General features: G+C 44.9%; 5 protein-coding genes and 1 long non-coding RNA gene across 12 annotated transcripts in view; 5 read left to right on the plus strand and 1 right to left on the minus strand.

Moving 5' to 3' along the window:
• Positions 1-2083: 2083 nt before the first annotated feature.
• On the plus strand, positions 2084-7853 carry LOC118376188 (protein phosphatase 1G-like). Of its 2 annotated transcripts, none has more exons than XM_035762876.2 (11): positions 2084-2195; positions 2591-2737; positions 3972-4041; positions 4178-4263; positions 5150-5279; positions 5454-5887; positions 6203-6310; positions 6541-6775; positions 6925-7054; positions 7178-7277; positions 7394-7853. In XM_035762876.2, exons 2-11 carry the CDS (start codon positions 2627-2629, stop codon positions 7580-7582), a joined length of 1593 nt encoding a protein of 530 aa, XP_035618769.1. In that variant the 5' UTR covers positions 2084-2195; positions 2591-2626; the 3' UTR covers positions 7583-7853. The 2 variants fall into 2 exon arrangements, with proteins under 2 accessions (XP_035618769.1, XP_035618768.1); XM_035762875.2 differs by having other exon boundaries at positions 2177-2195; positions 2620-2737.
• Positions 7854-15488: 7635 nt separating this feature from the next.
• Positions 15489-74551, plus strand: LOC118380771 (rho GTPase-activating protein 27-like). Of its 4 annotated transcripts, none has more exons than XM_052471280.1 (19): positions 15489-15772; positions 21119-21312; positions 21509-22322; positions 60911-61369; positions 61813-62058; positions 63894-63974; positions 64280-64408; positions 66013-66090; positions 68271-68338; positions 68520-68607; positions 69052-69153; positions 69392-69490; positions 69663-69747; positions 69925-70053; positions 70367-70465; positions 70627-70704; positions 71677-71808; positions 72963-73068; positions 73320-74551. In XM_052471280.1, the coding sequence occupies exons 2-19, from the start codon at positions 21233-21235 to the stop codon at positions 73501-73503; spliced, it is 3057 nt and encodes a 1018-aa protein (XP_052327240.1). In that variant the 5' UTR covers positions 15489-15772; positions 21119-21232; the 3' UTR covers positions 73504-74551. The 4 variants fall into 4 exon arrangements, with proteins under 4 accessions (XP_052327240.1, XP_052327239.1, XP_052327242.1 ...); XM_052471279.1 differs by having other exon boundaries at positions 15490-15772; positions 69663-69771; XM_052471282.1 differs by lacking the exon at positions 64280-64408 and having other exon boundaries at positions 15490-15772; positions 69663-69771.
• Positions 74552-78147: 3596 nt separating this feature from the next.
• Positions 78148-86824, plus strand: LOC118380769 (vacuolar protein-sorting-associated protein 25-like). 2 transcript variants are annotated; one of them, XM_052471286.1, is made up of 6 exons: positions 78148-78348; positions 78869-79014; positions 79254-79307; positions 79390-79478; positions 81956-82031; positions 82252-84946. In XM_052471286.1, exons 1-6 carry the CDS (start codon positions 78302-78304, stop codon positions 82428-82430), a joined length of 591 nt encoding a protein of 196 aa, XP_052327246.1. In that variant the 5' UTR covers positions 78148-78301; the 3' UTR covers positions 82431-84946. The 2 variants fall into 2 exon arrangements, with proteins under 2 accessions (XP_052327246.1, XP_035623638.1); XM_035767745.2 differs by lacking the exon at positions 82252-84946 and adding an exon at positions 85853-86824 and having other exon boundaries at positions 78184-78348.
• Positions 86825-91960: 5136 nt separating this feature from the next.
• Positions 91961-218229, plus strand: LOC118377152 (serine/threonine-protein kinase WNK4-like). Of its 2 annotated transcripts, none has more exons than XM_052471270.1 (20): positions 91961-92090; positions 92343-93022; positions 142006-142178; positions 142456-142676; positions 142952-143109; positions 160432-160520; positions 162110-162329; positions 166038-166437; positions 167437-167618; positions 167774-167853; positions 181167-181302; positions 184789-184905; positions 185723-185896; positions 197043-197097; positions 197289-197432; positions 203627-204627; positions 205000-205096; positions 214446-215091; positions 215274-215580; positions 216165-218229. In XM_052471270.1, the coding sequence occupies exons 2-20, from the start codon at positions 92372-92374 to the stop codon at positions 216165-216167; spliced, it is 4854 nt and encodes a 1617-aa protein (XP_052327230.1). In that variant the 5' UTR covers positions 91961-92090; positions 92343-92371; the 3' UTR covers positions 216168-218229. The 2 variants fall into 2 exon arrangements, with proteins under 2 accessions (XP_052327230.1, XP_052327236.1); XM_052471276.1 differs by having other exon boundaries at positions 215274-215482.
• Positions 218230-218551: 322 nt separating this feature from the next.
• On the minus strand, positions 218552-225656 carry LOC118377151 (uncharacterized). Its single transcript, XR_008071419.1, has 2 exons — positions 225513-225656; positions 218552-224968 (listed from the first exon to the last, which is right to left on the minus strand). It is a non-coding gene; the product is annotated as an uncharacterized LOC118377151 (long non-coding RNA).
• An 11388-nt stretch (positions 225657-237044) lies between these two features.
• LOC118397835 (protein TANC2-like) overlaps positions 237045-288358 on the plus strand; it is a 213050-nt gene continuing 161736 nt past the window's right edge. Inside the window, exon 1 of the mRNA XM_052471300.1 lies at positions 237045-237421. The gene's annotated coding sequence lies outside the window, so the exon portion shown is untranslated. The remainder of the gene's footprint in view (positions 237422-288358) is intronic.

The following is a 288358-nucleotide window of genomic DNA, read 5'->3' on the forward strand; positions in this document are numbered from 1 at the left end:
TTCCTCAATTGTTTGAAACCTAAACATTTTACTTGCGGTATGTCTTACTTTGCTTCAAAGTAGCCTATAGCCAAAATTCCACGATAGAAACTTGGAGGCAATTATATTATAATGACTTCCTTATATGCATTCTGTTCTATTGGTTTTCTTTCAACTTTCTTTCATTGTCTAGCAACCAAAGCCATTATCCTACTCATGTTAGCATCCCATGCTAGTTATTGCATCTTTAGATCTCCCCTCTTTCTACATTTCTAACGGATATTTCCAAATCTGTGCATGAAACCTCTCGCATGTATGGTGCACATTTTAGAACATGTTTCCCTCAAGTTGCATTACCGCCATGAGCACATTGCTGCTCCTTAAATGTGAATAAATAATAGTTAATCAACATTTTAAGCTAAACATTCAATGCAGTCATGCAGTCTTCTCGATTTTCATTTGAAGCTTTTTTTTTAGAAAATATGTGTCTTGTTTGTATCAATTGTAAAGACATTGGCAATGTTGTTTCTGTAGTCAACTTTGTTCTGAAGTTATCAGTGGTCAAATCTAACAAAGCACTTTGCTGTTCTACCAGTGGTCTGAAGCGGGTGTTAGATTTGATCATTTTCAAGTGCAAATTTAATAAGGATGGTTTTGGGAAACAGCTCGGAGATTAACGATGCTCCTATAAAGGTTTTAATGATGAACCTAGCCTTAAAATATAAACAGTACCCATGGCTATATAGCCTATTTCAATCATATTGAAACACATGTCATAATCAATCAATTGACTTATACTTTGCTTCTTGTAGGCTCTATCTGGACCTTGTCTCAATATATTTCATGATGTGTAGCCTAACGTGCGCAATAATGTGCCAAATTTGTGATTTTGTGCATTTTCATTGGATAAGCTTCATAATAAGCAGCCTCAGTATTTGCAGTCATAGGTGGTAATATCTCTCTAGGTCTCGTCAGTATTGTGAAATAATTATAATGTTAAGGTAAGATTTGAATGGAGAAAGCTGATCAGAGAGCCTTTATTTCAATCCTATCAGCAGCCCTATCGACACATGCTCCAACTAGCACTTAGCGAACATTCTTTTTGTGTGGTGTTTTGGGAAATGCATGTTAGGCCTACATCTTCAGCGGTTGTAGGAAAGATACATCGTTAACACTCGTAAGTGTTCCATGCCATCGATCAACCAGGCCCTGATCTGTTCCATCAGCCGTATTAATTCATATGGCGTATAGCCTACTTCCGCAACACTACTTTGATATGCATCGTGGGGATAAAGAAGTTAGCAGGCCTATACACAATGCCCATTGAAAAATATGTGGGTATACAACGTATACCTGCGTAAACCCTCCACTACACCACTGATTGCGTATTTAGCCTCTCTTTCATGTCTACCGATGAAATAACTTTATGTTAAAAGTAAAAGAAACGAGCAAAGGAAATAGCAGTGGTGGAAAAAGTACCCAATTGTTATACTTGAGTAAAACTAAAGATACCTTCATAGAAAATTACTCATGTAACAGTGGAAGATTAAAAGTATTTGGTTTTAAATATACTTAAGTGTCAAAAGTATATGTAATTGCTAAAATATACCTAAGTATCAAAAGTAAAAGTACAAGTGAAAATAATTTCAAATTATTTATATTAAGCAAAGCAGGTGGCCACATTTTGTAGTTTTTATTTATTTACAGGTAGCCAGGGACACACTCCAACACTCACATAATTTACAGATGAAGCATGTGTTTAGTGAGTCCACCAGATCATAGGCAGTAGGAATGACCAGGCATGTTCTCTTGATAAGTGTGTGAATTAGACAATTTTCCTGTCCTGCTTATCATTTAAAATGCAACAAGTACTTTTGGGTGTCAGGGAAAATGGAATTTATTGAAGTAAAAGTAAAAGTTGTCAAAAATATAAATGACAAAGTAAAGTGCAGATACCCCAAACACCTACTTTAAAGTATTTTTACGTAAGTACATTACACCACTGGGAAATAGGGATCTCCTTCCACGTTTGTTGGCCACACGAGAATCGGTGGCTTTGGCGACACCACATGGACGTCTTCGTTCATTGCAGATACAGTTTTGGCGCACTTTCTGAACGGACGCTTTCTGAACGCCCCTGCTCACAAATAGGCATGCGTGTTTCTCATTCATCACAGCGTTTCCGCTTCCTTTATGTCTCCCGTTCTTTTTGAGAGGTATGTTTATAGCTAGCTAGCTATGTTGTTAACGTTTGCAGTACACGTGCTTCTATTTTCCCGTACAATGTTCAAATTGTGACTCACAGGCCAGAAATGTTTTGATAGCAACTATAATCTTCCGGTTGATGGTGTTTGAAGTTTCCCATTTGGCATCTCTGTAATGGAAATGGCTCGTTTGCGAGTAACAACTGTAGCTAGCTATGCTCGTTTGTTAGCCTAGCCAACGTTAGCTATCAATAATAATAAGGAAGCCCTTTGCGACAATTGCAATGTTTGTACTCCACTGTATGATATAAGGAATTGTAAGATGAAGTTGGAGCATCTGTGTAATTTAATTGATCACCATGTTTTTGTCCTGCTAACGTTAAATCGGGTTTTCCAACACCAACCAGATTGAAACCCACTCACTGTTTGTTGGTAGCTACATCATGGGAGCCTACTTGTCGCAACCAAACACAGTGAAGTCCTCTTCCAATGGTGGAAACCAAAAGATGAGCTTCGGCTTTGCAGCCATGCAGGGCTGGCGTGTCTCTATGGAGGTAAGATGATCTAAAAACATTGTTTGTTGGATTGGATTCATCAGTAGTTCTTTGCCAATGTTGTCTAGTTACCACCTAGAAAGAATGCGAATGACATGATTTGGTTTAGACGACAATAAAAAGCTTTATCTAACTGGCTGTAAGGGATAGGTAGTCCTTATATAACTTTAAAGTTTGGCATCTTAGGTAACTAACTATATGATTCCAACCATTAATGTGTCATAGTGTTAACTTAGTTGAGGCTTAAATATGAAACTCAACGTTGTTGTGCAGGAAGACTTTGTTTGTAGCTATCGTTAGCTGGGTAGCTAAATTGTTACTGGGTAGCTAAACTAGCTAGCTATGTAGCTAACTTTCCTGCATGTACTGATATGGAGATTCCACACTAAATTTGATTTGGTATGTTCCCCTTTAAAGCCACGTCTGTAATATGTGCATACCATTAAGACTGTGCCAACAAATGCATTCCATTCCATTTTCACATTCAAATGGCACTAGTCTGATTTAATGATTTATAAAATCTGATGGAAGGCTCAAAATGTCTATTTATTTTACCAGGTAAGTTGACTGACACATTCTCATTTACAGCAACTACTTGGGGAATAGTTACCTGAGAGAGGTAGGGGGGTGATTTAGTCAATTGGAAGCTGGTGATGATTAGGTACAGTGGTGGAAGAACTACCCAACTGTCAAACTTCAGTAAAGATACATTAATAGAGAATAACAAAATTAAGTCACCCAGTAAAATGCTACTTGAGTAAATGTATTTGGTTTAAAATATACTTATGTATCAAAAGTAAGTGTAAATACTTTCAAATTGCTTATATTAAGCAAACCAGGTGGCACCGTTTTCTTTTTTATTTACAGAAAGGGGCTGAAAGCCAGGGGCACACTCATAATTTACAACCAAAGCGTTTGTCTTTAGTGAGTCCCCCAGATCAGAGGCAGTAGTGATGACCAGGGATGTTCGGTTCATAAGTGTGTGAATTAGACTGTTTTCCAGTCCTGCTAAGCATTCAAAATGTAACAAGTACTTCTGGGTGTCAGAGAATTTATGGAGTAAAAGGTTCATTTTTCTTTAGGAATGTTGTAAAGTAACCCCAAAAATACAAATTCAGTATTTTAAAAGTATTTCTACTTAAGTACTTTACACCACTGATTCGGTATGATGATGAGGATCAGATTGGGAATTTGTCATTCCATGAGAGTAAAATGTTTTTGTTTCTTGCAACAGGATGCTCACAACTGCATTTTAGAACTGGATGATGAAACAGCCATGTTTTCTGTGTATGATGGACATGGAGGTACTGTGTATTCTTACTATCCCTAAGATCAACTTTTTTCAGCATACCACAACCTTGTTTTTGTTAATACCGGAGACTATTAAGCTAGTTACTTTAAGTTAAGTAATCATTACTTTAAATGCTTTTGCCTTCACAGGTGAGGAAGTTGCATTGTACTGTTCCAAGTACCTACCTGATACCATTAAAGAACAAAAGGCTTACAAAGATGGCAAACTGCAAAAGGTGAGTGGAAGAATGCATTTGGGCTAGGGAAAGGAATCCTTTTGACATGGGCAGTTTAAAAAAATACAATTTAACCTTCATTTAACTAAGCAAATCAGTTAAGAACAAATTCATATTTACAATGACAACCTACTGGGGAACAGTGGGTTAATTGCCTTGTTCAGGGGCAGAATGACAGATTTTTACCTTGTCAGTTACTGGGCCAAAGGTCTAACCACTAGGCTACCTTCTGTTGGATATGTAACAATTAAGCAGGCCTACCAATAAATAATGCATTTTGGGCACCCTTAAAGCTACAATGTAACCTTTTGGGTGACATGACCAAAATATTTTTTACTTTAGTTTGTTTAGTAAAAAATGTCTTTATTTCTTGAACTGCATTGTTGGTTAAGGGCTTGTAAGTAAGCATTTCACGGTAAGGTCTATCTATACCTGTTGTATTCGGTGCGTGTAACAAATACAATTTTATTTGAAATATGCGTAGAAATGTGTTATATAGATATGTCAGTCATTGAAAGCAAGTCGACGAGGTGTATGTTCTATGTGCTCTAATTATATGCTTCCCGTAAAGTTTTGTTATTGCGTCTTTTGTCCATCAGCTGTAAATATACTAGATTTTTGGTTATGGAAAATATATTTCACAACGGTTTAGACGGTACAATGATTTTCTACACAATGACTGCTTGTGTTGTCACAAACTGAAACTAGGCAAACTATTAGAATTTAAGCAACTAGGAAATTGTGGAGCGATTTCTGCGATATTGCATCTTTAAACAATATTAAAGTGAGTACCAATTTTGGTTGTAGATCTTGTGCTCTTTGTCAAACTTTCCTCCATAGGAGCATACATTGTCTTACTGGGTGGATTTATGTCGATGTGTTTCAGGCTTTGGAGGATGCATTTCTGGCAATTGATAGCAGGGTGACCACAGAGGAAGTGATCAAAGAGCTTGTTCAGATCGCTGGCCGCCCACAAGAGGAAGCACCAAATGAAAAAGTTGCTGAAGAAGATGATTGTGAGTAGACTCCAACTGCCCAAGATCTAGTAAAATGATTGGTCACATACATGTTTAGCGGGTGTAGCAAAATGCTTCATATGTAGTTAGACATTCCTGTGGCTGGAATCATAAACCATAATTCAAAACAAATTATTTGTAATTCAACCCCGTGTGTTCCTTTCTCTCTGTTAGTGGACAATGAGGAGGCTGAACTTTTGCATGAGGAGGCCACCTTGACCATTGAAGAGCTGCTCGTTCGCTACGGACAGAACCGCAATGCACTCAAACACAAGAAGCTCTGTCCGGAGGGCAACAAAGAGTCTGGGGAAGGTGAACCACATTCCTATGGGGAGAAGGGCATCAATGGAGAAGTGGAGGGTGAGATGGACAGCAATGGGAAGGCCAAGGCTGGTGGTGGTGCAGGATTCTCCAAGCTGCGGGCCTGCAGGAGAGCAGGAGCGGACAGCTCTTCAGCGACAGGAGCAGCAGGGTCCTGTGAAGGAGAGAAGGACACCGGGCCTTCTTGCTCTTCGTCAGCGGCCCCGGCTCCGGGAGATACCAGCTCCAAGTTCTTTGAGGACAGTGACGAGTCGGGGGAAGAGGAAGATGGGGGAAGTGAAGAGGAGGTGAGGTGGAAGAACAAGCCTTCAGGAATTACTGTAACTCTGGCCAACCCTCTACCTGAAGAGCTACTGGGTGTGTAGGCTTTTGCCAACGGTTCTTACTCACCTGGTTAAGATAATCATCGTCCTGGTGAGCAGCTATTGTCTGAGATTCTGGTTGGAGAAAATGTCTGCAGAAGGGCTGCTCTCCAGGAGGAGGGTTGGTCACCTCTGCTGGATCAGATTTCCCCCACTGGATTTGAACAATTAAAGTCTAAGCTTTTTATACTTTTTTGAAAGAATCGTATGTGGGTTAATGATGTAATTATGTTTCTACAGGATGGCAGTGAGGAAGGTGAAAGCAGTGATGATGAAGAGGAAGACACTGAAGAGGGAGAGGATGAGGAGGAAGAGATGTGCTACCCCGGAATGGATGGAAAAGAAGAGGTAGAATACACAGCTTAATTTAGATCCTGCCATGACCCTAAAGGAAACAAACCTGAATGGAGAGCCTGAGTAGCCCTGGTTGTTGTAATGGGGCTATTCATGTCTATCTGGAGTAGTGGTCACTTTTTGTCTCACTATTGCAACATTCTATCCTGCCTTTGTGTTTTGACCTGGATTAAACTGAAGGCGGCTATTCTCCGATAAGAGCTCTGTGTCTCTACCCCTCCTAGCCTGGCTCAGACAGTGGCACTACAGCAGTGGTGGCTCTGATCAGAGGGAAACAGCTGATTGTAGCAAACGCCGGGGACTCCCGCTGTGTGGTGTCTGAGAAGGGCAAGGCCATAGACATGTCCTACGACCACAAGCCAGAGGATGAGCTGGAGCTGGCCAGGATAAAGAATGCTGGGGGAAAGGTCACCATGGACGGCCGCGTCAACGGAGGACTCAACCTCTCCAGGGCCATCGGTAAATGGATCCTCCTGCATATCCTAGCCCTGGCATTGGTGTTTCGATTGAAATATCAGGCATAGTTTCCAGTAAAGAATGGCCTTGCTGTTGAAGAACGGGCATCAGACTGAAAGGACATAACTAAATGGCCTTTGTTGTGTTTTCAGGCGATCACTTTTACAAACGAAACAAGGCCCTTGGCCCAGAGGAGCAGATGATCTCCTCAATGCCTGACGTCAAAGTGCTCACCCTCAACCCGGAGCATGACTTCATGGTCATTGCATGCGACGGAATCTGGTACAGCTTGTTTGATACTAGTGTTTTATAGTACTGTTTTCTCTTAAATTAGGCCGTACTTCAATAATCAATTTGTGAAATGGAACCACCTCTGAATTCCTCCTTAATGAGTGTCATCCACAGGAACGTCATGAGCAGTCAGGATGTTGTGGACTTTGTCAGTCAGAAAATAAAGCCTGATGCCAGTGGCGTTGCCAGGCCTCTGTCCTCCATAGTTGAAGAGGTAAGAGATATAACTTTTTTAATACATTTGTTTTACTTGAGCCATCAGTCCCCTGTATGCATAACATTTTTCATTCTTTAACAATGGACTATGAACTTTTTATTTGGTCTCCGTAGCTACTTGACCATTGCCTTGCACCTGATACGTCTGGAGATGGTACAGGCTGTGACAACATGACCTGCATCATAATCACGTTCGGCGCTCATCCTGGCAACAGCATGGCCGACATCACCAATAAGAGAAAGCCTGAAGAGATTATCCCAGAGAAGAATGGGAATGACAGCAAGAAGTCAAAAAGCGAATAGAACTGCCAACAAGTAGAATAGCTCCAGTCCTTTTCACAAGCCAGGACTTTTTCTCTGGAAACTTTTAAAGACAGTGGTCTCTGGAATAGGATGAGTTTTAGTTAATGTCCCAAGGTACAAGAATAAACGGAAAACAGAAAAACATTTTCTTGGTGTGTAATTGATTTTGCTTATCTGCCCCATTGGAAATGTGACTCCTAGTGTACTGTTTGTCACCACGCCCTTTATGTATATACTTGTTAATTGAATAAATGCATTTTCTTTAATTATGGATCAATGTGACATTTGGTGCATACTTCTGACACCATTGTAATTACGAATACATTTTAAATGTGATGAGTGACATCTTGTCTACTTTACCAGGAAAATCCCTGTTTGCACTGGGCACATGTCCCCTGACAGAACACTGAGAAACTACTCAACAGTTAAATAGATTTAAACATATAAAATTATTCAATTCATGTAACATTTTATACTAGCTGTATTTTAATGAATACATTTTACATTCCTTGCACTCACTGATTCCCGGAACTTGGCCAACCTGCTGAGTTAAGGCCACTTGCTATTTAAATGTCTCATACCTTGGTTTGCACATCCTACCTTGGTTTCTTTAACTATGCCTTGAATTTTGCATTACTCGATTATGGTCCAGGTTTTGTTAGTAAACTATTCAAGGGACAGAAGCTCCACTTAATCTGTTTTATGCTGGACTAAAAGGTCCACTCAGTTAAAGGGATACTAAAACATATTTTAGTACATTTATTACTTTCAGAGAACATTGTGAGTTCCACATGAACAATCACATGAATATTTTTTTCCCTCCCTAAATCAATAAAGTTGACAAACCTGTAATTTTGTTTCTATTTAATCAGTGATGGAAATGGCAAGGTTGCACAATCACGTAGCAAAGCACTAAAGCATCATGCCAAAAGTTACATACCTAAAAAATAAATGGTTTGGAACTAGCCTGTTTATGCGATCATTCTATGCCGTCAAGGAGTGGAATGAAAGCACAAACTGACTGGTACACAGGCTAGTTGGAACTACTGTTCCCAAAATATGAGTGAGATTAGTTTATTTTACTTGGTGAACAAAGTTTTGATGCTGGTATTCAAAAGCAAATGGAATTTCCATACCATTCAAACTTTTCATAGATTTTCAAGATATTTAACAGTTCAAATCCGATACAAAGATGTCATAATAGGTATACATTAACCAGATGGAATGGAAAGTTCCTTAACGTTGGGCCTCGGTGTTTTCTTCTAGCACATAGGTGTTCTGATGAACATCCCCAACCAGATGTGAGAATCAGCCATCTGAAACAATATCCTATATAAAACACAATCTGAACGTCACATAGCCAGTAGACTGTTTGGTACATGTCTTAGTTCTCGAATTGAGTAAACCCTCATCCTGTATGCAGTAACAGAAAATCTATTTTTTTAATCTGAAAATCACACTGCCCATATTTGTCATCAGCAATGATTACCTGCATTCTTTTATGAATACATCAACTGAAGGTTCATCAATTTCCTATCAAAAAAAGAAGGAATAATTGAGTCGACATGGATTTACATGTATGATAATACTGTAATTTGATTATAATTCGATTATAGCCAGCTGCACCAATGTGTCAGAGAAAACGACCGAAGTCAGCCTGCAGGTGCCCATCCTGCCACATGTAGTCACTAGAGCACGATGAGCCAAGTAAGGCCCCCCTGGCCAAACCCTTCCCTAACCCAGACGATGCTGGTCCAATTGTGCGCCACCCTATTGTACTCCAGGTCACGGCCGGTAATGACACAGCCTGGGCTGTAGTGAAATCTCGAACCCCAGGCTGTAGTGACTGCGCAACACTGCGATGCAGTGCCTTAGTCCGCTGCGCCACTCGGAAGGCAGATTTTTTTCATTTATTTAATCCATTTTAGAATAAGGCTGTAACAAAATGGAAAAAAAGTGAATGGGTCTGAATACTTTCCCGAACGCACTGTGTGTGTGTGTGTGTGTGTGTGTGTGTGTGTGTGTGTGTGTGTGTGTGTGTGTGTGTGTGTGTGTGTGTGTGTGTGTGTGTGTCTGCTATCCTTAACGAAGCATGTGGTACACAACATTACGAGCTAGCATGACTGGCTAATATCTTGGCTAGCAGGCTAGAAGCAGCATGACTCACATGGAATAGGAATAACTTTATAAACCTTATGAATATGGTAAATACTTTTCTGTCTTAGAAATACCCAACTAAAACCCCATGACATGTTGGAGAGTACTTATAATTACATGCACACACTAAACACAGGTCAAATAAAAGAAACATGAGGAATAGTCCAGTGAGTCCATTCTTATTTCACCTCGATCTCACTCTGACGGCATTTGCTAGATTGAGTGAGGAACGCGGGGAATGCCGAACTATGGCCAGTACAAGTGGTGTGACTTAAAGGTACACTAATAAGATATAAGGGGTGTTTGGCAATTACAACAAATTAATGGTTCAGGGGTGCTGAAACTGCTCAATAAGAGCTGGCCTTTTCAACTCGCTCTCCCGTTTGTGTCTGGATGGCACAATGAGCCAGAAGAGGCGGGCTCAGGTCATCTAGGAGATACAGAGCGGTGGAGATGTGTGTACCATGCAGTAACAGACATACACACAGAGATGTGTGTAACATGCAGTAACAGACATACACACAGAGATGTGTGTACCATGCAGTAACAGACATACACACAGAGATGTGTGTACCATGCAGTAACAGACATACACATAGAGATGTGTGTAACATGCAGTAACAGACATACACACAGAGATGTGTGTAACATGCAGTAACAGACATACACACAGAGATGTGTGTACCATGCAGTAACAGACATACACACAGAGATGTGTGTAACATGCAGTAACAGACATACACACAGAGATGTGTGTACCATGCAGTAACAGACATACACACAGAGATGTGTGTACCATGCAGTAACAGACATACACACAGAGATGTGTGTAACATGCAGTAACAGACATACACACAGAGATGTGTGTAACATGCAGTAACAGACATACACACAGAGATGTGTGTACCATGCAGTAACAGACATACACATAGAGATGTGTGTAACATGCAGTAACAGACATACACACAGAGATGTGTGTACCATGCAGTAACAGACATACACACAGAGATGTGTGTAACATGCAGTAACAGAAATACACACAGAGATGTGTGTAACATACAGTAACAGACATACACACAGAGATGTGTGTAACATGCAGTAACAGACATACACACAGAGATGTGTGTACCATGCAGTAACAGACATACACACAGAGATGTGTGTACCATGCAGTAACAGACATACACACAGAGATGTGTGTAACATGCAGTAACAGACATACACACAGAGATGTGTGTACCATGCAGTAACAGACATACACACAGAGATGTGTGTACCATGCAGTAACAGACATACACACAGAGATGTGTGTACCATGCAGTAACAGACACTCTGAGATGTGTGTACCATGCAGTAACAGACATACACACCGAGATGTGTGTACCATGCAGTAACAGACACTCTGAGATGTGTGTACCATGCAGTAACAGACATACACACCGAGATGTGTGTACCATGCAGTAACAGACATACACACCGAAATGTGTGTACCATGCAGTAACAGACATACACACAGAGATGTGTGTAACATGCAGTAACAGACATACACACAGAGATGTGTGTAACATGCAGTAACAGACATACACACAACATACACACAGAGATGTGTGTACCATGCAGTAACAGACATACACACAGAGATGTGTGTACCATGCAGTAACAGACATACACACAGAGATGTGTGTACCATGCAGTAACAGACATACACACAGAGATGTGTGTACCATGCAGTAACAGACATACACATAGAGATGTGTGTACCATGCAGTAACAGACATACACACAGAGATGTGTGTAACATGCAGTAACAGACATACACACAGAGATGTGTGTACCATGCAGTAACAGACATACACACAGAGATGTGTGTAACATGCAGTAACAGACATACACACAGAGATGTGTGTAACATGCAGTAACAGACATACACACAGAGATGTGTGTACCATGCAGTAACAGACATACACACAGAGATGTGTGTACCATGCAGTAACAGACATACACACAGAGATGTGTGTAACATGCAGTAACAGACATACACACAGAGATGTGTGTACCATGCAGTAACAGACATACACACCGAGATGTGTGTAACATGCAGTAACAGACATACACACAGAGATGTGTGTACCATGCAGTAACAGACATACACACAGAGATGTGTGTAACATGCAGTAACAGACATACACACAGAGATGTGTGTAACATGCAGTAACAGACATACACACAGAGATGTGTGTACCATGCAGTAACAGGCATACACACAGAGATGTGTGTACCATGCAGTAACAGACATACACACCGAGATGTGTGTACCATGCAGTAACAGACATACACACAGAGATGTGTGTAACATGCAGTAACAGACACTCTGAGATGTGTGTACCATGCAGTAACAGACATACACACCGAGATGTGTGTACCATGCAGTAACAGACATACACACAGAGATGTGTGTAACATGCAGTAACAGACATACACACAGAGATGTGTGTACCATGCAATAACAGACATACACACAGAGATGTGTGTAACATGCAGTAACAGACACTCTGAGATGTGTGTACCATGCAGTAACAGACATACACACAGAGATGTGTGTACCATGCAGTAACAGACATACACACAGAGATGTGTGTAACATGCAGTAACAGACATACACACAGAGATGTGTGTACCATGCAGTAACAGACATACACACAGAGATGTGTGTAACATGCAGTAACAGACATACACACAGAGATGTGTGTAACATGCAGTAACAGACATACACACCGAGATGTGTGTAACATGCAGTAACAGACATACACACAGAGATGTGTGTACCATGCAGTAACAGACATACACACAGAGATGTGTGTACCATGCAGTAACAGACATACACACAGAGATGTGTGTAACATGCAGTAACAGACATACACACAGAGATGTGTGTACCATGCAGTAACAGACATACACACAGAGATGTGTGTACCATGCAGTAACAGACATACACACCGAGATGTGTGTAACATGCAGTAACAGACATACACACAGAGATGTGTGTACCATGCAGTAACAGACATACACACAGAGATGTGTGTACCATGCAGTAACAGACATACACACAGAGATGTGTGTACCATGCAGTAACAGACATACACACAGAGATGTGTGTAACATGCAGTAACAGACATACACACAGAGATGTGTGTAACATGCAGTAACAGACATACACACAGAGATGTGTGTAACATGCAGTAACAGACATACACACAGAGATGTGTGTACCATGCAGTAACAGACATACACACAGAGATGTGTGTACCATGCAGTAACAGACATACACACAGAGATGTGTGTACCATGCAGTAACAGACATACACACAGAGATGTGTGTACCATGCAGTAACAGACATACACACAGAGATGTGTGTAACATGCAGTAACAGACATACACACAGAGATGTGTGTACCATGCAGTAACAGACATACACACAGAGATGTGTGTACCATGCAGTAACAGACATACACACAGAGATGTGTGTACCATGCAGTAACAGACATACACACAGAGATGTGTGTAACATGCAGTAACAGACATACACACAGAGATGTGTGTACCATGCAGTAACAGACATACACACAGAGATGTGTGTACCATGCAGTAACAGACATACACACAGAGATGTGTGTAACATGCAGTAACAGACATACACACAGAGATGTGTGTACCATGCAGTAACAGACATAAACACCGAGATGTGTGTACCATGCAGTAACAGACATACACACAGAGATGTGTGTACCATGCAGTAACAGACATACACACCGAGATGTGTGTACCATGCAGTAACAGACATACACACAGAGATGTGTGTACCATGCAGTAACAGACATACACACAGAGATGTGTGTACCATGCAGTAACAGACATACACACAGAGATGTGTGTAACATGCAGTAACAGACACTCTGAGATGTGTGTACCATGCAGTACCAGACATACACACAGAGATATGTGTAACATGCAGTAACAGACACTCTGAGATGTGTGTACCATGCAGTAACAGACATACACACAGAGATATGTGTAACATGCAGTAACAGACACTCTGAGATGTGTGTACCATGCAGTAACAGACATACACACAGAGATGTGTGTACCATGCAGTAACAGACATACACACAGAGATGTGTGTAACATGCAGTAACAGACACTCTGAGATGTGTGTACCATGCAGTACCAGACATACACACAGAGATATGTGTAACATGCAGTAACAGACACTCTGAGATGTGTGTACCATGCAGTAACAGACATACACACAGAGATGTGTGTAACATGCAGCAACAGACACTCTGAGATGTGTGTGTGTGTGTGTGTGTGTGTGTGTGTGTGTGTGTGTGTGTGTGTGTGTGTGTGTGTGTGTGTGTGTGTGTGTGTGTGTGTGTGTGTGTGTGTGTGTGTGTGTGTGTGTACGTGTGCGTGTGCGTGTGCGTGTGCCTGTGCGTGTGCCTGTGCGTGTGCGTGTGTACCAGGCTTGGATCCCAGCAGCAGAGCACCAGTGTGTGGACCCCTGTCACCGCCTCAGCCAGAAGAAAGATGTTGTCATCACTATGGTCAGAGGTTACATGGCTGGGGGTTGTCGGTAATGTAGTCACTAAAGTGCATAGTTTTGGTGTGTAGTCTAGACTGAAGGACAGAGCGGCAGGAACGCAGAAATAGAGTTTCTGTGACAAACCAGATATACATTGGTCTTGTTTCTTTAAATATTATGTCTTAAATTCCCCACAGAGGGAAATTCAGGCATCCTCTGTCACATCCTCCTCTAGGCCAGTGTCTCCAGTCTTCCAGTATTCCCAACAGCACACATTTTTGTTGTTGCCCCTGACAAACTCACCTGATGCAACTGGGGTGGCAGGTAGCCTAGTGGTGTTGGACTAGTAACCGAAAGGTTGCAAGATCGAATCACCGAGCTGACGAGGTTCAAATCTGTCGCTCTACCCCCAAACAAGGCAGTTAACCCACTGTTCCTAGGCCATCATTGAAAATAAGAATTTGTTCTTAACTGACTTGCCTAGTTAAATAAAGGTAACAAAAAAACCTCAAGGTCTTGATGATTATTTGACAAGTTGAATCAGGTGTGCTTGTCCGGGACTACAACAACAACGTGTGCTGTTGGGAAACACTCCTATAGAGAATGGGCGAGGCATGGTTTTACTGTACAATTTACTGACTTGCTTTTCTTTAGAGGCCAGATGAAAATATTCTGAGGCTAAACGAATGTGATTCCTAACAAAACCAAGATCTGAAATAATCTTGATACCAGTGTTTGCTTCCCCTTTTTGGCCAACTGCCATATAATGCTAAACCAGCAGAAACTCACACTGGCATGTAGGCTAGAGGGTATTTATTGACAACACTTATTGACAATTACTGCATCCCAAACAGTACCTAATTCCCTATATATAGTGCATTGCTTTTGACCAAGGCCCATAGGAGACACACATATTTGTTTGTAATTTATCAATTTCATCTGCCTATAACCAGAGAATATTCCCCACTGTAGTTCTAAAGGGAAGTAACAGTCAGTTTGGTCACAGACTCCTAGGAAACCAGATGATGTTTCATGAGGGACTGAATAGAACTATATATTGAGTCACTCCCATTTTTCATAGCTCTCTGTGTGTGTGTGTTCCTGTCCCCCAGTCTCCATTCTCTCAGTGTTGTTCCTTTACACAGTCAGTAGAACAGGAAATGATACAGAGGCAGTCAGGCAAGTTGAAACCTGTGCGCACACACACAGCCCTGTGGTAGACAACTAGGCTTCATAACCGACACTACAGGAGCTCAAAACTTTCTTGGACAAGTGAACTGTAATGTGATGGAAAATAGATGCTAAAAGAGAAATATTTACCAGGTATAATATGATGGGAATTAATGCAAATGGTAGATTTACTAAATTTACTCTAACGTCTGGGATCCACTGAACATTCAGAGAGTAGAGGACAGAGTTTGTACAAGTCTTCTGGCTGTATGCCCACCTCCAGGTATGAATACCTACTGTATTGTCAAGCCTTGAATTACATTAGTTTTATTGTAAAGGTTTGATGTACTGTTAATGTGCATTATTATTTTAACATGAGATTCCCTTTGAACAACACTTCTGCTAGACCCCCTTAGTGTGGATTACATCATGTTTAATGTATTCTAGTCCCCCTTAGTGTGGATTACATCATGTTTAATGTATTCTAGACCCCCTTAGTGTGGATTACATCATGTTTAATGTATTCTAGACCCCCTTAGTGTGGATTACATCATGTTTAATGTATTCTAGTCCCCCTTAGTGTGGATTACATCATGTTTAATGTATTCTAGACCCCCTTAGTGTGGATTACATCATGTTTAATGTATTCTAGTCCCCCTTACTGGAGATGAAATCATGTTTAATGTATTCTAGTCCCCCTTACTGGGGATGAAATCATGTTTAATGTATTCTAGTCCCCCTTACTGGGGATGAAATCATGTTTAATGTATTCTAGTCCCCCTTACTGGGGATGAAATCATGTTTAATTTCTGCTAGTCCCCCTTTAATGTGGATTAAATCATGTTTATTTTATGCTGGTCCCCCTTTAGTGTGGATTAAATCATGTTTACCTTCTGCTAGACCCCCTTAGTGGGGATTAAATCATGTTTATCTTCTGCTAGGCCCTTTTAGTGGGGATTAAACCATGTTTATCTTCTGATAGGCCCCTTTAGTGGGGATTAAATCATGTTTATCTTCTGCTAGGCCCTTTTAGTGGGGATTAAATCATGTTTATCTTCTGATAGGCCCCTTTAGTGGGGATTACATCATGTTTATCTTCTGATAGGCCCCTTTAGTGGGGATTAAATCAAGTTTATCTTCTGATAGGCCCTTTTAGTGGGGATTAAATCATGTTTATCTTCTGATAGGCCCCTTTAGTGGGGATTAAATCATGTTTAACTTCTGATAGGCCCCTTTAGTGGGGATTAAATCAAGTTTATCTTCTGATAGGCCCCTTTAGTGGGGATTAAATCATGTTTACCTTCTGCTAGACCCCTTGGTGGGGATTAAATCATGTTTATCTTCTGATAGGCCCTTTTAGTGGGGATTAAATCATGTTTATCTTCTGCTAGGACCCCTTAGTGGGGATTAAATCATGTTTATCTTCTGCTAGGCCCTTTTAGTGGGGATTAAATCATGTTTATCTTGTGCTAGACCCTTTTAGTGGGGATTAAATCATGTTTATCTTCTGCTAGACCCTTTTAGTGGGGATTAAATCATGTTTCTCTTCTGCTAGGCCCTTTTAGTGGGGATTAAATCATGTTTACCTTCTGCTAGACCCCTTGGTGGGGATTAAATCGTGTTTATCTTCTGCTAGGCCCTTTTAGTGGGGATTAAATCATGTTTAACTCATGCTAGGCCCCCTTAGTGGGGATTAAATCATGTTTAATTTCTGTTAGGCCCCTTTAGTGGGGATTAAATCATGTTTAACTTCTGTTAGGCCCTTTTAGTGGGGATTAAATCATGTTTATCTTCTGCTAGACCCTTTTAGTGGGGATTAAATCATGTTTCTCTTCTGCTAGGCCCTTTTAGTGGGGATTAAATCATGTTTACCTTCTGCTAGACCCCTTGGTGGGGATTAAATCATGTTTATCTTCTGCTAGGCCCTTTTAGTGGGGATTAAATCATGTTTATCTTCTGCTAGGCCCTTTTAGTGGGGATTAAATCATGTTTAACTCATGCTAGGCCCCCTTAGTGGGGATTAAATCATGTTTAATTTCTGCTAGGCCCCCTTAGTGGGGATTAAATCATGTTTAATTTCTGTTAGGCCCTTTTAGTGGGGAGTAAATCATGTTTAATTTCTGTTAGGCCCCCTTGGTGGGGATTAAATCATGTTTAATTTCTGTTAGGCCCCCTTGGTGGGGATTAAATCATGTTTAATTTCTGTTAGGCCCCCTTGGTGGGGATTAAAGCATGTTTAATTTCTGCTAAACCCCCTTAGTGGGGATTAAATCATGTTTAACTCATGCTAGGCCCCCTTGGTGGGGATTAAATCATGTTTAATTTCTGTTAGGCCCCCTTAGTGGGGATTAAAGCATGTTTAACTTCTGCTAAACCCCCTTAGTGTGGATTAAATCATGTTTAACCTCTGCTAGTCCCACTAAGGGGGAAATCATAGTTCACTTCTGCTAGACCCCCTTGGTGGGGATTAAATCATGTTTAACTTCTGCTAGACCCCCTTGGTGGGGATTAAATCATGTTTAACTTCTGCTAGACCCCTTGGTGGGGATTAAATCATAGTTCACTTCTGCTAGACCCCCTTGGTGGGGATTAAATCATGTTTAACTTCTGCTAGACCCCCTTGGTGGGGATTAAATCATAGTTCACTTCTGCTAGACCCCCTTGGTGGGGATTAAATCATGTTTAACTTCTGCTAGACCCCCTTGGTGGGGATTAAATCATAGTTCACTTCTGCTAGACCCCCTTGGTGGGGATTAAATCATGTTTAACTTCTGCTAGACCCCCTTGGTGGGGATTAAATCATGTTTATCTTCTGCTAGACCCCCTTGGTGGGGATTAAATCATAGTTCACTTCTGCTAGGCCCTTTTAGTGCGGATTAAATCATGTTTATCTTCTGATAGGCCCATTTAGTGGGGATTAAATCATGTTTAACTTCTGATAGGCCCCTTTAGTGGGGATTAAATCATGTTTATCTTCTGATAGGCCCCTTTAGTGGGGATTAAATCATGTTTATCTTCTGATAGGCCCCTTTAGTGGGGATTAAATCAAGTTTATCTTCTGATAGGCCCCTTTAGTGGGGATTAAATCATGTTTACCTTCTGCTAGACCCCTTGGTGGGGATTAAATCATGTTTATCTTCTGATAGGCCCTTTTAGTGGGGATTAAATCATGTTTATCTTGTGCTAGACCCTTTTAGTGGGGATTAAATCATGTTTATCTTCTGCTAGACCCTTTTAGTGGGGATTAAATCATGTTTACCTTCTGCTAGACCCCTTGGTGGGGATTAAATCATGTTTATCTTCTGATAGGCCCTTTTAGTGGGGATTAAATCATGTTTATCTTCTGATAGGCCCCTTTAGTGGGGATTAAATCAAGTTTATCTTCTGATAGGCCCTTTTAGTGGGGATTAAATCATGTTTATCTTGTGCTAGACCCTTTTAGTGGGGATTAAATCATGTTTATCTTCTGCTAGACCCTTTTAGTGGGGATTAAATCATGTTTACCTTCTGCTAGACCCCTTGGTGGGGATTAAATCATGTTTATCTTCTGCTAGACCCTTTTAGTGGGGATTAAATCATGTTTATCTTGTGCTAGACCCTTTTAGTGGGGATTAAATCATGTGTATCTTCTGCTAGACCCTTTTAGTGGGGATTAAATCATGTTTCTCTTCTGCTAGGCCCTTTTAGTGGGGATTAAATCATGTTTATCTTCTGATAGGCCCTTTTAGTGGGGATTAAATCATGTTTATCTTCTGCTAGACCCCTTGGTGGGGATTAAATCATGTTTATCTTCTGCTAGGCCCTTTTAGTGGGGATTAAATCATGTTTAACTCATGCTAGGCCCCCTTAGTGGGGATTAAATCATGTTTAATTTCTGTTAGGCCCTTTTAGTGGGGATTAAATCATGTTTATCTTCTGCTAGACCCTTTTAGTGGGGATTAAATAATGTTTCTCTTCTGCTAGGCCCTTTTAGTGGGGATTAAATCATGTTTAACTTCTGTTAGGCCCTTTTAGTGGGGATTAAATCATGTTTATCTTCTGCTAGACCCTTTTAGTGGGGATTAAATCATGTTTCTCTTCTGCTAGGCCCTTTTAGTGGGGATTAAATCATGTTTACCTTCTGCTAGACCCCTTGGTGGGGATTAAATCATGTTTATCTTCTGCTAGGCCCTTTTAGTGGGGATTAAATCATGTTTATCTTCTGCTGGGCCCTTTTAGTGGGGATTAAATCATGTTTAACTCATGCTAGGCCCCCTTAGTGGGGATTAAATCATGTTTAATTTCTGCTAGGCCCCCTTAGTGGGGATTAAATCATGTTTAACTCATGCTAGGCCCCCTTGGTGGGGATTAAATCATGTTTCATTTCTGTTAGGCCCCCTTTAGTGTGGATTAAATCATGTTTAACCTCTGCTAGTCCCACTAAGGGGGAAATCATAGTTCACTTCTGCTAGACCCCCTTGGTGGGGATTAAATCATGTTTAACTTCTGCTAGACCCCCTTGGTGGGGATTAAATCATAGTTCACTTCTGTTTTCCATGCACTATTTTACCTTTATTTAACTAGGCAAGTCAGTTAAGAACAAATTCTTATTTTCAATGATGGTTTAGGAACAGTGCCTTGTTCAGGGGCAGAACAACAGATTTTAACCTTGTCAGCTCGGGGATTCGATCTTGCAACCTTTCGGATACTAGTCCAACGCTCTAACCACTAAGCTACCTGCCACCCCTATCTGACTCCTTATAATTTAGGGTTGGATTGTTACTGTAGGCTATATCAAGTTCAAAAACGTACCCTTTCCTAAAGAAAATATTTAAAATGCACTCTTAATAGAACAATTGAACTAAGTATTATGTCAGTTGACAACAAAAAAACAACTGTCATGTTGACAGATCAGTTGGTCCACTCACTTTGAATGGGTTAGTATGGAGAGGGAATAGACTTGGACTTCTGACCAGTTATTGGTCCTGGTTGTCAATGATGTCACTATTGAAATTAGAAGAAGGAATTGAGTCCTTTGTTTTCATAAGTTCTCCCCGTGTTTCTGGAGGCCTTATATGGCAAACTGAGATTGCAGCTTGACAATGGAGTAAGCTGTGCATCATCAACCCATGTTGGTGCTGGGCTACAGGCTTCCTGTTCTGTGGGCTCTGTGTTGTGAGTCTATAGAGCTCTTTAAGTTTGGGAGATGGGAGACAACATTTACTGATGTCTGCCTGTCCATTGTTCAGGTTAAAATCATGAAACAGAAACAGCCTTACTGGTCACTGCATTCTTTATGATGATAATCTGTAAGGCAGAAGTGGATCATGTTGAATGAGGTCAACTATGACGTTAGTAACTGAGTACTCCCACCTCAGAGATCCTATTAAAACACATGTATATAATTCAATGACTCCGATAATGTTGAGGTTTCCAAATGTCTACAACTGTATGGCCGGAGTCCTGTCTCAGTTTACTGGATCTGAATTTGTTTTCATCATGTTTTTAATGTGTGTATGTCCCAAATGCCCACAATATTTTCTATGTGCCCTGGTTCAAAAGTAGTGCACTATAAAGGGAATAGGGTGCTGTTTGAGACGCACAAAGTCAGATATGCCCATTTTAAATGTACTGTTTTGAATGTTTCCAGCTCCAAGATGAACTCTTTTGAACCGTGACCATCTGCATTTCAACATAGAGGCTCCAGCCAGCAGAGCGGCTAACTAGGCCTAACTACAGTAACTGTAGGCCTAACTACAGTAACATGGCGATGGTGCAGGTGCAGTTTGAGTATGAGTACACAGCCAAGGACGGGGCTCTGGTCTCCATCAAGCCCAACGAGAGGTAATTTAATTGAATTATTGTCCAGAAAATATTGTCCTGGAAATTAGTCTTTAGGTAAAAAAGTAAAATTACAATGGAACAGATCAGACAACATGATATAGATGATAGAACTTAACAATACATGCACAGTACACGCATCATTGCACAGCCCAAACACATTCTTCACGTTGCCTCTCTGGGCCTCTAATGTTCACAGGTACATCCTGGTCTCCAGGACCAACGACTACTGGTGGCATGTCCGGAAGGACCAGAGGACCAAACCCTTCTATATCCCTGCCAAGTATGTGAGGGAGCTCTCTGTGAAGACCCAGGGCCCACTGGACCTCACTAATTATGGGACTCAGAGTCACACATTCTTGCAGTCAACGACTGACAGAGAGCCACTGGACATGTCTAACAAAGGTCAATGGTCAGGTGCTGTGACGAAGGTCCGCATGTCCACGGATCACTCTGCGAGAGCCACCACTCTCAGGATGTCCACGTTCGGGGTCTCACTCGACATTGATGATATCAAGCATTATGAGCACATGAAGACCATGGTGGGACTGCAGACCTCCAATAACGAGACTAGAGATATCCCACCACATGATCTGAAGAGGCGAAGTTTAGCTCCAGGTTTCTCATTCACCTCAGCCTCAGACGCTCAAGGTCCTGGTGATATGTTGCAGCACTGTTCCCTAAAGCTCCATGTCTCACCTGAGCCCACAAGCAGACTTCCCCAGCTGCAGTCAAGCCCTCCTACACTTATCAAGGATCAAGATAAACAGCTGATCTCAGGTGGCCGGATAACGAAAACACTGCCAGGGGATCCTAGTGGGCTATCTCATTTATCTCAGGACTCAGATATCCATGAGACTATATCAGATACCCAGCACTCAGAGTTGACAGACTTTGTGGGAACAGAACTGGCTGGATCTTTGGGTTCAACTGAAACACCAGCAGAACAACAGCAGAGCCTGGATCGAACTTCTGGTCCGATTGACATTACAGCCCCTTCCCCTACAGCTCAGGTAGGATTAAGTTTCACTGTAGACATTCATAACATCCTACATACATTTATAGTATGCAAGTATTTTATTTGACTTTATAATGATTTACATGAGGCCATTTGTAAAGGATGTGAGTTGGATGGGAACGTCAGAGAAAATAACTGGTATTACTAACTTCTGACATCAGAGTGTGCTGTTCAGTCATGGTAGAACTGGCATCCAGACAAGCATTAAAGGTCTGATGGATAAGCACAGAAGTAATCAAGCCTTGAAATGCTCTGTCAATGCTTTTTTTCCCTCAGCTTTTTGAAGAAAGTATTACTGAGGTTGGGAATCACTATGTTCACTATTTGGTTTGTTCATTGTCGTTACCCTGTTGTGTTTATCTTAAGAAAAGGAGATATTTTATCCAAGATTCACAGAGGAATTATTGTTATACTCTGGGAAATACTCAATGGTTTGCATCCCCAATGGCACCCTATTCCTTATATATCAGGGGTACTCAACTCTTACCAGTGGTCCAGGGCCTGCTGGTGTTCTGTTCTACCTGATAACTGATTGCATGCACCTGGTGTCCCAGGTCTAAATCAGTCACTGATTAGAGGGGAACAATGAAAAAACATAGAGGAACTGGCTTCGAGGTCCAGAGTTGAGTTTGAGGGCCATATACAGTGCACTACTTTTAACCAGGGCCTCTGTTCAAAAGTTGTGCCCTTTATATAAGGAATAGGGTGCCATTTAGGATGCACAAATTAATCACAAACAGATGAGAACTAGGCATATTACTTATTCTGTCAGATTTCCCAAAAGTTAATATGGTCAACAGGACTCAGCTAATGAATCACAAACTATATCACATTCAGGGAAATAGTTATACCATCTGGTTTCCAAAAGCATGACTCAAAAGACGCTTTCAGTAAGTGAGCCTTGTGATCTGCATTAAAGATACATGGTGAGTTTATGGATAACAGAATGCAGTGAGTTTGATTGAAGGTTGTGCTGTTGTCTTGTACAGACATGTACAAGTTATCCATGAAAGGGTCAAATCCCTGCTAATGTATGGAAAGATTCCTAACATAGCATATACTAGCTATAGTAGACTCCATGTGTTATTCTGTGGCAGCTCATATACACAAGCCCTTTTGCTTTTGTGTGCCAGTCCAATGGGGTAAGGGGTGCCACTGCCCCTAGAATGCAACTGTAGGGTCTGGACGGTCTGGCCCAGCTGATTCAAGTGCTCTATCTGGTCCTTTTGGTACACCTGTCTGGAATACGATTAACAGGACACAATCACTGTTAGGTGTATGGACCTATGCAATTTGATTGGAACATTTGACTATCTGAGATTTCCTAAAAGCGGAATCCTCTTTCTACCTTTTCTTTCCTCTTTTTTACTTTCGTGAATGTGGGTGGGGGTTAGGGCAGTTGGTGGGGCAACCACAGAACAGGTTAGAAACCGGTTAGTTCGGCTAGTTCAAATACATACCAACTGTAACAAGAAAGGAAAGAGTTAATCAGAAACTTAGGCTACCAACAAACCACTCCCAAACTACTGGCTGTAGCTTCCAGCTACCTGTTGCCAGAGCACCGGTGACGTTGACGAGAATTATACCGCCGTAAAAAATATAAACATTTTGCAAACGCAAATTACATTGACTTCAGTTGGTTGGTTTGACAGGCGTCACAGTGAAGCAACATCGTTTTTTTGAGAAAGCTGAAACATTCCGCGAGTCTGCTTTTCATCGTTGGTTCACCTGTTCCGAGGTGAAGTGACGTAGGCCGCTCCTAGTATCAGGATGTTGTCAAGCATGGAACGAACATTTTATATCCTTCTCAATGCTGAGAATTCATTTATTACATTGTTGCGCTTGCGGGTGGCAATGTGTAAACATTTACATTTCTGTATAAACTAGTGTGCAGAGTTTGAAAGTAGTCTGTAAAGTAGGCCTACATTGTTGTTACATTTGCTATAACAGAATTTGAACTAGTTTGCTTAACTTAACTTCCAGAGAGCTGGTTTGTGGCTCTCCACAATCCTCCTCAGTGGAATTAATGACCCCCTTACTTTCACCTGTCTGTTGGGACACTGATTTGCATCCCAAGTGGCACCCCATTCCCTATGTAGTGCATTTAGGACAGACAAGAGCTGTTACTCATGTGGACTTGCCAGGACCCCTCAAGTGGAGCCCCACTGTCCCACAATAGAGGTTCCGTTTCCATGATGATGTGTGGGGTATAGAGTTGAATTTAGTCGATGGAGCTAGCCAGGGCTTAGGTTAGGTGGCAGTGCCAACCATGCCATGTGTATGTGTGTGTGTGTGTGTGTGTGTGTGTGTGTGTGTGTGTGTGTGTGTGTGTGTGTGTGTGTGTGTGTGTGTGTGTGTGTGTGTGTGTGTGTGTGTGTGTGTGTGTGTGTGTGTGTGTGTGTGGGTATAGGCTGTGCACACCGGCAATCAAGCTAACATTATTGGTAATTTCTCATCGCTACTCAGTACATGTACCTTAGGCTAGTTCCATTGTTTCCTGACTTTAAGCCTTCTAGGTAAATAGTTCATTTGCATACACTGTATACAGATGTTCTATTATGTTATTGTCTGTCATTTTGTTTATCCCCTGTGTAACTCTGTTGTTGTTTTTGTCGCACTGCTTTCCTTTATCTTGGCCAGGTCGCAGTTGTAAATGAGAACTTGTTCTCAACTGGCCTACCTGGTTAAATAAAGGTGAAAGAAAAAAATCTGGGATGGTTGATTGGCTAGGCTGTTCTGGGTTTGATCCCTATGGTCAAAAGTAGTGCACTATATAGTTCTGTCCTTTCTGGCATGGGATCCATCCACAGTTCCTGTGTTAGTGTCAGCTATTTGCATGTTCTATACATTTCCTCTCCCAACTATGTCATTATTTTCATGCATCCAAATCAACATATGCTAAAACATTTAAGTTGTGTACAGTACAGTGGATGCATTCTAAATTCTGATGAATAATCTTTAATCAAACAGAATGTACAGAGAGCCTTCAACCTGTATTCACTGTGTTCTAGAGCTGTAATGATGTGCCATGTGCTACAGATTCCTGAAATAAGTAGATGTTTTGGTGTAGCTAGATATCAGTCCTGGAGGCTTTTTCAGGAGTGAATGACAAGGGGTTTTACACTTTGACTTTGACTTTAAAATGTATGCTAACAAAAAACATTGATTTCAAAGTTTAACAAACCATACAGGTCTATGCACAATGACTACTTTTAACAATTTCCACTGAAAAATGTACAAAATTAAATTTAGTGGAAGAACTGTGCAGATTCAAACTTTGGTAAAGAAATTACAGTAAAATCATGCAATCGCGTTTTCCAAAGAACTGTTAAACATCATGGCAACATGAGTTTGAAAAAGTATATTTTGGTTATTGAACTACAGTAAGTGAAGTGGATTTACAGTTGAAGTTTACATTCACTTAGGTCGGAGTCATTAAAACTTGTTTTTCAACCACTCCACAAATTTCCTGTTAACAAACTATAGTTTTGGCAAGTCGATTAGGACATCTGCTTTGTGCATGACACAAGTAATTTTTCCAACAATTGTTTACAGAAAGATTTTTTCACTGTATCATAATTCCAGTGGGTCAGAAGTTTACATACACTAAGTTGACTGCCTTTAAACAGCTTGGAAAATTCCAGAAGATTATGTCATGAATTTAGAAGCTTCTGATAGGCTAATTTACATCATTTGAGTCAATTGAAGGTGTACCTGTGGATGTATTTCAAGGCCTACCTTCAAACTTAGTGCCTCTTTGCTTGACATCATGGGAAAATCAAAAGAAATCAGCCAAGACCTCAGAAAAAAAATTGTAGACCTCCACAAGTCTGGTTCATCCTTGGGAGAAATGTCCAAACGCCTGAAGGTACCACGTTCATCTGTACAAACAATAGTACGCAAGTATAAACACCATGGGACCACACAGCTGTCATACCGCTCAGGAATTAGACGCGTTCTGTCTCCTAGAGATGAACGTACTTTGGTGCGAAAAGTGCAAATCAATCCCACAACAACAGCAAAGGACCCTGTGAAGACGCTGAAGGAAACAAGTACAAAAGTATCTATATCCACAGTAAAACAAGTCCTATATCAACATAACCTGAAAGGCTGCTCAGCAAGGAAGAAACCACTGCTCCAAAACCGCTATAAAAAAAGCCAGACTACGGTTTGCAACTGCACATGGGGACAAAGATCGTATTTTTGGAGAAATGCCCTCTGGGTTGAACTGTTTGGCCATAAATAGATCTGTTTGGCCATAATGACCATCGTTATGTTTGGATGAAAAAGGGGGAGGCTTGCAAGCCGAAGAACATCATCCCAACCGTGAAGCACGTGGTGGCAGCATCATGTTGTGGGAGTGCTTTGCTGCAGGAGGGACTGGTGCACTTCACAAAATAGATGGCATCATGAGGAAATAAATTATGTGGATATATTGAAGCAACATCTCAAGACATCAGTCAGGAAGTTAAAGCTTGGTCGCAAATGGGTCTTCCAAATGGACATTGACCCCAAGCATACTTCCAAAATTGTGGCAAAATGGCTTTAGGACAACAAAGTCAAGGTATTGGAGTGGCCATCACAAATCCCTGACCTCAATCCCATGGAAAATCTGTGGGCAGAACTGAAAAAGCGTGTGCGAGCAAGGAGGCCTACAAACCTGACTCAGTTACACCAGCTCTGTCAAGTGGAATGGGCCAAAATTCACCCAACTTATTGTGGGAAGCTTGTGGAAGGCTACCCAAAACTTTGACCCAAGTTAAACAATTTAAAGGCAATGCTACCAAATACTAATTGAGTGTATGTAAACTTCTGACCCACTGGGAATGTGATTAAAGAAATAAAAGCTGAAGTAAATCATTCTCTCTACTATTATTCTGACATTTCACATTCTTAAATTCTTAAATTCTTAAAGGTTTACTACGATTGAATGTCAGGAATTGTGAAGAACTGAGTTTAAATGTATTTGGCTAAGGTGTATGTAAACCTCCGACTTCAACTGTACATCCGATAATGGAAATACGGTAACAGAATTGCATTATGGGTCCTTCATCTGTACCACACAGAAATGCATAATTATGGATATGAATGTCCAAACTTGTGAAACATGAGGAGAATGACACCACAGCAGAGTACAGTACAATGTATTCTACCTTTCTTTACTGTACTGTACTATTAGATTGTGCAGTACTGTGTTCTACTCACTGTATAGTACACTACTGTGCTTTACGCACTGCTCTACTCACTGTGTTCTACTCACGGTACTCGGATGTGTTCTAGTCACTGTGCTGACGTTGCTTTCAGAGGCAATTTTTTTTATTTGGAAATGGTGCCTTCTATGCCTTCATTTCCCAATAAGATAGACTCTTAGCTTTCATATGACACCAATTTGATATGCTTCTATTCGATGCAAATGCCCATCACCTTTACATGTCTTGTAACTGTAGCCTTCACTTACGCTGTGCAATGAGACATGTAGGGACTAGGGTGCCATTTGGACCTTGATTTCAATCCCTTTCTGACAGCACCCCTTTTTGATTTGAACAAAACCTTCCATACGTGTTTGCCCATGGTAGAAGTGGTCAGAAAAGTGACTTTTTAGACCTGAATGCCAAAACATTCAGGAGATAGAGGTGCTCAAAGTTGACCCATTTTACATACCCCAGCCTATCATGACACATCCATATCTTCATCACTGGAAAAGATCAACGGTTGAGTTTGATATCATTTGAAAGCTTATAAAAAGTTTTGTCAAACTACTCTATGATTTCTTGAAAAAAAGTATACAATAAATAAACATCTACAGTACCAGTCAAAAGTCTGGACACTTACTCACTCAAGGGTTTGACAAAAACAAATGTTTTCTACATTATAAAATAATAGTGGAGACATCAAAAACTACGAAATAACACATGTGGAATCATGTAGTAACCAAAAAAGTGTTAAACAAATGAGATTCTTCAAAGTAGTCACCCTTTGCCTTGATCACAGCTTTGCACACTCTTGGCATTCTCGCAACCAGCTTCACCTGGAATGCTTTTCCAACAGTCTTGCAGGAGTGTGTTGGGTTTGAAAAACAAATGGTAGTCCCACTAAGCGCAAACCAGATAGGATGGCGTATTGCTGCAGAATGCTGTGGTAGCCATGCTGTTTAAGTATGCCTTGAATTCTAAATTAATCACTGGTACTGTGATGGACTCATCTGACCAAAGGACAGATTTCCACCAGTCGAATGTCCATTGCTTGTGATTTTTGGCCCAAGCAAGTTTGTTCTTCTTATTGGTGTTCTTTCGTTCTTTTGCAGCAATTTGACCATGAAAGCCTGATTCAGTCTCCACTGACCAGTCGATGTTGAGATGTGTCTGTTACTTGACCTTTGAAGAATTCATTTGGTCTGCAAATGTTGAGGCTGGTAACTCAAATGAACATATCCTCTGCAGCAGAGGCATCTCTGGGTCATCCTTTCCTGTGTTGAGAGCCAGTTTCATCACAGCGCTTGACGGTTTTTGCGATTGCACTTGAAGAAACTTTCAAAGTTCTTGAAATGTTACGGATTGACTGACCTTCATGTCTTAAAGTAATGATGGACTGTTGTTTCTCTTTGCTTATTTGAGCTGTTCTTGCCATAATATGGACTTGGTCTTTTACCAAATAGGGACATATTCTGTATACCACCCCTACCTTGTCACACACAACACAACTGATTGGCTCAAATGCATTAATTAACTTTTAACAAGGCACACCTGTTAATTGAAATGCATGAAGCTGGTTGAGAGAATGCCAAGAGTGTGCAAAGCTGTCATCAAGGTAAAGGGTGGCTACTTTCAAGAATTTGCTTAACAGTTTTTTCGGTTACTACATGATTCCTTAGGTGTTTTTTCATATTTTTGATGTCTTCACTATTTTTCTACAATGTAGAAAATACAAAAAATAAAAACCCTGGAATGAGTAGGTGTGTCCTAACTTTTGACTGGTACTTTGTGTAATTGTATAACATTTAACATTAATTAGGGTACGGTATGCAAAATATGTCAGCTTTGGAATGAACCAGGTTAAAAAAAGCTTTTTCTGTTTCTAATTAAATTTACTGGCAAAAAGAATGCATTTATTTGATCAGAGTTCAACATTTTGATTGAATATTGACCTCTGCCTGCCAAAATCAAATGCCAGGAAACTGCTCCAACAGATTATGTGTGAGAGAGAGACCTATCTATCTGATCCTGCTCTCTGACAGAAAAGAAGACTGAACACTGTCTGTTTTTTCTCTCCTCCTAAACAGCAACACTGGCCCAAATGACTCCCGATTCAATATAGGGTGCATCTTATTTGTATGGTGCACTTAATACTTTTTACCAGAGCCCTATGGGTCATTCCCTATGGCTCTGTTCAAAAGTAGTGCACTATATAGATAATAGACAGTCATTTGGGACACATGCTAGGCTTGGCTTCTCACTAGGCACAGACGTCAGTCAATTCAATGTCTATTCCTCTTTGATTCAACCAACATTCATTCAACCAGTGTGTGCCCAGTGGGTTCTTACTGAAATCATTGGGAGGTTATTTGAGAGTAAGGATGGGTGAATACATTTAGATTAATCCAACATTTAGGGTAACACCGGATGTCATGATCCCAAGACTCTGTGGAAAATAGTGATGGTTAGACTATCGAGTGGAGTGGACTACCCTAGTTAAATGGACTCAATTTACATGAAAATGAATGTAGGAATGGTGTTCTTACATGATCAAATGAACCATAAATTCCTTAACTATTGTTATAAACAAAATATGAATGTAAAAAACGGTTGCGATCTTGTTGATATCATCATGTTCATGCATACTTCACCAGATCACTAGGTTATTTGCATTAGTACTGGTAAATTGTAACTGCCAAGGACCGAAAGGCTCCTTAGCAGCTTCTACCCCCAAGCCATAAGACTGCTGAACAGTCCCCCCCATCCCCCCTCCTTTTGTTTGTACACTGCTGCTGTTCACTGTTTATTATCTATGCATAGTCACTTCACTTTCACGGTAAGGTCTACACTTGTTGTATTCTGCCCATGTGACAAATAATGTTTGATTTGATTTAGTAAACGTACACACACCATTTGAGAGAGAAATGGAAATTCTGCATTTTTCTCTGTGCTTGTTGTGCAAATCTCCTCTTGAGGCTCCCAATGACCGCTCCTCAGCTGTAATGAGACTATTTCATGGCTGTGTTTACACAGGCAGCTCAATTCTGATCTTTTTTTCACTAATTCAGATCAGCTCTGAAAAATATCTGATGTGATTGGTCAAAAGTCTAATTCACGGGGAAAAAATATCAGATTTGGCCTGCCTGTCTAAACGCAGCCTTTGGCCACATTCCTCTGCCTAGGTGCTGCTGCTGCCTGCCAGATCTTACAATGCCTGGGTAGGTATTTTATTTATCAGCTAACCACGTGTTATAGCAATCTCTCAGTCGATGACATGCCACGCAACCATTGGTTGATGCATGCAATCTTTGGTTGATGCATGCAACATCTGAGCAGGGGAACTCAACCATTGTCTAAAGCGGGTATTCCCAAACTGGGATACGTGTAATGCTGTCGGGGGTACCCCAAATAAAAATGTGATTCACATTAAAAAATATATCATAATATTACGTTTTTGAACATTTTTTTTCCTTCACATTTTCAGAGTATCCTGCCTTGGCAAATCGCGCTGTTAAGACACTGATGCCTTTTGCAACCACGTACCTACAGTATGTGAGAGTGGACTCTCAGCCCTCACTAGCATGAAAACTAAATACAGGCACAGACTGTGTGTGGAGAATGATTTAAGACGGAGACTCTCTCCAATACAACCCAACATTGCAGAGTTACGGTGCATCCTTCTCATTAACTTGTGGTGAGTTATTTAAATAAGGTTTTATGTAAGATGGTTAAAGAAAGAGAAAAATAATTGATTATTATTTGTGCCCTGGTCCTATAAGAGCTCTTTGTCACTTCCCACGTGTCGGGATGTGACAAAAACTCACACTCATTCTTATGTTTAATAAATGTATAGTGTGTGTGTGTGTGTGTGTGTGGCAGTCTTACAATGATGGCAAAAAAACATTTGAAAGTGTGCTGACCCTGGTGCTGGAGTACCAGTTTTGGAACCACTGGTCTAAAGTATCTTGTCTCCTTAGTCATAGAATCATATTAGATCTGGAATGTCTTTAATTTCATCTTGATGCATGGTTCTTTTTTATGTACTCTATGTTTGTTATGATAGGGTTAACTGCTTGGGACTTCGCTATCAAAGCTCTTGTGATCTACATATCTGTAAATATGCATTTTAACTAAGCGGCTTTACTGCCCTTACAGAAAAACCACATTAGTTCACATGTGAAATGTGTTTTCGGAACACTTCACATGTGATCACGTTTTCACTTGTAGTGTCATTTTATCATGTGTTGCTTTAATGTTATCACATTAACTTCACATAAGTTCACATGAAAACATGGATTTTTGGAACACTTCACATGTGAAATTTATGTTTTTTTCCGTAAGGGTGTGTACAGTACCGTATGCATTCTTGGACAGCAGTTGTTACCCAACACCTAAGTCAGTTTCGCTATCTTATGTTTCAGACACCGCAGTATGTTCAGAGATTACCATATCTTCACTATTTTTTCTCTATCCATACATGTAGAATGTATACATCTCTGTGTTCCATCTATGTTCTAGAATTTGTATGTTCTCGAAACTCTATGTTCTCCTGCTTCATATGCGAGCAGGTTCTCTGCCTCGGGGCAGTCAGAAGAGACATGTCAATCAGCCTGGCCTGAGTTAAAGTGAAGTGAGGAGATGGGTAGGGAAGGGATACGGCTGCTGTACTGTATGTAGATTGTAAATGGAGCCATAACTGCCGTCTCTGGGGTAATCCAGGATTCTGGGCCATGAGGAGTGATGTAATGGGTAGGAATCAGACTCCATTAATAGGCCGACTATGTTTTTGTGGCCTGATTTTAGGCAGATTGCTGCTTTGTAGCATTGCTCAAGGCTATAAGAGAACGTTCTGATTATTCTCCTTTAGGCCAATTGGAGGCTATACAAAATATGGCAACCATTTCCTTCAGGAGCTAGTTCAACATCACAACGATGTTTCCTCTTCAACCATCTCCTTCTTCAAGAGCTAGTTCAACATCACAACGATGTTTCCTCTTCAACCATCTCCTTCTTCAGGAGCTAGTTCAACATCACAACGATGTTTCCTCTTCAACCATCTCCTTCTTCAGGAGCTAGTTCAACATCACAACGATGTTTCCTCTTCAACCATCTCCTTCTTCAAGAGCTAGTTCAACATCACAACGATGTTTCCTCTTCAACCATCTCCTTCTTCAGGAGCTAGTTCAACATCACAACGATGTTTCCTCTTCAACCATCTCCTTCTTCAGGAGCTAGTTCAACATCACAACGATGTTTCCTCTTCAACCATCTCCTTCTTCAGGAGCTAGTTCAACATCACAACGATGTTTCCTCTTCAACCATCTCCTTCTTCAGGAGCTAGTTCAACATCACAACGATGTTTCCTCTTCAACCATCTCCTTCTTCAAGAGCTAGTTCAACATCACAACGATGTTTCCTCTTCAACCATCTCCTTCTTCAGGAGCTAGTTCAACATCACAACGATGTTTCCTCTTCAACCATCTCCTTCTTCAAGAGCTAGTTCAACATCACAACGATGTTTCCTCTTCAACCATCTCCTTCTTCAGGAGCTAGTTCAACATCACAACGATGTTTCCTCTTCAACCATCTCCTTCTTCAGGAGCTAGTTCAACATCACAACGATGTTTCCTCTTCAACCATCTCCTTCTTCAGGAGCTAGTTCAACATCACAACGATGTTTCCTCTTCAACCATCTCCTTCTTCAAGAGCTAGTTCAACATCACAACGATGTTTCCTCTTCAACCATCTCCTTCTTCAGGAGCTAGTTCAACATCACAACGATGTTTCCTCTTCAACCATCTCCTTCTTCAAGAGCTAGTTCAACATCACAACGATGTTTCCTCTTCAACCATCTCCTTCTTCAGGAGCTAGTTCAACATCACAACGATGTTTCCTCTTCAACCATCTCCTTCTTCAGGAGCTAGTTCAACATCACAACGATGTTTCCTCTTCAACCATCTCCTTCTTCAGGAGCTAGTTCAACATCACAACGATGTTTCCTCTTCAACCATCTCCTTCTTCAGGAGCTAGTTCAACATCACAACGATGTTTCCTCTTCAATCATCTCCTTCTTCAAGAGCTAGTTCAACATCACAACGATGTTTCCTCTTCAACCATCTCCTTCTTCAAGAGCTAGTTCAACATCACAACGATGTTTCCTCTTCAACCATCTCCTTCTTCAGGAGCTAGTTCAACATCACAACGATGTTTCCTCTTCAACCATCTCCTTCTTCAGGAGCTAGTTCAACATCACAACGATGTTTCCTCTTCAACCATCTCCTTCTTCAGGAGCTAGTTCAACATCACAACGATGTTTCCTCTTCAACCATCTCCTTCTTCAGGAGCTAGTTCAACATCACAACGATGTTTCCTCTTCAACCATCTCCTTCTTCAAGAGCTAGTTCAACATCACAACGATGTTTCCTCTTCAACCATCTCCTTCTTCAGGAGCTAGTTCAACATCACAACGATGTTTCCTCTTCAACCATCTCCTTCTTCAAGAGCTAGTTCAACATCACAACGATGTTTCCTCTTCAACCATCTCCTTCTTCAGGAGCTAGTTCAACATCACAACGATGTTTCCTCTTCAACCATCTCCTTCTTCAGGAGCTAGTTCAACATCACAACGATGTTTCCTCTTCAACCATCTCCTTCTTCAGGAGCTAGTTCAACATCACAACGATGTTTCCTCTTCAATCATCTCCTTCTTCAAGAGCTAGTTCAACATCACAACGATGTTTCCTCTTCAACCATCTCCTTCTTCAAGAGCTAGTTCAACATCACAACGATGTTTCCTCTTCAACCATCTCCTTCTTCAAGAGCTAGTTCAACATCACAACAATGTTTCCTCTTCAATCATCTCCTTCTTCAGGAGCTAGTTCAACATCACAACGATGTTTCCTCTTCAACCATCTCCTTCTTCAGGAGCTAGTTCAACATCACAACGATGTTTCCTCTTCAATCATCTCCTTCTTCAAGAGCTAGTTCAACATCACAACGATGTTTCCTCTTCAACCATCTCCTTCTTCAAGAGCTAGTTCAACATCACAACGATGTTTCCTCTTCAACCATCTCCTTCTTCAAGAGCTAGTTCAACATCACAACAATGTTTCCTCTTCAATCATCTCCTTCTTCAGGAGCTAGTTCAACATCACAACGATGTTTCCTCTTCAACCATCTCCTTCTTCAGGAGCTAGTTCAACATCACAACGATGTTTCCTCTTCAATCATCTCCTTCTTCAAGAGCTAGTTCAACATCACAACGATGTTTCCTCTTCAACCATCTCCTTCTTCAAGAGCTAGTTCAACATCACAACGATGTTTCCTCTTCAACCATCTCCTTCTTCAGGAGCTAGTTCAACATCACAACGATGTTTCCTCTTCAACCATCTCCTTCTTCAAGAGCTAGTTCAACATCACAACAATGTTTCCTCTTCAACCATCTCCTTCTTCAGGAGCTAGTTCAACATCACAACAATGTTTCCTCTTCAACCATCTCCTTCTTCAAGAGCTAGTTCAACATCACAACGATGTTTCCTCTTCAACCATCTCCTTCTTCAGGAGCTAGTTCAACATCACAACGATGTTTCCTCTTCAACCATCTCCTTCTTCAGGAGCTAGTTCAACATCACAACGATGTTTCCTCTTCAATCATCTCCTTCTTCAAGAGCTAGTTCAACATCACAACGATGTTTCCTCTTCAACCATCTCCTTCTTCAGGAGCTAGTTCAACATCACAACGATGTTTCCTCTTCAATCATCTCCTTCTTCAGGAGCTAGTTCAACATCACAACGATGTTTCCTTTTCCACAGTACATCGCTGTCCCTCTTTTAGTCAACATTATTCATTATAAGGGATGATATTTTAATTTTAAACACTAATTTGAAATACTATTGGTTGGGGTGTTATTATGATACTGTTGGGTGTTATTATTATAATATTGGTTGGGGTGTTGGGAGTCATTGTGATACTATTGGTTGGGGTGGTGTTATGATACTATTGGTTGTGGTCACTGGGAAAAATCACATGATTTCACATTTTCTGATCCAAGATGGCATAGCAGTCAGATGTCTTTGTCCTGTCGTGTCCCTGTATATATCGTTTTACATCTTTTTCGTCGCATATCCTTTAAATTATTTTGCTAAACCTCATCTAAATACTCTCCTGCAACCCGCCTCAACCAATGTGTCGTGGATCTGCTTTTTTTTTTCTAAAGTATTTATATTTACATCGGATCTGGAATCTCTCAACTGAAGCAAGCCAGCTAACTACCAGCTATCAGTCAGCAAACCATTGCCAGCGGTCATCAGCTAACCTTCAGCTCGGAAAGCTCTCGCCAGTTCGAACAACGTGACTCTAACCAGAGCATACCGGACCTGTTATTTTTATCCCCGGATCCCTACCGCAAACTGAACATTTTCATCTGGATCTTCACAACTAGCTAACCGCAATCCCGGATGACAACTCCTGGCTAGCGTTTCCATCCCAGAGCAAGCACCAATTAGCTTGAAGCAAGCCCGGACAGGGCTCCTGTGATACCACCTAAGTATACTCCTGGGCTACAATATCCGGACCCCTTCTACAGCCGGTACGGGGCATGGAACCCCACAGATCCCCTACGACTTGAATACCGACATAATCTGCCCGAGGACTCCAAAAGGCCCCTCAGGTGCGACGCCCGCTGAAGGCCTATTATGCTAACCAGCTAGGCCTGCTAGAGCTACTTGGAACCCTACTAATTCCACGACTGGTCTATCGATGTCACCGCATGAAGAGGCAAAAACAGACTTACCCCCATCGCGATGTCCCCCAAAGGCTAACTTTCTAGCCCCTGCTATCTGCTTGCTTTCTTTCCCGGTCTGCTAACTGCTAGCTGCCGGACCCGGTCTGCTAACTGTTAGCTTGCCTGCCCGGTCTGCTAACTGCTAGCCATTGCTAGCTGCTAGCTTGCTTTACTCCCGGCCTACTAACTGTTAGCTTGTTAGCATCGGCCTGCTGACTGTCTGAATCGCCGTGTCCCCAGCCAGCCCAACCACTCACTGGACCCATATGTTCACTTGGCTATGCATGCCTCTCTCTAATATCAATATGCCTCGTCCATTACTGTCCTGGTTAGTGATTACTGTCTTATTTCACTGTAGAGCCTCTAGCCCTGCTCAATATGCCTTAACCAACCATGTTGTTCCACCTCCTACATATGCGATGACATCACCTGGTTTAAACATCTCTAGAGACTATATCTCTCTCTTCATTACTCAATGCCTAGGTTTACCTCCAATATACTCACATCCTAACTTACCTTTGTCTGTACACTATGCCTTGAATCTATGCTATCGTGCCTAGAAACCTGCTCCTTTTACTCTCTGTTCTGAACGTGCTAGACGGCCAGTTCATATAGCCTTTAGCCGTACCCTTATCCTACTTCTCCTCTGTTCTTCTGGTGATATGGAGGTTAATCCAGGTCCTGCAGTGTCTAGCTCCACTCCCACCCCCAGGTGCTCTCATTTGTTGACTTCTGTAAACGTAAAAGCCTTGGTTTCATGCATGTTAACATTAGAAGCCTACTCCCTCAGTTTGTTTTACTCACTGCTTTAGCACACTCTGCTAACCCAGATGTCTTAGCCGTGTCTGAATCCTGGCTTAGGAAAACCACCAAAAACCCTGAAATCTCCATTGCCAACTATAACGTTTTCCGCCAAGATAGAACTGCCAAAGGGGGTGGGTCTCTATCAGGCCTGGGAAGCTATTCTCACATAAATACATATGCCACGAACGATCGCTCATTCTGAAAAGTAATGCATTGTATTTACGTGAAGCTGGCTTCAATAGTTGAGCTGGTGATATGAGGCTCTGGTTTGCCCAGTCGATGTCACCCTCATCCTTGGTGGAATCTTCCAGGTCGTCGTGTGAGAAGTTCACGTGGTCTGAGAGGTTCAGCTCACTCTGGAGATGCTTCCTCGTCGGTCAGTGTTCTCATACTAGATTTGCACATATGTTCAGCTGCAGTCTGATATATGCACTTCTTCTCTAGGTGATCAATAGTTCAGAGTTCATCCCATTTCACCTATGGAGCATTTTTTGGCCTGTAGGGTTGAAATTATAATTATCCCTTTTTAATCCCTCACTGTATTTGGAACTGAGGTGACTTTTTGTCACGGAGGCTTTTATTCAAGAGTGGAAAGGAGGTTGGTTCATAATTTACAACCAATGTCTATTCACTTGGGAGTGGCTACTGAGTTAGTCAGAATTGACATGGAAGGCTAATTCTGTCATTTTGAAGGTTAACATCACTTTACATCATTTCGCAAATAGTTTAAGCTTTACTCATTCATTTTATACAATAATTAGATGCAAGCCTCATAACTGAGGAACCTGTATAAACAGAGTTAGGGTAATCAAATGTATTTATATAGCCCTTACATCAGCTGATATATCAAAGTGCTGTACAGAAACCCAGCCTAAAACCCCAAACAGCAAGCAATGCAGGTGTAGAAGCATGGTGGCTAGGAAATCTCCCTAGGCCAAAACCTAGAGAGGAGCCAGGCTATGAGGGGTGGCCAGTCCTCTTCTGGCTGTGCCGGGTGAAAATTATAACAGAAGATGGCCAAGATGTTGAAATGTTCGTAAATGACCAGCATGGTCGAATAATAATCACACATTAAGGAGTCTTCATGCTAGGTAGCCCTAGGTCGCATGGTCCTAGGGCTCAGAGAGAGAGAGAGAGAGAGAGAGAGAGAGAGAGAGAGAGAGAGAGAGAGAGAGAGAGAGAGAGAGAGAGAGAGAGAGCATAACACACTGACCCTAGCCCCCCGACACTGTGGCCCCATTCCGATGATACCCCCGGACAGGGCCAAACAGGCAGGATATAACCCCACCCACTTTGCCAAGGCACAGCCCCCACAACCCCTAGAGGGATATCTTCAAGCACCAACTTACCATCCTGAGACAAGGCCGAGTATAGCCCCCAAAGATCTCCGCTAAGGCACAACCCAAGGGGGGGCGCTAACCCAGACAGGAAGACCACGTCAGTGACTCAACCCACTCAAGTGACGCACCCCTCCTAGGGATGGCATGGAAGAGCACCACTAAGCCAGTGACTCAGCTTTCTGGGGAATGTGGCTGTATTGTTTTTCATGAGGTCACAAACATGAAACAAAATGGACCGGCTCGTTAGCTGGCTTCTCCACCGACCGTTTACACATTCTCCAAAATAGGAATATTGTTCACTTCTAAAATTTTGGGATTTAGTAGAATTTGGCGGGAGAGTTCCTTTGTTTCTTTGACCCTTTCTCTTCCATACTGCATTGTCAGGGAGACGAGTCTCTGCAAGGAATTTAGAACGACGTGGTTGTAAAGTCATAAAACTGCCACTCCCCCTAACAGGAGAGCAGGGGTTTGAGTCACTGAAAGGGCTAGCTCATGACACTGCATTAGACCTGTCAAATCGGTGAGCAGCTGCTCGTATGGTCATCGCCACAAAGCCATACCAGTCTCACTCGCATTAGAAGTTCAGAAGGAGAAATTGTAGGCTGTATAGAAATAACGACACTCAAATTGAACATAATTTTAAGTCATTAAATGGGTGAAAAAATAAATCTATTTAATACGTTTTGAATTCAGGCTCTAATAAAACAATGTGAAATAAGTCAAGGGATATGAATACTTTCTGAAGGCACTGTATTTGATCACAACCCAAAAGATGCTAATGAGCCCCAACCAGTACACAGTACAGAATTATACAGAGAGCTAAATCAGAATACAGCAGCATTTGATTTGATACTGTCATTTTATAGAAATAACACCTTCAGGTTGTTGTATATTTAATTTTACTGCAAAATGCAAAAGAAATTGTGGCAATAAATGTATAGCGATTCTCCATTATGTCCATAGACTAGTGGCTCAGTTGGAACTTCAGGTAGCTAGCAGCCAAGAGGTTGCGAGTTTAAATCCTGAGTGAGGTTGAGTCCTCAGTAATCAGAATACAGTCACATACCGTACTTTAACATGAACACCTTTAGCTGTAAAAATACAGCAACTAGTTATAGATTTACCGTATTTTCACCACAACTAGAAAACACCTCCAGGGAACCATAATACAAAGTTCTGAGACCATCCTGAAAATGTCCTTATGGACGTCTCTGCCTGGAACAAACTGGAATAAACCGAGAACTAGACAAAACATGACTGTTTCAATTGAATTCATGTCTTTTAACGTAAAGTATTAATTACATTTAACGACTGGGCTTTCACATGTGCTCAAAAGTTGTCACGTGTTCTAATACAGTATGTTGAATTTTTTGGATCACCATTTCACATTAATTTAACATGAGATCGTGTTCTCAGATGTGCTCACATGTTGTTGCGTGTAGTTTTATGTTATCACATTGCTTCACATGAAATAAAAAAAGAAGAAGAACATGAGAAAGTAAGTCAGCATACAGGGTCAGTTCCAATACCATATTTACAATGTGCAGTGATACTAGAGTGATAGAGGTAGATATGTATAGGGGTAAGAATACTAGATACAGGGTCAGGGGTGTTATCACGATACTATTGGTTGGTGTGTTATTATGATACTATTGGTCGGGGTGTTATTAAAATACTATTGGTTGGTGTGTTATTATGACACTTGGTTGGTGTGTTATTATGACACTTGGTTGGTGTGTTATTATGATGCTATTGGTTGGTGTGTTATTATGACACTATTGGTTGGTGTGTTATTATGACACTATTTGTTGGGGTGTTATTATGACACTATTGGTTGGTGTGTTATGATACTATTGGTTGGTGTGTTATGATACTATTGGTTCGTGTGTTATTATGACACTTGGTTGGAGTGTTATTATGATACTATTGGTTGGTGTGTTATTATGACACTTGGTTGGGGTGTTATTATGATACTATTGGTTGGTGTGTTATTATGACACTTGGTTGATGTGTTATTATGATACTATTGGTTGGTGTGTTATTATGACACTTGGTTGGGGTGTTATTATGACACTATTGGTTGGTGTGTTATTATGATACTATTGGTTTATGTGTTATTATGACACTATTTGTTGATGTGTTATTATGACACTATTGGTTGGTGTGTTATTATGACACTATTGGTTGGTGTGTTATTATGATACTATTGGTTGGTGTGTTATTATGACACTATTGGTTGGTGTGTTATTATGATACTATTGGTTGGGGTGTTATGATGACACTATTGGTTGGGGTGTTATTACGACACTATTGGTTGGGGTGTTATTATGACACTATTGGTTGGGGTGTTATTATGCCACTATTGGTTGGGGTGTTATTATGCCACTATTGGTTGGGGTGTTATTATGCCACTATTGGTTGGGGTGTTATTATGACACTATTGGTTGGGGTGTTATTATGACACTATTGGTTGGGGTGTTATTATGCCACTATTGGTTGGGGTGTTATTATGCCACTATTGGTTGGGGTGTTATTATGACACTATTGGTTGGGGTGTTATGACACTATTGGTTGGGGTGTTATTATGACACTATTGGTTGGGGTGATATGACAGTATTGGTTGTGGTGTTATTATGACACTATTGGTTGGGGTGTTATTATGACACTATTGGTTGGGGTGTTATGACACTATTGGTTGGGGTGTTATTATGTCACTATTGGTTGGGGTGTTATTATGACACTATTGGTTGGGGTGTTATGACACTATTGGTTGGGGTGGTTCAAAGGCATCAGACAGTCAGCATATATAACAGTCGGATCCCGTCCCTTCACTACCGTTTCCTGTGTCAAGTCAAGCTCTCACCAACTCTGCAGAACTTCAGATAATCTGAGTTCATCCTTGTGTACTTTTACAGAGATGTTTTCCCCTGAAGTGGTCCTTCTGTAGCTCAGTTGGCAGAGCATGGCGCTTGTAACGCCAGGGTAGTGGGTTCGATTCCCGGGACCACCCATACGTAGAATGTATGCACACATGACTGTAAGTCGCTTTGGATAAAAGCGTCTGCTAAATGGCATATATATATATAAATGTGTACATTTCACCTCTCCCCAGTGCACAATTGTGTTTTGCTGTGTACATTTCAGATTTGTTGTCATTGATTTAAAAACTATACTTTAGTAGTATTGTTGTAGTTACTTTCAGGGTGATTACAAACGTGATGTTCAAAGGGAAGATGTAATCCAAACCAGAGTTGTAGCAGTGAACACATGAGCTGTGAGGACAGTGGACGAGATAAAGTTCCTTCTTATTTCAGAATGAAGATAAACCAAGTTTTTTTTCACTATCTTAGCTTTCTCTCTCTCTCTCTGAACCCCCTCCCCCTGTCATTGTAACAGAAAAGGCTGTTATTTTTTTTCAAGGAATCTCTAACTGTCATTGGTCACCAGCAGACACAGCTGGTCTGAGAGGATGTGTGTGTTAGGGTGTGTGTGCCTGCCCGCCTGCCTCAGCTCGTGTCAGTTCAGTCCTGTGATAGCTAGTGTAGCTGTGCTCTATTCAGCTGTAGGATTATATGGCTCTACTCATTGGGATTACTTAAACATGGTGGATCTTTATGCAAAGCCCCAGCATAGGTACCGGGTCCGGGGGACCTTGGCTCTCCCAATACCAGCCCAGGTAGGTCCAGAACTAACTGTACACTATACTGTATATCTAGATACAACAGTACAGCCTCAGTAAAACTATGGCTAAATTAGGCTGTCCAGAATAGAGATCAGAGTGTGTTGGGTTTGTTCAGTATGTACAATATTAACAGTATTTACGTCTACCTTGTTATCACCTTCCCACTTCCTGTTTATTCTACTTAGTCTCATCCTACTGTACAGAGAGCATGCTCAATAACACAAGCAATGCCTGCTTCAACATGTTTAGCACATAGCTCTGTTAAGCACTCTTGATGTAGACTTGAGGTTAGACTTTTGCTAGTTGGTAGTTGACACATTTGCCAACACAAAACCATAGTTTCTCACATATAGGTATTGCATTTACTCTGGGCTGCTTACTGTGGGTGTTGGTGCAATGGGGGTTAAGCCTGTAGTTGATTTTTATTGGTGACACTGACATTTTACCTCACAAACATCTGGTTAGTGTGTGCTTATTGTGGTTAGATATCTCTTTCTAGTGGGCAGGGGAGGGGGCATTCCACAATCAGAGAGATTAATGATGCAGCTCTCTCATTTCAACTCTCTTGTCTGTCTAGTCATGTGTATTGATTACCTTGTGGTGATAATGAGATCAATAATGATGTTATTGAGCTCCCAAGTGGTGGAGAGGTCTAAGACACTGCATCTCAGTGCAAGAGGTGTCACTACAGTCCCTGGTTCGAATCCAGGCTGTAGCACATCCGTCCGTGATTGCGAGTCCCATAGGGGAATTTGTTCTTAACTGACTTGCCTAGTTAAATAAATAAATACATATTCTTTCTAACTCGATGGTGCACCGAGTCCAAATCTGATCACCACAAAACATGAAATGGTGAAATATACCCATTACTATACATATCTGCCTTCCGACCATTGACCTAAATAGGTTTCCGACCTGTCACCATTCCTTAATCCAGTGGTTGGTTGAGCAGGGAGAATATTTAACAAAAAAACAGTGCAAACTTGAATGCTATTTGGCCCTAAACAGAGTACACAGTGGCAGAATACCTGACCGCTTTGACTATGTACAGACTCTGTGAGCATGGCTTTGCTATTGAGACTGGCCGCCGTAGGCAGACCTGGCTCTCAAGAGAAGACAGGCTATGTGCACACTGCTCACAAAATTAGGTGAAAACGTAGCTGCACTTCCTAACCTCCTGCCAGCTGTATGACCATATTAGAAATGCATACAGGGGCGGCAGGGTAGCCTAGTGTTTAGAGCGTTGGACTAGTAACCGGAAGGTTGCAAGTTCAAACCCCCGAGCTGACAAGGTACAAATCTGTCGTTCTGCCCCTGAACAGGTAGTTAACCCACTGTTCCTAGACCGTCATTGAAAATAAGAATTTGTTCTTAACTGACTTGCCTAGTTAAATAAAGGTAAAATTCAAAAAACAGTGCTTTTGGAAAGTATTCAGACCCCTTGACTTGTTCCACATTTTGTTACATTACAGCCTTATTCTAAAATGGATTAAATAGTCATCAATCAACACGCAATACCCCATAATGACAAAGCAAAAACAGGTAAAAAAATCAATTAAAAAACTTTATCACATTTACATAAGTTTTCAGACACTTTACTCAGTACTTTGTTGAAGTACCTTTGGCAGCTATTACAGCCCTGAGTCTTCTTGGGTATGACGCTACCAGCTTGGCACACTTGTATTTGTGGAGTTTCTCCCATTCTTCTCTGCAGATCCTCTCAAGCTCTGTCAGGTTGGATGGGGAGCGTCGCTGCACAGCTATTTTCAGGTCTCTCCAGAGATGTTCAATTGGGTTCAAGTCCGGGTTCTGGATGGGCCACTCAAGGACATTCAGAGACTTTTCCCGAAGCCACTCCTGTGTTGTCTTGGCTGTGTGCTTTGGGCCGTTGTCCTGTTGGAAGGTGAACCTTCGCCCCAGTCTGAGGTCCTGAGTGCTCTGGACAGTTTTTCATCAAGGATCTCTCTGTACTGTGCTCTGTTCATCTTTCCCTCAAACCTGTCTTGTCTCCCAGTTCCTGCTGCTGAAAAACATCCCCAGAGCATGATGTTGCCACCACCATGCTTCACCGTAGGGATGCTGCCAGGTTTCCTCCAGATGTGACACTTGGCATTCAGGCCAAAGAGTTCAATCTTGGTTTCATCACACCAGAGAATCTGGTTTCTCATGGTCAGAGTTCTTTAGGTGCCTTTTTGGCAAACTCCAAATGGGCTGCCGTGTGCCTTTAACTGTGGAGTGGCTTCTGTCTGACACCACTACCACAAAGGCCTGATTGGTGGAGTGCTGCAGAGATGGTTGTGCTTCTGGAAGGTTCTCCCATCTTCACAGGTGTGTGCCTTTCCGAATCATGGCCAATCAATAGAATTTACCTCAGGATGATCAACGGAAACAGGCTGCATCTGAGCTCAATTTCATAGCAAAGGGTCTGAATACTTAAGTAAATAAGGTATTTCTGTTTTTAATTTTTAATACATTTGCAAAGATTTCTAAAACTTGTTTTTGCTTTGTCATTATGGGGTATTGTGTGTAGATGGATGTGGAACAAAATTAATTTAATCCATTTTAGAATAAGGCTGTAACAAAATGTAGAAAAAGTCAAGGGGTCTGAATACTTTCCAAGTGCTTGCACTGTATTTCTCTCAGATTACACAGATCACACACCCCATTTTGATAAACTCCCTTATCTAATAGGTGAAATACCACAGTGTGCCACCACAGCAGCAAGATTTGTGATCTGTTGCAACAAGGGCAACCAGTGGAGCACAAACAACATTGAAAATACAACCTATATTTATCTTCCCTTTTATACGTAAAACTATTTGCACATTGTTATAACATTGTACATTGCTAATAATCTAACATTTGAAATGTATCTTCTTTTAGTGTGTAATATTTACTGTTCATTTAGTTTATGTCCCTTGTTTCTTGCCTATTCCATTTGCTTTGGCAATGTAAACACATTTCCCATGCCAATAAATCCCTTTGAATTTGAGGGAGGGAGGGGGGAGATGGAGAGGGAGAGCACTCTCACAATGCCATGATGAGGATATCATAGGCAGCAGTGTTCCCAGGGGGACCCCCCAGGAGTCATAAAGTCAGGCAGAGACCTCTCATGGGATACAGGAGGTGAGACTCTGGCCTCTAGAACAGATGAGAATCCAGGTGAGACACTGGCCTCTGGAACAGATGAGACTCTGGCCTCTGGAACCAATGAGACTCCAGGTGAGACTCTGGCCTCTGGAACAGATGAGACTCCAGGTGAGACTCTGGCCTCTGGAACAGATGACACTCTGGCCTCTGGAACCAATGAGACTCCAGGTGAGACTCTGGCCTCGAACAGGTGACACTCCAGGTGAGACTCTGACCTCTGGAACAGGTGACACTCCAGGTGAGTCTCTGGCCTCTGGAACCAATGAGACTCCAGGTGAGACTCTGGCCTCTGGAACCAATGAGACTCCAGGTGAGACTCTGGCCTCTGGAACCAATGAGACTCTGGCCTCTGGAACAGATGAGACTCTGGCCTCTGGAACAGATGAGACTCTGGCCTCTGGAACAGATGAGACTCTGGCCTCTGGAACAGATGAGACTCTGGCCTCTGGAACCAATGAGACTCTGGCCTCTGGAACCAATGAGACTCCAGGTGAGACTCTGGCCTCTGGAACAGATGAGACTCTGGCCTCTGGAACCAATGAGACTCCAGGTGAGACTCTGGCCTCTGGAACCAATGAGACTCTGGCCTCTGGAACAGATGAGACTCTGGCCTCTGGAACAGATGAGACTCTGGCCTCTGAAACAGATGAGACTCTGGCCTCTGGAACCAATGAGACTCTGGCCTCTGGAACCAATGAGACTCCAGGTGAGACTCTGGCCTCTGGAACAGATGAGACTCTGGCCTCTGGAACCAATGAGACTCTGGCCTCTGGAACCAATGAGACTCCAGGTGAGACTCTGGCCTCTGGAACAGATGAGACTCTGGCCTCTGGAACCAATGAGACTCCAGGTGAGACTCTGGCCTCTGGAACAGATGAGACTCTGGCCTCTGGAACCAATGAGACTCCAGGTGAGACTCTGGCCTCTGGAACAGATGAGCCTCCAGGTGAGACTCTAGCCTCGAACAGGTGACACTCCAGGTGAGACTCTGAGCTCTGGAACAGGTGACACTCCAGGTGAGACTCTGAGCTCTGGAACAGGTGAGACTCTGAGCTCTGGAACAGGTGACACTCCAGGTGAGACTCTGACCTCTGGAACAGGTGACACTCCAGGTGAGACTCTGAGCTCTGGAACAGGTGAGACTCCAGGTGAGGCTCTGGCCTCTGGAACAGGTGAGACTTCAGGTGAGCCTCTGGCCCAGTTGAGCCTCTGGCCTCTGGAACAGGTGAGACTCTGACCTCTGGAACAGGTGAGACTCTGGCCTCTGAAACAGGTGAGCATCCAGGTGAGACTCTGGCCTCTGGAACAGGTGAGACTCTGGCCTCTGGAACAGGTGAGCCTCTGGCCTCTGGAACAGGTGAGTCTCCAGGTGAGACTCTGGCCTCTGGAACAGGTAAGACTCCAGGTGAGACTCTGGCCTCTGGAACAGGTGAAACTCTGACCTCTGGAACAGGTGTGTCTCCAGGTGAGGCTCTGGCTTCTGGAACAGGTGAGTCTCCAGGTGAGGCTCTGGCTTCTGGAACAGGTGAGTCTCCAGGTGAGGCTCTGGCTTCTGGAACAGGTGAGGCTCTGGCTTCTGGAACAGGTGAGACTCTGACATCTGGAACAGGTGAGAGTCCAGGTGAGGCTCTGGCTTCTGGAACAGGTGAGGCTCTGGCTTCTGGAACAGGTGAGACTCTGGCCTCTGGAACAGGTGAGCATCCAGGTGAGACTATGGCCTCTGGAACAGGTGAGATTCTGGCCTCTGGAACAGATGAGACTCTGGCCTCTGGAACAGATGAGACTCTGGCCTCTGGAACAGATGAGACTCTGGCCTCTGAAACAGATGAGACTCTGGCCTCTGGAACCAATGAGACTCTGGCCTCAGGAACCAATGAGACTCCAGGTGAGACTCTGGCCTCTGGAACAGATGAGACTCTGGCCTCTGGAACCAATGAGACTCTGGCCTCTGGAACCAATGAGACTCCAGGTGAGACTCTGGCCTCTGGAACAGATGAGACTCTGGCCTCTGGAACCAATGAGACTCCAGGTGAGACTCTGGCCTCTGGAACAGATGAGACTCTGGCCTCTGGAACCAATGAGACTCCAGGTGAGACTCTGGCCTCTGGAACAGATGAGCCTCCAGGTGAGACTCTGGCCTCGAACAGGTGACACTCCAGGTGAGACTCTGACCTCTGGAACAGGTGACACTCCAGGTGAGACTCTGAGCTCTGGAACAGGTGAGACTCTGAGCTCTGGAACAGGTGACACTCCAGGTGAGACTCTGAGCTCTGGAACAGGTGACACTCCAGGTGAGACTCTGAGCTCTGGAACAGGTGAGACTCCAGGTGAGGCTCTGGCCTCTGGAACAGGTGAGACTTCAGGTGAGCCTCTGGCCCAGTTGAGCCTCTGGCCTCTGGAACAGGTGAGATTCTGACCTCTGGAACAGGTGAGACTCTGGCCTCTGAAACAGGTGAGCATCCAGGTGAGACTCTGGCCTCTGGAACAGGTGAGACTCTGGCCTCTGGAACAGGTGAGCCTCTGGCCTCTGGAACAGGTGAGTCTCCAGGTGAGACTCTGGCCTCTGGAACAGGTAAGACTCCAGGTGAGACTCTGGCCTCTGGAACAGGTGAAACTCTGACCTCTGGAACAGGTGTGTCTCCAGGTGAGGCTCTGGCTTCTGGAACAGGTTTTTTCTCCAGGTGAGGCTCTGGCTTCTGGAACAGGTGAGTCTCCAGGTGAGGCTCTGGCTTCTGGAACAGGTGAGGCTCTGGCTTCTGGAACAGGTGAGACTCTGACATCTGGAACAGGTGAGAGTCCAGGTGAGGCTCTGGCTTCTGGAACAGGTGAGGCTCTGGCTTCTGGAACAGGTGAGACTCTGGCCTCTGGAACAGGTGAGCATCCAGGTGAGACTCTGGCCTCTGGAACAGATGAGACTCTGGCCTCTGGAACAGATGAGACTCTGGCCTCTGAAACAGATGAGACTCTGGCCTCTGGAACCAATGAGACTCTGGCCTCTGGAACCAATGAGACTCCAGGTGAGACTCTGGCCTCTGGAACAGATGAGACTCTGGCCTCTGGAACCAATGAGACTCTGGCCTCTGGAACCAATGAGACTCCAGGTGAGACTCTGGCCTCTGGAACAGATGAGACTCTGGCCTCTGGAACCAATGAGACTCCAGGTGAGACTCTGGCCTCTGGAACAGATGAGACTCTGGCCTCTGGAACCAATGAGACTCCAGGTGAGACTCTGGCCTCTGGAACAGATGAGCCTCCAGGTGAGACTCTGGCCTCGAACAGGTGACACTCCAGGTGAGACTCTGACCTCTGGAACAGGTGACACTCCAGGTGAGACTCTGAGCTCTGGAACAGGTGAGACTCTGAGCTCTGGAACAGGTGACACTCCAGGTGAGACTCTGAGCTCTGGAACAGGTGACACTCCAGGTGAGACTCTGAGCTCTGGAACAGGTGAGACTCCAGGTGAGGCTCTGGTCTCTGGAACAGGTGAGACTTCAGGTGAGCCTCTGGCCCAGTTGAGCCTCTGGCCTCTGGAACAGGTGAGACTCTGACCTCTGGAACAGGTGAGACTCTGGCCTCTGAAACAGGTGAGCATCCAGGTGAGACTCTGGCCTCTGGAACAGGTGAGACTCTGGCCTCTGGAACAGGTGAGCCTCTGGCCTCTGGAACAGGTAAGACTCCAGGTGAGACTCTGGCCTCTGGAACAGGTGAAACTCTGACCTCTGGAACAGGTGTGTCTCCAGGTGAGGCTCTGGCTTCTGGAACAGGTGAGTCTCCAGGTGAGGCTCTGGCTTCTGGAACAGGTGAGTCTCCAGGTGAGGCTCTGGCTTCTGGAACAGGTGAGGCTCTGGCTTCTGGAACAGGTGAGACTCTGACATCTGGAACAGGTGAGAGTCCAGGTGAGGCTCTGGCTTCTGGAACAGGTGAGGCTCTGGCTTCTGGAACAGGTGAGACTCTGGCCTCTGGAACAGGTGAGCATCCAGGTGAGACTATGGCCTCTGGAACAGGTGAGATTCTGGCCTCTGGAACAGATGAGACTCTGGCCTCTGGAACAGGTGAGCCTCCAGGTGAGGCTCTGACGTCTGGAACAGGTGAGCCTCCAGGTGAGGCTCTGGCCTCTGGAATAGATAAGACTCCAGGTGAGACTCTGGCCCAGTTGAGTCTCTGGCCTCTGGAACAGGTGAGACTCCAGGTGAAGATCTGGCCTCTGGAACAGGTGAGACTCCAGGTGAGACTCTGTCCTCTGGAACAGGTGAGGCTCTGGCCTCTGGAACAGGTGAGAATACAGGTGAGGCTCTGGCCTCTAGAACAGGTGAGACTCTGACCTCTGGAACAGGTGAGACTCCAGGTGAAGATCTGGCCTCTGGAACAGGTGAGACTCCAGGTGAAGATCTGGCCTCTGGAACAGGTGAGACTCCAGGTGAGACTGCCCTCTGGAAGAGATGAGACTCTGGCCCAGTTGAGACTCTGTCCTCTGGAACAGGTGAGGCTCTGGCCTCTGGAACAGGTGAGACTCTGGCCTCTGGAATAGGTGAGACTCCAGTTGAGTCTCTGACCTCTGGAACAGATGAGACTCTGACCTCTGGAACAGGTGAGGCTCTGGCCTCTGGAACAGGTGAGACTACAGGTGAGGCTCTGGCCTCTAGAACAGGTGAGACTCTGGCCTCTGGAATAGGTGAGACTCCAGTTGAGTCTCTGACCTCTGGAACAGGTGAGGCTCCAGTTGAGCCTCTGGCCTCTGGTACAGATGAGGCTCCAGGTGAGACTCTGGCCTCTGGTACAGATGAGGCTCCAGGTGAGCCTCTGGAATAGATGAGACTCCAGGTGAGACTCTGGCCTCTGGAACAGGTAAGACTCCAGGTGAGACTCTGGCCTCTGGTACAGATGAGGCTCCAGGTGAGCCTCTGGAATAGATGAGACTCCAGGTGAGACTCTGGCCTCTGGAACAGGTGAGACTCCAGGTGAGACTCTGACCTCTGGAACAGGTGAGACTCTGACCTCTGGAACAGGTGAGACTCTGACCTCTGGAACAGGTGAGACTCTGACCTCTGGAACAGGCGAGACTCCAGGTGAGACTCTGACCTCTGGAACAGGTGAGACTCTGACCTCTGGAACAGCTGAGACTCCAGGTGAGACTCTGACCTCTGGAAAAGGTGAGACTCTGACCTCTGGAACAGGTAAGACTCCAGGTGAGACTCTGACCTCTGGAACAGGTGAGACTCTGACCTCTGGAACAGGCGAGACTCCAGGTGAGACTCTGACCTCTGGAACAGGTGAGACTACAGGTGAGGCTCTGGCCTCTAGAACAGGTGAGACTCTGGCCTCTGGAATAGGTGAGACTCCAGTTGAGTCTCTGACCTCTGGAACAGGTGAGACTCTGACCTCTGGAACAGGTGAGACTCCAGGTGAAGATCTGGCCTCTGGAACAGGTAAGACTCAAGGTGAAGATCTGGCCTCTGGAACAGGTGAGACTCCAGGTGAAGATCTGGCCTCTGGAACAGGTGAGACTCCAGGTGAGACTGCCCTCTGGAAGAGATGAGACTCTGGCCCAGTTGAGACTCTGTCCTCTAGAACAGGTGAGACTCTGGCCTCTGGAATAGGTGAGACTCCAGTTGAGTCTCTGACCTCTGGAACAGGTGAGACTCTGACCTCTGGAACAGGTGAGGCTCCAGTTGAGCCTCTGGCCTCTGGTACAGATGAGGCTCCAGGTGAGACTCTGGCCTCTGGTACAGATGAGACTCCAGGTGAGCCTCTGGAATAGATGAGACTCCAGGTGAGACTCTGGCCTCTGGTACAGATGAGGCTCCAGGTGAGCCTCTGGAATAGATGAGACTCCAGGTGAGACTCTGGCCTCTGGAACAGGTAAGACTCCAGGTGAGACTCTGGCCTCTGGAACAGGTGAGACTCCAGGTGAGACTCTGACCTCTGGAACAGGTGAGACTCTGACCTCTGGAACAGGCGAGACTCTGACCTCTGGAACAGGTGAGACTCTGACCTCTGGAACAGGTGAGACTCTGACCTCTGGAACAGGTGAGACTCTGACCTCTGGAACAGGCGAGACTCCAGGTGAGACTCTGGCCTCTGGAACAGGTAAGACTCCAGGTGAGACTCTGGCCTCTGGTACAGATGAGGCTCCAGGTGAGCCTCTGGAATAGATGAGACTCCAGGTGAGACTCTGGCCTCTGGAACAGGTGAGACTCCAGGTGAGACTCTGACCTCTGGAACAGGTGAGATTCTGACCTCTGGAACAGGTGAGACTCTGACCTCTGGAACAGGTGAGACTCTGACCTCTGGAACAGGCGAGACTCCAGGTGAGACTCTGACCTCTGGAACAGGTGAGACTCTGACCTCTGGAACAGCTGAGACTCCAGGTGAGACTCTGACCTCTGGAAAAGGTGAGACTCTGACCTCTGGAACAGGTAAGACTCCAGGTGAGACTCTGACCTCTGGAACAGGTGAGACTCTGACCTCTGGAACAGGCGAGACTCCAGGTGAGACTCTGACCTCTGGAACAGGTGAGACTACAGGTGAGGCTCTGGCCTCTAGAACAGGTGAGACTCTGGCCTCTGGAATAGGTGAGACTCCAGTTGAGTCTCTGACCTCTGGAACAGGTGAGACTCTGACCTCTGGAACAGGTGAGACTCCAGGTGAAGATCTGGCCTCTGGAACAGGTAAGACTCAAGGTGAAGATCTGGCCTCTGGAACAGGTGAGACTCCAGGTGAAGATCTGGCCTCTGGAACAGGTGAGACTCCAGGTGAGACTGCCCTCTGGAAGAGATGAGACTCTGGCCCAGTTGAGACTCTGTCCTCTGGAACAGGTGAGGCTCCAGGTGAGGCTCTGGCTTCTGGAACAGGTGAGGCTCTGGCTTCTGGAACAGGTGAGACTCTGACATCTGGAACAGGTGAGAGTCCAGGTGAGGCTCTGGCTTCTGGAACAGGTGAGGCTCTGGCTTCTGGAACAGGTGAGACTCTGGCCTCTGGAACAGGTGAGCATCCAGGTGAGACTCTGGCCTCTGGAACAGATGAGACTCTGGCCTCTGGAACAGATGAGACTCTGGCCTCTGAAACAGATGAGACTCTGGCCTCTGGAACCAATGAGACTCTGGCCTCTGGAACCAATGAGACTCCAGGTGAGACTCTGGCCTCTGGAACAGATGAGACTCTGGCCTCTGGAACCAATGAGACTCTGGCCTCTGGAACCAATGAGACTCCAGGTGAGACTCTGGCCTCTGGAACAGATGAGACTCTGGCCTCTGGAACCAATGAGACTCCAGGTGAGACTCTGGCCTCTGGAACAGATGAGACTCTGGCCTCTGGAACCAATGAGACTCCAGGTGAGACTCTGGCCTCTGGAACAGATGAGCCTCCAGGTGAGACTCTGGCCTCGAACAGGTGACACTCCAGGTGAGACTCTGACCTCTGGAACAGGTGACACTCCAGGTGAGACTCTGAGCTCTGGAACAGGTGAGACTCCAGGTGAGGCTCTGGCCTCTGGAACAGGTGAGACTTCAGGTGAGCCTCTGGCCCAGTTGAGCCTCTGGCCTCTGGAACAGGTGAGACTCTGACCTCTGGAACAGGTGAGACTCTGGCCTCTGAAACAGGTGAGCATCCAGGTGAGACTCTGGCCTCTGGAACAGGTGAGACTCTGGCCTCTGGAACAGGTGAGCCTCTGGCCTCTGGAACAGGTAAGACTCCAGGTGAGACTCTGGCCTCTGGAACAGGTGAAACTCTGACCTCTGGAACAGGTGTGTCTCCAGGTGAGGCTCTGGCTTCTGGAACAGGTGAGTCTCCAGGTGAGGCTCTGGCTTCTGGAACAGGTGAGTCTCCAGGTGAGGCTCTGGCTTCTGGAACAGGTGAGGCTCTGGCTTCTGGAACAGGTGAGACTCTGACATCTGGAACAGGTGAGAGTCCAGGTGAGGCTCTGGCTTCTGGAACAGGTGAGGCTCTGGCTTCTGGAACAGGTGAGACTCTGGCCTCTGGAACAGGTGAGCATCCAGGTGAGACTATGGCCTCTGGAACAGGTGAGATTCTGGCCTCTGGAACAGATGAGACTCTGGCCTCTGGAACAGGTGAGCCTCCAGGTGAGGCTCTGACCTCTGGAACAGGTGAGCCTCCAGGTGAGGCTCTGGCCTCTGGAATAGATAAGACTCCAGGTGAGACTCTGGCCCAGTTGAGTCTCTGGCCTCTGGAACAGGTGAGACTCCAGGTGAAGATCTGGCCTCTGGAACAGGTGAGACTCCAGGTGAGACTCTGTCCTCTGGAACAGGTGAGGCTCTGGCCTCTGGAACAGGTGAGAATACAGGTGAGGCTCTGGCCTCTAGAACAGGTGAGACTCTGACCTCTGGAACAGGTGAGACTCCAGGTGAAGATCTGGCCTCTGGAACAGGTGAGACTCCAGGTGAAGATCTGGCCTCTGGAACAGGTGAGACTCCAGGTGAGACTGCCCTCTGGAAGAGATGAGACTCTGGCCCAGTTGAGACTCTGTCCTCTGGAACAGGTGAGGCTCTGGCCTCTGGAACAGGTGAGACTCTGGCCTCTGGAATAGGTGAGACTCCAGTTGAGTCTCTGACCTCTGGAACAGATGAGACTCTGACCTCTGGAACAGGTGAGGCTCTGGCCTCTGGAACAGGTGAGACTACAGGTGAGGCTCTGGCCTCTAGAACAGGTGAGACTCTGGCCTCTGGAATAGGTGAGACTCCAGTTGAGTCTCTGACCTCTGGAACAGGTGAGGCTCCAGTTGAGCCTCTGGCCTCTGGTACAGATGAGGCTCCAGGTGAGACTCTGGCCTCTGGTACAGATGAGGCTCCAGGTGAGCCTCTGGAATAGATGAGACTCCAGGTGAGACTCTGGCCTCTGGAACAGGTAAGACTCCAGGTGAGACTCTGGCCTCTGGTACAGATGAGGCTCCAGGTGAGCCTCTGGAATAGATGAGACTCCAGGTGAGACTCTGGCCTCTGGAACAGGTGAGACTCCAGGTGAGACTCTGACCTCTGGAACAGGTGAGACTCTGACCTCTGGAACAGGTGAGACTCTGACCTCTGGAACAGGTGAGACTCTGACCTCTGGAACAGGCGAGACTCCAGGTGAGACTCTGACCTCTGGAACAGGTGAGACTCTGACCTCTGGAACAGCTGAGACTCCAGGTGAGACTCTGACCTCTGGAAAAGGTGAGACTCTGACCTCTGGAACAGGTAAGACTCCAGGTGAGACTCTGACCTCTGGAACAGGTGAGACTCTGACCTCTGGAACAGGCGAGACTCCAGGTGAGACTCTGACCTCTGGAACAGGTGAGACTACAGGTGAGGCTCTGGCCTCTAGAACAGGTGAGACTCTGGCCTCTGGAATAGGTGAGACTCCAGTTGAGTCTCTGACCTCTGGAACAGGTGAGACTCTGACCTCTGGAACAGGTGAGACTCCAGGTGAAGATCTGGCCTCTGGAACAGGTAAGTCTCAAGGTGAAGATCTGGCCTCTGGAACAGGTGAGACTCCAGGTGAAGATCTGGCCTCTGGAACAGGTGAGACTCCAGGTGAGACTGCCCTCTGGAAGAGATGAGACTCTGGCCCAGTTGAGACTCTGTCCTCTAGAACAGGTGAGACTCTGGCCTCTGGAATAGGTGAGACTCCAGTTGAGTCTCTGACCTCTGGAACAGGTGAGACTCTGACCTCTGGAACAGGTGAGGCTCCAGTTGAGCCTCTGGCCTCTGGTACAGATGAGGCTCCAGGTGAGACTCTGGCCTCTGGTACAGATGAGACTCCAGGTGAGCCTCTGGAATAGATGAGACTCCAGGTGAGACTCTGGCCTCTGGTACAGATGAGGCTCCAGGTGAGCCTCTGGAATAGATGAGACTCCAGGTGAGACTCTGGCCTCTGGAACAGGTAAGACTCCAGGTGAGACTCTGGCCTCTGGAACAGGTGAGACTCCAGGTGAGACTCTGACCTCTGGAACAGGTGAGACTCTGACCTCTGGAACAGGCGAGACTCTGACCTCTGGAACAGGTGAGACTCTGACCTCTGGAACAGGTGAGACTCTGACCTCTGGAACAGGTGAGACTCTGACCTCTGGAACAGGCGAGACTCCAGGTGAGACTCTGGCCTCTGGAACAGGTAAGACTCCAGGTGAGACTCTGGCCTCTGGTACAGATGAGGCTCCAGGTGAGCCTCTGGAATAGATGAGACTCCAGGTGAGACTCTGGCCTCTGGAACAGGTGAGACTCCAGGTGAGACTCTGACCTCTGGAACAGGTGAGATTCTGACCTCTGGAACAGGTGAGACTCTGACCTCTGGAACAGGTGAGACTCTGACCTCTGGAACAGGCGAGACTCCAGGTGAGACTCTGACCTCTGGAACAGGTGAGACTCTGACCTCTGGAACAGCTGAGACTCCAGGTGAGACTCTGACCTCTGGAAAAGGTGAGACTCTGACCTCTGGAACAGGTAAGACTCCAGGTGAGACTCTGACCTCTGGAACAGGTGAGACTCTGACCTCTGGAACAGGCGAGACTCCAGGTGAGACTCTGACCTCTGGAACAGGTGAGACTACAGGTGAGGCTCTGGCCTCTAGAACAGGTGAGACTCTGGCCTCTGGAATAGGTGAGACTCCAGTTGAGTCTCTGACCTCTGGAACAGGTGAGACTCTGACCTCTGGAACAGGTGAGACTCCAGGTGAAGATCTGGCCTCTGGAACAGGTAAGACTCAAGGTGAAGATCTGGCCTCTGGAACAGGTGAGACTCCAGGTGAAGATCTGGCCTCTGGAACAGGTGAGACTCCAGGTGAGACTGCCCTCTGGAAGAGATGAGACTCTGGCCCAGTTGAGACTCTGTCCTCTGGAACAGGTGAGGCTCTGGCCTCTGGAACAGGTGAGACTACAGGTGAGGCTCTGGCCTCTAGAACAGGTGAGAATCTGGCCTCTGGAATAGGTGAGACTCCAGTTGAGTCTCTAACCTCTGGAACAGGTGAGACTCTGACCTCTGGAACAGGTGAGGCTCTGGCCTCTGGAACAGGTGAGACTACAGGTGAGGCTCTGGCCTCTAGAACAGGTGAGACTCTGGCCTCTGGAAAAGGTGAGACTCTGACCTCTGGAACAGGTAAGACTCCAGGTGAGACTCTGACCTCTGGAACAGGTGAGACTCTGACCTCTGGAACAGGCGAGACTCCAGGTGAGACTCTGACCTCTGGAACAGGTGAGACTACAGGTGAGGCTCTGGCCTCTAGAACAGGTGAGACTCTGGCCTCTGGAATAGGTGAGACTCCAGTTGAGTCTCTGACCTCTGGAACAGGTGAGACTCTGACCTCTGGAACAGGTGAGACTCCAGGTGAAGATCTGGCCTCTGGAACAGGTAAGACTCAAGGTGAAGATCTGGCCTCTGGAACAGGTGAGACTCCAGGTGAAGATCTGGCCTCTGGAACAGGTGAGACTCCAGGTGAGACTGCCCTCTGGAAGAGATGAGACTCTGGCCCAGTTGAGACTCTGTCCTCTGGAACAGGTGAGGCTCTGGCCTCTGGAACAGGTGAGACTACAGGTGAGGCTCTGGCCTCTAGAACAGGTGAGAATCTGGCCTCTGGAATAGGTGAGACTCCAGTTGAGTCTCTAACCTCTGGAACAGGTGAGACTCTGACCTCTGGAACAGGTGAGGCTCCAGTTGAGCCTCTGGCCTCTGGTACAGATGAGGCTCCAGGTGAGACTCTGGCCTCTGGTACAGATGAGGCTCCAGGTGAGCCTCTGGAATAGATGAGACTCCAGGTGAGACTCTGGCCTCTGGTACAGATGAGGCTCCAGGTGAGCCTCTGGAATAGATGAGACTCCAGGTGAGACTCTGGCCTCTGGAACAGGTAAGACTCCAGGTGAGACTCTGGCCTCTGGAACAGGTGAGACTCCAGGTGAGACTCTGACCTCTGGAACAGGTGAGACTCTGACCTCTGGAACAGGCGAGACTCTGACCTCTGGAACAGGTGAGACTCCAGGTGAGACTGCCCTCTGGAAGAGATGAGACTCTGGCCCAGTTGAGACTCTGTCCTCTGGAACAGGTGAGGCTCTGGCCTCTGGAACAGGTGAGACTCTGGCCTCTGGAATAGGTGAGACTCCAGTTGAGTCTCTGACCTCTGGAACAGATGAGACTCTGACCTCTGGAACAGGTGAGGCTCTGGCCTCTGGAACAGGTGAGACTACAGGTGAGGCTCTGGCCTCTAGAACAGGTGAGACTCTGGCCTCTGGAATAGGTGAGACTCCAGTTGAGTCTCTGACCTCTGGAACAGGTGAGGCTCCAGTTGAGCCTCTGGCCTCTGGTACAGATGAGGCTCCAGGTGAGACTCTGGCCTCTGGTACAGATGAGGCTCCAGGTGAGCCTCTGGAATAGATGAGACTCCAGGTGAGACTCTGGCCTCTGGAACAGGTAAGACTCCAGGTGAGACTCTGGCCTCTGGTACAGATGAGGCTCCAGGTGAGCCTCTGGAATAGATGAGACTCCAGGTGAGACTCTGGCCTCTGGAACAGGTGAGACTCCAGGTGAGACTCTGACCTCTGGAACAGGTGAGACTCTGACCTCTGGAACAGGTGAGACTCTGACCTCTGGAACAGGCGAGACTCCAGGTGAGACTCTGACCTCTGGAACAGGTGAGACTCTGACCTCTGGAACAGCTGAGACTCCAGGTGAGACTCTGACCTCTGGAAAAGGTGAGACTCTGACCTCTGGAACAGGTAAGACTCCAGGTGAGACTCTGACCTCTGGAACAGGTGAGACTCTGACCTCTGGAACAGGTAAGACTCCAGGTGAGACTCTGACCTCTGGAACAGGTGAGACTCTGACCTATGGAACAGGCGAGACTCCAGGTGAGACTCTGACCTCTGGAACAGGTAAGACTCCAGGTGAGACTCTGACCTCTGGAACAGGTAAGACTCCAGGTGAGACTCTGACCTCTGGAACAGGCGAGACTCCAGGTGAGACTCTGACCTCTGGAACAGGTGAGACTCTGACCTCTGGAACAGGTAAGACTCCAGGTGAGACTCTGACCTCTGGAACAGGTGAGACTCTGACCTCTGGAACAGGCGAGACTCCAGGTGAGACTCTGACCTCTGGAACAGGTAAGACTCCAGGTGAGACTCTGACCTCTGGAACAGGTAAGACTCTGACCTCTGGAACAGGTGAGACTCTGACCTCTGGAACAGGTAAGACTCTGACCTCTGGAACAGGTGAGACTCTGACCTCTGGAACAGGTGAGACTCTGACCTCTGGAACAGGTAAGACTCTGACCTCTGGAACAGGTAAGACTCTGACCTCTGGAACAGGTGAGACTCTGACCTCTGGAACAGGTGAGACTCTGACCTCTGGAACAGGTGAGACTCTGACCTCTGGAACAGGTGAGACTCTGACCTCTGGAACAGGTGAGACTCTGACCTCTGGAACAGGCGAGACTCCAGTTGAGACTCTGACCTCTGGAACAGGCGAGACTCCAGGCGAGACTCCAGGTGAGACTCTGACCTCTGGAACAGGTGAGACTCTGACCTCTGGAACAGGTAAGACTCCAGGTGAGACTCTGGCAATGTGGTATCAGTGAGTGAGTGTGCCAATGTTTACTGGAAGGATGGACACTCATTTACTTCTCTCATTTATTAAATTAAAACAACTTTATTTATCCCAAAGGAGCAATTACTTAAGGCAGCTGCAGCAATGACAACAAGACTAACATTTATGCAAACAAGGTTAACTCGACAATCCTTACCATGTGTATTGGCTTTGACAAGGCCTATATTTACATACTCTGAATTGCGTTTTGTGCTTCATACGGTAAAATATTGGAACTTTCTATAGCTTTGGGTTCCAGATAAGAGGAAGAATTAAAGGTATTTGAAGTTATATTCAGTCAGCTGTTTGAGTCATGAAAGCATTCTTGACATAGTTTTTTGACTGGCTTCAATTGGTAACCATTGTGTCAGTAACCATTGTGAAACTGTTGCATGAAACCTGAATATTGGCTTTGCGTACAGGGTTGGGGAGTAACTGATTACATGTCATCTGATTACAACAAAAAACAAACTACTGTAATCAGATTAGATACTTTTGAAAAACGACATGATTATTTATTGGATTACAGTTCAATTCAGAAAGGATGTTTGAGAAATACATTGATACCTTTCTGTTTTCTCAATGACATTCAAATCAGCATCAAACCAAGGCGCAAGTTAAAATGTATTCCACCTGAGAGAGTCGACCAGAAGTCAGAGACCTCTATGATGGCACAGAAAATGCTTTTGTTGGATATTTTTTGTCTTCTTCTAATGCCATTTAAGGGAAAAGTAATAAGATTACCTTATTTAGTTTGGGTAATCCAAAAGTTACATATACTGATTTACAATTTTGGACAAGTAACTGTTAACTGTAACAGATTACTTTGGAAAATAACCTACCCAACCCTGCTTATTTCTTATTATTTCTTTCTTATTATTTCTTTGTGGACAGCTGTCATGAATCTTTCTTTTCACTGGAAAACCCCACCTAAATGGAAGACAATGTCACATATGAATGCCTCGGCAGTATTGTGAAGCAGTACGGTTTCAGTTTGTTGAGTGGTGAACTTTGTACATCCCTGTTGCACCTCCAGTTTTGGCAATGCAGTTTCAGTGTCTGTAGGTAACTGGGTAACCAATCAAATCACATTTTATTTGTCACATGTGCTGAATACAACATGAAATGCTTACAAGCCCTTAACCAACAATAACAGATTTTTTTTAATTAAAGAAAATATTTGCTAAAAAAATAAATAAGCTAAAATAAGAAAAAAAAGCAACACAATAAAATAACAATAACGAGGCTCTGTACAGGGGGTACCGGGTCCGAGTCAATGTGCAGGGGTACATGTTAGTCGAGGTAATATGTACATGTAGGTAGGGGTGAAGTGACGACTCATAAATAATAAACAATCAGTAGCAGCAATGTATAAAATGGGAACAATGCAAATAGTCTGGGTAGTCATTTGATGAACTATTTAGCAGTGTAATGGTTTGGGATTAGAAGCTGTCGGATGCCGAGCACTTGCCGTACCAAGAGGTGATGCAACCAGTCAGGATGCTCTCGATGGTGCAGCTGTATAACTTTTTGATGATCTGACTACCCATGTCAAAAAGAATTCAGGCTCCTGAGGGGGAATAGGTTTAGTAATAGTGGGTGTCTGTAAATGTAGACAGAAATGAGGCGTTGGTTTGTGGTCTGGAGCTTGATGCTCTCTCTTCAGCTTTAGAATTTACTTCCTGAGCTGACTGCTCCGGAAGACCGTCTCTGTTCTGCTCTGTCACCCTCTCACTGAGTGCTATAAGCCTCTTGTTCCTCCAGAAAAGAACAACTACTTTTATCTACACAGAACCAACTGACTGTCTGTAGAGGTGATAGACTAAAGTTAATTTTGGTTATGTTGTTCACAGGCTTGGCTCTCTGTTGCAAGAAGCATTTTGACCGTCTAGAGTGACTCAGTGTCACTTAGCCTCAACCTGGTCCCAGATCAGTTTGTGTTCCTGCTGTAAGTTTGTTGTAAAGACAGTGCAAACCGATCTGGCATCAGATAGTGTTCTACCTACTTGGTGTCACACTTTAGTTAGAAACTTTTCCAGCTGACCTCTGTCCCCATATTATCTGCTCTTCCCATAGGTCAAAGAGAGTGTCCAGAACGCTGTGTACGTTAATGTAGCGGAGCTCGGCAGAAACATCTCTGAGTCCCCTCCCTCAGCCTTCTCCCCTCCCTGCACTCCTCCATACCTGGACTCTAAGGGATGGGAGGTGCACACTGACCAGGAGAGTGGACGGGAGTACTACTACCACCCCGAATCGGGGCAGACCACCTGGGACAACCCCCACATAGACCCTGAGGCTCCCGCCGAGGTGTCTGTGTGTTCGCCCTCCTCTCAGTTCCCCTCCCTGTCCCCCACCTCCGCCTCCCCCCCTGCATGGACCTCTGACTGGGAGCAGTGTTTGGATGTGACCAGCGGCCACCAGTACTTCTACAACCCAGTATCGGGGGAGACGTCTTGGGAGTCCCCTGATCCACAGTGCCCCTACCCCGCTCTGATGGAGCCTCTGAGTGGGCTCCGGTCTCTGGAGGAAGGGCCGGTAAAGCCTGCTCCACTTACACACCCAGTCTATTTTAGTTTCATCATGGGACATCTACAAATAATACGCTCATCTTTTTAATGAAGTTTAAGCTCCTGCTAAGTCCTACACCTACCGTACATAGCAGACAGTTGGTTTTCATAGATTATGTAATTATCCTCCTGCTAAGTCCTACACCTACCGTACATAGCAGACAGTTGGTTTTCATAGATTATGTAATTATCCTCCTGCTAAATCCTACACCTACCGTACATAGCATGTCCTGGTCTCCATCTGTTTTGAAGTAGAACACTGAATGTAACATTCTTACAACGTGTGTGTCTGTCTGTGTACATGCGTATGGGTGTGTGCATGTGTCTGTTTACACACCTGCGTGCGTGTGTGTGTCTGACATGATGTTTGTGCAATGCATAATGTGTGTGTGTGTGTGTGTGTGTGTCCAGCCTCCCCTGCCTGAGGAGGACTACCAAGCAGATAACTACCTAGCCGAGGTTGACCTACCAGAAGAGGAGTTGTTGGCTGTGTCCGCTGTGACCCCTCACTCCTTCCCTAAGGACTACACCCCCAGCCATGTGACCCGGGCAGTCATCCCCAGGGCCAGCCTGGACAGGAGTGCCCCGATGGGCTGGAACCTCAACATAGACCCTGATGGGACTTGGGTGTTCTCCAACAGACACTCACCTGATCAGGTACACAGACTCTTTATTTAGACGTTATTTATTCTGGTTAGTCTTATTGGCCCTTTATTTAGACTTTATTTATTCTGGTTAGTCTTATTGACTCTTTATTTAAGAGGGTATTTATTCTGGTTAGTCTTATTGACCCTTTATTTAGATGTTATTTATTCTGGTTAGTCTTATTGGCCCTTTATTTAGATGTTATTTATTCTGGTTAGTCTTATTGACCCTTTATTTAGATGGTATTTATTCTGGTTAGTCTTATTGACTCTTTATTTAGATGTTATTTATTCTGGTTAGTCTTATTGACCCTTTATTTAGATGCTATTTATTCTGGTTAGTCTTATTGGCCCTTTATTTAGATGTTATTTATTCTGGTTAGTCTTATTGGCCCTTTATTTAGATGTTATTTATTCTGGTTAGTCTTATTGGCCCTTTATTTAGATGGTATTTATTCTGGTTAGTCTTATTGACTCTTTATTTAGATGTTATTTATTCTGGTTAGTCTTATTGACCCTTTATTTAGATGGTATTTATTCTGGTTAGTCTTATTGGCCCTTTATTTAGATGTTATTTATTCTGGTTAGTCTTATTGGCCCTTTATTTAGATGGTATTTATTCTGGTTAGTCTTATTGACTCTTTATTTAGATGTTATTTATTCTGGTTAGTCTTATTGACCCTTTATTTAGATGGTATTTATTCTGGTTAGTCTTATTGGCCCTTTATTTAGATGTTATTTATTCTGGTTAGTCTTATTGACCCTTTATTTAGATGTTATTTATTCTGGTTAGTCTTATTGACCCTTTATTTAGATGTTATTTATTCTGGTTAGTCTTATTGGCCCTTTATTTAGACGTTATTTATTCTGGTTAGTCTTATTGGCCCTTTATTTACATGTTATTTATTCTGGTTAGTCTTATTGACCCTTTATTTAGATGTTATTTATTCTGGTTAGTCTTATTGGCCCTTTATTTAGACTTTATTTATTCTGGTTAGTCTTATTGACCCTTTATTTAGACGTTATTTATTCTGGTTAGTCTTATTGATCCTTTATTTAGATGTTATTTATTCTGGTTAGTCTAATTGACTCTTTATTTAGACGTTATTTATTCTGGTTAGTCTTATTGACCCTTTATTTAGATGGTATTTATTCTGGTTAGTCTTATTGACTCTTTATTTAGATGGTATTTATTCTGGTTAGTCTTATTGACCCTTTATTTAGATGGTATTTATTCTGGTTAGTCTTATTGGCCCTTTATTTAGATGGTATTTATTCTGGTTAGTCTTATTGACTCTTTATTTAGATGTTATTTATTCTGGTTAGTCTTATTGACCCTTTATTTAGATGGTATTTATTCTGGTTAGTCTTATTGGCCCTTTATTTAGATGGTATTTATTCTGGTTAGTCTTATTGGCCCTTTATTTAGATGGTATTTATTCTGGTTAGTCTTATTGGCCCTTTATTTAGATTGTATTTATTCTGGTTAGTCTTATTGGCCCTTTATTTAGATGGTATTTATTCTGGTTAGTCTTATTGGCCCTTTATTTAGATGTTATTTATTCTGGTTAGTCTTATTGGCCCTTTATTTAGATGGTATTTATTCTGGTTAGTCTCATTTGAGATAAAAATGTACTTTTCAAGTGAGAGCTGTCCATGAATGCAGTCTAGGGGTAAACCGTGTCACTCAGCTTGAAGGAATATCACGGCTAAATGCACCATTATGCTATTAGACTAGAAGATGTCGTAAGTGTATGCACTACGTAATATGCACTACGTTTTCTCCAGAAAGGTTCAGTAAAGTCAATATTTAACCGGAAGTCTTTGTCATTGTGTGTGTGGTAACAGTGGATCAAATCATTGGATGACAGAGGACTGACGTACTACTACCTTAGAGATGGCTCCAGATCCCAGTGGAACCTGCCTGAGGTAGAGATCAAGATTAGAAAACACCCATAGCGAGTATGAAATGGAAGATCTCATTCATGTGAATAGATTGATCTAAATTTGCCTATAGCAAAGACCGCATTCTGTTATTATTGCTTGTCTTCATTCCCATTGGAACACAAGGCCACAGTGAGCTTCTCCCCTTCTTCATGTCCTCAGCAACATGTTGTGCATGACTTAAAGAGAGGTTCATCTTGGCCGGTTTAGATCAGTATTTTCCTCATGTAGATGTGAAAGATTTCTCCTCTGTGAACATGCATTTCTCCATTATCATTTGACCAACCAAGGCCCCTGTAGTGTCAGGCCAGTCCAAGGTGGGGAACGGTCTTGAGCTGGACGGCGTCTCTTTAACGGTCATGAAGAACTGGAGACACACCATGGGTGCATCTTATGTCAGCTCAGCCCTGCAGGAGGTGGTGAGGACTAATAACACATACTGGAGCATTAACATACCTCACGTCCCCAAACACAGAGCCCACCACAGTAGAGCTATGAGGTAGAGTAGGTGTGTCAGCTGGCTCTGACCACAGTGTTCAGTAAGGCAGAGTGAAGTGACTGAGCACCTTATGAAACCCCTGACCCTCAGCTTTCTTACTGAGCCACCCTGACACCGCTTTCTAAACGAGAGAGCGCCCAGCACCTGGGACATTTCAGTCAACCTTGTGTTCAATGTACCACAACAGAGTAGACAGTGTACCATGACAGAGTAGACCGTGTACCACGACAGAGTAGACAGTGTACCACAACAGAGTAGACAGTGTACCACGACAGAGTAGACCGTGTACCACGACAGAGTAGACAGTGTACCACGACAGAGTAGACAGTGTACCACGACAGAGTAGACCGTGTACCACGACAGAGTAGACCGTGTACCACAACAGAGTAGACAGTGTACCACAACAGAGTAGACAGTGTACCACGACAGAGTAGACCGTGTACCACGACAGAGTAGACAGTGTACCACAACAGAGTAGACAGTGTACCACGACAGAGTAGACCGTGTACCACGACAGAGTAGACAGTGTACCACGACAGAGTAGACAGTGTACCACGACAGAGTAGACCGTGTACCACGACAGAGTAGACCGTGTACCACGACAGAGTAGACAGTGTACCACAACAGAGTAGACAGTGTACCACAACAGAGTAGACAGTGTACCACGACAGAGTAGACAGTGTACCACAACAGAGTAGACAGTGTACCACGACAGAGTAGACCGTGTACCACGACAGAGTAGACCGTGTACCACGACAGAGTAGACAGTGTACCACGACAGAGTAGACAGTGTACCACGACAGAGTAGACAGTGTACCACGACAGAGTAGACAGTGTACCACGACAGAGTAGACAGTGTACCACGACAGAGTAGACAGTGTACCACGACAGAGTAGACCGTGTACCACGACAGAGTAGACAGTGTACCACGACAGAGTAGACAGTGTACCACGACAGAGTAGACAGTGTACCACGACAGAGTAGACAGTGTACCACGACAGAGTAGACCGTGTACCACGACAGAGTAGACCGTGTACCACGACAGAGTAGACTGTGTACCACGACAGAGTAGACGGTGTACCACGACAGAGTAGACGGTGTACCACGACAGAGTAGACGGTGTACCACGACAGAGTAGACGGTGTACCACGACAGAGTAGACGGTGTACCACGACAGAGTAGACGGTGTACCACGACAGAGTAGACGGTGTACCACGACAGAGTAGACGGTGTACCACGACAGAGTAGACGGTGTACCACGACAGAGTAGACTGTGTACCACGACAGAGTAGACGGTGTACCACGACAGAGTAGACTGTGTACCACGACAGAGTAGACGGTGTACCACGACAGAGTAGACGGTGTACCACGACAGAGTAGACTGTGTACCACAACAGAGTAGACGGTGTACCACGACAGAGTAGACCATACACTCTGGGGTAAGATTAAGTGATTGCAGACACTAGGAAGTTAGGAATTAAGTAAAAGTAAAGCATCCATTATTTTTCTCCTGTTGGGCAAAAGTTCTCCCCGACTCACAGACGAAATGCCTCAGACTACGGCTCCTGTGTGAACAACTCTCCAGAGATGGGGCAGCACCACGTGAGTTCTCCTCCTCCTCTCCTGTCCTCCTCACCTGCCCTCCCCTGCTGATCCTCATCAGATCAGTCCTGTTCTAGCTAAAATGACAGTTCTGTGATGCCCCAGCTAGAGCACTGTTTTGTGTTTTTTCCTGAAGGTCTAATTGGTTGAGACTCCAAAGACGCCTCTCCAATCAGAGCCCAGAGTCTCAGCGGCACAATGTGTTTAAAAAAAAGAGATATAATTTGTTTTACGGTTTTCTACATTGTAGAATAATAGTGAAGACATTACAACTATGAAATAAAACATGGAATCATTTAGTAACCAAAAAGTGTTAAACAAATCAAAATATACTTCAAAGTAGCCATCATTTGCCTTGGTGAAAGCTTTGCACACTTGGTATTCTATCAACCATCTTCATGAGGTAGTCACCTGGAATGCATTTCAATTACCTTGTTGAAGTTCATTTGTGGAGTATCTTTCCTTCTTAATGCATAATAATTTGTTCTTAACTGACTTGCCTAGTTAAATAAAGGATTATATATATATATATATATATATATATATATATATATATATATATATATATATATATATTTTTTTTTTTAAGCCACTGAGTTCTGTTGTGACAAGGTAGGAAATGTCAAGAAATTTGAACGTTTCTTCAAGTGCATTCGCAAAAACCATCAAGCGCTGTGATGAAACTGGCTATCATGAGGACCGCCACATAAAAGGAAGACCCAGAATAACCTCTGCTGCAGAGGATATGTTCATTTGAGTTACCAGCCTCAACATTTGCAGCCCAAATAAATTCTTCACAGAGTTCAAGTAACAGACACATCTCAACTTCAACTGTTCAGAGGAGACTGTGTGAATCATGATCAAATTGCTGCAGAGAAACCACTACTAAAGGACACCAATAATAAGAAGAGACATGCTTAGGCTAAGAAATACGAGCTGAAATCTGTTCTTTGGTCAGATGAGTCCAAATTTGAGATTTTTGGTGCCAACCACCGTGTCTGTGAGACGGAGAGTAGGTGAACGGTTTATCTCTGCATGTGTGGTTCCCACCGTGAAACATGGAGGAGGAGGTTTGATGGTGTGGGGGTGCTTTGCTGGTGACACTGTCAGTGATTTAATTAAAATTTAAGACACACTTAACCAGCATGGCTACCATCCCATCTGGTTTGGGCTTAGTGGGACTAGAATTAGTTTTTCAGCAAGACAATGACCCAACATACTTCCAGGCTGTGTAGGGGCTATTTGACCAATAAGGAGAGTGATGGAGTGCTGCATCAGATGACCACAATCACACAACCTCAACCCAATTGAGATGGTTTGGGATAAGTTGGACCTCTCAGTGAAGGAAAAGCAGCCAAGTGCTCAGCATATGTGGGAACAACTTCAAGACTGTTGGAAAAGCATTTCAGGTTAAGCTGGTTGAGAGAATGCCAAGAATGTTCAAAGTTGTCAGCAAGGGTGGCTACTTCGAAGAATCTCAAATGTAAAATCAATTTTTATTTGTTTAACACTTTAGGTTACTACATGATTCTATATGTGTTATTTCATGTTTTTGAAGTATTCACTATTATTCTACAATTTAGAAAATAGTAAAAAGAAAGAAAAACCCTAGAGTGTGTCCAAACTTTTGACTGGTACTGTAATACATGCATGCTATCTATCGAAGGGCTAATGGCGTGACGTACTAATGGTGTGTTGTACTTGTAGAGTAGTAGTTTCTTGGGACTATTCTGATATGGCATAGCTACCCCTGGGAGAGTGGAAAACAGATGTCACTTGGAAATGTAATATTTCCTGGTATATTGATTGATTTCCCTTCCGAGGACAGCTGATGTCACATCACCATTGGCAAACTGTCAGCCAAAACCACGAACTGCCACACCCCCCCATCACACCTCACTACACCCTGAAAGAAAGCATGCACTAGTCGAAAATGTCTGTGCTTTCATCCCCTCCATGCTGTTCATTATAAAACATAGAGGTAGAGGTGTCCGTTCACGAGCTTAGACAAAGTAGCTTGTTGTGAGAGTTTAGCCACAGTCGTCAAATCCGCCTGTTGCTTTTTTGTGCATTTCTATTAGTAGAGCTTAAGGTTAGTATCAAGGCACCAATAATGATGTCTCACTTGAACACTTGGCCTCACATCCTTAAAAGCATGTTATGTGTGGATCCTTTTTCAGGTGCAGAGTTTGGAAAAAGTTGGAATACTCAACAAAACTAAAGTGTCAGAGAACGGGAAAAGAGTAAGGTAATTCTGACCTCATCCAAAGTCTGGGCATAGCTGACATGAAAGACATGGAATAATCAGCCATCTACTTGAATGTATAGTCATCCATTATCCATTACATCCATTACATTACCAAATGACTTTCTACACTGCAACATTCCCTGAAGTACAGTACAGCTCACACTCAGTGACTTTCCTGTAGGAAAAACTGGGCCCAGTCATGGACGGTTCTTCACGGAGGGGTTCTGACCTTCCATAAAGAGCCCAAGTCTGCAGCCACGGGAGCCTCTGTGAGTGAGAGGTGTACATGTGTTACCTGCACAGAAAAATATTTCTAACATCTCCTTGGTTACACATTCCCTCACCTGACTATGTGGGAAGTCTACATTCCTGTCCTGGGACATTCAGTACATTTCTGAGGGAGTGAGGGAACTAACAGCTTTGAGACATTAGCACTGAGCTGAACACCTAGACATGGTATCAGAAACATCTACAGTAAAATGTTTCACTGTGTCTTATTAGAAGGAATGAAAGAAAATGCTGTGAACATCTTAGAATACAACATACAGGATGTTGTGTTGAAGCCATGACAGAGTGACTGCTCAGCACAGACAAGCCCTGAAGGCTCAATGAGGCATGACAGTCAAAGCTTTGTCCAGCTGTCTGATTTCATGGAATGCAGTGCTGTCAGTTTTTATCAACTGGTTCTCCATGATGTCTTTCTCTCTTCACAGATCAAGACCAATCAGATCGTCCCAGAGGTCACGGTGGATCTACGAGGGGCAAAGATTGGCTGGGCTCTCAGGGATAAATCCAGCAAAAAGAATGTTGTAGAAGTGAGTTGACAGTTGGTTGCTATGGAATCATAATAGGAGTTGTACTAGATACAGAAAAGACAATCCTGACAGGATAGACTTAATTCAAGCATATCAATTTCCTGCCCATTGTGATAAGTGATTCTGGGAAGCAACATCATGTGAGAATACATTTGCCATTAATCCAAGACTGTTACCCTCTGTATAAATCTGTAAAGCAAATGTTTAACATATAATAACCTCTCTATGTTGTCTTCAGTTAAAAGACAGAAATGGCGTTGAGTTTCTGCTACAGTACGACACTGAGAGTATCATCAACGACTGGCACAAAGTTCTAATGGACACCATACGACAGCTGGTATGTTTCTTTAAGTGAAATAACTCGCACACGTTAACGTGCTACCAGGTACATGGAGACAAATATGTACTGGATAAAATTAAAATAAACTCCCTAATGAAACTTAATTTAGGTCGGTTAACTTAATGGCTGCTGGTTCAAACGTCATGCATGTTAGTCAATGACATTGCAGGACCAGGAACACCACCAATCTGAGGAGGAGGATGGGGACGTCAGTGAGAAGTCCTACAGTACAGACAGAGATCAGAGGTCACCAGGTACCATGGACAGGAGGAGGAGGTGTAAGTTCTCCTTGCTCCAAATACACTGTAGCAGATGTTTCAGCTGCAATAGCCTCCGCTAGGTCAACTTGCTCATGTTTCGTGACTGTGTACCCCCCCTCATGTACCCTCCCTCCTCTTCCACCTCCTTGTCTTCCTTCTCCTCCTCCCCAGCTTCCAGACCGAGCACGGCCACCTCCTCTGGGGGAGAGACCGAACAGAAGAAGGTTCGTACCAAGCTGATGAAGTTCCTCCTGAAACGACCCACATTGCAGTTCGTCAAGGAGAAGGGTTACATCCGAGGTGGGGTCATAGGGTCTTCCTTCCTACAAAGCAGCACATGTCTAACTGGCTCCAAATCAGGCTACATAACATTTACTGTCAGGATTTGTCACGACCATGTTACTAATCCAGAGAGGGATCATATGTTCATATCTTCTGTTGTTGTGATATGGGTCAGGGTTGGGGTCAAGAGAATTTAATCATTGAAGGAATTGGAATGTCAATGTACTTCCTGAATAGACTGGAATTGAAATGGAATTGACCCCAACCCTGATACGGGTCAGCATCACATATATACACTGTACACACTAACCTCCATCATCGTTTCCCTCAGACAATGTGTTTTGCTGTCATCTGGCTGCACTGTGTGCCCAGGAGAAAACTACAATCCCCAGCTTTGTGGAGAAATGTATTCGAGCAGTGGAAAAGAGAGGTAATGATTAGAAATCACACTGATGATGATTGTTATATGCCAGCAATAACATTATAATAGCAGTGTATTATTCAGCACAGTGTATATGGTAATAGAAACAACGGTTACCACAGTAGTTGATTGACCCATATGCTGATGTGTGTGTGTGTGTGTCTTCACAGGTCTGGACATGGATGGACTCTACAGAGTCAGTGGGAATCTAGCTGTCATTCAGAAACTACGCTTCAAGGCAGATCATGGTAATGCCTTTACATTTACTGTGTGTGTGAGAGACTGTGTTCTGTGAATGTGTTCTGTGAATGTGTTCTGTGAATGTGTTCTGTGACGTCCAGAGGGTCATTATATGTTTTATGTTAGCCTCCATATTGTTTTATGGGTTCCACTGATGTGGCTGAATATTGTTTTATGGGTTCCACTGATGTGGCTGAATATTGTTTTATGGGTTCCACTGATGTGGCTGAATATTGTTTTATGGGTTCCACTGATGTGGCTGAATATTGTTTTATGGGTTCCACTGATGTGGCTGAATATTGTTTTATGGGTTCCACTGATGTGGCTGAATATTGTTTTATGGGTTCCACTGATGTGGCTGAATATTGTTTTATGGGTTCCACTGATGTGGCTGAATATTGTTTTGTGGGTTCCACTGATGTGGCTGAATATTGTTTTATGGGTTCCACTGATGTGGCTGAATATTGTTTTATGGGTTCCACTGATGTGGCTGAATATTGTTTTATGGGTTCCACTGATGTGGCTGAATATTGTTTTATGGGTTCCACTGGTGTGGCTGAATATTGTTTTATGGGTTCCACTGATGTGGCTGAATATTGTTTTATGGGTTCCACTGATGTGGCTGAATATTGTTGTATGGGTTCCACTGATGTGGCTGAATATTGTTTTATGGGTTCCACTGATGTGGCTGAATATTGTTTTATGGGTTCCACTGATGTGGCTGAATATTGTTTTATGGGTTCCACTGATGTGGCTGAATATTGTTTTATGGGTTCCATTGATGTGGCTGAATATTGTTTTATGGGTTCCACTGATGTGGCTGAATATTGTTTTATGGGTTCCACTGGTGTGGCTGAATATTGTTTTATGGGTTCCACTGATGTGGCTGAATATTGTTTTATGGGTTCCACTGGTGTGGCTAAATATTTTTTGAAATGGACAAATAAAACGTATATCAAAAAAGTAATTGTGTTCCACAGAGGAGCTGGACCTGGAGGATGGCCAGTGGGAGGACATCCACGTTATCACAGGGGCTCTGAAGCTGTTCTTCAGGGAGCTTCCTGAACCCCTTTTCCCCTTCAGTCACTTCAGCCGCTTCATCCAGGCCATCAGTAAGCAGCAGGCCGGACGCTGTCCCCCTAATGGAATCTCAGTTTCCTCATTCAATGTCGTGCAGTCTGAAACTGTGTTAAGCATTAGACCCACAATACCATCTCAGTTTCCTCACAGACTGAAACTATCCCCACAATGCCACAGTTTCCTCACAGACTGAAACTGCATTAGGCCCACAATACCACCTCAGTTTCCTCACAGACTGAAACTACATTAGGCCCACAATACCATCTCAGTTTCCTCACAGACTGAAACTATCCCCACAATGCCACAGTTTCCTCACAGACTGAAACTGCATTAGGCCCACAATACCACCTCAGTTTTCTCACACTGTAGAATAGTCTGAAATTGTGTTGAGCATTAGACCCACAATACCACCTCAGTTTCCTCACACAGTGTAGAATTTTTATTTTACTTTTATTCAACTAGGCAAGTCAGTTAAGAACAAATTCTTATTTTCAATGACAGCCTAGGAACAGTGGGTTAACTGCCTGTTCAGGGGCAGAATGACAGATTTGTACCTTGTCAGCTCGGGGATTTGAACTTGCAACCTTTCGATTACTAGTCCAACTCTCACTACCCTGCCGCCCCTAGAATAGTCTGAAGCTGTGTTGAGCATTATCCCCACAATGCCACCTCAGTTTCAAATCAAATCAAAGTTTATTTGTCACGTGCGCCGAATACAACAGGTTACAGTGAAATGCTTACTTACAGGCTCTAACCAATAGTGCAAAAAAGGTATTGGTTGTAAAGAAATAAAAACAACAGTAAAAAGACAGTGAAAAATAACAGTAGCGAGGCTACAAAAGTAGCGAGGCTACGTACAGACACCGGTGAGTCAGACACCGGTTTCCTCAGTGCAGAATAGTCTGAAACTGTGTTAAGCATTATCCCCACAATGCCACCTCAGTTTCCTCACAGAGTGTAGAATAGTCTGAAATTGTTAATTATTAGCCCCACAAAGCCAACTTAGTTTCCTCACAGTGTAGAATAGTCTGAAACTGTTAAGCTATTACTTCACTATCAAGGAAGGACTAATCGTGTTTTCCACCTCACTTCTCTTTTTAATAAGCAGTGGAGATTGTAACACACTTGTGCCCTTGAATCTATACATTAGTAAAATGTGTTTTGTTCTATCCTGTCTTGTTTACAGGAACTGTTGATTACCACCACAAAGTGTCTTGCATGCGAGAGCTTGTTGAGTCTCTCCCTCGGCCAAACCATGATACCATGGAACTCCTCTTCAGCCATTTACGCAAGTATGTCTTTCACATACTCACATTTAGCCTGTGCCTCAAATGGAGCCCTATTGTATTGATGATATTATGATAATTAATGATAACTGGTTGTATTCTGCTTCTCTCCCTTGTCTTCTTGGTCTCTCTCTCCCCTCGTTCTCTCCCCTCTTTCTCCCCCCTATCGTCCCTCTTTCTCACTCTCGCTCTCTTTCTTGCTCGTTCTCTCACTCGCTCTCTCTCTCGCTTTCGCTCCCCCCCCTTGCCCCTCTTAGAGTGATAGAGTATGGAGAGGAGAACCGTATGACTGTGCAGAACGTGGCTATCGTCTTTGGTCCCACGCTGCTCCGGCCAGAGATGGAGTCAGCCAACATCGCCATGCACATGGTTTTCCAGAACCAGATAGTGGAGCTAATCCTCAACCAATATGAATACATCTTCCAGTTGAACCAATGGTAAGCATCTGTCAGTCAGAGGACAGGGGTCAAATTAAGCAATGTTGCAGGAGTGGAAAAAACACAATCACTACCGCACAGAGGGTGCATCCAACTAAAATTTCCTTCTTTCTAAAGTGTGCACTTGTTCACTACTCCTCACAAATTGCATTGGTGTAGCATGGACTAGAAGGAGTTTAAATATAGGCCTACCTGTCATTTCCTTTCAAATCCATGAAGGGAAGGGAACATGCGCACACTACAGGAGAAAGGAGAGATTGGGAGGCAACCACGGAGAAGCTAGTTGAAGGGGATGTCAAATATTTGCACTGCATTTATTGTAATATCTGCATTGGATAATCATTAACCAATTCAGATTGTTCTCTGAATTTCTGCAACTCATTGCATTCCTCATTGTGAAATAGCACACCTGCTCAAGGCATCACTTATGTGCAATCTAAAAAGACATGTGGGTTGCTATAGGCCTACTTTGAAATCTTCCTTTCATGTAGAAATGTAACATCATAATAACGTGATTTTATCTTAACACCCCAATTCCCAAGGAAACCTGGAAAGACACGTTAATACTTTGTTTTGACCACAGATCAGGCAAACCATTTCAGATCTATTTTTAAAGATTACATTGACATGTTTAAAGGTGTATCTGATGTTGCTGTGTAGCTCAGAAGTCCTGTGTTATGAATGTGTCTTATTCAGTCAATGTATATAACTAATTTAGACATTTATAAAATACATGCTGTGACACTGACTTCCCTTGTACAGCCTCTCTAGATTTGGTACTGGATCAGATGACATATTTTTTTAAATACATTTAGTTTTAACTTACATTGAGAATTTGTTTAATTAACACAGAATGATAATAAACTATGGCGGTACTATTTAAGGATGTTTGTTAGCCTTGATAGAGTCGAGAAAGACCAAAATGAAAAGACAGGTGTGATAAGCATGACATTAGGTTTTTGTTCTGTACATAGAAATAAATATCATATTTATGCTGTAAATTACTGAAATTGCACAATGTGTTTCTTTAATAAAATAACTGCACAAACGTGTCAAGTAACATGACTCACTCCTTTCTCAATATATATTGTAATATAAACCAGTTTTTCATGACATAATGTAACTTATCCACAGATGTGTGATAGATGTGTGTGATATATAGCCCAACCGGCCGCCAGATTGCGCTATTTAAGCAATAAGTATGTGGGATATGACACAACACGGAGTGCCTGGATACAGCCCTTAGCCATGGTGTATTGGCCATATCCCACAAACCCCTGCGGTGCCTTATTGCAATTATAAACGTGTTACCAACGTAATTAGAGCAGTAAAAATGTTTGTTTTGTCATACCTGTGGTATACGGTCTGATATACCACGGTTGTCAGCCAATCATCATTCAGTGGCTCCTACCACCCAGTTTATAATATTACTTTTACGTCATTTGTCATCGGATGAGTTGAGGAATAATATCATCCGATGACAAACGACAGAAAGAGCACGCTTGTTTGAAATGGAAAAGTGTTGCGGTAGCTTTTGATAAAGAAGAACATCAAGACGAAGCGACTGCTTTGTAAGTGGGTTGTACTGTTGAGCGTTACATTGTACGGAGATTGTGACAGCCGGTTAAATGCATCCCTTGAGAATGCAAGAACAAGATGTACATCAGGAGAAGTGCAGTATTATCATAAGGAGACGTATACTTGGAATACGGAGGAGGAATGGAGGAAAAAAAGAGGCAGAGGAGGCCTAAGAGAGAGAGGGAGGAAGAGGGCGAGCTTGAGTCAGTTAAAAATGCTGGAGAAAAGGGAGATGGTTTCTTAAAGACGAATGGTAGAAAGTGTAAGCAGAATTAGCTGAAGACAGGAGGAGAAAAATAAGTGAATGAGGGTGAAGTATTGGAGGTTGTAGGTGTGGTGAAGTTCTCAGGGCCTGATGCTTGCACCGAAGGTCAGGATAAAGATAAGTCTGTGACAGTAGGAGTGACATTTTAGGAAAAAGTGGACCCTTGCCTTCTGGCTGATCCATTTTTGGTTTCAGGGTGGGTAAAAAACAGTTGGGTGCTGTGGAATCGGTGAAGGTAACCAGAAGTGGTCTTCTGATAATTGTTTGTGATTCTGCTGGTTAGAGGGAGCTGGCACTCCATGTCAAACAAATGGGGACAAGAGATGTGAATTGGGCTCCATTGAAAGGAGTGATTTCTGGGGTAGCAGTAAATGTGAAAGTTGACCAACTGAAGGGGAAGATTCCCAGTGTTTGTGATGTTTGTCATTTGGGGCGACACAGACAGGGGGGCATGAGTGGTGAAAGAGAAGTGTTTGTTATTTTGAGTTTTTTATTTAAAAACATATGTATTTCACCTTTATTTAACCAGGTAGGCCAGTTGAGAACAAGTTTTCATTTACAACTGCGACTTGGCCAAGATAAAGCAAAGCAGTGCAACACAAACAACACAGAGTTACACATGGAATAAACAAACGTACAGTCAATAACACAATAGAAAAGTCTATACACAGTGTGTGTAAATGAAGTAAGATTAGGGAGGTAAGGCAATAAACAGGACATAGTGGCAAAATAATAATAAACACCGGAGTGATAGATGTGCAGAAGATGAATGTGCAAGTAGAGATACTTGGGTGCAAAAAAAATAACAATATGGGGATGAGGTAGTTGGGTAGGGTATTTACAGATGGGCTATGTGCAGGTGCAATGATCTGTAAGCTGCTCTGACAGCTGGTGCTTAAAGTTAGTGAGGAGATATGAGTCTCCAGCTTCAGTGATTTTTGCAATTCGTTCCAGTCATTGGCAGCAGAGAACTGGAAGGAAAAGCAGCCAAAGGAGGAGTTGGCTTTGGGGATGACCAGTGAAATTTGCCTGCTGGAGCACGTGCTACGGGTGGGTGCTGCTGTTTTGATGTTGAGTTTTTGCTCGACAAAGTGATGTTGGGATGTATAATATATCCTGTATGAACTTTTGTGCCAAATACATTATGTTGTTACAGGTGTCAAGCTTATGGGAGAAGTGTGAGAAGTGTGCAGAAGGGCATGAGACAAAGGAATGTGTAGCATCGGGGAAAGTAGTGGTATGTGTTAATTGTAGGGGTGCCCATGCTGCAGTAGTTTGTGTCGGGGGGCTAGGGTCAGTCTGTTATATCTGGAGTATTTCTCCTGTCTTATCTGGTGTCCTGTGTGAATTTAAGTATGCTCTCTCTAATTTTCTCTCTTTCTTTCTTTCTTTCTTTCTTTCTTTCTTTCTTTCTTTCTTTCTTTCTTTCTTTTCTCTCTCTCGGGGGACCTGAGCCCTAGGACCATGCCTCAGGACTACCTGGCATGATGACTCCTTGCTGTCCCCAGTCCACCTGGCCGTGCTGCTGCTCCAGTTTCAACTGTTCTGCCTGTGGCTATGGAACCCTGACCTGTTCACCGGACGTGCTACCTGTCCCAGACCTGCTGTTTTCAACTCTCTAGAGACAGCAGGAGTGGTAGAGATACTCTCAATGATCGGCTATGAAAAGCCAACTGACATTTACTCCTGAGGTGCTGACTTGTTGCACCCTCGACAACTACTGTTATTATTATTATTTAGCCATTATGAACATTTGAACATCTTGGTCATGTTCTGTTATAATCTCCACCCGGCACAGCCAGAAGAGGACTGGCCACCCCTCATAGCCTGGTTACTTCCTAGGTTTTGGCCTTTCTAGGGAGTTTTTCCTAGTCCACCGTGCTTCTACACCTGCATTGCTTGCTGTTTGGGGTTTTAGGCTGGGTTTCTGTACAGCACTTTTATATATCAGCTGATGTAAGAAGGGCTACATAAATACATTTGATTTGGAGTAGTGCAGAAGTTGTCATATGCTGAGGCAGTGAAGAGAGTAGAGGAAGATGGGACAAGGGGGAGGGATCCTGAGAGGAGTGGTGTAAGTAGATCTGTACCAGTACAGAGGGATAGGCCAACAAGTGATATGTTTCAGTGCGATTGGGTTTATTAGCATTTATAGTAATGGTTATCAACTGTATTGTAGGGATGGAACGTATGTCGCAGAAAATTGAGGTTGTGGTGGAAGCTGCAGTTAAGGTATTTGGCTTTGCGAGACTTGACATCAGAAGACTTACTGAGTGTGTTAAGTGTTGGTGTCCCATCCTTTCAGTTTGTTGGCCTGACCAAATATATGAATATTTTTATTTGAATTTTAATTTGATTTTATTTCACCTTTATTTAACCAGGTAGGCTAGTTGAGAACAGGTTCTCATTTGCAACTGCGACCAGGCCAAGATAAAGCATAGCAGTGTGAACAGACAACACAGAGTTACACATGGAGTAAACAATTAACAAGTCAATAACACAGAGAAAAAAAGGGGAGTCTATATACAATGTGTGCAAAAGGCATGAGGAGGTAGGTGAATAATTACAATATTGCAGATTAACACTGGAGTGATAAATGATCAGATGATCATGTACAGGTAGAGAGAGATATTGGTGTGCAAAAGAGCAGAAAAGTAAATAAATAAAAACTGTGCGGATGAGGTAGGTGAAAATGGGTGTGCTATATAGTGGAGTAGGGTGGTGTTATATTTTATTAATATTAGTTATTTTTATTTTGGTAAGTGTAGTGTTCGATGGTTGTGTATTTGTTTATTTATTTATAGATTTCTCAAGCCAAGTATAACGAAGTTGGTCTCCAATCTAGTAGGTGGCGGCAATTGAACATTTATTGGATGCCAACCGCCGTTGTCGCATTGAAGAAGAAGATTTATAGGTTTCACTTACTTCCGGGTGTCAGCTGTGCGTACATTTTTTTGCAATGAGTTTTGAGTGGCCTTGGCAGTATAATTTCCCTCCGTTTTTTACGTAAGTTAACACTTTTCACAACTAAACTCCGATTCCAGGTATAAAGAAGTATTGTATTTTCGACTAAAATTGTTTACCTGCTTTACAATAATGCTAGCTGAAGCTAGCTCGGGAAGTTAGCTTTAGCCATCCAAGGCAAACATATTTTAGGTTCGATTCAAGGTTTCGATGCAATGAATGATTGTAGTGCTTTGCTCGATATATAGCTAGCTAGATAGCTATGCTTTTTGATGTTATAACTACTTCGTTTATAATTAGAGTTAACGTTAGCTACCTAAGATATATTAGCTAGCTGGCTCGTAAAGCTTGTTAACTAGGATGGTCAATTGTCTAGATGCATTGCATTCAATTTTCTAATTTGCAACAAATAATGTATGATGTTTATGATTATTATTCACCTCCAACTTAATCAAACTTACTTAGCCGTTAGTGAGTGGTTATCTAGGTACTTCTGTCTCTTAACTTAGCTACATGCCAATCAATATAAGTTGATGCAATGGTTACTTTTGATTGTTGACAGGTTACAACCCAATGTTGACACCAGACAGAAACAGCTTGCAGCATGGTGCTCCCTTGCTCTCTCCTACTGCCGCCATCACAAGCTCTACACTTTGGACATCATGGAAGTCCAAGAGTGCCCTGTGTTCAACCACAAGAATATTGATAGTATCCTTTTATTCACAGTGTTCTAAGTTTCACTTACTGACATATGTCATAGATCTAACCAACCTGAAAAAAACACAAGAGGCCATCTCTGGATCTACTGTCCTGTTATTTGTTGTTGGATAGTGACTTTGAAGCTCTGGAAAGGTAATAACTTAGAAACTTTATAAGGATGTTCTTTGAAATTATACCCCCTGAAAATTTCCCCTCATATCTGCTAGAAACCTTAACTGATCTTGCAGGAAAACTATCAACGGAGGCCATACTAATTGTTTTTGAGGAATTGAGGAAAAAAGGTAACAGGGCTGCTTTCATTGAAAGATGTATTTGGATTCTTATTATGACACTAACAATAATTTAACTGGATATTGCTTGCAGGGAACCTGGAATGGTTAGACAAGAACAAGACACAGTGTCTAGTCATGTGGAGGAGGCCAGAGGAATGGGGCAAACTAATTTACCAGTGGGTGAGTAGGTCTGCTATGGGTCCTGGTCTAAAGGAATACACTATATAGGGAGTAGGGTGCTTCTCTGGACGTAGCCTAGATCGCCATTTACATTGTTGGAAGAATACTGTAATGTATTATCATTATAGAAGATGTGCAGTGGTCTAGTAGATTTTAGAGGTCGACCTCCTATGATTTTTCAACGCCGATAACGATTATTGTTGGACCAAAAAAAGCCGATACAGATTAATTGGCTGGAAAAAAAGAAAAAAAAGTATATTTATTTGTAATAATAATAATTACAACAATACTGAATGAACACTTATTTTAACTTAATATAATACATCAATAAAATCAATTTAGCCTCAAATAAATAATGAAACATGTTAAATTTGGTTTAAATAATGCAAAAACACAGTGTTTGAGAAGAAAGTAAAAGTGCAATATGTGCCATGTAAGAAAGCTAACGTTTAAGTTCCTTGCTCAGAACATATGAAAGCTGGAGGTTCCTTTTGACATGAGTCTTCAATATTCCTATGTAAGAAGTTTTAGGTTGTAGTTATTATAGGAATTATAAGACTATTTCTCTCTATACGATTTCTATTTCATATACCTTTGACTATTGGATGTTCTTATAGGCACTTTAGTATTGCCAGTGTAACAGTATAGCTTCTCCTCGCTCCTACCTGGGCTCAAACCAGGAACACATCGACAACAGCCACCCTCGAAGCAGCGTTACCCATCGTTCCACAAAAGCCGCGGCCCTTGCAGAGCAAGGGGAACAACGACTCAGAGCGAGTGGCGTTTGAAATGCTATTAGCGCGGACCCCGCTAACTAGCTAGCCATTTCACATCGGTAACACCAGCCCAATCTTGGGAGTTGATAGGCTTGAAGTCATAAACAGCGCAATGCTTGAAGCACAACGAAGAGCTGCTGGCAAAACGGACGATAGTGCTGTTTGAATGAATGCTTACGAGCCTGCTGGTACCTACCATCGCTCAGTCAGACTGCTCTATCAAATCATAGACTTAATTATAACATAATAACATGCAGAAATAGTAGGTCATTAATATGGTAGAATCCGGAAACTATCATCTCAAAAACTAAACGTTTATTATTTCAGTGAAATACGGAACTGTTCCGTATTTTATCTAACGGGTGGCGTCCATAAGTCTAAATATACCTGTTACATTGCACAACCTTCGATGTTACGTCATAATTACGTAAAATTCTGGCAAATTAGTTCGCAACGAGCCAGGCGGCCCAAACTGTTGCATATACCCTGACTCTGCGTGCAATGAACGCAAGTGACACAATTTCACCTGGTTAATATTGCCTGCTAACCTGGATTTATTTTTAGCTAAATATGCAGGTTGAAAAATATATACTTCTGTGTATTGATTTTAAGAAAGGCATTGATGTTTATGGTTAGGTACATTGTGCAACGATTGTGCGCTTTTGTTAAATCATCCCCCGTTTGGCGAAGTTGGCTGTCTTTGTTAGGGAGAAAAAGTCTTCACACAGTTCACAACGAGCCAGGCAGCTCAAACTGCTGCATATACCCTGACTCTGTTGCAAGAGAAGTGACACCTTTTCCCTAGTTAAAATAAATTCATGTTAGCAGGCAATATTAACTAAATATGCAGGTTTAAAAATATATACTTGTGTATTGATTTTAAGAAAGGAATTGATGTTTATGGTTAGGTACACGTTGGAGCAACGACAGTGCTTTTTCACGAATGCGCACCGCATCGATTATATGCAACACAGGACACGCTAGATAAACTAGTAATATCATCAACCATGTGTAGTTAACTAGTGATTATGATTTATTGATAGTTTTTTATAAGATAAGTTTAATGCTAGCTAGCAACTTACCTATGCTTCTTACTGCATTCGCGTGACAGGTAGTCTCCTCGTGGAGTGCAATGTAAAGCAGGGGGTTAGAGTGTTGGACTCGTTAACCGTAAGGTTGCAAGATTGAATCCCCGAGCTGACAAGGTAAAAATCTGTTGTTCTGCCAACAAGGCAGTTAACCCACCGTTCCTAGACTGTCATTGAAATTAAGAATGTGTTCTTAACTGATTTGCGTAGTTAAATAAACGTGTTTTAAAAAATAAAATAATAATCGGCCAAATCATTGTTCAAAAATACCGATTTCCGATTGTTATGACAACTTGAAATCGGCCCTAATTAATCGGCCACTCCGATTAATCGGTCGAGCTCTACTAGATTTGTGGTCCTTCTGTAGCTCAGTTGGTAGAGCATGGCGCTTGTAACGCCAGGGTAGTGGGTTCAATCCCCGGGACCACCCATACGTAGAATGTATGCACACATGACTGTAAGTCGCTTTGGATAAAAGCGTCTGCTAAATGGCATATATTATTTATTATTATTATTTTAGATTTACTAGTAATAGTCTAAATCTCGGTGACCTCAGTATGCTGTTATTGATACTTCTTTATGAAGTTTGTGTTTCCTCTCCCTATCATTTCAGGTCTCTAAAAACGGTATGGTCAATACGGTGTTTACACTCTACGAGCTCGCCAACGGTGACGACACAGAAAGCGAAGGTACAACAACAGAAATGTGCATTTTTGATGTACAGTGCATTCCGAAAGTATTCGACACCTTGACTTTTTCCACATTTTTTTCCCCCTGTTACTGCTTAATTATGAAAGTTTTTGCCTCTTCAATCTACACACAATACCCCATAATGACAAAGTGAAAACAGGTTTTTTGACAATTTTGCAATTCTATTAAAAATAAAAACTGAAATACCTTTTTACATAGGTATTCAGACCCTTTCCAGAAGGACAACCGTCTCTGCAGCACTCCACCAATCAGGCCTTTATGGTAGAGTGGCCAGACAGAAGCCGCCACTCAGTAAAATGCACATAGCACGCTTGGAGTTTGCCAAAAGGCACCTAAAGGACTCTGACCATGAGAAACAATATTCTTTGGTCTGTTGAAACCAAGATTGAACTCTTTGGCCTGATTGCCAAAGTGTCACGTCTGGAGGAAACCTGGCACCATCCCTATGGTGAAGCATGGTGGAGGCAACATCATGCTGTGGGCATGTTTTTCAGCGGCAGGGACTGGGAGACAAGTCAGGATCGAGGGAATGATGAACGGTTAGATCCTTGATGAAAACCTGCTGCAGAGTGCTCAGGACCTCAGACTTGGGCGAATGTTCACCTTCCAACAGGACAACAACCCTAAGCACACAGCCAAGACAACTCAGGAGTGGCTTCGGGACAAGTCTCGCCCAATACGGAAGTGGTCAGAAGACACGGATGCTACACTACAGGACTGCTAGCACAGACTGGTATATGTTCCGGGTTTCATCCAATGTCGTTGAGGAGTGTACCACCTCAGTCATTGGCTTCATCAAAAAGTGCATCGACGACGTCGTCCCCACAGTGACCGTACGTACATATCCCAACCAGAAGCCATGGATAACAGGCAACATGCGCATCGAACTAAACGCTAGAGCTGCCGCTTTCAAGGAGCGGGACACTAATCCGGATGCTAAGAAATCCGGCTATGCCCTCATACGAACCATCAAACAAGCAAAGTGTCAAAACAGTAATAAGATTGAATCCTACTACACTGGCTCTGACACTCGTCGGATGTGGCAAGGATTGAAAAATATTACGGACTACAAAGTGAAACCCAGAGGCGAGCTGCCCAGTCACTCGAGCCTAGCAGACGAGCTAAATACCTTTTATGTTTGCTTCAAGGCAGGCAACACTGAAGCATGCACGAGAGCACCAGCTATTCTGAATGACTGTGTGATAACGCTCTCAGTAGCCGATGTGAGCAAAACCTTTGAACAGGACAGGTCAACATTCACAAAGTCGTGGGGCCAGATGGATTACCAGGATGCCTACTCGAAGCATGCGCGGACCAACTGGCAAGTGTGTTCACTGACATTTTCGACCTGTCCCTGACCGAGTCTGTAATACCTACATGTTTCAGGCAGACCACCATGGTCCCTGTGCCCAAGGAAGCGGACCACCATGGTCCCTGTGCCCAAGGAAGCGAAGGTAACCCGCCTAAATGATTACCGCCCCATAGCATTCACGTCGGGAGCCATGAAGTGCTTTGAAAGGCTGGTCATGGCTCACATCAACAGCATCCTCCTGGGTACTCGAGACCCACTCCAATTCGCACACCGCCCTAACAGATCCACAGATGACGCGATCTCAATCGCACTCCACACTGCCCTTTCCCACCTGGACAAAAGGAACACCTATGTGAGAATGATGTTCATTGACTACAGCTTAGCGTTCAACACCACAGTGCCCACGAAGCTCATCACTAAGCTAAGGACCCGGGGACTAAACACCTCCCTCTGCAACTGGATCCTGGACTTCCTGACGGGCTGCCCCAGGTGGTAAGGGTAGGCAACAACACGTCTGCCACACTGATCCTCAACACTGGGGCCCCTCAGGGGTGTGTACTTAGTCCCCTCCTGTACGCCCTGTTCACCCACGACTGCGTGGGCAAACACGACTCCAACACCATCAAGTTTGCTGATGACACAACAGTGGTAGGCCTGATCACCGGCAACGATGAGACAGCCTATAGGGAGGCGGTCAGAGACAACAACCTCTCCCTCAATTTGAGCAAAACAAAGGAGCTGATCATGGACTACAGGAAATTGAGGGCCAAACTGTCCCCCATTAACATCGACGAGGCTGTAGTGGAGTGGGTCAATAGTTTCAAGTTCCTTGGTGTCCACATCACCAACGATCTGTCATGGTCCAAACACACCAAGACCATCGCAAAGAGGGCACAACAAAAACCTTTTCCCACTCAGGAGACTAAAAAGAAAAGAAAAGTTCTACAGCTGCACCATCGAGAGCATCCTGAATGCTTGCATCACCGCCTGGTATGGCAACTGCTCGGCATCTGACAGTAAGGCGCTACAGAGGGTAGTGCGTACGGCCCAGTACGTCACTGGGGCCAAGATTCCTGCCATTCAGGACATATATAATAGGCGTTGTCAGAGGAAAGCCCATAAAATTGTCTGAGACTCCAGTCACCCAGGTTATGGACTGTTTTCTCTGCTACCACACGACAAGCAGTACCGGAGCGCCAAGTCTAGGACCAAAATGCCAAAACAGCTTCTACCCCCAAGCCATTCGACTGCTGAACAATGAATCAAATGGCTACCGGTCTATTACATTGACCCCCCTCCATTTGTTTTGTACACTGCTTCTACTCGCTGTTTATTATCTATGCATAGTCACTTCACCCCTACCTACATGTACAAATGACCTCTAACCTGTACCCCTGCACACCGACTCGGTACCGGTGCCCCTGTATATGGCCTTGTTATTGTGTTACTTTTTATTATTTTTTACTTTAGTTTATTTGGTAACTGCACTGTTGGTTAAGGGCTTGCAAGTAAGCGTTTCACTGTAAGGTCCTCACTTGTTGTATTCGGCGCATGTGACAAATAAAGTTTGATTTGAACGTCCTTGAGAGGCCCAGCCAGAGCCTGGACTTGAACCCGATCAAACATCTCTGGAGAGACCTGAAAATAGCTGTGCAGCGATACTACCCATCCGACCTGACAGAGCTTGAGAGGATCTGCAAAGACGAATGGGAGAAACTCCCCAAATATAGGTGTGCCAATGTTTTAGCGTCATACCCAAGAAGACCTGAGGCTGTAATCTCTGCCAAAGGCACTTCAACAAAGTACTGAGTAATCAAATGTATTTATTAAGCTGTTTTTACATCATCCGATGTCACAAATTGCTATACAGAAACCCAGCCTAAAACCCCAAACATCAAGCAATGCAGATGTAGAAGTACGGTGGCTAGGAAAGACTCCCTAGGAAGAAGCCTAGAGAGGAACCAGGCTCTGAGGGGGGCCACTCCTCTTCTGGCTGTGCCGGATGGAAATTATAACAGTACATGTCCAAGATGTTCATACGTTCATAGATGACCAGCAGGGTCTAATAATAATAATAATAATAAATGGCTTTTCATAGCCGAGCATTCAGATCCTGACTATAGAGTTAGAGACAGCAGGTGCGCTAGAGAGAGAGTCGAAAACAGCAGGTCTAGGACAAGGTAGCACGTCCGGTGAACTGGTTTGAATACTTATGTAAATGTGATATTTTGTGTTTTACTTTGTCATGGGATCGACAGTTTTTGCTTTGTCATTATGGGGTATTGTGTGTAGATTGATGAAAAAAAGCAATTTAATCCATTTTAGAATAAGGCTGTAACGTAACAATGTGGAAAAAGTCAAGGGGTGTGAATACTTTCCGAATGTACTGTATTTCCTGCTATTTATCCCTACCACAAAACATTTGTACTGTTTTATACCATCTGAGCTGTACAGCATAAGTAAATAGCTGAAACACATTTCCCCCAGAATTCCATGGGCTGGAGGAGTGGATGCTGATTCGCTCGCTGCAGGCCCTGCAGACGGACGGCAAGGCAGAGGTCATCACCATGGATGACGGGAAGGGGGTCAAGTTCTTCTGAAGTAGCATTGCATTGTGGGATTGATCAAGGTCTCAACTCAGATTGGGAACCTTCAATCCTGATAGACTGTGAGGGTTCTGCTAGCCTGTTCCCAAATCTGTTTATGTGGTCATTGGTGTGACACAGGATGTGGCAAGACAGTGCAAACAGATCTGGGACCATGTTAATAGGGATACTGCTGTTTAAAAGGCTATTATTTGCACCTCTGCACCCAATCCACCTGCTTGATGAGAATAATAGTCAATTTTTGGTTCCTCATGAATTGAAACCATTTTCTTATTGGAAGAGAACCAATCTAGATAGTAAATTTACATTTTTAGTAATTTAGCAGACGCTATTATCCATTTGCAGGAGCAGTTTAGGAGATGACTTTAGTTTGACTACTGTGGTAGTTACCTGGGACTTTTGATGTGGGCAGGTGTTCTGACAGACATGTGTCTCATAATTCAGGGGAGCCAGTCCCATACATGTTTAGGTATTCTTGGAGAGAAACTTTCCCCACAATCTATCTTCCCCTTACTGCTTTGTATTTAGAACTCATTACAAATGTACTTGCAGCGATGTGGTGCGGCAGAGCTGGGGACTTCTGCCCTCCTGTTTTATTGCTGTTCCTCTTTACCACAAATTCCAGTCAAGACACCCTAGATACATTTGGGGAGTTTGAAAACCCCAGGAAGAGGAAGCAGAATCTTGGTTTAGTTCAGCTGTTATAATGGTGCTGGATGTCTCATGCATAGACTGACTGCTGTAAACCCTTAGTACAGAACCTATGACACTGTCTCTGTGTTCTATTGAACCTCTTTTTTTAATGTATTTTTACTAGTTGAATACTGTAAGAAATAAATTGAATAGATATTGAGTCCTACTTGCAGTTATGATTGAGGACAATGTTGTACGTCAAGGATTTGAGCGGCAATTTTTTAAAATATATTTTTTATTTTACCGTTATTTTACTAGGCAAGTCAGTTAAGAACAAATTCTTATTTTCAATGACGGCCTAGGAACAGTGGGTTAACTGCCTGTTCAGGGGCAGAATACATTTTATATATATGAATGTCTATTTGTTGTATTATAGTGCCCCCTACTGTCAAAAGATAAATACAGTTTCTGTATTACAGTTTTAATACGACTTTATGAATGGGCACCAGGCTTATATATGGAAGAACATTATTTAGTTAAAGTAATACTAAAGGTTGTTTGAGAGCATCAAGTCAGTGATGTTTTGTGGGACAATTCTGACTGACTCATCTACTAATGATAATGAGTGGTTATGCAGTGATTTGTAGATCAGTTAGTTGGCAGTCGTTTGCAGTGTTGATCATGCCCAGAGACTACATAACCAAGAAATATATAGCCTGCCTTACACAACCATGTTGGTAGTAACTTCCTAGGGATCACTAGACAGACTGACTGGGATGTTACTGTGTTTATGTACAGTTCATTCGTAAAGTATTCAGACCCCTTTACCTTTTTTCACATTTTGTTACGTTACAGCCTTACTCTAAAATTGATTTAATACATTTTTTTCCCTCATCAACCTACACACAATACCCCCATAATGACAAAGCGAAAACAGATTTCTATAATTTTTTCCCAATGTATTACAAATAAAAAACTTATTTACATAAGTATTCAGACTCTTTTCAATAAGACTAGAAATTGAGCTTAGATGCATCCTGTTTCCACTGATCATCCTTGAGATGTTTGTACAACTTGATTGAAGTCCACCTGTGGTAAATTTAATTAATTGGACATGATTTGGAAAGGCACACACCTGTCTATGTAAGGTCCCACACTTGATAGTGCAGGTCAGAGCAAAAACCAAGCCATGAGGTCGAAGAAGGAATTGACCGTAGAGCTCCGAGACAAGATTGTGTCGAGGCACAGATCAGGGGAAGCGTGCCAATTGTTTTTTGCAGTATTGACAGTCCCCTAGAACACATTGGCCTCCATCATTCTTAAATGGAAGAAGTTTGGAATCACCAAGACTCTTCCTAGAGCTGGCTGCCTGGTCAAACTGAGCAATCGGTGGAAAAGGTCCTTGGTCAGGGAGGTGACCAAGAACCCGATGGTCACTCTGACAGAGCTCCAGAGTTCCTCTGTTGAGATGGGAGAACCTTCCAGAATGACAACCATCTCTGCAGCACTCCACCAATCAGGCCTTTGTGGTAGAGTGGTCAGATGGAAGCCACTCCTCAGTAAAAGGCACACGAAAGGCCACCTGTAGTTTGCCAAAAGGCACCTAAAGTCTCTCAGAATATGAGAAACAAGATTATCTGGTCTGATGAAACCAAGATTGATCTCTTTGTCCTGAATGTCAAGCGTCACATCTGGAGGAAACCTGGCACCATCCCTATGGTGAAGCATGGTGGTGGCAGCAACATGCTGTGGGGATGTTTTTCAGTGGCAGGGACTGGGAGACTAGTCAGGATCAAGGGAAAGATGAACGGAGAGATCCTTGATGAAAAACTTCTCCAGAGCTCTCGGGACAGACTCGGCCAAAGGTTCACATTCTAACAGGACAATGACCCTAAACACACAGCCAAGACAATGCAGGAGTGGCTTCAGGACAAGTTTCTGAATGTCCTTGAGTGGCCCAGCCAGCCAGAGCCTGGAATTGAACCCGATCGAACCTCTCTGGATAGACCTGAAAATAACTGTGTAGCGACGCTCCCCATCCAACCTGACAGAGCTTGAGAGGATCTGCAGAGAAGAATGGGAGAAACTCCACAAATACAAGTGCCAAGCTTGTAGCGTCATCCTAAAGAAGACTCGAGGCTGTAATTGCTGTCAAATGTGCTTCAACAAAGTACTGAGTAAAGAGTCTGAATACTTATGTAAATGTGATGTTTTAGTTTATTTTTAATATTTTTGCAAAATTTCTAAAAATGTATTTTTTGCCTCGTCATTGTAGGATACTATGTGTAGATTTGAATCCATTTTAGAATAAGGCTGTAAAGTAACAAAATGTGGAAAAAGACCCCTTGTCTGAATACTTATTACAATCACCAGCTGGGCTTGGAGGAGGACCTTGCAAATTAGCTGACAATGTGGAATGTCTCCATAGGCTTGGTCCTTGGTCCAGCTGAGCTGACTTGTGCGTGTTTGCTGATAGCTCACTGTAGTGTGACAGGTGTGGCTGACTGTGGCCTTGGTGATGTCTTGTTTCAACCTATGGGAGAGAAGCTCTCTGTCTCCCAATCTACTATCATCATGGCTCAGTGTTTCGTCTGCGTCTATATGGGCTCCGTATTCTCTATATAGTGGGATTCTGGTCAAACGTAGTGCACTACAGGGACTGCTGTTTGGGACACCCCATGGCTCTCACTCTGCCTTTCTTCCACTGTTTATGATGAGACCAAGAAGGACAACTGCACAAGGGAATAATTAATTGCCAGAACCATGTTGTGCCCTCATAGTCAAGCATTCCTTATTAGAAGAGAATTGAAGCATATTTTATGAAGACATAATTGGTCATATGAGCTATCAGTTTGATCCAAAACAACCTTATTAACAGAACACCGCATCTTGGAACTTGCCCAGTACACCCTGTCTATGCCTATGTGGTGGACTGGAAGCCTGTGAGGGTATGTGAAGAATCCAGACAATCCATGCTTCCTGTACAGAGCTATAGTAAATACACCAAACAAAATAAAAACGCAACATGTGAAGTGTTGGTCCGATGTTTCATGAGCTGAAATGAATGATCCCAGAAATTGTCCATATGCACAAAAAGCTTATTTCTCTCAGATTCTGTGCACAAATTTGTTTACATCCCTGTTAGTGAGCATTTCTCCTTCGCCAAGATAATCCATCCACCTGAGAGGTGTGACATATCAAGAAGCTGATTAAAAAGCATGATCATTACACAGCTGGACCTTGTGCTGGGTACAATAAAAGGCAACTCTAAAATGTGCAGTTTTGTTCCACAACATAATGCCACAGATGTCTCAAGTTTTGAGGGAGCGTGCAATTGGCCTGCTGACTGCTAGAATGTTCACCAGAGCTGTTGCCGAAGAATTTCATATTAATTTCTCTACCAATGCCATTTTAGAGAATTTGGCAGTACGCCTCAAAACCGAAGACCAAGTGTAACCCTGCCAGCCCAGGACCTCCACATCTGGCATCTTCACCTGCGGGATCGTCTGATACCATCCACCTGGACAGCTGATGAAACTGGGGTTGCACCAAAGAATTTCTGCACAAATGGTCAAAACCTGTCTCAGGAAAGCTCATCTGCGTGCTTGTTGTCCTCACCAGGGTCTCCAGCGTGCCAACGGTGTGTCTTCAGAGATGAATCCCGGTTTCAATTGTACCGGTGTGTGGGCGAGCGGTTTGCTGTTGTCAACGTTGTCAACAGAGTGCCCCATGGTGGTGGTGGGGTTATGGTATGAGCAGGCATAAGCTATGGACAATGAACACAATTGCATTTTACCGATGGCAATTTGAATGCACAGAGATACCGTGACGAGATCCTGAGGCCCATTGTTCTGCCATTCATCCGCCACCATCACCTCATGTTTCAGCATGATAATGCATGGCCCCATGTCGCAAGGATCTGTACACAATTCCTGGAACGTGAAAATGTCCCAGTTCTTCCATGGCCTGCATACTCGCCAGACATGTCACCCATTGAGCAAGTTTGGGATGCTCTGGATCGACAAGTACAACAGCGTGTTCCAGTCCCCGCCAATATCTAGCAACATCGCACAGCCATCGGAGAGGAGTTTTATATATCACCTTTATTTAATCAGGTAGGCTAGTTGAGAACAAGTTCTCATTTACAACTGCAACCTGGCCAAGATAAAGCTAAGCAGTGTGACAAAAACAACACAGTTACACATGGGATAAACAATCGTACAGTCAATAACACAGAAAAATCTGTATACAGTGTGTGCAAATGAAGTGAGGAGGTAAGGCAATACATAGGCCATAGTAGTGAATTAATTACAATTTAGCAATTTACACTGGAGTGATATGTGCAGATGAGGATGTGCAAGTAGAAATACTGGGGTGCAAAAGAGTAGAAAAAAAATATGGGGATGAGGTAGGTGGTTGGTTGGTTGAATGCGCTGTTTACAGATGGGTTGTGTACAGCTGCAGCGATCGGTTAGCTGCTCTGACAGCTGACGCTTAAAGTTAGTGAAGGAGATAGAAGTCTCCAGTGGGACAACATTCTACAGGCCACAATCAACAGCCTGATCAACTCTATGGGAAGGAGATGTGTCATGCTGCATGAGGCAATTGATGGTCACACCAGATACTGACTGGTTTTCTGATTCACTCCCCTACCTTTTTTTAAGGTAACTGTGACCAACAGATGCATATCTGTATTCCCAGTTATGACATCCATAGATTAGGGCCTAATTTATTTATTTCAATTGACTAATTTCCTTATATGAACTGTAACTCAGTAAAATCTTTAAAATTGTTGCATGTTGTGTTTATATTTTTGTTCAGTGTAAAAGTAGCAGCAAGAGAGAGCCCTTTATATGGAATAGGGTGCAATTTGGGATACAAGAAAGGGAGACATGTCCCTGTGACATTACTGACCTCCACTAGGCAATGAGGTTAATCCCATGCTGCTCTGATTCACCTCACCATGAGGTGAGCCATTTACTTGGTTCTATGGTATTTGGTAATATAATTACATAACTGATTCATGAATTACATAACTGATTCATAGGAGCTCTGTGTTTGGGGTTGTTGTTTAACACCTTACATGCACACAGACAGAGATAACAGTATTGTAATTTAATTATAATTTTTTATCCACATAACCTAACCCAGAACAGGAAAATCACGTTATCAACGATTCCAAATAAAATAAGGAATATACACACGAATGGACATATACCTCATGAAGTCAGTCATTTGAGAAGAGGCTCTTGTTTGTGAATCAAGCGCTGCATGGTGCGTCACATTGCCCAGGTAAACTACGGGAGACTGTTTATGGGGGCGGAGTTGATAGCACCCGGTCGATATAGACAGAGGCTTTCATTTCTTCACTAGAGGTTACAGATGAGTTTACGACTCACACATACAAGAGCAATGAACGGTCCGGTCGACTCGGATTATCTGACATGCATTGTGTGATTTTTTTCCGAATTTGAACACCTTTTCAGGTAAGCTATTTCAATTCAATTGCAAAATTGAGAATATTTGTTTTTGTCAGTCTATATTGACCTAAGTTAATTGTCTTGTACAAGGCTACGTGCCACACAATTTACCCTATGTTCCACAACTAAACTAATGTGTAGAATGTATAACTAGGCTACAATGGAAAGTAGCATCAATTGCTGAAAGATATATGTAAATAGCATTCTGTTTTATTAAGGTAACGGCCGGGTTTAATTTTCTTATTTCTTCTTTTTAAGTCTCGGAAATCAGAATACGAATCATTACAATGTCACACACTGAGTTTGAGGTAGCTAGACGTGGCTTCCCAAGCCTTTCTGTCGAACTGAAAGATGACTGCTTATCTGGCCGGGTCCCGTCGATGCCACTGAGGAACAACTTGGGTGCCAGGAGAAACTCTTATGGACTTCACAAAATTAACATGGACATCGACCCACAACTCTATGGTGGGACGCTTTCAAAGGCTCTTTCCGGGTCCGCGGAGAATATTTTAATTTTGACGGAGGCCAGAGTTGAGGAGGACGATAAAACGGAGACTCCGCCAACGTCTCCATCTCCGGTCTCCATCCCGGGCGCGAGCATCACCGGCAGCAAGTCCCCCTGTACCCAAGTCAAGGACACGGCCACCCCTCTGGTAAACAACTGGAGCTCGATCCAGAGCCCCAACAGACAAGATGCCAGCTCGGACTCAGACAACGAGCTTGTTCAAAATAAACCACACAACGTGTTGTCACGCAGTCCGTGTGAAAGCAAATGGGAACAGGAGGAGAGGGAGGACATTGAGACCAAAGCTGTGGCCACCTCACCTGATGGAAGATACCTGAAATTCAACATTGAGATTGGGAGGGGTTCGTTTAAGACCGTTTATAAAGGACTGGACACAGAGACTACTGTGGAAGTGGCATGGTGCGAGCTGCAGGTGAGTGATAGACATCATTTTACATTATTATCATGAAACAATGGTGATCATGATGTCATCAGACCTTTTTTCGTGCTGAATTGCTAATATGATAAACATAGTTAATTTAAATCTATTGGCACCATAGAAGTTATCCTTCTTTATTTTTGTGCATGTGATGTAGTCTATGGGGATAATTAGCCTGATGCTTGGTGACACTGCTTTGACACTACCAACTGCTCCTGTCCTAGTGCCAGTAGTAGGTTATGTAGTGACAGTGGACCAGGTGGGACATAGACACCTCAGAGTCCTAGGCCAATACTTTTCACCTTCACCTTAGAATAGGCCTAATTCATACTTCATAGGCCTACACTCTCAGTACAAAACCCCAACAACCTCATGGGTCTCCCTGTGGTGAAATTTTCAGAGCAATCTGTGACATTGGTTGGTAATCCATATTCTCTGTGACATTGAGCTGGCTCCTGTGGCTCTTGCATGCCAGGAGGTTAACCTGTCAACGGTCTGCTGCTCCAACTGAGCCAGTCTGCCTGGCCGGCCAGCCTGCCTGCCGTGATCCCCTCTAAGCTGTGTTCTCAGTACCAACCAGTAACACCAGCTCCCTGCCTCTCTCTCTCTCAGCCTTGCTCACATGTAAACTAGGAACTGCCAAAGTCGCAGATGATTTTAATTCTTTCCTCACTCAACTACAAATTCTCAATCCCACAAGAGAAACCTATTGACTGACTGACTGTGCTATTAGATTATTCACTCACTGTTATGTATGAATCATTTGTATTGAGGGTTCTTTTATGGTCTGTCTGAACCCCTCCCCACACGCTCATTGAATGGCTAGCTTTAGCAATTTTGAGAAATATTTGGATGATTCATTGGTCAAATGAACCAGTTGTCTACCTTTGAAAATACATTATCTAACTAGGGATAGCTAACACAATGTCACAAAGTATGACTCACTAGCCAGTTAACTTTCATTCTGAAATAACTTCATATTTCCGAATTAGTCAGATATTAGTTTAGATCATCTTGAAATTGTCATGGGGAGCATGCTGTTTTAGTCCACACAACATGTCATCCTGTCACCTACAGTAGAACCTGATGAACATGGGGGGAAGCAATCAAATTGGCCAGCCACAGTTATGCTTTTTTTGTCCTACCAGATCCCCGATGAGAAGGTTCTAGCTAGTGTCTCTCTTTCCTTCAACTCTTGTTGGATGTAGATGTCCGGTTTATCAGGTCCCAGGCTTCCATGACTGTTATTTACAAGTTAATTACAATTAGCTTTAGCACCACCTGATAGAGCAGATCTAGTCTCGCTTCCAGAAGTAAGTCGTCTGGCACGAGAGACTGGGAGGGAGACGAGAGCAGATACAGAAGTTCTGACTGAATGCACATTTAAGTGGCCCAGGATGGTCCATTTACTTTTACCATAATTTGCAAATAAATTAATAAAAAATTCTACAACGTGATTTTCTGGATTTTTTTTCTCATTTTGTCTGTCATAGTTGAAGTGTACCTATGATGAAAATTACAGGCCTCTCTCATCTTTTTAAGTGGGAGAACTTGCACAATTGGTGGCTGACTAAATACTTTTTTGCCCCACTGTATATATACTATATCTTTTTTTATCTAACTTTTTTTTACCAATCCAAGTGTGGCACCTCCTCTAACCCTTACCGTGCCGTATGTTGAGCGGAGGTGGGTCAGGGATATTCCCTATTTAGTCCACTATAAAGGGAAAAAGGTGGCATTTGGGATGTAGACAAGGGAATTTTACCTGATTCTTATTCCCCTTTCTTCACCTACATCTCTCAGAATATAGTTTAGTTTGGTTTAGAGGCCAGTTGGTTACCTGCATTACTCTGGCTAGCTGCCATTTTCAGTTGTTCATGGTGGTTTGGTTTCTCCTCTCTCTCTCTATAGGACAACAAGGCTTTAGCTGGGTTAAGGCCCCTAATCACCTCTAATGAGCTTTAAGGTGGCTGTTGTTAGTGTAGTTAGCACTACATTATTCTGTTCTGTTCTGGATGACTGTGTGATAACGCTCTCGGTAGCCGATGTGAGCAAGACCTTTAAACAGGTCAACATTCACAAAGCCGCGGGTCCAGATGGATTACCAGGACCTGTACTCAAAGCATGCACAGACCAACTGGCAAGTGTCTTCACTGACATTTTCAACCTCTCCCTGACTGAGTCTGTAATACCTACATGTTTCAAGCAGACCACCATAGTCACTGTGCCCAAGGAAGCAAAGGTAACCCGCCTAAATGATTATTGCCCCATAGCACTCACATCGGTATCCATGAAGTGCTTTGAAAGGCTGGTCATGGCTCACATCCACAGCATCCTCCCGGTTACTCTAGACTTACTCCAATTCGCATACCGCCCCTACAGATCCACAGATGACGCAATCTCAATCTCACTCCACACTGACCTTTCCCACCTGGACAAAAGGAACACCTATGTGAGAATGCTGTTCATTGACTACAGCTCAGCGTTCAACACCATAGTGCCAACGAAGCTCATCACTAAGCTACGGACCCTGGGACTAAACAGATCCCTCTGCAACTGGATCCTGGACTTCAACACTGGGGCCCCTGATCCTCAACACTGGGGCCACTCAGTGGTGTGTATTTAGTCCCCTCCAGTACTCCCTGTACACCCACCACTGCGTGGCCAAACACGACTCCAACACCATCATCAAGTTTGCTGATGACACAACAGTGGTAGGCCTGATCACCTACAACAATGAGATAGGGAGGAGGTCAGAGAACTGTCAGTGTGGTGCCTGGACAACAACCTCCCTCTCAATGTGAACAAGACAAAGGAGGTGATTGAGGACTACAGGAAAAGGCGAGCCGAACAGGCCCCCATTAACATCGACGGGGCTGTAGTGGAGCGGGTCGAGAGTTTCAAGTTCCTTGGTGTCCACATCACCAACGATCTGTCATGGTCCAAACACACCAAGACCGTCGCGAAGAGGGCACAACAAAACCTTTTCCCCCTCAGGAGACTGAAAAGATTTGGCATGGGTCCCCAGATCCTCAAAAAGTTCTACAGCTGCACCATCGAGAGCATCCTGACCGGTTGCATCACCGCCTGGTATGGAAACTGCTCGGCATCTGACGGTAAGGCGCTACAGAGGTTAGTGTGTACGTTCCAGTACATCACTGGGGCCAAGTTTCCTGCCATTCAGGACATATATAATAGGCGTTGTCAGAAGAAATCCCATAAAATTGTCTGAGACTCCAGTCACCCAGGTCGTGGACTGTTTTCTCTGCTACCACACGACAAGCGGCTCCTTTACAGCTTCTACCCCCAAGCCATAAGACTCCTGAACAATTCATCAAATGGCTACAGGACTATTACATTGACCCCCCCTCCCTCCATTTGTTTTGCACACTGCTTCTACTTACTGTTTATTATCTATGCAATAGTCACTTCACCCCTACCTACATGTACAAATGACCTCTAACCTGTACCCCTGCACACTGACTCGGTACCGGTACCCCCTGTATATGGCCTCGTTATTGTTACGTTATTGTGTTACTTTTGATCATTTTTTACATTAGTTTATTTGGTAGATATTTTCTTTACTCTTGAACTGCACTGTTTGTTAAGGGATTGTATAAGTAAGCATTTTACTGTAGAGTCTACACTTGTTGTATTCGGCGCATGTGACAGTTTCATTTTGATTAGTGGTCCTTCTGTAGCTCAGTTGGTAGAGCATGGCGCTTGTAACGCCAGGGTAGTGGGTTCGATTCCCGGGACCACCCATACGTAGAATGTATGCACACATGACTGTAAGTCGCTTTGGATAAAAGCGTCTGCTAAATGGCATATATTATTAGATTATTCTGACCTCAGGGGGAAGCTGCTTTAATTGCTCCGCCTCTTAGTACTGCTTTGGTTTTATCAGTATCTTTGTCGCACCTGGACTACTGTTCAGTCATGTGGTCAGGTACCACAAAGAAGGACCTCGCACCTGGACTACTGTTCAGTCATGTGGTCAGGTACCACAAAGAACGACCTCGCTCCTGGACTACTGTTCAGTCATGTGGTCAGGTGCCACAAAGAAGGACCTCGCTCCTGGACTACTGTTCAGTCATGTGGTCAGGTGCCACAAAGAACGACCTCGCTCCTGGACTACTGTTCAGTCATGTGGTCAGGTACCACAAAGAAGGACCTCGCTCCTGGACTACTGTTCAGTCATGTGGTCAGGTACCACAAAGAAGGACCTCGCTCCTGGACTACTGTTCAGTCATGTGGTCAGGTACCACAAAGAAGGACCTCACACCTGGACTACTGTTCAGTCATGTGGTCAGGTACCACAAAGAAGGACCTCGCTCCTGGACTACTGTTCAGTCATGTGGTCAGGTGCCACAAAGAAGGACCTCGCTCCTGGACTACTGTTCAGTCATGTGGTCAGGTGCCACAAAGAAGGACCTCGCTCCTGGACTACTGTTCAGTCATGTGGTCAGGTGCCACAAAGAACGACCTCGCTCCTGGACTACTGTTCAGTCATGTGGTCAGGTGCCACAAAGAAGGACCTCGCTCCTGGACTACTGTTCAGTCATGTGGTCAGGTGCCACAAAGAAGGATCTCGCTCCTGGACTACTGTTCAGTCATGTGGTCAGGTGCCACAAAGAACGACCTCGCTCCTGGACTACTGTTCAGTCATGTGGTCAGGTGCCACAAAGAAGGACCTCGCTCCTGGACTACTGTTCAGTCATGTGGTCATGTGCCACAAAGAACGACCTCGCTCCTGGACTACTGTTCAGTCATGTGGTCAGGTGCCACAAAGAAGGACCTCGCTCCTGGACTACTGTTCAGTCATGTGGTCAGGTGCCACAAAGAACGACCTCGCTCCTGGACTACTGTTCAGTCATGTGGTCAGGTACCACAAAGAAGGACCTCGCTCCTGGACTACTGTTCAGTCATGTGGTCAGGTGCCACAAAGAAGGACCTCCTGACCACACGACTGAACAGTAGTCCAGGAGCGAGGTCCTTCTTTGTGGTACCTGACCACACGACTGAACAGTCGTTGTATTGTATATATGTAGTGGTGTAATAATGTTATATGGTGGTATTATACATGTTGTATTGTATATATGTAGTGGTGTAATATTGTTGTATGGTGGTATTATACATTTTGTATTGTATATACAGTGAGGCTAAAAAAGGTTTTCGTCAGCCACCAATTGTGTAAGTTCTCCCACTTCAAAAGATGCGAGAGGCCTGTAATTTTCATCATAGGTACACTTCAACTATGACAGACAATTTTTTTTTAAATCCAGAAATTCACATTGTAGGATTTTTAATGAATTAATTTGCTAAATATGGTGGAAAATAAGTATTTGGTCAATAACAAAAGTTTATCTCAATACTTTGTTATATACCCTTTGTTGGCAATGACAGAGGTCAAAAGTTTTCTGTAAGTCTTCACAAGGTTTTCACACACTATTGCTGGTATTTTGGCCCATTCCTCCATGCAGATCTCTTCTAGAGTAGTGATGTTTTGGGGCTGTTGCTGGGCAACACGGACTTTCAACTCCCTCCAAAGATTTTCTATGGGGTTGAGATCTGGAGACTGGCTAGGCTACTCCAGGACCTTGAAATGCTTCTTACGAAGCCGCTCCTTCGTTGCCCGGGGCGGTGTGTTCGGGATCATTGTCATGCTGAAAGACCCAGCCACGTTTCATCTTCAATGCCCTTGCTGATGGAAGGAGGTTTTCACTCAAAATCTCACGATACATGGCCCCATTCATTCTTTCTTTTACACGAATCAGTCGTCCTGGTCCCTTTGCAGAAAAACAGCCCCAAAGCATGATGTTTCCACCCCCATGCTTCACAATAGGTATGGTGTTCATTGGATGCAACTCAGTATTCTTTGTCCTCCAAACACAACGAGTTGAGTTTATACAAAAAAGTTATATTTTGGTTTCATCTGACCATATGACATTCTCCCAATCTTCGTCTGGATCATCTAAATGCTCTCTAGCAAACTTCAGACGGGCCTGGACATCTTGCGTGAAGCCCCAGATCGAGGGAGATTATCAGTGGCCTTGTATGTCTTCCATTTCCTAATAATTGCTCCCACAGTTGATTTCTTCAAACCAAGCTGCTTACCTATTGCAGATTCAGTCTTTCCCAGCCTGGAGCAGGTCTACACTTTTGTTTCTGGTGTCCTTTGACAGCTCTTTGGTCTTGGCCATAGTGGAGTTTGGAGTGTGACTGTTTGAGGTTGTGGACAGGTGTCTTTTATACTGATAACAAGTTCAAACAGGTGCCATTAATACAGGTAACGAGTGGAGGACAGAGGAGCCTCTTAAAGAAGAAGTGTACCTATGATGAAAATTACAGGCCTCTCTCATCTTTTTAAGTGGGAGAACTTGCACAATTGGTGGCTGACTAAATACTTTTTTTGCCCGACTGTATACACTTTTCATTATGAGTTGCATCAATGTTCAAAAGACAAATCATTCATTTCTACCATTGTTTTATATAATGCTAAAGTAAACCATGGACCTGTGTGTGTGTGTGTGTGTGTGTGTGTGTGTGTGTGTGTGTATGTGTGTGTGTGTTTGTATCCGTTATCTCTGACAGAGGGGTTAATGTTCAGTGTCAAAACAGAGGCAGGGTTTCGGAGGGTCTCCTATTAATTTAGCTGCTGGAAACATCAACCCTGTCTATCCTTTCAGAGCCCACAATATGACTGGGTCCATTTTATCTGCACCAGCCCCATATTCTATTGATTTACTGAGGAAAGTGGAGGGGGCCCACAATGGTGCAGTGTAGATGCCAACACGTAATGTTGATGTGGAGGGGGCCAGTGTAGATGCCAACACGTCATGATGATGTAGAGGGGGCCAGTGTAGATGCCAACACGTCATGATGATGTGGAGGGGGCCAGTGTAGATGCCAACACGTCATGATGATGTGGAGGGGGCCAGTGTAGATGCCAACACGTCATGATGATGTGGAGGGGGCCAGTGTAGATGCCAACACGTCATGTTGATGTGGAGGGGGCCAGTGTAGATGCCAACACGTCATGATGATGTGGAGGGGGCCAGTGTAGATGCCAACACGTCATGATGATGTGGAGGGGGCCAGTGTAGATGCCAACACGTCATGATGATGTAGAGGGGGCCAGTGTAGATGCCAACACGTCATGTTGATGTGGAGGGGGCCAGTGTAGATGCCAACACGTCATGATGATGTAGAGGGGCCAGTGTAGATGCCAACACGTCATGTTGATGTAGAGGGGGCCAGTGTAGATGCCAACACGTCATGTTGATGTGGAGGGGGCCAGTGTAGATGCCAACACATCATGTTGATGTGGAGGGGGCCAGTGTAGATGCCAACACGTCATGTTGATGTGGAGGGGGCCAGTGTAGATGCCAACACGTCATGATGATGTGAAGGGGGCCAGTGTAGATGCCAATACTTCATGATGATGTGAAGGGGGCCAGTGTAGATGCCAACACGTCATGTTGATGTGGAGGGGGCCAGTGTAGATGCCAACACGTCATGATGATGTGAAGGGGGCCAGTGTAGATGCCAATACTTCATGATGATGTGGAGGGAGCCAGTGTAGATGCCAACACGTCATGATGATGTGGAGGGGGCCAGTGTAGATGCCAACACGTCATGATGATGTGGAGGGGGCCAGTGTAGATGCCAACACGTCATGATGATGTAGAGGGGGCCAGTGTAGATGCCAACACGTCATGTTGATGTGGAGGGGCCAGTGTAGATGCCAACACGTCATGATGATGTAGAGGGGGCCAGTGTAGATGCCAACACGTCATGTTGATGTAGAGGGGGCCAGTGTAGATGCCAACACGTCATGTTGATGTGGAGGGGGCCAGTGTAGATGCCAACACATCATGTTGATGTGGAGGGGGCCAGTGTAGATGCCAACACGTCATGTTGATGTGGAGGGGGCCAGTGTAGATGCCAACACGTCATGATGATGTGAAGGGGGCCAGTGTAGATGCCAATACTTCATGATGATGTGAAGGGGGCCAATGTAGATGCCAACACGTCATGTTGATGTGGAGGGGGCCAGTGTAGATGCCAACACGTCATGATGATGTGAAGGGGGCCAGTGTAGATGCCAATACTTCATGATGATGTGGAGGAGCCAGTGTAGATGCCAATACTTCATGATGATGTGGAGGAGCCAGTGTAGATGCCAACACGTCATGATGATGTGGAGGGGGCCAGTGTAGATGCCAACACGTCATGATGATGTGAAGGGGGCCAGTGTAGATGCCAATACTTCATGATTATGTGGAGGGAGCCAGTGTAGATGCCAATACTTCATGATGATGTGGAGGGAGCCAGTGTAGATGCCAACACGTCATGATGATGTGGAGGGAGCCAGTGTAGATGCCAATACTTCATGATGATGTGAAGGGGGCCAGTGTAGATGCCAACACATCATGTTGATGTAGAGGGGGCCAGTATAGATGCCAACACATCATGATGATGTAGAGGGAGCCAGTATAGATGCCAACACGTCATGATGATGTGGAGGGGGCCAGTATAGATGCCAACACGTCATGATGATGTGGAGGGGGCCAGTATAGATGCCAACACGTCATGATGATGTGGAGGGGGCCAGTGTAGATGCCAACACGTCATGATGATGTGGAGGGGCCAGTATAGATGCCAACACGTCATGATGATGTGGAGGGAGCCAGTATAGATGCCAACACGTCATGATGATGTGGAGGGGCCAGTATAGATGCCAACACGTCATGATGATGTGGAGGGAGCCAGTATAGATGCCAACACGTCATGATGATGTGGAGGGGGCCAGTATAGATGCCAACACGTCATGATGATGTGGAGGGGGCCAGTATAGATGCCAACACGTCATGATGATGTGGAGGGAGCCAGTATAGATGCCAACACATCATGTTGATGTAGAGGGGGCCAGTATAGATGCCAACACATCATGTTAATGTAGAGGGGGCCAGTATAGATGCCAACACATCATGATGATGTAGAGGGAGCCAGTATAGATGCCAACACGTCATGATGATGTGGAGGGAGCCAGTATAGATGCCAACACGTCATGATGATGTAGAGGGAGCCAGTATAGATGCCAACACGTCATGATGATGTGGAGGGAGCCAGTATAGATGCCAACACGTCATGATGATGTGGAGGGGGCCAGTATAGATGCCAACACATCATGATGATGTAGAGGGAGCCAGTATAGATGCCAACACGTCATGATGATGTGGAGGGAGCCAGTATAGATGCCAACACGTCATGATGATGTAGAGGGAGCCAGTATAGATGCCAACACGTCATGATGATGTGGAGGGGGCCAGTATAGATGCCAACACATCATGATGATGTAGAGGGAGCCAGTATAGATGCCAACACGTCATGATGATGTGGAGGGAGCCAGTATAGATGCCAACACGTCATGATGATGTGGAGGGGGCCAGTATAGATGCCAACACGTCATGATGATGTGGAGGGGGCCAGTATAGATGCCAACACGTCATGATGATGTGGAGGGGGCCAGTATAGATGCCAACACGTCATGATGATGTGGAGGGAGCCAGTGTAGATGCCAACACGTCATGATGATGTGAAGGGAGCCAGTGTAGATGCCAACACGTCATGTTGATGTAGAGGGGGCCAGTGTAGATGCCAATACATCATGATGATGTGAAGGGAGCCAGTATAGATGCCAACACATCATGATGATGTGGAGGGAGCCAGTATAGATGCCAACACATCATGATGATGTAGAGGGAGCCAGTGTAGATGCCAACACATCATGATGATGTGGAGGGGGCCAGTGTAGATGCCAACACATCATGATGATGTGGAGGGAGCCAGTGTAGATGTCAACACATCATGTTGATGTGAAGGGAGCCAGTGTAGATGCCAACACATCATGATGATGTGGAGGGGGCCAGTGTAGATGCCAATACATCATGATGATGTGGAGGGAGCCAGTGTAGATGCCAACACATCATGTTGATGTGAAGGGAGCCAGTGTAGATGCCAACACATCATGATGATGTGGAGGGGGCCAGTGTAGATGCCAATACATCATGATGATGTGGAGGGAGCCAGTATAGATGCCAACACATCATGATGATGTGGAGGGGGCCAGTGTAGATGCCAACACATCATGATGATGTGGAGGGAGCCAGTGTAGATGCCAACACGTCATGTTGATGTGAAGGGAGCCAGTGTAGATGCCAACACATCATGTTGATGTGAAGGGAGCCAGTGTAGATGCCAACACATCATGATGATGTGGAGGGGGCCAGTGTAGATGCCAATACATCATGATGATGTGGAGGGAGCCAGTATAGATGCCAACACATAATGATGATGTAGAGGGGGCCAGTGTAGATGCCAACACATCATGTTGATGTAGAGGGGGCCAGTGTAGATGCCAATACATCATGATGATGTGGAGGGAGCCAGTATAGATGCCAACACGTCATGATGATGTAGAGGGGGCCAGTGTAGATGCCAACACATCATGTTGATGTAGAGGGGGCCAGTGTAGATGCCAACACATCATGTTGATGTAGAGGGGGCCAGTGTAGATGCCAATACATCATGATGATGTGGAGGGAGCCAGTATAGATGCCAACACGTCATGATGATGTAGAGGGGGCCAGTGTAGATGCCAACACATCATGTTGATGTAGAGGGGCCAGTGTAGATGCCAACACATCATGTTGATGTAGAGGGGGCCAGTGTAGATGCCAATACATCATGATGATGTGGAGGGAGCCAGTATAGATGCCAACACATCATGTTGATGTAGAGGGGCCAGTGTAGATGCCAACACATCATGTTGATGTAGAGGGGCCAGTGTAGATGCCAATACATCATGATGATGTAGAGGGGGCCAGTGTAGATGCCAACACATCATGATGATGTGGAGGGGGCCAGTATAGATGCCAACACATCATGTTGATGTAGAGGGGGCCAGTGTAGATGCCAACACGTCATGATGATGTGGAGGGGGCCAGTATAGATGCCAACACATCATGTTGATGTAGAGGGGGCCAGTGTAGATGCCAATACATCATTATGATGTGGAGGGGGCCAGTGTAGATGCCAACACGTCATGATGATGTGGAGGGGGCCAGTATAGATGCCAACACATCATGTTGATGTAGAGGGGGCCAGCGTAGATGCCAATACATCATGATGATGTGGAGGGAGCCAGTATAGATGCCAACACATAATGATGATGTAGAGGGGGCCAGTGTAGATGCCAACACGTCATGATGATGTAGAGGGGGCCAGTGTAGATGCCAACACGTCATGTTGATGTAGAGGGGGCCAGTGTAGATGCCAATACATCATGATGATGTGGAGGGAGCCAGTATAGATGCCAACACATAATGATGATGTAGAGGGGGCCAGTGTAGATGCCAACACGTCATGATGATGTAGAGGGGGCCAGTGTAGATGCCAACACGTCATGTTGATGTAGAGGGGGCCAGTGTAGATGCCAATACATCATGATGATGTGGAGGGAGCCAGTATAGATGCCAACACATAATGATGATGTAGAGGGGGCCAGTGTAGATGCCAACACGTCATGATGATGTAGAGGGGCCAGTGTAGATGCCAACACGTCATGATGATGTGGAGGGGGCCAGTATAGATGCCAACACATCATGTTGATGTAGAGGGGGCCAGTGTAGATGCCAACACGTCATGATGATGTGGAGGGGGCCAGTGTAGATGCCAACACGTCATGATGATGTAGAGGGGGCCAGTGTAGATGCCAACACGTCATGATGATGTGGAGGGGGCCAGTATAGATGCCAACACATCATGTTGATGTAGAGGGGGCCAGTGTAGATGCCAACACGTCATGATGATGTGGAGGGGGCCAGTGTAGATGCCAACACGTCATGTTGATGTGGAGGGGGCCAGTATAGATGCCAACACATCATGTTGATGTAGAGGGGGCCAGTGTAGATGCCAACACGTCATGATGATGTAGAGGGGGCCAGTGTAGATGCCAATACATCATGATGATGTGAAGGGAGCCAGTGTAGATGCCAATACGTCATGATGATGTGGAGGGAGCCAGTATAGATGCCAACACATAATGATGATGTGGAGGGGGCCAGTGTAGATGCCAATACTTCATGATGATGTGAAGGGAGCCAGTATAGATGCCAACACGTCATGATGATGTGGAGGGAGCCAGTGTAGATGCCAACACGTCATGATGATGTGAAGGGAGCCAGTATAGATGCCAACACATAATGATGATGTGGAGGGGGCCAGTGTAGATGCCAATACTTCATGATGATGTGAAGGGAGCCAGTATAGATGCCAACACGTCATGATGATGTGGAGGGAGCCAGTGTAGATGCCAACACGTCATGATGATGTGGAGGGAGCCAGTGTAGATGCCAACACATCATGATGATGTGAAGGGAGCCAGTGTAGATGCCAACACGTCATGATGATGTGAAGGGAGCCAGTATAGATGCCAACACATCATGATGATGTGAAGGGAGCCAGTATAGATGCCAACACGTCATGATGATGTGAAGGGAGCCAGTGTAGATGCCAACACGTCATGATGATGTGAAGGGAGCCAGTGTTGATGCCAACACGTCATGATGATGTGAAGGGAGCCAGTATAGATGCCAACACGTCATGATGATGTGAAGGGAGCCAGTGTAGATGCCAACACATCATGATGATGTGAAGGGAGCCAGTATAGATGCCAACACATCATGATGATGTGGAGGGAGCCAGTGTAGATGCCAACACGTCATGATGATGTGAAGGGAGCCAGTATAGATGCCAATACGTCATGATGATGTGAAGGGAGCCAGTGTAGATGCCAACACATAATGATGATGTGGAGGGGGCCAGTGTAGATGCCAACACATAATGATGATGTGGAGGGGGCCAGTGTAGATGCCAATACGTCATGATGATGTAGAGGGGGCCAGTGTGGATGCCAACACGTCATGATGATGTAGAGGGGCCAGTATAGATGCCAATACGTCATGATGATGTGGAGGGAGCCAGTATAGATGCCAACACATAATGATGATGTGGAGGGGCCAGTGTAGATGCCAATACTTCATGATGATGTGAAGGGGCCAGTGTAGATGCCAACACATCATGTTGATGTGGAGGGGGCCAGTATAGATGCCAACACGTCATGATGATGTGGAGGGGGCCAGTGTAGATGCCAACACGTCATGATGATGTAGAGGGGGCCAGTATAGATGCCAACACGTCATGATGATGTGAAGGGGGCCAGCGTAGATGCCAACACATCATGTTGATGTGGAGGGGGCCAGTATAGATGCCAACACGTCATGATGATGTGGAGGGGGCCAGTGTGGATGCCAACACGTCATGATGATGTGGAGGGGGCCAGTATAGATGCCAACACGTCATGATGATGTGGAGGGGGCCAGTATAGATGCCAACACATAATGATGATGTGGAGGGGGCCAGTGTAGATGCCAACACGTCATGATGATGTGGAGGGGGCCAGTATAGATGCCAACACGTCATGATGATGTGGAGGGGGCCAGTGTGATGCCAACACGTCATGATGATGTGGAGGGGGCCAATATAGATGCCAATACGTCATGATGATGTGAAGGGGGCCAGTGTAGATGCCAACACGTGATGATGATGTGGAGGGGGCCAGTGTGGATGCCAACACATCATGATGATGTGGAGGGGGCCAGTATAGATGCCAACACATCATGATGATGTGAAGGGAGCCAGTATAGATGCCAACACGTCATGATGATGTGAAGGAGCCAGTATAGATGCCAATACGTCATGATGATGTGAAGGGAGCCAGTGTAGATGCCAACACATCATGATGATGTGAAGGGAGCCAGTATAGATGCCAACACATCATGATGATGTGGAGGGAGCCAGTGTAGATGCCAACACGTCATGATGATGTAGAGGGGGCCAGTATAGATGCCAATACGTCATGATGATGTGGAGGGAGCCAGTATAGATGCCAATACGTCATGATGATGTGGAGGGAGCCAGTATAGATGCCAACACGTCATGATGATGTAGAGGGGGCCAGTGTAGATGCCAACACGTCATGATGATGTAGAGGGAGCCAGTGTTGATGCCAACACGTCATGATGATGTGAAGGGAGCCAGTATAGATGCCAATACGTCATGATGATGTGAAGGGAGCCAGTGTAGATGCCAACACATCATGATGATGTGAAGGGAGCCAGTATAGATGCCAACACATCATGATGATGTGGAGGGAGCCAGTGTAGATGCCAACACGTCATGATGATGTAGAGGGGGCCAGTATAGATGCCAATACGTCATGATGATGTGGAGGGAGCCAGTATAGATGCCAACACATAATGATGATGTGGAGGGGGCCAGTGTAGATGCCAATACGTCATGATGATGTAGAGGGGGCCAGTGTGGATGCCAACACGTCATGATGATGTAGAGGGGGCCAGTATAGATGCCAATACGTCATGATGATGTGGAGGGAGCCAGTATAGATGCCAACACGTCATGATGATGTAGAGGGGGCCAGTGTGGATGCCAACACGTCATGATGATGTAGAGGGAGCCAGTATAGATGCCAATACGTCATGATGATGTGGAGGGAGCCAGTATAGATGCCAACACATAATGATGATGTGGAGGGGCCAGTGTAGATGCCAATACTTCATGATGATGTGAAGGGGGCCAGTGTAGATGCCAACACATCATGTTGATGTAGAGGGGGCCAGTATAGATGCCAACACGTCATGATGATGTGGAGGGGGCCAGTGTAGATGCCAACACGTCATGATGATGTAGAGGGGGCCAGTATAGATGCCAACACGTCATGATGATGTGGAGGGGGCCAGCGTAGATGCCAACACGTCATGATGATGTGGAGGGGGCCAGTGTGGATGCCAACACGTCATGATGATGTGGAGGGGGCCAGTGTGGATGCCAACACGTCATGATGATGTGGAGGGGGCCAGTATAGATGCCAACACGTCATGATGATGTGGAGGGGGCCAGTATAGATGCCAACACGTAATGATGATGTGGAGGGGGCCAGTGTAGATGCCAACACGTCATGATGATGTGGAGGGGGCCAGTATAGATGCCAACACGTCATGATGATGTGGAGGGGGCCAGTGTGGATGCCAACACGTCATGATGATGTGGAGGGGGCCAATATAGATGCCAATACGTCATGATGATGTGAAGGGGGCCAGTGTGATGCCAACACGTCATGATGATGTGAGGGGGCCAGTGTGGATGCCAACACGTCATGATGATGTGGAGGGGGCCAGTATAGATGCCAATACGTCATGATGATGTGGAGGGGGCCAGTGTGGATGCCAACACGTCATGATGATGTGAAGGGGGCCAGTATAGATGCCAACACATAATGATGATGTGGAGGGGCCAGTATAGATGCCAACACGTCATGATGATGTGGAGGGGGCCAGTATAGATGCCAACACGTCATGATGATGTGAAGGAGCCAGTATAGATGCCAACACATAATGATGATGTGGAGGGGGCCAGTGTAGATGCCAACACATAATGATGATGTGGAGGGGGCCAGTGTAGATGCCAACACATAATGATGATGTGAAGGGAGCCAGTATAGATGCCAACACATAATGATGATGTGGAGGGGCCAGTGTAGATGCCAATACGTCATGATGATGTGAAGGGAGCCAGTGTGGATGCCAACACGTCATGATGATGTGGAGGGGGCCAGTGTAGATGCCAACACATAATGATGATGTGGAGGGAACCAGTATAGATGCCAACACATAATGATGATGTGGAGGGGGCCAGTATAGATGCCAATACGTCATGATGATGTGAAGGGAACCAGTGTGGATGCCAACACGTCATGATGATGTGGAGGGGGCCAGTGTGGATGCCAACACGTCATGATGATGTGGAGGGGGCCAGTGTGGATGCCAACACGTCATGATGATGTGAAGGGGGCCAGTATAGATGCCAACACATAATGATGATGTGGAGGGGGCCAGTATAGATGCCAACACGTCATGATGATGTGGAGGGGGCCAGTATAGATGCCAACACGTCATGATGATGTGAAGGGAGCCAGTATAGATGCCAACACATAATGATGATGTGGAGGGGGCCAGTGTAGATGCCAACACATAATGATGATGTGGAGGGGGCCAGTGTAGATGCCAACACATAATGATGATGTGGAGGGGGCCAGTGTAGATGCCAACACGTCATGATGATGTGGAGGGGGCCAGTATAGATGCCAACACATAATGATGATGTGGAGGGGGCCAGTGTAGATGCCAACACATCATGTTGATGTGAAGGAGCCAGTGTAGATGCCAACACGTCATGTTGATGTGGAGGGGGCCAGTGTAGATGCCAACACATAATGATGATGTGGAGGGGGCCAGTGTAGATGCCAACACGTCATGTTGATGTGAAGGGAGCCAGTGTAGATGCCAACACATCATGTTGATGTGAAGGGAGCCAGTGTAGATGCCAACACATCATGTTGATGTGAAGGGAGCCAGTGTAGATGCCAACACATCATGATGATGTAGAGGGGGCCAGTATAGATGCCAACACGTCATGATGATGTAGAGGGAGCCAGTATAGATGCCAACACGTCATGATGATGTAGAGGGAGCCAGTATAGATGCCAACACGTCATGATGATGTAGAGGGAGCCAGTATAGATGCCAACACATCATGATGATGTAGAGGGGGCCAGTGTGGATGCCAACACGTCATGATGATGTGGAGGGAGCCAGTATAGATGCCAACACGTCATGATGATGTGGAGGGAGCCAGTATAGATGCCAACACATCATGATGATGTGGAGGGAGCCAGTATAGATGCCAACACATCATGATGATGTGGAGGGAGCCAGTGTAGATGCCAACACGTCATGATGATGTAGAGGGGGCCAGTGTAGATGCCAACACGTCATGATGATGTAGAGGGGGCCAGTATAGATGCCAATACGTCATGATGATGTGGAGGGAGCCAGTATAGATGCCAACACATCATGATGATGTGGAGGGGGCCAGTGTAGATGCCAATACGTCATGATGATGTGGAGGGGGCCAGTATAGATGCCAATACGTCATGATGATGTGGAGGGAGCCAGTATAGATGCCAACACGTCATGATGATGTAGAGGGGGCCAGTGTGGATGCCAACACGTCATGATGATGTAGAGGGAGCCAGTATAGATGCCAATACTTCATGATGATGTGAAGGGGGCCAGTGTAGATGCCAACACATCATGTTGATGTAGAGGGGGCCAGTATAGATGCCAACACGTCATGATGATGTGGAGGGGGCCAGTGTAGATGCCAACACGTCATGATGATGTAGAGGGGGCCAGTATAGATGCCAACACGTCATGATGATGTGAAGGGGGCCAGCGTAGATGCCAACACATCATGTTGATGTGGAGGGGGCCAGTATAGATGCCAACACGTCATGATGATGTGGAGGGGGCCAGTGTGGATGCCAACACGTCATGATGATGTGGAGGGGGCCAGTATAGATGCCAACACGTCATGATGATGTGGAGGGGGCCAGTATAGATGCCAACACATAATGATGATGTGGAGGGGGCCAGTGTAGATGCCAACACGTCATGATGATGTGGAGGGGGCCAGTATAGATGCCAACACGTCATGATGATGTGGAGGGGGCCAGTGTGGATGCCAACACGTCATGATGATGTGGAGGGGGCCAGTATAGATGCCAATACGTCATGATGATGTGAAGGGAGCCAGTGTGGATGCCAACACGTCATGATGATGTGGAGGGGGCCAGTGTGGATGCCAACACGTCATGATGATGTGAAGGGGGCCAGTATAGATGCCAACACATAATGATGATGTGAAGGGGGCCAGTATAGATGCCAACACATCATGTTGATGTAGAGGGGGCCAGTATAGATGCCAACACGTCATGATGATGTGAAGGAGCCAGTGTAGATGCCAACACGTCATGATGATGTGAAGGGAGCCAGTGTAGATGCCAACACGTCATGATGATGTGAAGGAGCCAGTGTAGATGCCAACACATCATGATGATGTGGAGGGAGCCAGTGTAGATGCCAACACGTCATGATGATGTAGAGGGGGCCAGTATAGATGCCAATACGTCATGATGATGTGGAGGGAGCCAGTATAGATGCCAACACATAATGATGATGTGGAGGGGGCCAGTGTAGATGCCAATACGTCATGATGATGTAGAGGGGGCCAGTGTGGATGCCAACACGTCATGATGATGTAGAGGGGGCCAGTATAGATGCCAATACGTCATGATGATGTGGAGGGAGCCAGTATAGATGCCAACACGTCATGATGATGTAGAGGGGGCCAGTGTGGATGCCAACACGTCATGATGATGTAGAGGAGCCAGTATAGATGCCAATACGTCATGATGATGTGGAGGAGCCAGTATAGATGCCAACACATAATGATGATGTGGAGGGGGCCAGTGTAGATGCCAATACTTCATGATGATGTGAAGGGGCCAGTGTAGATGCCAACACGTCATGATGATGTAGAGGGGGCCAGTATAGATGCCAACACGTCATGATGATGTGGAGGGGGCCAGTGTAGATGCCAACACGTCATGATGATGTAGAGGGGGCCAGTATAGATGCCAACACGTCATGATGATGTGAAGGGGGCCAGCGTAGATGCCAACACATCATGTTGATGTGGAGGGGGCCAGTATAGATGCCAACACGTCATGATGATGTGGAGGGGGCCAGTGTGGATGCCAACACGTCATGATGATGTGGAGGGGGCCAGTATAGATGCCAACACGTCATGATGATGTGGAGGGGGCCAGTATAGATGCCAACACATAATGATGATGTGGAGGGGGCCAGTGTAGATGCCAACACGTCATGTTGATGTGGAGGGGGCCAGTGTGGATGCCAACACATAATGATGATGTGGAGGGGGCCAGTGTAGATGCCAACACGTCATGATGATGTGGAGGGGGCCAGTATAGATGCCAACACGTCATGATGATGTGGAGGGGGCCAGTGTGGATGCCAACACGTCATGATGATGTGGAGGGGGCCAGTGTGGATGCCAACACGTCATGATGATGTGGAGGGGGCCAGTGTGGATGCCAACACGTCATGATGATGTGGAGGGGGCCAGTATAGATGCCAACACGTCATGATGATGTGGAGGGGGCCAGTATAGATGCCAACACATAATGATGATGTGGAGGGGGCCAGTGTAGATGCCAACACGTCATGATGATGTGGAGGGGGCCAGTATAGATGCCAACACGTCATGATGATGTGGAGGGGGCCAGTGTGGATGCCAACACGTCATGATGATGTGGAGGGGGCCAATATAGATGCCAATACGTCATGATGATGTGAAGGGGGCCAGTGTGGATGCCAACACGTCATGATGATGTGGAGGGGGCCAGTGTGGATGCCAACACGTCATGATGATGTGGAGGGGGCCAGTATAGATGCCAATACGTCATGATGATGTGGAGGGGGCCAGTGTGGATGCCAACACGTCATGATGATGTGAAGGGGGCCAGTATAGATGCCAACACATAATGATGATGTGGAGGGGGCCAGTATAGATGCCAACACGTCATGATGATGTGGAGGGGGCCAGTATAGATGCCAACACGTCATGATGATGTGAAGGGAGCCAGTATAGATGCCAACACATAATGATGATGTGGAGGGGCCAGTGTGGATGCCAACACGTCATGATGATGTGAAGGAGCCAGTATAGATGCCAACACATAATGATGATGTAGAGGGGGCCAGTGTAGATGCCAACACATAATGATGATGTGGAGGGGGCCAGTGTAGATGCCAACACGTCATGTTGATGTGAAGGGAGCCAGTGTAGATGCCAACACATCATGTTGATGTGAAGGGAGCCAGTGTAGATGCCAACACATCATGATGATGTGGAGGGAGCCAGTATAGATGCCAACACATCATGATGATGTAGAGGGAGCCAGTATAGATGCCAACACGTCATGATGATGTAGAGGGAGCCAGTATAGATGCCAACACGTCATGATGATGTAGAGGGAGCCAGTATAGATGCCAACACGTCATGATGATGTAGAGGGAGCCAGTATAGATGCCAACACGTCATGATGATGTAGAGGGAGCCAGTATAGATGCCAACACATCATGAAGATGTAGAGGGGGCCAGTGTGGATGCCAACACGTCATGATGATGTAGAGGGAGCCAGTATAGATGCCAACACGTCATGATGATGTGGAGGGAGCCAGTATAGATGCCAACACATCATGATGATGTGGAGGGAGCCAGTGTAGATGCCAACACGTCATGATGATGTAGAGGGGGCCAGTGTAGATGCCAATACGTCATGATGATGTAGAGGGGGCCAGTATAGATGCCAATACGTCATGATGATGTGGAGGGAGCCAGTATAGATGCCAACACATAATGATGATGTGGAGGGGGCCAGTGTAGATGCCAATACTTCATGATGATGTGAAGGGGGCCAGTGTAGATGCCAACACATCATGTTGATGTAGAGGGGGCCAGTATAGATGCCAACACGTCATGATGATGTGGAGGGGGCCAGTGTAGATGCCAACACGTCATGATGATGTAGAGGGGGCCAGTATAGATGCCAACACGTCATGATGATGTGAAGGGGGCCAGTGTAGATGCCAACACATCATGTTGATGTGGAGGGGGCCAGTATAGATGCCAACACGTCATGATGATGTGGAGGGGGCCAGTGTTGATGCCAACACGTCATGATGATGTGAAGGGAGCCAGTATAGATGCCAACACATAATGATGATGTGGAGGGGGCCAGTATAGATGCCAACACATAATGATGATGTGGAGGGGGCCAGTATAGATGCCAACACGTCATGATGATGTGGAGGGGCCAGTATAGATGCCAACACATAATGATGATGTGGAGGGGGCCAGTATAGATGCCAACACGTCATGATGATGTGCAGGGGGCCAGTATAGATGCCAACACGTCATGATGATGTGGAGGGGGCCAGTGTGGATGCCAACACGTCATGATGATGTGGAGGGGGCCAGTGTGGATGCCAACACGTCATGATGATGTGGAGGGGCCAGTGTGGATGCCAACACGTCATGATGATGTGGAGGGGGCCAGTGTGGATGCCAACACGTCATGATGATGTGAAGGAGCCAGTATAGATGCCAACACGTCATGATGATGTGAAGGGTGCCAGTATAGATGCCAACACATAATGATGATGTGGAGGGGGCCAGTGTTGATGCCAACACATAATGATGATGTGAAGGGAGCCAGTATAGATGCCAACACATAATGATGATGTGGAGGGGGCCAGTGTAGATGCCAACACATAATGATGATGTGGAGGGGGCCAGTAGAGATGCCAACACGTCATGTTGATGTGAAGGGAGCCAGTGTAGATGCCAACACATCATGTTGATGTGAAGGGAGCCAGTGTAGATGCCAACACATTATGTTGATGTGAAGGAAGCCAGTGTAGATGCCAACACATCATGTTGATGTGAAGGGAGCCAGTGTAGATGCCAACACATCATGTTGATGTGGAGGGAGCCAGTGTAGATGCCAACACATTATGTTGATGTGAAGGAAGCCAGTGTAGATGCCAACACATCATGTTGATGTGAAGGGAGCCAGTGTAGATGCCAACACATCATGTTGATGTGGAGGGGGCCAGTGTAGATGCCAACACGTCATGATGATGTAGAGGGGGCCAGTATAGATGCCAACACGTCATGATGATGTAGAGGGAGCCAGTATAGATGCCAACACATCATGTTGATGTGGAGGGAGCCAGTATAGATGCCAACACGTCATGATGATGTAGAGGGAGCCAGTATAGATGCCAACACATCATGATGATGTAGAGGGGGCCAGTATAGATGCCAACACATCATGATGATGTAGAGGAGCCAGTATAGATGCCAACACATCATGTTGATGTAGAGGGAGCCAGTATAGATGCCAACACGTCATGATGATGTAGAGGGAGCCAGTATAGATGCCAACACGTCATGATGATGTAGAGGGAGCCAGTATAGATGCCAACACGTCATGATGATGTAGAGGGAGCCAGTATAGATGCCAACACATCATGAAGATGTAGAGGGGCCAGTGTGGATGCCAACACGTCATGATGATGTAGAGGGAGCCAGTATAGATGCCAACACGTCATGATGATGTGGAGGGAGCCAGTATAGATGCCAACACGTCATGATGATGTAGAGGGAGCCAGTATAGATGCCAACACATCATGATGATGTAGAGGGGGCCAGTGTGGATGCCAACACGTCATGATGATGTGGAGGGAGCCAGTATAGATGCCAACACGTCATGATGATGTAGAGGGAGCCAGTATAGATGCCAACACATCATGATGATGTAGAGGGGGCCAGTATAGATGCCAACACGTCATGATGATGTAGAGGGGGCCAGTATAGATGCCAACACGTCATGATGATGTGGAGGGAGCCAGTATAGATGCCAACACATCATGATGATGTAGAGGGGGCCAGTGTTGATGCCAACACGTCATGATGATGTAGAGGGGGCCAGTGTTGATGCCAACACATCATGATGATGTGAAGGGAGCCAGTATAGATGCCAACACATCATGATGATGTGGAGGGGGCCAGTGTAGATGCCAACACAGCATGATGATGTAGAGGGGGCCAGTGTAGATGCCAACACAGCATGATGATGTAGAGGGGGCCAGTGTAGATGCCAACACATCATGTTGATGTGGAGGAGCCAGTGTAGATGCCAACACGTCATGATGATGTAGAGGGGGCCAGTGTTGATGCCAACATGTCATGTTGATGTGGAGGGGGCCAGTGTAGATGCCAACACGTCATGATGATGTAGAGGGAGCCAGTGTAGATGCCAACACGTCATGATGATGTGGAGGGGGCCAGTGTGGATGCCAACACGTCATGATGATGTGGAGGGGGCCAGTGTGGATGCCAACACGTCATGATGATGTGGAGGGGGCCAGTGTAGATGCCAACACGTCATGATGATGTAGAGGGGGCCAGTGTAGATGCCAACACGGCATGATGATGTGGAGGGGGCCAGTGTAGATGCCAACACGTCATGATGATGTAGAGGGGGCCAGTGTAGATGCCAACACGTCATGATGATGTGGAGGGGGCCAGTGTAGATGCCAACACGGCATGATGATGTGGAGGGGGCCAGTGTGGATGCCAACACGTCATGATGATGTGGAGGGGGCCAGTGTGGATGCCAACACGTCATGATGATGTGGAGGGGGCCAGTGTAGATGCCAACACGGCATGATGATGTAGAGGGGGCCAGTGTAGATGCCAACACGTCATGATGATGTGGAGGGGGCCAGTGTCGATGCCAACACGTCATGATGATGTAGAGGGGGCCAGTGTAGATGCCAACACGGCATGATGATGTGGAGGGGGCCAGTGTGGATGCCAACACATCATGATGATGTGGAGGGGGCCAGTGTGGATGCCAACACATCATGATGATGTGGAGGGGGCCAGTGTGGATGCCAACACGTCATGATGATGTGGAGGGGGCCAGTGTGGATGCCAACACATCATGATGATGTGGAGGGGGCCAGTGTGGATGCCAACACGTCATGATGATGTGGAGGGGGCCAGTGTGGATGCCAACACATCATGATGATGTGGAGGGGGCCAGTGTGGATGCCAACACGTCATGATGATGTGGAGGGGGCCAGTGTAGATGCCAACACGGCATGATGATGTGGAGGGGGCCAGTGTAGATGCCAACACGGCATGATGATGTAGAGGGGGCCAGTGTGGATGCCAACACATCATGATGATGTGTAGGGGGCCAGTGTGGATGCCAACATGTCATGATGATGTGGAGGGGGCCAGTAGGGATGCCAACACGTCATGATGATGTGGAGGGGGCCAGTGTGGATGCTTCTCCAGCTCATTTACATCCCTATTCTGATCAATTTCTATGGTCGATGCCCTTCCTCTTCAGTTCATTTTACATCCCTATCCTAATTCATTTCTATGGTCCATGCCCTTCCTCTTCAGTTCATTTTACATCCCTATCCTAATTCATTTCTATGGTCGATGCCCTTCCTCTTCAGTTCATTTTACATCCCTATCCTAATTCATTTCTATGGTCGATGCCCTTCCTCCTCAGTTCATTTTACATCCCTATCCTAATTCATTTGTATTCCATTGAAAATAAAAACAAATCTAAAATGAATACAAAAACTTTCCCTCAGTCATCATAATATGCCATTGTTCCGCTTCAGTTGATGAGAATGAGCGAATGGAGAGAAGTGTTGATGACTGTGTTGAGTGTTAGCAAAATGTTCTACCCCGTGTTGCTGCCTAGCCTCTCTCCTGGAGGTAGAACCTGGCTCTGACCAATGGGAGACCAGAGAGACCGCTCATAGAACACTCATTGGAACATAACAGACCAAAATCATATCTCCCTGTGCCAGTAGAAATGATTGAGCTATTGTTCTTACTACTTTTATGCACATGACACATGCCATTATCATTACTGGAGACACTCTCTGTGTATTAATACTTCAGTGGGACTCATATTCTTTTTGGACTCAACAATGGGCCAGAATCCATATCATGAATTTTTCCATCCTATAAAAGTATGTGAATAAAAATGGTTTGGGGACCCACATTTCATTGGGTGATTAGCTATCTTTGTTTAAAATGAATCTGATTGGATGGTTTGTTCCTTGCCTATTACCCAATCTCTTGAGAGATTAGGTATAATAGTAGGCATAAACAGTAAGCATAATCCTGTTTTTTGATTGGCTGCCCCTTCTTCCTGCTTCCACCACTTACGTTGCTCATTATTTTGATCTGTCTTTCGTTTTCTTTCCATCTACAATGGTGCTGTAGAATGTTGCTGTAGCATGTTGCTGTAGCATGTTGCTGTGGCATGGTAGCATGGTACTGTAGAATTGTGCTGTAGAATGATGCTGTAGCATGGTGCTGTAACATGGCACTGCAGCATGGTGTGGAATGGTGCTGTAGTATGGTGGCATGGTGCTGTGGTATGGTGCTGTAGATTGGTCCTGTAGAATGGTCCTGTAGAATGGTGCTATGGTGCTGTAGCATGGTGCTGTAGAATGGCACTGTACCATGGTGGCATGGTGCGGTAGAATGGTCCTGTAGAATGGTGATGTAGCATGGTGCTATGGTGCTGTAGCATGGTGCTGTAGAATGGTGGCATTGTGCTGTAGCATGGTGCTGTAGTGTGGTGCTGTAGAATGGCTGTGTAGCATGGTGCTGTAGTATGATTCTGTAGCATGGTGCTGTAGAATGGTGCTGTAGCATGTTGCTGTAGAATAGTAGAATGGTGCTGTAGCATGGTAGGATGGTAGCATGGTGCTGTAGAATGGTGCTGTAGAATGGCAGCATGGTGCTGTATCATGGGAGCATGGTGCTGTAGAATGGTAGCATGGTAGCATGGTGCTGTAACATGGTAGTATGTGCTGTAGCATGGTGCTGTAGAATGGTAATGTAGCATGGTAGAATGGTGTTTTAACATGGTGCTGTAACATGGTAGCATGGGGCTGTAGCATGTTGCTGTAGCATGGACAAATGGTGCTGTAGAACTGTGTTGTAGCATGGTGCTGTAGAATGGTGCTATAGCATGGTAGCATGGTGTTTTAACATGGTGCTGTAACATGGTACCATGGGGCTGTAGCATGTTGCTGTAGCATGGTCAAATGGTGCTGTAGAACTGTGTTGTAGCATGGTGCTGTAGAATGGTGCTGTAGAATGGTGCTGTAGCATGGTGCTGTAACATGGTAGTATTGTGCTATAGTATGGTGCTGTAGAATGCTGCTTTAGAATGGCGCTGTAGGATGGTGCTATAGAATGGTGCTGTGGAATGGTAGCTTGGTGCTGTAACATGTTAGCATGTTAGCATGGTGCTGTAGATCCACATCAGTAGAGAAACTGGTTTAAACTCTAGGAAAAAACAATATCACACCACAGCTGCATGGTATTGACAGTGTACCATGGTCTGTTTTGGGAGAAAACATGTGGTCACTCAGGAGGAGTGTGGAGGCCTAGGTTGGCGCAGCGGTCTAAGGCACTGCATGTCAGTGCAAGAGGCATCACTACAGTACCTGGTTCGAATCCAGGCTGTATCACATCCGACCGTGTTTAGGGCGACGCACTATTGGCCCAGCGTCGTCGGGGTTTGGCCAGGGTAGGTCGTCATTGTAAATAATAATTTGTTCTTAACTGACTTGCCTCGTTAAATAACCACCACCCCACCACACAGTTAATCCTCTGTCAATGTTGCGACTACAGTGATGAATGGGTTAATGGCGTAACGAGTGTTGGACACACTAATGGCTATAACTTATTTGGGATCAGCAGGTCAAACAGAACAACAAACATGGAAAAGTGTTTTCTCAGTCAACAACTTTAATAGAGCAAGACACCCCTTTAGGGTTACTAAAGCCCCCCCTGCTCAAACTGCACTCTAAAAAAAGATGGGTTAAAAACAACCCAATTGAGGTTATTTGGTAACACGGTGCTATTGGACAAAACACAGCTGGGTTATTTTGACCCAATAAATTGAGTTTACATTTACATTTACATTTAAGTCATTTAGCAGACGCTCTTATCCAGAGCGACTTACAAATTGGTGCATTCACCTTATGACATCCAGTGGAACAGCCACTTTACAATAGTGCATCTAAATCTTTTAGGGGGGGGGGTGAGAAGGATTACTTATCCTATCCTAGGTATTCCTTAAAGAGGTGGGGTTTCAGGTGTCTCCGGAAGGTGGTGATTGACTCCGCTGTCCTGGCGTCGTGAGGGAGTTTGTTCCACCATTGGGGGCCAGAGCAGCGAACAGTTTTGACTGGGCTGAGCGGGAACTGTACTTCCTCAGTGGTAGGGAGGCGAGCAGGCCAGAGGTGGATGAACGCAGTGCCCTTGTTTGGGTGTAGGGCCTGATCAGAGCCTGGAGGTACTGAGGTGCCGTTCCCCTCACAGCTCCGTAGGCAAGCACCATGGTCTTGTAGCGGATGCGAGCTTCAACTGGAAGCCAGTAGAGAGAGTGGAGGAGCGGGGTGACGTGAGAGAACTTGGGAAGGTTGAACACCAGACGGGCTGCGGCGTTCTGGATGAGTTGTAGGGGTTTAATGGCACAGGCAGGGAGCCCAGCCAACAGCGAGTTGCAGTAATCCAGATGGGAGATGACAAGTGCCTGGATTAGGACCTGCGCCGCTTCCTGTGTGAGGCAGGGTCGTACTCTGCGGATGTTGTAGAGCATGAACCTACAGGAACGGGCCACCGCCTTGATGTTAGTTGAGAACGACAGGGTGTTGTCCAGGATCACGCCAAGGTTCTTAGCGCTCTGGGAGGAGGACACAATGGAGTTGTCAACCGTGATGGCGAGATCATGGAACGGGCAGTCCTTCCCGGGAGGAAGAGCAGCTCCGTCTTGCCGAGGTTCAGCTTGAGGTGGTGATCCGTCATCCACACTGATATGTCTGCCAGACATGCAGAGATGCGATTCGCCACCTGGTCATCAGAAGGGGGAAAGGAGAAGATTAATTGTGTGTCGTCTGCATAGCAATGATAGGAGAGACCATGTGAGGTTATGACAGAGCCAAGTGACTTGGTGTATAGCGAGAATAGGAGAGGGCCTAGAACAGAGCCCTGGGGGACACCAGTGGTGAGAGCGCGTGGTGAGGAGACAGATTCTCACCACGCCACCTGGTAGGAGCGACCTGTCAGGTAGGACGCAATCAAGCGTGGGCCGCGCCGGAGATGCCCAACTCGGAGAGGGTGGAGAGGAGGATCTGATGGTTCACAGTATCGAAGGCAGCCGATAGGTCTAGAAGGATGAGAGCAGAGGAGAGAGAGTTAGCTTTAGCAGTGCGGAGCGCCTCCGTGATACAGAGAAGAGCAGTCTCAGTTGAATGACTAGTCTTGAAACCTGACTGATTTGGATCAAGAAGGTCATTCTGAGAGAGATAGCGGGAGAGCTGGCCAAGGACGGCACGTTCAAGAGTTTTGGAGAGAAAAGAAAGAAGGGATACTGGTCTGTAGTTGTTGACATCGGAGGGATCGAGTGTAGGTTTTTTCAGAAGGGTGCAACTCTCGCTCTCTTGAAGACGGAAGGGACGTAGCCAGCGGTCAGGGATGAGTTGATGAGCGAGGTGAGGTAAGGGAGAAGGTCTCCGGAAATGGTCTGGAGAAGAGAGGAGGGGATAGGGTCAAGCGGGCAGGTTGTTGGGCGGCCGGCCGTCACAAGACGCAAGATTTCATCTGGAGAGAGAGGGAGAAAGAGGTCAGAGCACAGGGTAGGGCAGTGTGAGCAGAACCAGCGGTGTCGTTTGACTTAGCAAACGAGGATCGGATGTCGTCGACCTTCTTTTCAAAATGGTTGACGAAGTCATCTGCAGAGAGGGAGGAGGGGGGGAGGGGGAGGAGGATTCAGGAGGGAGGAGAAGGTGGCAAAGAGCTTCCTAGGGTTAGAGGCAGATGCTTGGAATTTAGAGTGGTAGAAAGTGGCTTTAGCAGCAGAGACAGAGGAGGAAAATGTAGAGAGGAGGGAGTGAAAGGATGCCAGGTCCGCAGGGAGGCGAGTTTTCCTCCATTTCCGCTCGGCTGCCCGGAGCCCTGTTTGGATTACCAAACATGGGTTAATTTAACAATCCGTTGGGTTTTTAATCACTTTCATGCTGGGTTGGCCCAGCAGCTGGGCCTTTTTAATGCAATCCTCATCTTATTTTTAGGAGGCGTGTTTTTTTTAGGGGCGTGGCTTTAGTGGCCACCCTTGAGAGTCATTTCTGTTCATCATGTTAAGATTGTACACCACAAATGTTAATTGTCCTTGTATTTTTTTGCACATTAAATATTTTTATATCAAATTAATAACATTATTTTCTCCATATTATAACAAAGTGGTGACTATCCAAACATTGGGATATGAATAGACTCTTGAGGAACTCACACACTCATACACTAATAAAAGCTACAAAAGTGTCAGTGTTCAGCCTTAACATGTGATAACAACAGAACGGATTAAACAGAATCACATTTACTCACACGAGTGGACAAAAGTAACTATATGAAAGCCACGCCTCTACTAAGCCACGTCTCCAGTCTTCTGATCTGATCCGCTTGGTCATATCTCAATAACCCAGCATCAACAACCCAACCGTGCTCTTTTTAAAGGAAACAAATGCCTGCAACCCAGCAGCTGGGTTTTCCAAACAACCCAGACTTTTTTAGAGTGTGGAAGCCAACTGGACATCTAAACAAAAGTCAAATATATCATGCCCATACTTTATTTTTTAAAATCTGAATTTTTTTTTTTTTTACACCAAATTACAAACATAAAAACACTGACTACATCTCCTCTGCCAAGACCCACATGTTCACACTCACATCCTTATTGCTTGCATTATTGTTTGCCACATGGCCTTAAATTGTACCAATTTGTTTTTCTCAGTCACCAATGCTATTTCAATATTTCAGTAATAAATCATTTGAGTTATCCATTGTGTTAATGATGGTCAGATTAATTGATTTCTAATCATTTTCTGACTCAAATAAGATTCCCTCAAAGTTGCTCTGATGTCCAAAATATTTAAAATAGAAATGTCATGATATGTAACTTTTATGTTGCTTGTATTTGAAACTATCTACATTGGTGAGTCCAATATTACTTTTCAATTCTGTCATGGAAATAAATGTATACTGTACTGTACAGAAATATGAACGCAACATGCCACAATTTCAACCATTTTACTGAGTTACAGATCATATAAAGAAATTAATTAATTAGGCCCTTAATCTATGGATGTCACGTGACTTAGCAGGGGCACAGCCATTGGTGGGCCTGGGAGGGCATAGGCCCAACCACTTGGAAGCCATGTTTACTCACTGGGTAGCCAGGCCCAGCCAATCAGAAGGAATTTTTCCCTACAAAGGGCTTTATTACAGACAGAAATACTCCTCAGTTTCCTCAGCTGTCCGGGTGGTTGGTCTCAGACAATCCAGCAGGTGAAGCAGCCAGATGTGGAGTTCTTGGGCTGGCATGGTTACACGTGGTCTGCGGTTGTTAGGCAGGTTGGACTTACTGCCAAATTCTTAAAAACTACACTGGACGTGGCTTATGGTAGAGAAATTAACATTCAATTCTCTGGCAACAGCTCTGGTAGACATTCCTGCAGTCAGCATGCCAATTGCACGCTCCCTCAAAACTTGAGATATCTGTGGCATTGTGTTGTGTAGCAAAACTGCACATTTTAGAGTGACCTTTTATTGTCCCCAGCACATGGTACACCTGTGTAATGATCATGCTGTTTAACTACTGTAGGAAGTTGTTCATGTTCTTAGCTTTACCCTTTGAAAATAGACGCGCAAAAGATTCTGGGGATGAGCATGTGCATCTTCAATATGTACCCATTGTTCCTCTTTAGTGCATTTAACTATATGGGGTAGTGAGCTTAAAAGCTTTGGGTAGTGAGTTGATACAATATCAAGTCTGGAAAGTTAAAACCACCCTCACATTTAGGAAGATGTATGTGTACTTAGTTCCCTTCTGTATTCCCTGGTCACCCACAACTGCATGGCCAAACAAGACTCCAACACCATCATTAAGTTTGCTGATGACACAACAGTGGTAGGCCTGATCACCGACAACGATGAGATGGCCTATAGGGAGGAGGTCAGAGAACTGGCAGTGTGGTGCCTGGACAACAACCTCCCTCTCAAAGTGAACAAGACAAAGGAGGTGATTGTGGACTACAGGAAAAGGCGGGCCGAACAGGCCCCCATTAACATCGACGGGGCTGTAGTGGAGCGGGTCGAGAGTTTCAAGTTCCTTGGTGTCCACATCACCAACGACCTATCATGGTCCAAACATACCAAGACAGTCGTGAAGAGGGCACGACCAAACCTTTTCCCCCTCAGGAGACTGAAAAGATTTGGCATGGGACCCCAGATCCTCAAAAGGTTCTACAGCTGCACCATCAAGAGCAACCTGACCAGTTGCATCACCGCCTGGTATGGCAACTGCTCGGCATCTGACCGCAAGGCGCTACAGAGGGTAGTGCGAACGGCCCAGTACATCACTAGGGCCAAGCATCCTGCAATCCAAGACCTATATAATAGGCGGTGTCAGAGGAAAGCCCATAAAATTGTCAGTGACTCCAGTCACCCAGGTCATAGACTGTTTTCTCTGCTACTGCACGGCAAGCGGTACCGGAGCGCCAAGTCCAGGACTAAAAGGCTCCTCAACAGCTTCTACCCCCAAGCCATTAGACTGCTGAACAATTCATAAAAATCGGCACCGGAGAATTTACATTGCCCCCCCCCCTCTTGTACACTGCTACTACTGTTACCTGTGCATAATTACTTTTTATTTTAGCCTACTTGGTAAATATTTTCTTCTTCTTGAACTGCACTGTTGGTTAAGGGCTTGTTAGTAAGCATTTCACGGCAAAGTCTACACTTGTTGTATTCGGTGCATGTGGCAAAAAAGTTTGATTTGATTTGATGACCGAGTATACTTTTTAAAACTTTTTTGTCTTTGATGGAGTAATTGGTATTACCGAAAATAAATAAATAAATAAATAAATAAAGACAAAAACTTTGGGAGCCATTCCATTCTAAAGAGGCGACCATGTCAGCGTGCATTGTGCCCTGCCCGCCACAGGAGTCGCTAGAGCGCGATGCGACAAGAACATCACTGCCTGATAAACACTCCCCTAACCTGGACGAAACTGTACCAATTGTGCGCCTCCTCTGTGTATTCCGGTCGTGGCCTTCTGTAACAGAGCCTGTACTCAAACCAGGATCTCTAGTGGCACAGCTAGCACTGCAATGCAGTGCCTTAGACCATTTATACATTATTCTTATTAAATGCAGTGCCTTAGACCATTTATACATTATTCTTATTAAATGCAGTGCCTTAGACCATTTATACATTATTCTTATTAAATGCAGTGCCTTAGACCATTTATACATTATTCTTATTAAATGCAGTGCCTTAGACCATTTATACATTATTCTTATTAAATGCAGTGCCTTAGACCATTTATACATTATTCTTATTAAATGCAGTGCCTTAGACCATTTATATATTATTCTTATTAAATGCAGTGCCTTAGACCATTTATACATTATTCTTATTAAATGCAGTGCCTTAGACCATTTATACATTATTCTTATTAAATGCAGTGCCTTAGACCATTTATACATTATTCTTATTAAATGCAGTGCCTTAGACCATTTATACATTATTCTTATTAAATGCAGTGCCTTAGACCATTTATACATTATTCTTATTAAATGTATTATTTCACCTGGAAAGTGAAATGCTTCCAAAGTCTTGAATAGAAAAGGCTATTCAAGACGGTCAAAATCCTTTTTGACGTCAACAGCCGTTATTGATCTCTATATATAGTATGTATTCTTTTTTGCATATTGCATTAAACTGAAACATGTTCTTGTAATTGTTTGTGTCTATTTTTTATAAACCCTGTTTGATTGATATGTATCAGGTCTGGTAAGACTTTTGCCATTCTCTTGCTTATAAGCTTTGTTATTATTTTATCACATTGTATTAAACTTAAGTGTGATAATCAGCAGGGGACTCTACAGATTTTCCTGGTTTTAATATAACTGAAATATAATTATTTTATACATGGAATTAGGAAGTACTGAATTTAGTGAATAGGGGGACTACTTTGTCCCAAGATGTCTATCTTTATCTTTAGAAATTATAACTGGTTTAGCATTCATTCACTCTGTGAGAGCTGAGAGATATTTACCAGGTTTATTAAGTAGTATTGCTTTATTTGAGTTTATTATTTGGTTCTCTTCAGAAGTGAAATATATTTTTCCTTCCAAAGTTTTATTTTCTTCTTTGCCTTGTAAGGGATAGGGTCAGATTTGACTTCAGCTGAGTATGAGATTATGATACTGACACAATGCTGGTAGTTATTTCCACTATCTCATTGGTTGGACACATCATTGGATAGAGTTGAATCCCCTTTGGCTCTGAAGGGCACTATAAAGAGCTCTCCTCGCCTCTTGCATACTATCACGTCGTTAACTATTGTATATCTGGTAGTCATGGTTGGCACCGCACAATACAGTGTTGTCCTCTCTCTGTAAACAGAACACATAGGTTTTTATTCCAAATGGCACCCTATTCCCTACATAGTGCACTACTTTTAAGGGACTCGGTCAAAAGTAGTGCACTATGTAGGGAATAGGGTGCCATTTGGGATGCACAACGCACACACAGATGTAGGATCTTTGTTTGATCACCTTTTTGCAGGAGAACTTTCCTTCAATTAAGGACATTTTAAACTTGTAGTGTATTTGAGGTTTAAAAGGCTTCTGAAGTTTAAATTCTACTTCTACAAATTAAAAATACATCTCATTGACAGTGGAATATGGACATTTCCACATGTGGTAAGGTGAATTGCCTGCACTAAAGAATGCCAGACACCATTGTTCTTAATCTGACTATTTTTCAGTCCCTCACAAATATTGTACACACATACAGTGCCTTCGGAAAGTACTCAGACCCCTTTACTTTTCCCACATTTTGTTACGTTACAGCCTTATTCTAAAATGGATTACATTTAAAAAATCCTTAGCAATCTACACACAATACCCCATAATGACGAAGTGAAAACAGGTTTTTAGTTTTTTGCACATTTATAAGAAATGTAAAATGGGAAAAACATATTTACATAAAAAATTGCTGCATCATTGAAGGTCCCCAATAACACAGTGGCCTCCATCATTCTTAAATGAAAGAGGCTTGGAACAACCAAGACTCTTCCTGGAGCTGTTCGCCCGGCCAAACTGAGCAATCAGGGGAGAAGGGCCTTGGTTAGGGAGTTGCCAAAGAACCTGATGGCAACTCTGACAGAGTTCTAGAGTTCTTCTGTGGAGAAGGGAGAACCTTTCAGATGGACAACCATCTCTACTATCTCTCTACCATCTCTCCATCTTTGCTTGACATGGGAAAATCAAAAGAAATCAGCCAAGACCTCAGAAACAAATGTGCAGACCTCCACAAGTCTACTTCATCCTTGGGAGCAATTTCCAAAATCCTGAAGGTACCATGTTCACCTGTACAAACAATAGTACGCAAGTAGAAACACCATGGGACCACGCAGCTGTCATACCGCTCAGGAAGGAGACGCGTTCTGTCTCATACAGATGAGCGTACTTTGGTGCGAAAAGTGCAAATCAATCCCAGAACAACAGCAAAGGTATTGGAGTGGCCATCACAAAGCCCTGACCTCAATCCTAAAGAACATTTGTGGACAAAACTGATAAAGCACGTGCGAGCAAGGAGGCCTACAAACCTGAATCAGTTACACCAGCTCTGTCAGGAGGAATGTGCCAAAATCCACCCAACTTATTTTGGGAAGCTTGTGGAAGGCTACCTGAAACGTCTGACCCAAGTTAAGTAATTTAAAGGCAATGCTACCAAATACAAATTGAGTGTATGTAAACTTCTGACCCACTGGGAATGTGATTAAAGAAATAAAAGCTGAAATAAATCATTCTCTCAACTATTATTCGGACATTTCACATTCTTAAAAAGAATTGGTGATCCTAACTGAACTAAGACAGGGAATTTTTACTTGGATTAAATGTTAGGAATTGTGAAAAACCGAGTTTAAATGTATTTAGCTAAGGTGTATGTAAACTTCTGACTTCAACTGAATGTAAAGTCAATATATCAGTTTTTAATACATTTGATTAAAAAAAATCGAAAAACCTGTTTTTGCTTTTCATTATGGGGTGTCGATTAATGAGGGGGAAAACTATTTAATTCATGTTAGATTAAGGCTGTCACGTAAGAACATTTTGAAAAGATCAAGAGGTCTGAATACTTTCTGAAGGCACTGTACATCCTTGTTCTTATAAAGTGCCTCGTAGATCATTCCAGGAAAAAGCTTGATCTAATATTTGATTCAGAGGAGGCTGGCGGGTGGAGCTATAGGAGGCTCATTGTAATGGCTGGAATGGAATAAATGGAATGGTACCAAACAGATCTAACATATGGAAACCACATGTTTGACTTTGTTCAGTTCCATTCCAGCCATTACAATGAGCCTCCTATAGCTCCCCCCTCCAGCTTCCTCTGATTTCATTACAGGGTACTACTTGATGTAAACCTGATTGCATTCATGCTTAGTAGGGCACCTGTGTGTACACACAGTGTGCTTTCATGTTTTGCTATAACAGAAATGTCATTGCCTCTTGCTAATCTAATGGGAACTACTAATGGGCATTAGACAACACACTGTTTCGTGGAAAAGCAACTGAGTGGCCTGATTTGTGGGCTATGCTGTATCATGTGTCTATTATTCAGCCCACTGTAATCACTGGGGTATACCTAGCTCACATTATATATGAACAAAGCATGGATTCATGCGTCTGTTATTCAGCCCTCTGTAATCACTGGGATATACAGTGCATTTGGGAAGTATTCTGACCTCTTGTTTTTTTCCACATTTTGTGGAAATAGCTGTGCATTGACGCTCCCCATCCAACTTGACAGAGCTTGAGAGGATCTGCAGAGAAGAATGAGAGAAACTCCCCAATTACTGGTGTGCCAAGCGTGTATACCCAAGAAGACTCAAGGCTGTAACCACTGCCAAAGGTGCTTCAAAAAAGTACTGAGTAAAGGATCTGAATACTTATGTAAATGTGATATTTCAGTGTTTCCTCTTTAATACATTTGCAAAAAATGTAAAAAACAAAAACAATTTTTGCTTTGTCATTATGGGGTATTGTGTGTAGTAGATTGATGAGGGGAAAAACATATTTCATCAATTTTAGAATAAGGCTGTTATGTAACAAAATGTGGAAAAAGTCAAGAGGTTTGAACACTTTCCAAATGCACTGTACCTCGCTCACATTATATATGAACAGAGCATGGTTTCATTATACCAGACAAAACAACATGGACTCACTACTTAGGGAAGTAATGGCTCAGTGTTGTTGGCAAACACAGTCACCTGGGCAGTGTCATGCAGGAGACTGAGGCTGCACCACAAATGGCACCCTATTCAGTGCTTTTAGAGCCTATGGGGCTGTGGTCAATAGTAGTGCCCTGTATTGGGAATAGGGTGCCATTTGGGACAGGCCCACTGTTACCTGGCCAATACCATGCAGGAGACTCCTTAAAATAACTCTGTGTTCCTCTCCGGCCCTTAACGACTGGTGTAAGATGTAACCGTGAAGGAACATCACAGCCTGTTAAGTTTTCTGCTCCAGTACACAAAACACAGAATATTATTATTTATGTACCAACACACTTGGGTTGAAAAAACAGCTAAACCTGTGTTTCTTACCTGCAGTAGCTCCAGAGGTGTAAGAAACCTCACGTAACACATAACTTGTTTATTGAATTCTGACACAGTAGCCTCATGAAATTTGGTCTCTCAAGCCAGTGGAAATAGGTTACTAACATTAGCTTGCACACAGTGTTTTGAAGAATGGTAATAAAAAATGTTTTGCAAACATTTTCCTCCTGTGTTTGCCAAGTATGTGCTCATTTCAGATTTCATAAGTTTGTGTGGCGTACTGTGGAGGGAAGGATATGGCTGGAGACAAAGCTGTGGTCGTTATTGTTTATTTTATTTCACTTTTATTTAACCAGGTAGGTTAGTTGAGAACAAGTTCTCATTTACAACTGTGACCTGGCCAAGATAAAGCAAAGATCATCACAGCTAGCTAGCTGCCACCGAGTGGCCCAGCCCCAAAGCTAGCTATGAGTCAGGCCCACCTCCCGGCCTCCTCAGTGATCACTCAGCTACACAGCTGATGCCTCCCGCTTTTATGGTTACAGAAGTCAACAAATGATAGCTCCTGGGGAATAGGTGTGGTACTGGCGTCTACAGGGCCTGGGTTAACTTCTACATCACCAGAAGAACAGAGGAGGAGTAGGATAAGGGTATGGCTAAAGGCTATAAGAACTGGTTGTCTAGTACGTTGGGAACAGAGAATAAAAGGAGCCGAATTCTGGGCGTGGTAGATAGATTAATGGCGTAGTGTACAGACAAGGGCATGTGAGTACAGTTGAGATAAACCTAGGCCTTGAGTGACGATGAGAGAGGTTTCGCCTCTGGTGGGTCCCGTTAAGCCAGGTGAGGTCTCCACATGTGTGGGGGGTGGGACAAACGAGCTACCTAATGCAAGGTGAGCAGGACTGAGGGCTCTACAGTGAAATAAAACAATAAGGACTAGCTGAGACAGCAGTAGACAAGGCATATTGACAGAGAGAGACATAAAGAAGTCGCCGGTGTTGATCAGGAGAGCTAAGACAAAAACGGGTAAATGGCGTTGAATGGGTAGAGTGGGTTAGTTAGGTACATACAGGACCTGAGTTGGAGGCTGGGGCTGACAGGTAAACAAAATGAGGTACTGTGTTATTGAAACAGTCCATGGGGCATCAGCTGTGTAGCCGAGTGATCAAAGGGTCCAAAGAACAGCAATAGGTGAGTCAGGGAGCTGTTCAGTAGTACTACGCTAAGCGAGTGGGAAACACGGCACATAGAAACTACCGGGCAGGCGCAAGAAGATAATGTTTACATACTGCTTTACTCATCTCATATGTATATACTGTATTATATTCTACTGTATTTAGTCAATGCCACTCTGACATTGCTTGTCCTAATATTTATATATTTCTTAATTCCATTATTTTACTTTTAGATTTGTGTATTGTTGTGAATTGTTAGCTACTATAGCACTGTAGGAACTAGGAACGCGAGCAATTCGCACACCCACAATAACATATGCTAAATTTGTGTGTGACCAATCAAATTTGATTAGATTATATGTTTTATTTGATTTGTAACGCAGACCCAGTTACCTCACAGGTCAGAGTGGTCATCAGGGCAACATCAGCCCCACTCTAAACTAACCCAGGAGGATATAGAGACATCAGCCCCACTCTAAACTAACCCAGGAGGATATAGAGACATCAGCCCCACTCTTAACTAATCCAGGAGGATATAGACACATCAGCCCTACTCTAAACTAATCCAGGAGGATATAGACACATCAGCCCCACTCTAAACGAATCCAGGAGGATATAGACACATCAGCCCCACTCTAAACTAACCCAGGAGGATATAGACACATCAGCCCCACTCTAAACTAACCCAGGAGGATATAGACACATCAGCCCCACTCTAAACTAATCCAGGAGGATGTAGAGACATCAGCCCTACTATAAACTAATCCAGGAGGATATAGACACATCAGCCCCACTCTAAACTAATCCAGGAGGATATAGACACATCAGCCCCACTCTAAACTAATCCAGGAGGATATAGACACATCAGCCCCACTCTAAACTAATCCAGGAGGATGTAGAGACATCAGCCCTACTATAAACTAATCCAGGAGTATATAGACTCATCAGCCCTACTCTAAACTAATCCAGGAGGATGTAGAGACATCAGCCCTACTATAAACTAATCCAGGAGGATATAGACACATCAGCCCCACTCTAAACTAATCCAGGAGGATGTAGAGACATCAGCCCTACTATAAACTAATCCAGGAGGATGTAGAGACATCAGCCCTACTATAAACTAATCCAGGAGGATGTAGAGACATCAGCCCTACTATAAACTAACCCAGGAGGATGTAGAGACATCAGCCCCACTCTAAACTAACCCAGGAGGATATAGAGACATCAGCCCTACTATAAACTAATCCATGAGGATGTAGAGACATCAGCCCCACTCTAAACTAATCCAGGAGGATATAGAGACATCAGCCCCACTCTAAACTAATCCAGGAGGATATAGACACATCAGCCCCACTCTAAACTAACCCAGGAGGATATAGAGACATCAGCCCTACTATAAACTAATCCAGGAGGATATAGAGGCATCAGCCCTACTATAAACTAATCCAGGAGGATGTAGAGACATCAGCCCCACTCTAAACTAACCCAGGAGGATATATACACATCAGCCCCACTCTAAACTAATCCAGGAGAATGTAGAGACATCAGCCCTACCATAAACTAATCCAGGAGGATGTAGAGACATCAGCCCTACCATAAACTAATCCAGGAGGATGTAGAGACATCAGCCCTACTATAAACTAATCCAGGAGGATATAGACACATCAGCCCTACTATAAACTAATCCAGGAGGATATAGACACATCAGCCCTACTCTAAACTAATCCAGGAGGATATAGAGGCAGAGACTTTAGAGTTCCTTCGCACACTTGATACCTGTACATGATTTTCACATCTCTGAGTATCCTGACTTGTTCCAGGATGGACATGACTAACTCCTGTACAATAAATCGTGCTTACTATTTTTTGGAAGCATGCGTTACATGAGACAAACATCTTATCAACTCTTGCCCCACAAATGAAGATTGGGAAGAGTTGCTGACATTGTTTTGAGAAATGAATGACTTTAAAAGATGATGCAATGTTTTATGACACAATTATTTCAGTTCCAAGGCCAGTCAGTCAGGCACAAATACAGTTCTTCCTTTCACACACACCTACTATCTAGCAAATCCTCCAACCAGGCCAAACTTCCAGGTCAATGGCAGCCTAAATAGTTCTGCAAATCTGCGCCCCAAATGGCACCTGTTTCCCTATTTAGTGCACAACCTTTGACACTATATATAGGGAATGGGGTGCCATTTGGGATGCACTGGGCACTGGTCAAAATTAGTGCACTATATCGGGAATAGGATGCCATTTGGGACGCAGATTTGCAGAACTATTTAGGCTGCCATTGACCTGGAAGTTTGGCCTGGTTGGAGGTTTTGCTACATAGTAGGCTTGTGTGAAATAGGATGCACAGGAAGACAGAAATCTTGAATCTGTGTCCAGCGTAGTCTTTTGCTTGTGTAGTTAATTGCTTTAGGCGCCACTAAAGCGGGAGCCAGGTTTTCAGACTGCTAGCCCCGGTGAGAGAGAGGGGTGAGAGAGAGGGCGGGCTGAATCTCCCCTCTCCCCCGCTACATTCATAGAACAGCTCAGGTTTTCCTTGGAAAGTATACACTGGTACCTCAGTTCCTCACACTGCACTGTCTGTCTGTTTCTCAGTGTATGTGTGTGCCACAGATCTCTATCTGAAGGAGCCTCTGGAGAGCATGTGGGACCTCCTTGTCGTGATGGGTTAAAGACACATACAGAAGGAGAGAAACAAGATAACCACTTTAACTGCTTAAGTTAGCCACAGCACTGCTACTGCATTCATTCTAGACCAAACATACCATGATGTCTCCCCCACCCCTCTCAATTCAATTCAAAGAGCTTTATTGGCATGGGAAACATTGTCAAAGCAAGTGAAATAGATCATAAACAAAAGTGAAATAAACAACACAAGTGAACAGTAAACATTACACTCACAAAAGTTCCAAAGGAATAGAGACATTTCAGGTGTTATATTATGTCTATATACAGTGTCATAATGATGTGCAAATACATGTTGTATTTACAATGGTGTTTGTTCTTCACTGGTTGACCTTTTCTTGTGGCAACATGTCACAAATATTGCTGCTGTGATGGCACATTGTGCTATTTCACCCAATAGATATTGGCGTTTTATCAACATTTGATTTGTTTTCACATTCTTTGTGGATCTGTGTAATCTGAGGGAAAAAATCCCGGGACCACCCATACGTAGAATGTATGCACACATGACTGTAAGTCGCTTTGGATAAAAGCGTCAGCTAAATGGCATATATTATTATATTATTATATGTGTCTCGAATATGGTCATACAGCTGGCAGGAGGTTAGGAAGTGCAGCTCAGTTTCCACCTCATTTTGTGAGCAGTGTGCACATAGCCTGTCTTCTCTTGAGAGCCAGGTCTGCCTACGGTGCCATTCTCAATAGCAAGGCTATGCTTACTGAGTGTGTACATAGTCAAGGCTTTCCTTAAGTCTGGGTCAGTCACAGTGGTCAGGTATTCTGACACTGTGTACTCTCTGTTTAGGTTCAAATAGCATTCTAGTTTGCTCTGTTTTTTTGTTAATTCTTTCCAATGTGTCAAGTAATTATCTTTTTGTTTTCTCATGATTTGCTTGGGTCTAATTGTGTTGCTGTCCTGGGGCTCTGTGGGATGTGTTTGTGTTTGTGAACAGAGCCCCAGGACCAGCTTGCTTAGCGGACTCTTCTCCAGGTTCATCTCTCTGTAGGTGATGGCTTTGTTATGGAAGGTTTGGGAATCGCTTCCTTTTAGGTGGTTGTAGAATTTAACGGCTCTTTTCTGGATTTTGATAATTAGTGGGTATCGGCATGCATTATTTGGTGTTCTACATTGTACACAGAGGATATTTTTCCAGAATTCTGCATGCAGAGTCTCAATTTGGTGTTTGCCCCATTTTGTGAAATCTCGGTTGGTGAGCGGACCCCAGACCTCACAACCATAAAGGGCAATGGGCTCTATGACTGATTCAAGTATTTTTTTGCCAGATCCTAATTGGTATGTTGAATTTTATGTTCCTTTTGATGGCATAGAAGGCCCTTCTTGCCTTGTCTCTCAGATCGTTCACAGCTTTGTTCTAAGTTACCTGTGGCGCTGATGTTCTCTCTCTCTATTTTTACATCTCTCTCTCTCTCTCTCTCTCCGTCTCTCTCTCTCTCGATCCCAACCTAGTCTTCCATATACTGCACTTACACACATATCACTGCTTGCATTTTGGATGTTATATGAGGACAGTGTTATGTTCCTGACCTGCAAAGTAAAGTCTACGCCTCCTTTAGTGCTGGGTTGGCTGTCCATCCATTTCCCAGTTGTCATATAGGGGTGCTGCTGATAACCAGGAGGTTCTTAATACCAATGGTCCAACCATCAACACTACTTATGTAACTGTGGAGGGAGTTGGCACAGGGTCATAATAGTTCCTGCAGCCTTTCCATGCAGATCCAGTGCTGTTCTTGTAAAGTTGAAATGTCTAGAAGCAACAACGGCTCAGCTGCGAAGTGGTAGGCCACACAAACTCACAGAGTGGGACCACCAAGAACTGAAGTGTGTAGCGTGTTAAAATCTTCTGTCCTCGGGTTGCAACAGTCACTACCGAGTTCCAAACTGCCTCTGGAAGCAACGTCAGCACAATAACTGTTCGTCGAGCTTCATGAAATAGGTTTCTATGGCCGAGCAGCCGCACACAATCATAAGATCACCGGAGCAGTGAAACGCTTTCTCTGGAGTGAAGAATCACACTTCACCATCTGGGTTTGGCGGATGCCAGGAACACGCTGCCTGCCCCAATGCATAGTATCAACTGTAAAGTTTGGTTGCGGAGGAATAGTTCCAGTGAAGGGAAATCTTAATGCTACAGCATACAATGACATTCTAGACAACTCTGTGCTTCCAACTTTGTGGCAACAGTTTGGGGAAGGCACTTTCCTGTTTCAGCATGACAATGCCCCCGTGCACAATGCAAGGTCCATACAGAAATGGTTTGTCAAGATCGGTGTGGAAGAATTTGAGCTTACTTTGCTGCACTTGACCATATGACTGGACAATAATCAAGATAAGTGAAAACTAGAGCCTGCAGGACTTGCTTTTTGGAGTGAGAGCAGAGCATATCTTTATTATGGACAGACCTCCCCCCATCTTTACAACCATTGAATCTATATGTTTTGATCATGAACGTTTGCAATCTAAGGTAACACCAATTAATTTAGTCTCCTCAACTTGTTCAACAGCCACACCATTCATTACCAGATTCAGCTGAGGTCTAGACCTTAGGGAATGATTTGAACCAAATACAATGCTCTTAGTTTCAGAGATATTAAGGACCAGTTTATTACTGACCACCCATTCCAAAACAGACTGCAACTCCATGTTAAGCGTTTCAGTGACTTCATTAGCTGTGGTTGCTAACACATATATGGTTGAATCATCAGCATACATGGACACACAGGCTTTGTTTAATGCCAGTGGCAGGTCATTGGTTAAAATAGAAAAGATAAGAGGGACTAAAGAGCTGCCCTGCGGTACACCACACCCTACATGTTTGACATTTGAGAGGCTTCTATTAAGGTAAACCATTTGAGTTCTATTAGATAGATAGCTCTCAATCCACAATATGGCAGTTGAAAAGCCATAAAACATAGGTTTTCTCAACAACAGGTTATGATCAATAATATCGAAGGCTGCATTGAAATCTAACAGTACAGCTCCCACAATCTTCTTATTACCAATTTATTTTAACCAATCATCAGTCATTTCTGTCAGTGCAGTACATGTTGAGTGCTGTTTTCTATAAGCATGCTGAAAGTTTGTTGTCAATTTGTTTACTGAGAAATAGCATCGTATTTGGTCGAACATATTTTTTCCAACAGTTTGCTAAGAGCTGGCAGCAAGCTGATAGGTCTGCTGTTAGAACCAGTAAAGGCTGCTTTACCACTCTTGGGTAGCGGAATGACTTTGGGTTCATTCCAGGCCTGAGGACAAAGACTTTCCTCTCGGCTCAGATTAAACATATGACAGATAGGTGGGGCTATGAAGTCAGCTACCATCCTCAGTAGCTTTCCATTTAAGTTGTTAATGCTAATTCCTCATCAATCCATGAAGCCTTAACAATTCTAACAGTCAGTTTCTTAACAAGCACATGTTCATCAGTAATTGGAAGAATCAATTTCATAAATTCATCAAGTGCAGCATCTGGATGCTCCTTATTAATTCCATCAGACCAACAAATATTTTTTACATCATCCACAGTCACAGCAAAATATTTAGTATGATGCCTTATACACTATTTTAGGCCCAGCTTTCCAGGATAAACCCACTATATTGTGATCACTGCATCCAATGGGTACGGATACAGCTTTAGAACAAAGTTCTACAGTATTAGTCATGTATACTCCCCCTCCCGCGCTCGAGGTTGTCAGGCTGCTCATTATTACGCACACCTGTCACCATCGTATTGCGCATCAGCGCCTCATCAGACTCACCTGGACACCTTCACCTTCCTGATTACCTTCCCTATATATGTCACTCCCTTTGGTTCTTTCCCTAGGCGTCATTGTTTCTGTTACATTGTTTCATGTCCGTACACTACTCTTGTTTTGTCCTTGTGTTATTTATTATTAAAAGTCACTCCCTGAACTTGCTTCCCGACTCCCAGCGTACACTTTACAGAATAACGCCTCACCAAATGGGAGCATCAGGGCGTGTTTTTTGTTACTGTAGCATCCGGGTGTCGCTACCGGAGCAACTGGGATGCCTCAGCTGGCTCGTCAGGTTTCCACGTGTCATGCGGAGTGGAACAGATGAACATAAGAGCAGACTCAGACAAGAAGACTGGGATGAGGTAACCAAGGTATTAATTGAAAAACAGGGGGAAGATGGGATGCAGGCCAAGTGAAGCTTGGGCGGAATGCAGGAAGCCAGGTGCGGAGGCTGAGGCTGGAGCGAGGGGAGTTGGGACTGGGTAAGCAGGTCCGGAGAGGATTCTAAGGACGCAGTGGAGTGGGGGGTCCACTGACGAGACGTGGGACTGGGGCCAAAGTCAAAGCAGGCAGAACTGTAGTGGAGAGGAAAACAGCGTCAAGCAAGGGAAAACAGGAATAACACGAAAACAGGATCTAAGCAGGACCAAACGACTAAAAACCGCAGACTGACTGAGCAGGGACCTGTCAGCGTGGAAGTGGCAGGGCTGAGTATTTGTTGAGGTCTTGATTATGGAACAGGTTGCAGCTGGTGGGGATCTGCTCTGCCTCCAGCACACCTGTCTCCCCCCACACAATCACACACACCCACACAGAGAGGAAGAGGGAGTGAGCACTGGAGGAGTGGCGGCAGGTTAGGGAGACACAGGATGAGAAGTAGAGGGCGTGGCAGGAGCAGATGTAACACAATGTCTCAGCCAGGTCGTCAGGTTTACAACACCCGGTTGCCCTGTGTAAGTCGCTCTGGATAAGAGCGTCTGCTAAATGACTTAAATGTAAATGTAAATGTAAAGTGTCCGTTGCCGTGTCTACTGAGGACACCTCAGCTAGCTCGTCAGGCTCCCATGCCTCAGCCGGTTCATCAGGCTCCCAATGCCTCAGCTGGTTCATCAGGCTCTCCGTACCTCAGCCGGCTCGCCAGGCCCCTGCTCTTCAGCCGGCTTGTCAGGCCCCCGCGCCTCAGGCAGCTCGTCAGGTCCCCGTGCCTCAGCCGGCTCGTCAGGCTCTCGCGCTTCAACCTGTTCATCAGGTTCCCACTCCTCAGCAGAAGTGATCGGCCTGCTCTTGGTCCCCGGGATCGTCCTTCTGGCCGGCGTCCTGCGGGTGGAGCCGCTCGCCAGGGAAGGGGTACTCCCCCTCCGGCACTCGAGGTCATCAGGCTGCTCATTATTACGCACACCTGTCACCATCGTTCCTCGCATCAGCGCCTCATCCGACTCACCTGGACACCTTCACCTTCCTGAGTACCTTCCCTATATATGTCACTCCCTTTGGTTCTTTCTCTAGGCGTTATTGTTTCTGTTCCGTTGTTTCATGTCTGTACGCTACTTGTTTCCTGTTTTGTCCTTGTGTTATTTATTATTAAAAGTCACTCCCTGAACTTGCTTCCTGACTCCCAGCGTAAATGTTACAATTAGTAAAAATGTGATCAATACATGTGGATGATCTTGTTCCTGTAGTGTTTGTAAACACCCTGATAGGTTGATTAATATTAATAACCTGAACCAGATTACAGTGAGAAGCTTCCTCTCGCGTTGACAGCTTGATGAAAACCAGTCAATATTCAGGTCCCCACGAAAGTAGACCTCTCTGTTTACATCACATACACTATCAAGCATTTCACAGATATTTTTTAGATTCTGACTGTTAGCACTTGTTGGCCTATAGCAAGATCCAAAAGGAAAAGCCTTTAGATGTGCCAGGAGAACCTGCAACCACAACACCTGAATAACACTATTATATCTTCTTTAAGCAGTACAGGAATATGGCTCTGAATAGCCCCCCCATAACCATTCCTGTTTCTTCTATAGATGTTATATCCTTCTATTGCTACTGCTGTATCATCAAATTCATTATCTTAGTGAGTCTCACAAATAGCTATATATTATATATTCATGTTATCTGATGTTAGCAAGTTATTGATTTCATGAAACTCATTTCTAAGGCTACATACAGAATATTAAAATGAGATATTGTCAGCCCTTTCCTGGGTAGATTATCAGAGATAGACATAATATGCAAAATAGCAAACAAAACAAGATCATTAAAAAATATTCAGCAGTCCATTAATCAGTTGGTGTGTGTAAGTGTGTGTGTGCTGCGAGGTTGGCACTATGAACCCATAGGCTTTGCTCTCTCACCCCGTCCAGGCTTTTAGGAGGGAGGGTGGACAATGAGCCTGTCGTAGCGGATGTAATACAATACCCTCTGGCAGCTTTCATGTGTGAGCACTTATTGTTGGTTTCTCTTTATGTTCAGACCAAGTTAAGTCTGTCACTTGTGTTGTATCAGTGTTAAATTCAACCATTTAGTGATATTTATGTCATCTGGAAAGCTGATGCAATCCAAAATTGAACAATAGGTCTTTATTGGAAATGTCACGTTCTGACCTTAGTTTCTTTTTTTAAATGTCTTTGTGTTCGGTTGGTCAGGGCGTGAGTTGGGGTGGGTTGTCTATGTTCTTTTGTCTAGGTTATTATTTTCTACGTGTTTGGCCTAGTATGGTTCTCAATCAGAGGCAGGTGTCGTTCGTTGTCTCTGATTGAGAATCATACTTAGGTAGCCTTTCCCACCTGTGTTTTGTGGGTGATTATTTTTCCGTGTCAGTGTTTTGTCCACACTGGACTGTGTCGGTTTTCATTTATTTCTCTTGTTCCTTTTGTTTTCTGTATCTAGTTGTATTTCATTCAAATATATTATGGACACTTACCACGCTGCTTTTTGGTCTGATCTCTCATACTCCTCAGAGGAGGACGAATTCCGTTACAGGAAACAGGTTTTGTAAGAGTCAACATAACAATAATAATAATCAGTCCCTAATCAGACACACTTTACAGAGCCTCTTTGGAGGCGAGCAGAAAATGTTATGCTTACTCTTGCTTTAGTTCAGGAATGCCTGAATAAGACATTGGCTATTCCAGGAACGCTTCTGAAGTTGTCAAAATCTCCTTATTCTGTATTTGAATGTGTTGTGCTTGTCATGTGGTACAGTGGTTTAGGGAGCTGTCAAGGTTTCCAGGGCAGGCTGGTTGACCATGAGGCTAAATGCACGTACACACCACATTGAGCTGTACTGTAGAGGACCTTCAAGTTAAACAGGTCAGTCAGGTTGTCAGTCAGGTCAATCAGACCGTGAGTCAGGTCGTCAGTCAGAAAACCGAGGCAGTGGAAGCACCCAATCAGATCAGAGAGGGATATTTTTTAGATTGTTAGATGTTTACTCAGAGTTTACCTTCAATGACACTGAAGCTCAGTCTCCCATCAATACTGTAATATTAACATACAAGTCCTAGAATGTATTGCCTGTAGTTACATCATACTCCTGTCTCTGTTACACTAATTCTCCACATACAGTATACATACAAACTCCTTGGTCAAAAGTTATTTTATTCTTATTTAATTAGTGTTTGGCAGTTGATGGACGTTGGGGCTCCCCTCATGTACCTTGCTTTCTGAGATAGTCCAGATCCTGAGACAGGCCCTCCCATGCTTGATAGGGCTTGAAGTCCCAAATGGTACCCTATTCCCTCGTGCACTACATTTGACCAGGGAATTACCAAAACTAGTGCACTATAAAGGGAATAGAGTGCAGGGCCTGGTAACGTGAGCGTCAGCCCCCTTCTCTAAAGGGGAGGAAGGTATAGTGGTCAGGTAATTGTAAACATAAACATACCCTCCAAGTTTTTCCCAGAACCGCCTGAATGCAGGATTCATGGTTATAGAAGTCTAGAGGTCTCTCCAGAGTTGTCCGCCAGCTAGGCACCCACTGCAGCCTCCTGGCAGCTTTACTCAGAGACCAGAGACTGAATCAAGCCATTCATACCTCCCTCTGCACAAAAATTGATTTGTTCACCCACCTACCCACTGTGATTATACTTTGACCCACCTACCCACTGTGATTATACTGTGACCCACCTACCCACTGTGATTATTCTGTGACCCACCTACCCACTGTGATTATACTGTGACCCACCTACCCACTGTGATTATACTGTGACCCACCTACCCACTGTGATTATACTGTGACCCACCTACCCACTGTGATTATACTGTGACCCACCTACCCACTGTGATTATTCTGTGACCCACCTACCCACTGTGATTATACTGTGACCCACCTACCCACTGTGATTATACTGTGACCCACCTACCCACTGTGATTATACTGTGACCCACCTACCCACTGTGATTATACTGTGACCCACCTACCCACTGTGATTATTCTGTGACCCACCTACCCACTGTGATTATACTGTGACCCACCTACCCACTGTGATTATACTGTGACCCAACTACCCACTGTGGTTATACTGTATTTGGTTACATTTCTCACAGCTATCGGAAACCTCCTCTCCAAATGTCTAGAAGTCACTGTTCAAGTTTTAAGAAAAATATGTTTAGGTAACACTGGAATGTGGTTCTCAAGATGGACAACCAACCTGTGGTTATTCACACAAAAAAAACGAATTAGTACAGTAAAATATCTACGTCAATGGTTCTGTCTGTTCTCTCCCTGTAGGACACACACATTTTCATATTTTTCACACATCTTGATAAGCTTATTCATTCTGTATTGTGTGATAATAAACAATAGTCATAAAATCAGGCCTGAGGGGTGGGGGGATGTTCCCTGGCAATATGCTCTGCCCATAGAAATGTAATTATAGGATGGTTCTGACTGTGTCGTATGTAATAATTCTAGAATATATCTATGTTGTGCTCCGTGCAGACGCGTAAGCTGACCAAGTTAGAGCGGCAGAGGTTCAGCGAGGAGGTGGAGATGCTGAAGGGTCTGCAGCACCCTAACATCGTCCGCTTCTACGACTCCTGGAAGGACAACTCCAAGGGCCTAAAGTGCATCCTGCTGGTCACCGAGCTCATGACATCAGGCACCCTCAAAACGTGAGTTTGTCTTTCCTGCCCCAACCTGGCCTCAATCATCGTTGTAGTAGAGGAGACTGTTGTGCCTGTTTTGTCCCATTTGTTTTATTTCCTCTACAAATTCCTCCTTCTATATTATTTTCTATATTTTATCGTGATTATAGAATCTTGATAGAAAACTATTTTTATCCATCCTTGTTTTGTATCTGAACTTCGGACAGTCCTCTCTGGTTTGGAATGTACTGGTCTGGCCTGTACTCTTTTGCTAATGCATCCTGATAACATGTGTTTACTGCAGGTACCTGAAGAGGTTCAAGGAGATGAAGCTGAAGCTGTTGCAGCGTTGGAGTCGGCAGATCCTGAAGGGGCTCCACTTCCTCCATACCCGCACCCCTCCCATTATCCACAGGGACCTCAAGTGTGACAACATCTTCATCACCGGCCCCACCGGCTCTGTCAAGATAGGAGACCTGGGCCTGGCCACACTCAAAAGTGCCTCCTTTGCTAAAAGTGTCATTGGTGAGTGTATAAGAGGTTATTAACTAACTGCAGTCATCTATTTTTCTGGATTAATTTCATGTTTTGGGTTTTTCTAGTTTAGGGCCTTTGAGTGCTCTAACTATATAATCATTATTAGATCACTGTGCCACAGATTACAACCCTATGAGGCATGTCCTGTGCAATCAAATGTATCTTTCCTAGAGAAGATGTGTGTGTGTGTGTACATCTGTGTGTGTGTGCGTGTGTGTGTCTTCTTGTGACTGGTGTTGACTTGTCTCTCTCCTCTCCTCCAGGTACCCCAGAGTTCATGGCTCCAGAGATGTACGAGGAGAAGTATGATGAAGCTGTGGATGTCTATGCCTTTGGGATGTGTATCCTGGAGATGGCCACCTCAGAGTACCCCTACTCCGAGTGTCAGAATGCAGCCCAGATCTATCGCAAAGTCACCAGTGTGAGTGGAAATATATATTCCATTAGGCAGACCCTTTTACTCTCCGAAAAAGGATTCCAAAAGGGTTATTCAGGTGTCCCCATAGGAGAACCCTTTTTGGTTCCAGGTAGAACCAATCATTTTTTTCCTAAGAGTGTACATTTTGGTATGAGTGGCCCCAGGGGGACTCAAACTCAAAACCCTGGTGTTGCAAATGCCATGCTCTACAATCCTGCAACACAGGACCATGGTCCTACATAGACTGGGACTCTCCTCTCTCCATGCAGGGTTAGTCAATAACGTAATTGTGCACACCTGTTCACTCTCTTCCTCTTGCACCATGGAGGAGAGAAAATACCTATAGGAATGTCCTAGATGTCTGGAGAAAGGGAAAAGTCTACACAGGTTTCCTTGGGATGTTCCAACTTTGATGTCACCCCATTGAAGTTGATATTTAAAAGTTAAGGTAAAGGTTAGGTAAGGGTTGGGGTTAACGTTAAGGTAAGGACATCCCAAGGATTCTGGATTGCACTAACCCTGGAAGAAGTCTTGATGTTAGACTCCACTCTCCAGATGGAACTGAGGTGGCCATCTCCAGGATACATAACCCCTAAGGCCACAGCTGCATCATACTTCTCCTCATACACCAATTTATGAAAGGACCATTTTTAAAATGCTTTATTAATTTAAAGTTGTGTGCATTATCATGTTGTAGCCTTACCACCATCTATCTCTATTCTCATCTGCAATTTTGACTCATAATATCTGATATTGTGATTCTGAGCTCGTTCTACGCTTCTACCTTTCCAAAGATCTGACTGGATGCTCACACTCAACATGAGCTTTATTAGAAGATTACATTTCCTACAGACCATGATGACATGGTGCTAGTTACCAGGGAGACAGATGACATGGTGCTTGTTACCAGGGAGACAGATGACATGGTGCTTGTTACCAGGGAGACAGATGACATGGTGCTGGATACCAGGGAGACAGATGACATGGTGCTGGTTACCAGGGAGACAGATGACATGGTACTGGTTACCAGCAAGACAGATGACATGGTGCTTGTTACCAGGGAGATAGATTACATGTTGCTGGTTACCATGGTGAGAGAGAGATTACCTTTTCAGAGCAGCTCATAATCAAGACATTTCTAACTCTGATTCCAACATATTATCAGTAATGGAATAGCAGATGAAGCATACAATAGTACTTAAAGACAGCTCCCTTCTACCAGAGAGATGCAGCTAATGGTGTCTTTAGAAAGCAGTCACACCCCTTTACTTTTCTACATTTTGTTCTGTTACAGCCTGAATTTACATAATACATAATAATAAAATATTTAAAATAAATAGGACATGAAAAGCTGTAATGTCTTGAGTCAAGTATTCAACCCCTTTGTTAAGGGGTGCCTAAATACATTCAGGAGTAAACATGTGCTTAACAAATCACATAACAAGTTGCATTCTGTTTTCAATAATAGTGTTTAACAGGATTTTTTCAGAGATGACTACCCCATCTCTGTACCCCACACATACAGATAATTATAAGGGATGTCAATCGAGTAGTGAATTTCAAGCACAGATTAAACCACAAAGACCAGGGATGTTTTTCAATGCCTCGTAAAGAAGGGCACTGATTGGTAGATGTGAGCATGGTGAAGCTATTTCTTAAGCTTTAAAGCAGTTAGAGCTCAATGGTTGTGATTTGAAAAAACTGAGGATGGATCAGCAACATTGTAGTTACTCCACAAACTGCCATTAAGGCTAGTAAAAAGAAGGAAGGCTGTACAGAATAAAAATATTCCAAAACATGCATCCTGTTTAAGGCACTGCAAAAAATGAACTCTTTGTCCTGAATACAAAGTGTTTTGTTTGGGGCAAATCCAACACATCACTGAGTACCACTCTTCATATTTTCAAGCATGGCGTTAACTGCACCATGTTATGGGTATGTTTGTCATCGGCAAGGACTAGGGAGTTTATGATAAGAAATGGAATACAGCTAAGCACAGGCAAAATCCCAATGAAAAAAACAGGTTCAGTCTTCTTTCCAACATTTGAGTAATTTAGCAGATGCTCTTTCCAGAGCGACCTACCATTAGTGCATTAATTTTAAGATAGCTAGGTTGGACAACCACATATCACAGTAAGTAAAAATTTCCTCAATAAAGTAGCTATCATCAAAGTCAGAGCTAGAAAGGGGTGGAAGTATTATTTCACCACAGGCATTCGTTTTCCTTGTTTCTGGGGGGCATGCTGTGGGATTATTGAATATACTCTGAAGAGGTAGGGTTTCAGATGTTTTCAGAGAAAGATGGACATGGACTCTGCTGTCCTAGCTTCTGGGGGAAGCTGCTTCCACCATTGGAGTGCCAGGACAGAGAAAATATTGGACTGTGCTGAGCGGGAGCTGCCCTCCCTTAGGGGTGGGAGGGCCAAGAGACCAGAGGTGGCTTGGGTTGGGGTGGAGTGTTTGAGCATAGCCTTTAGGTAGAGAGGGGTAGTTTCTCTTGCTGCTTTGTAGGCAAGTACCAGGGTCTTGTAGTGGATGCGAGCTTCGACTGGAAGCCAGTGGATTGTGTGCGGAGGAGTGGGGTGACATGGGAGAACTTGGGAAGTCTGAACACCAGGTGGGCTGCAGCATTCTGGATAAGTTTTAGGGGTTTGATGCCAAAAGAGGGGAGGCCAGCCAACAGTGAGTTGAAGTAGTCCAGAAGGAAGATGGATTAGGACCAACACAGCTTCCTGTGTGAGGTAGGGTCGTACTCTACGGATGTTGTAGAGCATAAACCTGCAGGAGCGAGTCACTGCTTTAATGTTTGCAGAGAATGACAGGGTGTTGTCCAGGGTCACGTAAAGATTCTTTGCACTTTGGGAGGGGGACACTGGAGTTGTCAACTGGGAGTAGTTGAGTGTCATCTGCAAAGCAGTGATAGGAGAGACGATGTAAGGATATGACGGAGCTGAGTGACTTTGTGGATTTACAGTAGAGGAGAGGGCCAAGAACTGAGCCCTGGGGGACACCAGTAGTGAGAATACATGAACAGCACATATCCTCTTAGGGTCAAGAAGAAAGTTCTGTGAGAGATAGTGATAGAGTTTGTCAGAGACAGCACGCTCAAGTGTTTTGTAAAGAAAATAAAGAGGGGATACTGGTCTTTAGTTTGATGTCAGAGGAGTAGAGAGTTGGTTTCTTGAGGAGGGGAGTGATTCGGGCCATTTTTAAGTCAGGGGGGTGCAGCCAGTGGTCAGGGATGTGTTGATGAGGGAAGTGAGGAATGGGAGAAGGTCTCCAGAGATGGTCTGGAGAAGGGAGGAGGGAATGGGGTCAAGCGGGAAGGTTGTCGGGCGGCCAGACCTCACTCGTCACACGATTTAGAGAGGTGGGAGTGGAAAGATGATAGGTCCTTCGGAAGTTTAGTTTTACTCCATTTTCACTCTGCTGCCAGCAGCCTTGTTCTGTAAGCTCGCAATGAGTCACTCAGCCAAGGAGCAGGAGGGGAGGGCCGAGCTGGCCGGGAAGAAAGGGGACAGTGGGAGTCGTAGGATGTGAAAAGAGAGGAGAGTAGTGTTGAAGAGGCAGAATCAGGAGACAGGAGGGAGAAGGATTTAGCAGAAGGGAAAGAGTAGTGGGAGAGAGAGAGACAAGATTGTGATGGTGCATGCCTATCTGAGTGGTTAGGGTTGGAGGAAAGGGAGACAGAAAACAAAGTAGTGATCAGAGACCTGGAGGGGGTTGCAGTGAGATTAGTAGGCAAACAGCCTCTAGTAAAGATGAGGTCAAACGTATTGCCTGCCTTGTGAGTGGGAGGGGACTGGGAAAGGGTAAGGTCAAGAGAGGCAAGGAGGGGAAAGAGAGAGTTGGAAAGAAATTAATTGAAGGCAAGCATCGGGAGGGTGAAGTCGTCAAGTACGTATAGCGGTGAGCCATTATCAGGAAATTAGCTTATCAAGGTTCAAGCTCATTGAGAAACTCTAAGAGAACCTAGTGGGCAATATATGACAACAATGTTAAGCTTGAGTGGACAAGTGACAGAATGAAATTCACTTAGGTAAAATGAGTAGCCCTGTGCCATCACCGCGACGACCAATGTTCTTGGACTATGAGAAAACATATTCTGATGGAGAGAGCAGCAGTGTTCTCTGGGGTGATCCATGTCTCTGTCAGGGCAAAAAGTCAAGGGACTGAAGGGCAGCATGGGGAGAGATGAATTTGGCGTTCTTGAATGCAGAACGTCAGTTACAAACGCTGCCACGGAGCAGGAATTCCACATGGGTTGTGCGCGCAGGGTATATATGCTCCCCACCCCCCGCCAAGTGTCTGTAAAGCCTACAGAGAGAGAAGCGAACAGGTATAGAAAACAAACACATAGTTGACAATGCTACAAAAGAGCAAACTGAGATCTGAAAATAACTATGTAAAATACTCAAGTGAATGAGTGGTGTGGAGCTTACTCTCTTCCCTTCCTCGAACAACTCGACAGATCAACTCGGTAGAACTGTCTCTGTTTCGGCGACGGTCTTAGTTTTGTAACGCAATTGCCACCGCTGAGAAAACAGGGGAGACTAAAGTACTAATTGCTAATTGCCTTGCAAAGTTGAAGAGCACATCTCCTGGTACTTATTGCTGATTGCCTATGAGAGGAGAAACCACTCCCCCTCTAATACAGCCACTGTTTACGAAAACAACAACAGTCACAAATTGCCTTGCCCCTTAATCTTGGTTGATGTGTCAACAATCATCTGCAAGTTAATAACAGTCAGCAGTTCACACACCAAGTAGGCTACTGGGAAGACAGCTAGCACTAGTTAGCAGAAAGACAGTATTAGACAACAACAGAAGACAAAAGTGATATTTATCACTGCTGGAGATATCAGGAGTCCTCTAGCTATAGAATGAAGTACTGGGAGACAAATTAACCTTTCAGAAGGACAATAACCTAAAACACAAGGACAAATCTCCACAGGAGTTGCTTACCAAGACGACATTGAATGTCCCTGAGAGGTCTACTTACAGTTTTGACTTAAATCTACTTGAAAATCTATAGCAAGACTTGAAAGTGGCTTTCTTGCAATGATCAACAGCCAACTTGACAGAACTTGAATAATAAAAAAAAAAGAATAATGGGCGAATGTTGTACAAGAGACTTGGTGAGTGTTCATCTTATTTAATAATAAACCCAAACTGAACACTTCACATGACAAAACAACAAATGTGAAAACCGAAAAACAGTCCTATCTGATGCATAGACAGAAAGACAGAAAATAATCACCCACAAAAACACAGTGAAACCCAGGCTACGTAAGTATGATTCTCAATCAGAGACAACACAGAAAAACCACCTAGACACACCTGTAGCCAAAGGACGGAGAGACAGCCTGGTGCGGGGTGTCAGTACTGGTGGTACCGGGCTGGGGACACGCACCTCAGGGTGAGTGCAAGGAACAGGACACACCGTGTTGTGAAGGTGTACTGGAGACCTGGTGTGTATAGCCGGCATCAAATCCTCCGGAACTCCAACACAAGTTTCAGGCTGAGTACGAGGAACTGACACAGGTGGCATCGGACAGCTAACACACTCCTCGGGACGAATGCCGTGCATACTACGCCAAACCAACAGCTCTCTCTATACTCTGTCCAATACCTCCTCAACATTCCCAGACGCTCACCTGAACTTCGCCGACTGCTCTGATTCCATCCATGGCTCCTTACGGTAAACAGGGGGAGTTGGCTCAGGTCTAACTCCTGACTCTTCCACACTCTCCCTGTGCTCCCCACAATAAATTTTTGGGGCTGCCTCTCGGGCTTCCAGCCGCTCTGCCATGCTAGCTCCTCATAATGCCGCCTCTCTGCTTTCGCTGCCTCCAGCTCTGCTTTGGGGCGGCAATATTCCCCTGGCTCTGCCCAGGGTCCTTTCCGTCTAGGATCTCCTCCCAAGTCCATTTTTCCAAATAGTGCTGCCTCTCCCACTGCTGCTGCTGCTGCTGCTGCTGCTGCTGCTGTCTCTCCTGCTGTCCAGCTAGCCTTTGCTTTCCTAACTGCCTGTGTATATTGGTTCCTAACTTCCCTGAAAAGTTGCATATTGCGGGGGCTATTCGATGCTAATGCAGTACTCCACAGGATGTTTTTGTGTTGGTCAAGGGCAGTCAGGTCTGGAGTGAACCAAGGGCTATATCTGTTCCTGGTTCTACATTTTTTGATTCGAAGTAAGTAACTCGCTGAAATTGCAAACTTCTCCCTGACAGAGGTGTTTTACCGCTCAGAGTGTAAGGACCGACGCCGGGGATAAGGAGCAGGCACGGGGAGTTGAACATTTAATGAGGAACAGACAGGTAACAGGACAGGAACAGCTTCAGCACATGGGTTAACAAGGACATATGACAATCAATGCAGAAGCAGGAAACAGAGCAGGGAACCAGACAGATATAGGGAAGGTAATGACAGAGGTGATTGAGTCCAGGTGAGTCCAATAATCACTGATTCGTGTGACGGGGGGGACGGCAGGTTTGCGTAATGATGATGGCAGGAGTGCGCAATGCTGGGGAGCCTGGCGCCCTCGAGTGCCAGAGGGGAAGAGCGGGAGCAGGCGTGAAACAGAGAGGGAGTCAGTAATGAAGGACTCTCCACATTGAGAGCTGTGTTCTTGGGCTTTGGGCTTGAGCATACAGGGTGGTGACGCCACAGTGGGTTTGGGCAGGTGATGGTAGAATGATGTGTTTTGAAAATGACGTCTGCCTTCTGCACAAACATCGTCTCTCTCTCTCTCTTTCTAAGTGCAGGTTACTGTAGGCGTCGCTGATCGGTCGCCACTCACCATCCATAAAGTCAATGTTCCATAAACAACTAAAAGGACCTACTCGGGGGAGTCTGGGGCAATTACCTGTCAGATTACCACTGCTAGTCTGAACACGTTTTTAATATTATGTCACGTTTTAACATAATAAACTGTTCAATTCACAGGTCACGCTGTTCCAATGTAATAACTGTGTTACAGTAGCTGATGCATTTACACAGAGAACCCATTGACATGTTGTTCCTACTTCAAGGTGTGAAATGAGAATATCACACCCTTAGATATACACTCCATTCTTGCCATCCATAGTCTCACAGTTCGATTCTCTGTCTCAGAATAAATAGGTTATCAAGGCAAACATAGACCGGTGTCTGGCCCTTGGCAAATATTAAACTCAGAAGCCAAACATGACAAGTCAACATTGTTGCACAATTACAACAATGTAAACCAGTTAACCAACCAACCAACCAACCAACCAACCAACCAAACAACCTTGATTTACCAAACCTTTTTATTTTAATGTCTGAATAAACATGGGGTAAGTTTAGGACAGCTGTGATGTTCACGTTAGCTGTTTAAAACATGTGGGGATTTGTTCTGTTCTATTATTGAAACAGTTGCAAACCCATAATGCACTGCTCACCGAGTTGCACCGGCATGGGTGATGAGAGAGGTCTGCATTCTTTCTGTAGCCATGCTGTCCTTTAAATGACAGCACTAACACGAACACGAACACGAACACGAACAGATAGACAGTCTCTTTGGTCTGCCCTTTTAAACAACGACACTAACATGAACAGATAGACAGTCTCTTTGGTCTGCCCTTTTAAACAACAACACTAACAGGAACAGATAGACAGTCTCTTTGGTCTGCCCTTTTAAACAACGACACTAACATGAACAGATAGACAGTCTCTTTGGTCTGCCCTTTTAAACAACAACACTAACAGGAACAGATAGACAGTCTCTTTGGTCTGCCCTTTTAAACAACAACACTAACATGAACAGATAGACAGTCTCTTTGGTCTGCCCTTTTAAACAACAACACTAACAGGAACAGATAGACAGTCTCTTTGGTCTGCCCTTTTAAACAACAACACTAACAGGAACAGATAGACAGTCTCTTTGGTCTGCCCTTTTAACCTGTTAGGCCGCCCCATCCCGGATCCGGGATTGTGACTACAGCCTCAAGCTCATTACCATAACGCAACATTAGCGATTTCTGAAAATTGCAAAATAAATGAAATAAATATGCCTGTCCTCAAGCTTATCCTTTTCTTAACAATCCTGTCGTCTCAGATTTTCAAAATATGCTTTAGAACCAGAGAAAATCAATAATTTGTGTAAGAGTGGTGATAGCTAGCGTAGCATTTAGCGTTAGCATTTAGCACGCAACATTCACAAAAACCAGCAAAGGGATCAAATAAAATAATTTACCTTTGAAGAACTTCAGATGTTTCAATGAGGAGACTCTCAGTTACATAGCAGATGTCCAGTTTTTCCTGAAAGATGCTTGTGTAGGACACAACGTTCCGTTTTGTTACTATGCATTTGGCTACCGAAACTAACCGAAAATTCAGTCACCTAAACGTCGAACTTTTTCCGAATTAACTCCATAATATCGACTGAAACATGGAAAACGTTGTTTGAATCAATCCTCAAGGTGTTTGGTCATATATCTCTTCATTGAAATGCCAGTCCTAGACGCGTGCATTCTTCTCTGATTCGGATGGAAAAATACTGGGACCTGACTTTTGCGCACCAATTTCCACGCAGACACCATGCGGGACACTTGGTAATTGTAGGCTCTTATGGCCAATCTTCCAATGATATGCCTACAAATACGTCACAATGCTGCAGACACCTGGGGAAACGATAGGAAGTGTCCGTTGATTCCTGTGCCATTCACAGCCATATAAGGAGATCATGGAAAACGTGCCTTCAGAAATCCTGTTGATTTCCTGGTCACTCAAACATCTTGGTTTTGCCTGTAGATATTGTTCTATGGCACTCACAGTGAAAATCTTTGCAGTTCTGGAAACGTCAGAGTGTCTTCTTTCCAAAACTATCAATTCCAAGCATAGTCGAGCATCTTTTCGTGACAAAATATCGCGCTAAAAACGGGCACGTCTTTTTATCCAAAAATGAAATACTGCCCCTAGAGTTCTAACTTAAACAACAACACTAACATGAACAGATAGACAGTCTCTTTGGTCTGCCCTTTTAAACAACGACACTAACATGAACAGATAGACAGTCTCTTTGGTCTGCCCTTTTAAACAACAACACTAACATGAACAGATAGACAGTCTCTTTGGTCTTTCCTTTTAAACAACAACACTAACAGGAACAGATAGACAGTCTCTTTGGTCTGCCCTTTTAAACAACGACACTAACATGAACATATAGACAGTCTCTTTGGTCTGCCCTTTTAAACAACGACACTAACATGAACAGATAGACAGTCTCTTTGGTCTGCCCTTTTAAACAACAACACTAACATGAACAGATAGATAGTCTCTTTGGTCTGCCCTTTTAAACAACAACACTAACAGGAACAGATAGACAGTCTCTTTGGTCTGCCCTTTTAAACAACGACACTAACATGAACAGATAGACAGTCTCTTTGGTCTGCCCTTTTAAACAACAACACTAACATGAACAGATAGACAGTCTCTTTGGTCTGCCCTTTTAAACAACAACACTAACAGGAACAGATAGACAGTCTCTTTGGTCTGCCCTTTTAAACAACAACACTAACAGGAACAGATAGACAGTCTCTTTGGTCTGCCCTTTTAAACAACAACACTAACAGGAACAGATAGACAGTCTCTTTGGTCTGCCCTTTTAAACAACAACACTAACATGAACAGATAGACAGTCTCTTTGGTCTGCCCTTTTAAACAACGACACTAACATGAACAGATAGACAGTCTCTTTGGTCTGCCCTTTTAAACAACAACACTAACATGAACAGATAGACAGTCTCTTTGGTCTGCCCTTTTAAACAACAACACTAACAGGAACAGATAGACAGTCTCTTTGGTCTGCCCTTTTAAACAACGACACTAACATGAACATATAGACAGTCTCTTTGGTCTGCCCTTTTAAACAACGACACTAACATGAACAGATAGACAGTCTCTTTGGTCTGCCCTTTTAAACAACAACACTAACATGAACAGATAGATAGTCTCTTTGGTCTGCCCTTTTAAACAACAACACTAACAGGAACAGATAGACAGTCTCTTTGGTCTGCCCTTTTAAACAACGACACTAACATGAACAGATAGACAGTCTCTTTGGTCTGCCCTTTTAAACAACAACACTAACATGAACAGATAGACAGTCTCTTTGGTCTGCCCTTTTAAACAACAACACTAACAGGAACAGATAGACAGTCTCTTTGGTCTGCCCTTTTAAACAACAACACTAACAGGAACAGATAGACAGTCTCTTTGGTCTGCCCTTTTAAACAACGACACTAACATGAACAGATAGACAGTCTCTTTGGTCTGCCCTTTTAAACAACAACACTAACATGAACAGATAGACAGTCTCTTTGGTCTGCCCTTTTAAACAACAACACTAACATGAACAGATAGACAGTCTCTTTGGTCTGCCCTTTTAAACAACGACACTAACATGAACAGATAGACAGTCTCTTTGGTCTGCCCTTTTAAACAACAACACTAACAGGAACAGATAGACAGTCTCTTTGGTCTGCCCTTTTAAACAACGACACTAACATGAACAGATAGACAGTCTCTTTGGTCTGCCCTTTTAAACAACAACACTAACAGGAACAGATAGACAGTCTCTTTGGTCTGCCCTTTTAAACAACAACACTAACATGAACAGATAGACAGTCTCTTTGGTCTGCCCTTTTAAACAACAACACTAACAGGAACAGATAGACAGTCTCTTTGGTCTGCCCTTTTAAACAACAACACTAACAGGAACAGATAGACAGTCTCTTTGGTCTGCCCTTTTAAACAACAACACTAACATGAACAGATAGACAGTCTCTTTGGTCTGCCCTTTTAAAAAACGACACTAACATGAACAGATAGACAGTCTCTTTGGTCTGCCCTTTTAAACAACAACACTAACATGAACAGATAGACAGTCTCTTTGGTCTGCCCTTTTAAACAACAACACTAACAGGAACAGATAGACAGTCTCTTTGGTCTGCCCTTTTAAACAACGACACTAACATGAACAGATAGTCAGTCTCTTTGGTCTGCCCTTTAAAACAACGACACTAACATGAACAGATAGACAGTCTCTTTGGTCTGCCCTTTTAAACAATGACACTAACAGGAACAGATAGACAGTCTCTTTGGTCTGCCCTTTTAAACAACGACACTAACATGAACAGATAGACAGTCTCTTTGGTCTGCCCTTTTAAACAACAGCACTAACATGAACAGATAGACAGTCTCTTTGGTCTGCCCTTTTAAACAACAACACTAACATGAACAGATAGACAGTCTCTTTGGTCTGCCCTTTTAAACAACGTCACTAACATGAACAGATAGACAGTCTCTTTGGTCTGCCCTTTTAAACAACAACACTAACATGAACAGATAGACAGTCTCTTTGGTCTGCCCTTTAAAACAACGTCACTAACATGAACAGATAGACAGTCTCTTTGGTCTGCCCTTTTAAACAACAACACTAACAGGAACAGATAGACAGTCTCTTTGGTCTGCCCTTTTAAACAACGACACTAACATGAACATATAGACAGTCTCTTTGGTCTGCCCTTTTAAACAACGACACTAACATGAACAGATAGACAGTCTCTTTGGTCTGCCCTTTTAAACAACAACACTAACATGAACAGATAGATAGTCTCTTTGGTCTGCCCTTTTAAACAACAACACTAACAGGAACAGATAGACAGTCTCTTTGGTCTGCCCTTTTAAACAACGACACTAACATGAACAGATAGACAGTCTCTTTGGTCTGCCCTTTTAAACAACAACACTAACATGAACAGATAGACAGTCTCTTTGGTCTGCCCTTTTAAACAACAGCACTAACAGGAACAGATAGACAGTCTCTTTGGTCTGCCCTTTTAAACAACGACACTAACATGAACAGATAGTCAGTCTCTTTGGTCTGCCCTTTAAAACAACGACACTAACATGAACAGATAGACAGTCTCTTTGGTCTGCCCTTTTAAACAATGACACTAACAGGAACAGATAGACAGTCTCTTTGGTCTGCCCTTTTAAACAACGACACTAACATGAACAGATAGACAGTCTCTTTGGTCTGCCCTTTTAAACAACAGCACTAACATGAACAGATAGACAGTCTCTTTGGTCTGCCCTTTTAAACAACAACACTAACATGAACAGATAGACAGTCTCTTTGGTCTGCCCTTTTAAACAACGTCACTAACATGAACAGATAGACAGTCTCTTTGGTCTGCCCTTTTAAACAACAACACTAACATGAACAGATAGACAGTCTCTTTGGTCTGCCCTTTAAAACAACGTCACTAACATGAACAGATAGACAGTCTCTTTGGTCTGCCCTTTTAAACAACAACACTAACAGGAACAGATAGACAGTCTCTTTGGTCTGCCCTTTTAAACAACGACACTAACATGAACATATAGACAGTCTCTTTGGTCTGCCCTTTTAAACAACAACACTAACAGGAACAGATAGACAGTCTCTTTGGTCTGCCCTTTTAAACAACAACACTAACAGGAACAGATAGACAGTCTCTTTGGTCTGCCCTTTTAAACAACAACACTAACATGAACAGATAGACAGTCTCTTTGGTCTGCCCTTTTAAAAAACGACACTAACATGAACAGATAGACAGTCTCTTTGGTCTGCCCTTTTAAACAACAACACTAACATGAACAGATAGACAGTCTCTTTGGTCTGCCCTTTTAAACAACAACACTAACAGGAACAGATAGACAGTCTCTTTGGTCTGCCCTTTTAAACAACGACACTAACATGAACAGATAGTCAGTCTCTTTGGTCTGCCCTTTAAAACAACGACACTAACATGAACAGATAGACAGTCTCTTTGGTCTGCCCTTTTAAACAATGACACTAACAGGAACAGATAGACAGTCTCTTTGGTCTGCCCTTTTAAACAACGACACTAACATGAACAGATAGACAGTCTCTTTGGTCTGCCCTTTTAAACAACAGCACTAACATGAACAGATAGACAGTCTCTTTGGTCTGCCCTTTTAAACAACAACACTAACATGAACAGATAGACAGTCTCTTTGGTCTGCCCTTTTAAACAACGTCACTAACATGAACAGATAGACAGTCTCTTTGGTCTGCCCTTTTAAACAACAACACTAACATGAACAGATAGACAGTCTCTTTGGTCTGCCCTTTAAAACAACGTCACTAACATGAACAGATAGACAGTCTCTTTGGTCTGCCCTTTTAAACAACAACACTAACAGGAACAGATAGACAGTCTCTTTGGTCTGCCCTTTTAAACAACGACACTAACATGAACAGATAGACAGTCTCTTTGGTCTGCCCTTTTAAACAACAACACTAACATGAACAGATAGACAGTCTCTTTGGTCTGCCCTTTTAAACAACAACACTAACAGGAACAGATAGACAGTCTCTTTGGTCTGCCCTTTTAAACAACAACACTAACAGGAACAGATAGACAGTCTCTTTGGTCTGCCCTTTTAAACAACGACACTAACATGAACAGATAGACAGTCTCTTTGGTCTGCCCTTTTAAACAACAACACTAACATGAACAGATAGACAGTCTCTTTGGTCTGCCCTTTTAAACAACAACACTAACATGAACAGATAGACAGTCTCTTTGGTCTGCCCTTTTAAACAACGACACTAACATGAACAGATAGACAGTCTCTTTGGTCTGCCCTTTTAAACAACAACACTAACAGGAACAGATAGACAGTCTCTTTGGTCTGCCCTTTTAAACAACGACACTAACATGAACAGATAGACAGTCTCTTTGGTCTGCCCTTTTAAACAACAACACTAACAGGAACAGATAGACAGTCTCTTTGGTCTGCCCTTTTAAACAACAACACTAACATGAACAGATAGACAGTCTCTTTGGTCTGCCCTTTTAAACAACAACACTAACAGGAACAGATAGACAGTCTCTTTGGTCTGCCCTTTTAAACAACAACACTAACAGGAACAGATAGACAGTCTCTTTGGTCTGCCCTTTTAAACAACAACACTAACATGAACAGATAGACAGTCTCTTTGGTCTGCCCTTTTAAAAAACGACACTAACATGAACAGATAGACAGTCTCTTTGGTCTGCCCTTTTAAACAACAACACTAACATGAACAGATAGACAGTCTCTTTGGTCTGCCCTTTTAAACAACAACACTAACAGGAACAGATAGACAGTCTCTTTGGTCTGCCCTTTTAAACAACGACACTAACATGAACAGATAGTCAGTCTCTTTGGTCTGCCCTTTAAAACAACGACACTAACATGAACAGATAGACAGTCTCTTTGGTCTGCCCTTTTAAACAATGACACTAACAGGAACAGATAGACAGTCTCTTTGGTCTGCCCTTTTAAACAACGACACTAACATGAACAGATAGACAGTCTCTTTGGTCTGCCCTTTTAAACAACAGCACTAACATGAACAGATAGACAGTCTCTTTGGTCTGCCCTTTTAAACAACAACACTAACATGAACAGATAGACAGTCTCTTTGGTCTGCCCTTTTAAACAACGACACTAACATGAACAGATAGACAGTCTCTTTGGTCTGCCCTTTAAAACAACGACACTAACATGAACAGATAGACAGTCTCTTTGGTCTGCCCTTTAAAACAACGACACTAACATGAACAGATAGACAGTCTCTTTGGTCTGCCCTTTTAAACAAGGACACTAACATGAACAGATAGACAGTCTCTTTGGTCTGCCCTTTTAAACAACGACACTAACATGAACAGATAGACAGTCTCTTTTGTCTGCCCTTTAAAACAACAACACTAACATGAACAGATAGACAGTCTCTTTGGTCTGCCCTTTTAAACAACGACACTAACATGAACAGATAGACAGTCTCTTTGGTCTGCCCTTTTAAACAAGACACTAACATGAACAGATAGACAGTCTCTTTGGTCTGCCCTTTTAAACAACAACACTAACATGAACAGATAGACAGTCTCTTTGGTCTTCCCTTTTAAACAACAACACTAACAGGAACAGATAGACAGTCTCTTTGGTCTGCCCTTTTAAACAACAACACTAACAGGAACAGATAGACAGTCTCTTTGGTCTGCCCTTTTAAACAACGACACTAACATGAACAGATAGACAGTCTCTTTGGTCTGCCCTTTTAAACAACAACACTAACATGAACAGATAGACAGTCTCTTTGGTCTGCCCTTTTAAACAACAACACTAACATGAACAGATAGACAGTCTCTTTGGTCTGCCCTTTTAAACAACGACACTAACATGAACAGATAGACAGTCTCTTTGGTCTGTCCTTTTAAACAACGACACTAACATGAACAGATAGACAGTCTCTTTGGTCTGTCCTTTTAAACAACGACACTAACAGGAACAGATAGACAGTCTCTTTGGTCTGCCCTGTTAAACAACGACACTAACAGGAACAGATAGACAGTCTCTTTGGTCTGCCCTTTTAAACAACGACACTAACATGAACAGATAGACAGTCTCTTTGGTCTGCCCTTTTAAACAACGGCACTAACATGAACAGATAGACAGTCTCTTTGGTCTTTTCTGTTTCCAAGTGTCCCCTCCCTCCCTCTGTGTTTACCTGAAGGCAGAGCACAGTGCCATGCAGGCAGACTGGCAGGCAGGCTACATGGGGGCAGACGTCACGGCCTCAGGGGGTTATCCAGCTCCTGGAAAGGACTGTTGTGGGTCCAGCTCCTGGAAAGGACTGTTGTGGGTTCAGCTACTGGAAAGGGACTGTTGTGGGTTCAGCTACTGGAAAGGGACTGTTGTGGCTTCAGCTACTGGAAAGGGACTGTTGTGGGTTTAGCTACTGGAAAGGGACTGTTGTGGGTTCAGCTACTGGAAAGGGACTGTTGTGGCTTCAGCTACTGGAAAGGGACTGTTGTGGGTTCAGCTACTGGAAAGGGACTGTTGTGGGTTCAGCTACTGGAAAGGGACTGTTGTGGGTTCAGCTACTGGAAAGGGACTGTTGTTGCTTCAGCTACTGGAAAGGGACTGTTGTGGGTTCAGCTACTGGAAAGGGACTGTTGTGGCTTCAGCTACTGGAAAGGGACTGTTGTGGGTTCAGCTACTGGAAAGGGACTGTTGTGGGTTCAGCTACTGGAAAGGGACTGTTGTGGGTTTAGCTACTGGAAAGGGACTGTTGTGGGTTCAGCTACTGGAAAGGGACTGTTGTGGCTTCAGCTACTGGAAAGGGACTGTTGTGGGTTCAGCTACTGGAAAGGGACTGTTGTGGGTTCAGCTACTGGAAAGGGACTGTTGTGGGTTCAGCTACTGGAAAGGGACTGTTGTTGCTTCAGCTACTGGAAAGGGACTGTTGTGGGTTCAGCTACTGGAAAGGGACTGTTGTGGCTTCAGCTACTGGAAAGGGACTGTTGTGGCTTCAGCTACTGGAAAGGGACTGTTGTGGCTTCAGCTACTGGAAAGGGACTGTTGTGGGTTCAGCTACTGGAAAGGGACTGTTGTGGCTTCAGCTACTGGAAAGGGACTGTTGTGGGTTCAGCTACTGGAAAGGGACTGTTGTGGGTTCAGCTACTGGAAAGGGACTGTTGTGGGTTCAGCTACTGGAAAGGGACTGTTGTGGGTTCAGCTACTGGAAAGGGACTGTTGTGGGTTCAGCTACTGGAAAGGGACTGTTGTGGCTTCAGCTACTGGAAAGGGACTGTTGTGGGTTCAGCTACTGGAAACGGACTGTTGTGGGTTCAGCTACTGGAAAGGGACTGTTGTGGGTTCAGCTACTGGAAAGGGACTGTTGTGGGTTCAGCTACTGGAAAGGGACTGTTGTGGGTTCAGCTACTGGAAAGGGACTGTTGTGGGTTCAGCTACTGGAAAGGGACTGTTGTGGCTTCAGCTACTGGAAAGGGACTGTTGTGGGTTCAGCTACTGGAAACGGACTGTTGTGGGTTCAGCTACTGGAAAGGGACTGTTGTGGGTTCAGTACTGTAGGTACACTCATCATGAGGGAGGAAAGTCTGAGCCAAAAAAGTTTCTCAGGCAACATCTGAGGAAGCACATACTGTGACTGTATCTGCAGAAAAAGAGAAAGATATGCACACCCAACTTCAGAAAAATGTATCAAAGAAAAATGTATTGTCCACAATTATGTTTCCATGGTGATTTAATCAGACACATCAAATAAGAAAACGTTTCCATCCGATCTTCGTCAGGCCATGGTACCAGAGTTGCGGACAGTACTTTTTTTTGTATTCGTACATTCCCCTGTGGTACTACTGTGTTCCCTTAGGTTACCATGGCCTTCTATTTTGAACCAAGCATGTAAATAAGCCATGCTAACCAGAATACTTCTCCTTACAGGGGATGAAGCCAGACAGTTTCTACAAAGTCAAGGTCCCAGAGCTCAAAGAGATCATCGAAGGATGTATCCGGATGGACAAAGATGAAAGGTATTGGGCTTCTCATAATATTCTTACATTCCATAAAACATATGAGATATTACACATAGCGTGAAATGAACATTCCAGACATTATGCTAAGTAAATGATATATCAAATCCTTTGGCGTTTAATTAAGGTGTCCAATTAAAAGGAGTTGATTGAATTGCATAGCTACAGTTGATGTTGGAATATTACATACACCTTAGCCAAATACATTTAAACTCAGTTTTTCACAATTCCTGACATTTAATCCCAGTAAAAATTCCCTGTCTTAGGTCAGTTAGGATCACCACTTTATTTTAAGAGTGTGTGAAATGTCAGAATTAGTAGTAGAGAGAATGATTTATTTCAGCTTTAATTTCTTTCATCACATTCCCAGTGGGTCAGAAGTTTACATACACTCAATTAGAATTTGGTAGCATTGCCTTTAAATGGTTTAACTTGGGTCAAATGTTTTGGATAGCCTTCCACAAGCTTCCCACCTCTAAGTTGGGTGAATTTTGGCTCATTCATCCTGACAGAGCTGGTGTTACTGGTGTGTTGGCCTCCTTGCTCAGAAACAGTTCATCAGTTCTGCCCACACATTTTCTATAGGATTGAGATCAAATCAAATCAAATGTATTTATATAGCCCTTCGTACATCAGCTGATATCTCAAAGTGCTGTACAGAAACCGAGCCTAAAACCCCAAACAGCAAGCAATGCAGGTGTTGAAGCACACCTGAGGTGATCAAGGTTTTGTGATGGCCACTCCAATACCTTGACTTTGTTGTCCTAAAGCCATTTTGCCACAACTTTGGAATGTCCATTTGGAAGATCCATTTGCGACCAAGCTGTTAACTTCCTGACTGATGTCTTGAGATTTTGCTTCAATATATCCACATCATTTCCCTTCCTCATGATGCCATTTATTTTGTGAAGTGCACCAGTCCCTCCTGCAGCAAAGCACCCCCACAACATGATGCTGTCACCCCCATGCTTCACGATTGGGATGGTGTTCTTCGGCATGCAAGCCTCTCGTTTTCCTCCAAACATAACGATGGTCATTATGGCCAAACAGTTCTATTTTTGTTTCATCAGACCAGAGGATATTTCTCCAAATAGTATGATCTTTGTCCCCATGTGCAGTTTCAAACCATAGTCTGGCTTTTTTATGGTGGTTTTGGAGCTGTGGCTTCTTCCTTGCTGAGCAGCCTTTCAGGTTATGTCAATATATTACTCATTTTACTGTGGATATAGATACGTTTGTACATGTTTCCTCCAGGATCTTCACAAGGTCCTTTGCTGTTGTTCTGGGATTGATTTGCACATTTAGCACCAAAGTACGTTCATCTCTAGGAGACAGAACTTGTCTCCTTCCTGAGTGGTATGACGGCTGTGTGGTCCCATGGTGTTTATACTTGTGTACTATTGTTTGTAAAGATGAACATGGTACCTTCAGGCGTTTGGAAATAGTTTGAAAAATGACCTAACCAACTTGCCAAAACTATAGTTTGTGAACAAGACATTTGTGGAGTGGTTGAAAAATGAGTTTAAATGACTCCAACCTAAGTGTATGTAAACATCCGACTTCAACTGCATATTATTCCTTTACCCCAGGTACACCATCCAGGACCTGCTGGAGCACACATTCTTTCAGGAGAACTACGGCGTCCATGTTGAGTTGGCTGAGGAGGACAACACGGTGAAGTCAGGCCTGAAGCTGTGGCTCCGCATGGACGACACCAAGAAACTCCATGGGAAGTACAAGGACAACAACGCCATTGAGTTCCTGTTTGAACTCTACAAGGATGTGCCAGAGGAGGTGGTGCAGGAGATGGTGAGCAGCTCACATTTCAAGTTACAGGTTTATTTGCCATACTGTATGTAAAATCTTACTCAGAGCAGAGCTCTCAGCAGAGCTGGAAACAGTAAGAAAGCCATGAAATGGTCAAGTTGACATTTGTATAAGTTTAGATTGGTTTACTGTATCCACTCCCTTTGGTACTACTCATGTGGTAACAACTGTTACTGTAATAGGCTATGTGAGAGAGCCATATGGCCTACCCCTGAGGCTGGGTATCTTTCCACAACACTTGTCTTGACCTTTGCACTTGCCTAGCATCATGTCCTCTTTAATCTTTATGTCCTCTAGTTGTAGCATTAATGATAAGAAGGGTTTCCTGTTGTGGCTGGAAGCTGAAGACCAGTGGAGACAGCTAGGTGTAATACTATAGCTATAATGCAGGTAGACTCAGCTTACACATTGTTGGAGTGTCACTGTTGCACCAGGTGAAAACACAGCCATTCTTATTTTTAGAGACAAACAAAATAAGTTATACATACAGTGTCTCTGGATACGTAAGTGTGTATATATATATATATACTACCACTCAAAAGTTTGTGGTCACTTAGAAATGTCCTTGTTTTTGAAAGAAAAGCACATTTTTTGTCCATTAAAATAAAATAAAATTTATCAGAAATACAGTGTAGACATTGTTAATGTTGTAAATGACTATTGTAGCTGGAAACAGCAGATTTTTTTATAGAATATCTACATAGGCGTACAGAGGTCCATTATCAGCAACCATAACTCCTGTGTTCCAGTGGCACGTTGTGTTAGCTAATCCAAGTTGATACTTTTAAAAGGGTAATTGATCATTAGAAAACCCTTTTGCAATTATGTTAGCACAGCTGAAAACTGTTGTCCTGATTAAAGAAGCAATAAGGCTGGCCTTCTTTAGACTAGTTGAGTATCTGGAGCATCAGCATTTGTGGGTTCGATTATAGGCTCAAAATGGCCAGAAACAAAGCACTTTCTTCTGAAACTCGTCAGTCTATTCTTATTCTGAGAAATGAAGGCTATTCCATGTGAGAAATTGCCAAGAAACTGAAGATCTCGTACAAGCTATGTACTACTCCCTTCACAGAACAGCACAAACTGGCTCGAAAACAAGGACATTTCTAAGTGACCCCAAACTTTTGAACGGTAGTATATAGATATATAAACTCAGCAAAAAAAGAAACGTCCTCTCACTGTCAACTGCGTTTATTTTCAGCAAACATAACATAACATAACAACAAATATTTGTATGAACATAACAAGATTCAACAACTGAGACATAAACTGAACAAGTTCCACAGACACGTGAGACTAACATATATGGAATAATGTGTCCCTGGACAAAGGGAGGGGGGGGTCAAAATCAAAAGTAACAGTCAGTATCTGCAGTGCATCTCCTCATGGACTGCACCAGATTTGTCAGTTCTTGCTGTGAGATGTTACCCCACTCTTCCACCAAGGCACCTGCAAGTTCCTGGATATTTCTGGGGGGAATGGCCCTAGCCCTCACCCTCCGATCCAACAGGTCCCAGACGTGCTCAATGAGATCCGTGCTCTTGGCTGGCAATGGCAGAACACTGACATTCCTGTCTTGCAGGAAATCACACACAGAACGAGCAGTATGGCTGGTGGCATTGTCATGCTGGAGGGTCATGTCACGATGAGCCTGCAGGAAGGGTACCACATGAGGGAGGAGGATGTCTTCCCTGTAATGCACAGCGTTGAGATTGCCTGTAATGACAACAAGATCAGTCTGATGACGCTGTGACACACCGCCCCAGACCATGACGGACCCTTCACCTCCAAATCGATCCCGCTCCAGAGTACAGGCCTCGGTGTAACGCTCATTCCTTCAACGATAAACGCGAATCCGGCCATCACCCCTGGTGAGACAAAACCATGACTCGTCAGTGAAGAGCACTTTTTGCCAGTCCTCTCTATGGGAAGCCCTTTGATTAGCTGTTCAGGAGTCTTATGGCTTGAGGGTAGAAGCTGTTAAGAAGCCTTTTGGACCTCGACTTGGCGCTCCGGTACTGCTTACCGTGCGTTAGCAGAGAGAACAGTCTATGACTAGGGTGGCTGGAGGCTTTGCCAATTTTAGGACCGTCCTCTGACACTGCCTGATATAGGGGTCCTGGATGGAAGGAAGCTTGGCCCCAGTGATGTACTGGGCCGTACGCACTACTGTAGTGCCTTGAGGTCGAAGGCCGAGCAGTTGCCATACCAGGCAATGATGCAACCAGTCAGTATGCTCTCGATGGTGCAGCTGTAGAACCTTTTGAGGATCTGAGGATATCTAGATATCCCTTTTGCAACAGACCAGGAAACACATAGAAACTAATACCCCAAGATCATATAGTCTACGATTTGATTACAATCGTGGACACACACTGCCATACGCTTAGCCCATAAAGTGAAGTGGACCTGCCTGCAGACAGTGTGTCAAGGGGACAGCTCAGTGTTTAATCATCAGTGGTAGAAATGTGAGAGGAGAGCGAAAAGAAGAAAGCAGAGGTCAGGGCTTTAATAATATAATGTCTCTCGCTCACGAACAGGAGGCCATATGAAACAGCCTTTCCTAGGTTAAGTCCCAAATGTTGTCCCAAATGGTACCCTTTTCCCTTTATAATGCACTACTTTTGACCAGGGCCCACACACTAGTCTGCCATTTGGGAGGTAGGACTTTGTGTCCTCCAGCCCTCTTAGCAGAGGTCACTTTTAATGAGAAGGACCCGGCCTGGCCACCAGCCACAATTCCATACCTCTTCCTCCTGCCTGCTGCCTGCTGCCTTTTCATCAAGTTCCCATGTATTATCATCCAGGACATTTAGTCTGGGTTATGGGAATCTAACAGCGTAATCTGACGAGATGTTGAGAGAAGGGTTAGAGAGGGGAGGGAGGCAAACCACCAACTTTGTGTACATCCCAAGTTACACCCTATTCCTTATATAGTGCCCTACAGTACCTTTGACCAGAGCCCTATGGGCTTTCCCTATGGGCCCTGGTCAAAGTAGTGCGCTATAGAAGAAATAGGGTTTAATTTGAGACGTAGACCTTTTCCTCCCGCCCAGTCTGAGACTGGAACATTGTGTTCAGAATGGGACAGGTTTTGATGTAACACCATCCTTTAAAGGCCCACTTTATGATTTACAGCTGTATCTTTCACATGAATTATTGAAGAATATCATAGGGCCTTAGATCAGCCCCTTCACACATAAACAGCATCCACTCAATACATATTGATTATCTACACAGCAAATGACAAGACTAGCGTCCTGTCCACGGGGGTGTACAGGTGCACTATCTTAATTTGATCAATGTTGTCATAGAGAGTTTTCCTGTGCAGCAGACAATGCAAACTTGTAGTGTATTTGAGGCTTAAAAAGCTTTCTGAAGTTTGTAATTTCCACTTTGAAATGTCAGACTTGATTTTCCCTTAAAAATGTATCAACCACTACAAATATGTCCATTAATTATAACCACATAATCATTCACATTTCCTGTTGCTGTAGGATTATTTTCCTGCTGTAGCAAACTGTCTCAAATTAAGATCCTACATCTGTACAGTACAGAACAGCACGGTCAGGAAGTACATCAGACCTCTATGCATTATTATTTACACAGACAGTGGTAGTTCATGGACCGTGATGTGTTCCCTGTTTGTATCAGTATTAAGTCCTGACTCTGCTACATCCCTTCTCCCAGGTAGTGCTGGGCTTCGTGTGCGAGGCCGACTTCAAGCTTGTGGCCAAGGCCATTCGGGACCGCATCAACGTCATCAAGCGCCAGCGTGACAAACTGCGCCGCCTCGCAGAGAAGAAGAAGCAGGAAGAGGAGGAGCCCAAGCCTGCACTGCAGCCTCCCTCCCTGAAAATCAACAGGTCTCCATCAAAGCCCCATCAGAGCCCCATAGGCGTCCATGCCCCCACCCCGGCCCAGAGCCAGGATCACCCCTCCCCGAACCCGCTGACCCCCACCGTGTCCCCCGTCAACAGCTCTCTGGACTCGGGCATCAACGCCAGCTTCATCCATGAACCTGAGGAACCAGAGGCAGACCAGCACCAGCACTTCCAGGTCCACCACACCAGCTGCTCCTCGGCCAACTGTGAGAACACTTAACTTAACCTTTAGCCAATTTAGGCTGTGGCTCTGTCCCGAAAGGCACCCTAGTCCCTATATAGTGCACTACTTTTGACCAGGGCTCATTGCTTTCATAACTGTTGGTTTCATAACTGTTGTAGTGCTGAATGGCCCTGACTAGATCTACATGTGGGAGACCCTGAAAGAAAGGAGGATAACTTAATTATTCAGTCCCCGATGGTCTTACAGTGTACCTCACCAGTTGTGTGTGTGTGTGTGTGTGTGTGTGTGTGTGTGTGTGTGTGTGTGTGCGTGCGTGCGTGCGTGCGTGCGTGCGTGCGTGCGTGTGTGTGTGTGCGTGTGCGTGTGCGCGTGTGTGTGCACGTGTGCGCGTGTGTGTGATTGTCCTCAAATGTTTTCTAGTGACCAGCAGAGACAATCAGAACCCTCTGTGTGGTCGATTCCTATAATAATAGTTCCAGTTAATCTAGTTTAAGTATCTTCCACATTCATCATTATGTCCTGACCATGATGTTAATCTATAAGGAATCCTCTGAGCCCTCTCTGTGTGTGTGTGTGTGTATGCATGCATGCATGTGTATGTGAGTGACTGTGTGGGTGTGTGAGTGCATGCAATCCTTTGTGTGAGTGCGTCTGTGTCAGTTAGTCAGTGAGTGCGGCCCTGCCTGGTCAGTCACATGCTCATGGCTGATGTCTCATGCCTGGTCAGTCACATGCTCATGGCTGATGTCTCATGCCTGGTCAGTCACATGCTCATGGCTGATGTCTCATGCCTGGTCAGTCACATGCTCATGGCTGATATCTCATGCCTGGTCAGTCACATGCTCATGGCTGATGTCTCATGCCTGGTCAGTCACATGCTCATGGCTGATGTCTCATGCCTGGTCAGTCACATGCTCATGGCTGATGTCTCATGCCTGGTCAGTCACATGCTCATGGCTGATGTCTCATGCCTGGTCAGTCACATGCTCATGGCTGATGTCAGATGTGTTTGTTGTAACAGCTGACTGCGAGACAGACGGTTATCTCAGCTCCTCTGGCCTCCAGGATCCCCTGGAGATAGCTGTCAGCCTCAACTGGTCAACCCTGACCCCTCCCACCCTGACCCAAAACACTGGGACTGGGACTACCGCCCCCAACAGATACCCTCAGCACCACTCCATCCCAGGCCTCCGCTTCCCCTCGGTGTGTACATGGGACAAATAGCTAGCTAGCTATGATGATGACGAGTAACTCTACCTGAACTGTACATTAATACAATTGTATTTTTGAATGACCATAATACACTATGTGTCTGTTCCCTCTTCCTGACTGTTCCCTCTCCCTTGTCCTGTTTGTAGATTATTGCAGTATTGGGTAATATGGAGCATGGCCATTCTGGAGGACACTCTACCAGCGACTTCAACTCACCTGTGGACAGGTACATTCCTCAGCCTCTTCCCTAGAATAGATACTTTATTGTCCATTTTTGCTAGAAAGAGAAATTCATGTCTTGCCTTTCCCATCCACCAGACCAGACACACAAATACACAAACACACACACACACACACACACACACACACACACACACACACACACACACACACACACACACACACACACACACACACACACACACACACACACACACACACACACACACACAAATGCGCACGCACGCACGCACATGCACGCATACACACACATTGAGAGGCACAGGGTCAGTCAATGCTGATCTGCTTCCAACAGCAGTGGAATCCGAGATAAACAGGCCACCAGTTGTCAAGTTCCTACTGGACCATCTAACCTCTATGCTTCATACGCCTCTGTACACATCTGTGTCCAAACAGCAGACTGACCTGAGGTTCTTAACAGCCCCTCTCTAGCTGAGGGAAATGACAGCCCCTCTCTCTCCCAGCTGAGGGAAACGACAGCCCTTCTCTCTAGCTGAGGGAAATGACAGCCCCTCTCTCTCCCAGCTGAGGGAAACGACAGCCCTTCTCTCTAGCTGAGGGAAATGACAGCCCCTCTCTCTCCCAGCTGAGGGAAACGACAGCCCTTCTCTCTAGCTGAGGGAAATGACAGCCCCTCTCTCTCCCAGCTGAGGGAAACGACAGCCCTTCTCTCTAGTTGAGGGAAATGACAGCCCCTCTCTCTCCCAGCTGAGGGAAACGACAGCCCTTCTCTCTAGCTGAGGGAAACAACAGCCCCTCTCTCTCCCAGCTGAGGGAAACGACAGCCCCTCTCTCTCCCACCTGAGGGAAACAACAGCCCCTCTTTCTCCCAGCTTAGGGAAACGACAGCCCGTCTCTCTAGCTGAGGGAAACGACAGCCCGTCTCTCTAGCTGAGGGAAACGACAGCCCCTCTCTCAAGCTGAGGGAAACGACAGCCCGTCTCTCTAGCTGAGGGAAACGACAGCCCCTCTCTCTCCCAGCTGAGGGAAACGACAGCCCGTCTCTCTAGCTGAGGGAAACGACAGCCCCTCTCTCTCCCAGCTTAGGGAAACGACAGCCCGTCTCTCTAGCTGAGGGAAACGACAGCCCCTCTCTCTCCCAGCTGAGGGAAACAACTGCCCCTCTCTCTCCCAGCTGAGGGAAACAACAGCCCGTCTCTCAAGCTGAGGGAAACGACAGCCCGTCTCTCTAGCTGAGGGAAACGACAGCCCCTCTCTCTCCCAGCTTAGGGAAACGACAGCCCGTCTCTCTAGCTGAGGGAAACGACAGCCCCTCTCTCTCCCAGCTGAGGGAAACAACAGCCCCTCTCTCTCCCAGCTGAGGGAAGCAACAGCCCTTCTCTCTGGCTGAGGGAAACGACAGCCCCTCTCTCTCCCAGCTGAGGGAAACAACAGCCCCTCTCTCTCCCAGCTGAGGGAAACAACAGCCCCTCTCTCTCCCAGCTGAGGGAAACAACAGCCCCTCTCTCCCCAGCTGAGGGAAACAACAGCCCCTCTCTCTCCCAGCTGAGGGAAACAACAGCCCGTCTCTCAAGCTGAGGGAAACGACAGCCCCTCTCTCTCCCAGCTGAGGGAAACGATACCCCCTCTCTCTCCTGCTGAGGGAAACGATACCCCCTCTCTCTCCCAGCTGAGGGAAACGATACCCCCTCTCTCTCCTGCTGAGTGAAACGACCGCCCCTCTCGCTCCTGCTGTGTGAAACGACGGCCCCTCTCTCTAGCTGAGGGAAAAGACAGCCCCTCTCTCCCAGCTGAGGGAAACAACAACCCATCTCTCTCCCAGCTGCGGGAAACGACCGCCTCTCTCTCCGGCTGTGGAAAATGACAACCCTCTCTCTCCAGCTGAGGGAAATGACCACCCCTCTCTCTCAGCTGAGGAAAACGACCGCCCCTCTTGCTCCAGCTGAGGGAAACGACTGCCCTTCTCTCTCCTGCTGAGGGATACGACCGCCCTCTTTCTCCAGCTGAGGGAAACAACATTCTGTCTCTCTCCAGCTGAGGGAAATGACAGCCCCTCTCTCTCCAGTTGAGGGAAACAACATTCTGTCTCTCTCCAGCTCAGGGAAACGTCATTCTGTCTCTCTCCAACTGAGGGGAATGAAGCCCCTCTCTCTCTAGCTGAGGGAAACAACAGCCCCTCTCTCCAGCTGAGTGAAATAACAGCACCTCTCTCCCACTGAGAGACAAAACACCCTCTCTCGCTCTCTCGCTCTCCAGCTGATAGAAACAACACTCAGGGAACCGACCGCCCCCCCTCTCTCCAGCTGAGGGAAACGACAGCCCCTCTCTCTCCAGTTGACGGAAAATAATGCCCCCTCTCTCCAGCCGAGGGAAACGTCATCCTCTCTCAGCCCCTCTCTCGAGCTAAGGGAATCGACAGCCCCTCTCTCTCCAGCTGAGGGAAACAACAGCCCTTCTTTCTCCAGCTGAGGTAAACAGAGCCCCTCTCTCTTTAGCTGAGGAAAACAACAGCCCCTCTCTCCAGCTGAGGGAAACAACCACCCCTCTTTCTCCAGGTGAGGGAAACGACCGCCTCTCTCTCTCCAGCTGAGGGAAACGACATCCTCTCTCCAGTCCCTCTCTTGAGCTAAGGGAATCGACAGCCCCTCTCTCTCCAGCTGAGGGAAACGACAGCCCCTCTTTCTCCAGCTGAGGGAAACAAAGTCCCTCTCTCTTTAGCTGAGGGAAACAACAGCCCCTGTCTCTCCAGCTGAGGGAAACGACAGCCCCTCTCTCTCCCACCTGAGGGAAACAACAGCCCCTCTTTCTCCCAGCTGAGGGAAACGACAGCCCTTCTCTCTAGCTGAGGGAAATGACAGCCCCTCTCTCTCCCAGCTGAGGGAAACGACAGCCCTTCTCTCTAGTTGAGGGAAATGACAGCCCCTCTCTCTCCCAGCTGAGGGAAACGACAGCCCTTCTCTCTAGCTGAGGGAAACAACAGCCCCTCTCTCTCCCAGCTGAGGGAAACGACAGCCCCTCTCTCTCCCACCTGAGGGAAACAACAGCCCCTCTTTCTCCCAGCTTAGGGAAACGACAGCCCGTCTCTCTAGCTGAGGGAAACGACAGCCCGTCTCTCTAGCTGAGGGAAACGACAGCCCCTCTCTCAAGCTGAGGGAAACGACAGCCCGTCTCTCTAGCTGAGGGAAACGACAGCCCCTCTCTCTCCCAGCTGAGGGAAACGACAGCCCGTCTCTCTAGCTGAGGGAAACGACAGCCCCTCTCTCTCCCAGCTTAGGGGAAACGACAGCCCGTCTCTCTAGCTGAGGGAAACGACAGCCCCTCTCTCTCCCAGCTGAGGGAAACAACTGCCCCTCTCTCTCCCAGCTGAGGGAAACAACAGCCCGTCTCTCAAGCTGAGGGAAACGACAGCCCGTCTCTCTAGCTGAGGGAAACGACAGCCCCTCTCTCTCCCAGTTTAGGGAAACGACAGCCCGTCTCTCTAGCTGAGGGAAACGACAGCCCCTCTCTCTCCCAGCTGAGGGAAACAACAGCCCCTCTCTCTCCCAGCTGAGGGAAGCAACAGCCCTTCTCTCTGGCTGAGGGAAACGACAGCCCCTCTCTCTCCCAGCTGAGGGAAACAACAGCCCCTCTCTCTCCCAGCTGAGGGAAACAACAGCCCCTCTCTCTCCCAGCTGAGGGAAACAACAGCCCCTCTCTCTCCCAGCTGAGGGAAACAACAGCCCCTCTCTCTCCCAGCTGAGGGAAACGACAGCCCGTCTCTCTAGCTGAGGGAAACGACAGCCCCTCTCTCTCCCAGCTTAGGGAAACGACAGCCCGTCTCTCTAGCTGAGGGAAACGACAGCCCCTCTCTCTCCCAGCTGAGGGAAACAACAGCCCCTCTCTCTCCCAGCTGAGGGAAGCAACAGCCCTTCTCTCTGGCTGAGGGAAACGACAGCCCCTCTCTCTCCCAGCTGAGGGAAACAACAGCCCCTCTCTCTCCCAGCTGAGGGAAACAACAGCCCCTCTCTCTCCCAGCTGAGGGAAACAACAGCCCCTCTCTCTCCCAGCTGAGGGAAACAACAGCCCCTCTCTCTCCCAGCTGAGGGAAACAACAGCCCGTCTCTCAAGCTGAGGGAAACGACAGCCCCTCTCTCTCCCAGCTGAGGGAAACGATACCCCCTCTCTCTCCTGCTGAGGGAAACGATACCCCCTCTCTCTCCCAGCTGAGGGAAACGATACCCCCTCTCTCTCCTGCTGAGTGAAACGACAGCCCCTCTCTCTCCTGCTGAGTGAAACGACAGCCCCTCTCTCTAGCTGAGGGAAAAGACAGCCCCTCTCTCCCAGCTGAGGGAAACAACAACCCATCTCTCTCCCAGCTGAGGGAAACGACCGCCTCTCTCTCCGGCTGTGGAAAATGACAACCCTCTCTCTCCAGCTGAGGGAAATGACCACCCCTCTCTCTCCAGCTGAGGAAAACGACCGCCCCTCTTGCTCCAGCTGAGGGAAACGACTGTCCCTCTCTCTCCTGCTGAGGGATACGACCGCCCTCTTTCTCCAGCTGAGGGAAACAACATTCTGTCTCTCTCCAGCTGAGGGAAATGACAGCCCCTCTCTCTCCAGTTGAGGGAAACAACATTCTGTCTCTCTCCAGCTCAGGGAAACGTCATTCTGTCTCTCTCCAACTGAGGGGAATGAAGCCCCTCTCTCTCTAGCTGAGGGAAACAACAGCCCCTCTCTCCAGCTGAGTGAAATAACAGCACCTCTCTCCCACTGAGAGACAAAACACCCTCTCTCGCTCTCTCGCTCTCCAGCTGATAGAAACAACACTCAGGGAACCGACCGCCCCCCCTCTCTCCAGCTGAGGGAAACGACAGCCCCTCTCTCTCCAGTTGACGGAAAATAATGCCCCCCTCTCTCCAGCCGAGGGAAACGTCATCCTCTCTCCAGCCCCTCTCTCGAGCTAAGGGAATCGACAGCCCCTCTCTCTCCAGCTGAGGGAAACAACAGCCCTTCTTTCTCCAGCTGAGGTAAACAGAGCCCCTCTCTCTTTAGCTGAGGAAAACAACAGCCCCTCTCTCCAGCTGAGGGAAACAACCACCCCTCTTTCTCCAGGTGAGGGAAACGACCGCCTCTCTCTCTCAGCTGAGGGAAACGACATCCTCTCTCCAGTCCCTCTCTTGAGCTAAGGGAATCGACAGCCCCTCTCTCTCCAGCTGAGGGAAACGACAGCCCCTCTTTCTCCAGCTGAGGGAAACAAAGTCCCTCTCTCTTTAGCTGAGGGAAACAACAGCCCCTGTCTCTCCAGCTGAGGGAAACGACAGCCCCTCTCTCTCCCACCTGAGGGAAACAACAGCCCCTCTTTCTCCCAGCTGAGGGAAACGACAGCCCTTCTCTCTAGCTGAGGGAAATGACAGCCCCTCTCTCTCCCAGCTGAGGGAAACGACAGCCCTTCTCTCTAGTTGAGGGAAATGACAGCCCCTCTCTCTCCCAGCTGAGGGAAACGACAGCCCTTCTCTCTAGCTGAGGGAAACAACAGCCCCTCTCTCTCCCAGCTGAGGGAAACGACAGCCCCTCTCTCTCCCACCTGAGGGAAACAACAGCCCCTCTTTCTCCCAGCTTAGGGAAACGACAGCCCGTCTCTCTAGCTGAGGGAAACGACAGCCCGTCTCTCTAGCTGAGGGAAACGACAGCCCCTCTCTCAAGCTGAGGGAAACGACAGCCCGTCTCTCTAGCTGAGGGAAACGACAGCCCCTCTCTCTCCCAGCTGAGGGAAACGACAGCCCGTCTCTCTAGCTGAGGGAAACGACAGCCCCTCTCTCTCCCAGCTTAGGGAAACGACAGCCCGTCTCTCTAGCTGAGGGAAACGACAGCCCCTCTCTCTCCCAGCTGAGGGAAACAACTGCCCCTCTCTCTCCCAGCTGAGGGAAACAACAGCCCGTCTCTCAAGCTGAGGGAAACGACAGCCCGTCTCTCTAGCTGAGGGAAACGACAGCCCCTCTCTCTCCCAGTTTAGGGAAACGACAGCCCGTCTCTCTAGCTGAGGGAAACGACAGCCCCTCTCTCTCCCAGCTGAGGGAAACAACAGCCCCTCTCTCTCCCAGCTGAGGGAAGCAACAGCCCTTCTCTCTGGCTGAGGGAAACGACAGCCCCTCTCTCTCCCAGCTGAGGGAAACAACAGCCCCTCTCTCTCCCAGCTGAGGGAAACAACAGCCCCTCTCTCTCCCAGCTGAGGGAAACAACAGCCCCTCTCTCCCCAGCTGAGGGAAACAACAGCCCCTCTCTCTCCCAGCTGAGGGAAACAACAGCCCGTCTCTCAAGCTGAGGGAAACGACAGCCCCTCTCTCTCCCAGCTGAGGGAAACGATACCCCCTCTCTCTCCTGCTGAGGGAAACGATACCCCCTCTCTCTCCCAGCTGAGGGAAACGATACCCCCTCTCTCTCCTGCTGAGTGAAACGACAGCCCCTCTCTCTCCTGCTGAGTGAAACGACAGCCCCTCTCTCTAGCTGAGGGAAAAGACAGCCCCTCTCTCCCAGCTGAGGGAAACAACAACCCATCTCTCTCCCAGCTGAGGGAAACGACCGCCTCTCTCTCCGGCTGTGGAAAATGACAACCCTCTCTCTCCAGCTGAGGGAAATGACCACCCCTCTCTCTCCAGCTGAGGAAAACGACCGCCCCTCTTGCTCCAGCTGAGGGAAACGACTGTCCCTCTCTCTCCTGCTGAGGGATACGACCGCCCTCTTTCTCCAGCTGAGGGAAACAACATTCTGTCTCTCTCCAGCTGAGGGAAATGACAGCCCCTCTCTCTCCAGTTGAGGGAAACAACATTCTGTCTCTCTCCAGCTCAGGGAAACGTCATTCTGTCTCTCTCCAACTGAGGGGAATGAAGCCCCTCTCTCTCTAGCTGAGGGAAACAACAGCCCCTCTCTCCAGCTGAGTGAAATAACAGCACCTCTCTCCCACTGAGAGACAAAACACCCTCTCTCGCTCTCTCGCTCTCCAGCTGATAGAAACAACACTCAGGGAACCGACCGCCCCCCCTCTCTCCAGCTGAGGGAAACGACAGCCCCTCTCTCTCCAGTTGACGGAAAATAATGCCCCCCTCTCTCCAGCCGAGGGAAACGTCATCCTCTCTCCAGCCCCTCTCTCGAGCTAAGGGAATCGACAGCCCCTCTCTCTCCAGCTGAGGGAAACAACAGCCCTTCTTTCTCCAGCTGAGGTAAACAGAGCCCCTCTCTCTTTAGCTGAGGAAAACAACAGCCCCTCTCTCCAGCTGAGGGAAACAACCACCCCTCTTTCTCCAGGTGAGGGAAACGACCGCCTCTCTCTCTCCAGCTGAGGGAAACGACATCCTCTCTCCAGTCCCTCTCTTGAGCTAAGGGAATCGACAGCCCCTCTCTCTCCAGCTGAGGGAAACGACAGCCCCTCTTTCTCCAGCTGAGGGAAACAAAGTCCCTCTCTCTTTAGCTGAGGGAAACAACAGCCCCTGTCTCTCCAGCTGAGGGAAACGACAGCCCCTCTCTTGAGGGCTGAGGGAAACGAATGCCTCTCTCCAGCTGAGGGAAACAACAACCTCTCTCTCGCTCTCTCTGTCTCCAGCTGATAGAAACAACAGCCCTTCTCTTTCTAGCTGAGAGAAACGACAGCCCCTCTATCCAGCTGAGGGAAACGACAGCCCCTCTCTCTTCAGCTGAGGGAAACAACCGCCCCCAACTCTCCACCTGAGGGAAACGACCACCCCTCTTTCTTCAGCTGAAGGAAACGAACGCCCCGCTCTCTCCAGCTGAGGGAAACGACAGCCCTTCTCTCTAGCTGAGGGAAACAACAGCCCCTCTCTCTCCCAGCTGAGGGAAACGACAGCCCCTCTCTCTCCCACCTGAGGGAAACAACAGCCCCTCTTTCTCCCAGCTTAGGGAAACGACAGCCCGTCTTTCTAGCTGAGGGAAACGACAGCCCCTCTCTCTGACAGCTGAGGGAAACAACAGCCCTTCTCTCTGGCTGAGGGAAACGACAGCCCCTCTCTCTCCCAGCTGAGGGAAACAACAGCCCCTCTCTCTCTCCCAGCTGAGGGAAACAACAGCCCGTCTCTCTAGCTGAGTGAAATGACAGCCCCTCTCTCTATCTGAGGGAAAAGACAGCCCCTCTCTCCCAGCTGAGGGAAACGATACCCCCTCTCTCTAGCTGAGTGAAATGACAGCCCCTCTCTCTATCTGAGGGAAAAGACAGCCCCTCTCTCCCAGCTGAGGGAAACAACAACCCATCTCTCTCCCAGCTGAGGGAAACGACCGCCTCTCTCTCCGGCTGAGGAAAATGACAACCCTCTCTCTCCACCTGAGGGAAACAACAGCCCCTCTTTCTCCCAGCTTAGGGAAACGACAGCCCGTCTCTCTAGCTGAGGGAAACGACAGCCCCTCTCTCTCCCAGCTGAGGGAAACAACAGCCCCTCTCTCTCCCAGCTGAGGGAAACAACAGCCCTTCTCTCTGGCTGAGGGAAACGACAGCCCCTCTCTCCCAGCTGAGGGAAACAACAGCCCCTCTCTCTCCCAGCTGAGGGAAACAACAGCCCCTCTTTCTCCCAGCTGAGGGAAACAACAGCCCCTCTCTCTCCCAGCTGAGGGAAACAACAGCCCCTCTCTCTCCCAGCTGAGGGAAACAACAGCCCCTCTCTCTCCCAGCTGAGGGAAACAACAGCCCCTCTCTCTCCCAGCTGAGGGAAACAACAGCCCCTCTCTCTCCCAGCTGAGGGAAACAACAGCCCCTCTCTCTCCCAGCTGAGGGAAACGACAGCCCCTCTCTCTCCCAGCTGAGGGAAACGATACCCCCTCTCTCTCCTGCTGAGGGAAACGATACCCCCTCTCTCTCCCAGCTGAGGGAAACGATACCCCCTCTCTCTAGCTGAGTGAAATGACAGCCCCTCTCTCTATCTGAGGGAAAAGACAGCCCCTCTCTCCCAGCTGAGGGAAATGACCGCCTCTCTCTCCGGCTGAGGAAAATGACAACCCTCTCTCTCCAGCTGAGGGAAATGACCACCCCTCTCTCTCCAGCTTAGGAAAACGACCGCCCCTCTTGCTCCAGCTGAGGGAAACGACCGCCCCTCTCTCTCCTGCTGAGGGATACGACCGCCCTCTCTCTCCAGCTGAGGGAAACAACATTCTGTCTCTCTCCAGCTGAGGGAAATGACAGCCCCTCTCTCTCCAGTTGAGGGAAACAACATTCTGTCTCTCTCCAGCTCAGGGAAACGTCATTCTGTCTCTCTCCAACTGAGGGGAATGAAGCCCCTCTCTCTCTAGCTGAGGGAAACAACAGCCCCTCTCTCCAGCTGAGTGAAATAACAGCACCTCTCTCCCACTGAGAGACAAAACACCCTCTCTCGCTCTCTCGCTCTCTCGCTCTCCAGCTGATAGAAACAACACTCAGGGAACCGACCGCCCCCCTCTCTCCAGCTGAGGGAAACGACAGCCCCTCTTTCTCCAGGTGAGGGAAACGACCGCCCCTCTCTCTCCAGCTGAGGGAAACAACATCCTCTCTCCAGTCCCTCTCTTGAGCTAAGGGAATCGACAGCCCCTCTCTCTCCAGCTGAGGGAAACGACAGCCCCTCTTTCTCCAGCTGAGGGAAACAAAGCCCCTCTCTCTTTAGCTGAGGGAAACAACAGCCCCTATCTCCAGCTGAGGGAAAGAACCACCCCTCTCTCTCCAGCTGAGGGAAACGACCGCCTCTCTCTCTCTCCAGCCAAGGGAAATGACTGCCCCTGTCTCTCCAGCTGAGGGAAACGACAACCTCTCTCTCGCTCTCTCTGTCTCCAGCTGATAGAAACAACAGCCCGTCTCTTTCTAGCTGAGAGAAACGACAGCCCCTCTATCCAGCTGAGGGAAACGACAGCCCCTCTCTCTTCAGCTGAGGGAAACAACCGCCCCCAACTCTCCAGCTGTCGGGAAACGACCGCCGTCCTCTCTCCACCTGAGGGAAAAGACCACCCCTCTTTCTTCAGCTGAAGGAAACGAACGCCCCGCTCTCTCCAGCTGAGGGAAATGACCGCCCCTCCCTCTCCTGCTGAGGGAAATGACAGCCCCTCTCTCTCCTGCTGAGGGAAATGACTGCCCCTCTCTCTCCTGCTGAGGGAAATGACAGCCCCTCTCTCTCCTGCTGAGGGAAATGACAGCCCCTCTCTCTCCTGCTGAGGGAAATGACAGCCCCTCTCTCTCCTGCTGAGGGAAATGACCGCCCCTCTCTCTCCTGCTGAGGGAAATGACTGCCCCTCTCTCTCCAGCTGAGGGAAACGGCAGCCCGTCTCTTTCCAGCTGAGGGAAACGAACGCCCCCTCTCTCAAGCTGAGGGAAATGACCGCCCCTCTCTCTCCAGCTGAGGGACACGATAGCCCATCTCTCTCTCCCATTGAGGGAAACGACAGCCCGTCTCTCTCTCCAGCAGAGGGAAACGACAGCCCGTCTCTCTCTCCAGCAGAGGGACATGACAACCCCTCTATCTCCAGCTCATGGAAACGACAGCCTGTCTCTATCCAAATGATGGACACACGATTCCCTCTTTCCAGCTGATGGAAACAACAGCCTCTCTCTCCAGCTGAGGGAATCAACAGCCTCTCTCTCTCCAGCTGAGGGAATCAACAGCCTCTCTCTCTCTCCAGCTGAGGGAATCAACAGCCTCTCTCTCTCTCTCCAGCTGAGGGAATCAACAGCCTCTCTCTCCCCAGCTGAGGGAATCAACAGCCTCTCTCTCTCCAGCTGAGGGAATCAACAGCCTCTCGCTCTCCAGCTGAGGGAATCAACAGCCTCTCTCTCTCCAGCTGAGGGAATCAACAGCCTCTCTCTCTCCAGCTGAGGGAATCAACAGCCTCGCTCTCTCCAGCTGAGGGAATCAACAGCCTCTCTCTCTCTCTCCAGCTGAGGGAATCAACAGCCTCTCTCTCTCCAACTGAGGGAATCAACAGCCTCTCTCTCTCTCCAGCTGAGGGAATCAACAGACTCTCTCTCTCTCCAGCTGAGGGAATCAACAGACTCTCTCTCTCTCTCCAGCTGAGGGAATCAACAGCCTCTCTCTCTCTCTCTCCAGCTGAGGGAATCAACAGCCTCTCTGTAGTCTATTTATTGAAGCACAATGGACTCTGATGTTTCTGTTTTACTTTCATATCAGATGTTTCTGGTAACTGTGTTTTCATGAAGCGGTATGTGAGGAGAACAGCTTTCTTCTCTGTAGTGGAGCCTTGAATGGGGTGGGGCTGGTCTGTGTGTGTGTGCGGGTGTTTGTATGGTCCTGCATGTGTAGCACATGGGGATGTGTGAAACTTACTCCTCAGCTTGAAGTGTCCCCACTTGCACCGCTGATTAGCCAGCTTTTTGCATCGTGCGACTGGTAAGACACTTCCGGAAGGAGGTCACGTGTGCTAGCAAGGCAGAGGTCCTGGGTTCGATCCTTGGTGTGATCCAGATCAGGAGGAACTGGTACTCGCTAAGCAAGTATCGTGAGGTCCTTTACATGTGTGTTGTCATCTGGTGCCCATTCTGTCTAGGCAATACCTTGTTCAAGTTTTATCCGCTGTGAACTGAAGTTACCCAAAAGTTATTCCAATTTTAGAGAATGGTTAGAAAGCACAGTGGAATCTTCTAACCAGTAGAGCGTCTGTCTGTAAATGTTTGCTGGCCTCAGAGGAGTAGTGGATGTCTGGAGGGATAAATCAGGGACCACGGTTCTAAGAGACCCAGGGGACTCAATTAGCTAACCATGAAGCTTTTTACTGCATGTTCTCCCAGGCTGTGTAACACATTTTCATTACATAAATGCTCCACTGCTGAATAGAACACATGGATTTGTTGTTCCTTTCTTATGACTGTATTGTTTTCTTTCGGAGATGTGTCCAATATTATAGCACACTAACGTTTACTATATCCTCACATTAGGCTTTATTTGGCATATACACTCACCGGCCAGTTTATTAGGTACACCCATCTAGCACTGGGTCGGTCCCCCATTTGCCTCCAGAACATTCTACAATGTGTCAGAAATGTTCAACAGGGATGTTGGTCCATGCTGACGCGATGGCATCAAGCAGTTGCTGCAGATTAGGCGGCAGTACATTCATGCTGCGAACAGCCCGTAACATCTCATCCCAAAGATGTTCTATTGGGTTGAGGTCTGGGGACTGAGCAGGCCACTCAAGGACACTCGCTGTCATTTTCCAAGAAATGTTTTTCCACTCCTCAACTGTCTAGTGTTGGTGATTCCGTGCCTGCTGGAACCACTTCTTCTTCTTTTTAGCTTATTGGAGTGGAACCTGGTGTGGTCGTCTGCTGCAATATCCATTCTATGACAAGAATCAACGTGTTGTGCATTCCAAGATGCCATTCTGCACGATACTATCGTACTGTGCCGTTATTTGTCTGTTCGTGACCCGCCTGTTTGTGACCCGCCTGCTTCCACAATTCTTGCCATTCTCCTTCCACCTTTCTCATCAATGAGCTGTTTTCACCCACAGGACTGCCACTGACTGGATGTTTTTTTTTGTGGTACCTTTAACAGAGATGCTGTGAGTCGAGAAGTAGGTGCAGGTAAAACGTTTAAGAAAACAACAAACATGAAACGAGACAACATAACAGTGGCGACAATGCATGAACACAGGAACAATACCGACTGCGGAAGGAACCCAAGGGAGTGACAGATAAAGGGGAGATAATCAGGACGGTAATGGAGTCCAAGTGAGTATCATAATGATCTGCAGGTGCGCGTAATGATGGATGCCAGGTGTGCGTAACGATGGATCAAAGGACCGGTGGTTAGTATACCGGTGACGTCGAACGCCGGAGGGGAGGAGGGGGAGTAGATGTGACAGCATCATTCTCGGTAAACCCTACACACAGTAGTGCTTGAAAAGCCCAGGATAGAGGCTGTTTCTGAGTTACTGGATGTGGCGTGCCTGGCACTGACAATCATAGCAAACTCAAAGTCACTTTAGTCACTCGTTTTGCCCATTCTAACGTTCAATCCAACAGTAACTAAATGGCTCGATGCCTGTCTGTCTGCTTTATATAGCAAGCCACGACCACATGACTCACTGTTTGTAGGAGCGATTTGTGAAATCAGCGTAAGTTAAAATGTGCTTTATAAATACATTTGATTGATTGATTGATTCATTAATTTTCGTGAACGGGGGGTGTACCTAAAAAATAGTCCGGTGAGTGTATATTTGGCATGTTTAACGGTCTAGATCTGTTTCCTATTTTGACGTGTGGTTATTTCTATTTCATCCTCATTGCATGGTTATTAACTCATAAATGACTGCAACATAAAATGCACCTGTGGTTTTACAGCGGTAATGAAAAATGTACTAACACGCCAATCATCTTCACAGCTACGCCTCCGACGTGACCTCGGGTTTGAGTGATGGCTATGAGGGCCTATCAGAGAGGAGTGGCAAGACTGCTGCCAGGCGCACGGCTGGCAAGCTGTTCCGGAGGAGAGCCCGTTCAAGACTGCACATCACTGGGGTAAAACTAATTAATTAATCAATCAAGACTATTCTATACAACTGATTGTCAAGCCCACAATTAGGGCATGTCCCAAGAGCACCCATTCCCTATAGAGTGGGTGAATATAATGCTAATGTGGTACCATTTGGGATGCCTACTTTGCAGTTTCCCCTATATACAAACGCTCCACACCGCGTGGCCGCGACCACCCTAATCTGGTGGTCCCAGCGCGTACGACCCACGTGGAGTTCCAGGTCTCCGGTAGCCTCTGGAACTGCCGATCTGCGGCCAACAAGGCAGAGTTCATCTCAGCCTATGCCTCCCTCCAGTCCCTTGACTTCTTGGCACTGACGGAAACATGGATCACCACAGATAACACTGCTACTCCTACTGCTCTCTCCTCGTCCGCCCACGTGTTCTCGCACACCCCGAGAGCTTCTGGTCAGCGGGGTGGTGGCACCGGGATCCTCATCTCTCCCAAGTGGTCTTTCTCTCTTTCTCCCCTTACCCATCTGTCTATTGCCTCCTTTGAATTCCATGCTGTCACAGTTACCAGCCCTTTCAAGCTTAACATCCTTATCATTTATCGCCCTCCAGGTTCCCTCGGAGAGTTCATCAATGAGCTTGATGCCTTGATAAGCTCCTTTCCTGAGGACGGCTCACCTCTCACAGTTCTGGGCGACTTTAACCTCCCCACGTCTACCTTTGACTCATTCCTCTCTGCCTCCTTCTTTCCACTCCTCTCCTCTTTTGACCTCACCCTCTCACCTTCCCCCTACTCACAAGGCAGGCAATACGCTTGACCTCATCTTTACTAGATGCTGTTCTTCCACTAACCTCATTGCAACTCCCTCCAAGTCTCCGACCACTACCTTGTATCCTTTTCCCTCTCGCTCTCATCCAACACTTCCCACACTGCCCCTACTCGGATGGTATCGCGCCGTCCCAACCTTCGCTCTCTCTCCCCCGCTACTCTCTCCTCTTCCATCCTATCATCTCTTCCCTCTGCTCAAACTTTCTCCAACCTATCTCCTGATTCTGCCTCCTCAACCCTCCTCTCCTCCCTTACTGCATCCTTTGACTCTCTATGTCCCCTATCCTCCAGGCCGGCTCGGTCCTCCCTCCCGCTCCGTGGCTCGACGACTCATTGCGAGCTCACAGAACAGGGCTCCGGGCAGCCGAGCGGAAATGGAGGAAAACTCGCCTCCCCTGCGGACCTGGCATCCTTTCACTCCCTCCTCTCTACATTTTCCTCCTCTGTCTCTGCTGCTAAAGCCACTTTCTACCATTCTAAATTCCAAGCATCTGCCTCTAACCCTAGGAAGCTCTTTGCCACCTTCTCCTCCCTCCTGAATCCCCCCCTCCTCCCTCTCTGCAGATGACTTCGTCAACCATTTTGAAAAGAAGGTCGATGACATCCGATCCTCGTTTGCTAAGTCAAACGACACCGCTGGTTCTGCTCACACTGCCCTACCCTATGCTCTGACCTCTTTCTCCCCTCTCTCTCCAGATGAAATCTCGCGTCTTGTGACGGCCGGCCGCCCAACAACCTGCCCGCTTGACCCTATCCCCTCCTCTCTTCTCCAGACCATTTCCGGAGACCTTCTCCCTTACCTCACCTCGCTCATCAACTCATCCCTGACCGCTGGCTACGTCCCTCCCGTCTTCAAGAGAGCGAGAGTTGCACCCCTTCTGAAAAACCTACACTCGATCCCTCCGATGTCAACAACTACAGACCAGTATCCCTTCTCTCTTTTCTCTCCAAAACTCTTGAGCGTGCCGTCCTTGGCCAGCTCTACCGCTATCTCTCTCAGAATGACCTTCTTGATCCAAATCAGTCAGGTTTCAAGACTAGTCATTCAACTGAGACTGCTCTTCTCTGTATCACGGAGGCGCTCCGCACTGCTAAAGCTAACTCTCTCTCCTCTGCTCTCATCCTTCTAGACCTATCGGCTGCCTTCGATACTGTGAACCATCAGATCCTCCTCTCCACCCTCTCCGAGTTGGGCATCTCCGGTGCGGCCCACGCTTGGATTGCGTCCTACCTGACAGGTCGCTCCTACCAGGTGGCGTGGCGAGAATCTGTCTCCTCACCACGCGCTCTCACCACTGGTGTCCCCCAGGGCTCTGTTCTAGGCCCTCTCTTATTCTCGCTATACACCAAGTCACTTGGCTCTGTCGTAACCTCACATGGTCTCTCCTATCATTGCTATGCAGACGACACACAATTAATCTTCTCCTTTCCCCCTTCTGATGACCAGGTGGCGAATCGCATCTCTGCATGTCTGGCAGACATATCAGTGTGGATGACGGATCACCACCTCAAGCTGAACCTCAGCAAGACGGAGCTCCTCTTCCTCCCGGGGAAGGACTGCCCGTTCCATGATCTCGCCATCACGGTTGACAACTCCATTGTGTCCTCCTCCCAGAGCGCTAAGAACCTTGGCGTGATCCTGGACAACACCCTGACGTTCTCAACTAACATCAAGGCGGTGTCCCGTTCCTGTAGGTTCATGCTCTACAACATCCGCAGAGTACGACCCTGCCTCACACAGGAAGCGGCGCAGGTCCTAATCCAGGCACTTGTCATCTCCCGTCTTGATTACTGCAACTCGCTGTTGGCTGGGCTCCCTGCCTGTGCCATTAAACCCCTACAACTCATCCAGAACGCCGCAGCCCGTCTGGTGTTCAACCTTCCCAAGTTCTCTCACGTCACCCCTCCTCCTCCGCTCTCCACTGGCTTCCAGTTGAAGCTCGCATCCGCTACAAGACCATGGTGCTCGCCTACGGAGCTGTGAGGGGAACGGCACCTCAGTACCTCCAGGCTCTGATCAGGCCCTACACCCAAACAAGGGCACTGCGTTCATCCACCTCTGGCCTGCTCGCCTCCCTACCACTGAGGAAGTACAGTTCCCGCTCAGCCCAGTCAAAACTGTTCGCTGCTCTGGCCCCCCAATGGTGGAACAAACTCCCTCACGACGCCAGGACAGCGGAGTCAATCACCACCTTCCGGAGACACCTGAAACCCCACCTCTTCAAGGAATGCCTAGGATAGGGTAAGTAAGGGTAAGTAATCCTTCTCACCCCCCTTCTCCCCCCCCCCCAACAAGATTTAGATGCAAGTGGCTGTTCCACTGGTTGTCATAAGGTGTATGCACCAATTTGTAAGTCGCTCTGGATAAGAGCGTCTGCTAAATGACTTAAATGTAAATGTAATATTAATTTAGCATCAGCACTTTTTATATATATATACAGTACCAGTCCAAATTTCGGACACACCGACTCATTCTAGGGTTTTTCTTTATTTGTACTATTTTCTACATTGTAGAATAATAATTAAGACATCAAAACTATAACTATGACTACATCCTGCATACACACGTCCTGCATACACACGTTCTACATACACACGTTCTACGTACACACGTTCTGCTGCTTCCCCAGTGTTTCTTTAGTCTACAGAACATAAACAAAGTTACCCTGATGGATGGTGTCTCTGTGCAGCTCTCTGACAAAGACGATCGGGTGGTGGAGTGTCAGCTGCAGACTCACAATGACAAGATGGTTACCTTCAAATTCGACCTGGATGGAGACAACCCAGAGGACATCGCAGCTGTCATGGTTAGTGGTCACCTCTAGGGTTCCCTATTCCCTATGTAGTTCACTACTTTTGACCAGGGCCCTAAATAGGAAATAGGGTACACCATTTGGGACGCAAACCCAGTCTACTCATTTGACCATTGGCCCTTCACTGATCTCCAAATAATAGACCTACACACTATAGGGTAGTATAATCTCCAGAGAAATGAAACACTACCAGCTTGTCTTAATAGCAGATTCTACTATCTTCTCCTATCTCACACAGCAGCACGGGGTCTACGTCCCACTTCCACCAACACTTTTCTCTGTGTTTCTATGTCATATAGATGTCTTTCAGTTAGGGGCATGTGAGGCATGCAGATAAGCAGTTTACACTCGTGCCATTTTAGTTTACACACGTCTCATTTCGGTTTGATTACGAACTTGGGGGGTTCTGGCGTAGGTATACACAAAGCACGTAGCCAAGATGAGGTAGTGGTATTTTCTACTTCTGTTGGTGGTAAATTCTAGAACTTTGTGTTGATTCTGTTTATTCTGACTCTGAATGAAACACAGTGTGCTTTTGTTTAGTCGAGTCTTGGCACAGAGTTAGTCAGGTCTTATAAAAGCCCCAGCTACAGTAGTCATTTACAACATTAGCAGTGTCTACACTGTATTTCGGATCAATTTGATGTTATTTTAATGGACAAAAGAATGGCTTTTCTTTCAAAAACAAGGACATTTGTAAGTGACCCAAAACTTTTGAACGGTAGTGTACATACACAGACAGGCATGCAGGCAGGCAGGCAAACAGGCAGACATGTGTTATTGATTTATTCATGGCGTGTGTATTTTCCAGGTACACAATGAGTTCATCCTGCCATCGGAGAAGGAGGGTTTCATCCACCGCATGGGTGACATCATCAAGAGGGCGGAGACTCTGATGAAGGAGTACATGGTCCACGTGGACGGCAGCCATGGAGCGCCATGCCCACAATTCCACAACAGGGTTAACTCATTGTATGCATCACAGGTCAGTACCAGCTCAGGATGGCAGCAGAAAACAGTCCATAACCTGGGTGACTGGAGTCTCTGACATTTTTATGGGCTTTCCTCTGACAACGCCTATTATATATGTCCTGAATGGCAGGAAGCTTGGCCCCAGTGATGTACTGGGCCGTTCGCACTACCCTCTGTAGCGCCTTACGGTCAGATGCCGAGAAGTTGCCATACCAGGCGGTGATGCAACTGGTGAGGATGCTCTCTTGAAACTCTCGACCCACTCCACTGTTCGGCCCGCCTTTTCCTGTAGTCCACGATCAGCTCCTTCGTTTTGCTCACTCACATTGAGGGAGAGGTTGTTGTCCTGGCACCACTGACAGTTCTCTGACCTCCTCCCTATAGGCCGTCTCACCGTCGTCGGTGATCAAGCCTACCACTGTTGTGTCGTCAGCAAACGTAATGATAGTGTTGGAGTCGTGTTTGGCCATGCAGTCGTGGGTGAACAGGGAATACAGGAGGGGACTAAGTACACACCCCTAAGGGGCCCCAGTGTTAAGGATCAGCGTAGCAGACGTGTTGTTGTCTACTCTTACCACCTGGGGGCATCCCGTCAGGAAGTCCAAGATCCAGTTGCAGAGGGAGGTGTTTATTCGGTATGCGAATTGGAGTGGGTCTACGGTGTCCGGGAGGATGCTGTTGATGTGAGCCATGACCAGCCTTTCAAAGCACTTCATGGCTAATGATGTGAGTGCTATGGGGTGGTAATCATTTAGGGGGGTTACCTTCGCTTCCTTTGGACCATAGACTATGGTGGACTGCTTGAAACATGTAGGTATTACAGACTCGGTTAGGGAGAGGTTGAAATGTCAGTGAAGACACTTGACAGTTGGTCCACGCATGCTTTGAGTACACATCCTGGTAGTCCGTCTGTCCCAGCGGCTTTGTGAATGTTGACCTGTTGAAAGGTTTTGTTCACATCGGCTACCGGGAGCGTTATCACACAGTAGTCCAGAACAGCTGGTGCTCTTGTGCATGCCTCAGTGTTGCTTGCCTCGAAGCGAGCATAAAAGCTTGGCTGGTAGGCTCGTGTCACTGGGCAACTCGCATATGGGTTTCCTTTTGTAGTCTGTAATAGTTTTCAAGCCCTGCCACATCCGACGAGCATCAGAGCCAGTGTGTGTTTTGTACTTTAATTTTATATTCCCCGCAGGAGGCCTTTTGCCTTTTGGTAGGCCGTCATTGTAAATAAGAATTTGTTCTTAACTGAATTGCCTAGTTAAATAGACGTTAAATAAATACAAAAATCACCTAAACCAAAGACAACAATGTGTTAAAATTCTTCAAATAGCCACCCTTTGCCTTGATGACAGCTTTGCACACTCTTGGCATTCTCTCAACTAGCTTGACCTGGACTGCTTTTCCAACAGTCTTGAAGGATTTCCCACATATGCTGAGCACTTGTTGGCTGGTTTTCTTTCACTCTGCGGTCTGACTCATCCCAAACCATCTCAATTTGGTTGAGGTCTGGGGATTGTGGAGGCCAGGTCATCTGATGCAGAACTCCATCACTAACCTTCCTGGTAAAATAGATCTTACACATCCTGGAGGTGTGTGAATGCACCAATTTGTAAGTCGCTCTGGATAAGAGCGTCTGCTAAATGACTTAAATGTAATGTAAATGTGTGTTGGGTCATTGTCCTGTTGAAAAACAATTGATAGTCCCACTAAGCCCAAACCAGATGGGATGGCGTATCGCTGAAGAATGCTGTGGTAGCCATGCTGGTTAAGTGCCTTGAATTCTAAATAGATCACAGACAGTGTCACCAGCAAAGCACCACCACACCATCACACCTCCTCCTCCATGCTTTATGGTGGGAAATATACAAGTGGAGATCATCCGTTCATCTCACAAAGACACGGCGGTTGGAACCAAAAATCTCCAATTTGGACTCCAGACCAAAGGACAAATTTCCACTAGTCTAATGTCCATTGCTCGTGTTTCTTGGCCCAAGCAAGTTTCTTTTTATTATTGGTGTCCTTTAGTAGTGGTTTCTTTGCAGCAATTCGACCATGAAGGCCTGATTCACACAGTCTCTGAACAGTTGATGTTGAGATGTGTCTGTTACTTGAACTCTGTGAAGCATTTTTTTCGGCTGCAATTTCTGAGGTTGGTGACTCTAATGAACTTATCTTCTGCAGCAGAGGTAACTCTTGGTCTTCCATTCTCATGAGAGCCATTTTCATCATAGCACTTGATGGTTTTTGCGACTGCACTTGAAGAAACTTTCAATGTTCTTGAAATGTTCCAGATTGACTGACCTTCATGTCTTAAAGTAATGATGGACTGTTGTTTTTCTTATTTGAGCTGTTTGAGCTGTTCTTGCCATAATATGGACTTGGTCTTTTATCTTCTGTATACCCCCCTAACTTATGACAACACAACTGATTGGCTCAAACGCTTTAGTTAATAGTTAAGAAGATTCCATGGTTCAGGAGTTATGGAGAAAGCAATATGAGTAACACTGTAATCAGAACATGGTGGTACTAAAAAGCTCTTGAACCTTCATATAAATCCTATGATGTCATTAGTGGAAGCACCAACAGGCCTCTCCACTGTCTTGTGTACATTACATTCCAGCTCTAATAATATACAGTAACTAGATCATTATTTAGGTTCAGAGTGGTTCACTGAGGAAGGGTCTCCATCCCACATGGCACCCTATTCCCTTTATAGTGCACTACCTTTGGGTTTAGGGCTCTGGTCTAAAGTAGTGCACTATATAGGGAATAGGGAGACATTTCAGAAGTAGACAGGGGCAGCCAGGAGAGGATACTCTGTAATGCCAGGACATGTTATGGGGTTATATCCTTCCTGTTTGGCCCTGTCCGGGGTTGTCCTCGGATGGGGCCACAGTGTCTCCTGACCCATCCTGTCTCAGCCTCCAGTATTTATGCTGCAGTAGTTTGTGTCGGGGGCTAGGGTCAGTTTGTTATATCTGGAGTACTTCTCCTGTCCTATTTGGTGTCCTGTGTGAATCTAAGTGTGCGTTCTCTAATTCTCTCCTTCTTTCTTTCTCTCTCTCTCTCGGAGGACCTGAGCCCTAGGACCATGCCCCAGGACTACCTGACATGATGGCTCCTTGCTGTCCCCAGTCCACCTGGCCATGCTGCTGCTCCAGTTTCAACTGACCTGAGCCCTAGGACCATGCCCCAGGACTACCTGACATGATGGCTCCTTGCTGTCCCCAGTCCACCTGGCCATGCTGCTGCTCCAGTTTCAACTGACCTGAGCCCTAGGACCATGCCCCAGGACTACCTGACATGATTACTCCTTGCTGTCCCCAGTCCACCTGGCCATGCTGCTGCTCCAGTTTCAACTGTTCTGCCTTACTATTATTTGACCATGCTGGTCATTTATGAACATTTGAACATCTTGGCCATGTTCTGTTATAATCTCCACCCGGCACAGCCAGAAGAGGACTGGCCACCCCACATATGCTCTCTCTAATTCTCTCTTTCTCTCTCTCTCGGAGGACCTGAGCCCAAGGACCGTGCCCCAGGACGACCTGACATGATGACTCCTTGCTGTCCCCAGTCCACCTGACTGTGCTGCTGCTCCAGTTTCAACTGTTCTGCCTTGTTATTATTTGACCATGCTGGTCATTTATGAACATTTGAACATCTTGGCCATGTTCTGTTATAATCTCCACCCGGCACAGCCAGAAGAGGACTGGCCACCCCACATAGCCTGGTTCCTCTCTAGGTTTCTTCCTAGGTTTTGGCCTTTCTAGGGAGTTTTTCCTAGCCACCGTGCTTCTACACCTGCATTGCTTGCTGTTTGGGGTTTTAGGCTGGGTTTCTGTACAGCACTTTGAGATATCAGCTGATGTACGAAGGGCTATATAAATTAAATTTGATTGATTGATTGATGTGTGCTGTGCTGTGCTGTGCCTTCCAGTAAACAGATCTAGGATGTCCATAGTGGAGAACAATGTGCTGTTTCATGTGGGTCGGGAGGACCGGTAACTCCTTTTCCTACACATACTACCCCCTGGGTACATAATTACCTCAGGCAGTCCTGGAAATCTCTCCTTCCTGGCTCCGGACCAGGACCTGATTGAAAACAGGCTGCTGACCCTACCACATCTTTAACTGAGACCCCATATGACCTTATACGTTTCTAGACTATTTGGACAATTTGTTTCCCCCCGGGGAGGCGTCAGACGTCACCGTCTGCTTTTGCTGTGGTGTTGCTGAACCTGTCAGTTGCGAGAGATGACATTCGTAGGTAGATTCTCAATCGGATAAAAATCAAGGCTAACGTTACATATTGAGGAATTATTAAAACCGTGGTGGAGCTACAGGCACGCTGCTGTCGGGGGTCACCGACTCAGCTCACAAACTCGGTCACCTATGTCAACACCTGCAATCAACTAGCCAGCTAGCTAGCTAGGTTGAAATGGAACCTGCTTTGTCTGAAGTAGCTAATGAATGTTTCCAGCTCTGTAGAGCTGTGTTTATTGCGCTCTTGTTCACAACAATATTGACAATTCGGAGTTCCAATGCAGAAATTGTTTGCTTAGCGGAGGATTACAGGAATGACTTGGCTATGCTTAGCAAACAAATCAAAATTCTACGCAAACTTATAGGGAGAACACAAACTGGAACTTTCTTGTTCTCAACTCCTATGGCTGGACACCACTCGGGTCTGATGGAGGTTTCCCCGCCTTGTCATCTGTCCCTATCTGAATGGCAGGTGCTTCCTGGAACATGCCTGCAAAGGAAGTCGCCCCTTTCTGCTTCTCCTCCTCCATCCTGTAGTGAAGTAGACGGAGAATAGCAAGAATAATGTTCCAAAAAGAGCTGGTTCCCTGTCACAATTCGTGGAAACCGAAGGCTGCGGCATGATGCTTAATGGATGGGAGTAACTGTGAGAGGTTCGTAGCAGATTGACTTATGGAATAGCTTCCCTGCATTGGTGCCTGATCTACCTGCACCCTCATCACTGGGATTGCCTGTGTCTGCGACAGTGGTGCTGACTCCATTATGTTGACTCCAGCAGCAGCTTCGTCATTGAGTTCGGCTCCTTTCCCCTCGATGGATCTGATGGGGCACTGCTTGCAGTGGGATGTCTGGACCTATAAATGTGAGCAGTGGGCGTACGCTATCCTGCATCTCATGGGCCCGTGAAAGGTTCAACGAATTGTGTGAGGGGTAAGAATGGGTGGATTTCTCCATTCCCTTCTCAGGCTGTTGCATTGGGCAGTTCAATATGTGAGAAATGTCTCAGCATGGGTACAGGACATGAATAAGCTGCTCCCAAACACTTTAAAACCAGCGTCAGGAAATTGAGTCTATCATAGTTCATGTGGGATTCAATGACATTATGAAGGGCAGCTCAGAACAGCTGAAGATGGATTGTAGTAAAGAACTGTTTGTGTCACTACTTGACCCCTAACAAATGCCCCACAATATATCTGTCCCCCTGCCCTCCCTAAATCGTGGCATTGAATGGTTCAGCAGACATTTAGCCCTCCATAACTGGCTACGAGACTATTGCAACTCTGTGGGTGTTAATCCCATTTTGTTGCTGAGTTGTCATATGCTTCAGAAAATGTACATTATCTCAGGGGCATTGGAAGACACAATATCAGTAACCTAATGTATGTCCCTCTTACTGCCCCGAATGCCTCTGCTGATCCCACAGCTATTTTATGCAGTAATCATGTGCCTATGAACCAGAGTTGTACTGTTAGCACTGAGGCGGTGTGCCCTAGTAGGAAGTCCACTGTGTGGAGCTCACCCTGCACTAACATCAATAACATGGCATGTCTACCTCTGCTAAGCTTCCCAGTAAAGCAATGAAAACAATCAAGTAATCCAGAAAAGTTTTTAAAATAGCACAGGTTAACATATGTAGCTTAAGAAACAAGGTTCATGAAATCAATAATTTGCTAGTAAAAGATGGCATTCATATTCTGACAATCTTTGAAACTCACTTAGATAATACCTTTAATGATACAGTGGCAGCAATACATGGTTATAACATCTACAGAAAAGACAGAAATGCCAACGGTGGAGGTGTTGCCGTTTATATTCAGAACCACATTCCTGTAAAGCTTAGAGAGGATCTCATGTTAAAAACTGTTGAAGTAATATGGCTACAGATTCATCTGCTTCACTTAAAGCCCATTATGGTGCGAAGCAGCTATAGACCAAGTGCTAACAGCCAATATCTGGATAACGTGTGAAATTCTTGATAATGTATGTGATATCAACAGAGGTATATTTTCTGGGTGATTTAAATATTGACTGGCTTTCATCAGGCTGCCCACTCAAGAGAAAGCTTCAAACCTGGTTCAGGTTATCAGCCGGGTAGTTCCAAACAGCACAGGAATGAAATCAACAACATATATGGATCACGCCAGGACAGCGGAGTCAATCACCACCTTCCGGAGACACCTGAAACCCCACCTCTTTAAGGAATACCTAGGATAGGGTAAGTAAGGGTAAGTAATCCTTATCACCCCCCTTCTCCCCCAACAAGATTTAGATGCAAGTGGCTGTTCCACTGGTTGTCATAAGGTGTATGCACCAATTTGTAAGTCGCTCTGGATAAGAGCGTCTGCTAAATGACTTAAATGTAAATGTAAATGTACATCTTTACTAATGCTGCAGAAATGGGCTTTAAACAGTATCCCAATCCATTGGATGTAGTGATCACAATGTAGTAGCCATATCTAGGAAAAACAAACTTCCAAGCTTTAGGCCTAATATTGTATGTACGTTTTGTAGTGATTCCTATGTTGTTGATGTAAACAATATTTGTTGGTCCATGGTGTGTAATGAGGAGCAACCAGACGCTGCACTTGACACATTCATGAAATTGCTTATCCCAGTTAATAATAAGCAGCCACCCATTAAGAAAGCGACTGTAAAAACAGTATGTATGTTTGAGAGGGATGAGGCAAAAGGAATGGCATATAAGTCTGGCTTCACAACCAATTGGCAAATGTACTGCAAATTAAGAAATCATTTGACTAAACTGAATTAAAAAGAAGAAGAAACTACACTATGAAACAAAGATAAAGGACATAAAGAATGATAGTAAAAAGCTTTGGAATCCCTTAAATGAAATGTTGGGCAAAAAGGCAAACTCAGCTCCATCATTTATTGAATCAGATGGCTCATTCATCACAAAATCCACTAATATTACCAACTACTTGAATAACTTTTTTCATTAGCAAGATTAGCAAATTTAGGCATGACATGCCAGCAACAAACACTAACACTACATATCCAAGTGTATCTGACCAAATTATGAAAGACAAGCGTTAATTTTGAATTACGCAGAGTGTGGAAGAGGTGAAAAAATGATTGTGGTCTACCAACGATGACAAGCCACCGGGGTCTGACAACTTGGATGGAAAATTAATGAGGATAATAGCGGACGATATTGTCACATCTTCAATTTAAGCCCACTAGCAAGTGTGTGCCTTCAGGCCTGGAGGGAAGCAAAAGTAATTCCCCTATCTAAGAATAGTAAAGCCCCCTTTACTGGCTCGACTAGCCAACCAACGCTTTACAGTAAACAAATTGACAACAGACTTTCAGCACGCTTATAGTGAAGGACATTCCAGAAGCACAGCACTTACACAAATGACTGATGATTGGCTGAGAGAAATTGATGATAAAAAGATTGTGGGGGCTGCTGTTTTGTTAGACTTCAGTGTGGCTTTCGACATTATCAATCAAGTAGAGATACTAGGGTGCAAAAGAGCAAGAATATAAATTACAATATGGGGATGAGGTAGTTGGGTGTGCTATTTACAGATTGGCTGTGTAAAGGGTACAGTACAGGTACAGTGATCGGTAAGCTGCTCTGACAGCTGATGCTTAAAGTTGAGATAAGGCGGGGCTTTACCTAGCAAAGACTTATAGATGACCTGGAGCCAGTGGGTTTGGCGACAAATATGTAGCGAGGGCCAGCCAACGAGAGCATACATGTCACGTTCTGACCTTTATTTCCTTTGTTTTGTATTTATTTAGTACGGTCAGGGCGTGAGTTCGGTGGGCAGTCTATGTTTGTTTTTCTTTTTATTTGGGTATTTCTATGTTTCGGCCTAGTATGGTTCTCAAACAGAGGCAGGTGTCATTAGTTGTCTCTGATTGAGAATCATACTTAGGTAGCCTGGGTTTCACTGTGTGTTTGTGGGTGATTGTTCCTGTCTCTGTGTTTGCACCAGATAGGACTGTTTAGGTTTTCACACATTTATTGTTTTGTTAGTTATTTCATGTCTAGTTCCTTTATTAAAGAACATGAATAACCACCACGCTGCATTTTGGTCCGCTTCTACTTCACCACAGGAAAACCCTTACAATACAGGTCGCAGTGGTGGGTAGTATATGGGGCTTTGGTGACAAAACGGATGGCACTGTGATAGACTACATCCAGTTTGCTGAGAAGAATGTTGGAGGCTATTTTAATGAGAAGGGTGTGCTTGAAAGGATGCACATAACTCTGCAATGTGCGATTGTATTGGAGAGAGTCTGTCTTAAATAATTTCCCACACAGTCTGTGCTTGTATTTAGTTTTCATGCTAGTGAGGGCCGAGAATCCACTCACACATAGGTATGTGGTTGCAAAGGCCATCAGTGTCTTCACAGCGCGATTTGCCAAGGCAAGATACTCTGAGCGCAGCCCAATACAGAAATCTGGAAGTGGCTTCTGATTAAATGTAATTTTCACAGAACCGCTTGTTGCAATTTCGATGAGTCTCTCTTGTTCAGATATTGGTAAGTGGACTGGAGGCAGGGCATGAAAGGGATAATGAATCCAGTTGTTTGTGTCATCGATTTTGGGAAAGTACCTGCGTAATTGTGCACCAAATTCACTCAGGTGCTTCGCGATATCACACTTGACATTGTCCGTAAGCTTGAGCTCATTTGCACACAAAAAATCATACAATGATGGAAAGACCTGTGTGTTGTCCTTGTTAATGCAGACAGCGAAGAGCTCCAACTTCTTAATCATAGCCTCAATTTTGTCCCGCACATTGAATATAGTTGCGGAGAGTCCCTTTAATACTAGATTCAGATCATTCAGGCGAGAAAAAACATCACCCCGATAGGCCAGTCGTGTGAGAAACTCGTCATCATGCAAGAGGTCAGACAAGTGAAAATTATGGTCAGTAAAGAAAATTTAAGCTTGTCTCTCAATTCAAAACAACGTGTCAATACTTTGCCCCTTGATAACCAGTGCGCTGCCCATATCATTGCATAGTGCAGAAAATACACGAGAGTTCAGGGGCATTGCTTTAACTTCTTACGTCGAGCAATCCCGTATCCGGGAGCGTAATCATAGCCTCAAGCTCATTACCATAACGCAACGTTAACTGTTCATGAAAATCGCAAATGAAATGAAAGAAATATATTCACTCACAAGCTTAGCCTTTTGTTAACAACACTGTCATCTCAGATTTTCAAAATATGCTTTTCAACCATAGCTACACAAGCATTTGTGTAAGAGTATTGATAGCTAGCATAGCATTAAGCCTAGCATTCAGCAGGCAACATTTTCACAAAAACAAGAAAAGCATTCAAATAAAATCATTTACCTTTGAAGAACTTTGGATGTTTTCAATGAGGAGACTCTCAGTTAGATAGCAAATGTTCAGTTTTTCCAAAAATATTATTTGTGTAGGAGAAATCTCTCCGGTTTGTTCATCACGTTTGGCTAAGAAAAAACCCAGAAAATTCAGTCATTACAACGCCGAACTTTTTTCCAAATTAACTCCATAATATCGACAGAAACATGGCAAACGTTGTTTAGAATCAATCCTCAAGGTCTTTTTCACATATCTATTCGATGATAAATCATTCGTGGCAGTTGGATTTCTCCTCTGAAGCAAATGGAAAAATACACGCAGCTGGAGATGACGCAATAATTTTGACGGAGGACACCAAGCGGGCACCTGGTAAATGTAGTCTCTTATGGTCAATCTTCCAACGATATGCCTACAAATACGTCACAATGCTGCAGACACCTTGGGGAAACAACAGAAAGTGTAGGCTCATTCCTGGCGCATTCACAGCCATATAAGGAGACATTGGAACACAGCGCTCTACAACATCCGCAGAGTACGACCCTGCCTCACACAGGAAGCGGCGCAGGTCCTAATCCAGGCACTTGTCATCTCCCGTCTGGATTACTGCAACTCGCTGTTGGCTGGGCTCCCTGCTTGTGCCATTAAACCCCTACAACTCATCCAGAACGCCGCAGCCCGTCTGGTGTTCAACCTTCCCAAGTTCTCTCACGTCACCCCGCTCCTCCGCTCTCTCCACTGGCTTCCAGTTGAAGCTCGCATCCGCTACAAGACCATGGTGCTTGCCTACGGAGCTGTGAGGGGAACGGCACCTCAGTACCTCCAGGCTCTGATCAGGCCCTACACCCAAACAAGGGCACTGCGTTCATCCACCTCTGGCCTGCTCGCCTCCCTACCACTGAGGAAGTACAGTTCCCGCTCAGCCCAGTCAAAACTGTTCGCTGCTCTGGCTCCCCAATGGTGGAACACACTCCCTCACGACGCCAGGACAGCGGAGTCAATCACCACCTTCCGGAGACACCTGAAACCCCACCTCTTTAAGGAATACCTAGGATAGGATAAGTAATCCTTCTCACCCCCCCCCCCCTTAAAAGATTTAGATGCACTATTGTAAAGTGGATGTTCCACTGGATGTCATAAGGTGAATGCACCAATTTGTAAGTCGCTCTGGATAAGAGCGTCTGCTAAATGACTTAAATGTAATGTAAATGTATATCGAAGAAGTTAACAAAGTTAACCATTTTCACTGGAGTGTCCAAAACGTCTTTCAAGCTGTCAGGCATTCCCTTGGCAGCAAGAGCCTCTTGGTGGATGCTGCAGTGTACCCAAATGGCGAGCAACTGCTTGCACGCACTTTGCCACTCCACTATGTCTCCCTATCATGGCTTTTGCGGAATGTGAGAGAGAGAAATTATGTGGTGCACATATCTGCTCATGTGTGATGTAGTACGCAATTTTCAGGGACCACTTTTGGCACGTGAGCGCTACTTTCAGAACTACTGGCTAAAAAGTATTAAAATAGTTACCAGACTATCTCTAACTCACTGTGTATATCTGTGTACTCTCTTCCAGCCTAATCTTCACAGTCACATTGTGGAGCGGACACAGTCTGCCTCCTCTCTACCAGGTAAGAAAACGAAACCTCAGTTCTTCTCAGTATCATCTTGTGCTGCTTGGTCTCTATTCATATTCAACCTCCCTACACCTACTGTATGTTCACTAGGGTTTGTATGGTAAATAGACATGCATTTTATTGTCAATGTGCATGTCCATCTCAATGACTGAGACTGACTGTCTGTATCTGTCTGTTCTCCCAAGAATTCAGCATGGCTGACCCCAGTGTAGCCGTGCATGGTTCTCCCTTACGTCCCGCTGATGGAGGAGAGTTCTTCAGCCCAGCAGACGTGACTTTACCTGCATGGAGACCTCTATTACGCTCCCAGTCTTTCCACAACGCCCCAGGTACTGTACTGTAACAGCCTAGCTCTCCTCCTCCTCCCCACAGGCCCATGTGAAGAGACTTAGCATTGTTTACTGTTCACCACAGAGGGAGGACTGTTGCAGACTAAATGACACCCTATGACCTATAGGGCATGACCAAAGCCTGGTCAAAAGTAGTGCACTATTAAAGGAATAGCATGCCATTTGGGATGCATCCTCATCTTGGCAGTGGAACACAAACCGGGCCTGACACCATCGTAAAACCCCTCCCTCCTCAGACCCCGTTCTTAGTATTGTCAGGACATTTGAATGGCCCCGACTAACTTTCCCCTTTCCCTCAAAGCCCAGTTTTGTGCCTCAGTGGTGCCGTGCCAGCCTTGTCTCAGGGCCCCTTAGGTAATTACCTCATCTGAAGGAAGCTTGTTGCCTCTTTTCGAGAGGTGAATGCAGTTACTGTGAAGCATAATCATTCCCAGCCTGTTTTCTGCTTTGTAGCACACATGCACACACAAACGTACGCATACACATACAGACACACACACACACACACACACACAAACAATCCCACTCCCCCTCTTTCCAAGAAATCCCCCCCACTGGAGGAGATGGAAGCATTTAAAGTCAATTAAAGAACACACAACGTCCCCTTCCACCGCACAAGATTTGGAGGCCATCTGAAGTATATCCCCCCTTCCTCTTTCCCCTGTTGTCTCTCTGTACTCTGCTGGACACAGCCACAGCACAGTCTAGTTTCACAATGCCTGCTTGAACTGTGTTGCCCAAACTATATTTCTATCTGAATTTACGTTAGTGGCTGGATTACCTCAGTGACTGCCGTGTTAGTGGCTGGATAACCTCAGTGACTGGCATGTTAGTGACTGGATCATTTTAAAAAATCAAATCACATCAAATTTTATTTGTCACATACACATGGTAAGCAGATGTTAATGCGAGTGTAGCGAAATGCTTGTGCTTCTAGTTCCGACAATGCAGTAATAACCAACAAGTAATCTAACTAACAATTCCAAAACTACTGTCTTATACACAGTGTAAGGGGATAAAGAATATGTACATAAAGATATATGAATGAGTGATGGTACAGAGCAGCATAGGCAAGATACAGTAGATGGTATCGAGTACAGTATATACATATGAGATGAGTATGTAAGCAAAGTGGCATAGTTAAAGTGGCTAGTGATACATGTATTATGTAAGGATGCAGTAGATGATATAGAGTACAGTATATACATATGCATATGAGATGAATAATGTAGGGTATGTAAACATTATATTAGGTAGCATTGTTTAAAGTGGCTAGTGATATATTTTACATCATTTCCCATCAATTCCCATTATTAAAGTGGCTGGAGTTGAGTCAGTGTCAGTGTGTTGGCAGCAGCCACTCAATGTTAGTGGTGGCTGTTTAACAGTCTGATGGCCTTGAGATAGAAGCTGTTTTTCAGTCTCTCGGTCAGCGGGGTGGAGATGTTGTTGCCTTCCCTCACCACCTGGGGGCGGCCCGTCAGGAAGTCCAGTACCCAGTTGCACAGGGCGGGGTCGAGATCTAGGGTCTCGAGCTTGATGACGAGCTTGGAGGGTACTATGGTGTTGAATGCCGAGCTGTAGTCGATGAACAGCATTCTCACATAGGTATTCCTCTTGTCCAGATGGGTTAGGGCAGTGTGCAGTGTGGTTGAGATTGCATCGTCTGTGGACCTATTTGGGCGGTAAGCAAATTGGAGTTGGTCTGGGGTGTCAGGTAGGGTGGAGGTGATATGGTCCTTGACTAGTCTCTCAAAGCACTTCATGATGACGGAAGTGAGTGCTACGGGGCGGTAGTTGTTTAGCTCAGTTACCTTAGCTTTCTTGGGAACAGGAACAATGGTGGCCCTCTTGAAGCATGTGGGAACAGCAGACTGGTATAGGGATTGATTGAATATGTCCGTAAACACACCGGCCAGCTGGTCTGCGCATGCTCTGAGGGCGCGGCTGGGGATGCCGTCTGGGCCTGCAGCCTTGCGAGGGTTAACACGTTGAAATGTCTTACTCACCTCGGCTGCAGTGAAGGAGAGTCCGCATGTTTTCGTTGCAGGCCGTGTCAGTGGCACTGTATTGTCCTCAAAGCGGGCAAAAAAGTTATTTAGTCTGCCTGGGAGCAAGACATCCTGGTCCGTGACTGGGCTGGTTTTCTTCTTGTAGTCCATGATTGACTGTAGACCCTGCCAGATACCTCTTGTGTCTGAGCCGTTGAATTGAGATTCTACTTTGTCTCTATACTGACGCTTAGCTTGTTTGATAGCCTTGTGGAGGGAATAGCTGCACTGTTTGTATTCGGTCATGTTACCAGTCACCTTGCCCTGATTAAAAGCAGTGGTTCGCGCTTTCAGTTTCACGCGAATGCTGCCATCAATCCACGGTTTCTGGTTAGGGAATGTTTTAATTGTTGCTATGGGAACGACATCTTCAACGCACATTCTAATGAACTCGCACACCGAATCAGCGTATTCATCAATGTTGTTATCTGACGCAATACGAAACATATCCCAGTCCACGTGATGGAAGCAGTCTTGGAGTGTGGAGTCAGCTTGGTCGGACCAGCGTTGGACAGACCTCAGCGTGGGAGCTTCTTGTTTTAGTTTCTGTCTGTAGGCAGGGATCAACAAAATGGAGTCGTGGTCAGCTTTTCCGAAAGGAGGGCGGGGCAGGGCCTTATATGCGTCGCGGAAGTTAGAGTAACAATGATCCAAGGTTTTACCACCCCTGGTTGCGCAATCGATATGCTGATAAAATTTAGGGAGTCTTGTTTTCAGATTTGCCTTCTTAAAATCCCAGCTACAATGAATGCAGCCTCCGGATAAATGGATTCCAGTTTGCAAAGTGTCAAATAAAGTTCTTTCAGAGCCATCGATGTGTCTGCTTGGGGGGGAATATATACGGCTGTGATTATAATCGAAGAGAATTCTCTTGGTAGATAATGCGGTCGACATTTGATTGTGAGGAATTCTAAATCAGGTGAACAGAAGGATTTGAGTTCCTGTATGTTTCTTTCATCACACCATGTCTCGTTAGCCATAAGGCATACGCCCCCGCCCCCCTTCTTACCAGAAAGATGTTTGTTTCTGTCGGCGCAATGCGTGGAGAAACCCGCTGGCTGCACCGCCTCCGATAGCGTCTCTCCAGTGAGCCATGTTTCCGTGAAGCAAAGAACGTTACAGTCTCTGATGTCCCTCTGGAATGCTACCCTTGCTCGGATTTCATCAACCTTGTTGTCAAGAGACTGGACATTGGCGAGAAGAATGCTAGGGAGTGGTGCACGATGTGCCCGTCTCCGGAGTCTGACCAGAAGACCGCCTCGTTTCCCTCTTTTACGGAGTCGTTTTTTTGGGTCGCCGCATGGGATCCATTCCGTTGTCCTGGTTGAAAGGCAGAACACAGGATCCGCGTCGCGAAAATCATATTCTTGGTCGTACTGATGGTGAGTTGACGTTGATCTTATATTCAGTAGTTCTTCTCGACTGTATGTAATGAAACCTAAGATGACCTGGGGTACTAATGTAAGAAATAACACGTAAAAAAAACGAAAAACTGCATAGTTTCCTAGGAACGCGAAGAGAGGCGGCCATCTCTGTCGGCGCCGGAAGATTACCTCAGTGACTGGCGTGTTAGTGGCTGGATTACCTCAGTGACTGGCATGTTAGTGACTGGATTACCTCAGTGACTGGCGTGTTAGTGGGTGGATTGCCTCAGTGACTGGCATGTTAGTGACTGGATAACCTCAGTGACTAGCGTGTTAGTGGGTGGATTACCTCAGTGACTGGCATGGTAGTGACTGGATTACCTTAGTGACTGGCGTGTTAGTGGCTGGATTACCTCAGTGACTGGCGTGTTAGTGGCTGGATTACCTCAGTGACTGGCGTGCTAGTGGCTGGATTACCTCAGTGACTGGCGTGTTAGTGGCTGGATTACCTCATTGACTGGCGTGTTAGTGACTGGATTACCTCAGTGACTGGCGTGTTAGTGGCTGGATTACCTCAGTGACTGGCATGTTAGTGACTGGATTACCTCAGTGACTGGCGTGTTAGTGGGTGGATTACCTCAGTGACTGGCATGTTATTGACTGGATAACCTCAGTGACTAGCATGTTAGTGGGTGGATTACCTCAGTGACTGGCATGTTAGTGACTGGATTACCTTAGTGACTGGCGTGTTAGTGGCTGGGTTACCTCAGTGACTGGCGTGTTAGTGGCTGGATTACCTCATTGACTGGCGTGTTAGTGACTGGATTACCTCAGTGACTGGCGTGTTAGTGGCTGGATTACCTCAGTGACTGGCATGTTAGTGACTGGATTACCTCAGTGACTGGCGTGTTAGTGGGTGGATTACCTCAGTGACTGGCATGTTAGTGACTGGATAACCTCAGTGACTAGCATGTTAGTGGGTGGATTACCTCAGTGACTGGCATGTTAGTGACTGGATTACCTTAGTGACTGGCGTGTTAGTGGCTGGATTACCTCAGTGACTGGCGTGTTAGTGGCTGGATTACCTCATTGACTGGCGTGTTAGTGGCTGGATTACCTCATTGACTGGCGTGTTAGTGACTGGATTACCTCAGTGACTGGCGTGTTAGTGGCTGGATTACCTCAGTGACTGGCATGTTAGTGACTGGATTACCTCAGTGACTGGCGTGTTAGTGGGTGGATTACCTCAGTGACTGGCATGTTAGTGACTGGATAACCTCAGTGACTGGCATGTTCGTGACTGGATTACCTCAGTGACTGGCGTGTTAGTGGCTGGATTACCTCAGTGACTGGCGTGCTAGTGGCTGGATTACCTCAGTGACTGGCGTGTTAGTGGCTGGATTACCTCATTGACTGGCGTGTTAGTGGCTGGATTACCTCATTGACTGGCGTGTTAGTGACTGGATTACCTCAGTGACTGGCGTGTTAGTGGCTGGATTACCTCAGTGACTGGCATGTTAGTGACTGGATTACCTCAGTGACTGGCGTGTTAGTGGGTGGATTACCTCAGTGACTGGCATGTTAGTGACTGGATAACCTCAGTGACTGGCATGTTCGTGACTGGATTACCTCAGTGACTGGCGTGTTAGTGGCTGGATTACCTCAGTGACTGGCGTGCTAGTGGCTGGATTACCTCAGTGACTGGCGTGTTAGTGGCTGGATTACCTCATTGACTGGCGTGTTAGTGACTGGATTACCTCAGTGACTGACATGTTAGTGGCTGGTTTACCTCTGTGACTGACATGTTAGTGGCTGGATTACCTCAGTGACTGGCGTGTTAGTGGCTGGATTACCTCAGTGACTGACATGTTAGTGGCTGGTTTACCTCAGTGACTGACATGTTAGTGGCTGGATTACCTCAGTGACTGTCGTGTTAGTGGCTGGATTACCTCAGTGACAGGAGACCTGTTGGGTCATAACTGTAGAGCCATTGTTGAATACAATTTAAAATCAATGGATGGGGTAGTGTAATGGCGTCCGCACTAATCCCTGAGGAGTGTGGAATAGACCTTGAATTGACGTCTGTGCCCAGTGGGATGTTTTCAATTTCAGACTTTCATAAATGTCAAAACGAGTCTTTCCTTGCTGCATTAAATTTCTAATCCAAAATATATCTGCCTGCGTCCCAAATGGCATCCTATTCCCTACATTATGCACCACTTTTGACCAATGCCCTACTTTTGGGTGCCATTTGGAATGCATACATAACTGCACATGCCCCAACCACTCTGGCTATCAGCTCCTGTTATGCAATGACAATCTCATCAAAGCTCTCTCTTAAACTGTGATTTTTTAAAGACAAAACCCTGCCATTTGCCATGGAAACCACCGCACATGAGGGATTTATGTTCCAAATGCCTGATGTCACTTGGCAGTAGGGCAGAAGGAACAATCCAAAATCTGAGTGAGATGGAGCAAGAATAATGTAATTCACTAGTCTCTGTGTTCGTTCAGTATCCCACTCTTTTACAACCTAAGGTGTTCTCCAGGCGTTGGCATAAGAGTTTGTATGAGGACACTGTAAAGAACACATTGAGGTTTTGTAAGGCATTCTTTTTACACAAGTGGTATTTCTGAGTTAGGTAATGTTATGTTGTTTTGTGTCTACCAATCTGTCACCACACAAAGTTCCCTCTCAGTAAATAAAAGTTAGTTGAATTTGATAATCACTAACATAAATTGTTCTGTTTTCTACCAGGTTCTCCTCACTACCAGCAGCACCACCCAGCCTCAATGTTCTCCCAAGAGTGCCCCCAACCCCAGCAGCACCACCCAGCCTCCATGTTCTCCCCAGAGCACCCCCAGCAGCAGCACCTCCACCCACAGCAGCACCACCCAGTCTCCATGTTCTCCCCAGAGCACCTCCATCCCCATCCTAAGCAGCAGCACCCCCATCCCAAGCAGCAGCACCCCCATCCCAAGCAGCACTACCACATGCCCCCCTTCATGGGCCACACACACTTCCCTTTCCCTTATCCAGTGAACCCCGGCTCCCCAAAACCAGCCCATTCTCCCCTCACATGGGTTGCCAGCAACCCCATGTTCCCCTCCGTTTACTCCCCAGCCTTCTCCGGGGGCCACCACTCTGATGCCCCGAGCCCCTTAGAGTACAGCGGGGAGGGGAACCCTCTGTCTCCCTCTGCTCACCCCCAGCACTCCGACATGTGGCCTTCCCACACACAGCCCCTCTTCTCCCTGGCCAATGTGATCTCCATGGCGATGAGCATGGCCCACTCCTTCATCCCTGCCAACAGCCTGGCCAACCAAGGGATGCCCTCCATAGCAGGCTTCCACCCCCAGTCTGGCTACCCATCCATCTACTCCCCCCCCTACCAGACAGCTCCAGTGGAGGTCCCCCACCCTCAGGGTGGGATGCCTGGTCAAGGAAAACAGCACAGTGTCTACCAGGGCGCCGACACTCCACCAGAGATGCAGAGGGATGTGTCTGGGTCTGTGTACTCTCAAAACAGACACCCCAGCTGGCAGCATAACCACATATCTCCCTCTATGATGGGCTACAACACCCCTCCAAGGAACCCACAGGGGATGTCACTGCAAACAGTGTCTTCCAAACGCCTAAGCCATTTACAGAATAGTTCCCAAGGATCCTACATGGTTCCTCAGGACCAGTCTGATGTGTCCAGCTCTGCGTCGGGGTCTGACCTGTCCCCCTCGGCCACAGACAGCCCGGAGAGCACAGTAAGTTACCAACTAGACCTTACATGACTGTCTGACAGTGACAAGTAATGTCATTCTTGCTGAATATTTTTGGTCACTGAAACATAGCTGAAATTATTTTGCCTACTGGAAAAAAGTCATCAACATTGTTATTTGTTACTTTTATTTTTTTAAGGTATTTTTCTTAAAACTGCATTGTCGGTTAAGGGCTTATAAGTAAGCATTTCACTATAAGGTTGACCTGTTGTATTCGGCGCATGTGACAAAGAACATTTGATTTGATTAAGAAAATGATAAAGAGAAATACCTAATGTATAGGGGGGGGATAGATTTATTTCTCGTAATAATTTTCTTAATAATATTGATTACATGTTTCCTTCCTCTTTTCCCAAGTTATCATCGTTCAGCTCAACCACACCAATGTCCAGACCAATGGTGCCTGAGATGAATGCCAGTGCTCCCAAGCCCAGAGTATCTTCCAGTTACACAGGTAGAATTCACAGCGACTTCCCCTCGCTATCTCTACTCTAGCTGTATTCTACTGTACTGGCCCTTACCTAAGCTTACTGTTGATCTGTTGATGGTAGGAGACGGGCCGGGGAGGACGCTGGCAGACCTTGTTAGCACACTAAACAAATGCAGAGTGAACATTCCAGACACACACACACACACTTCAGACACACACACTTCAGACACACACACACACACACACACACACACACACACACACACACACACACACACACACACACACACACACACACACACACACACACACACACACACACACACACACACACACACACACACACACACACACACACAACGAGGCCGTTTCTCTATTATGCAAGTGTGTTTTATGTTTTATTCTGTCTAAATAAGGCCTACCCAGCTACGTTCTGAGAACCATATGATTCTTAGGGCTTGGTGAGAGCGTGGTTGTCCTATGGTTATTTTGCATACACACTTCCCACAACTTTCTGGGAATGGTGCAGGATAGTTGCTTGGCTTTGGAACATTTTCAGTACATTTAAGGAACTTGACAAAAAAAACATGATTTTCTTGGTATTTCATTACTTTAACAGAACATTTCCTAAAAGTTCAAACATGGTTACATTTAATAAAACAGTTGGTAATGTAGGAATGTTCTCCAACTGGTTTGATATTTGGAAAGTTCTCAAATAGTTCAGAAAACATGAAGAAACAAATAAAATAATATGTTATTTGTCACATGCAGATGTTAATGCGAATGTAGCAAAATGCTTGTGCTTCTAGTTCCGACCATGCAGTAATATTTAACAAGTAATCTAACCTAATAATTTCACAACAACTACCTTATACACACACAAGTGTAAAGGAATGAATAAGAATATGTACATACAAATATATGAATGAGTGATGGCCGAAAGGCATAGGCAAGATGCAGTAGATGGTATAGAGATGAGTAATGTAGGGTATGTAAACATTATATAAAGTGGCCTTATTTAAAGTGGCTAGTGATCCATTTATTACATCAAATTTTACATTATTAAAGTGGCTGGAGTTGAGTCAGTATGTTGGCAGCAGCCACTCAATGTTAGTGATGGCTCGTTAACAGTCTGATGGCCTTGAGATAGAAGCTGTTTTTCAGTCTCTCGGTCCCCGCTTTGATGCACCTGTACTGACCTCACCTTCTGGATGATAGCGGGGTGATCACGCAGTGGCTCGGGTGGTTGTTGTCCTGGTTGGCAGGTAGTTTGCCCCCGGTGATGCGTTGTGCAGACCTCACTACCCTCTGGAGAGCCTTACGGTTGTGGGCGGAGCAGTTACCGTACCAGGTGATGATACAGTCCGACAGGATGCTCACGATTGTGCATCTGTAAAAGTTTGTACGTGTTTTTGGTGACAAGCCAAATTTCTTCAGCCTCCTGAGGTTCTTCACCATGCTGTCTGTGTGGGTGGACCATTTCAGTTTTCCATGATGTGTACGCTGAGGAACTTAAAACTTTCCACCCTCTCCACTGTCGATGTGGATAAGGGGCTGCTCCCTCTGCTGTTTCCTGAAGTCCACAATCATCTCCTTAGTTTTTTTGACGTTGAGTGTGAGGTTATTTTCCTGACACCACACTCCGAGGGCCCTCACCTCCTCCCTGTAGGCCATCTCGTCGTTGTTGGTAATCAAGCCTACCACTGTAGTGTCGTCTGCAAACTTGATGATTGAGTTGGAGGCGTGCATGGCCACGCAGTCATGGGTGAACAGGGAGTACAGGAGAGGGCTGAGAACGCACCCTTGTGGGACCCCAGTGTTGATGATCAGTGGGGTGGAGATGTTGTTACCTACCCTCACCAGCTGGGGGCAGGTCAGTCAGGAAGTCCAGGACCCAGTTGCACAGGGCGGGGGCGAGAACCAAGGGTCTCGAGCTTAATGACGGGTTTGGAGGGTACTATGGTGTTAAATGCTGAGCTGTAGTCGATGAACAGCATTCTTACATAGGTATTCCTCTTGTCCAGATGGGTTAGGGCAGTGTGCAGTGTGATTGCGATTGCGTCGTCTGTGGACCTATTGGGGCGGTAAGCAAATTGGTCCTTGACTAGTCTCTCAAAGCACTTCATGATGATGGAAGTGAGTGCTACGGGGCGGTAGTAATTTAGCTCAGTTACCTTAGCTTTCTTGGGAACAGGAACAATGGTGGCCCTCTTGAAGCATGTGGGAACAGCAGACTGGGATAAGGATTGATTGAATATGTCCGTAAACACATCAGCCAGCTGGTCTGCGCATGCTCTGAGGACGCGATGTGACCGTCTACAGCGCCTGACCAGAAGACCGCTCCGTCTGCCCCTTCTGCGGCATCGTTGTTTTGGGCCGCCGGCTGGGATCCGATCCATTGTCCTGGGTGGCTGCCAGACAGAGGATTCGCTTCAGGATAGTCGTATTCCTGGTCGTAATGTTGGTGAGTTGATGTTGCTCTTGTATCCAGTAGTTCCTCCCGACTGTATGTAATAAAACCTAAGATTTCCTGGGGTAACAATGTAAGAAATAACACGTAAAAAAACGAAATACTGCATAGTTTCCTCGGAACGCGAAGCGAGGCGGCCATCTCTGTCGGTGCCGGATGTCGGTCTACAACATTATTCTGTGGGAATTTCAGTACTTCAGCATAACGTTTCCTCATGGTTCTATTTAAATCCATGTTCTCAGAACGTTCAAAAACTTTCCAGTAAAGTTCAGAGGTTATTGTAGTAAATTTAAACTGAATCTAAAACAATACCAAAACCAAAAAACTATTTAGTAAACTGCAATAAAATAATTAAGAAACACATTTGAGAAACTAAAATTATACTAAAACTATTAACTTTGACTCCAAAACAAACTAAAATAGAATGAAACCCATGGTAAATTATGTTCAGTTTGAGTTTTTTCTCTTCTAAACTTTGGGAAAAAAGAGGCATCATGCTGCACAATTATATATATATATTTTAAATAACCTTTATTTAACTTGGCAAGTACGTTAAGAACAAATTCTTATTTACAATGAAGACCTACACTGGCCTAACCCGGACGACGCTGGGCCAATTGTGCGCCACCCCTATTGGACTCCCGATCACAGTCAGCTGGGATCAAACCCGGGTCTGTAGTGATGCCTCTAGCACTGCGATCATTAGCCCGGCCCAGTGCACTTAGTCAAACTTCCTCATTGTTCCAGCATACACATCTCATCTGTACAAGTACCTTGTCTGTGACAGCATGGGCAGTGCCTTTGAGGCTGTCTGATGTTTGAAAAAAGTGTAAAGCTAACATTGGTGATTTTACCTGCCACCTGCAGTGCTGGAGTCTTAAACCAAATAGTGTGTGTCATTCATTTAGTGTGGTCACTAGATGTCGGTAATATAGCTCAAAGCCATTTACTAACTATAGGCAATCCAATTTGAAGAAGAAGACAATACTCTGATCATTGGCTGATTACTCCGGAATCCCCACCCAGTTGACTACTTTAAAATGGTGGAAGCCATTTTAAATTATCTCTAATGATCTCTTCGGGAAAAGGGGAAGCACATCGCTACCTTATCCAGTGACACCACGGCCCTGTCTGTTTGTTGCCCTAGTGTCAACATCCCCGCCTTCAGACTTTTCCACATTTTATTGTGTTACAGTCATAATTTTAAATGGATTGAATTTATATTTTTTTGCCACTGGCCTACACACAATACTCCATAATGTCAAAGTGGAATTATGTTTTTCTAAATTTTTACAGATGAATAAAATATGAAAACTGAAATGTCTTGAGTCAATAAGTATTTTTGTTATGGCAAGCCTAAATAATTTTAAGAGTAAAAATGTGCTTAGCAAGCCACATAATAAGTTGCATGGACTCTGTGTGCAATAATAGTGTTTAACATATTTTTTGAATGACTACCTCATCTCTGTACCCCACACATACAGATAATTGTAAGGTCCCTCAGTCGAGCAGTGAATTTCAACCACAAACACCAGGGATGTTTTCAATTGCCTCGCCAAGAGCACCACCTATTGGTGGATGGGTAAAAAAAAAAGCAGACATTGAATATATCTTTGAGCATAGTGTGGTTATTAATTACACTTTGGATGCTGTATCAATACACCCAGTCACTACAAAGATACAGGCGTCCTTCCTAATTTAGTTGCCGGAGAGGAAGAAAACCACTCAGAGATTTCACCATGAGGCCAATTGTGACTTTAAAACAGTTACAGAGTTTAACAGCTGTGATAGGAGAAAACTGAGAATGCCTCAACAAAATAGTAGTTACTCCACAATATTAACCTAAATGATGGAGTGAAAAGAAGGAAGCCTGTACAAAAAAATAACATGCATCCTGTTTACAACAAGGCACTAAATGAATACTGCAAAAGACGTGGCAAAGTGATTCACTTTTAGTCCTGAACACAAAGTGTTATGTTTGGGGCAAGTATAATACAACACATTCCTGAGTACCACTCTCCATATTTTGAAGCATAATGGTGGCTGCACCATGTTATGGGTATGCTTGTAATCGTTAATGGACTGGGGAGGTTTTTTCAATGGAATGTAGCTAAGCACAGGCAAAATTCCAGAGGAAAATCTGGTTCAGTCTGCTTTCCACCAGACACTGGGAGATTAATTCACCCTTAAGCAGGACAATAACCTAAAACACAAGGCCAAATCTACACTGGAGTTGCTTACCAAGAAGACAGTGAATGTTCCTGAGTGGCCTAGTTAAAGTTTTTACATACAGTGGGGCAAAAAAGTATTTAGTCAACCACCAATTGTGCAAGTTCTCCCACTTAAAAAGATGAGAGAGGCCTGTAATTTTCATCATAGGTATCAACTATGACACACGAAATGAGAAAATAAAATATCAAGAAAATCACATTGTAGGATTTTTAATGAATTTATTTGCAAATTATGGTGGAAAATAAGTATTTGGTCACCTACAAACAAGCAAGATTTCTGGCTCTCACAGACCTGTAACTTCTTTAAGAGGCTCCTCTGTCCTCCACTCGTTACCTGTATTAGTGGCACCTGTTTGAACTTGTTATCAGTATAAAAGACACCTGTCCTCAACCTCAAATAGTCACACTCCAAACTCCACTATGGCCAAGACCAAAGAGCTGTCAAAGGACACCAGAAACAAAATTGTAAACCTCCACCAGGCTGGTAAAGACTGAATCTGCAATAGGTAAGCAGCTTGGTTTGAAGAAATCAACTGTGGGAGCAATTATTAGGAAATGGAAGACATACAAGACCACTGATAATCTCCCTCGATCTGGGGCTCCACGCAAGATCTCACCCCGTGGGGTCAAAATGAACACAACGGTGAGCAAACATCCCAGAACCACACGGGGGGACCTAGTGAATGAACTGTAGAGAACTGGGACCAAAGTAACAAAGCCTATCATCAGCAAGGGCATTGAAGATGAAACGTGGCTGGGTCTTTCGGCAAGACAATGATCCCAAACACGCCGCCCGGGCAACGAAGGAGTGGCTTCGTAAGAAGCATTTCAAGGTCTTGGAGTGGCCTAGCCAGTCTCCAGATCTCAACCCCATAGAACATCTTTGGAGGGAGTTGAAAGTCTGTGTTGCCCAGCAACAGCCCCAAAACAGCACTGCTCTAGAGGAGATCTGCATGGAGGAATGGGCCAAAATACCAGCAACAGTGTGTGAAAACCTTGTGAAGACTTACAGAAAATGTTTGACCTCTGTCATTGCCAACAAAGTGTATATAACAAAGTATTGAGATAAACGTTTGTTATTGACCAAATGCTTATTTTCCACCATCATTTGCAAATAAATAAATTAAAAATCCTACAATGTGATTTTCTGGATTTCCTTTTCTCATTTTGTCTGTCATACTTGAAGTGTACCTATGATGAAAATTACAGGCTTCTCTCATCTTTTTAAGTGGGAGAACTTGCACAATTAGTGGCTGACTAAATACCTTTTTTGCCCCACTGTAAATCTACGGCAAGATCTGAAAATTGTATTGTGTGTAGATGGTTAACTGAAAATAATCCATTTTAAATTCAGGCTGTAACACATAAAAATGTAATAAGACAAAGGGAATACACATATGAATACTTTCTGAAGGCACTGTAAAGTGGTAGCTATCTAGCTAGCGAGATGGAGAACGCAGAGGTTATTTTGAATTAGTGCATTTCACAAGTGGATAGTTTGCATCATATACAGTATGTTCACTAAAACCACTGCAAGGGATTTACCCGATGCTCTGAGATGTCTGCTTACTTGCTTCAGATAAAGAATGGACTCTTGAGTGTTAAAACTAAAGCAATAGACTGCAGACGCGAGTTGAGGAGTGAAGTCGGGGGAGGTGCATCTGCAACAGCCAAAAGTTGTGCTTTTCCAAAGGCACGGCTCAGTGCAACATGGCAGTGTTGCTGTCGTTTATAAGGTTATTTTTGTAATGTCGAAATAAACATTTATCACACATTCAAACTGTAAATAGATAGTACAATGTAAAACAAATAGGACAATCAATTGGTTATTGAGAGCCGCACATTCATTTGTCCACTGTATACATGAAAATTGCAAATTTGGTTCCTGAGGCAAACAAAAACATCTTAATGCTTGGTTGACAATAGAGCCACCCACAATGCAGGCGGTGGCTGTAGGCTGAAGTTGGTGAAGAGCAGCTGCAGAAACTTGCAGTCTTTGATTACGTATATTTTTTGTAAAGTTCATGCAACACACTTTGGAAGGCGGTAACCAAGGCGGTAACCAATGATGATTTTTCAGGCTTGGTCTACCTACCCAAACTTGGGTTCTGTCTAAAGAACACCCTTCCCCGATTTGTTTTCTTTCTAAATGTCCAAGAGAATCCTTTAGGTCTGTAATTTCAGAGACTACTAGCTAGCCTATTACTAGCTAATTACAAGCTAGCACTAGCTTATTATTAGCCTATCACTAGCTAACACGAGCCTATTACAAGCTAACACTAGCTAACACTAGCCTATTACAAGCTAACACTAGTTAACACTAGCCTATCACTAGCTAACAGTAGTCTATGACTTGGTAACAGAAGAAGTAGAACATACATGGCTGCTAGCCTCCCAGGCATAGGCTACTTTGTCCTTGACACTAAAACTGAAACTAAATAACATAAAAATGAAATATAAATGTTTCTATCAAACTAAAACGGAATAAAAACGAAAAATAACAAACTAAACTACATTTCAAATAAAAATGAAAAAACAAATAGAAATAAAAACAAATATAAAAACACAAAACTATAATAATCTATGTTTAGAGAACATTCTAAGAATGTTATTTAAAAACATATGCATTCTGTTCTCAGCAGCAACAGGTATTTTGGCTGCTCCCACTAATTGGCCACACCTGATCTTAATGAGTGCTTGTTTCCTTTGAAATGGGGACTGTTTGAATAGACTAAAATCAACAGCTTTGTTTCCATTAAAAAACATGGCATGGCTAGCTCCATCCTGGTTGATAGAGGACAGAAGATTATATGTTTGAATCATCCCAATTTTTATTTGAGTAAAGTCATACCATTTATAAATGCAGATAGATCATTAGTTTGTTCTATATGGTGGGATTTTTTTGTGTCGGTAAAATCTATTATGAGCGGGTTGACTGTGGAAACGCCTTTATGTGCAAATATTTAGATATTAACCATCATATCGAAGTAAACTACGTGATGATATGGTGTGTGTGTGGTCCTCCCACAATGACTCGGAAAACCATGATGATTATTAGGCTACAGAATAAATAAATTGTGATTAACATTACAAAGTGGTGAAAGTGCAAAAGCTTGATGCTTTTTTCCTATAAATATCTAGGGTCTTATTCTGGTTACATGATGATCGATGCTTGGCTGCCGTTTGACAAATTAAATTTTATCGCTCTTTTGGCCATAATAATCTCATGTAGGCTATGTATCTGCAAACTGTAGGCTAGAGCGCACGTGACAATATTATATAACGCAAAAAATTTTTGTGTTGAAACAATCAGTAGAGTTGAAAATGCAATGGAATCCCATTTAACTGGAATTTGTATTCGGTACATAGGAATTTAACCGCAAAAGTTATGATGTAGACTACGTTATCATGCACATACTTTTATCCGCAGTCAATTTGATGGAAAATATCTCCGGTGGGAAAATGCACATATTTTATTCATTTAGATTTTAGAATATTCGCATGAAAATCTGTTGCGAATTGGATGGAAACCTAGCTACTGATGCTGTGTCACAATAAAAAATACATGTGTTCACATGATTAATGCCTAAGAAAATTCAATTCCATGTGTCCTATATGTGCTTGGAGTTCAAAAACATTGACCCAAAATAAGCTAGCAATATTATTAAAAGTTTTATTGAAACATTCAGTGAAAGTTTGAAGGAAGTTATTTTTCCAAAAATTCCAAATAACCTATATTTTCCATTCTCAGAGCACCTCCAGGAAAACATTCAAGGAACCAGAGTAAATCATTCTCAGAATTGCCCTGCAATCTAAAAATAAGCGTGTTTGGGCCAATTTGCCCTTCCATGTTGTTTCCTGTTCTGTTTTATCCTGCCCACATCGGTGTTTGGTAACAACATCACCTATTAGCACTACAAGTGCCTCGGGATCATTGAATAAGGGACCAATACGTAGGTGTGATTATAGCCCTGCCTACCAGTATTGACCTATTAGAAGATTTGTCCAGCAGAACTGACCAATTATAAGGCTTCTACACTCGTTACTACAGGCCTCTCCTCCCATTTCCTCCCCACCTGTCTGTGTTTACACCGCCACTCCGCCCTGCTCTGGTCCCCGAGCGACTCAACCCAACAAGACCCACCCCGCTCAACAGACAGACAGAACAGGCTCTGTTTTAGAAGTCCCAAGGCCGTATTCAGCAGAGAAAAGGTTTTTCCAAGCCAGGAGAGTGCCACCTAGTTCCACACCTCAGCTAACTCTGATTCCTTCCCACTTCTTACACCACTGCAGATGTTGGCAGTAGATATGGCAGTTGGATTGGTTTTCTGACAGAAAGTTATGAAACTAAGACCAGGGTTATATCTGATCAACAGTAGAGCCACGTAACTGCACGCTTGATATTTAAAGGACATTTCAGATTGAGCTGACATATGCAGCGTTTACCATGAATTCTCCGGAAACATTGCCTTTGAACGCTGCAATAGCCGAAAAGGGGCAATCGGATTGAATCCCGGCCTTAAGCATTGTAATTAATTTGAGTGTACATGAGTCAATATCAGTAGAATATAATATCAACTACTAGAACAGAATGTAAACACAAACAGCAGATTGTGAAAATGAATTATTATCACTGTATTGATATTGATCATAAACCCCCTTCTCCCCACAGATCCTCCACCTGCTGTTGTCACAGTGGGCCGTTTTCAGGTCTCCCCTAGCATGGAGATCCCTGAACCAGGTGGACAGGGCTCTAACCCCGCCAGGCCCATGTCAGTGGGCAGCACCACCACCTCCAAGAGCAGCACAGAGGAGCAGGAGCAGTGGGAGTCAGAGAGCAGCCTGAACACCTCCCTCACTCCCCACCCCCCACACCTCACTATGGGGGAGGCCCGGGAGGTCCAAGTAGAGTGGGCCGGGACCAAGGAACAGCAGCAGGAAGAGGAGGAGGAAGAACAGGGTGAAGAAGATGAGGAGGAGCAGAAGAAGGAAGAGGGGGAAGAAGATGAGGAGCAGGAGGAGGAGAAGGAAGAAGATGAGGAGCAGGAGGAAAAGGAAGAGCAGCAGACAGTGAGGAGGAGGAGGAGGAAGAGAATGTGCAGCCTCAGTCTGATGGGTATGTCTGCAGACAGCGGCCTGTCCGTTATAGCGGTGGAATCAGAGGGGCGTGGCCTGTGGGATGGAGGGGCAGGGAGCCCCACCTACACCTCCACTCTAAACCACATGTGGCTGAGCTACAGCCGTAACTTCACATACCTGAGCAGTGACGACTCAGAGAGTGAGGACATGTGGGAGGAGCTACTGGAGATGAGGGAGAAGTGAGTGTTTCACCTTCAGCATCTCTTCAGTCATTCACCCATTTGGGGTTTTAATCGAAGTTTGATTACTTTGAACTCAACTTGACTCTCAACTATTCCAAAGCACTTAAACATGTCCTCCTCAGAGTCCTAAACTGTTTATCTTTATCCCGCTCTCTCATTCTCTCTCTCCCTCCTATCAGACACTTGGCAGAGGTGCAGAGTCTCCAGGCCACCCAGAAGAGGGAGATTGAAGAGCTGTATGAGAGGATGGGGAAGGTTCCCCCTGCGGGGATAGTCTGTCCTGCCACCATGCTGTCAATTCGCCAGCGCCGCCTCTCTAAGGAAAGGAGTTACCTCTCCTCCTCCCGCAGAAACAGTCTGCAGCGCCTGGACATGCTCCCCCTCCAAGGTATCATTAGGAGGAACTCTCTAGGTGGCAGCAGCAGTAGCAGCTCTCTGGAGAAGCCCTCTAAAGGGGTGACTTTTGCATCTGACATCAGTAGAATGGTGGGTTTACACATTGTCCTTACAGGGTCCGAATACTTCTACTTGCGTTCTAAATAGTAGGATGATTGGGAATGCAAAAATACATTTTATAGTGTGTGGGAAAAAAATTGTATGCTTTAAATGCCAGGATGTCATACTCATTTCGGCTCATTTCATCTACAACAAATTTGCTGCCTGCTACTGAGGAATAGAATCATCTTTCAGACCAACGTGTTTGACGACAGCTGATAATCAGATAAGGGGACTATACCAAAATGAACAAATGTTGGGAAACAACGCAATTGCGTATTAGATGACACACTCTCGGTATGGGTGAGTCTAGTATGTTGACATTGTTGCTTACTGAATATATTTTTATTAAATAGTACATTCTAAATAGTGTGTGATTAGTACACGTTATGCAGTTTTGGTAAGTAGTAGGTAAGCCAGGTTTCAGACACGGCTACTGTATTGAGTATGTGTTGTATTCATCCTGCTGTCCAAAATCTAAGTTTATCTAGAAGACAGGAGGTGAACGGTTCTCCACTATATCTGAATACTCTACACATCTAATCATTGCATCTCCTTGTCTCCTCTCTCACCAGTAAGAATCTTGAGCCATGCTTGCTGTAGAATAAGTCTGGACTACCTCATCTGAAGAGTGCAGTGATTATGTCCATCTTGCTGGAGGAAGGAAGTGACATCACGTCTAAAACCTTTATCTGGCCCCCCACTGGAGGAGAGAGTAACCTAGGCCCCCCAGAAACCAGGAAGCTCCTCTGCTGAGCTAATGGTCACAGGTTTAATCAAAGGTCACAGGTTCATCAGAGATCACAGGGTTCATCATAGGTCACTGAGCCCTCTGCTATGAAGGGACAACAGAACCTCTGTCATCTGTTGTCAGTCACCCCAGAGAGAAGCCTTGCCACTACAATGGTTCAGTAGGATTCCACCAGAACAGTGTGAGTATAAAATGAGTGTAAAAGGCTCACAACAGTACCAGCCCAGGTAGTGTACCATCATTCCTCATACTATGCTATGTTGAACATGTGTGATAGTTGTACATACAGTAGAGCCTTAGTGATCTGCTATAATCCGGCCTTGTAGCCACAAAGCATTATTAAGGGTTGTTCGACAATATTGGGATCATGGGATCCAGTTGGGGGCAGTTGATCAATATTTTCCTGCTTATCTGACTGTCGCAGACAGTTTTTATTGGGACTGTTTCAGATTATTCACATTTTAATTTGCACATTTGACTGTCTGCAATCTGTTGATGTTTATGCTGACTGTAAACTCACTACTGCCCTCTAGAGGGACTATGAAAATCCAGATAGGTTGTTGTACTTTGCTGATTTTCCAATGTGCAATAGTGAAGCAATATTTCAGATTAATTCAACAGAATTATGAAGGAGAACTGTTGTCGACATGTAGAAGGATGTGAACATTGTTGTCTAACGTTAGGCAGTATCTTATATACATGATAGTGAGCATTTATCAATACAACACTATAGACCAGTAGTTTTCTATTGATGAATACAACCTAGTGGTAGAACTATAACACTGAGATCATTGCGATGTCAGTCTTTCCAGGAAGCTAGGCAAAATACAGCTCTATACATGAGGAATACCCAAGACAAACTAACCAGCTACTCCTTTAAAAAAAACAAATTCAGTGAAAGTATTGCCAAATCAGCCACATTGATCAAAAATAAAAAATACTTATGGTTAATGATTGTTACGAATCTCTCCTGACTTTTTCACTGATATTATATTTTCTACAAAAATAATCCAACATACAGATATAGGTGTAGACTAATGGGTCTCACCATGATTGTAAATATGAAATAATGCATTTATAAATTACGTTTACAAATGAACCAAAGACATTTTGGCAACCTACATTTCTTGCACATACACAGAGTGTATAAAACATTATGAACACCTGCTCTTTCCATTAGACTGACCAGTTGAATTCACAATTTATTTCCAAAAAATGTAATATATTTTTTACTTTCTTATATATAAAAATGTATTCTGCGGCTATGGGCAAGACAAAATATTAAAGTGCCTTTGAACAGGGTATGGTAGTAGATTCTAGGCACACCAGTTTGAGTGTGTCAAGATCTGCAACTCTGCTGGGATTTTCACACTCAACAGTTTCCTGTGTGTATCAAGAATGATCCACCACCCAAAGGACATCCAGCCAACTTGACACAACTGTGGGAAACATTGGAGTCAACATGGGCCAGCATCCCTGTGGAATGCCTTCAACACCTTGTAGAGTCCATGCCCCAACTAATTGAAGCTGTTCTGAGGGCAAAGGTGGTGCAACTCAATAATAGGAAGGTCTAGGACTGTCCCCGACAAAAAACTCAATCTTGGTCGACCGAGTCCTTTTTTTCTTTTGACCAATTAGACAAAATGTTAAAACATGTATTTTTCCATACAGACACACCCTATGTGTTTTAATAAAATCAACTATATATACACTGAGCTTATCTGATGCTTTAAGTACTTGGTTTAATTAAACAATGAAAATACACAAATTAATAAAGAGGGAACCAGAGATCAATATATCCTAACCAGAAGAAAAAAAACTGTTCTGACCCTCCTTCTCCAGCTGCTGCTGGCCTTGGCTGATTCTTCCGTTAAGCTCCTGAAGTTGGCGGTAATAGTCTGTAACCTGGGTACAGCCTGAAGCTTGAGCTAGCAAATTTGCAACATGGTATAAAACATTCTGGGCCCTCAGAGTTCCCCACACCAGTGAGTTCCAGCCAGCCATAGCTGTAGGCTATTTGTGCAAGGGATAAGAAGTAATCATCTATTTTATGACATTTCCACTGGATCAGAGCATGACATTTTTTCCCTTTCATGCCAAGTGGATATCGAAAAGCAAAGCGCTGGAGATATTTTTCAAATACATTGAGGTTCTGAAAACAGACTTGGTTAGCTCCAGAACTCATTACATAAGACAATTAGAAATACTATCAGACATCCCCCAAATGGGCACATTTATAGGCCTGCATTTGCACGCAGGCCAGGTAGTCTAGGCCTATATACTTCTAGGCCTATATGCACGTCCTTACTCAACATTGACAGGAGCGCTCCAAAGAAAAGACAATTAATACATTGACAAAACTCATAAATTGATTGAAATGAACCAAAACTTGTTCCTCACAAGTGTAGCATAAGTTGTGAGCTCTGCAAACAACATGTCCACTCCGACAATTAGAACTGCAAAATACTGGTGTAATAATATAACAGCATTAACAGAAATGACCCTAACCAAACAATCATTGTAGATTAGAAATGATGGGGATTAATGGTAAATGTAGCCTATTACTGGCGATATACACTACTGGTCAAAAGTTTTAGAACACCTACTCATTCAAGGGTTTTTATTTATTTTGTACTATTTTCTACATTGTAGAATAATAGTGACGACGGCAAAACTATGAAATAACACATATGGAATAATGTATTAACCAAAAAAGTGTAAAACATCAAAATAGCCACCCTTTGCCTTGATGACAGATTTGCACACTCTCGGCATTCTCTCAACCAGCTTCACCTGGAATGCTTTTCCAACAGTCTTGAAGGAGATCCCATATGCTGAGTACTTGTTGGCTGCTTTTCCTTCACACTGCGGTCCGACTCATCTCAAACCATCTCAATTTGGTTGAGGTCGGGGGATTGTGGAGGCCAGGTCATCTGATGCAGCACTCCATCACTCTCCTTCTTGTTCAAATAGCCCTTACACAGCAAGGAGGTGTGTTGGGTCATTGTCCTGTTGAAAAACACAATTATAGTCCCACTAAGCTCAAACCAGATGGGATGGCATAATTGCTGCAGAATGCTGTGGTAGCCATGCTAGTTAGGTGTGCCTTGAATTCTAAATAAATCACAGACAGTGTCACCAGCAAAGCACCCCCACAACATAACACCACCCCCTTCTCTATGCTTTACGGTGGGAAATACATACAGTGGGGCAAAAAAGTATTTAGTCAGTCACCAATTGTGCAAGTTCTCCCACTTAAAAAGATGAGAGGCCTGTAATTTTCATCATAGGTACACTTCAACTATGACAGACAAAATGAGAAAAAAAATCCAGAAAACCACATTGTAGGATTTTTAATGAATTTATTTGCAAATTATGGTGGAGAATAAGTATTTGGTCACCTACAAACAAGCAAGATTTATGGCTCTCACAGACCTGTAACTTCTTCTTTAAGAGGCTCCTCTGTCCTCCACTCGTTACCTGTATTAATGGCACCTGTTTGAACTTGTTATCAGTATAAAAGACACCTGTCCACAACCTGTCCACAACCTCAAACAGTCACACTCCAAACTCCACTTTGGCCAAGACCAAAGAGCTGTCAAAGGACACCAGAAACAAAATTGTAGACCTGCACCAGGCTGGGAAGACTACATCTGCAATAGGTAAACAGCTTGGTTTGAAGAAATCAACTGTGGGAGCAATTATTAGGAAATGGAAGACATACAAGACCACTGATAATCTCCCTCAATCTGGGGCTCCACGCAAGATCTCACCCCGTGGGGTCAAAATGATCACAAGAACCAGAACCACACAGGGGTACCTAGTGAATGAACTGCAGAGAGCTGAGACCAAAGTAACAAAGCCTACCATCAGTAACACACTACGCCGCCAGGGACTCAAATCCTGCTTAAGCCAGTACATGTCCAGGCCTGTCTGAAGTTTGCTAGAGAGCATTTGGATGATCCAGAAGAAGATTGGGAGAATGTCATATGGTCAGATGAAACCAAAATATAACTTTTTGGTAAAAACTCAACTCGTCGTGTTTGGAGGACAAAGAATACTGAGTTGCATCCAAAGAACACCATACCTACTGTGAAGCATGGGGGTGGAAACATCATGCTTTGGGGCTGTTTTTCTGCAAAGGGACCAGGACGACTGATCCGTGTAAAAGAAAGAATGAATGGGGCCATGTATCGTGAGATTTTGAGTGAAAACCTCCTTCCATCAGCAAGGGCATTGAAGATGAAACGTGGCTGGGTCTTTCAGCATGACAATGATCCCAAACACACCGCCCGGGCAACGAAGGAGTGGCTTCGTAAGAAGCATTTCAAGGTCCTGGAGTGGCCTAGCCAGTCACCAGATCTCAACCCCATAGACAATCTTTGGAGGGAGTTGAAAATCTGTGTTGCCCAGCAATAGCCCCAAAACATCACTGCTCTAGAGGAGATTTGCATGGAGGAATGGGCCAAAATACCAGCAACAGTGTGTGAAAACCTTGTGAAGACTTACAGAAAACGTTTGACCTCTGTCATTGCCAATAAAGGGTATATAAGTATAAGTATTGAGATAAACGGTTGTTATTTACCAAATACTTATTTTCCACCATCATTTGCAAATAAATAAATTTAAAATCCTACAATGTTATCTTCTGGAAAAGAAATGCTCATTTTGTCTCTCATAGTTGAAGTGTACCTATGATGAAAATTAGAGGCCTCTCATCTTTTTAAGTGGGAGAACTTGCACAATGGTGGCTGACTAAATACTTTTTTGCCCCATTGCATGCTGAGATCATCCGTTCACCCACATTGCATCTCACAAAGACACGGCGGTTGGAACCAAAAATCTCCAATTTGGACTCCAGACCAAAGGACACATTTCCACCAGTCTAATGTCCATTGCTTGTGTTTCTTGGCCCAAGCAAGTCTTTTCCTATTATTGGTGTCCTTTAGTGGGGGTTTCTTTGCAGCAATTCGACCATGAAGGCCTGATTCACACAGTCTCATCTGAACAGTTGATGTTGAGATGTGTCTGTTACTTGAACTCTGTGAAGCATTTATTTGGACTGCAATTTCTGAAGCTGGTAACTCTAATGAACTTATCCTCAGAGGTAGCTCTGGGTCTTCCTGTCCTGTGGCGGTCCTCATGAGAGACAGTTTCATCATAGCGCTTGATGGTTTTTGCGATTGCACTTGAGGAAACTTTCAAAAGTTCTTGAAATGTTCTGTATTGACTGACCTTCATGTCTTAAAGTAATAATGGACTGTCTTTGCTTATTTGAGCTGTTCTAGCAATAATATGGACTTGGTATTGTACCAAATAGGCCTATTTTCTGTATACCACCCCTACGTTGTCACAATGCAACTGATTGTCTCAAACGCATTAAGAAGGAAAGACATTCCACAAATTAACAAGGCACACCTGTTAATTGAAACGCATGAAGATTCAGTGATTACCTTATGAAGCTGGTTGAGAGAAAGCTAAGAGTGTGCAAAGTTGTCATCAAGGCAAAGGGTGGCTTTTGAAGAAACTCAGATATAAGTTACATTTTGATTTGTTGAACACTTTTTTGGTTACTACATGATTCCATATTGTTGATGTCTTCTTACAATGTAGAAAATAGTAAAAAGTGTAACACTGGAATGAGTATGTGTTCTAAAACTTTTTACCGGTATTGTATGTAACAGGGAATTGATCATAGACACTAACAATCAAAGGGGAAACAGTTAACACAATGAATTTATGAAACAATGAGATATGCCTTCTGCATCTTAGCCACACGCTCCTTCTTTGACCACGGCCTCCTCAATGAATTAGTCCACTGAGACATGCGCAAATCAGACATGGAACAACAGCCTATGGAACAAACAATCGACCAGTAGACTAAATGGGCTGTCCTAAAGGTGTTCCTAATGTTTTGTACACGACATTGAACAATGATAAAACATTTCTGCAATGTGTAATAAACAAGGCACCCTCTGCACTTTAGTAACTTCTACTTTAGTAGTCACTAATTTCACACTTTTTGTTAAATGAAGTAGCTTATTTATATGCACAGGTAGGGAGGTGAGAGAATGACTGCATAACAAATGGATGGAACTGTGAGCCCTTAGCCATTGCCTTAAATACGCACACTGAATTCTATTTTTAGTTCATTTAAGTCCGTTAAGAACAAATGATTATATACAATGACGACCTACTCCGGCCAAACCCTAACGTCACTGGGCCAATTGTGTGCCACCCCATGGGACTCCCAGTCACGGCCGGTTGTGATACAGTCTGGAATCAAACCAGGGTCTGTAGTGACACCTCTAGCCCAGATGCACTGCCTTAGACCTCTGCGCCACTCAGGATAATACTCACCTAAGATTTCCACAAGTGTATATATTTAAAGAAAATGTGATTACAATGCTAATATTTTAATATATGTGTATGATTGTATCACTTTGATATGCAAAGCTGCTGTCCTGCCATGCTCAAATCTGTGCCTTCCCCTTGCAATGTCTTATTTAATATTTTTACTCTGTAGGTTTGGTGGCTACAGCATACTCTGTAAATCATATTTTGACATAATAAACAGTTGGAATTATGATAGTGCTCCTCTCTGCTTCCGTACTATTTTGACAATATTGATGTACAGTTGAAGTTGGAAGTTTACATACACTTAGGTTGGAGTCATTAAAACTCATTTTTCAACCACTCTACATATTTCTTGTTAACAAACTATAGTTATGGCAAGTGGGTTAGGACATCTTCTTTGTGCATTACACAAGTATTTTTTCCAACAATTGTTTGTTTACAAACAGATTATTTCAATTATAATTCACAATATCACAATTCCAGTGGGTCAGAAGTTTACATAAACTAAGTTGACTGTGCTTTTAAACAGCTTGGAAAATTCCAGAAAATTATGTCATGGCTTTAGAAGCTTCTGATAGGCTAATTGACATCATTTGAGTCAATTGGAGGTGTACATGTGGATGTATTTCAAGGCATACCTTCAAACTCAGTTCCTCTTTACTTGGCATCATTGGAAAATCAAAGGAAATCAGCCAAGACCTCATAAAAAAAATTGTGGCCCTCCACAAGTCTGGTTCATCCTTGGGAGCAATTTCCAAGCGTCTGAAGGTAACATGTTCAACTGTACAAACAATAGTATGCAAGTATAAACACCATGGGACCATGCAGCCATCATACCGCTCAGGAAGGAGACGCGTTCTGTCTCCGAGAGATGAACGTACTTTGGTGCAAGAAGTGAAAATCAATCCCAGCAAAGAACCTTGTGAAGATCAACATAACCTGAAAGGCCACTCAGCAAGGAAGAAGCCACTGCTCCAAAACCGCCATAAAAAATCCAGACTACGGTTTGCAACTACACATGGGGACAAAGATCATACTTTTTTGCAGAAATGTCCTCTGGTCTGATGAAACAAAAATAGAACTGTTTGGTCATAATGACCACCATTATGTTTGGAGCAAAAAGGGGGAGGCTTGCAACCCGAAGAACACCAGCCCAACTGTGAAGCACGGGAGTGGCAGCATCATGTTGTGTGGGTGGTTTGCTGCAGGGGGGACTGGTGCACTTCACAAAATAGATGGCATCATGAGGCAGGAACATTATGTGGATATATTGAAGCAACATCTCAAGACGTCAGTCAGGAAGTTAAAGCTTGATCGCAAATGGGTCTTCCAAATGGACAATGGCCCAAAGCATACTTCCAAAGTTGGGGCAAAATGGCTTAAGGACAACAAAGTCAAGGTATTGGAGTGGCCATCACAAAGCCCTGACCTCAATCGTATAGAACATTTGTGGGCAGAACTGAAAGTGTGCGAGCAGAGGCCTATACAAACCTGACTCAGTTACACCAGCTCTGTCAGGAAGAATGAGACAATTCACCCAACTTATTCTGGGAAACTTGGGGAAGGCTCCCCGAAACATTTGACCCAAGTTAAACAATTTAAAGGCAATGCTCCCAAATACTAATTGAGTGTATGTAAACTTCTGACCCACTGGGAATGTGCTGAAAGAAATCACATCTGAAATAAATCACTCTACTCTTATTCTGACATTTCACATTCTTAAAATAAAGTGGTGATCCTAACAGACCTAAAATTGGGAATTATTACTAGGATTAAATGTCAGGAATTGTTTAAAACTAGGATTTAAATGTCAGGAATAGTTTAAAACTGAGTTTAAATGTATTTGGCTAAGGTGCATGTAAACTTCTGACTTGAACTGTATGTCTGGCATTTAGCCTAGGAAACATTACACTGACCTTACATGAAGATGTCATTTGTTTTGTAAAAGAAACTACATAATACATTTTTTACAACTCTGTCCTTTATCAACATAAATATATTTAAATAGGATTGTGTTTCTTTGTCTCAGTTCAGTAGTTCCAATTCAAAGTTGACAATGGCTAGCAGTGGAATAAGGTGTAGCTTCTGCATTAGTCCCTTCGTCCATTCCAGTAAAGTAGATAGGATACCTGGCACACCACACAGTCCATTTTAGCTAAGTTTTCTGATTGCCATGTCAGTTGGCGCCTGTCTTTGCCCCTCTTATCTTGGCCTCCTCATCCAGCTCATCCATGATCTTCTCCTGTTTCACTGAGTAAAACGTGTAGGCATCTAGGATAAGCAAAGTCAAGTCAAATGTGCAGATTGAGGCAAGGGATGTGCTGGCTGAAAAGCGATCTACAGTCGACCTTAGTTACTGTACATACGCACAAAGATGAATGTTTTCATCATCAGCATACATTTATGCCAGACAAGTTTTACACTCATCACCAGCTTTCGCTGTAGCAGCCTACAATAAAGTGACAGAGAGCTATTTAGGCAGCTAGTTAGCCAGTGAACCAGAAACTGGGTATTCAGTAAACGCTGAATATGGCGATTCGATTTTAAAGGATAATCGCTATAATCAAAGTCTCCTGTCAACCCAAATTCTGGTTTTAAGGGCCAATTAACTAACTCGCTTGCTACATACAGTACAATGCAAACACGTCATGCTGCGCTTCACCATTACAACGTACATGTCATTACATTTCTACAATGACTTGCAGCTTCAATGTCCTACATGAATGTCCGGTTGACTAAACTATGGAAAACATTGCCATGGCTTGTTATATCATGCCGGATAGTGCACGTTCTCGTACGTAACTAGCTAGTTCACCTTGTGTGACTGTTTGACAAGGATACAAATTCCTATTACAATGGCTCCGATACCAAGTCCTGTTGCAATATTACGGCCCCTCAGTTGCTGCGATTTCTTCTTCCATTGCGAGAGCTCCACTTGTCTGATAAAGTAGAACTCGTCCCTGGTAAGATCCTCCTTGTTTGGATCTATTCTCTTGGCAAAGGGGACTTCAGGATCCACCGTTGGTTTCTGGTCAGACATTTTTCCGACGACCAGACTGGTCTGCTTTTGCAACACTATAATAGGTCCCTCCGACGTTTCCGGGTTCGACGCAAAATAAGTTCCTGTTTCGAATGCGATTTCTGTATGTGTGTTGCAATTACCCCATCTCATGGGCAATATGAAGTACTGCCTTTCATGAAAAACGGTTCTAGAATTTTGTCATTTAAAAAATGATCATTTTCTTTCTATGTGTATCGAGAACAAGTAACGTTAGAAACAAGCTCAAGCTGTATGGCTAGTAACTACGTAGACAAGTTAACGTTAGTCTCACAGCTAGTCTTACTGGGGTCCAATGCATAACAAAAATACATTACAGACAAAATACTTTACAATTTACATACATTTAAAAACATTAACGTGTAGTGTGTGTGCATCTATCAGTTACATGTCAGTACATGCACACAAAAAGTAGATCACATGGGGCCCTTACAAAAAAAGATTGCCGTTTTGAAAGTAGTAGTTTTGGACACAGTAATTACAGAATGTGGCCTTTTATAAACGTATGTCATACCATTCTATGTCATTTCACAAGACTGGAGACTTTGGGATAATATTTTTTAATACAGCACAGCTGATCAGAATGGCAGGCTACTTTGACACTGACAAATCAATAAAACGACCTTGTCTTGAATCCATCAATAGCCGAGACCTAGTTGTGTGGAGACATACAATATTGTAGGCTACAAAATGAGTAGGAAATATAGTCCTAAAAATGCTTTCCAGTTTCACAATCTCACCCAATGATGCGCAGCTCACTTACTGGTGATGGCTGATTCTCTTGTGCCAAAAGCCTCTCTCTCTCTTGGAAGTTGACCAAATATTTTAGCCTACAACAGTCTTCTCTTTTCAGCAGGAGCCATTTGCTTTCCTGTGTTTCCCTTGATTTGTATTTTTAATATTTCGAAATAACTGTTATGTCTGCGTGATGTTTTTTCAATATCAGATTTGCTGCACACATCAACAACAGTCACCCACGAAGCATCGTTACCCATCGCTCCACAAAAGCCGCGGCCCTTGCAGAGTAAGGGGAACCACTACTTCAAGGTCTCAGAGCAAGTGATGTAAATGTCAGTTGGCTTTTCATAACCGATCATTCAGAATATCTCTACCGCTCTTGCTGTCTTGCAGCACGGTCAAGGTGTCATCAGGCCAGTTAGTCCCTCGGCTCAGGTCCTGAGAGAGAGAGAGAGAGAGAGAGAGAGAGAGAGAGAGAGAGAGAGAGAGAGAGAGAGAGAGAGAGAGAGAGACCATGGCCCCCCAACACATAAACTACTGCAGCATAAATACTGGAGGCTGAGACAGGAGGGGTGGGGAGACACAGTGGCCTCATCCGACAATATCCCAGGACAGGGCCAAACAGGAATAATGTGGAAATTAAGTCATGGTCAAAACATATTGATACAACAGTAGCTAGGATGGGGAGAAGTCTGTCCATAATAAACCGTTGCTCTGCATTCTTAACAGCACTATCAACAAGGCAGGTCCTACAGACCCTAGTGTTGTCGCACCTGGATTATTGTTCAGTCGATTGGTCAGGTGCCACACAGAAAGGGACTTAGGAAAATTGTAATTGGTCCAGAACAGGGCAGCACAGCTGGCACTTGGATGTACACAGAGAGCTAACATTAATAATATGTATATCAATTTCTCCAGGCTCAAAGTGGAGGAGAGATTGACTTCATCACTACTTGTATTTGTGAGAGGTATTGACATGTTGAATGCACCGAGCTGTCTGTTTTAACTACTGGCACACAGCTTGGACACTCATGCATACCCCATAAGACACCAGAGGTCTCTTCACAGTCCCCAAGTCCAGAACAGACGGGAGGGAGGCGCACAGTACTACATAGAACCATGACTACATGGAACTTTATTCCACATCAAGTAACTCATGCAAGCAGTAAAATTAGATTTAGAAAACAGATAAAAATACATCTTATGGAACAGCGGAGACTGTGAAGCAACACAAATGTAAGCACAGACACGTGCATAGAAACATACAATAAAATATGCACTACACACACACATACACGTATTTTGCATTCTAGATATGTGGTAGTAGAGTAGGGGCCTGAGGGCACACACTTAATGTTGTGAAATTGGTTGTGAATGTACTGTTAGACATGGCGCCAGAGAGAATGGCTGCTGTTTTACAGTCTCCTAACCAATTGGGCTATTGTGTGTGTTTTTCCACATTATCTGTAACTTATTTTGAACATAATGTTTCTGCCACCTTCTCTTATGACCGAAAAGAGCTTCTAGAAATCAGGACAGCGATTGCTCACTTCAAATTGAAAGACGAGTTTTACTTTAACGAGTCGGACGAGAGCGATTTACTCCAGACATCCGGCAAGGCCCTCATCCCCGTCATTCCCGTCATTCGCAGGAGAAAGAAACGGACATATCGAGGACGAAGGTTGGGGTGCCTTGTTAGGATCCGGTGGTGACTGGGTAATTTGACTTTACCATTAGCCCTATTAGCCAACGTACGTACAATCATTGAATAATAAAAAAGACGAACTACAAGCATGTACAGTATATCCTGCATCGCAGTGGCCCATATGTACTTTTCTATCTCTTCCCGATTTTTTAAAATTTGTTTATACCTTTCCGGAAACCTGCCTCACCCAATGTGATACGGAATCGCTATTATTTTTAATTTGTAGAACACACTCAAGAACCTCCAGAAGCTAACCAGCTAACGAGCTACAAGCTATTTAGTCATTGTTAGTTTTTTTTAACCTGGATAACACTCGCCAGTCCAGCCCCCCTGCCCCATCCACCGCTGCCCCTGGACTCTGATCACTTGGCTACATAGCTGATGCACGCTGGACTGTCCATTAATCACGGTACTCCATTCTGTTTGTTTTATCTGTTGGCCCCGTTGCCTAGTCAATGCCATTTTACCTGCTGTTGTTATGCTAGCTGATTAGCTGTTGTCTCACCCACTGTTTTAGCTAGCTTTCCCAATTCAACACCTGTGATTACTGTATGCCTCGCTGTATGTCTCTCTCAAATGTCAATATGCCTTGTATACTGTTGCTCAGGTTAGTTATCATTGTTTTAGTTCACAATGGAGCCCCTAGTCCCACTCCTCATACCCCTGATACCTCCTTTGTCCCACCTCCCACATATGCGGTGACCTCACCCATTACAACCAGCATGTCCAGAGATAAAACCTCTCTCATCATCACCCAGTGCCTGGGCTTACCTCCGCCGTACCCGCACCCCACCATACCCCTGTCTGCGCATTATGCCCTGAATATATTCTACCATGCCCAGAAACCTGGTCCTCTTATTCTCTGTCCCCAACGCTCTAGGCGACCAGTTTTGATAGCCTTTAGCCGCACCCTCATACTACTCCTTCTCTGTTCCGCGGGTGATGTGTAGGTAAACCCAGGCCCTGCATGTCCCCAGGCACCCTCATTTGTTGACTTCTGTGATCGAAAAAGCCTTGGTTTCATGCATGTCAACATCAGAAGCCTCCTCCCTAAGTTTGTTTTACTCACTGCTTTAGCACACTCTGCTAACCCTGATGTCCTTGCCGTGTCTGAATCCTGGCTCAGGAAGGCCACCAAAAATTCAGAGATTTCCATATCCAACGATAACATCTTCCGTCAAGATAGAACTGCCAAAGGGGGAAGAGTTGCAGTCTACTGCAGAGATAGCCTGCAAAGTAATGTCATACTTTCCAGGTCCATACCCAAACAGTTCGAACTACTAATTCTGAAAATTACTCTCTCCAGAAATAAGTCTCTCACTGTTGCCGCCTGCTACCGACCCCCCTCAGCTCCCAGCTGTGCCCTGGACACCATTTGTGAATTGATTGCCCCCCATCTAGCTTCAGAGTTTGTTCTGTTAGGTGACCTAAACTGGGATATGCTTAACACCCCGGCAGTCCTACAATCTAAGCTAGATGCCCTCAATCTCACACAAATCATCAAGGAACCCACCAGGTACAACTCTAACTCTGTAAGCAAGGGCACCCTCATATACATCATCCTGACCAACTGGCCCTCCAAATACACCTCTGCTGTCTTCAACCAGGATCTCAGCGACCACTGGCTCATTGCCTGTATCCGCTACGGTGCCGCAGTCAAACGACCACCCCTCATCACTGTCAAACGCTCCCTAAAACACTTCTGTGAGCAGGCCTTTCGAATCGACCTGGCCCGGGTATCCTGGAAGGACATTGACCTCATCCCGTCAGTTGAGGATGCCTGGTCATTCTTTAAGAGTAACTTCCTCATCATTTCAGATAAGCATGCTCCATTCAAAAAATGCAGAACTAAGAACAGATACAGCCCTTGGTTCACTCCAGACCTGACTGCCCTCGACCAGCACAAAAACATCCTGTGGCGGACTGCAATAGCATCGAACAGTCCCTGCGATATGCAACTGTTCAGGGAAGTCAGGAACCAATACACGCAGTCAGTCAGGAAAGCTAAGGCCAGCTTCTTCAGGCAGAAGTTTGCATCCTGTAGCTCCAACTCCAAAAAGTTCTGGGACACTGTGAAGTCCATGGAGAACAAGAGCACCTCCTCCCAGCTGCCCACTGCACTGAGGCTAGGGAACACGGTCACCACCGACAAATCCATGATTATCGAAAACTTCAACAAGCATTTCTCAACGGCTGGCCATGCCTTCTGCCTGGCTACTCCTACCTCGGCCAACAGCTCCGGCCCCCCCGCAGCTCCTCGCCCAAGCCTCTCCAGGTTCTCCTTTACCCAAATCCAGATAGCAGATGTTCTGAAAGAGCTGCAAAACCTGGACCCGTATAAATCAGCTGGGCTTGACAATCTGGACCCTCTATTTCAGAAACTATACGCCGCCATTGTCGCAACCCCTATTACCAGCCTGTTCAACCTCTCTATCATATCGTCTGAGATCCCCAAGGATTGGAAAGCTGCCGCAGTCATCCCCCTCTTCAAAGGGGGAGACACCCTGGACCCAAACTGTTACAGACCTATATCCATTCTGCCCTGCCTATCTAAGGTCTTCGAAAGCCAAGTCAACAAACAGGTCACTGACCATCTCGAATCCCACCGTACCTTCTCCGCTATGCAATCTGGTTTCCGAGCCGGTCACGGGTGCACCTCAGCCACACTCAAGGTACTAAACGACATCATAACCGCCATCGATAAAAGACAGTACTGTGCAGCCTTCTTCATCGACCTTGCCAAGGCTTTCGACTCTGTCAATCACCATATTCTTATCGGCAGACTCAGTAGCCTCGGTTTTTCGGATGACTGCCTTGCCTGGTTCAACAATTACTTTGCAGACAGAGTTCAGTGTGTCAAATCGGAGGGCATGCTGTCCGGTCCTCTGGCAGTCTCTATGGGGGTGCCACAGGGTTCAATTCTCGGGCCGACTCTTTTCTCTGTATATATCAATGATGTTGGTCTTGCTGCGGGCGATTCCCTGATCCACCTCTACGCAGACGACACCATCCTATATACTTTCGGCCCGTCATTGGACACTGTGCTATCTAACCTCCAAACGAGCTTCAATGCCATACAACACTCCTTCCGTGGCCTCCAACTGCTCTTAAACGCTAATAAAACCAAATGCATGCTTTTCAACCGATCGCTGCCTGCACCCGCATGCCCGACTAGCATCACCACACTGGATGGTTCCGACCTTGAATATGTGGACACCTATAAGTACCTAGGTGTCTGGCTAGACTGCAAACTCTCCTTCCAGACCCATATCAAACATCTCCAATCGAAAATCAAATCCAGAGTCGGCTTTCTATTCCGCAACAAAGCCTCCTTCACTCACGCTGCCAAGCTTACCCTAGTAAAACTGACTATCCTACCGATCCTCGACTTCGGCGATGTCATCTACAAAATCGCTTCCAACAATCTACTCAGCAAACTGGATGCAGTTTATCACAGTGCCATCCGTTTTGTCACTAAAGCACCTTATACTACCCACCACTGCAACTTGTATGCTCTAGTCGGCTGGCCCTCGTTACATATTCGTCGCCAGACCCACTGGCTCCAGGTCATCTACAAGGCCATGCTAGGTAAAGCTCCGCCTTATCTCAGTTCACTGGTCACGATGGCAACACCTATCTGTAGCACGCGCTCCAGCAGGTGTATCTCACTGATCATCCCTAAAGCCAACACCTCATTTGGCCGCCTTTCGTTCCAGTACTCTGCTGCCTGTGACTGGAACGAATTGCAAAAATCGCTGAAGTTGGAGACTTTTATCTCCCTCACCAACTTCAAACATCAGCTATCTGAGCAGCTAACCGATCGCTGCAGCTGTACATAATCTATTGGTAAATAGCCCACCCATTTTCACCTACCTCATCCCCACAGTTTTTATTTATTTACTTTTCTGCTCTTTTGCACACCAATATCTCTCTACCTGTACATGATCATCTGATCATTTATCACTCCAGTGTTAATCTGCAATATTGTAATTATTCGCCTACCTCCCCATGCCTTTTGCACACATTGTATATAGACTCCCCTTTTTTTCTACTGTGTTATTGACTTGTTAATTGTTTACTCCATGTGTAACTCTGTGTTGTCTGTTCACACTGCTATGCTTTATCTTGGCCAGGTCGCAGTTGCAAATGAGAACTTGTTCTCAACTAACCAACCTGGTTAAATAAAGGTGAAATAAATAAATAAAAATTCTACCAACAGGACATTAAAATATGTAATATCTTATGTTTCACAGAGTCGTGGCTGAACGATGACATTAATAACATACATCTGGCGGTTTATACACTGTATCTGCAGGATAGAACAGTAGCCTATGGTAAGACAAGGGGCGGCGGTAGTATATTTGTAAACAACAGCTGGGGCACGATATCTAAGAAGTCTCTTAAGTTTTCTTCGCTTGAGGTAGAGTATCTCATGATAAGCTGGAGACGACTCCATTTACCAAGATAGTTTTTCCATCTACATTCTTCGAAGCTGTCTATTTACCACCACAAACCGATGCTGGCACAAAGACGACACTCAAAGAGCTGTGTACGGCCATAACCAAACAGGAAAACGCTCATCCAGAGGCGGCGCTCCTAATGGCCGGGAACATTAATGCAGGGAAACAAATCCGTTTTACCTTATTTCTACCTTCATGTTAAATGTGCAACCAGAGGGGGAAAAAACTCTAGACCACCTTTACTCCACACACAGAGACGCAGACAAAGCTCTCCCTCACCCTCCATTTGGCAAATCTCAAAATAATTATATCCTCCTGATTCCTGTTCACAAACAAAAACTAAAGCAGGAAGCACCCGGGACTCTGTCAATAAAAAAGTGGTCAGATGAAGCAGATGCCAAGCTACAGGACTGTTTTGCTAGCACAGACTGGAATATGTTCCAGGTTTCCAGGAGTACACCACATCAGTCACTAGTTTCATCAATAAGTGCATCGATGATGTCGTACCAAAAATGACTGTACATACATACCCCAACCAGAAGCCATGGATTACAGGCAACATCATAGTCCAAGCACACCAGGACAGTCATAAAGAGTCCATGACAAAACCTATTCCTCTTCAGGAGACTGGAAAAATGTGTCATGGGTCCTCAGATTCTCAAAAAGTTCTACAGCATCACCATCGAGAGCATCCTGACTCGTTGCACCACAGCGTGGTATGGCAACTGCTCGGCCTCCGACCACACGATCCAGTACATCACTGGGGCCAAGCTTCCTGTCATCCAGGACCTCTTTACCAGGCGGTGTCAGAGAAAGATCCAAAAAATTGCCAAAGACTCCAATCGTAATCATAGACTGTTATCTCTGCTACCACACAGCAAGTGGTACCGGAGCGTCAAGTCTAGGTCCAAAAGATTTCTTAACAGCTACTACCCCCAAGTCAGACTCACATGAAACATCTCCAATCCAAAATTAAATCTAGAATCGGTTTCCTATTTCGCAACAAAGCATCCTTCACTCATGCCGCCAAACATACCCTCGTAAAACAGACCATCCTACCGATCCTCGACTTCGGCGATGTAATTTACAAAATAGCCTCCAACACTCTATTACAGTGCCATTTGTTTTGTCACCAAAGCCCCATATACTACCCACCACTGTGACCTGTACGCTCGGCCATGAAGCCGGCTCAGCGCATCTGGTCTCCAGCGTGTCCCCTCAGGCCGGGCTACATGGCTACATGGCACCAGCCCTGCACATGGTGTCCCCGGTTCGCCAGCACAGCCCAGTGCGGTCTATTCCACCTCGCCGCACTGGTATGGCTACGGGGAGTATCCAGCCAGGACAGGTTGTACAGGCTCGGTGCTCGAGACTTCCAGTGCGCCTCCAAGGTCCGGTCTATCCGGTGCCTCCTCCACACACCAGGCCTCTGGTGGCAGCCCCCTGCACCAGGCTCTCTCTCCGTCTCCTCCCTACAGGTGCTCCAGTCTGTCCTGAGCTGCCAGAGTCGCCCGTCTGTCCTGAGCTGCCAGAGTCGCCCGTCTGTACTGAGCTGTCAGAGTCGCTAGTCAGTCAGGAGCCGCAGAACCGCCTCGCCAGAACCGCCACCGCGGACAGACGCCCACCCAGACCGTCCCCTATAGGTTCAGGTTTTGTGGCCGGAGTCCGCTCCTTTGGGGGGGGGGGGTGGTACTGTCACGTTCTGACCTTAGTTCCTTTGTTCCTTTTCTGTTAATTAGAGCTGTCAGCTAAGTGGTGATCGATAATGGTGAGGGGTCAAGAGTTAATTCAGTGATGTTGTGTGACCTGTGAGTGTGTTAGTGAGTTGGAATGAACTCTTAAACTCACTTAATTCTAGGTCGGGAGGAGGGGATTCATTCTAGAAGCAATGAAATGACGTCATGTTATTGTATATAAAAAACTGTTGCTCGTGGTAACGTGGCAGCGCGCTCCGAGAATAAATTATGTTACCTATTATTGATAAGACTGGTCTTCGTCTATTTTATGCAAACAAGAATCTTACAAATTCTCATAAAATAGATGAAGGGAATTCAATTAATGAAAACATATTGGAATAATTAAATTACAGTAACACTGATATTTAAGGTCAATCCTCTTCCTCACCTCACACATGTGTTCAGCCTTGGTGAGGTTCTCAGTTGCATGTCTTTCCCTGCTGCACATTATGTGGACAAAGACTCCTGACATAAAAAAATGTCTTACCCTGTGCATGGAAATGTTTCCGAAAATGATGCAACAGGTCAGACCTGAGTGCATTCCTGATGGTATAGGATACCCCTAACCCATCCAAACTGCAGCTCCATTACTCCCCATATGGTCACCATGGAAACTGCAGTGGTAAGAAAGTCATTGGGGAATGTATTTTTTTGTCTCACTTGCCAAATAAGCAAGTTGGCTCTTTAGGGTCCTGCCCTTTGCTTCTCCCTAGCAACTGGCTGCTATGCTGCAATTTTTTTCCCATGATGTTGTTGATGCAGCGTATGAGTTTCATAACTAGGCCTAATCAACCTCCCCCTGCTGTGCATTGACATGTCAAACATGCTTGCCCTTTATCATATGCTCACAGTAATGCACTGGTTTTCCTGCTTGCTGTTTTCTTATGAGATGGAAATAAAATAATTGTTCCCACTTTGAATGTGTGAAAATAATATTTACTGGTATCTCTACTTACTTCATTAATATCAGTTTGTTCAAGGCTTAGTTGGCCTTCCCTCGCACGATACAAAAAAAAACTAAAGTACTGGAAATTCTTTAAAGTTGCAATCAGCAGTAAGAACAATAAATGTTTCAACTAATCTCATGAAGCATTTCTAAATTATATTCTTCAAGAATCAATGGGTACATATCATGTAGCTACTGCTGATCGCCCCTTTAATGGAAAATGAACTGCATGTCAAATTGTTGTTGTGCTTACCTTACAGCCTGAGAATATGCCTGCCTACCCCAACTCCAGTAGCAGATGGTATATCTGCTATGGAGAGCTCATGGGAATAGAGAAAAAATAATCTCCACCCCATGATCCTCCAGGAGTCTGCACAACGTCTGAGTGCAGAGCAGAGTGGTGTGACGGATTGCAGCTGCCTGAAGCACCTGAGGGAAGGAAGGTGTGTGCGGTATTCGGCCTGTGTGTGAGTGTGATGTGTGCAGGGGAGGCGCTGTGTGTGAGGGAGGCTTTGCTTTGGCAGAGAGAGAGAGAATGAATGTTAATTCCCAATAGCACCCTCTTCCCTATTTAGTGCACTACTTTTGACCAGGGCTCATTAAGCTCTGGTCAAAAGCAGTGCACTAAATAGGGAAGAGGGGGGCATTTGGGATGCTGTCAAAGAGAGGTGATGTTGTATCAGTGGATTAACAGTGGATTCAAGGGCCAGAACTCTCTCTCTGGCATAACACTGCTTCAGCTCTACATGACTCTGCTGATCACTTCACATCAAACTTAACCCTCATTAATCTCTCCTCCTGCCCCTCTCTGGATGCTTCCCAAATGCCATTCTCCCTATACCCTTTACGGTGCACTACATAGAGCTCTGGTCAAAATAAGTGCACTATGTCGAGAATAGGGTGCCATTTGTGACAAAGATTCTATAAAAACCCCACACACTGAAACCAGCAGCCCTGGGCATGGCACACACCTGGCGGGGGAATTTCTCACTGCGGTCCTTTAGCCTCAGCCTTCCTACTGTAATATAGTAGGCTGCAGCACAGAGACATTGTATGACGATACATGCACCAGTTTACACCAAGGCTACAGATCACATTTTAAATTACAATAAAATAATAATTTGAATAAAATGTACATTTCGTCCTTCTGTAGCTCAGTTGGTAGAGCATGGCGCTTGTAACGCCAGGGTAGTGGGTTCGATTCCCGGGACCACCCATACGTAGAATGTATGCACACATGACTGTAAGTCACTTTGGATAAAAGCGTCTGCTAAATGGCATATTATTTCGCATAGCAGTATGCACGTTTTTTTAAAGACCTGATTATTCATTCAGTAATGTTGTATTGATCCTCTAAACCAGACATGATCAATCTGTTGACCTTTCTTCCCCCCAAGAGAATAGAACTACAAAATCTGCAGTCTTCTGAATGAGTCGCCTGCAGACCTCACATTTTTATAGCATAATTGCCTTACATCTAAATGTCAAATGCTTTGGCCGTGGGGGAATGGACTAAAGATTTGATTGACATCGACCTTGTCTCCTCTTGAATAATTATTATGATCGTTTTAGACATTAGTGCCTCCCATTTTCATGGTTTATGCATCGTCTTCTACCGCGCTGTGTCCTGCCCGCTGCCAGTCAGAGATTGGACCGGTAGGCGTGCTTAGCGCTCCATACGTACTGCGGCTGTGGACCATATGACTTTTTCTTATGAATCGGTCCGGTCCTACACTTGGCATATTTCCTGGGGTTAGGTTACCGGCGGCGATGAAATAGGTAACTTCGTCGCGCGCTGCATGAACACGTAGTTCTTTTTGGTTTTTGTTTACCTGTATTTATCCTTTCTTAAATTATGAGTGCATTTTTTTTTGGAAATATAAAGTCGATAGACACATCAGTTGAATATATTTGGCAAGACAGTGTAGACTATTTTTTCGCTCTGTGACGGTAGTAGACTATTGATAACGTCAGCTGAAGCGAGCAATTTCGCTGAGGATCTCAAAGAAACCGGCTACGAGTATTTGCTGCAACTGATGCGAACTGGCTAGTGTCAGGCTGGAGAGACAAAGTTAAGCAAGGTAAGGCTACTGTAGGTTATTTCTCAACTTAGGCAGTAGGCTTGACATTAATTAAGCTGCATGCCATGTGTGAGAAATCCCATTTAAAAACAGACACATGCATGATCGATATCTCCCCCTGATCAAAATAGCCAACTGTCAACGCTGTAGCCACCCCCCAAGTCCCCACCTCCTACAAAAAGCAATTGTTCTATATACTAAATATATATATATATTTTAAGTAGCACGCCAACTGTTTGTCTCTGTACTTGACTATAAGCCATAAAACACTTTAGTGTGCATGTATATACGAGACACACCCACCACAGTAAAGAGCTGTCCAGGATCATGTCACGAGTTCATGGTAAAGAGCTGTCCATGATAATGTCACTAGTTCATGGTAAAGAGCTGTCCATGATAATGTCACTAGTTCATGGTAAAGAGCTGTCCATGATAATGTCACTAGTTCATGGTAAAGAGCTGTCCAGGATCATGTCACTAGTTCATGGTAAAGAGCTGTCCATGATAATGTCACTAGTTCATGGTAAAGAGCTGTCCATGATAATGTCACTAGTTCATGGTAAAGAGCTGTCCATGATAATGTCACTAGTTCATGGTAAAGAGCTGTCCATGATCATGTCACGAGTTCATGGTAAAGAGCTGTCCAGGATCATGTCACTAGTTCATGGTAAAGAGCTGTCCATGATAATGTCACTAGTTCATGGTAAAGAGCTGTCCATGATAATGTCACTAGTTCATGGTAAAGAGCTGTCCAGGATCATGTCACGAGTTCATGGTAAAGAGCTGTCCATGATAATGTCACTAGTTCATGGTAAAGAGCTGTCCATGATAATGTCACTAGTTCATGGTAAAGAGCTGTCCATGATAATGTCACTAGTTCATGGTAAAGAGCTGTCCATGATAATGTCACTAGTTCATGGTAAAGAGCTGTCCATGATAATGTCACTAGTTCATGGTAAAGAGCTGTCCATGATAATGTCACTAGTTCATGGTAAAGAGCTGTCCATGATAATGTCACTAGTTCATGGTAAAGAGCTGTCCAGGATCATGTCACTAGTTCATGGTAAAGAGCTGTCCAGGATCATGTCACTAGTTCATGGTAAAGAGCTGTCCAGGATCATGTCACGAGTTCATGGTAAAGAGCTGTCCATGATAATGTCACGAGTTCATGGTAAAGAGCTGTCCATGATAATGTCACTAGTTCATGGTAAAGAGCTGTCCAGGATCATGTCACGAGTTCATGGTAAAGAGCTGTCCAGGATCATGTCACTAGTTCATGGTAAAGAGCTGTCCAGGATCATGTCACTAGTTAATGGTAAAGAGCTGTCCAGGATCATGTCACGAGTTCATGGTAAAGAGCTGTCCAGGATCATGTCACTAGTTCATGGTAAAGAGCTGTCCAGGATCATGTCACTAGTTCATGGTAAAGAGCTGTCCAGGATCATGTCACTAGTTCATGGTAAAGAGCTGTCCAGGATCATGTCACTAGTTCATGGTAAAGAGCTGTCCAGGATCATGTCACTAGTTAATGGTAAAGAGCTGTCCAGGATCATGTCACGAGTTCATGGTAAAGAGCTGTCCAGGATCATGTCACTAGTTAATGGTAAAGAGCTGTCCAGGATCATGTCACGAGTTCATGGTAAAGAGCTGTCCAGGATCATGTCACTAGTTCATGGTAAAGAGCTGTCCATGATAATTTCACTAGTTAATGGTAAAGAGCTGTCCAGGATCATGTCACTAGTTCATGGTAAAGAGCTGTCCAGGATCATGTCACTAGTTCATGGTAAAGAGCTGTCCAGGATCATGTCACTAGTTCATGGTAAAGAGCTGTCCAGGATCATGTCACTAGTTCATGGTAAAGAGCTGTCCAGGATCATGTCACTAGTTCATGGTAAAGAGCTGTCCAGGATCATGTCACTAGTTCATGGTAAAGAGCTGTCCAGGATCATGTCACTAGTTCATGGTAAAGAGCTGTCCAGGATCATGTCACGAGTTCATGGTAAAGAGCTGTCCAGGATCATGTCACTAGTTCATGGTAAAGAGCTGTCCAGGATCATGTCACTAGTTCATGGTAAAGAGCTGTCCAGGATAATGTCACTAGTTCATAGTAAAGAGCTGTCCAGGATAATGTCACTAGTTCATGGTAAACAGCTGTCAATGATAATGTTACTAGTTCATAGTAAAGAGCTGTTCTTTCTTGCTGTGTGGCTTCAGCCCAGTATCTACCTCATTCTGCCTCTTATCTGACTTGGTTCCTCCTGACAGGGTCTTATGTGCTAATGATGGTTCAACCCTAGCCCTTGATCATGACTCTCAGTTCCATTACATTACACATAAGAGTCATTGGACAAAGGGGTCTTCTGTATGTTTTGTTTTGTTAAGAGCCCTGACTCTTGGTCTGAACATTAACATGCAACGGTTTTGGAAGTATAAGGACCTTATCTTTCATGTTAGCGAGTATTAATTTTCTAGAAAACAAAATGTTAAAACACACCTTTATAGGGTTAGTGTTTCCACACGGCCATATCTCCATGTTACAGTGCATGTTTACTGAAGACAGATGGAAGACAAAGGGACGACCTGTGTTAATTAGCTATCTACAGTAGCATGTTTACTGAAGACAGATGGAAGACAAAGGGACGACCTGTGTTAATTAGCTATCTACAGTAGCATGTTTACTGAAGACAGATGGAAGACAAAGGGACGACCTGTGTTAATTAGCTATCTACAATAGCATGTTTACTGAAGACAGATGGAAGACAAAGGGACGACCTGTGGTAATTAGCTATCTACAGTAGCATGTTTACTGAAGACAGATGGAAGACAAAGGGACGACCTGTGTTAATTAGCTATCTACAATAGCATGTTTACTGAAGACCGATGGAAGACAAAGGGACGACCTGTGTTAATGAGCTATCTACAGTAGCATGTTTACTGAAGACAGATGGAAGACAAAGGGACGACCTGTGTTAATGAGCTATCTACAATAGCATGTTTACTGAAGACCGATGGAAGACAAAGGGACGACCTGTGTTAATGAGCTATCTACAGTAGCATGTTTACTGAAGACAGATGGAAGACAAAGGGACGACCTGTGTTAATGAGCTATCTACAATAGCATGTTTACTGAAGACAGATGGAAGACAAAGGGACGACCTGTGTTAATGAGCTATCTACAGTAGCATGTTTACTGAAGACAGATGGAAGACAAAGGGACGACCTGTGTTAATGAGCTATCTACAATAGCATGTTTACTGAAGACAGATGGAAGACAAAGGGACGGCCTGTGTTAATGAGCTATCTACAGTAGCATGTTTACTGAAGACCAATGGAAGACAAAGGGACGACCTGTGTTAATGAGCTATCTACAATAGCATGTTTACTGAAGACAGATGGAAGACAAAGGGACGACCTGTGTTAATGAGCTATCTACAGTAGCATGTTTACTGAAGACCAATGGAAGACAAAGGGACGACCTGTGTTAATGAGCTATCTACAATAGCATGTTTACTGAAGACAGATGGAAGACAAAGGGACGGCCTGTGTTAATGAGCTATCTACAGTAGCATGTTTACTGAAGACCAATGGAAGACAAAGGGACGACCTGTGTTAATGAGCTATCTACAGTAGCATGTTTACTGAAGACCAATGGAAGACAAAGGGACGACCTGTGTTAATGAGCTATCTACAATAGCATGTTTACTGAAGACCGATGGAAGACAAAGGGACGACCTGTGTTAATTAGCTATCTACAGTAGCATGTTTACTGAAGACAGATGGAAGACAAAGGGACGGCCTGTGTTAATTAGCTATCTACAGTAGCATGTTTACTGAAGACAGATGGAAGACAAAGGGACGACCTGTGTTAATTAGATATCTACAGTAGCATGTTTACTGAAGACAGATGGAAGACAAAGGGACGACCTGTGTTAATTAGCTATCTACAGGAGCATGTTCCGAACACCGTTGTGTAATGGAAGAAAGCTGCCAGAAACTTGTCACTGAAAAATATTATCGGCTGCAACCAATGTTCCCTCAAAACAATTTAGTCACTGAGCAAATTTGAGTTCTGCTGAGCGCAAATGTCAATTTTGTAAAAAATTCTGTGCAACTTCCACCATGCATTTACAGTGAACACTGAGGCTGTACTTGATTTAAGTCAAAAAAAAAATTCTAGATGCCTAGAAATGTACACGTTTTATGCTCTTGTAAAAAGCAATCACTCCCCTATTGCTGACTACAAATGATCTATAACTGGGCTAATAACTCACTAACTAGCAAAGGAAATGAACAAAATGTTGCTACATACAGCTCTCAAAACCAGCACATCTCCTCACTACCACTAATGCTGCAAACACAGTCAAGTTCCAAGTAAATGGCACAGAACCATCTATGACAGTGGTCTATTTGCATATAGGCCTACAGCAGTTCTGATTGTTTATGCCGCTCGGTATGTGTAGAGTACGGGCCAATTCGGTGCGTTCTGCAAAAGCTCTTGCATAGTTTGTTTTGTTTCGGTATGTTGCATTGAAAGTGGCTAATATTGCGTTGACTCAAAATAAAGGGAAACGTTGATATTGTTAACAGGGAAAACTATAGAACTGTCACACCCTGGTCAAAGTATTTTGTGTTTATCTTCATGTATTGGGTCAGGCCAGGGTGTGGCATGGGGTTTTTGTATTGTGGTGTGTTTTGTCTTGGGGTTTTGGTGTGTATGTATTGGGATTGTAGCTAGTGGGGTGATCTAGCAAAGTCTATGGCTGTCTGGAGTGGTTCTCAATCAGAGGCAGGTGTTTATCGTTGTCTCTGAATGGGAACCATATTTAGGCAGCCATATTCTTTGAGTTTGTCGTGGGTGATTGTCCTTAGTGTCCTTGTTCCTGTCTGTGTTAGTTTTCACTAGTATAGGCTGTTTCGGTTTTTGTTACGTTCTTTGTTTTGTAGTGTTTGTGTTTTAGATTCGTGTTACGTTTTTTGTTCATTAAACATGGATCGCAATCTACACGCTGCAGTTTGGTCCGACTCTCCTTCACCACACCTAGAAAACCGTTACAGAATCACCCACCACAACCGGACCAAGCAGCGTGTCAACAGGCAGGAGCCGCAGGAGAGGCAACAGAGGCAGCAGCAGCAGGAGCAGCAGCAACTACAGTGGGAGAGGCTGCACTACTTGGAGAAATGGACTTGGGAGGAGATTCTAGACGGGAAAGGACCCTGGGAACAGCCTGGAGATTATTGTCGCCCCAAAGCCGAGCTGGAGGCAGCAAAAGCAGAGAGGCGGCATTATGAGGAGCTAGCACGGCAGAGCGGATGGAAGCCTGAGAGTCAGCCCCAAAAATGTCTTGGGGGCCTTAGGGAGAGTGTGGCAGAGTCAGGAGTCAGACCTGAGCCAACACTCCCTGTTTATCGTGAGGAGCCAAGGAGGAGACCAGAACCAGAGCCGGTGTTGGAGGTGAGCGTAGCAGAGACCGTGAAGGAGTTAATGGGGAAATTGGAGGAGAGAGAAATGAGGGAGTTTGTGCTTTTTGCATGGAATTCGCCCGACGGAATGTATCAGGGATTAGATGGCACCTGGGTCAGCGCTCCATACTCGTCCTGAGGTGCGTGTTAACCTGTTACTCCTACCCCCTACTTTTTCGAACATTCTGTTAAAAATCGTGCAACATTTCAGCGCCCTGCTGCTCATGCCAGGAATATAGTATATTCATATGATTAGTATTTGTGGATAGAAAACACTCAGACGTTTATAAAACTGGTTAATTCACGGCTGTGACTATAACAGAACGTGCGTTTCATCGAAAAGTGCAGGAAAATCTGATCACTGAAAATGGAAAAATATATCCATGCGCGACTTGAACCCATTGATAAAGGTGAACCACATTTAATGGGGCTGAGGTTGCAATACCTACAGCTTCCACACGTTGTCTAGAGTCTTGTCATTTGTCTACTATTTGTTTCTTGGTCAAACAGACGCAAGGCAGCGCATTTCTTCCGGTCTCCGACCGGATATTTTGGTTGAGATTTACCCGGACATTATTTCCAGACGGACAGCTAAAGAATATACTTCGCCTCGTGATCAATTTGATCGCTTATTAACGTTTACTAATACCTAAAGTTGCATTACAAGTATTTCGAAGTGTTTTGTTAAAGTTTATCGTCGACTTTTTTAATTAAAAAAAATGACGTTACAAGACGCTATTTTTTTCCGTTTATCACACAGTCTTCATATATCGATATCTAGGCTATATATGGACCGATTTAATCGAAAAAAATACCCAATAGTGATTATGGGACATCTAGGAGTGCCAACAAAGAAGATGGTCAAAAGTAATTAATGTTTTATATTTTATTTGTGCGGTTTGTGTAGCGACGACTATGCTAATTATTTTGTTTTACGTCCCCTGCGGGTCTTTTGGGGTGTTACATGCTATCAGATAATAGCTTCTCATGCTTTCGCCGAAAAGCATTTTAAAAATCTGACTTGTTGCCTGGATTCACAACGAGTGTAGCTTTAATTCAATACCCTGCATGTGTATTTTAATGAACGTTTGAGTTTTAACTAGTACTATTAGCATTTAGCGTAGTGCATTTGCATTTCCAGATGTCTAGATGGGACGCCTGCGTGTCAGGTAGGAGCAAGAGGTTAATCGGCTGGTGAAGTTGGTGCCAGCCTCACGCATCAGGCCTCCTGTGCACATCCCTAGCCTTGCACGTCCTGTGCCAACACTGCTCTCAAGATCTCCAGTACGCCTTCACGGTCTAGCCCATCCTGTGCCACCTCCACACACCAGCCCTCTGGTAGCAGCTCCCCGCACCAGGATTCCTGTGCGTGTCCTCGGCCCAGTACCACCAGTGCCAGCACCACGCATCAGGCCTACAGTGCGCCTCGCCTCTCCTGCTCTGCCGGAGCCTCCCGCCTGTTCAGCGCTATCAGAGCCTTTCTCCTCTCCTGCGCTACCGGAGTCTCCCGCCTGTTCAGCGCAGCTAGAGCCTTCTTCCTCTACAGCGCTGCTGGAGTCTCCTCTCTGTTCAGCGCAGCCGGAGCTGTCAGTCTGCATGAAGCAGCCAGAGCTGTCAATCTGCAAGGAGCTGTCAGTCTGCAAGGAGCTGTCAGTCTGCAAGGAGCTGCCAGTCTGCAAGGAGCTGCCAGTCTGCAAGGAGCTGTCAGTCTGTAAGGAGCTGTCAGTCTGCAAGGAGCTGCCAGTCTGTAAGAAGCCGCCAGAGCTGTCAGCCCACATGGAGCAGCCAGAGATGTCAGTCTGCATGGATCAGCCAGAGCTGTCAGTCTGCATGGATCAGCCAGAGCTGTCAGTCTGCATGGATCAGCCAGAGCTGTCAGTCTGCATGGAGCAGCCAGAGCTGTCAGTCTGCATGAAGCAACCAGAGCTGTCAGTCTGCATGAAGCAGCCAGAGCTGTCAGTCTGCAAGGAGCTGCCAGTCTGCACGGAGGTGCCAGTCTGCACGGAGCTGTCAGTCTGCACGGAGCTGTCAGTCTGCAAGGAGCTGCCAGTCTGCAAGGAGCTGCCAGTCTGCACGGAGCTGTCAGTCTGCAAGGAGCTGTCAGTCTGCAAGGAGCTGCCAGTCTGCAAGGAGCTGCCAGTCTGTAAGAAGCCGCCAGAGCTGTCAGCCCACATGGAGCAGCCAGAGATGTCAGTCTGCATGGAGCAGCCAGAGCTGTCAGTCTGCATGAAGCAACCAGAGCTGTCAGTCTGCAAGGAGCTGTCAGTCTGCAAGGAGCTGTCAGTCTGCAAGGAGCTGCCAGTCTGCAAGGAGCTGCCAGTCTGTAAGAAGCCGCCAGAGCTGTCAGCCCACATGGAGCAGCCAGAGAAGTCAGTCTGCATGGATCAGCCAGAGATGTCAGTCTGCATGGAGCAGCCAGAGCTGTCAGTCTGCATGAAGCAACCAGAGCTGTCAGTCTGCAAGGAGCTGCCAGTCTGCAAGGAGCTGCCAGTCTGCAAGGAGCTGTCAGTCTGCAAGGAGCTGCCAGTCTGCAAGGAGCTGCCAGTCTGTAAGAAGCCGCCAGAGCTGTCAGCCCACATGGAGCAGCCAGAGATGTCAGTCTGCATGGAGCAGCCAGAGATGTCAGTCTGCATGGAGCAGCCAGAGATGTCAGTCTGCATGAAGCAACCAGAGCTGTCAGTCTGCATGAAGCAGCCAGAGATGTCAGTCTGCAAGGAGCTGCCAGTCTGCAAGGAGCTGCCAGTCTGCAAGGAGCTGTCAGTCTGCAAGGAGCTGTCAGTCTGCAAGGAGCTGCCAGTCTACAAGGAGCTGTCAGTCTGTAAGGAGCTGTCAGTCTGCAAGGAGCTGCCAGTCTGTAAGAAGCCGCCAGAGCTGTCAGCCCACATGGAGCAGCCAGAGATGTCAGTCTGCATGGAGCAGCCAGAGATGTCAGTCTGCATGGAGCAGCCAGAGCTGTCAGTCTGCATGGATCAGCCAGAGATGTCAGTCTGCATGGAGCAGCCAGAGATGTCAGTCTGCATGGAGCAGCCAGAGCTGTCAGTCTGCATGAAGCAGCCAGAGCTGTCAGTCTGCATGAAGCAGCCAGAGCTGTCAGTCTGCATGAAGCAGCCAGAGATGTCAGTCTGCATGAAGCAGCCAGAACTGTCAGTCTGCATGAAGCAGCCAGAGATGTCAGTCTGCAAGGAGCTGTCAGTCTGCAAGGAGCTGTCAGTCTGTAAGGAGCTGTCAATCTGCAAGGAGCTGCCAGTCTGTAAGGAGCCGCCAGAGCTGTCAGCCCACATGGAGCAGCCAGAGCCGGCAGTCAGCGTGGAGCAGCCAGAGCCGCCAGTCAGCGTGGAGCAGCCAGAGCCGACAGTCAGCATGGAGCAGCCAGATCTTTCAGTCTGCCCAGCGCCACCAGTGCCGCCAGTCTGCCCTGCGCCGCCAGTCTGCCCAGCGCTGCCAGAGCCCCCAGTCTGCCCAGTGCCGCCAGAGCCGCCAGTCTGCCCAGCGCCGCCAGTGTGCCCAGCGCCGCCAGTATGCCCAGCGCAGCCAGTCTGCCCAGCGCCACCAGTGCCGCCAGTCTGCCCTGCGCCGCCAGCGCCGCCAGTTTGCCCAGCGCCGCCAGTTTGCCCTGCGCCGCCAGTCTGCCCAGCCCCGCCAGTGCCCCCCGTCTGCCCAGCCCCGCCAGTGCCCCCAGTCTGCCCAGCGCCGCCCGTGTCCCCAGTCTGCCCAGCCCCGCCTGTGCCGCCAGTCTGCCCAGCGCCGCCAGTCTGCCCAGCGCCGCCAGAACTGCCAGTCGGCCAGGATCTGCCAGTCGGCCAGGATCTGCCAGTCGGCCAGGATCCGCCAGTCTGCCAGGATCCGCCAGTCTGCCAGGATCCGCCAGAACTGCCAGTCAGCCAGGATCCGCCAGTCAGCCAGGATCCGCCAGTCAGCCAGGATCTACCAGTCAGCCAGGATCCACCAGTCAGCCAGAATCTTCCAGATCTGCCAGTCAACCAGAATCTTCCAGATCTGCCAATCAACCAGACTCTTCCAGATCTGCCAGAACTGCCAGTCGGCCAGGATCTGCCAGTCGGCCAGGATCCGCCAGTCAGCCAGAATCCGCCAGATCTGCCAGTCAGCCAGGATCTGCTGAGACCACCAGCCAGCCAGGATCTGGTAGATCTATCTACCTGCCTGAGCTTCCTCTCACTCCTGAGCTTCCTCTCACTCCTGAGCTTCCTCTCACTCCTCCTGAGCTTCCTCTCACTCCTGAGCTTTCTCTCACTCCCGAGCTTTCTCTCAGTCCCGAGCTGCCTCAGTTCTGAGCTGTCCTTCAGTCCCGATCTGCTCCTCAGTCCAGTGGGGTTCTGGGTGAGGACTACTAGGCCATGGTCGGCGGCGAGGGTGGACTATCCAGGGACGCAAGGAGAGGGGACTAAAACATTAACTGAGTGGGGTCCACGTCCCGCGCCGGAGCCGCCACCATGGACAGACGCCCACCCGGACCCTCCCTATTGTTTTGAGGTGCGTTCGGGAGTCCGCACCTTAGGGGGGGGGGGGGTTCTGTCACGCCCTGGTCGAAGTATTTTGTGTTTATCTTCATGTATTGGGTCAGGCCAGGGTGTGGCATGTTTTTTTTTTATTGTGGTGTGTTTTGTCTTGGGGTTTTGGTGTGTATGTATTGGGATTGTAGCTAGTGGGGTGATCTAGCAAAGTCTATGGCTGTCTGGAGTGGTTCTCAATCAGAGGCAGGTGTTTATCGTTGTCTCTGATTGGGAACCATATTTAGGCAGCCATATTCTTTGAGTTTGTCGTGGGTGATTGTCCTTAGTGTCCTTGTTCCTGTCTGTGTTAGTTTTCACTAGTATAGGCTGTTTCGGTTTTCGTTACGTTCTTTGTTTTGTAGTGTTTGTGTTTTAGATTCGTGTTACGTTTTTTGTTCATTAAACATGGATCGCAATCTACACGCTGCAGTTTGGTCCGACTCTCCTTCACCACACCTAGAAAACCGTTACAAGAACAACCTTTTCTGGGTCAAGATCACTTTGAGTCAAAATGCAAGCTGAGATCTACCACTCAGATTTTTTGTTGTTGTACATGACTTAAAAACTGTAAGCCTATGCAACATCAACCAATTAAAAACTGTACTGTAGCAATGAGGTTTGTGCAGAAAGCTATGGGCCCAATACATTATCACCACATATTGGCTTTGCTTGAATTGTTGTTCAGACCATTTAAAAAAATTATATTTCAAAATTTGAGGTAGGCTATATGATCACACTGGTAATACATCCATTGTTGTACTACTTGTGAGGCACATCTGAGTGAGCATACATTTAGCATATCTGCTGTTTATTTTACTGGGCTGATGGTGCCTGCATCTGGTGGTCAGTCTCAGCGGAGGGAGAGAGCAGCAGACTGAGGGTCAGTCTCAGCGGAGGGAGAGAGCAGCAGACTGAGGGTCAGTCTCAGCAGAGGGAGAGAGCAGCAGACTGAGGGTCAGTCTCAGCAGAGGGAGAGCGCAGCAGACTGATGGTCAGTCTCAGCAGAGGGAGAGAGCAGCAGACTGATGGTCAGTCTCAGCAGAGGGAGAGAGCAGCAGACTGAGGGTCAGTCTCAGCGGAGGGAGAGAGCAGCAGACTGAGGGTCAGTCTCAGCAGAGGGAGAGCGCAGCAGACTGATGGTCAGTCTCAGCAGAGGGAGAGAGCAGCAGACTGATGGTCAGTCTCAGCAGAGGGAGAGAGCAGCAGACTGAGGGTCAGTCTCAGCGGAGGGAGAGAGCAGCAGACTGAGGGTCAGTCTCAGCAGAGGGAGAGAGCAGCAGACTGAGGGTCAGTCTCAGCAGAGGGAGAGAGCAGCAGACTGAGGGTCAGTCTCAGCAGAGGGAGAGCGCAGCAGACTGATGGTCAGTCTCAGCGGAGGGAGAGCGCAGCAGACTGAGGGTCAGTCTCAGCGGAGGGAGAGAGCAGCAGACTGAGGGTCAGTCTCAGCAGAGGGAGAGAGCAGCAGACTGAGGGTCAGTCTCAGCAGAGGGAGAGCGCAGCAGACTGATGGTCAGTCTCAGCAGAGGGAGAGAGCAGCAGACTGATGGTCAGTCTCAGCGGAGGGAGAGAGCAGCAGACTGAGGGTCAGTCTCAGCGGAGGGAGAGAGCAGCAGACTGAGGGTCAATCTCAGCAGAGGGAGAGCGCAGCAGACTGATGGTCAGTCTCAGCAGAGGGAGAGCGCAGCAGACTGATGGTCAGTCTCAGCAGAGGGAGAGAGCAGCAGACTGATGGTCAGTCTCAGCAGAGGGAGAGAGCAGCAGACTGAGGGTCAGTCTCAGCAGAGGAGGGAGAGAGCAGCAGACTGAGGGTCAGTCTCAGCAGAGGGAGAGAGCAGCAGACTGATGGTCAGTCTCAGTAGAGGGAGAGAGCAGCAGACTGATGGTCAGTCTCAGTAGAGGGAGAGAGCAGCAGACTGATGGTCAGTCTCAGCAGAGGGAGAGAGCAGCAGACTGATGGTCAGTCTCAGCAGAGGGAGAGAGCAGCAGACTGAGGGTCAGTCTCAGCAGAGGAGGGAGAGAGCAGCAGACTGAGGGTCAGTCTCAGCAGAGGGAGAGAGCAGCAGCAGCAGACTGATGGTCAGTCTCAGTAGAGGGAGAGAGCAGCAGACTGAGGATCCGCCTCTCAACATCCCTCTGCTTTCCCTTTCTGACACTGACCAAAAAGCTGATGGGGAAACTTGAGTCTGGCACCGCATCATTTCTGCCTCATGCACAAGTTCATGTTGTGACTCTATGAACAGAGAAAGTTAAATATTCCTCGATATTAAAATGACCCAAGCCGTTAATAATAACAACACAAGCCTATAGATACACTTTCCTACTCATTCATTACTGCTGCACTGCTTGTTGTAGCGCTGAGTGGAAATGGGAAGAATGTGCATTTTATGGCTTATAATCAGGGGCGCAACTTTCACTGGGGACATGTCCCCCCACATTCTGAAATTGCATTTTTGCCCCTCCCCCAATTGTATCATTGAAATGTGATACAAAACGAGGCTACGGTGTGGTTTGGGACCATGCGGACGCCTCCGGCCGGTCGGGTAGGCTGTTTGGAGTGTTTATCTGACTGGAAAAATAATAGTGTTGAATACGAAGTGTTGACATTGCTGAGAAAGAACTTAAACATTAACTCATTCATAAAAACAGCATCTCTATGCTGTATTCGTTGACAGTCTCTTGCTAGTCAATATTTTAAATGTTTTGTATTCTCACAGTATCAACTTTGCTTTAGCTTTCTTTTATGCCTGCTACATTACTGCAGACAGTATGCTGAGCCATCCATTTGGCCAGTGGTAGGCCCATAGTGCACTTGATTTGCTCTCCTGGCCTGCCGGGAAGGCAGAGATTGTACCTTCAGATATGTTCAGCAGAGTACAGTACATATTTTTAGTTTGAAGTTTAGTTGTAAGTCGCTTTGGATAAAAGCGTCTGCTAAATGGCATATATTATTATTATATTAACTGTAAGGTCAGGTTGCAGGCGCCTGGCCCGCCACAAGGAGTCGCTAGAGCGCAATTGGATAAGAAAATCGCGGCCAGCCAAACCCTCCTCTAACCTGAAAAATTGTTCACCGCCTCATGGGTCTCCCAGTCACGGCCTGCTGCGACACAGCCTGGGATCGAACCCGGGTCTGTTGTGATGCCTCAAGCACTGCAATGTAGTCCCTTAAACCCCTGCACTACTCGGGACATGAACAAACTTGATATCAGTAAAAACACTACAACTAATTGATAGGTTTACCTTCACTTATTACTTATGTGAAAATATCTTCAAGATGCAGTATGTGGGTTTTTGGTAGCTGAATCCCCAGGCACAAGGCAATATTTCTTAAACTTACAGAAAGCAAAACTAAATAGCGTTGGCATTAGTTGGCAGGGGTCTTTCCTTCAACATTATTGTGATTTATTTCTAATACCTTTTAAACTTTTTCTGGTAGATGTTGTAGAATACCTCTTTTCCATCTGTTTGACCAGATATCAAATCCTTGCTTATTCAACATTATGGGATAAGGGATGGAAAATTGTTGAAAAATGTATATATGCCTTAATTACTCAAAAATAGACTCTTAGCTTTCTTTTGACACCCAATTTAATGTGCTCCAATGAACTTCACATGTTGGACCCACCTCTCTCTGTTTCTTTCTATTTCCTCTCTCTCTCTCTCTCTCTCTCTCTCTCTCTCAATCTCTATTTGTCTCTCTCTATTTTTGTCCCTCTTTCACTCTCTCTCCATCCCACACTCACATCTGTGATTTTAGTATGCTATGAGGATTGGTTTCCATTATGAGGTAATGCTTTTTGCTGTCTAGTGTTTAACTGTCATTTCACTGCGTTATCTTTGTCCACCAGGAGTGTCAAGGCCTTAGTTTCCACTGATCCTGCCAGACACCATCCCACAGACAGGTCATGGATGGAACCGTGGGGTTGGAACGGACAGATTTGTTTTAAGATACAACAGTAAATCAGTTTATATATCGTTTCAAAAAATCCTATTCAGTCACATGTAAGGTCATTCTTGGGCAATTCCATTGGAACGGAATTATGCTTTGACACAGATTTTTTTACTTCAAAATGTATGCCAAACAAAAACCACTGATTTAAAAGTTTAACAAAGAATACAACTCTATGCACAATTATTACTTTAAACAATTTACACAGTAAATACTGGAAAATCGGTGCAGATGCAAAGTTTGGTAACAAAATCAGGGTAAAATCCCCTTCAGTTTTATTCTCTTACCAAACGTTGTATCTGCACAGTTCTTCCTGTAAATGTGTTTTACACATTTTCGATGGAACTTGTTGAAAGTAGTCCTTGTGCATAGAGTTCTATGGTTTGTTAAGCTTTGAAATTAATGTTTTTTTATTTGGTATACATTTTGAAGTGAAAAATTTGAGTCTGCATTATTGCATTACAATTGAATTGCCCCCCTTTCTGGATCGGACTACACAAGAACTGTGTGACTATTTGCTGCATCTACTATTTGCTGAATCTACAGTAGCTATACTACACAACAGGGTACTAGTGGATATTTTATGCTTCACCAGGAGTAGGTCTTACTTGTAGTGGTTAGAATGGATTTAGGGATTTCTGCCGACACCACAAGAAGTGTAATAATATTGCTCTGTCAGGTTTGAGACTGTTTGTTGTCTAGGTACAGCAAAGCTGCACTTTCTGCTGCATTTTGTCAGCCACCAATTGGAGAGGAGAGCTGCGGGTGCACTCTTAGAAAAAGTGTTCCAAAAGGGTTCTTTGGCTGTCCACATAGGATAACCCTTTTTGGTTCCAGGTAGAACCCTTTTTGTTTCCATGCAGAACTATTTTTGGTTCCATGTAGAACCCTCTATGGGTTGAATTATCAAAACAAACTCTGAACCAACTATATTACTTTGGGGACAGGTTGAAAAGCATTAAACATTTATGGCAATTTAGCTAGCTAGCTTGCTGTTGCTAGCTAATTTTCCTGGGATATAAACATTGTGTTGTTATTTTACCTGAAATGCACAAGGTCCTCTACTCCAATAATTCATCCCATCCACAGATAAAAGGGTAAACCGAGTTTGTTTCTAGTAATCTCTCCTCCTTCAGGCTTCTTCTTCTTCTTTGGACTTTGTATAGTGGCTGACGACAAACTTTAAAGTGCATTACCACCACCAACTGGACTGGAGTGTGGACCTGAGTTCATTTTTCAATCACCCACATGGTTATATGCTCCTAAAAACCAATGAGGAGATGGGAGAGGCAGGAATTGCAGCGCGGCTAGCGTCACTGATTGAATAACATGTATATATGTACATTTATTTTAAAACACTCACGCATGCGACGTTAGCGGTGTGGTTAGCATGTTAGCAACTTTTTTTTCCTAAAACTGTGGGAGTCCCTCTCTGGATGCATTCCAAATGGCAAAAGCATTGCACTATGTAAGGAGTAGGGTGTTATTTGGGGCGTAGACTCTCTCTCATGCTCTCTGCTCTCTCGGTCTCTTTCTCTTTCTGTCTCTCTCTGAATGTTATCAGCAGTGAAAATGTGAGGCGTTTTCCTGGCGAGGTATTAAAGGTGTCATTATCTGGGATATTGTGATTCATTTCCCTCAGCTCTGCGGTAAATGGCAACTCTTTATGCTCCTTTAATCAGGAAGAGCAGTCATGGAAATCATAGAGAAAGTATGGTCGGTTGTCATGGAAATAATCTCAGATGGGTGCTTTATAGTTCAATTTCTGGGTGGGATGGGTGTTGAATCTTTAGTATAGAAGCATCATTTGTTTTGCGAGGGAATAGTTAATGCATTTTTTTGTTGTTGCGCAAATCCACCCTCCCTGACGAATAACTACGTTTGTATGTAAAAGCAATCTATTTTATGCAAGCCAGGCAAGCGGAATAGTACTACCGTCATACATGTATTTTAGGCAGCAGAAATCACCTCTCCCCATAGGAAACATACCAGACAGAACATCTATGGTGGAAAATGTTACAGATCTGATTTCTGATATGATAGCCCTGTGTGGATTAGACACTGAGCTGAACTCCTTTAATGAGCTAAGGATTCTCCACAGGCTTTACCACACACATTCATTCTGCTTTGATTCTGTAAATACAGTGCTGCAGATGAAGTGTCCTAACAGCCTCTTAGTCATCCTTTTATAGAGATCCTGGGTACATCCCAATTGGCACCTATTCCCTATATAGTACACTATTTTCGATCAGGGGTAATAGGGCTCTGGTCAAAATTAGTGCACTATATAGGGAATATGATGCTATTTGGGACGCACCCATAGAAATTTGAACAGAGGCCTTTTTGCTCAGCCTCTGAGCTGTGTGTCTGTCAAAGGCTGCTGTGGGTTGTGTGTCTGTCAAAGCAGTTTGTGGGCTGGCTGCGGTGGGCTGTCTTCTCCTTTGTCACCTGTGCTGTCAGGAGTTGGAGACGGGCCATTCCATGTCATTTCAGCAAGCCATGACACCCACAATCTCAGATTGTTCTGAAATAGGTTCTGTAGTTAGAAATGTAAGATTAGCATTCCTGAAACATTATTTTGTTGACAATTTCTCAGAGATCAAATTAAATAAGCTAATAGATTGCACCAAATTTGGTCCTTTTTAATTTATAGCATGTGCGTAATATTACACCAGTATATTACCCAACATCCGATTTGAACCAAACTTTTCCTACCATTGAGTAAGAAATGAGGAATCCAATAAAATGGCCAAAAGCCACCCACAGACTCCCCACACCAATCCCACCCCAACAACCAGTATACAGTATCAGTTCTCTTTATTTATAAAGATGCGGTTTGGAGTATTGCTTCTTCATTGTAATGTATTTCTTGTGAATCTGGTGCTGTTTTCTCTCGCTGTTTAGAGAACTTAGCAATTGAAGTCACTTTATTTACCATAAATTAGTGCGAAAATACACGTTTTTTGTTTTTGTGAGAAAAGATTTGGTTTATTTCATACCATGTACGAGTTGTCCATTCATTGTCTTTTGTTTGGAGCGCTCTTGTCAATATTCAGTAAAGAAACTCACCTTATTAGGCATAGAAGTAGATCTAGGCTACCTGGCCTGAGCACAAATGTAGGCCTATAAATGTGCTCATTTGGAGATCTGATACTATTTCTGATTGTCTTAGCTCACCATAACTGTGGAGCTTCTCAAAGTATTTTTGTCTTCGCCTCAAACAGCAAGTAAACAAAGTCTGTTTTAACATCCATTGAGAAGGACAATAGTTCCTCAACGTTGCCTATTTGAAAATTCTTTCCAGCATGAAAGGGGAAAAAAACGTGATGCTGTGATCCGAGGGAAACGTCATAAAATAAGACTACCTGATTACTTCTTATCCCTTGCACAAATAACCTACAGCTCTGTCTGTCTGGCGCTCACTGGCGCAGGAAACTCTGAGGCCCTATCATGAGCTTGGGCTGACCAAGTTAATAGTTGATACAAGTGCCTTGCAGACATGCCATGTGTAGCCAATGTATTTTATAGGATATTTATTTTTATCAGGATATTTTCTTCCTGCATGCTGCAATGTTTTTATTTGTTGGTTTATGAAGGCTATTTTTACATATAGGCAATGGCAATAGAAGTTACTATTACATTTGTATTGTATTGAATTTTGAGTAACCACATGACATTGATTTTGAGATATGAAGACTTTATGTTTAAACAAATGTGGTTTCTACAGACAATTGAGATGTACAAGCTATGGCATAAGGGATAAGGGAACGATGAGCGGGTGAGAGGCATTCCGTAATTTTTATTAAGACATTAATGAGCGAGCTACAGTAAGACTGACGTAGTCAATATAACTGTGTGTTCAGCACTTTTGAAATGTACAGCAACAGAATGCAGAACATGGGCTGCTCTTACAGCAGTTTCCCTGTATATCAAGTCAGAATGGTATGATAAATAAAGGGGGCATATAAGCAGACAATGACAGCTAAGACAATATTAGATGATGACATTTCTAAAAAACAGGTTATAGGCTACATGTGCAGCACATTGGCATGTTTAGGTAAAATTAAGAGGGGTAAACAGACCAAATGATTAGGGTGAGGCGCATGGGATACAAACAGCTTACTACACAACATACACTAATTATTACATTCTTAGCTACAGTATACAGTTGAAGTCGGAAGTTTACATGCACCTTAGCCAAATACATTTAAACAAGCCAAATACGTTTTAACATTTAGTCCTAGTAAAAATGATCAGTTAGGATCACCACTTTATTTTAAGAATGTGAAATGTCAGAATAATAGTAGAGAGAATTATTACTTTCAGCTTTTATTTCTTTCATCACCATTCCCAGTGGGTCAGAAGTTTACATACACTCAATTAGTAAACTTTTCTGGCAGCCTTCCACAAGCTTCCCACAATAAGTTGGGTGAATTCTGGCCCATTCCTCCTGACAGCTGGTGTAACTGAGTCAGGTTTGTAGGCCTCCTTGCTCGCACGCGCATTTTCAGTTCTGCTCACACATTTTCTATAGGATTGAGGTTTATTTTTTTTATTTTTTTTTCACCTTTATTTAGGATTGAGGTCTGGGCTTTGTGATGGTCACTCCAATACCTTGACTTTGTTGTTCTTAATCTATTTTGCCACAACTTTGGGAGTACTTTGGAAGTACTTTTTACACAACTTTGGATATAGGTACTTTTGTACCTGTTTCCTCCAGCATCTTCACAAAGTCCTTTGCTGTTGTTCTGGAATTGATTTGCACTTTTCGCACCAAAGTACGTTCATCTCTAGGAGACAGAACCTGTCTCCTTCCTGAGCAGTATGATGGCTGCGTGGTGATTATATTTGCGTACTATTGTTTGTGCAGATGAACGTGGTACCTTCAGGCGTTTGGAAATTGGTCCCAAGGATGAACCAGACTTGTGGAGGTCTACACATTTTTTTTCTGAGGTCTTTGCTGATTTCTTTTGATTTTCCCATGATGTCAAGCAAAGAGGCACTGAGTTTTAAGGTAGGCCTTGAAATACATCCACAGGTACACCTCCAATTGACTGAAATGATTTCAAGTAGCTTATCAGAAGCTTCTAAAGCCATGACAAATTTTTATGGAATTTTCCAAGCTGTTTAAAGGCACAGTCAACTTAGTGTATGTAAACTTCTGACCCACTGGATTTACAGTGGGTCGGAATTATACAGGGAATTATCAGTGAAATAATAATAATACTCCCAATATACACTACCGTTCAAAAGTTTGGGGTCACTTAGAAATGTCCTTGTTTTGAAAGAAAAACACTTTTTTTGTCCATTTAAAATAACATTGAATTGATCAGAAATCGAGGACGGCCGATTAATTGGCGTAGCCGATTAATTAGGGACGATTTCAAGTTTTCATAACAATCGGTAGTCTGCCTTTTTCGAAGCCGATTATGGCCGATTATATTGCTATCCATGAGGGAACAGCGTGGCAGGCTGACCACCTGTTACGCGAGTGCAGCGTCAATTGAACCTTTTGACTGCAAGGAGCCAAGGTAAGTTGCTTGCTAGCATTTAACTTTTCTTATAAAAACAATCAATCTTCACATAATCACAAGTTAACAACACATGATTGATGATATTACTTGGTTAACTAGCTTGTCTGGCGTTGCATATAATCAATGCGGTGCATGTTAATTTATCATCGAATCATCACCTCAACTTCGCCAAACGGGTGATGATTTAACAAAAGCTTGTTCGCGAGATTCATTAAATAGTCCCCACAAAACACCTTTTTTTAACCTTTATTTAACCAGGCAAGTCAGTTAAGAACAAATTCTTATTTTCAATGACGGCCTAGGAACAGTGGGTTGACTGCCTGTTCAGGTGCAGAACGACAGATTTGTACCTTGTCAGCTCGGGGATTTGAACTTGCAACCTTCCGGTTACTAGTCCAACGCTCTAACCACTAGGCTACCCTGTCGCCCCTCAATGTCAACAATGAAGAGGCAACTCCGGTATGCTGGCCTTCTAGGCAGAGTTGCAAAGAAAAAGCCATATCTCAGACTGGCCAATAAATGGAAAAGATTTAGATGGGCAAAAGAACACAGACACTGGACAGAGGAACTCTGCCTAGAAGGCCAACATCCCGGAGTTGCCTCTTCACTGTTGACGTTAAGACTGGTGTTTTGTGGGGACTATTTAGTGAAGCTGCCATTTGAGGACTTCTGAGGTGTCGGTACTTGTCCTCTTACTCTGTTGTGCTACTTGATTCCATATGTGTTATTTAATAGTTTTGATGTCTTCACTATTATTCTACAATGTAGAAAATAGTAAACAATAAAGAAGAACCCTTGAATAAATAGGTGTTTTAAAACTTTTGACCGGCGGTGATGTTCCAATAGTTGTGAGACAGCGATCAGACTGGTTTTGTATGAGAACATATGCTGCTTATCTTTCTTCAGAGGATCAGGCTCTGTACCCTTAACAGGAGAATCCAACAGTACATCCAAATATTACAGCACATTATCAACGCACTTCAGTGTTTCATTCTGAGACACAGCTGAAGCCATACTGACATAGTTACTGTTGTAACAAATATGATCATAGTTCCTGTAATGGTAGAGTAACAGGCTAGTATTTCTACAGTATGTGGGTAGTGATTGTATACTGCAGTAGAGCTCAGTAAAATGCACCATGCAGCGTTGGCTGATTGAGTTATGAGTGGTGTGATTGAGTGGTGTACTGCACATCTTAATGATGCCTCATGCCTGGCCTGACGTGTCCAGTGTTCCGTTCATAGCCTCGGTTGCATGTCCCTCTAATCCCCCTGTCCTCCTGTCCCTCTCAGCCCCCTGTCCTCTCCACTCCTCCTCACTGTCACCCTGTCCCTCTCAGCCCCCTGTCCTCCTGTCCCTCTCAGCCCCCTGTCCCTCAAAGCCCCCTGTCCTCCTATCCCTTTCAGTCCCTTGTCTCCTCCACTATGTCCTCTTGTCCCTCTCAGCCCCCTGTCCCTCAAAGCCCCCTGTCCTCCTATCCCTTTCAGTCCCCTGTCTCCTCCACTATGTCCTCTTGTCCCTCTCAGCCCCCTGTCCCCCTGTCCTTCTCAGCCCCCTGTCCCTCAAAGCCCCCTGTCCTCCTGTCCCTCTCAGCCCCCTGTCCCTCAAATCCCCCTGTCCTCCTGTCCCTCTAAGCCCCCTGTCCTCCTATCCCTTTCAACCCCCTGTCTCCTCCACTCCTCCTCTATGTCCTCTTGTCCCTCTCAGCCCCCTGTCCCTCAAAACCCCCTGTCCTCCTGTTCCTCTAAGCCCCCTTTCCTCCTATCCCTTTCAGCCCACTCTGTCCTCCACTCCTCCCCTGTCCTCTTGTCCCTCTCAGCCCCCTGTCCCTCAAAGCCCCCTGTCCTCCTGTCCCTCTCAGCCCCCTGTCCCTCAAAGCCCCCCTGTCCTCCTGTCCCTCTAAGCCCCCTGTCCTCCTATCCCTTTCAGCCCCCTGTCTCCTCCACTCCTCCTCTATGTCCTCTTGTCCCTCTCAGCCCCCTGTCCCTCAAAGCCCCCTGTCCCCCTGTCCCTCTAAGCCCCCTGTCCCTCTCAGCCCCCTGTCTCCTCCACTCCTCCTATGTCCTCTTGTCCCTCTCAGCCTCTTATCCCTTTCAGCCCCCTGTCTCCCCCACTCCTTCTCACTGTCCTCTTGTCCCTCTCAGCCCCCTGTCTCCCCCACTCCTCCTCTATGTCCTCTTGTCCCTCTCGGCCCCCTGTCTCCTCCACTCCTCTATGTCCTCTTGTCCCTCTCAGCCCCCTGTCCCTCAAAGCCCCCTGTCCTCCTGTCCCTCTAAGCCCCCTGTCCCTCTCAGCCCCCTGTCTCATCCACTCCTCCTATGTCCTCTTGTCCCTCTCAGCCTCCTATCCCTTTCAGTCCCCTGCCTGTCTCCTCCACTCCTCCTCTATGTCCTCTTGTCCCTCTCAGCCTCCTATCCCTTTCAGCCCCCTGTCTCCTCCACTCCTTCTCACTGTCCTCTTGTCCCTCTCAGCCTCCTAGCCTCCTATCCCTTTCAGCCCCCTTTCAGCCTCTTGTCCCTCTCAGCCCCGTGTCCTGCTGTCCCTCTCATGATTTGAGAAAGTTGCAAAAAAAGGTTGTGCTCTGTTCCTTGCCTCAGGGTTCACACACTGTTCTATCATCACCGTATGACTGACCCTGCAGACATCTGGAGAGGCTGCCAGCCCAGTCCCTTAATTCCTTCAGACAGCCAGACGTCACCTCTCTGCTACAGCACAGTGCAGACATCTGGGGAGGCTGCCAGCCCGGTCCCTTAATTCCTTCAGACAGCCAGACGTCACCTCTCTGCTACAGCACAGTGCAGACATCTGGAGAGGCTGCCAGCCCAGTCCCTTAATTCCTTCAGACAGCCAGATGTCACCTCTCTGCTACAGCACAGTGCAGAAATCTGGAGAGGCTGCCAGCCCAGTCCCTTAATTCCTTCAGACAGCCAGACGTCACCTCTCTGCTACAGCACAGTGCAGACATCTGGAGAGGCTGCCAGCCCAGTCCCTTAATTCCTTCAGACAGCCAGACGTCACCTCTCTGCTACGGCACAGTGCAGACATCTGGAGAGGCTGCCAGCCCAGTCCCTTAATTCCTTCAGACAGCCAGACGTCACCTCTCTGCTACGGCACAGTGCAGACATCTGGAGAGGCTGCCAGCCCAGTCCCTTAATTCCTTCAGACAGCCAGACGTCACCTCTCTGCTACGGCACAGTGCAGACATCTGGAGAGGCTGCCAGCCCAGTCCCTTAATTCCTTCAGACAGCCAGACGTCACCTCTCTGCTACGGCACAGTGCAGACATCTGGAGAGGCTGCCAGCCCAGTCCCTTATGTGGTTGTTGTGTAAACAAAGAGGAGTTATGCGGCCGTAGCCAATCAATCTGCTGCTCCAAAGCCTCTTCTGGGGGACCTGGGATCGCTAGCCAATTAAGCAGCTGCATGTACTGTGTGTGCCGGCCCCAGCTGCTGACGGCAGATAAATAACAGACTGTGGCTTCATCAGGGCTGTGAGCTCTGACTTTGACTGGCTGCATCCCAAATGGCACATCTATTCCTTATTTAGTCCATTACTTTTGACCAGAGCCCAGGGAGGCCTTTGGGACACCTCCTCTGTCTCTCTTCTCAGTTTCCCAGTCTGCAGGGACAGTAGAGTGGAAAAAACTTTGCTCGCCTTCCGGCCTACCAGCCTCTCCCCCAGGGTCAGGAGCAACTGCTGACCCCTGACCTCCCAGTGCTGTAGCACTCCTATATTTACATTGACAGGGCAGGGCTTAGTTATTACGCCTCTGCTTTCTGTTGGGCACATTACCAAGGACGTAAGTCTTAGTTTCAAATTTGGTGTCAAAAGTTTACATTTTGGAGAAATTAATGCACATATTATCTTTTTCAAAAATGTTTTATCCTAAAAGTTAGGAATAATCAAAGGCTTTGATATCAACACTTTTATTTAGTTTTGGAGAAATTATTTGCCTAGTGTCCTGTCATTCTGTTTCCAAAAAAAACACGTCTTTATGATACTTTTGTATATATAGCGTATGTGGACACCACTTCAAATGAGTGGATTTGGCGATTTCAGCCACACCCGCTGCTGACAGGTCTATAAAATCGAACACACAGCCATCCATTCTCCGTAGACAAACATTGGCAGTAGAATGGCCTTACTGAAGAGAACTGTGACTGTCAACGTGGCACCGTCATAGAATAGAATAGAATTCCAAAAAGTCAGTTCATCACATTTCTGCCCTGCAATAGCTGCCCCGGTCAACTGTAAGTGCTGTTATTGTGAAGTGGAAACGTCTAGGAGCAACAACGGCTCAGTCTCAAAGTGGTAGACCAAACAAGTTCGCAGAATGAGACCGCCGAGTGCTGAAGCGTGTAGCGTGTAAAAGTCTTCTGTCCTCGTTTGCAGCCTCTGGAAGCAACATCAGCACATAAACTGGAGCTTCATGAAATGGGTTTCCATGTCCGAGCAGCTGAAACGCAAGCCTAAGATCATCATGTGCAATGCCTAGCATTGTCTGGAGTGGTGTAACGGTCTGGAGCAGTGGAAACGCTGGAGTGATGAATCACGCTTTTCACCATCTGGCAGTCCGACGACTCTGGGTTTGGAGGATGCCAGGGGAATAGAATACCATATGGGATATGGCCTGGGTCTTGTTAAGTGTTTTATTGAAATACCCTTAAGAGCTATACACCAAAACAAATGGTTTTAACAATTATCAATTGTTTTTGAAGTGAACTTCCATTGTCCTCCCAAAACGTTTCTGAATATGGTTTAATAGGGTTTCATCTATTTAAGTATTTTATCAGGTTAACTTCCTTGCTATGTTGTTTTGGCTGCAACACCTGTGTTTGTAGAGGATGAAGGGGATGTATTGTTATTCCCACAGCTGGCATTATGATGAGCTGTGAGGAAATAAAGGGTGTGACTGACAGTGTAGGAGTAATCTAGGCTAGGGGGCGATCATCCTAACCACTCCTGCCTGAACTAGTATAGGAGTAATCTAGGCTAGGGGACGATCATCCTAACCACTCCTGCCTGAACTAGTGTAGGAGTAATCTAGGCTAGGGGACGATCATCCTAACCACTCCTGCCTGAACTAGTGTAGGAGTAATCTAGGCTAGGGGACGATCATCCTAACCACTCCTGCCTGAACTAGTGTAGGAATAATCTAGGCTAGGGGACGATCATCCTAACCACTCCTGCCTGAACTAGTGTAGGAGTAATCTAGGCTAGGGGACGATCATCCTAACCACTCCTGCCTGAACTAGTGTAGGAGTAATCTAGGCTAAGGGACGATCATCCTAACCACTCCTGCCTGAACTAGTGTAGGAGTAATCTAGGCTAGGGGACGATCATCCTAACCACTCCTGCCTGAACTAGTGTAGGAGTAATCTAGGCTAGGGGACGATCATCCTAACCACTCCTGCCTGAACTAGTGTAGGAGTAATCTAGGCTAGGGTACGATCATCCTAACCACTCCTGCCTGAACTAGTGTAGGAGTAATCTAGGTTCGGGGATGAGCATCCTCACATTGAATTGTGATTGTTTAGGGAAAAATGTTGTGTTTAAAAAAATATTTGAATCAGCTGTGGAACGCAGATAGCATTATACTGCAAGTTGATATGGGGAATGGAATGGCAGCAAGCCTACTAAGTGAACTGTTCTTTGCTAGTATTAGTATCCAAGAGGGGAGTGAGTAGTAGATTATGTCCCAAATGTCACCCTATATAGTGCACTACTTTGGACCAGGGCCCATAGGGAAATGGGGTGCAATTTAGGACGCAGATGTATTTAGCTGCCCTGCTGCTTCAAGTTCAGTTACCAATATGGTCCTTGTTCAGGCATGGTACAGACAGAGAGACTTCTAAAGCCAACTATAAATACCCCCGCGCCTCTGGCCCAAAATACACATGAAGGGGCAGGAATAAACCGTATGCAGCTCAAAGCTAGGATCTTCAGAAACACACAGGGAGAATATCAATTGCATACTCCTGGTCTCCTTCTCAAAACCAATTGGAGGAGAAGGTCAGGGGGGAGGGACCAATGGGTTTTGAGGTGAGGAGAGAGGATGTGAGGAGTATGCACACAATAGTCCTAGCAGGTCATTTCCATGTAAAAGGTCCCATGAGCACCAACATGTGAAGGTCATAGGAGCATATCAAATCGGTGTCAAAGGAAAGCTAAGAGTCTATATTTGTGTGAACTGAAGGCATAGATACATTTTTCAACCATTTTCCATCTAAAGAATTAGGCATAAGTAGAGGCTTTCATTTCTGGTATATTACACCAACACAATCATGTGGAGGTTAAGACCCCTGACAATTAATATCAACACTTAGATGTAGTTTTGGTGAAATTGTTTACCTTCTAAAAGTTTAAGAAAAATTGCTTTGTGCCTTGTAATTCCATTACCAAAAACCCACATATTTAAGAAAAAGAAGTGTGAGGATTATGACATTTCACAGAAGTAACAACTAATGGTAGGCCTATCAATTCATTATTGTGATTTTACAGATATACATTTTTCCCTTCTACTGGTATACTGTTAGGAGACCCTATGAACTGAACATAACAGTATACCAGTAGAAGGGAGGACAGTAGCAGGTGATCCTATGAGCTGAACATAACAGTATACCAGTAGAAGGGAGGACAGTAGCAGGTGATCCTATGAGCTGAACATAACAGTATACCAGTAGAAGGGAGGACAGTAGCAGGTGATCCTATGAGCTGAACATAACAGTATACCAGTAGAAGGGAGGACAGTAGCAGGAGACCCTATGAGCTGAACATAACAGTATACCAGTAGAAGGGAGGACAGTAGCAGGAGACCCTATGAGCTGAACATAACAGTATACCAGTAGAAGGGAGGACAGTAGCAGGAGACCCTATGAGCTGAAAATAACAGTATACCAGTAGAAGGGAGGACAGTAGCAGGAGACCCTATGAGCTGAACATAACAGTATACCAGTAGAAGGGAGGACAGTAGCAGGAGACCCTATGAGCTGAAAATAACAGTATACCAGTAGAAGGGAGGACAGTAGCAGGAGACCCTATGAGCTGAACATAACAGTATACCAGTAGAAGGGAGGACAGTAAGCAGGAGACCCTATGAGCTGAACATAACAGTATACCAGTAGAAGGGAGGACAGTAAGCAGGAGACCCTATGAGCTGAACATGCTACTGTCCTCCCTTCTACTGGTATACTGTTATGTTCAGCTCATAACTGTTTTCTTTCTCCTTCTGTTAAAACAGCCTCTCTGGACAACCCCTCCCTCTCTCTGCCTGTTTCTCACTCTCCAATTAATGTCACCTGTCCCGGATCATACTGGCACCGACCTACCCATGATCCCCCTCTCTTTCCATTTACTTTAACCAGCATCCTCACCCATTGAGCATCAACCGACACTGGAGATCCATGGACGTTGAAAATAATTAGACATTTGGTCAGTCCACCCTGGCCATGATGTTAACGTCCACAGACGGACCGGACTGGACCAGTTTGAATCTATCTTCATGTTTCACAGGTTTGGATAGCACAGTACAGTTCAGTGAGCAGAGTAAAGTAGAGTAATGTAGTATAGTACAGTATATTGTACTGTACTGAGCAATACTCTACACTGCTGTGCTGCGCTGCGCTTGTGAAACATGAAGAGAAGGACATTCATATCCATAATCATGCATGTCTGTGTAGTACAGATCAGGGACCCATGATGGAATTCCGTTACTGTAATTATGTTACAGGGTGTAAATCCATGTCACTTCCTATAGTTCAGTAGCAAAATATATTTTTCAAACTGAAGGTGTCATGTCATAGTTGACTTCCCATTCCTTCTGCAGACATATTTGTGGAAACCCCCCCAGAGTTAAAGCATAATTCCATTACTGTGGAATTGCCCTGTAGCAAAGTGTGAGAAGGTGAGGTCATTACTAAATCATTAACAGGCCATTACTAGGTCATAGGTTTGGTATTTCTGATGGACTACACATTTCATGTGAGCGAACTGCAGGTACAGTAAGCTGTCCTTATCTTGAAAGTCCCAGAGTACTTTCTGTCTTCCCGCATTGCTTTTATTTGGTCTAGCCAAGTCTTAATGTTCTCTCAGACACATGGTGGCCATCCTGTACTTCAGCCTTTGAAGTCAGGTGGTTACCTTTCGGCTGCTATCTCTCATAGCTCACTGCCTTACTCGGGGACAATGTGTTTCCCTCAAATTAGACTTGAGATCAGCTACAGTGTTGTTTGATAATGGGATTATTTCAGGACTGTGTGTGTGTGTGTGTGAGACTAAAGAGAACTCCTCCTCCGAGGTCAGGGTCAATGAGTCTCTGTGGGATACAGGAAGCCACGGGGACGTTTGCTGTTCTAATGAGCTGCTAATTGCTATCCAGCAGTACACAGACCCACGACCCCATGGAATCTCCCTGGGAAGTGAGAAGGGAAAATATCCCCTTTTGAAGAGGAACACCCTAGGAGTCTGTTGATATACTGTGCATTGTTTTGTTGAGTGAGTGGGGTTTATGACACTATATTCCCACTACCATACTGCCATTGCTGGATTTCCACTGTGTGGGCAGAACCATGTAGGAAAGGGCTGCTTGTTACCGTTCCCACAGAGCACTCCATGTGGATCCTTCTAAAATTGCTACTAACTGGACTGTAATACAATACAATTCCACCAAATATGTTTTATAAAGCGCTTTTTACATCAGCAGTTGTCACAAAGTGCTTAATATGTTGTGATGTTCTGGGTGTTTGTGTTGACATATTGTGGAATACTTAGTGCCCTGGCAAACACCTGTAGTAATGCAACTCGTCGCTTGGCCAGTAGAATCTGCACAATGTAGAGAATCAGGCACCTGTCACTGAAGCATTCCATCTTAGTAAATAAAGACAAGCAATAGGGTGCCTTTTCATTTGAGTAATTATCCAGAACAACTTACAGGAGCAATTAGGGTTATGTTCCTTGCTCAAGGGCACATAGACAGATTTTTCACCTAGTCGGCTCAGGGATTTGAACTAGTCAACCGGTTACTGGCCCAACGCTACCTGCTGCCAAGTTAAGCTGGAGAGGCAGGAAAACCTAGATCATCGCCTCATGTTCTTCAGGAGAAGCCAGACATATGGCAGGCAACATTAGAAATCTGATTCCAGTCCTCCTGACATCTTAGAGAGTAATGGGAAAAGTGTCTTCTGCTTTATTTCAAGGAAACTATTCTTATAGAGAAAAATTAATGAGAGCAGGAGTTGGTTAGGGAATCCCCAAGCTTCCAACAGTGAACAGAGCTATGCAGTTGACCACTTTATTCAAGAACCTATTTCTCCAACTGCCATTCTCAAACCTTTTTCAAACTGCAGTTTGTTTTTGTATTTATTATGCCCTCATTTAGCTGCTGCCAAGGCAGCAACTACTCTTCCTCTGGTCCAGCAAAAGTAAGGCAATTTATACAATTTTAAAAACATTACAATACATTCACATATTTCACAACTAAATGTGTGCCCTCAGGCCCGTACTCCACCACTACCACATATCTACAGTGCAAAATCCATGTGTACGTGTGTTTATTAGAGGTTGACCGATTATGATTTTTCAACACCGATAGCGATTATTGGAGGACCAAAAAATGTCGATACTGATTAATCGGTCGATTTTATTTTTGTAAAATATATATTTGTAATAATGAAAATTACAACAATACTGAATGAACAATGAACAATTTTATTTTAACTTAATATAATACATAAATAACATCTATTTAGTCTCAAATAAATAATGAAACATGTTCAATTTGGTTTAAATAATGCAAAAACACAGTGTTGGAGAAGAAAGTAGAAGTGCAATATGTGCCATGTAAGAAAGCTAATGTTTAAGTTCCTTGCTCAGAACATGAGAACATATGAAAGCTGGTGGTTCCTTTTAACATGAGTCTTCAATATTGCCAGTTCAGAAGTTTTAGGTTATAGTTATTATAGGAATTATACCACTATTTCTCTCTATACCATTTGTATTTCATATACCTTTGACTATTGGATGTTCTTATAGGAACTTTAGTATTGCCAGCCTAATCTCGGGAGTTGATAGGCTTGAATTCATAAACAGAGCTGTGCTTCAAGCATTGCTAAGAGCTGCTGGCAAACGTAGTAAAGTGCTGTTTGAATGAAATCTGTTGTGTCTTTGGCTATGCTGGATTAAGTGATATGACATGCTATTCTATAAAATAATTTCTCCGTAATTAATATTACCTGATTGAGCTAATCATGTAAATGTAATTAACTAGAGAGTCGGGCACCACAAAATAATATTTATAGAGCTGTTATCTTCCGAATAAACTCTTAAAGACCTAGTAATATTTTACATCAATAGCAGTCAATATTAATCATCTTAATTCAGTCTCATCTGAAAGTTGTAAATTCTTGGTTATCTGCACGAACTCTGGCTAACAATTTGAATCAGCAATACAAAATTGGGTTTAATCATTTATTTACTAAATGCCTAACTAATCACACAGAATTACACATACAGATATTTAAATCATAACATTACACATAACAGTACACATTACGTCATAACGGCAAACGTCCCTAGCGGGCGGAACAGATATGACAGCTTGTTACTCAAAAGAAAAGGGGCTGGGTTTGAGTGAAAGAGCGGGAAGACTGAGGAACAAAGGGAAGAAGCTGTGCTATCGTAAATACAGTATCTTATGCATTCTAAATTACCGCCCATTTGGATAAGGAAAATGCAATAAAAATTTACTCTGAGCTGCGCTTCAGTAGGTTTGTGGTAGATGGAAGGCTGTGTTGCCCAACCGAGTCCTTTGAAGAATGTCTCTGGTGGTCAATTGCATACGTTGCAGTAACGTCATTGTGTGATAGACGGGATACTCTGTCTGTTCCTTCCTAACCCTCGTTTGCATCTGCTGTTGCTAACTCAATAACTAGGAGGTATCACTTCTGTTGTGAATAAGAGTTCTAAGTTCATATCAATCGCAACCAAAGCTCTCGCTGATGTTGGCTTTGTTCTGTAGTTATTATCTGAACCATTCTGACATCGGACATCGGACTGTCGTCCTCACATCTTCGGAACAGGAGGTTATATTGTCATCAAGGGCTTATATAGGAAGGGAGAGGAGGGCGGGCCACTGATTGAGCAGAGCCCTGTCTTATGAAAACCCAAATATCACATTTTAGAAGCTAAAATCACATTTCATCCCATCACAAATCATTTCATATTCAAATATTTAAATTGAACAACAATTCCATGTGAATCCGATAACTCTGATGTGTAGACTTTCCACTGTAGAGTTTGTCATCTTATCATTGATGAGTATGTCTCAGATGACAACCGAACTAACATCATATTCATTAAGTACCACCGCATATGTTTTCCAAGATGGCATAGCAGTTCAGACGTCTTTTGTCCTCGTCTTGTCGTGTCCCGTATATATATATATATATATATATATATATATATATATATATATATATATATTTACAACTTTTTTCACATACATTTTTAAAATTTTCCATCAACTCATCTTCAAAACACTCTCCTGCAACCCGCCTCACCAATTTATATTTATAAAAAAGTATTATTTACCTCAAATCTGTAACCCTCCAAGAAGCCAGCCAGAAACTCCAAGAAGCTAGCCAGAAACTAGCCAGAAGCTAGCCAGGAGCTAGCCAGAAGCTAATCCAGAAGCTAATCAGAAGCTAGTTCAGAAGCTAGTTAGCTTCTTTACTGGCAAATCGTTAGTATTCAGCTAACCACGGTTTGTGGTCATCAGCTATCCTTTAGCTCAAAAACCTATCGCCAGTTTTGTACGGCGCAGTGCAGCGCGGCTCGGAACGGAACATACCGGACCAATTTTTCTCTCCGTGTCCCTGGATTTCAACCGCTCTCTGGACATTCATACCTGGATCTCACAGCCAGCTAGCTGCTATCCGTATGACTATCGGCTTTCGTCGATTCCGGAGCAAACATCAATTATTCCGGAGCTAGCCAGCTCCATCAATCACTCCTGGGCTGCAGTCACCTATCCGGACCCATTTTGCTGCCTACCCGGAGCCCCACCGGGCCTTCACAACTGGACTGCCGACGTTATCTACCCGAAGGAGTTATCCGGCTGGCTCCTCCGTCGCGACGTTACCTGAACGCCCATCTGCGGCCTGCTCACCGTTAGCTGTCTTATCGGCTGCTATCTGAATAGACAATCGGACAATTTATTTATTTATTTTTATTATTATTATGTTTTCTTCTTGGGCCTCTATAACTATATCTATTGTTTTTATTTTTGTTGTTGTTGTGTGATTTGGATTAATCCCCTCTACCACACGGAACCCCACTAATCTACTGATGGAACGCAAGAGGTGGCTAATAACAGACCTCCATCCTATGCTAGCTTGCTACCGATGGCCTGGCTAGCTGTCTAAATCGCCGTGACCCCCAACCAACCTCTCCACCCACCGGACCCTTTTGATCACTCGACTAAGCATGCCTCTCCTTAATGTCAATATGCCTTGTCCATTGTTCTGGTTAGTGTTTATTGGCTTATTTCACTGTAGAGCCTCTAGTCCTGCTCACTATACCTTATACAACCTATTAGTTCCACCACCCACACATGCAATGACATCTCCTGGTTTCAATGATGTTTCTAGAGACAATATCTCTCTCCATCACTCAATACCTAGGTTTACCTCCACTGTATTCACATCCTACCATACCTTTGTCTGTACATTATACCTTGATGCTATTTTATCGCCCCCAGAAACCTCATTTTACTCTCTGTTCCAGACGTTCTAGACGACCAATTCTTATTGCTTTTAGCCGTATCCTTATTCTTCTCCTCCTATGTTCCTCTGGCGATGTAGAGGTGAATCCAGGCCTAGCAGTGCCTAGCTCCACTCCTATTCCCCAGGCGCTCTCTTTTGATGACTTCTGTAACCGTAATAGCCTTGGTTTCATGCATGTTAACATTAGAAGCCTCCTCCCTAAGTTTGTTCTATTCACTGCTTTAGCACACTCTGCCAACCCGGATGTTCTAGCTGTGTCTGAATCCTGGCTTAGGAAGACCACCAAACATTCTGAAATTTTAATTCCAAACTACAACATTTTCAGACAAGATAGAACTGCCAAAGGGGGCGGTGTTGCAATCTACTGCAAAGATAGCCTGCAGAGTTCTGTCCTACTATCCAGGTCTGTACCCAAACAATTTGAACTTCTACTTTTAAACATCCACAAGTCTTTCACCGTTGCCGCCTGCTATAGACCACCCTCTGCCCCCAGCTGTGCTCTGGACACCATATGTGAACTGATTGCCCCCCATCTATCTTCAGCTCGTGCTGCTAGGCGACCTAAACTGGAACATGCTTAACACCCCAGCCATCCTACAATCTAAACTTGATGCCCTCAATCTCACACAAATTATCAATGAACCTACCAGGTACGTCCCCAAAGCCTTAAACACGGGCACCCTCAACGATATCATCCTAACCAACGTGCCCTCTAAATACACCTCTGCTGTCTTCAACCAAGATCTCAGCGATCACTGCCTCATTGCCTGCATCCGTAATGGGTCAGCGGTCAAACGACCTCCACTCATCACTGTAAAACGCTCCCTGAAACACTTCAGCGAGCAGGCCTTTCTAATCGACCTGGCCGGGGTATCTTGGAAGGATATTGATCTCAACCCGTCAGTAGAGGATGCCAAAATTCATAACCGCAGGCATGAATGTGCCTCAGGGCCAAAAGGGCGTCATTGTGTTCTTTGTCACATGAAGTCCCCCATCACCTGCACCACTTGTTCGGTTTGCCTTTGCTTTACAGCAGAAAGAGACTGCTATGGGACATGGCATCAGCAGCAAAATATTGTGTAGAGGATTGAGGGTCTTCCAAAGGGTCTATCCCTGTTTTTTTGTATATATATTTTTTCAAATATTTGTTAAAACATTTTATATATTTTTTTGTGTTAGAATTTCTTTTTGATATGTTGTATACATTTATTTGCACTGTTGTATATAGTTATATATCATTTCACCAATTCGGCCACTTGGGTACATTTGAGCAACTTGTGTGGGACACCTGGGTGACTTCATGCTAAATGCTATGTAGCTCACCCATTCCTGAAGTTATCAGTCTGAAACTTTGCACAACTACAGTTGCCCTCTTGTGTTCTCCATCTAAATTATCATCAGCATCCTATCTGACTGTTTGGCTGTTCTAGTACATTCTAGTACATGTGATGCTACAACAATAAAAAAACAGAAAACGTATGCTCTTTCTTTCTCTTTTCTTCTACCAGATCTATTGTGTTATATTCTCCTACATTCAATTAACCTTTCTAGCGCAGGCTCGACAATGTTCTGCTGAAAAGGCGGCATGCGAAATTCAAAAATATTTTTTAGAAATATGTAACTTTCACACATTAACAAGTCCAATACAGCAAATGAAAGAGAAACATCTTGTTAATCTACCCATCGTGTCCGATTTCAAAAATGCTTTACAGCTAAAGCACAACATATGATTATGTTAGATCACCGCCAACTCAAAAAACACAGCCATTTTTCCATCCAAAGATAGGAGTCACAAAAAGCAGAAATGTAGATACAATTAATCACTAACCTTTGATGATCTTCATCAGATGACACTCATAGGACATCATTTTACACAATACATGTATGTTTTGTTCGATAATGTGCATATTTATATCCATATTTAAATCTCAGTTTACATTGGCGCCTTACGTGCAGTAATGTTTTGATTCCAAAATATCCGGTGATTTTGCAGCAATACTCATAATAAACATGGATAAAAGATACAAGTGTTATTCACAGAATTAAAGAGAGACTCTCCTTAATGCAACCGCTGTGACAGATTTTGTAAAAACTTTACGGAAAAAGCATAATCTGAGAACGGTGCTCAGAACCCAAAACAGCCAGAGGAATACCCGCCATTTTGGAATCAACAAAGTTAGAAACAACAACATAAATATTCACTTACCTTTGATGATCTTCATCAGAAGGCACTCCCAGGAATCCCAGTTCGACAATAAATGACTGATTTGTTCCATAAAATTCCATAATTTATGTCCAAATAGCCACTTGTTGTTAGTGTGCTCAGCCCAGTAATCCATCTTCATGAGGCGCAAGCATTTCGTCCAGACAAAAACTCGAAAGGTTCCATTACATCGTTTGACATTTTTCTAAAGGACTGTATGGAATCAATCGTTTGGATGTTTTTAACATAAAACATCAATAATGTTCCAACCGGAGAATTCCTTTGTTTTCAGAAAAGCATTGGAACAAGAGGTAACTCTGTCGGGAGCGCGCGTCATGAGACCGAGGCTCTCTGCCAGGCCACTGACTCAGAGGTCTCATGAGCCCCTCCTTTGTAGTAGAATCCTCAAACCAGTTTCTAAAGACGGTTGACATCTAGTGGAAGCCCTAGGAAGTGCAACCTCATCCATATCTCAATGTGTATTCGGTAGGCCAAGCTTTGAAAAACTACAAACCTCAGATGCCCCACTTCCTGGTTGGATTTTTCTCAGGTTTACGCCTGCCATATAAGTTCTGTTATACTTACAGACATCATTCAAACACTTTTAGAAACTTCAGAGTGTTCTCTATCCAATACTAATAATAATATGCATATGTTAGCATCTGAGACAGAGTAGGAGGCAGTTCGCTCTGGGCACGCTATTCATCCAAAAGTGAAAATTGCTGCCCCAAAAAGGTAAAAATTTCCAAACTTCACAAACTTCAGAATGTTTCCATTCCAATTATACCAAGAATATGCATATCCTTGCTTCTGGGCCTGAGCTACAGACAGTTAGATTAGGGTATGTCTTAAGGCGGAAATTGAGAAGAAGGGATGCAGCCATAAGAAGTTAATGCTCCTCTGGGGACGGGGATTGGGAAAAAAAAAAAAAAAACATATATATAAATATAGGACAAAACACACATCACAACAAGTTCGACAACACAACACGACATGAAGAGAGACATAAGAAAACAACAAAGCAAGGCAGCAACACAACACGGCAGCAAAACAACATGGTAGCAACACAACACGGCAGCAACACAGCATGGTAGCAACACAACACGGCAGCAACACAACATGGTAGCAACACAACACGGCAGCAACACAACATGGTAGCAACACAACACGGCAGCAACACAACATGGTAGCAACACAACACGGCAGCAACACAGCATGGTAGCAACACAACACGGCAGCAACACAGCATGGTAGCAACACAACACGGCAGCAACACAGCATGGTAGCAACACAACACGGCAGCAACACAACATGGTAGCAACACAACACGGCAGCAACACAACATGGTAGCAACACAACACGGCAGCAACACAGCATGGTAGCAACACAACACGGCAGCAACACAACATGGTAGCAACACAACACGGCAGCAACACAGCATGGTAGCAACACAACACGGCAGCAACACAGCATGGTAGCAACACAACACGGCAGCAACACAACATGGTAGCAACACAACACGGCAGCAACACAACATGGTAGCAACACAACACGGCAGCAACACAGCATGGTAGCAACACAACACGGCAGCAACACAACATGGTAGCAACACAACACGGCAGCAACACAACATGGTAGCAACACAACACGGCAGCAACACAACATGGTAGCAGCACAACACGGCAGCAACACAACATGGTAGCAGCACAAAACATGGTACAAACATTATTGGGCATGTATGGACTTTCTTTTTACTAAATAGGGCTATCTAATGTATACCAACCCTACCTTGTCACAACACAAATAATTGGCTCAAACGCATTAAGAAGGAAAGAGGGCACCACCAAAGCCCCTTTTTTATTCAGAAAAAAACCCGGAGAGGCTGTTAGCTGTCCCCTCTCACACTGTTCAAAACATCACACACACAGCCCAGTCATGACGTTGTGCTACTGAGTCAGACACACTGTTCAAAACATCACACACACGGTCCAGTCATGACGTTGTGCTACTGAGTCAGACACACTGTTCAAAACATCACACACACGGTCCAGTCATGACGTTGTGCTACTGAGTCAGACACACTGTTCAAAACATCACACACACGGTCCAGTCATGACGTTGTGCTACTGAGTCAGACACACTGTTCAAAACATCACACACACGGTCCAGTCATGACGTTGTGCTACTGAGTCAGACACACTGTTCAAAACATCACACACACAGCCCAGTCATGACGTTGTGCTACTGAGTCAGACACACTGTTCAAAACATCACACACATGGTCCAGTCATGACGTTGTGCTACTGAGTCAGACACACTGTTCAAAACATCACACACACGGCCCAGTCATGACGTTGTGCTACTGAGTCAGACACACTGTTCAAAACAACACACAGCCCAGTCATGACGTTGTGCTACTGAGTCAGACACACTGTTCAAAACAACACACACACGGTCCAGTCATGACGTTGTGCTACTGAGTCAGACACACTGTTCAAAACATCACACACACAGCCCAGTCATGACGTTGTGCTACTGAGTCAGACACACTGTTCAAAACATCACACACACGGCCCAGTCATGACGTTGTGCTACTGAGTCAGACACACTGTTCAAAACATCACACACACGGCCCAGTCATGACGTTGTGCTACTGAGTCAGACACACTGTTCAAAACATCACACACACGGCCCAGTCATGACGTTGTGCTACTGAGTCAGACACACTGTTCAAAACAACACACGGCCCAGTCATGACGTTGTGCTACTGAGTCAGACACACTGTTCAAAACATCACACACACGGTCCAGTCATGACGTTGTGCTACTGAGTCAGACACACTGTTCAAAACATCACACACACGGCCCAGTCATGACGTTGTGCTACTGAGTCAGACACACTGTTCAAAACAACACACAGCCCAGTCATGACGTTGTGCTACTGAGTCAGACACACTGTTCAAAACAACACACACACGGTCCAGTCATGACGTTGTGCTACTGAGTCAGACACACTGTTCAAAACATCACACACAGCCCAGTCATGACGTTGTGCTACTGAGTCAGACACACTGTTCAAAACATCACACACACAGCCCAGTCATGACGTTGTGCTACTGAGTCAGACACACTGTTCAAAACATCACACACACGGCCCAGTCATGACGTTGTGCTACTGAGTCAGACACACTGTTCAAAACATCACACACACGGCCCAGTCATGACGTTGTGCTACTGAGTCAGACACACTGTTCAAAACAACACACGGCCCAGTCATGACGTTGTGCTACTGAGTCAGACACACTGTTCAAAACATCACACACACGGCCCAGTCATGGCGTTGTGCTACTGAGTCAGACACACTGTTCAAAACCACACACACACGGCCCAGTCATGGCATATCAGAGCAGATTCTGTACAGGCTACTTAAAGTCTGGTAACTTTGCAGCTAAATTGTGGCCACCAGATATTTATTTATTTATTATTCTAACTATTTTTATAATGTAGATGTTTAGATTTATGCCCCAGGAAGACCCCACCCACCCGCAGGATGACCCCACCCACCCACAGGAAGAGCTCTCTCTCTCTCTCTCTCTCTCTCTCTCTCTCTCTCTCTCTCTCTCTCTCTCTCTCTCTCTCTGAAGGCCAGCCCAGTGAAACTTGTTCTCACAAAATTACTTTGGGTCCAAACAACAATTTCATGGCTGGGTAGTCGCAGAATGATTACGAGGCCCCCAAGCAGACACATCGATCAGCACTCCGTACCTCTCTCCAAAATAACAGCTCATTTTTGATATGTAGCTTCTCACAAAATGAATGAATAGCACTATCTGCCATTGCTAGTCTTAAGACAAGCCTTTGAAAAAGGATTATAGAATAATACATTATTAATCTTTGCTGATGGGCTCTCTATTTCTGCCTTGGTAAGCAACATGAAAACTATTCTGAGGCAGTGGCACCCAACTTCCTCTCACTACCTGAAAAAAACAGGTAGACATTACTACAAGGGCTGTGTCTTTACTAGTATACTACTAAAATAAAACATGTACAATCATCACTGCTAAACAAAATCAAAATTTGGAATATAATTGAATTTAGCAGAATAGCTTTAAAAATGTATTCCACCCTGATTAGAAAAGCACAGTATTCAGTTGGAGCAAGCTACAGAATGCCCTGACTGACAGAACCACTATTCATTCAGTATGCCACTGAAACACATTCCCTGACTGACAGAACCACTATTCATTCAGTATGCCACTGAAACACATTCCCTAACTGACAGAACCACTATTCATTCAGTATGCCACTGAAACACATTCCCTGACTGACAGAACCACTATTCATTCAGTATGCCACTGAAACACACATTCCCTGACAGACAGAACCACTATTCATTCAGTATGCCACTGAAACACATTCCCTGACTGACAGAACCACTATTCATTCAGTATGCCACTGAAACACATTCCCTGACAGACAGAACCACTATTCATTCAGTATGCCACTGAAACACACATTCCCTGACTGACAACCACTATTCATTCAGTATGCCACTGAAACACATCCCCTGACTGACAGAACCACTATTCCACTATCCAACCTGGAACTGAGTGAGTAGTGTTTGATCTGATGCTATTTTGAAAGCCAATAATAAAAATAAAAATAAAAATAATTAAAAATAAAGTACATAACAATAATATATTTTACTTTATGGGGACTGAATGCTGAGGTAAGGCTGCCAGGCTTGCTAGGACAGATCAGATACAACTTCAATTAGCACTAAGGTGTGACGTGAAAGGTGTCGAGGCCTTTGGGCCCAACAAGTGGCAGGAGTCTTTGAAGCCCCCTTTGAAGCCCCCTCCCGCTGTTCAAAGACCATCCACTGGCATTTTCTACAAGAAATCTGTCTCCAGAAATAAAAGCTTCTCCCAAGTGGGTGTGACACTAGCCCCAAGTTGTTATATATTTTATTTTTTGCTATTTGCCTCATGACTCCCGCTTGCTTTGTTGACTATGAACTTTCTTGTTTACACAGCCGTGGGACAGACTGTTAGTTCACACACTCTGGACTCTGACTCTCTATTGGTTACACAGACTTTTGGCCTCCCATCCCATTCTAACCACCTCTCACCGGCTTTGTATTCATGTTACCTGATGACATTGCTGTACAATATGATCTTGTTCCCATCTAATGCCCATTCAGATGTCATAAATCAGTACTGCTGAGTTCTCCCTGTCCTCTGCTGTGCCTTGATTGTATTACTGCTGATGATATCTGGAAATGTGCATGTACATCCTGGCCCATCTACTGTTGCTAGTTCCAATTCTGAATTGTGCTCTGATATCTGCTTCACTGATTTCTGCTCCCGTAAAAGCCTGGGTTTTCTGCACGTTAACACTAGAAGCTTATTACCTAAAATGGATAAATTGAAAGTGTGGGTCCACTGCTCCAATCCAGATGTGTTGGTCATTACTGAGACGTGGTTAAGGAGTGTTTTAAAACAGATGTTAACCTTTCTGGATATAACCTTTTTCGGCAAGACCGATATTCCAAAGGTGGCAATCTTTACCAAGGATCACCTTCAGTGCTCGGTTGTCTCCATCTAGTCTGTCCCCAAACAATTTGATTTGCTGGTTCTAAGCATTCAACTTTCAAATAGGTCATTGTTGACTGTTGCTGGGTGCTATTGTCCTCCATCAATACAGGCCTGTACCCTACCTGCCCTAAGCGCTCTCCTGGCCCCTTACACTAAGTCTGAATTTGTCCTGCTAGGTGACCTAAACTGGGACAGGCTTAAACCACCTGACCAAGTCCTAAAGCAATGGGACCCCCTAAATCTTTCTCAGATTATTACCAATCCCACAAGGTAGGACTCCAAACACCCAGAAAAGGCTACTCTCATTTATGTTATCCTCACAAATAATCCGTATAGCTATCAGTCTTGTGTTTCTGTAATGACCTTAGTGATCACGGTTTTACAACCTGTGTTCGTAATGGCTGCTCAGTGATACGACCTTGTTATAGACGCTTGCTAAAAAAAACATTTAATGAGCAAGCCTTCCTTCATGAATTGGCCTCTGTAAAATGGTACAGAATCAGCTTGACCTCTGTCGAGGACGCTTGAACCTTCTTTTTTGATATTTTCAGTGGTGTTAACAAACACGCTCCCATAAAGAAAATGAGAATTAAAAACAGGTTCAGCCTCTGGTTTGACCGTGATCTTGCAGATTTACTCCACCTCCAGAATTGCATTTGGCGAAAGGCTCGGCACACACATACTCGGGCTGACTGACTATCGTTCAGGCAAATGAGAAATAAGTGCACTCAGGCTATCCAGAAGCCCAAAGTTAGTTACTTAAGGAGCAGTTCTCTCCTTGGGTCTAACCCAAAGAAGTTCTGGAAAACAGTTAAAGACCTGGAGAATAAACCCTCCTCCTCACAGCTGCCCATGTCCCTTAATGTTGATGATGTGGTGGTTACAAGCACATGGCTGGGCCATTTAATCACCACTTCATTAAGTCAGGATTCCTATTTGACTCAGCCATGCCTCCTTGCCCGTCCAACATCTCCCACCCCTTCTAATGCGAAGAGCCCCAACGCCTCTCCCTCTTTTTCCCCTGCCTGCTACAAAGTTTCTCCCTGCAGGCAGTCACTGAGTCCGAGGTGCTAAATGAGCTCCTGAAACTTGACCTCAAATAACCATCTGGGCCAGATGGTTTAGACACTTTATTCTTTAAGGTTGCTGCCCCTATCTTCACCAAGCCTGTCTCCAACCTTTTTAACCTGTCTATCCTTTCTAGGGAGGTTCCCATTGCTTAGAAGTCGGCCACGGTTGTCCTTTATTTAAAGGGGAGATCAAGCTGATCAAAACTGTTTTAGGCCTATTTCTATTTTGCCCTGTTTATTAAACATTTTGGAAAAACTTGTCAAATAATCAACTGACTGGCTTTTCTTGATGTCTATAGTATTCTCTCAGGTATGCAATCTGGTTACCGCTCAGATTATGGATGTGTCACTGCAACCTTAAAGGTCATCAATGATGTCACCATTGCCCTTGATTCTAAGCAATGTTATGCTGCTATTTTTATTGACTTGGTCAAAGCTTTTGATACGGTAGACCATTCCATTCTGGTCTCCGAGGGGTCTTTGGCCTGGTTTGCTAATTACCTCTCAACAACATAGCTCAGGCAGTAGGAAGCTCTCTCATCCATGTATATGCAGATGATACAGTCTTACACTCAGCTGGCCCCTCCGCAGATTTTGTGTTAAATGCTCTACAACAAAGCTTTCTATGCGTCCAGCAAGCTTTCTCTACCCGTAATCTTGTTCTAAACACCTCCAAAACAAAGGTCATGTGGTTTTGTAAGAAGAATTGCCCCTCTTCCCACAGGTGTTATTACTACCTCTGAGGTTTTAGAGCTTGAGGTAGTCACCTCATACAAGTACTTGGGAGTATGGCTAGATGGTACACTGTCCTTCTCTCAGCACATATCAAAGCTGCAGGCTAAAGTTAAATCTAGACTTGGTTTCCTCTATCATAATCACACCTCTTTCACCCCAGCTGCCAAACGAACCCTGATTCAGATGACCATCCTACCGATGCTAGATTACAGAGACAGAACACACTGTATATATATTTTTATATTGTGTTATTGACTGTACATCACTGCACTCTGTACTCCTCTGTAAACTAGTCATCTCTGTATACCCATCGCAAGACCAACTGGTTGATGCTTATTTATAAAACCCTCTAAGGCCTCACTCCCACCTGAGATATCTACTGCAGCCCTCATCCTCCACATACAACACCCATTCTGCCAGTCACATTCTGTTAAAGGTCCCCAAAGCTCACACAACCCTGGGTCGCTCCTCTTTTCACTTCGCTGCATCTAGCGACTGGAACGAGCTGCAACAAAGACTCAAACTTGACAGTTGTATCTCATTCTCTTCATTCAAAGACTCAATCATGGACACTCTTACTGACCAGTTGTGGCTGCTTTGTGTGATATATTGTTGTCTCTACCTTCTTGCCCTCTGTGCTGTTGTCTGTGCCCAATAATGTTTGTACCATGTTTTGTGCTGCTACCATGTTGTGTTGCTACCATGTTGTTGTCATGTTGTGTTGCTACCATGCTGAGTTGTCATGTGTTGCTGCCTTGCCATGTTGTTGTCTTAGGTCTCTCTTTATGTAGTGTTGTGGTGTCTCTCTTGTTGTGATGTGTGTTTTGTCCTAAATTTATATTGTATTCATTTAAAAAAAATATATATCCCTGGCCCCTGTACTCACAGGAGGCCTTTTTCCCTTTGGTCGGCCTTCATTTTAAGTAAGAATTTGTTCTTAACTGACTTGCCTAGTTAAAAAAAGGTTAAATAAAAACATATATATTTAAAAAACAATATATATATATATATAGACTGTAACAGTGGAGATGGACACAGTCATACAATGTTCAGAATTTGCTCTGTGATGTACATTTTCACATTTAAGGTCATGTCAAATAAATGGTGGTTTTGGTGAATGACTTCATTTCCCATGCCTTTAGATAGGTTTCCATCCAATTGGCAACACATTTTTATACAACTATTCTAAAAAGTTCAACTGATTCCATCAGCCTATAAAATGCTTTCCCACGTTGTGGTGGTAGTACAATGTTCATACAACAAAACATATCTTTCTACTGTATGTTGGTTTTTATATCAATATTAGCACATAAAATCATTTCCACCGCAGTTGTCGCATAATCTATTTCACCGACAAAAAAAGATCCCATCTTGTCTTCAGAACAGCACGTCAGAACAGCGTGTCAGAACAGAACTCAGATGTGCCATTCTTTCTGGGTGCTCAGCTCAGCTGTCCAATACCAGATTGTGGTGTGTTGAAGCATGGGACATATGAGTCCTCCTGTCTGTCTTGTGTAGTCTGGTGTATGACAGCCTTTGAGCTTTGGAGTCTCTCGCTCGCTGCCTCTCTCCCTCTCACTTTGCCTCCCTCTCCCTTTGCCTCTATCTCTCTCCATTCTCTTGGTCTCCAATCTATCTCCTCTCTCTCTCCTTCCCCTCTGTCCTGTCTCTCTCTCTCTCTATACTGTCTCTCTCTCGCTCTACTGTCTCTCTCTCTCTACTGTCTCTCGCTCTACTGTCTCTCTCTCTCTACTGTCTCTCTCTCTCTCTACTGTCTCTCTCTCTACTGTCTCTCTCTCCTTCCCCTCTCCTCTCTCTCTCTCTCTCTCTCTCTCTCTCCTTCCCCTCTCCTGTCTCTCTCTCCTCTCTCTCCTTCCCCTCTCTCTTGTCTCTTCTTCTCTCTCCTCCCCCTCTCGCCTGTCTCTCTCTCTCTCCTTCTCCTCTCCTGTCTCTCTCTCCTCTCTCTTCTTCCCCTGTCTACTGACTCTCTCTCCTCTCCTTCCCTGCTCTCCTGTCTCTCTCTCTCCTTCCCTGCTCTCCTGTCTCTCTCTCTCTCCTTCCCCTCTCTCCTGTCTCTCTCTCTCCTTCCCCTCTCTCCTGTCTCTCTCTCTCCTTCCCCTCTCTCCTGTCTCTCTCTCTCCTTCCCCTCTCTCCTGTCTCTCTCTCTCTCCTTCCCCTCTCTCCTGTCTCTCTCTCCTTCCCCTCTCCCTCTTTCTCTCACTCTTTAAAGCTAAGATCATCTAACTGTCATGCAGCAGCTCATTAAACAGAGACTGGTGGCTTTGAATCCGATGGACCTTGTAGGGGCAGCTTGACATTTATTGTCATGAGTCTTGTCCTGGCCAGCTGCAATGTTAAAATGGGCTATATTGTAAATACTTATGAAAACAAAAATTAGCTTTTTGGTTTAAATTTAAGCATTAGGATTAGCAGTGTGGTTAAGGTTAGGTTTAAAATCATATTTTATGACTTTGTGGCTGTGCCAGCAAGTGACCACTAGAGCTGCCTCCAAAACAACGTTCATGACGAAAAATGCTTACCTGCCTTGTTGAGTTAGTAAGCCCTCAGTAGTAGGGGAGGGAAGGGGAGGGAACACAGCTAGACAACATATCTATATTTGGGTTTATTGGTTAGGTTATAAGATATGTTACAAATATATTTGGGCTTGGAGACAGGGATTGGGACCGGTTCGGGGAACAGAACCGAAAACTTGAAAATAACGACATTTTCTGAGGAACGGAAACAGAAATGGGAACACTATTGTTCCGGAACAAAACCATTATTTTAAAATGTTGAGAACCGGTTGTGAGTGAGACCCAAATGGCACTCTATTACCTATATTGTGCTCTACTTTTGAAATTGCGTGCCATTTAAGACATACCCATGTCACAGCTGCAAACTACAAATCTGAAAGACTGGAAGTGGCCATTTGGAGGTAAACCATCTCAATGAAATGTATTTATAAAGCCCTTCTCACACCAGCTGATGTCACAAAGTGCTGTACAGAAACCCAGCCTAAAACCCCAAACAGCAAGCAATGCAGGTGTAGAAGCACAGTGGCTAGGAAAAACTACCTAGAAAGGCCAGAACCTAGGAAGCAGGCTATGAGGGGTGGCCAGTCCTCTTCTGGCTGTGCCAGGTAGAGATTATAACAGAACATGGCCAAGATGTTCAAATGTTCAAGATTCTAGCAGCCATGTTTAGCAGTAACTGAAGTTTATTTATTGCTTTTTCCGGGTAGCCGGAAAGTAGAGCACTGCAGTAGTCCAACCTGGAAGTGACAAAAGCATGGATTAATTTTTCTGCATCATTTTTGGACAGAAAGTTTCTGATTTTTGCTAGGAAAAAAGCTGTTCTTGAAACAGTCTTGATATGTTCCTGAAAAGAGAGATCAGGGTCCAGAGTAACGCCGAGGTCATTCACAGTTTTATGAGATAACTGTACAACCATCAAGATTAATTGTCAGATTCAACAGAAGATTTCTTTGTTTCTTGGGACCTAGAACAAGCATCTCTGTTTTGTCAGAGTTTAATAGTAGAACATTTGCCCCCATCCACATCCTTATGTCTGAAACATGGGCTTCCAGGTAGAGCAATGTACAGCTGTGTCGTCCACATACAGTGAAAGTTAACATTACGTTTCCGAAGGACATCACCAAGAGGTAAAATATATAGTGAAAACAATAGTGGTCCTAAAACAGAGCCTTGAGGAACACCAAAATTTACAGTTGATTTGTCAGAGGACAAACTGATATCTTTCCGACAGATAAGATCTAAACCAGGCCAGAACTTGTCCACGTAGACCAATTTGGGTTTCCAATCTCTCCAAAAGAATGTGGTGATCGATGGTATCAAAAGCATCACTAAGGTCTAGGAGCACGAGGATAGATGCAGAGCCTTGGTCTGACGCCATTAAAAGGTAATTTACCTTCACAAGTGCAGTCTCAATGCTGTGATGGGGTCTAAAACCAGACTGAAGTGTTTTGTATACATTGTTTCTCTCCAGGAAGGCAATGAGTTGCTGTGCAACAGCTTTTTCTAAAATATTTGAGAGGAATGGGAGATTCGATATAGGCTGATTTGTTTATATTTTTTGCGTCAAGGTTTGGCTTTTTCAAGAGAGACTTTATTACTGCCACTTTTAGTGAGTTTGGTACACATCCGGTGGATAGAGAGCTGTTTATTATGTTCAACATAGGAGGACCAAGCACAGGAAGCAGCTCTTTCAGTAGTTTAGTTGGAGTAGGGTCAAGTCTTGGAGGTTTAGAAGCCATGATTATTTTCATCAATGTGTCAAGAGATGCAGTATTAAAAAACGTGAGTGTCTCCCTTGATCCTAGGTCCTGGCAGAGTTGTGCAGACTCAGGACAACTAAGCTTTGGAGGAATATGCAGATTTAAAGAGGAGTCCGTAATTTGCTTTCTAATGACCATGATATTTTCCTCAAAGAAGTTCATGAATTTATCACTGCTGAAGTGAAAGTCATCCTCTCTTGAGGAATGCTGCTTTTTAGTTAGCTTTGCGACAGTATCAAAAATACATTTTGGATTGTTCTTATTTTCCTCAATTAAGTTGGAAAATAGGATGATCGAGCAGCAGTGAGGGCTCCATCATATGATGACTACTGACGTGAACTGTAGTTGTCACTAAAGGCTGAATTAAAGTGTAGTTGTCACTAAAGGCTGAATTAAAGTGTAGTTGTCACTAAAGGCTGAATTAAAGTGTAGTTGTCACTAAAGGCTGAATTAAAGTGTAGTTGTCACTAAAGGCTGAATTAAAGTGTAGTTGTCACTAAAGGTTGAAGTGAAGTGTTGTCGTCACCAAAGGCTTGGTGCCTTATGCCAGTCAATAGGTAGATAGAGAGTACACCTGTCATGTGTGTGTGTGTCCCAAATGACACCCTATTCCCTTTATTGTGCACTACTTTTGACCAGGGACCATAGGACTTTAGTGATTACAACACTTCACATCCATTGGCTCTTTACTTTCGATTGGAGTGGTTTTTGTGAATGCCAGGCCAAATGGAGGTACTTACTTTGAAGCTCTCCCAGGGCCGTACTTCAAAAGGCCATTAAAAACCTAATAATAAAATATCTCCTTTTACATGAGTTATAGCAGAAGGATCATCGTACCTTTTTAAAATCATGTTGCTCTTGTTAACCTTTTGGAATGAATACATTTATATTCATCAGACATTATTGGATGAGACAATGTATTATAATGAGATTGAGGCAGTTCAATGTCAAACACCACGACAGACTTAGTCTGTCATTGTGTAAAATATTGTGATTATGAACTGGTCAAGTCAAACTGCAGAAATCAAGAGCACAGCATTGAGACCTGCCTCTCTCTGCCAACCTTTGAGAAATAGCTGTCTGAGTGTTTGAAGCATTGAAAGTGTCCCAGATGGCAGTTTATTTCCTTTGTAGTGCACTACTTTTGACCAGGACCCATAGGGCTCGTGTCAAACATAGTCCACTTTATAATGAATAGGGTGCCATTTGGGACACAGTATCTGGACATGCGAAGCATTGAGCCTATTTCATCTCGTATACACTAGACTGAGTGCTTTTCTCTATTCCGCTACATTTTTCATTTTCTGTGAGTCTCAGTCACTGCACATAATTGTCTACAGGGGTTTGAGATATGGGCTGGTAAGAGATTGTTTTTAATTAATGTTTCACTCTTGTTGGGTGAATTGTTACCTCCTTCTGTCTTCCTAAATCTTGTCAGATAAATGTTAGGGTTCAGCCAGCTTTTATGCCACAATGTCCCCATGCAATGGGTCAATCACACAGGCTGTAATAGGAAAGGGTCCTGTTTCCATTGTGTAGCAGGTTAATGTGTTCTCAATACTAAGGTGTATATTGTGAATACTGAAAGCAAATGTTGGAGTTGCGCATTAAAGCAGTTGAAGGTGGCCAGGTCAGACCTGTGTCCCCTTCACTTATGGCCTAACCTCACCAAAGGTGAGCATGCCAGACATGTGTGATTTATTTTGGAGTGCAATGTTTTGAATTATAATGACCCAACTGAAGCCCGGGTGGGCGAGTTGTCCAATTTGACGCCTCGCTCAATTAGAACATTAACTAGAACAAAACATAACTCCAAAACCATAAATTCAAATGAAACAATTTGGGTACAAGGACCCGTAGCGCACCAAATACAAAACATCACGAACTGAACATAAAACAATCTCTGACAAAGACATGATGGGAAACAGAGGGTTAAATACACAACAGGTAATAAATGGGATTGAAACCAGGTGTGTAGGAAGACAAGACAAAACTAATGGAAAATGAAAAATGGATCAATGATGGCTAGAAGACCAGTGAAGTCGACCGCCGAGCACCACCCGAACAAGGAGAGGCATCGACGATCGGCAGAAGTCGTGACAACGGTTCTCTAATTTTGCTTTGTTTTACTGGCGCTGTTGTGACAAAAAAACTAAAGGTTGTCATTATTCGCTGTTTTTCGAGCTAATTTAAATTGGTTTAGGTAGCTACAGCTTGAGGTTTTACCATGCATGCTAAATTAGACCAAGTCGTCCATTTATGGAAACACAGCATCGCTATCAGCAAAGATGATTGGAGATATGGACTATACTGCTAGCATACAGTCACTGCTCTGCCTATCCCGTTTTCACCACCCGCCTCGCTCTGCTTGCTCCGCCCACTTCTGGTGAGTTTTTTGCTTACTGGACAGTATGGGAGTTATCTGTCACGGCTGCCGAAAGAACTGGACCAAGGTGCAGGGTGGTGAACGTACATATTCCCTTTTTATTTAGGATGACGCTGAACAAAACAATAAACGCTACAAAAACAACCGTGAAGCTTAAGGCTATAGTGTCAACAAACAAAGACAACTTCCCACACAGAAAGGAGGGAAAGGGCTACCTAAGTATGGTTCCCAATCAGAGACAACGATAGACAGCTGTCCCCGATTTTGAGAACCATACCCGGCCAAAACATAGAAGCACAAAATCATAGAAAACTAAAACTAGAATGCCCACCCCAACTCACACCTTGACTAAACCAAATAGAGACATTAAAAGGCTCTCACACATTTCCAGAATTTTCTCTGGGTCTGGAGAGCTACTATCAATGGACATCATCATCTATTCTGTAATTGTTTGTTTAAGGAAGGATTAGTTTGCATGAATGCTACATTGCAAGTTTGGACTAGCATAGACAACTTTGCTTGGTTTGGTAGGACACTTCCAGGTTCCAACAGAATGTTCCAGGTTCCAACAGAAGGCCCATCATAGTACCTTCTGTTCACCTGAAGACATCACAGACAGGCTTTCATCTTCATCTTCACATCGCGCAACAATGAGCATCAGTAATGACTGTATGGATGGTGATGGAAAGCTAAACACAGACATCAGATTGTACACCAGGGCTTTTGAGGGATTTCCTCAAGTAGGGGACCAGAATGGATGCACAGGTTTGTTCAAATCCTCTCCTCCTCCCCTTCCTACCCCTTTTCCTCACCTGTTCCTGTGCCAGCCGTCATTGCCAGCTGTGCCCCGTCAGCATCTGCTTCCATCTTTACTTTCCTCTCCTCAGATTCAAATAAATTGATTTAAAACAGACAGAGACGTTGCTTGTGATCATAAGCTTGCTCCCTCCCTCAGTTGTTCAAGCACACTTTGTAATGATAAAGAGTGGTGACCCCTTGATTATTGTCTTGTGGACACCCACGACCGTCAGAGGGGCAGTGGGAGGAATCTCTTTTTTAAATTATTTTCTTTCTGTCACGTGTGCTCCCACTCCCCCTCTCTGGCGCTCGAGGTCGCCAGGGTGCTCATCATATATATGCCATTTAGCAGACGCTTTTATCCAAAGCGACTTACAGTCATGTGTGCATACATTCTACGTATGGGTGGTCCCGGGGATCGAACCCACTACCCTGGCGTTACAAGCGCCATGCTCTACCAACTGAGCTACAGAAGGACCACCATCATTATGCACACCTGTCACATTGTTACGTGCACCAGCTCGTCATCGAATTCACATGGACTCATCACGTCATTGATTGCCTCAAGAGGCTGAAGAAATTCGGCTTGTCACCAAAAGCACTCACAAACTTCTACAGATGCACAATCGAGAGCATCCTGGCGGGCAATCGAGAGCATCCTGGCGGGCTGTATCACCGCCTGGTACGGCAACTGCTCCGCCCACAACCGTAAGGCTCTCCAGAGGGTAGTGAGGTCTGCACAACGCATCACCGGGGGCAAACTACCTGCCCTCCAGGACACCTATACCACCCGATGTTACAGGAAGGCCATAAAGATCATCAAGGACATCAACCACCCGAGCCACTGCCTGTTCACCCCGCTATCATCCAGAAGGCGAGGTCAGTACAGGTGCATCAAAGCTGGGACCGAGAGACTGAAAAACAGCTTCTATCTCAAGGCCATCAGACTGTTAAACAGCCACCACTAACATTGAGTGGCTGCTGCCAACACACTGTCATTGACACTGACCCAACTCCAGCCACTTTAATAATGGGAATTGATGGGAAATGATGTAAATATATAACTAGCCACTTTAAACAATGCTACCGTATATAATGTTACTTACCCTACATTATTCATCTCATATGCATACGTATATACTGTACTCTATATCATCGACTGCATCCTTATGTAATACATGTATCACTAGCCACTTTAACTATGCCACTTTGTTTACTTTGTCTACATACTCATCTCATATGTATATACTGTACTCGATACCATCTACTGTATGCTGCCCTGTACCATCACTCATTCATATATCCTTATGTACATATTCTTTATCCCCTTACACTGTGTATAAGACAGTAGTTTTGGAATTGTTAGTTATCACTGCATTGTCGGAACTAGAATGGACAAGCATTTTGCTACACTCGCATTAACTTCTGCTAACCATGTGTATGTGACAAATAACATTTGATTTGATTTGCATCCCCTTTATCTGTCATTTACTCCGTTTCATTCCTGTGTCTGCATCGATCTTACTTTGTTTCTCTTGTCCAGATGTTGTTCTTGTTTAGTTTCATGTATGTTTATTATTACATCTTCACCCTGTACTTGCTTCCTGTCTCCCAGCATCTGTA

The sequence above is a fragment of the Oncorhynchus keta genome, chromosome 2 (assembly GCF_023373465.1).
Source record: "Oncorhynchus keta strain PuntledgeMale-10-30-2019 chromosome 2, Oket_V2, whole genome shotgun sequence".
Lineage (NCBI taxonomy): Eukaryota > Metazoa > Chordata > Actinopteri > Salmoniformes > Salmonidae > Oncorhynchus > Oncorhynchus keta.

What these genes read in the sequence shown, in the direction of transcription:
- LOC118380771 (XM_052471279.1), top strand. Translation starts at nt 21,233, where the DNA reads ATGGCGATGGTGCAGGTGCAGTTTGAGTATGAGTACACAGCCAAGGAC. An exon ending in CCCAGTGGAACCTGCCTGAG is followed by an intron (nt 63,975 to 64,279) that starts GTAGAGATCAAG and finishes TGACCAACCAAG; the next exon opens with GCCCCTGTAGTGTCAGGCCA. An exon ending in CTCTTCAGCCATTTACGCAA is followed by an intron (nt 73,069 to 73,319) that starts GTATGTCTTTCA and finishes TGCCCCTCTTAG; the next exon opens with AGTGATAGAGTATGGAGAGG.
- LOC118376188 (XM_035762876.2), top strand. Translation starts at nt 2,627, where the DNA reads ATGGGAGCCTACTTGTCGCAACCAAACACAGTGAAGTCCTCTTCCAAT. An exon ending in ATGGGGGAAGTGAAGAGGAG is followed by an intron (nt 5,888 to 6,202) that starts GTGAGGTGGAAG and finishes ATGTTTCTACAG; the next exon opens with GATGGCAGTGAGGAAGGTGA. An exon ending in ATTGCATGCGACGGAATCTG is followed by an intron (nt 7,055 to 7,177) that starts GTACAGCTTGTT and finishes TGTCATCCACAG; the next exon opens with GAACGTCATGAGCAGTCAGG.
- LOC118377152 (XM_052471270.1), top strand. Translation starts at nt 92,372, where the DNA reads ATGTCACACACTGAGTTTGAGGTAGCTAGACGTGGCTTCCCAAGCCTT. An exon ending in TTCAACTCACCTGTGGACAG is followed by an intron (nt 167,854 to 181,166) that starts GTACATTCCTCA and finishes TCATCTTCACAG; the next exon opens with CTACGCCTCCGACGTGACCT. An exon ending in CAAGACTGCACATCACTGGG is followed by an intron (nt 181,303 to 184,788) that starts GTAAAACTAATT and finishes GTCTCTGTGCAG; the next exon opens with CTCTCTGACAAAGACGATCG.
- LOC118380769 (XM_052471286.1), top strand. Translation starts at nt 78,302, where the DNA reads ATGAGTTTTGAGTGGCCTTGGCAGTATAATTTCCCTCCGTTTTTTAC. An exon ending in AATTTCCCTCCGTTTTTTAC is followed by an intron (nt 78,349 to 78,868) that starts GTAAGTTAACAC and finishes GATTGTTGACAG; the next exon opens with GTTACAACCCAATGTTGACA. An exon ending in GCAAACTAATTTACCAGTGG is followed by an intron (nt 79,479 to 81,955) that starts GTGAGTAGGTCT and finishes CTATCATTTCAG; the next exon opens with GTCTCTAAAAACGGTATGGT.